The sequence below is a fragment of the Taudactylus pleione genome, unplaced genomic scaffold (genome assembly GCF_031769625.1).
Source record: "Taudactylus pleione unplaced genomic scaffold, aTauple2 ptg000847l, whole genome shotgun sequence".
NCBI classification, from domain to species: Eukaryota; Metazoa; Chordata; class Amphibia; order Anura; family Myobatrachidae; genus Taudactylus; species Taudactylus pleione.
In genome coordinates, this window is record NW_028285249.1 from 147450 (window position 1) to 435807 (window position 288358).

The 288358-nt window shown below is 49.2% G+C and overlaps 2 protein-coding genes and 1 long non-coding RNA gene across 5 annotated transcripts; 2 read left to right on the forward strand and 1 right to left on the reverse strand.

Moving 5' to 3' along the window:
• Positions 1–19118: 19118 nt before the first annotated feature.
• On the reverse strand, positions 19119–208883 carry EPHB4 (EPH receptor B4). Of its 3 annotated transcripts, XM_088458699.1 has the most exons (21): positions 208496–208883; positions 206975–208261; positions 206261–206368; positions 201266–201580; positions 200130–200324; positions 182865–183026; positions 62927–62997; positions 60574–61258; positions 55635–55790; positions 54959–55288; positions 54736–54872; positions 54475–54637; positions 54296–54398; positions 53804–53868; positions 52987–53100; positions 52599–52846; positions 50819–51034; positions 50378–50527; positions 50097–50290; positions 49648–49803; positions 19119–20048 (listed from the first exon to the last, which is right to left on the reverse strand). In XM_088458699.1, the coding sequence occupies exons 6-21, from the start codon at positions 183016–183018 to the stop codon at positions 19934–19936; spliced, it is 3057 nt and encodes a 1018-aa protein (XP_088314825.1). In that variant the 5' UTR covers positions 183019–183026; positions 200130–200324; positions 201266–201580; positions 206261–206368; positions 206975–208261; positions 208496–208883; the 3' UTR covers positions 19119–19933. The 3 variants fall into 3 exon arrangements, with proteins under 3 accessions (XP_088314825.1, XP_088314826.1, XP_088314827.1); XM_088458700.1 differs by lacking the exon at positions 206261–206368; XM_088458701.1 differs by lacking the exons at positions 182865–183026; positions 200130–200324; positions 201266–201580; ... (1 more) ...; positions 206975–208261; positions 208496–208883 and adding an exon at positions 87866–88178.
• Positions 208884–209574: 691 nt separating this feature from the next.
• PPP1R35 (protein phosphatase 1 regulatory subunit 35) lies at positions 209575–213976 on the forward strand. Its single transcript, XM_088458702.1, has 5 exons — positions 209575–209716; positions 212715–212895; positions 213098–213308; positions 213377–213489; positions 213706–213976. Exons 2-5 carry the CDS (start codon positions 212716–212718, stop codon positions 213877–213879), a joined length of 678 nt encoding a protein of 225 aa, XP_088314828.1. The 5' UTR covers positions 209575–209716; position 212715; the 3' UTR covers positions 213880–213976.
• Positions 213977–227012: 13036 nt separating this feature from the next.
• On the forward strand, positions 227013–236406 carry LOC148474387 (uncharacterized). The gene is made up of 3 exons (XR_015872891.1): positions 227013–227204; positions 236071–236163; positions 236285–236406. It is a non-coding gene; the product is annotated as an uncharacterized LOC148474387 (long non-coding RNA).
• Positions 236407–288358: the final 51952 nt, after the last annotated feature.

A 288358-nucleotide genomic window follows, 5' to 3' on the forward strand; every position in this document is an offset into this window, starting at 1 on the left:
CACCTGACATAGGTAATTGAAAAATTATCCCTGATTATTTAAAATGACCTTTCACCCCATTTACAAAAAAAAAATGGGAATTTTCGGGAAATATGCCTGGGACCCCCCCTAATGATGTCCAGACATGGAGGATCACTATGGGTACCCCCATTTTTGCCTGCAGAAGGAAGTCGGGGTTTGTAATAGCCGCACAAGGTGCAATTTTGGGGAAATGGTGAAGAAGTGGTAAAGAATAGCACTTAGATTATTTTTGGGGGGAAATAACTATTCCTATCAAATTTGGGGTACATGGGGGTAAGCATTTTTTAAGTCCCTAAAGTTATTTTTACAAATCTGCAAAATTGCACCTGCCGCTTGTCCCCGCAATGAAGAAATCACCTGCCGCATACATGGGGACTACACCTGAATTCATTTAGATAGTTTGGCACTTTCTTCCCCTATTTTTTTATTAACCCCAAAATGAAACAATTTTTTTGGGGTGTCCCGAATATTTTTCAACTTTTTTTGACACAGTTTACCTTTAGGGGACCGTCTTAAGGCTGCACGGGGGTCCCCGCAATGTTGTACTCCAAAACCGCAATTCTGCACTTTTTTCCGCCTGCTATTCATAGGGGGAACTTTTTCGCCTATTACATGGCATTGACTTTCCGCCTAGGCGAAAAAGTCTTCCAAATTGAATACGGTGGAAACTCAAAACAGGCGAAAATGACGTCATCGACGAAAAAGTATCACGGATCCGGACTTTTCGCCTCAAATTGAATACGGGCCTAAGGCGTAGTTAGAGCTGCACAGGATGTAATGTGATACTGACATATAGGAGATAATGAGGGATATATTACTCTATAATATTCAGGGGAAAGTCAACAGTTTGGTGACCAGGAAACAAGAACAAAACCTCAGGAGGACACAATGTGCGACCCAGCGCAGTAACAGCCAGAAGACCAAACCCTACTGATTGTGTCTGGTTATCACAAATACTGCTAGTAACACAACAATTACCCCCCTGATTACACTAGTACTGCTAGTAACACAACAATTACCCCCCTGATTACATGAATACTGCTAGTAACACAACAATTACCCCCTGATTACACTAGTACTGCTAGTAACACAACAATTACCCCCTGATTACACTAGTACTGCTAGTAACACAACAATTACCCCCCTGATTACACTAGTACTGCTAGTAACACAACAATTACCCCCCTGATTACACTAGTACTGCTAGTAACACAACAATTACCCCCCTGATTACACTAGTACTGCTAGTAACACAATTACCCCCCTGATTACAGGAATACTTCTAGTAACATAACAATTACCCCCTGATTACAAGAATACTGCTAGTAACACAACAATTACCCCCCTGATTACACTAGTACTGCTAGTAACACAATAATTACCCCCCTGATTACACGAATACTGCTAGTAACACAACAATTACCCCCTGATTACATGAATACTGCTAGTAACACAAAAATTACCCTCTGACTACACTAATACTGCTAGTAACACAACAATTACCCCCTGACAACACTAATACTGCTAGTAACACAACAATTACCCCACTGATTACACGAATACTGCTAATAACACAACAGTTACCCCCCTGATTACACTAGTACTGCTAGTAACACAACAATTACCCCCCTGATTACAGGAATACTGCTAGTAACATAACAATTACCCCCTGATTACATGAATACTGCTAGTAACACAACAATTACCCCCCTGATTACATGAATACTGCTAGTAACACAACAATTACCCCCTGACTACACTAATACTGCTAGTAACACAACAATTACCCCCTGATTACACGAATGCTGCTATTAACACATCAATTACCCCCCTGCTTACACTAGTACTGCTAGTAACAAAACAGTTACCCCCTTGATTACACTAGTACTGCTAGTAACACAATAATTACCCCCCTGCTTACACTAGTACTGCTAGTAATTGATGTGTTACTAGCAGCATTAGTGTAATCAGTGGGGTAATAATTGTGTTTCTAGCAGCATTAGTGTAATCAGTGGGGTAATAATTGTGTTACTAGCAGCATTAGTGTAATCAGTGGGGTAACTGTTGTGTTGCTAGCAGTACTAGTGTAAGCAGGGGGGTAATTGATGTGTTACTAGCAGTATTTGTGTAATCAGGGGGTAATTGTTGTGTTACTAGCAGTATTCGTGTAATCAGGGGGTAATTGATGTGTTACTAGCAGCATTAGTGTAATCAGTGGGGTAATAATTGTGTTACTAGCAGTACTAGTGTAAGCAGGGGGGTAATTATTGTGTTACTAGCAGTACTAGTGTAAGCAGGGGGGTAATTGATGTGTTACTAGCAGTACTAGTGTAAGCAGGGGGGTAATTGATGTGTTACTAGCAGTACTAGTGTAAGCAGGCGGGTAATTGTTGTGTTACTAGCAGCATTAGTGTAATCAGTGGGGGTGTTGGGTACGGGTTGCTGGTGCTCAGGATCCCGGCCTTCAAAATCTCGATACCGGAAACCCGACTAGGTAAGAATGCCGACACCTAGGGACATGATTCCTAAAGCTAACCTTAACCCCTAACAATTACTGTCGGGATGTGAGCGGTCGGGATGCTGGTGCCGGCAATGTAAGTGCCGGCATATCGACAACTGGGATACTAACTACATCCCATGACACTAATAGTGCTAGTAACACAACAATTACACCCCTGATTACACTAATGCTGCTAGTAACACAATTACCCCCTGATTACACTAATGCTGCTAGTAACACAATTACCCCGATAGCACTATTAGTGCTAGTAACACAACAACTACCCCACTGATTACACTAGTACTGCTAGTAACAAAACAGTTACCCCCTTGATTACACTAGTACTGCTAGTAACACAATAATTACCCCCCTGCTTACACTAGTACTGCTAGTAATTGATGTGTTACTAGCAGCATTAGTGTAATCAGTGGGGTAATAATTGTGTTTCTAGCAGCATTAGTGTAATCAGTGGGGTAATAATTGTGTTACTAGCAGCATTAGTGTAATCAGTGGGGTAACTGTTGTGTTGCTAGCAGTACTAGTGTAAGCAGGGGGGTAATTGATGTGTTACTAGCAGTATTTGTGTAATCAGGGGGTAATTGTTGTGTTACTAGCAGTATTCGTGTAATCAGGGGGTAATTGATGTGTTACTAGCAGCATTAGTGTAATCAGTGGGGTAATAATTGTGTTACTAGCAGTACTAGTGTAAGCAGGGGGGTAATTATTGTGTTACTAGCAGTACTAGTGTAAGCAGGGGGGTAATTGATGTGTTACTAGCAGTACTAGTGTAAGCAGGGGGGTAATTGATGTGTTACTAGCAGTACTAGTGTAAGCAGGGGGGTAATTGTTGTGTTACTAGCAGCATTAGTGTAATCAGTGGGGGTGTTGGGTACGGGTTGCTGGTGCTCAGGATCCCGGCCTTCAAAATCTCGATACCGGAAACCCGACTAGGTAAGAATGCCGACACCTAGGGACATGATTCCTAAAGCTAACCTTAACCCCTAACAATTACTGTCGGGATGTGAGCGGTCGGGATGCTGGTGCCGGCAATGTAAGTGCCGGCATATCGACAACTGGGATACTAACTACATCCCATGACACTAATAGTGCTAGTAACACAACAATTACCCCCCTGATTACACTAATGCTGCTAGTAACACAATTACCCCCTGATTACACTAATGCTGCTAGTAACACAATTACCCCGATTGCACTATTAGTGCTAGTAACACAACAACTACCCCACTGATTACACAAATACTGCTAGTAACACAAAAATTACCCCCCTGATTACACTAATGCCACTAGTAACACATCAATTACCCCACTGATTACACAAATACTGCTAGTAACACAATTACCCCACTGATTACACTAGTACTGCTAGTAACACAACTATTACCCCACTGATTACACTAATGCTGCTAGTAACACAACAATTACCCCCCTGATTACACTAGTACTGCTAGTAACACAATTACCCCACTGACTACACTAATGCTGCTAGTAACACAACACTTGCCCCACTGATTATATTTGTACTTATAGTAACACAACAATTACCCCACTGACTACACTTATACTGCTAGTAACACAACACTTGCCCCACTGATTACACTTGTACTGATAGCAACAGAACAATTACTCCACTGATTACGTTAGTACTACATGTATCAGAACAGTTACCCTATGGATTACACTAGTACTGCTAGTAATGCACAGTTCCCCTACAGATTACACTAGTACTGCTAGTAACAGAACAGTTCCCCCGTAAATTACATTAGTACTGCTAGTAACATAACAATTACCCTGTGAATTACATTAGTACTGCTAGTAACAGAACAGTTACCCCGTGAATTGCATTAGTACTGCTAGTAACATAACAGTTACCCCGTGAATTGCATTAGTACTGCTAGTAACAGAACAGTTACCCCGTGAATTGCATTAGTACTACTAGTAACAGAACAGTTACCCCGTGAATTGCATTAGTACTACTAGTAACAGAACAGTTACGCCGTGAATTGCATTAGTACTGCTAGTAACAGAACAGTTACGCCGTGAATTGCATTAGTACTGCTAGTAACAGAACAGTTACCCCGTGAATTGCATTAGTACTACTAGTAACATAACAGTTACCCCGTGAATTGCATTAGTACTGCTAGTAACAGAACAGTTACCCCGTGAATTGCATTAGTACTGCTAGTAACATAACAGTTACCCCGTGAATTGCATTAGTACTGCTAGTAACAGAACAGTTACCCCGTGAATTGCATTAGTACTGCTAGTAACATAACAGTTACCCCGTGAATTGCATTAGTACTGCTAGTAACACAACAGTTACCCCGTGAATTGCATTAGTACTGCTAGTAACAGAACAGTTCCCCCGTAAATTACATTAGTACTGCTTGTAACAGAACAGTTACTCCGTGAATTGCATTAGTACTGCTAGTAACAGAACAGTTACCCCGTGAATTGCATTAGTACTGCTAGTAACATAACAGTTACCCCGTGAATTGCATTAGTACTGCTAGTAACATAACAGTTCCCCCGTGAATTGCATTAGTACTGCTAGTAACATAACAGTTACCCCGTGAATTGCATTAGTACTACTAGTAACATAACAGTTACCCCGTGAATTGCATTAACACTGCTAGTAACAGAACAGTTACCCCGTGAATTGCATTAGTACTACTAGTAACATAACAGTTACCCCGTGAATTGCATTAGCACTGCTAGTAACATAACAGTTACCCCGTGAATTGCATTAGCACTGCTAGTAACATAACAGTTACCCCGTGAATTACATTAGTACTGCTAGTAACAGAACAGTTACCCCATGAATTGCATTAGTACTGCTAGTAACATAATAGTTACCCCGTGAATTACATACTGCTAGTAACACAACAGTTACCCCGTGAATTGCATTAGTACTGCTAGTAACATAACAGTTACCCCGTGAATTGCATTAGTACTGCTAGTAACAGAACAGTTACCCTGTGAATTGCATTAGTACTGCTAGTAACAGAACAGTTACCCCGTGAATTACATTAGTACTGCTAGTAACAGAACAGTTACCCCGTGAATTACATTAGTACTGCTAGTAACAGAACAGTTACCCCATGAATTGCATTAGTACTGCTAGTAACATAATAGTTACCCCGTGAATTGTATTAGTACTGCTAGTAGCAGAACAGTTACCCCATGAATTGCATTAGTACTGCTAGTAACAGAACAGTTACCCCGTGAATTACATTAGTACTGCTAGTAACAGAACAGTTACCCCGTGAATTGCATTAGTACTGCTAGTAACATAACAGTTACCCCGTGAATTACATTAGTACTGCTAGTAACATAACAGTTACCCCGTGAATTACATTAGTACTGCTAGTAACAGAACAGTTACCCTGTGAATTGCATTAGTACTACTAGTAACATAACAGTTACCTCGTGAATTGCATTAGTACTGCTAGTAACAGAACAGTTACCCCATGAATTGCATTAGTACTGCTAGTAACATAATAGTTACCCCGTGAATTGTATTAGTACTGCTAGTAACATAATAGTTACCCCGTGAATTGTATTAGTACTGCTAGTAGCAGAACAGTTACCCCATGAATTACATTAGTACTGCTAGTAACATAACAGTTACCCCGTGAATTGCATTAGTACTACTAGTAACATAACAGTTACCCCGTGAATTGCATTAGCACTGCTAGTAACAGAACAGTTACCCCGTGAATTGCATTAGTACTACTAGTAACATAATAGTTACCCCGTGAATTGTATTAGTACTGCTAGTAACAGAACAGTTACCCTGTGAATTACATTAGTACTGCTAGTAACAGAACAGTTACCCCGTGAATTGCATTAGTACTGCTAGTAACAGAACAGTTACCCCGTGAATTGCATTAGTACTGCTAGTAACATAACAGTTACCCCGTGAATTACATTAGTACTGCTAGTAACATAACAGTTACCCCGTGAATTACATTAGTACTGCTAGTAACATAACAGTTACCCCGTGAATTGCATTAGTACTGCTAGTAACATAACAGTTCCCCCGTGAATTGCATTAGTACTGCTAGTAACATAACAGTTACCCCGTGAATTGCATTAGTACTACTAGTAACATAACAGTTACCCCGTGAATTGCATTAACACTGCTAGTAACAGAACAGTTACCCCGTGAATTGCATTAGTACTACTAGTAACATAACAGTTACCCCGTGAATTGCATTAGCACTGCTAGTAACATAACAGTTACCCCGTGAATTGCATTAGCACTGCTAGTAACATAACAGTTACCCCGTGAATTACATTAGTACTGCTAGTAACAGAACAGTTACCCCATGAATTGCATTAGTACTGCTAGTAACATAATAGTTACCCCGTGAATTACATACTGCTAGTAACACAACAGTTACCCCGTGAATTGCATTAGTACTGCTAGTAACATAACAGTTACCCCGTGAATTGCATTAGTACTGCTAGTAACAGAACAGTTACCCTGTGAATTGCATTAGTACTGCTAGTAACAGAACAGTTACCCCGTGAATTACATTAGTACTGCTAGTAACAGAACAGTTACCCCGTGAATTACATTAGTACTGCTAGTAACAGAACAGTTACCCCATGAATTGCATTAGTACTGCTAGTAACATAATAGTTACCCCGTGAATTGTATTAGTACTGCTAGTAGCAGAACAGTTACCCCATGAATTGCATTAGTACTGCTAGTAACAGAACAGTTACCCCGTGAATTACATTAGTACTGCTAGTAACAGAACAGTTACCCCGTGAATTGCATTAGTACTGCTAGTAACATAACAGTTACCCCGTGAATTACATTAGTACTGCTAGTAACATAACAGTTACCCCGTGAATTACATTAGTACTGCTAGTAACAGAACAGTTACCCTGTGAATTGCATTAGTACTACTAGTAACATAACAGTTACCTCGTGAATTGCATTAGTACTGCTAGTAACAGAACAGTTACCCCATGAATTGCATTAGTACTGCTAGTAACATAATAGTTACCCCGTGAATTGTATTAGTACTGCTAGTAACATAATAGTTACCCCGTGAATTGTATTAGTACTGCTAGTAGCAGAACAGTTACCCCATGAATTACATTAGTACTGCTAGTAACATAACAGTTACCCCGTGAATTGCATTAGTACTACTAGTAACATAACAGTTACCCCGTGAATTGCATTAGCACTGCTAGTAACAGAACAGTTACCCCGTGAATTGCATTAGTACTACTAGTAACATAATAGTTACCCCGTGAATTGTATTAGTACTGCTAGTAACAGAACAGTTACCCTGTGAATTACATTAGTACTGCTAGTAACAGAACAGTTACCCCGTGAATTGCATTAGTACTGCTAGTAACAGAACAGTTACCCCGTGAATTGCATTAGTACTGCTAGTAACATAACAGTTACCCCGTGAATTACATTAGTACTGCTAGTAACATAACAGTTACCCCGTGAATTACATTAGTACTGCTAGTAACATAACAGTTACCCCGTGAATTGCATTAGTACTGCTAGTAACAGAACAGTTACCTCGTGAATTGCATTAGTACTGCTAGTAACAGAACAGTTACCCCGTGAATTGCATTAGTACTGCTAGTAACAGAACAGTTACCCTGTGAATTGCATTAGTACTACTAGTAACATAACAGTTACCCCGTGAATTGCATTAGTACTGCTAGTAACATAACAGTTACCCCGTGAATTGCATTAGCACTGCTAGTAACAGAACAGTTACCCCGTGAATTGCATTAGTACTGCTAGTAACAGAACAGTTCCCCCGTGAATTACATTAGTACTGCTAGTAACAGAACAGTTACCCTGTGAATTTCATTAGTACTACTAGTAACATAACAGTTACCCCGTGAATTGCATTAGCACTGCTAGTAACAGAACAGTTACCCCGTGAATTGCATTAGTACTACTAGTAACATAATAGTTACCCCGTGAATTGTATTAGTACTGCTAGTAGCAGAACAGTTACCCCATGAATTACATTAGTACTGCTTGATAAAATGTCTCCTCTCAGGGTTTATATGTTGTGTGGCAAAGTTCTCACAAGTGCCCCTTTTTATTTGGGTAAGTGGGCACATTTGTGGGCAGGGGGAGGAGATGGGCGCATTGGGACTTAATTTTGCAGGTGATATTTAAATCAGAGTAGAAAAGGCGCCTTTAGGGGGATAGGCAGCATTTAGCTATACAGATACCTAATTACCTATATTGTACAGGTACTCAGGCAGGTGCCAGCAATCACCCTAAACGTCCCTTATCACGACCTTGGCACGGTCTGGGGACACTGCTGATGCTCTATGTAGTTTATGGGAATAATCCTACCAATGCCTCATGTAATATCACAGATGTGACACACACAGGCCCTGAGGGGTGAAATAAAACCTAAACAAGGACTAGAAAACCAACTGCTCTTCTAATCCACGATGCTTCATATCCAATGATCCCCAATACAACGCGGGAGCTCAGGATTTATTTTACCATTGATCACTTGCAATCTGACCTCGAGCGTTGGAGCGGAAATCGCGGCACTAACTGCGGACACTAGAAATATGGTAACAGAGGAGGAAATTCCAGAACTTTTACTACTGAACTCTCAGCCAAAGCTGATAAATTGAGAAAGGATGTTCTACAAAGTCATGAAATCAACACAAATGAGAGACAGCTGGATAGGCAGCCAGATAAGTGTATACAGAGATAGAGAGAGAGAGAGAGCGAGAGAGAGAGAGCGCACCCTTATGTCCCCCTTTCCAAAAACTCACTGCATCGGGAACAGATCTAAAGCATTATACAGAGTCGGATGCCGGCGGCAAAGCTGTAACAGGTGAAGGACAAGGAGCTCGATCGCATAGGATTGTTTTTTGGCTACAGAGCCTCAAACCCCAGAATGCACAATAGCAAAAATCGTCCAGGACAGGAGAGGAGCACTGCGGTACCCATAGACCTAGATCATCAGGTCTACCTACCTTCAGTTGAGTACATATAATGTTCTTCACTCCAGAAGGCAATAATCTGGCTCTATTCCCACTTGTCACGGAGACCCAGATTTTCAAAATTCATCTATTTTATTCAACTTAAAATATTGCTTAGAAATCATGCGTCATGTACTAACGGCGATGGACATCTTATATATAATGTCTGTCTGGTTATGCGTTCGGAAACCCCTGCACCGGCTGGGATGAAACCAATACGAGGTGGTCCAAGTGGATCCTGGCCAGGTTTTAGGGAGGTTAGAGTCTCGGTCGGACCTCCCATTGGTGTACGCTGGGCACAACAGTGACCCGAGGAGCCAGATCTGGGCCTTCCACTGGATGGATTTGGACGACATCACGTTATAAAACTTAATAACTTGAAGATTTAAACCCGGGCAACGCCGGGTACATCAGCTAGTTTAAGATGAAATCAGAACGGAGCCCGGATATTGCTAACGATTCCTTGCAAGTGATTGAGAATTGTGACTCTTCGGGTGTTAAAGGAACAATGTCACCACTAAAGGCTGACGATATGGGCGCAAATATAATAGGCATGGATTCGCTGGTCCTGACGCGATTCCGACGAGATCGCCACTAGATTTAAAGCGGCAATTCGCGTTTAAGGCGAAAATAACCTGGTCTCCTGAAGCCCACGCTGCAGCCAAATCCGGGCGCACGTGGCGAAGCCTAAATGGACGTGTCCATGTCCTCCGTCAGCCTGACTTGAACAACTCCTCAATCACCTTTCTACCGTGTTCGTCGCGAATGCTTCAGTCTCATTCTACAACTCTCCTCAGCAGCTATAGACTAGAGCGCTCCAGCCACAACATAATCATCACCAACTATCCAACGCCCACTTCACACAGGCACAGTGCCCGTCAATCCACCTCTCTCTAATAGCACCCACCCTGTGCCCCTCACCTTCCACCTCAAAGCCTCCTTCCCAGAGCCCATCCACAGCCTCCCCTCTTACCCCTTTATAGCATTTAAACCACAGGGTTTGTCAATTTCATTCATGTTGAGGTTTAGAGACCAAACTGAGACAGAGACCCAGAGTATGTAACATTCTTCTGTATTCCAGTTTATTAGGGGTATTCAATATGGGAGCGATAACATCGTTTTTGCGTTAACATCGCACTTTTGACGTCATTATCGCAGGTTTGACTTTTACACCGTATTCAATTTCAAAGACTTTTCGCAGGTTCGAAAAGTCTTTGATAAAAAACGGGGATAACTTTTCACCATTGAATAGGTGTCGAAAAAAAGTGCAGAATTGGGGTTTAGGGGTGCAGACTTAAAAAAAATAGCCTGCACCCTTCAGAATGACCCCTTGAAACGATCTGTGTAAAAAAAAAAAAAAATAGCCTGCACCCCTGGGAATGACATTTAAAAAAGAACTGTCAAAAAAAGTTTAAAAAAAAAATAGAGACACCCCCAAAAATTTATTTAAATATTGGGGTGAAAAAAAAAAAATGGGAAAAAATTGTTTAACAATAGGGAAATAGGTTCAGGGCTATTCTGCAAGTATGCGGCAGGTGTATTCTAGAATAGATTATTAGCGGCAGGTGTATTATAGAATAGATTATTAGCGGCAGGTGTATTCTAGAATAGATTATTAGCGGCAGGTGTATTCTAGAATAGATTATTAGCGGCAGGTGTATTCTAGAATAGATTATTAGCGGCAGGTGTATTCTAGAATAGATTATTAGCGGCAGGTGTATTCTAGAATAGATTTATAGCGGCAGGTGTATTCTAGAATAGATTATTAGCGGCAGGTGTATTCTAGAATAGATTATTAGCGGCAGGTGTATTCTAGAATAGATTATTAGCGGCAGGTGTATTCTAGAATAGATTATTAGCGGCAGGTGTATTCTAGAATAGATTATTAGCGGCAGGTGTATTCTAGAATAGGTTATTAGCGGCAGGTGTATTCTAGAATAGGTTATTAGCGGCAGGTGTATTCTAGAATAGATTATTAGCGGCAGGTGTATTCTAGAATAGATTATTAGCGGCAGGTGTATTCTAGAATAGATTATTAGCGGCAGGTGTATTCTAGAATAGATTATTAGCGGCAGGTGTATTATAGAATAGATTATTAGCGGCAGGTGTATTCTAGAATAGATTATTAGCGGCAGGTGTATTCTAGAATAGATTATTAGCGGCAGGTGTATTCTAGAATAGATTATTAGCGGCAGGTGTATTCTAGAATAGATTATTAGCGGCAGGTGTATTCTAGAATAGATTTATAGCGGCAGGTGTATTCTAGAATAGATTATTAGCGGCAGGTGTATTCTAGAATAGATTATTAGCGGCAGGTGTATTCTAGAATAGATTATTAGCGGCAGGTGTATTCTAGAATAGATTATTAGCGGCAGGTGTATTCTAGAATAGATTATTAGCGGCAGGTGTATTCTAGAATAGGTTATTAGCGGCAGGTGTATTCTAGAATAGGTTATTAGCGGCAGGTGTATTCTAGAATAGGTTATTAGCGGCAGGTGTATTCTAGAATAGATTATTAGCGGCAGGTGTATTCTAGAATAGATTATTAGCGGCAGGTGTTTTCTAGAATAGATTATTAGCGGCAGGTGTATTCTAGAATAGATTATTAGCGGCAGGTGTATTCTAGAATAGATTATTAGCAGCAGGTATTTTCTAGAATAGATTATTAGCGGCAGGTATTTTCTAGAATAGATTATTAGCGGCAGGTGTATTCTAGAATAGATTATTAGCGGCAGGTGTATTCTAGAATAGATTATTAGCGGCAGGTGTTTTCTAGAATAGATTATTAGCGGCAGGTGTATTATAGAATAGATTATTAGCGGCAGGTGTATTCTAGAATAGATTATTAGCAGCAGGTATTTTCTAGAATAGATTATTAGCGGCAGGTATTTTCTAGAATAGATTATTAGCGGCAGGTGTATTCTAGAATAGATTATTAGCGGCAGGTGTATTCTAGAATAGATTATTAGCGGCAGGTGTATTCTAGAATAGATTATTAGCGGCAGGTGTATTCTAGAATAGATTATTAGCGGCAGGTGTATTCTAGAATAGATTATTAGCGGCAGGTGTATTCTAGAATAGGTTATTAGCGGCAGGTGTATTCTAGAATAGGCTATTAGCGGCAGGTGTATTCTAGAATAGGCTATTAGCGGCAGGTGTATTCTAGAATAGGCTATTAGCGGCAGGTGTATTCTAGAATAGGCTATTAGCGGCAGGTGTTTTCTAGAATAGATTAATAGCGACAGGTGTATTCTAGAATAGATTATTAGCGGCAGGTGTATTCTAGAATAGATTATTAGTGGCAGGTGTATTCTAGAATAGATTATTAGCGGCAGGTGTATTCTAGAATAGATTATTAGCGGCAGGTGTATTCTAGAATAGATTAATAGCGGCAGGTGTATTCTAGAATGGATTATTAGCGGCAGGTGTATTCTAGAATGGATTATTAGCGGCAGGTGTATTCTAGAATAGATTATTAGCGGCAGGTGTATTCTAGAATAGATTATTAGCGGCAGGTGTATTCTAGAATAGGCTATTAGCGGCAGGTGTATTCTAGAATAGGCTATTAGCGGCAGGTGTATTCTAGAATAGGTTATTAGCGGCAGGTGTATTCTAGAATAGGCTATTAGCGGCAGGTGTTTTCTAGAATAGATTAATAGCGACAGGTGTATTCTAGAATAGATTTATAGCGGCAGGTGTATTCTAGAATAGATTATTAGCGGCAGGTGTATTCTAGAATAGATTATTAGCGGCAGGTGTATTCTAGAATGGATTATTAGCGGCAGGTGTATTCTAGAATAGATTATTAGCGGCAGGTGTATTCTAGAATAGATTATTAGCGGCAGGTGTATTCTAGAATAGATTATTAGCGGCAGGTGTATTCTAGAATGGATTATTAGCGGCAGGTGTATTCTAGAATAGATTATTAGCGGCAGGTGTATTCTAGAATAGATTATTAGCGCCAGGTATATTCTAGAACAGATTATTAGTGGCAGGTGTATTCTAGAATAGGCTATTAGCGGCAGGTGTATTCTAGAATAGATTATTAGTGGCAGGTGTATTCTAGAATAGATTAATAGCGGCAGGTGTATTCTAGAATAGGCTATTAGTGGCAGGTGTATTCTAGAATAGATTATTAGCGGCAGGTGTTTTCTAGAATAGGCTATTAGCGGCAGGTGTATTCTAGAATAGATTATTAGCGGCAGGTGTATTCTAGAATAGATTAATAGCGACAGGTGTATTCTAGAATAGATTATTAGCGGCAGGTGTATTCTAGAATAGATTATTAGCGGCAGGTGTATTCTAGAATAGATTATTAGCGGCAGGTGTATTCTAGAATAGATTATTAGCGGCAGGTGTATTCTAGAATAGATTATTAGCGGCAGGTGTATTCTAGAATAGATTATTAGCGGCAGGTGTATTCTAGAATAGATTAATAGCGGCAGGTGTATTCTAGAATGGATTATTAGCGGCAGGTGTATTCTAGAATAGATTATTAGCGGCAGGTGTATTCTAGAATAGATTATTAGCGGCAGGTGTATTCTAGAATAGATTATTAGCGGCAGGTGTATTCTAGAATAGATTATTAGTGGCAGGTGTATTCTAGAATAGATTATTAGCGGCAGGTGTATTCTAGAATAGATTATTAGCGGCAGGTGTATTCTAGAATAGATTATTAGCGGCAGGTGTATTCTAGAATAGATTAATAGTGGCAGGTGTATTCTAGAATAGATTATTAGCGGCAGGTGCACAATTGCAGAATTTTTAAAAACTTACTTTAGGGACATAAAAATATGCTAGTACCCATTTTCATGTACCCCAAATTTGATGGGACTACTTAAAAAACGAAAAAAAAAAAACCTAAGTTCTCTTCTGCATCACTTCTTCAATGTCGGGAAAAAACACCTGCTGCGGCTATTTAAATCCCCGACTTTCATTTAAAGGCTAAAACGGGGGTACCCATAGTGATCCCCCATGTTTTTACAACTTTAGGGGGATCTTACAATTTTTTAAAGGAAAAATTCATAACTTTACGCAAATCCAACTTCGGAGGCACCCGTTTTCGTTAATTTTATATTGAATACGGGAATAAGCGGGTGCGCGCCCGATACTTTAACGCAGGTAAAAGCGCCGATATGAAACGTTAACTTCGACAGTGAAGTTAACGTTTCATATTGAATACCCCTCTAAGTCTCTAGTTTATGATGAACAGACCTCCATCCAGTGGGTACATAAGAATAGTCCAGAACGAAGGAGCAGTACAGACATTGGACCGCAGAGGAAACGCTGAATGAAAAAATCTTTAGACGTGGTCTAAAAAAGAAGGACAGTAATATAATGAATCAGAATATGCCACACAGGATGGACTTCTCTCCATGGGACTACTCATAATGCTTAGTCAGGCCATGGGGGGTATGCAATTTGTAGCGTAAAAAGTCTGTGCTGGACTTTTCGCTGCACATCGGAGGTTTGGCGGGGATAAAGTATCGGGCGCGTGCCCGCTTAATCCCCGTATTCAATTAGGAATCAGCGAAAACGGGAACCGGCGAAACCGTAAGTATCGCAAAAAAACGGGAATTTTCGGTATTGTTCCTGGGACCCCCCTAAAGATGTCTAGTAGTAGGGGATCACTATGTGTACCCCCGTTTTTCCCTGCTGAAGCTAATTAGGGGTTTTAAATAGCCGCGGCAGGTGCTTTTTTGCGCCTGTGATGAAGAATAGCACTTAGGTTTTTTTTTTAAATAACTATGGCCATCAAATTTGGGGTACATGAAAATGGGTGCAAGCATATTTTTAAGTCCCTAAAGAGCATCTTTAAAATTCTTCAAGAATGCACCTGCGCAACATAATGAGGAAAACACCGGCCGCATACTTGGGAAACCCTCTGGAATCTATTTCGGTACTTTAGGATTTTGTCCCCCATATTTTTTTTTTTTAACCCCAAAATTCAAGTACATTTTTTGGGGTGTCCCAATTTTTTTTTTTTTTTTTACTTTTTTGACACAGATCATTTTTAGGGGACACTCCCAGGGGTGCAGGCTATATTTTTTAAGCCTGCACCCCTAAACCCCAATTCTGCACTTTTTTTCGACATGTAAAACATGGTGAAAAGTTATCCCCGTTTTTAACAAAGACTTTTCGCACCGGCAAAAAGTCTTTGAAATTGAATACGGGGATAATGCAAACAGGCGAAAATGACGTCATCGGCGATAAATTATAACGAGTTTTCACTATAAATTGAATACTGACCCCATGTGTGTGTTCAACAAAAAATACATTTAACAAAATGACAACGGATTGGACAACAATCCACCTTATATTAGTACGCAACGTACACACTCTGCAGCTTGGCGCACCTCCTGGATTTGTGGTGACTTAATTAAAGGTGAGAGTTTCAGCTCTCCGTCTATAATCCTACATGGGCAAAACCTGGGTGTGTGAATACAAGACAGACATTGTTACCAGGGCCAGTTCTAGACATTGTGGAGCTCAGGGCGAAAGTTCCCAGTTGCAGGAAAAAAAAAAAAAAAGAAATAATTTTTTTTAGATAACATAACATTATACCACACGCAGTAATGCCCTTTATAACACATTATGCCACACGCAGTAATGCCCTTTATAACACATTATGCCACACGCAGTAATGCCCTTTATAACACATTATACCACACGCAGTAATGCCCTTTATAACACATTATGCCACACGCAGTAATGCCCTTTATAACACATTATGCCACACGCAGTAATGCCCTTTATAACACATTATGCTATATGCAGTAATAATCCGTATAATACATTGTGCCATACACAGTAATTACCTTTATAATACATTATCCCCAATTCAAATTACACCACACTGTAGTCCCTTATGTTATGACACAAAGTGGTGCCCCTTTTACATAATGCCAGTAGTAATGTCCCTTATTGTATTTCCCTCAGTAGTAATGCCCCCCATTAGTAATGCTCCCCAGTAGTACTGCCCCCATTAGTAATGCTCCCCAGTAGTACTGCCCCCATTAGTAATGCTCCCCAGTAGTACTGCCCCCATTAGTAATGCTCCCCAGTAGTACTGCCCCCATTAGTAATGCTCCTCAGTAGTAATGCCCCCATTAGTAATCCCCCCATTAGTAATGCTCCCCATTAGAAATGCTCCCCCCATAGTAATGCTCCCCAGTAGTACTGTCCCCATTAGTAATGCTCCCCAGTAGTACTGCCCCCATTAGTAATGCTCCCATTAGTAATGCTCCCCAGTAGTACTGCCCCCATTAGTAATGCTCCCCAGTAGTAATCCCCCCATTAGTAATGCTCCCCAGTAGTACTGCCCCCATTAGTAATGCCCCCATTAGTAATGCTCCCCAGTAGTAATGCCCCCAGTAGTAATCCCTCCAATAGTAATGCCCCCATTAGTAATGCTCCCCAGTAGTAATGCCCCCATTAGTAATCCCCCCATTAGTAATGCTCCCCAGTAGTACTGCCCCCATTAGTAATGCTCCCCCAGTAGTACTGCCCCCATTAGTAATGCTCCCCAGTAGTACTGCCTCCCATTAGTAATCCCTCCAGTAGTACTGCCCCCATTAGTAATGCTCCCCAGTAGTAATGCCCCCAGTAGTAATCCCTCCAGTAGTACTGCCCCCATTAGTAATGCTCCCCAGTAGTACTGCCCCCATTAGTAATCCCTCAAGTAGTACTGCCCCCATTAGTAATCCCTCCAGTAGTACTGCCCCCATTAGTAATGCTCCCCAGTAGTAATGCCTCCCATTAGTAATCCCGCCATTAGTAATGCTCCCCAGTAGTAATGCTCCCCATTAGTAATCCCCCCATTAGTAATCCCCCCATTAGTAATCCCCCCATTAGTAATGCTCCCCAGTAGTACTGCCCCCATTAGTAATGCTCCCTATAGAAGTGCCCACTGTAGTAACGTCCCCAGAAATAATGCCCCCTGTAGTTGTGCCCACTAGTAGTAATGCCCCCTATAGTCGTCCCCCAGTAGTAATGCCCCCCAGTGCTGGTGCTTCCGACTGTAAGAAAAACAAAAAAAACACAATATTTACCTTTAGCCGCGCTCCTGCTTCCGCAGCCTTCTGGTCCGACGGCGGCTCCTCGGATCTATGGGGAGACGTCATGACATCATGACGTCCCTTCCATAGTACTCTCTCTCTGCCGGAAACCGGATCTCAGGAGTGAGCTCAGGCTTTCGGCTGCCGCTGCAGGTAGGACTACAGAGTTAGGCTGCACATGGACTACGGAGATAGGACTACGGAGTTAGGCTGCACATGGACTACGGAGATAGGACTACGGAGTTAGGCTGCACATGGACTACGGAGATAGGACTACAGAGTTAGGCTGCACATGGACTACGGAGATAGGACTACAGAGTTAGGCTGCACATGGACTACGGAGATAGGACTACGGAGTTAGGCTGCACATGGACTACGGAGATAGGACTACGGAGTTAGGCTGCACATGGACTACGGAGATAGGACTACAGAGTTAGGCTGCACATGGACTACGGAGATAGGACTACGGAGTTAGGCTGCACATGGACTACGGAGATAGGACTACGGAGTTAGGCTGCACATGGACTACGGAGATAGGACTACGGAGTTAGGCTGCACATGGACTACGGAGATAGGACTACAGAGTTAGGCTGCACATGGACTACGGAGATAGGACTACAGAGTTAGGCTGCACATGGACTACGGAGATAGGACTACGGAGTTAGGCTGCACATGGACTACGGAGATAGGACTACGGAGTTAGGCTGCACATGGACTACGGAGATAGGACTACAGAGTTAGGCTGCACATGGACTACGGAGGTAGGACTATGGAGTTAGGCTGCACATGGACTACGGAGGTAGGACTATGGAGTTAGGCTGCACATGGACTACGGAGGTAGGCTGCAAATGGACTACGGAGATAGGACTACGGAGTTAGGCTGCACATGGACTACGGAGATAGGACTACAGAGTTAGGCTGCACATGGACTACGGAGGTAGGACTATGGAGTTAGGCTGCACATGGACTACGGAGGTAGGCTGCAAATGGACTACGGAGATAGGACTACGGAGTTAGGCTGCACATGGACTACGGAGATAGGACTACAGAGTTAGGCTGCACATGGACTACGGAGGTAGGACTATGGAGTTAGGCTGCACATGGACTACGGAGGTAGGCTGCAAATGGACTACGGAGATAGGACTACGGAGGTAGGCTACACATGGACTATGGAGATAGGACTATGGAAGTAAGCTGCCCATGGACTACAGAGATAGGACTATGGAAGTAAGCTGCACATGGACTACGGAGATAGGACTATGGAAGTAAGCTGCACATGGACTACGGAGATAGGACTATGGAAGTAAGCTGCACATGGACTACGGAGATAGGACTACGGAGGTAGGCTGCACATGGACTACGGAGATAGGCTATACATATATGAATCCGCTGGGTGGGCAAAAAGCTGCATTTGTGCACATATAAATACTCTCCTCACCTGTGCGTCTTGCACTTTCGTAAATGAACGCTAACACATTCCTGCGTTTTACACTTAGCCATTCACAAAACACATCTGCCTGTTATGCGTGAAATGCGTTGAGACAAACCAGTGAGTGAAACGTATAGCGGCAGCCGCACGCAATGCTTGTATCAGGCAGCCAATGAGCTCTCACTTTGCAGTTCTTTTAATATCAAATAATTTAATATAAAAATGGAAGAACAAAATTCATTTTTCACAATGTATATATATATATAAATATACACATTACATACAGTGCTATACAGAAATGTGCGCATATAACACACAAGGCAGGAGAGAAGGTTACGTCAGTCGGTGTATGTTACATACACATGTACTGTAAATCCAGACTCCCCTCTTACCGTATATATAAGTCTATATACTAAGTCTCTGCACTGTATACGGTATTAGTGACATCACATATGACATCACAGGCACTTGGGTCTCTGTTTAGCATAAGTCTCTCATAGTGGTGGACGGTGTCCAAAGACAACGGCGGAAGTGAAACGGTCATGGCTCGGGGCCAATGGTCATCTGTAGCCACATGGTTACAGTTTAATGGTCAGCTGCTGGTCAGTCCTAGGCAATGGGAATGCAGAAGGTTTTATAGATATAGGGTTGCAGGTTAATGGTCATCCGTAGACATGAGGTCGCGCTTTAATGGTCATCTGAAGCCTCACGCTCAGCTGCAGGGCTGTAACGATGTAGCCTTATGGGAATGCAGACTGTTTTGTAGATATAGGGTTGCAGGTTAGCGGACATTGGTAGACATGAGGTCGAGCTTTAATGGTCACCTGTAGAAGTTATAGATCAGCTGCAGGACCTCCTGTTGCAGTCTCATGGTCAGCGAGGTCCAATCCTAAGCTATAGTAAAAGTTAGTAGCATGGCGCAGAGCCTGCGGGGAACTTCTCAGGCGGAATAATCTGTTGTAGACTAGACAGGATCTTCTTCTGATGACCGGCCAGGGTGACCCCAATCCGCAGGAGGTCTCTAAGGTGAGAGAACAAGGGAAATGTAATCACACCACCCAAATATCTGTCCTTCTGTTCCAACTACACAACTCGCCCCCGTCTGTTCCCTGGTCAGGGGTCTCAGACTGACCTAACCCGCTCATCAGAATCCATCACTACTACAACTACACCCGAGTACTGGCCAACCCATGTACTCTCTCACTATACCACGTACCCCCAACATCCCCCTACTGCCCCTCACCCTTTATATGTATATCACACTATGTACCCCCAACATCCCCCTACTGCCCCTCACCCATTATATGTATGATACCACACTACATACCCCCAACTCCTCCCTACTACCCCTCACCTATAATATGTATGATACCACACTACATACCCCCAACTCCTCCCTACTGCCCCTCACCTATTATATGTATACCACACTACATACCTCCAACTCCTCCCTACTACCCCTCACCTATTATATGTATGATACCACACACTACATACCCCCAACTCCTCCCTACTACCCCTCACCTATTATATGTATGATACCACACTACATACCCCCAACTCATCCCTACTACCCCTCACCTATTATATGTATGATACCACACTACATACCCCCAACTCCTCCCTACTACCCCTCACCTATTATATGTATGATACCACACTACATACCCCCAACTCCTCCCTACTACCCCTCACCTATTATATGTATGATACCACACTACATACCTCCCAACTCCTCCCTACTGCCCCTCACCTATTATATGTATGATACCACACTACATACCCCCAACTCCTCCCTACTACCCCTCACCTATTTTATGTATGATACCACACTACATACCTCCAACTCCTCCCTACTGCCCATCACCTATTATATGTATGATACCACACTACATACCCACAACTCCTCCCTACTGCCCCTCACCTATTATATGTATATCACACTACATACCCCCAACTCCTCCCTACTGCCCCTCACCTATTATATGTATGATACCACACTACATACCTAACAACTCCTCCCTACTACCACTCACCTATTATATGTATGATACCACACTACATACCCCCAACTACTCCCTAATGCCCCTCACCTATTATATGTATGATACCACACTACATACCCCCAACTCCTCCCTACTACCCCTCACCTATTATATGTATACCACACTACATACCTCCAACTCCTCCCTACTACCCCTCACCTATTATATGTATGATACCACACTACATACCCCCAACTCCACCCAACTGCCCCTCACCTATTAGATGTATGATACCACACTACATACCCCCAACTCCTCCCTACTGCCCCTCACCTATTATATGTATGATACCACACTACATACCCCCAACTCCTCCCTACTGCCCCTCACCTATTATATGTATGCTACCACACTACATACCCCCAACTCCTCCCTACTGCCCCTCACCTATTATATGTATGATACCACACTACATACCCCCAACTCCTCCATACTACCCCTCACCTATTATATGTATGATACCACACTACATACCCCCAACTCCTCCCTACTGCCCCTCACCTATTATATGTATGCTACCACACTACATACCCCCAACTCCTCCCTACTGCCCCTCACCTATTATATGTATGATACCACACTACATACCCCCAACTCCTCCATACTACCCCTCACCTATTATATGTATGATACCACACACTACATACCCCCAACTCCTCCCTACTACCCCTCACCTATTATATGTATGATACCACACTACATACCCCCAACTCCTCCCTACTGCCCCTCACCTATTATATGTATGCTACCACACTACATACCCCCAACTCCTCCCTACTGCCCCTCACCTATTATATGTATGATACCACACACTACATACCCCCAACTCCTCCCTACTACCCCTCACCTATTATATGTATACCACACTACATACCCCCAACTCATCCCTACTACCCCTCACCTATTATATGTATGATACCACACTACATACCCCCAACTCCTCCCTACTGCCCCTCACCTATTATATGTATGATACCACACTACATACCCCCAACTCCTCCCTACTGCCCCTCACCTATTATATGTATGATACCACACTACATACCCCCAACTCCTCCCTACTGCCCCTCACCTATTATATGTATGATACCACACACTACATACCCCCAACTCCTCCCTACTACCCCTCACCTATTATATGTATGATACCACACTACATACCCCCAACTCATCCCTACTACCCCTCACCTATTATATGTATGATACCACACTACATACCCCCAACTCCTCCCTACTACCCCTCACCTATTATATGTATGATACCACACTACATACCCCCAACTCCTCCCTACTGCCCCTCACCTATTATATGTATGCTACCACACTACATACCCCCAACTCCTCCCTACTGCCCCTCACCTATTATATGTATGATACCACACTACATACCCCCAACTCCTCCATACTACCCCTCACCTATTATATGTATGATACCACACTACATACCCCCAACTCCTCCCTACTGCCCCTCACCTATTATATGTATGCTACCACACTACATACCCCCAACTCCTCCCTACTGCCCCTCACCTATTATATGTATGATACCACACTACATACCCCCAACTCCTCCATACTACCCCTCACCTATTATATGTATGATACCACACACTACATACCCCCAACTCCTCCCTACTACCCCTCACCTATTATATGTATGATACCACACACTACATACCCCCAACTCCTCCCTACTACCCCTCACCTATTATATGTATGATACCACACTACATACCCCCAACTCATCCCTACTACCCCTCACCTATTATATGTATGATACCACACTACATACCCCCAACTCCTCCCTACTACCCCTCACCTATTATATGTATGATACCACACTACATACCCCCAACTCCTCCCTACTGCCCCTCACCTATTATATGTATGCTACCACACTACATACCCCCAACTCCTCCCTACTGCCCCTCACCTATTATACCACACTACATACCCCCAACTCCTCCATACTGACCCCTCACCTATTATATGTATGATACCACACTACATACCTCCAACTCCTCCCTACTGCCCCTCACCTATTATATGTATGATACCACACACTACATACCCCCAACTCCTCCCTACTACCCCTCACCTATTATATGTATGATACCACACTACATACCCCCAACTCCTCCCTACTGCCCCACACCTATTATATGTATGATACCACACACTACATACCCCCAACTCCTCCCTACTGCCCCTCACCTATTATATGTATGATACCACACACTACATACCCCCAACTCCTCCCTACTACCCCTCACCTATTATATGTATGATACCACACACTACATACCTCCAACTCCTCCCTACTACCCCTCACCTATTATATGTATGATACCACACACTACATACCTCCAACTCCTCCCTACTACCCCTCACCTATTATATGTATGATACCACACTACATACCCCCACTCCTCCCTACTACCCCTCACCTATTATATGTATGATACCACACTACATACCCCCAACTCCTCCCTACTGCCCCTCACCTATTATATGTATGATACCACACTACATACCCCCAACTCCTCCCTACTGCCCCTCACGTATTATATGTATGATACCACACTACATACCCCCAACTCCTCCATACTGACCCCTCACCTATTATATGTATGATACCACACTACATACCTCCAACTCCTCCCTACTGCCCCTCACCTATTATATGTATGATACCACACACTACATACCCCCAACTCCTCCCTACTACCCCTCACCTATTATATGTATGATACCACACTACATACCCCCAACTCCTCCCTACTGCCCCTCACCTATTATATGTATGATACCACACTACATACCTCCAACTCCTCCCTACTACCCCTCACCTATTATATGTATGATACCACACTACATACCCCCAACTCCTCCCTACTACCCCTCACCTATTATATGTATGATACCACACTACATACCCCCAACTCCTCCCTACTACCCCTCACCTATTATATGTATGATACCACACTACATACCCCCAACTCCTCCCTACTGCCCCTCACATATTATATGTATGATACCACACTACATACCTCCAACTCCTCCCTACTGCCCCTTACCTATTATATGTATGATACCACACTACATACCCCCAACTCCTCCCTACTACCCCTCACCTATTATATGTATGATACCACACTACATACCTCCAACTCCTCCCTACTACCCCTCACCTATTATATGTATGATACCACACTACATACCCCCAACTCCTCCCTACTGCCCCTCACCTATTATATGTATGATACCACACTACATACCCCCAACTCCTCCCTACTACCCCTCACCTATTATATGTATGATACCACACACTACATACCCCCAACTCCTCCCTACTACCCCTCACCTATTATATGTATGATACCACACTACATACCTCCAACTCCTCCCTACTACCCCTCACCTATTATATGTATGATACCACACTACATACCCCCAACTCCTCCCTACTACCCCTCACCTATTATATGTATGATACCACACTACATACCCCCAACTCCTCCCTACTACCCCTCACCTATTATATGTATGATACCACACTACATACCCCCAACTCCTCCCTACTGCCCCTCACCTATTATATGTATGATACCACACTACATACCCCCAACTCCTCCCTACTGCCCCTCACATATTATATGTATGATACCACACTACATACCCCCAACTCCTCCCTACTACCCCTCACCTATTATATGTATATCACACTATGTACACCCATCTCCTCCCTACTACCCCTCACCTATATGTATGCTACCACACACTACATACCCCCAACTCCTCCCTACTACCCCTCACCTATTATATGTATGATACCACACACTACATACCTCCAACTCCTCCCTACTACCCCTCACCTATTATATGTATGATACCACACTACATACCCCCAACTCCTCCCTACTACCCCTCACCTATTATATGTATGATACCACACACTACATACCCCCAACTCCTCCCTACTACCCCTCACCTATTATATGTATGATACCACACTACATACCCCCAACTCCTCCATACTGCCCCTCACCTATTATATGTATGCTACCACACTACATACCCCCAACTCCTCCATACTACCCCTCACCTATTATATGTATGATACCACACTACATACCTCCAAGTCCTCCCTACTGCCCCTCACCTATTATATGTATGATACCACACTACATACCCCCAACTCGTCCCTACTGCCCCTCACCTATTATATGTATGATACCACACTACACACCCCCAACTCCTCCCTACTACCCCTCACCTATTATATGTATGATACCACACTACATACCCCCAACTCCTCCCTACTGCCCCTCACCTATATGTATGCTACCACACTACATACCCCCAACTCCTCCCTACTGCCCCTCACCTATTATATGTATGATACCACACTACATACCCCCAACTCCTCCATACTGACCCCTCACCTATTATATGTATGATACCACACTACATACCTCCAACTCCTCCCTACTGCCCCTCACCTATTATATGTATGATACCACACACTACATACCCCCAACTCCTCCCTACTACCCCTCACCTATTATATGTATGATACCACACTACATACCCCCAACTCCTCCCTACTGCCCCTCACCTATTATATGTATGATATCACACTACATACCTCCAACTCCTCCCTACTACCCCTCACCTATTATATGTATGATACCACACTACATACCCCCAACTCCTCCCTACTGCCCCTCACCTATTATATGTATGATACCACACTACATACCTCCAACTCCTCCCTACTACCCCTCACCTATTATATGTATGATACCACACTACATACCCCCAACTCCTCCCTACTACCCCTCACCTATTATATGTATGATACCACACTACATACCCCCAACTCCTCCCTACTACCCCTCACCTATTATATGTATGATACCACACTACATACCCCCAACTCCTCCCTACTGCCCCTCACCTATTATATGTATATCACACTATGTACACCCATCTCCTCCCTACTACCCCTCACCTATTATATGTATGATACCACACTACATACCCCCAACTCCTCCCTACTGCCCCTCACCTATTATATGTATGCTACCACACTACATACCCCCAACTCCTCCCTACTGCCCCTCACCTATTATATGTATGATACCACACTACATACCCCCAATTCCTCCCTACTGCCTCTCACCTATTATATGTATGATACCACACTACATACCCCCAACTCCTCCCTACTGCCCCTCACCTATTATATGTATGATACCACACTACATACCTCCTACTCCTCCCTACTACCCCTCACCTATTATATGTATGATACCACACTACATACCCCCAACTCCTCCCTACTGCCCCTCACCTATTATATGTATGATACCACACTACATACCTCCTACTCCTCCCTACTACCCCTCACCTATTATATGTATGATACCACACTACACACCCCCAACTCCTCCCTACTGCCCCTCACCTATTATATGTATGATACCACACTACATACCCCACAACTCCTCCCTACTGCCCCTCACCTATCATATGTATGATACCACACTACATACCCCCAACTACTCCCTACTGCCCCTCACCTATTATATGTATGCTACCACACTACATACCCCCAACTCCTCCCTACTGCCTCTCACCTATTATATGTATGCTACCACACTACATACCCCCAACTCCTCCCTACTGCCCCTCACCTATTATATGTATGATACCACACTACATACCCCCAACTCCTCCCTACTGCCCCTCACTTATTATATGTATGATACCACACTACATACCCCACAACTCCTCCCTACTGCCCCTCACCTATCATATGTATGATACCACACTACATACCCCCAACTACTCCCTACTGCCCCTCACCTATTATATGTATGATACCACACTACATACCCCCAACTCCTCCCTACTACCCCTTACCGATTATATGTATGATACCACACTACATACCCCCACTCCTCCCTACTACCCCTCACCTATTATATGTATGCTACCACACTACATACCCCCAACTCCTCCCTACTGCCCCTCACCTATTATATGTATGATACCACACTACATACCCCCAACTCCTCCCTACTACCCCTCACCTATTATATGTATGATACCACACTACATACCCACAACTCCTCCCTACTGCCCCTCACCTATTATATGTATATCACACTACATACCCCCAACTCCTCCCTACTGCCCCTCACCTATTATATGTATGATACCACACTACATACCCACAACTCCTCCCTACTGCCCCTCACCTATTATATGTATATCACACTACATACCCCCAACTCCTCCCTACTGCCCCTCACCTATTATATGTATGATACCACACTACATACCCACAACTCCTCCCTACTGCCCCTCACCTATTATATGTATATCACACTACATACCCCCAACTCCTCCCTACTGCCCCTCACCTATTATATGTATATCACACTACATACCCCCAACTCCTCCCTACTGCCCCTCACCTATTATATGTATGATACCACACTACATACCTCCTACTCCTCCCTACTACCCCTCACCTATATGTATGATACCACACTACATACCTCCAACTCCTCCCTACTACCCCTCACCTATTATATGTATGATACCACACTACATACCCCCAACTCCTCCCTACTGCCCCTCACCTATTATATGTATGATACCACACTACATACCCCCAACTCCTCCCTACTGCCCCTCACCTATTATATGTATGATACCACACTACATACCCCCAACTCCTCCCTACTGCCCCTCACCTATTATATGTATGCTACCACACTACATACCCCCAACTCCTCCCTACTGCCCCTCACCTATTATATGTATGCTACCACACTACATACCCCCAACTCCTCCCTACTGCCCCTCACCTATTATATGTATGATACCACACTACATACACCCAACTCCTCCCTACTACCCCTCACCTATTATATGTATGATACCACACACTACATACCTCCAACTCCTCCCTACTACCCCTCACCTATTATATGTATGATACCACACTACATACCCCCAACTCCTCCCTACTACCCCTCACCTATTATATGTATGATACCACACACTACATACCTCCAACTCCTCCCTACTGCCCCTCACCTATTATATGTATGATACCACAATACAAACCCCCAACTCCTCCCTACTGCCCCTCACCTATTATATGTATGATACCACACTACATACCCCCAACTCCTCCCTACTACCCCTCACCTATTATATGTATGATACCACAATACATACCCCCAACTCCTCCCTACTGCCCCTCACCTATTATATGTATGATACCACACTACATACCCCCAACTCCTCCCTACTACCCCTCACCTATTATATGTATGATACCACACTACATACCCCCAACTCCTCCCTACTGCCCATCACCTATTATATGTATGATACCACACTACATACCCCCAACTCCTCCCTACTGCCCCTCACCTATATGTATGATACCACACTACATACCCCCAACTCCTCCCTACTAACCCTCACCTATTATATGTATGATACCACACTACATACCCCCAACTCCTCCCTACTAACCCTCACCTATTATATGTATGATATCACACTACATACCTCCAACTCCTCCCTACTACCCCTCACCTATTATATGTATGATATCACACTACATACCTCCAACTCCTCCCTACTACCCCTCACCTATTATATGTATGATACCACACTACATACCCCCAACTCCTCCCTACTACCCCTCACCTATTATATGTATGATACCACACTACATACCCCCAACTCCTCCCTACTACCCCTCACCTATTATATGTATGATACCACACTACATACCCCCAACTCCTCCCTACTGCCCCTCACCTATTATATGTATGATACCACACACTACATACCCCCAACTCCTCCCTACTGCCCTTCACCTATTATATGTATGATACCACACTACATACCCCCAACTCCTCCCTACTACCCCATACCTATTATATTTATGATACCACACTACATACCTCGAACTCCTCCCTACTACCCCTCACCTATTATATTTATGATACCACACTACATACCTCGAACTCCTCCCTACTACCCCTCACCTATTATATTTATGATACCACACTACATACCCCCAACTCCTCCCTACTACCCCTCACCTATTATATGTATGATACCACACTACATACCTCCTACTCCGCCCTACTACCCCTCACCTATTATATGTATGATACCACACACTACATACCCCCAACTCCTCCCTACTACCCCTCACCTATTATATGTATGATACCACACTACATACCCCCAACTCCTCCCTACTACCCCTCACCTATATGTATGCTACCACACTACATACCCCCAACTTCTCCCTACTGCCCCTCACCTATTATATGTATGATACCACACTACATACCCCCAACTCCTCCATACTGCCCCTCACCTATTATATGTATGATACCACACACTACATACCCCCAACACATCCCTACTACCCCTCACCTATTATATGTATGATACCACACTACATACCCCCAACTCCTCCCTACTGCCCCTCACCTATTATATGTATGATACCACACTACATACCTCCAACTCCTCCCTACTACCCCTCACCTATTATATGTATGATACCACACACTACATACCCCCAACTCATCCCTACTACCCCTCAGCTATTATATGTATGATACCACACTACATACCCCCAACTCCTCCCTACTGCCCCTCACCTATTATATGTATGATACCACACTACATACCTCCAACTCCTCCCTACTACCCCTCACCTATTATATGTATGATACCACACTACATACCCCCAACTCCTCCCTACTACCCCTCACCTATTATATGTATGATACCACACTACATACCCCCAACTCCTCCCTACTGCCCCTCACCTATTATATGTATGATACCACACTACATACCCCCAACTCCTCCATACTGACCCCTCACCTATTATATGTATGATACCACACTACATACCCCCAACTCCTCCATACTGACCCCTCACCTATTATATGTATGATACCACACTACATACCCCCAACTCCTCCCTACTGCCCCTCACCTATTATATGTATGATACCACACTACATACCCCCAACTCCTCCCTACTGACCCCTCACCTATTATATGTATGATACCACACACTACATACCCCCAACTCCTCCCTACTGCCCCTCACCTATTATATGTATGATACCACACTACATACCCCCAACTCCTCCCTACTGCCCCTCACCTATTATATGTATGATACCACACTACATACCCCCAACTCCTCCATACTGCCCCTCACCTATTATATGTATGATACCACACTACATACCCCCAACTCCTCCATACTGCCCCTCACCTATTATATGTATGATACCACACTACATACCCCCAACTCCTCCCTACTGCCCCTCACCTATTATATGTATGATACCACACTACATACCCCCAACTCCTCCATACTGCCCCTCACCTATTATATGTATGATACCACACTACATACCCCCAACTCCTCCATACTGTCCCTCACCTATTATATGTATGATACCACACTACATACCCCCAACTCCTCCCTACTGCCCCTCACCTATTATATGTATGATACCACACTACATACCCCCAACTCCTCCCTACTGCCCCTCACCTATTATATGTATGATACCACACTACATACCCCCAACTCCTCCCTACTGCCCCTCACCTATTATGTATGCTACCACACTACATAACCCCAACTCCTCCCTACTACCCCTCACCTATTATATGTATGATACCACACTACATACCCCCAACTCCTCCATACTGCCCCTCACCTATTATATGTATGATACCACACTACATACCCCCAACTCCTCCCTACTGCCCCTCACCTATTATATGTATGCTACCACACTACATACCCCCAACTCCTCCCTACTACCCCTCACCTATTATATGTATGATACCACACTACATACCCCCAACTCCTCCCTACTGCCCCTCACCTATTATATGTATGATACCACACTACATACCTCCAACTCCTCCCTACTACCCCTCACCTATTATATGTATGATACCACACTACATACCCCCAACTCCTCCCTACTGCCCCTCACCTATTATATGTATGATACCACACTACATACCCCCAACTCCTTCCTACTGCCCCTCACCTATTATATGTATGATACCACACTACATACCCCCAACTCCTCCCTACTGCCCCTCACCTATTATATGTATGATACCACACTACATACCTCCAACTCCTCCCTACTGCCCCTCACCTATTATCTGTATGATACCACACTACATACCCCAACTCCTTCCTACTGCCCCTCACCTATTATATGTATGATACCACACTACATACCCCCAACTCCTCCTTACTACCCCTCACCTATTATATGTATGATACCACACTACATACCTCCAACTCCTCCCTACTGCCCCTCACCTATTATATGTATGATACCACACTACATACCCCCAACTCCTCCCTACTGCCCCTCACCTATTATATGTATGATACCACACTACATACCCCCAACTCCTCCCTACTACCCCTCACCTATTATATGTATGATACCAAACTACATACCCCCAACTCCTTCCTACTGCCCCTCACCTATTATATGTATGATACCACACTACATACCCCCAACTCCTCCCTACTACCCCTCACCTATTATATGTATGATACCACACTACATACCCCCAACTCCTCCCTACTACCCCTCACCTATTATATGTATGATACCACACACTACATACCCCCAACTCCTCCCTACTACCCCTCACCTATTATATGTATGATACCACACTACATACCTCCTACTCCTCCCTACTACCCCTCACCTATTATATGTATGCTACCACACTACATACCCCCAACTCCTCCCTACTACCCCTCACCTATTATATTTATGATACCACACTACATACCCCCAACTCCTCCCTACTACCCGTCACCTATTATATGTATGATACCACACTACATACCCCCAACTCCTCCCTACTGCCCCTCACCTATTATATTTATGATACCACACTACACACCCCCAACTCCTCCCTACTACCCCTCACCTATATGTATGATACCACACTACATACCCCCAACTCCTCCCTACTGCCCCTCACCTATTATATGTATGATACCACACTACATACCCCCAACTCCTCCCTACTGCCCCTCACCTATTATATGTATGATACCACACTACATACCCCCAACTCCTCCCTACTGCCCCTCACCTATTATATGTATGATACCACACTACATACCCCCAACTCCTCCCTACTGCCCCTCACCTATTATATGTATGATACCACACTACATACCCCCAACTCCTCCCTACTGCCCCTCACCTATTATATGTATGCTACCACACTACATACCCCCAACTCCTCCCTACTGCCCCTCACCTATTATATGTATGATACCACACTACATACCCACAACTCCTCCCTATTGCCCCTCACCTATTATATGTATGATACCACACTACATACCCCCAACTCCTCCCTACTGCCCCTCACCTATTATATGTATGCTACCACACTACATACACCCAACTCCTCCCTACTGCCCCTCACCTATTATATGTATGATACCACACTACATACCTCCTACTCCTCCCTACTGCCCCTCACCTATTATATGTATGATACCACACTACATACCTCCAACTCCTCCCTACTGCCCCTCACCTATTATATGTATGATACCACACTACATACCTCCAACTCCTCCCTACTGCCCCTCACCTATTATATGTATGATACCACACTACATACCCCCAACTCCTCCCTACTGCCCCTCACCTATTATATGTATGATACCACACTACATACCCCCAACTCCTCCCTACTACCCCTCACCTATTATATGTATGATACCACACTACATACCCACAACTCCTCCCTACTGCCCCTCACCTATTATATGTATATCACACTACATACCCCCAACTCCTCCCTACTGCCCCTCACCTATTATATGTATGATACCACACTACATACCCACAACTCCTCCCTACTGCCCCTCACCTATTATATGTATATCACACTACATACCCCCAACTCCTCCCTACTGCCCCTCACCTATTATATGTATATCACACTACATACCCCCAACTCCTCCCTACTGCCCCTCACCTATTATATGTATGATACCACACTACATACCTCCTACTCCTCCCTACTACCACTCACCTATTATATGTATGATACCACACTACATACCCCCAACTCCTCCCTAATGCCCCTCACCACACTACATACCCCCAACTCCTCCCTACTGCCCCTCACCTATTATATGTATGATACCACACTACATACCCCCAACTCCTCTCCTACTACCCCTCACCTATATGTATGATACCACACTACATACCTCCAACTCCTCCCTACTACCCCTTACCTATTATATGTATGATACCACACTACATACCCCCAACTCCTCCCTACTGCCCCTCACCTATTATATGTATGATACCACACTACATACCCCCAACTCCTCCTACTGCCCCTCACCTATTATATGTATGCTACCACACTACATACCCCCAACTCCTCCCTACTGCCCCTCACCTATTATATGTATGATACCACAACTACATACACCCAACTCCTCCCTACTACCCCTCACCTATTATATGTATGATACCACACTAAATACCCTCCAACTCCTCCCTACTACCCTCACCTATTATATGTATGATACCACACCTACATACCCCCAACTCCTCCCTACTACCCCTCACCTATTATATGTATCGATACCACCACACTACATACCTCCCAACTCCTCCCTACTGCCCCTCACCTATTATATGTATGATACCACAATACAAACCCCCAACTCCTCTCCTACTGCCCCCTCACCTATTATATGTATGATACCACACTACATACCCCCAACTCCTCCCTACTACCCCTCACCTATTATATGTATGATACCACAATACATACCCCCAACTCCTCCCTACTGCCCCTCACCTATTATATGTATGATACCACACTACATACCCCCAACTCCTCCCTACTACCCTCACCTATTATATGTATGATACCACACTACATACCCCCAACTCCTCCCTACTGCCCATCACCTATTATATGTATGATACCACACTACATACCCCCAACTCCTCCCTACTGCCCCTCACCTATATGTATGATACCACACTACATACCCCCAACTCCTCCCTACTAACCCTCACCTATTATGATGTATGATACCACACTACATACCCCCAACTCCTCCCTACTAACCCCTCACCTAATTATATGTATGATATCACACTACATACTCCCAACTCCTCCCTACTACCCCTCACCTATTATATGTATGATATCACACTACATACCTCCAACTCCTCCCTACTACCCTCACCTATTATATGTATGATACCACACTGACATACCCCCAACTCCTCCCTACTACCCCTCACCTATTATATGTATGATACCACACTACATACCCCCAACTCCTCCCTACTACCCCTCACCTATTATATGTATGATACCACACTACATACCCCCAACTCCTCCCTACTGCCCCTCACCTATTATATGTATGATACCACACACTACATACCCCCAACTCCTCCCTACTGCCCTTCACCTATTATATGTATGATACCACACTACATACCCCAACTCCTCCCTACTACCCATACCTATTATATTTATGATACCACACTACATACCTCGAACTCCTCCCTACTACCCCTCACCTATTATATTTATGATACCACACTACATACCTCGAACTCCTCCCTACTACCCCTCACCTATTATATTTATGATACCACACTACATACCCCCAACTCCTCCCCTACTACCCCTCACCTATTATATGTATGATACCACACTACATACCTCCTACTCCGCCCTACTACCCCTCACCTATTATATGTATGATACCACACACTACATACCCCCAACTCCTCCCTACTACCCCTCACCTATTATATGTATGATACCACACTACATACCCCCAACTCCTCCCTACTACCCCTCACCTATATGTATGCTACCACACTACATACCCCCAACTTCTCCCTACTGCCCCTCACCTATTATATGTATGATACCACACTACATACCCCCCAACTCCTCCATACTGCCCCTCACCTATTATATGTATGATACCAACACACTACATACCCCCAACACATCCCTACTACCCCCTCACCTATTATATGTATGATACCACACTACATACCCCCAACTCCTCCCTACTGCCCCTCACACCTATTAATATGTATGATACCACACTACATACCTCCAACTCCTCCCTACTACCCCTCACCTATTATATGTATGATACCACACACTACATACCCCCAACTCATCCCTACTACCCTCACCTATTATATGTATGATACCACACTACATACCCCCAACTCCTCCCTACTGCCCCTCACCTATTATATGTATGATACCACACTACATACCTCCAACTCCTCCCTACTACCCCTCACCTATTATATGTATGATACCACACTACATACCCCCAACTCCTCCCTACTACCCCTCACCTATTATATGTATGATACCACACTACATACCCCCAACTCCTCCCTACTACCCCCTCACCTATTATATGTATGATACCACACTACATACCCCCAACTCCTCCCTACTGCCCCTCACCTATTATATTTATGATACCACACTACACACCCCCAACTCCTCCCTACTACCCCTCACCTATTATATGTATGCTACCACACTACATACCCCCAACTCCTCCCTACTACCCCTCACCTATTATATTTATGATACCACACTACATACCCCCAACTCCTCCCTACTACCCGTCACCTATTATATGTATGATACCACACTACATACCCCCAACTCCTCCCTACTGCCCCCTCACCTATTATATTTATGATACCACACTACACACCCCCAACTCCTCCCTACTACCCCTCACCTATATGTATGATACCACACTACATACCCCCAACTCCTCCCTACTGCCCCTCACCTATTATATGTATGATACCACACTACATACCCCCAACTCCTCCCTACTGCCCCTCACCTATTATATGTATGATACCACACTACATACCCCAACTCCTCCCTACTGCCCCTCACCTATTATATGTATGATACCACACTACATACCCCCAACTCCTCCCTACTGCCCCTCACCTATTATATGTATGATACCACACTACATACCCCCAACTCCTCCCTACTGCCCCTCACCTATTATATGTATGCTACACCACACTACATACCCCCAACTCCTCCCTACTGCCCCTCACCTATTATATGTATGATACCACACTACATACCCACAACTCCTCCCTACTGCCCCTCACCTATTATATGTATGATACCACACTACATACCCCCAACTCCTCCCTACTGCCCCTCACCTATTATATGTATGCTACCACACTACATACACCCAACTCCTCCCTACTGCCCCTCAACCTATTATATGTATGATACTCACACTACATACCTCCTACTCCTCCCTACTGCCCCTCACCTATTATATGTATGATACCACACTACATACCTCCAACTCCTCCCTACTGCCCCTCACCTATTATATGTATGATACCACACTACATACCTCCAACTCCTCCCTACTGCCCCTCACCTATTATATGTATGATACCACACTACATACCCCCAACTCCTCCCTACTACCCCTCACCTATTATATGTATGATACCACACTACACACCCCCAACTCCTCCCTACTACCCCCTCACTATTATATGTATGATACCACACTACATACCCCCAACTCCTCCCTACTGCCCCTCACCTATTATATGTATGATACCACACTACATACCCCCAACTCCTCCCTAATGCCCCTCACCTATTATCATGTATGATACCACACTACATACCCCCAACTCCTCCCTACTGCCCCTCACCTATTATATGTATGATACCACACTACATACCCCCAACTCCTCCCTACTACCCCATACCTATTATATGTATGATACCACACACTACATACCCCCAACTCCTCCCTACTGCCCCCTCACCTATTATATGTATGATACCACACTACATACCCCCAACTCCTCCCTACTACCCCTCACCTATTATATGTATGATACCACACTACATACCCCCAACTCCTCCCTACTGCCCCTCACCTATTATATGTATGATACCACACTACATACCCCCCAACTCCTCCCTACTACCCCTCACCTATTATATGTATGATACCACACTACATACCCCCAACTCCTCCCTACTGCCCCTCACCTATTATATGTATGATACCACACTACATACCCCCAACTCCTCCCTACTGCCCCTCACCTATTATATGTATGATACCACACACTACATACCCCCAACTCCTCCCTACTGCCCCTCACCTATTATATGTATGATACCACACTACATACCCCCAACTCCTCCCTACTACCCCTCACCTATTATATGTATGATACCACACTACATACCCCCAACTCCTCCCTACTGCCCCTCACCTATTATATGTATGATACCACACTACATACCCCCAACTCCTCCCTACTGCCCCTCACCTATTATATGTATGATACCACACTACATACCCACAACTCCTCCCTACTACCCCTCACCTATTATATGTATGATACCACACTACATACCCCCAACTCCTCCCTACTGCCCCTCACCTATTATATGTATGATACCACACACTACATACCCCTAACTCCTCCCCACTACCCCTCACCTATTATATGTATGATACCACACTACATACCCCCAACTCCTCCCTACTGCCCCTCACCTATTATATGTATGATACCACACTACATACCCCCAACTCCTCCCTACTACCCCTCACCTATTATATGTATGATACCACACTACATACCTCCCAACTCCTCCCTACTGCCCCTCACCTATTATATGTATGATACCACACTACATACCCCCAACTCCTCCCTACTACCCCTCACCTATTATATGTATGATACCACACTACATACCCCCAACTCCTCCCTACTGCCCCTCACCTATTATATGTATGATACCACACTACATACCCCCAACTCCTCCCTACTGCCCCTCACCTATTATATGTATGATACCACACTACATACCCCCAACTCCTCCCTACTGCCCCTCACCTATTATATGTATGATACCACACTACATACCTCCTACTCCTCCCTACTACCCCTCACCTATTATATGTATGATACCACACTCTACATACCTCCAACTCCTCCATACTGCCCCTCACCTATTATATGTATGATACCACACTACATACCCCCAACTCCTCCCTACTGCCCCTCACCTATTATATGTATGATACCACACTACATACCCCCAACTCCTCCCCTACTGCCCCCTCACCTATTATATGTATGCTAACCACACTACATACCCCCAACTCCTCCCTACTACCCCTCACCTATTATATGTATGATACCACACACTACATACCTCCAACTCCTCCATACTGCCCCTCACCTATTATATGTATGATACCACACTACATACCCACCAACTCCTCCCTACTGCCCCTCACCTATTATATGTATGATACCACACTACATACCCCCAACTCCTCCCTACTGCCACTCAGCTATTATATGTATGCTACCACACTACATACCCCCAACTCCTCCCTACTACCCCTCACCTATTATATGTATGATATCACACTACATACCCCCAACTCCTCCCTACTACCCCTCACCTATTATATGTATGATACCACACTACATACCCCCAACTCCTCCCTACTAACCCTCACCTATTATATGTATGATATCACACTACATACCCCCAACTCCTCCCTACTACCCCTCACCTATTATATGTATGATACCACACTACATACCCCCAACTCCTCCCTACTAACCCTCACCTATTATATGTATGATATCACACTACATACCTCCAACTCCTCCCTACTACCCCTCACCTATTATATGTATGATATCACACTACATACCTCCAACTCCTCCCTACTACCCCTCACCTATTATATGTATGATACCACACTACATACCCCCAACTCCTCCCTACTACCCCTCACCTATTATATGTATGATACCACACTACATACCCCCAACTCCTCCCTACTGCCCCTCACCTATTATATGTATGATACCACACACTACATACCCCCAACTCCTCCCTACTGCCCTTCACCTATTATATGTATGATACCACACTACATACCCCCAACTCCTCCCTACTACCCCATACCTATTATATTTATGATACCACACTACATACCTCGAACTCCTCCCTACTACCCCTCACCTATTATATTTATGATACCACACTACATACCTCGAACTCCTCCCTACTACCCCTCACCTATTATATTTATGATACCACACTACATACCCCCAACTCCTCCCTACTACCCCTCACCTATTATATTTATGATACCACACTACATACCTCGAACTCCTCCCTACTACCCCTCACCTATTATATGTATGATACCACACTACATACCTCCTACTCCGCCCTACTACCCCATACCTATTATATGTATGATACCACACACTACATACCCCCAACTCCTCCCTACTACCCCTCACCTATTATATGTATGATACCACACTACATACCCCCAACTCCTCCCTACTACCCCTCACCTATATGTATGCTACCACACTACATACCCCCAACTTCTCCCTACTGCCCCTCACCTATTATATGTATGATACCACACTACATACCCCCAACTCCTCCATACTGCCCCTCACCTATTATATGTATGATACCACACACTACATACCCCCAACACATCCCTACTACCCCTCACCTATTATATGTATGATACCACACTACATACCCCCAACTCCTCCCTACTGCCCCTCACCTATTATATGTATGATACCACACTACATACCTCCAACTCCTCCCTACTACCCCTCACCTATTATATGTATGATACCACACACTACATACCCCCAACTCATCCCTACTACCCCTCACCTATTATATGTATGATACCACACTACATACCCCCAACTCCTCCCTACTGCCCCTCACCTATTATATGTATGATACCACACTACATACCTCCAACTCCTCCCTACTACCCCTCACCTATTATATGTATGATACCACACTACATACCCCCAACTCCTCCCTACTACCCCTCACCTATTATATGTATGATACCACACTACATACCCCCAACTCCTCCCTACTGCCCCTCACCTATTATATGTATGATACCACACTACATACCCCCAACTCCTCCATACTGACCCCTCACCTATTATATGTATGATACCACACTACATACCCCCAACTCCTCCCTACTGCCCCTCACCTATTATATGTATGATACCACACTACATACCCCCAACTCCTCCATACTGACCCCTCACCTATTATATGTATGATACCACACACTACATACCCCCAACTCCTCCCTACTGCCCCTCACCTATTATATGTATGATACCACACTACATACCCCCAACTCCTCCCTACTGCCCCTCACCTATTATATGTATGATACCACACTACATACCCCCAACTCCTCCCTACTGCCCCTCACCTATTATATGTATGATACCACACTACATACCCCCAACTCCTCCATACTGCCCCTCACCTATTATATGTATGATACCACACTACATACCCCCAACTCCTCCCTACTGCCCCTCACCTATTATATGTATGATACCACACTACATACCCCCAACTCCTCCCTACTACCCCTCACCTATTATATGTATGATACCACACTACATACCCCCAACTCCTCCCTACTGCCCCTCACCTATTATATGTATGATACCACACTACATACCCCCAACTCCTCCATACTGCCCCTCACCTATTATATGTATGATACCACACTACATACCCCCAACTCCTCCCTACTGCCCCTCACCTATTATATGTATGATACCACACTACATACCCCCAACTCCTCCCTACTGCCCCTCACCTATTATATGTATGCTACCACACTACATACACCCAACTCCTCCCTACTACCCCTCACCTATTATATGTATGATACCACACTACATACCTCCAACTCCTCCCTACTGCCCCTCACCTATTATATGTATGATACCACACTACATACCCCCAACTCCTCCCTACTACCCCTCACCTATTATATGTATGATACCACACTACACACCTCCAACTCCTCCCTACTGCCCCTCACCTATTATATGTATGATACCACACTACATACCCCCAACTCCTCCCTACTACCCCTCACCTATTATATGTATGATACCACACTACATACCTCCAACTCCTCCCTACTGCCCCATACCTATTATATGTATGATACCACACTACATACCTCCAACTCCTCCCTACTGCCCCTCACCTATTATATGTATGATACCACACTACATACCTCCAACTCCTCCCTACTGCCCCTCACCTATTATATGTATGATACCACACTATATACCTCCAACTCCTCCCTACTGCCCCTCACCTATTATATGTATGATACCACACTACATACCCCCAACTCCTCCCTACTGCCCCTCACCTATTATATGTATGATACCACACTACATACCCCCAACTCCTCCCTATTACCCCTCACCTATTATATGTATGATACCACACTACACACCCCCAACTCCTCCCTACTGCCCATCACCTATTATATGTATGATACCACACTACATACCCCCAACTCCTCCCTACTGCCCCTCACCTATTATATGTATGATACCACACTACATACCTCCTACTCCTCCCTACTACCCCTCACCTATTATATTTATGATACAACACTACATACCCCCAACTCCTCCCTACTACCCCTCACCTATATGTATGCTACCACACTACATACCCCCAACTCCTCCCTACTACCCCTCACCTATTATATGTATGATACCACACTACACACCTCCAACTCCTCCCTACTGCCCCTCACCTATTATATGTATGATACCACACTACATACCCCCAACTCCTCCCTACTACCCCTCACCTATTATATGTATGATACCACACTACATACCTCCAACTCCTCCCTACTGCCCCATACCTATTATATGTATGATACCACACTACATACCTCCAACTCCTCCCTACTGCCCCTCACCTATTATATGTATGATACCACACTACATACCTCCAACTCCTCCCTACTGCCCCTCACCTATTATATGTATGATACCACACTATATACCTCCAACTCCTCCCTACTGCCCCTCACCTATTATATGTATGATACCACACTACATACCCCCAACTCCTCCCTACTGCCCCTCACCTATTATATGTATGATACCACACTACATACCCCCAACTCCTCCCTATTACCCCTCACCTATTATATGTATGATACCACACTACACACCCCCAACTCCTCCCTACTGCCCATCACCTATTATATGTATGATACCACACTACATACCCCCAACTCCTCCCTACTGCCCCTCACCTATTATATGTATGATACCACACTACATACCTCCTACTCCTCCCTACTACCCCTCACCTATTATATTTATGATACCACACTACATACCCCAACTCCTCCCTACTACCCCTCACCTATATGTATGCTACCACACTACATACCCCCAACTCCTCCCTACTACCCCTCACCTATTATATGTATGATACCACACTACATACCCCCAACTCCTCCCTACTACCCCTCACCTATATGTATGCTACCACACTACATACCCCCAACTCCTCCCTACTGCCCCTCCCCTATTATATGTATGATACCACACTACATACCCCCAACTCCTCCATACTTACCCCTCACCTATTATATGTATGATACCAAACTACATACCCCCAACTCCTTCCTACTGCCCCTCACCTATTATATGTATGATACCACACTACATACCCCCAACTCCTCCCTACTGTCCCTCACCTATTATATGTATGATACCACACTACATACCCCCAACTCCTCCCTACTACCCCTCACCTATTATATGTATGATACCACACTACACACCCCCAACTCCTCCCTACTACCCCTCACCTATTATATGTATGATACCACACTACATACCCCCAACTCCTCCCTACTACCCCTCACCTATTATATGTATGATACCACACTACATACCTCCAACTCCTCCCTACTACCCCTCACCTATTATATGTATGATACCACACTACACACCCCCAACTCCTCCCTACTACCCCTCACCTATTACATGTATGATACCACACACTACATACCCCCAACTCCTCCCTACTACCCCTCACCTATTATATGTATGATACCACACTACACACACCCAACTCCTCCCTACTACCCCTCACCTATTATATGTATGATACCACACTACATACCCCCAACTCCTCCCTACTGCCCCTCACCTATTATATGTATGATACCACACTACATACCCCCAACTCCTCCCTAATGCCCCTCACCTATTATATGTATGATACCAAACTACATACCCCCAACTCCTCCCTACTGCCCCTCACCTATTATATGTATGATACCACACACTACATACCCCCAACTCCTCCCTACTGCCCCTCACCTATTATATGTATGATACCACACTACATACCCCCAACTCCTCCCTACTACCCCTCACCTATTATATGTATGATACCACACTACATACCCCCAACTCCTCCCTACTGCCCCTCACCTATTATATGTATGATACCACACTACATACCCCCAACTCCTCCCTACTGCCCCTCACCTATTATATGTATGATACCACACTACATACCCCCAACTCCTCCCTACTACCCCTCACCTATTATATGTATGATACCACACACTACATACCCCCAACTCCTCCCTACTGCCCCTCACCTATTATATGTATGATACCACAATACATACCCCCAACTCCTCCCTACTACCCCTCACCTATTATATGTATGATACCACACTACATACCCCCAACTCCTCCCTACTGCCCCTCACCTATTATATGTATGATACCACACTACATACCCCCAACTCCTCCCTACTACCCCTCACCTATTATATGTATGATACCACACTACATACCCCCAACTCCTCCCTACTGCCCCTCACCTATTATATGTATGATACCACACTACATACCCCCAACTCCTCCCTACTGCCCCTCACCTATTATATGTATGATACCACACACTACATACCCCCAACTCCTCCCTACTGCCCCTCACCTATTATATGTATGATACCACACTACATACCCCCAACTCCTCCCTACTACCCCTCACCTATTATATGTATGATACCACACTACATACCCCCAACTCCTCCCTACTGCCCCTCACCTATTATATGTATGATACCACACTACATACCCACAACTCCTCCCTACTGCCCCTCACCTATTATATGTATGATACCACACTACATACCCACAACTCCTCCCTACTACCCCTCACCTATTATATGTATGATACCACACTACATACCCCCAACTCCTCCCTACTGCCCCTCACCTATTATATGTATGATACCACACACTACATACCCCTAACTCCTCCCCACTACCCCTCACCTATTATATGTATGATACCACACTACATACCCCCAACTCCTCCCTACTGCCCCTCACCTATTATATGTATGATACCACACTACATACCCCCAACTCCTCCCTACTACCCCTCACCTATTATATGTATGATACCACACTACATACCTCCCAACTCCTCCCTACTGCCCCTCACCTATTATATGTATGATACCACACTACATACCCCCAACTCCTCCCTACTACCCCTCACCTATTATATGTATGATACCACACTACATACCCCCAACTCCTCCCTACTGCCCCTCACCTTTATGTATGATACCACACTACATACCCCCAACTCCTCCCTACTACCCCTCACCTATTATATGTATGATACCACACTACATACCCCCAACTCCTCCCTACTGCCCCATACCTATTATATGTATGATACCACACTACATACCCCCAACTCCTCCCTACTGCCCCTCACCTATTATATGTATGATACCACACTACATACCCCCAACTCCTCCCTACTACCCCTCACCTATTATATGTATGATACCACACTACATACACCCAACTCCTCCCTACTACCCCTCACCTATTATATGTATGCTACCACACTACATACCCCCAACTCCTCCCTACTACCCCTCACCTATTATATGTATGATACCACACTACATACCCCCAACTCCTCCCTACTGCCCCTCACCTATTATATGTATGATACCACACTACATACCCCCAACTCCTCCCTACTGCCCCTCACCTATTATATGTATGATACCACACTACATACCCCCAACTCCTCCCTACTACCCCTCACCTATTATATGTATGATACCACACTACATACCCCCAATTCCTCCCTACTGCCCCATACCTATTATATGTATGATACCACACACTACATACCCCCAACTCCTCCCTACTACCCCTCACCTATTATATGTATGATACCACACACTACATACCCCCAACTCCTCCCTACTACCCCTCACCTATTATATGTATGATACCACACTACACACCCCCAACTCCTCCCTACTACCCCTCACCTATTATATGTATGATACCACACTACATACCCCCAACTCCTCCCTACTACCCCTCACATATTATATGTATGATACCACACTACATACCCCCAACTCCTCCCTACTACCCCTCACCTATTATATGTATGATACCACACACTACATACCCCCAACTCCTCCCTACTGCCCCTCACCTATTATATGTATGATACCACACTACATACCCCCAACTCCTCCCTACTGCCCCTCACCTATTATATGTATGATACCACACTACATACCTCCTACTCCTCCCTACTACCCCTCACCTATTATATTTATGATACCACACTACATACCCCCAACTCCTCCCTACTACCCCTCACCTATATGTATGCTACCACACTACATACCCCCAACTCCTCCCTACTACCCCTCACCTATTATATGTATGATACCACACTACATACCCCCAACTCCTCCCTACTACCCCTCACCTATATGTATGCTACCACACTACATACCCCCAACTCCTCCCTACTGCCCCTCACCTATTATATGTATGATACCACACTACATACCCCCAACTCCTCCATACTTACCCCTCACCTATTATATGTATGATACCAAACTACATACCCCCAACTCCTTCCTACTGCCCCTCACCTATTATATGTATGATACCACACTACATACCCCCAACTCCTCCCTACTGTCCCTCACCTATTATATGTATGATACCACACTACATACCCCCAACTCCTCCCTACTACCCCTCACCTATTATATGTATGATACCACACTACACACCCCCAACTCCTCCCTACTACCCCTCACCTATTATATGTATGATACCACACTACATACCCCCAACTCCTCCCTACTACCCCTCACCTATTATATGTATGATACCACACACTACATACCCCCAACTCCTCCCTACTACCCCTCACCTATTATATGTATGATACCACACTACATACCTCCTACTCCTCCCTACTACCCCTCACCTATTATATGTATGCTACCACACTACATACCCCCAACTCCTCCCTACTACCCCTCACCTATTATATTTATGATACCACACTACATACCCCCAACTCCTCCCTACTACCCCTCACCTATTATATGTATGATACCACACTACATACCCCCAACTCCTCCCTACTGCCCCTCACCTATTATATTTATGATACCACACTACACACCCCCAACTCCTCCCTACTACCCCTCACCTATATGTATGATACCACACTACATACCCCCAACTCCTCCCTACTGCCCCTCACCTATTATATGTATGATACCACACTACATACCCCCAACTCCTCCCTACTGCCCCTCACCTATTATATGTATGATACCACACTACATACCCCCAACTCCTCCCTACTGCCCCTCACCTATTATATGTATGATACCACACTACATACCCCCAACTCCTCCCTACTGCCCCTCACCTATTATATGTATGATACCACACTACATACCCCCAACTCCTCCCTACTGCCCCTCACCTATTATATGTATGCTACCGCACTACATACCCCCAACTCCTCCCTACTGCCCCTCACCTATTATATGTATGATACCACACTACATACCCCCAACTCCTCCCTACTGCCCCTCACCTATTATATGTATGATACCACACTACATACCCCCAACTCCTCCCTACTGCCCCTCACCTATTATATGTATGCTACCACACTACATACACCCAACTCCTCCCTACTGCCCCTCACCTATTATATGTATGATACCACACTACATACCCCCAACTCCTCCCTACTGCCCCTCACCTATTATATGTATGATACCACACTACATACCTCCAACTCCTCCCTACTGCCCCTCACCTATTATATGTATGATACCACACTACATACCTCCAACTCCTCCCTACTGCCCCTCACCTATTATATGTATGATACCACACTACATACCCCCAACTCCTCCCTACTGCCCCTCACCTATTATATGTATGATACCACACTACATACCCCCAACTCCTCCCTACTACCCCTCACCTATTATATGTATGATACCACACTACACACCCCCAACTCCTCCCCACTACCCCTCACCTATTATATGTATGATACCACACTACATACCTCCAACTCCTCCCCACTGCCCCTCACCTATTATATGTATGATACCACACTACATACCTCCAACTCCTCCCTACTGCCCCTCACCTATTATATATATGATACCACACTACATACCCCCAACTCCTCCCTACTGCCCCTCACCTATTATATGTATGATACCACACTACATACCCCCAACTCCTCCCTACTGCCCCATACCTATTATATGTATGATACCACACTACATACCCCCAACTCCTCCCTACTGCCCCTCACCTATTATATGTATGATACCACACTACATACCCCCAACTCCTCCCTACTGCCCCTCACCTATTATATGTATGATACCACACTACATACCTCCAACTCCTCCCTACTACCCCTCACCTATTATATGTATGATACCACACTACATACCTCCTACTCCTCCCTACTGCCCCTCACCTATTATATGTATGATACCACACTACATACCTCCAACTCCTCCCTACTACCCCTCACCTATTATATGTATGATACCACACTACACACCCCCAACTCCTCCCTACTACCCCTCACCTATTACATGTATGATACCACACACTACATACCCCCAACTCCTCCCTACTACCCCTCACCTATTATATGTATGATACCACACTACACACCCCCAACTCCTCCCTACTACCCCTCACCTATTATATGTATGATACCACACTACGTACCCCCAACTCCTCCCTACTGCCCCTCACCTATTATATGTATGATACCACACTACATACCCCCAACTCCTCCCTAATGCCCCTCACCTATTATATGTATGATACCACACTACATACCCCCAACTCCTCCCTACTGCCCCTCACCTATTATATGTATGATACCACACTACATACCCCCAACTCCTCCCTACTACCCCTCACCTATTATATGTATGATACCACACACTACATACCCCCAACTCCTCCCTACTGCCCCTCACCTATTATATGTATGATACCACACTACATACCCCCAACTCTTCCCTACTACCCCTCACCAATTATATGTATGATACCACACTACATACCCCCAACTCCTCCCTACTGCCCCTCACCTATTATATGTATGATACCACACTACATACCCCCAACTCCTCCCTACTACCCCTCACCTATTATATGTATGATACCACACTACATACCCCCAACTCCTCCCTACTGCCCCTCACCTATTATATGTATGATACCACACTACATACCCCCAACTCCTCCCTACTGCCCCTCACCTATTATATGTATGATACCACACACTACATACCCCCAACTCCTCCCTACTGCCCCTCACCTATTATATGTATGATACCACACTACATACCCCCAACTCCTCCCTACTACCCCTCACCTATTATATGTATGATACCACACTACATACCCCCAACTCCTCCCTACTGCCCCTCACCTATTATATGTATGATACCACACTACATACCCACAACTCCTCCCTACTGCCCCTCACCTATTATATGTATGATACCACACTACATACCCACAACTCCTCCCTACTACCCCTCACCTATTATATGTATGATACCACACTACATACCCCCAACTCCTCCCTACTGCCCCTCACCTATTATATGTATGATACCACACACTACATACCCCCAACTCCTCCCTACTGCCCCTCACCTATTATATGTATGATACCACACTACATACCCCCAGATATCCGCTATATAATTAACCTGAGTCGATGCAGAAATTGAACGTATTTGGGTCATGAAACAATGGATGAAAGATGTGTTCACTACACGGCAGCTATAGAATAATCTATTCCCAGTAACACAAGCCCCAGGGTTACCCCAGGACTGACAATTTATTAAACCTTTGTAGTAATAGCGAAATACACACTCTATTATACAGGTGTTACTATACTATACACCTATAAAATACACTCTGCAATCAGCCAATCAGAAGTGGCTAGCTAGCGCCGTTGAACACCATAACCACGCCTCCATGTTGGCCTGCAGGTGCCGCCATTACTACAGTACGCAAACCATGGACCACGCCGTCCCCGTCTCCCATCACGTACTCTGTGTTCAGCTGTCGCACTCGGCTGAAGGTGGTGAATCCGCCATTCCTGAAGCCTTCCTCATATCTCCCCATTTTGATGGCATGCAGCCACTCGCCCACCGAGGAGAAGGAGGAATAGTGGGGGGTGCGCTGGTCGAGCAGAGGATGCGATGATCTGCGGGGAGAGAATAAGAGGGAGATTCGGGGAATATGGTAATTAGGAAGCTGTCTGTGTACATGATACAATGGGCCCATTATCTCGTTATCCTAAGCCCAGCCCTTAACTTGTAACTTCCTCTGCTGCAAGCTAACCTTGAACTGTGACCCAGTGAATGACCTGCAGAACATTCCTCCATTCTAGTCTCTGCAGACCAATAGCCGCTTCCTCTTTGCCACTTAACCCTTTCCCTGTCTCACCCCTGCAGCATTTCTGGCAATTAACCCCCTCGCCTCCATCCTCACTCGTACCCTGGCTGCTCCCGGGCGGTAATTTTCAGGCTGGCGGGGTTGCGGATAAGTTTGTCCAGGGCGCTGACGATTTCTGTGAAGCGCGGCCGGGACGCTCGGTCTCGCTGCCAGCAGTCCAGCATCAGTTGGTGTAGCGCCGAGGGACAGTCCGGCGGTGCCGGCAGACGGTAATCCTGCTCTATGGCGTTTATCACCTGAGTGGAGAGAGAGGGAATACCGGATTAGCGTTTCGGTCACCAGCGGACCGTCCAGGTAACAAGAGGGGCTGGAAGCGAACTCACGTCTTGATTGGACATGTCCCAGTATGGCCGTTCTCCGAAGGACATGACCTCCCACATGACGATGCCGTAGCCCCACACGTCGCTGGCTGAGGTAAACTTTCGGAAGGCGATGGCCTCGGGGGCTGTCCAGCGAATCGGGATTTTACCACCCTGAGGAGAAAAAAAAAATAGGGGATGAAGTGTGGCGTTTGTCAGGACATAGACACTGACCGTTCTCCTCAGCGAATGTCCTACTCGCTCCCCACATTTATTTTACTCTTCTCCTCAATCTCCATTTCTCACTTTCCGTCTCACTGACGTGACTACAACCCCAGGTGATTCCCCTCTGTCCTCACGCAGAGAGATCGTCTTCCAGCCCTGGGGCTAATGCTCAGTTTCCGTGTAATCCATCATCCTCTCATCCCCCCCCCCCTCCTCCCTCGTCCTCAGGCTTCTCCTCACCAAACAAGATGTGTACGTAGGGTCGGTGGAGCCCTCCTGCAGGAACCGCGACAGGCCGAAGTCGGACACTTTGCAGACCAGGTTACTGTTCACTAAAATGTTGCGCGCAGCCAGGTCCCGGTGAACGTAATTCATCTCCGCCAGGTAGCGCATCCCGGAAGCGATTCCTCGCAGCATGCCCACCAGCTGGATGGGTGTGAACTGCCCGTCGTTTTGCTGCCAGCACAAAGAAAAGCAGATTTACATTTATTGCAGGAAGCTATGGGCAGGAAGTGTGTTTGTGTATATGGGGACATATATACAGTCTGTACCATAATACTTACTGCCCCAGATACAGGGGGCATTTACTTCTGTATAGTACTGGTCCTGGGCTCAGGAACATCTATAATGTATATCACTGCTCTATGACTATAGACCTTTCCCTGCATCAGTACATTCCCCATCATACCCCGCATCACCCGCCCTCCTCATACACAACCTTCTTCCATCACAGCCTCTGTCACACCAATCCCGTGCCATCACAGCACCTTCTGTAGGACCCCATGCCCTCACAGTACCTCCATCATACCACCCTCCGTCATTCCCGCTTCCATCATACCACCCTCTGTCATACCCGCTTCCATCATACCACCCTCCCTCATACCCGCTTCCATCATACCACCCTCCCTCATACCCGCTCCCATCATGCCACCCTCCCTCATACCCGCTTCCATCATACCACCCTCCCTCATACCCGCTTCCATCATACCACCCTCCCTCATTCCCGCTTCCATCATACCACCCTCCGTCATACCCGCTTCCATCATACCACCCTCCCTCATACCCGCTTCCATCATACCACCCTCCCTCATACCCGCTTCCATCATGCCACCCTCCCTCATACCCGCTTCCATCATGCCACCCTCCCTCATACCCGCTTCCATCATGCCACCCTCCCTCATACCCGCTTCCATCATGCCACCCTCCCTCAGACCAGCTTCCATCATACCACCCTCCCTCATACCCGCTTCCATCATACCACCCTCCCTCAGACCCGCTTCCCTCATGCCACCCTCCCTCAGACACGCTTCCATCATGCCACCCTCCCTCATACCCGCTTCCATCATGCCACCCTCCCTCATACCCGCTTCCATCATGCCACCCTCCCTCATACCCGCTTCCATCATGCCACCCTCCCTCAGACCAGCTTCCATCATGCCACCCTCCCTCAGACCAGCTTCCATCATACCACCCTCCCTCATACCCGCTTCCATCATACCACCCTCCCTCATACCCGCTTCCATCATACCACCCTCCCTCAGACCCGCTTCCATCATAACACCCTCCCTCAGACCCGCTTCCCCTCATGCCACCCTCCCTCAGACACGCTTCCATCATGCCACCCTCCCTCATACCCGCTTCCATCATGCCACCCTCCCTCATACCCGCTTCCATCATACCCCCCTCCCTCAGACCCGCTTCCATCATGCCACCCTCCCCCAGACCCGCTTCCATCATACCACCCTCCCTCAGACCCGCTTCCATCATACCACCCTCCCTCAGACCCGCTTCCATCATGCCACCCTCCCTCAGACCCGCTTCCATCATGCCACCCTCCCTCAGACCCGCTTCCATCATGCCACCCTCCCTCAGACCCTTCTTTATCATACGCTCTGCACTGAACCATCCTCCAGTAATTTCATTATAAGTCACATTCCCCCCCCTGACATGTGGCAGCCAATCCGATGCTGCGTCTCCAGCTGAAGAGGAAGCGATGGCCGTAAGAACAAGAGAGACTCACTCTGAGGAAGGAATCCAGGGCCCCGTTCTCCATGTACTCGGTGATGATCATCACGGGGCAGTTGTTTGTAATGACTCCCTCCAGGTGGATGATGTTGGGATGCTGGAACTGCCCCATGATACTGGCCTCGCTCAGGAACTCCCTCCGCAGGCGCTCCGTGTAACCGCCCTTCAGAGTTTTGATGGCCACATAGTTTTCTTTCTTCCCTGGAACCTTCAGGCGCCCCCGACATACTTCCCCAAATTCACCTGCCGGGGAGATAGACCATTATGTATATAAAATCCCCCACCGCGGTGACGCATATTACCGGCCATGTGGTATGGTCAAATATCCCCCCTTCCCCTGTGGTCACTAGGTCTCCTCCACCTTCCCCACGTTTGGTCCTCACCAGCTCCTATGACCTCTTCAATTTTCACATAGGACACGTCTATCTCCTTGGCGAACTCTCTCACGGCCTCATTGGGGTCTTCGTAGGTAAACGGATCGATGTATAACTTGGTGTCTAGAACAGGACGACATAATGAATAGTCGCACAGCGGGACAACTGGCAAGAACTGTGCAGAAAACAGATGGATCGTTACTGCGCGGAAGCTCTTACCAGGACCCGTGACATTAATATCGGTCACTGTGTGTCGGAGCTGGCACATTCTGGAAAGTACAGACATCGTCGTATTGAACTGTGGCACGAGCGCCAAATTGTGTTAAAAAAAAAAACAAACCAAAAAACAGAATTGGGGGTTTCCGTCGGTGGTATTGGGGCTGCTCAAATTTATTATCTCAAGGAAAGGAAATAAATGACTCAAACCCAGCGCTATACATAAGGGTCCTGCATGGTTTATGTGATTATCACGTTACTTACCACCCCCCTACGTTGTCACATAGAAGACAGTGGGGCTCCTACTGTATATTATTACGATATTATACATTTGCAGGAACTTCAGCGACTACATAGAAGATATACAAGAGCATATGCACTAACCGAGGCGTAATACACAAACTAACATCATCAGTAAAAACATATTACAGGACAGCCCATAGATCGCAGGCTTCATCAAATACAACATGGGTGACTAATACACAAAACGTATCGTATTCCGTCTTATAGAGAATGACGCACAGGACACAGTTCCCAGCCCGATATAAAAGCACTGTATTATAGCGCTCTGGGGGCTGACAATATCCGTATATTGGGAATATACACTCACTGTGTCCGATGAGGTACTGCCCAGGTTTGTCGCAGTATTCCGGCTCCTTGTTACCCCCGTGCTTCCTGTAAGGACAGATAAACAGGGGTCTTAGAGAATGGGGGTCTGCAGAACGGTCACCACACAGATACTGGGGCACAATGGCGCCACAAGTCACAGACACAAACTAAGCGGGAAGTACCGTAAGGTGCAGGCTGGTTGGCGGCAGACACACGCCACATACAATCACATCCTATTCCTGCCCATGCTTGTAACCATTTACTTCATTTACAACATGCGCCTTTAGTATAAGGCATCAAGAAAGTACAAAGGAAGCAGCTCCCCATCTTGCAAAAACGAGTTCGTTCTCGCGGTCTCGGACACACAGCCTCTCAGGGGACGTGTACACCGAACTATGGCGGTGTGTGGGAGCTGGTGAACTCGGCTTTGAGCAGGAAGGGGAACTGGGTTTAGACCAAGGAGATCATCAAACTGGATGCAGAGCCGTCTCACCTAACGCAAACCACAGCGACGATGATAACTGCGAGCACCAGCACCGCGCCGACACCAGCCGTCCCAGCGATTAACTCCACCTGCGGCTGAGCCTTCTCTGGGTCTGGGACAAGAGATGCCGGTGTAAGTATACAGTAAGGATAGAAATATCAGATGTGCCCAGCTGACCCCTCACTTACCCACTGGTAGCGTCTGGAATAGGGTGTCACTGCTGAACGCCCCATATCCGGCCTCGGTCCTGGCTCGCACCTGAACCACATACACAACCCCAGCGCGGAGTTCCCTCAGCTCAGCCTGGCTGCCCGGGGTCTTCAGGAACATGATCAGGGGCTTTTCTTTATCCTGTTGAGAGTGAAGAATTAGTGATCCTCCATTTTGCCCCCTTGTACAAGGAGGAGGAGACCCCGCAAACACCACCCCCCGCTGACGTGACCTCTCACCTTCTCGTAGTATTTGACTTCATAATCCAGAATATTCCCCCTGTTTGGAGATCGCTGTGGGAGGGGCAGGTTCCATCGCAGAGATAAGGAGGACTCGGAGGCGGCAATCTGCTGGATACCGGTTACCGGGAGAGGTACTGCACAGGGGGAGGAAGAAACCATATTAATCTACTGGTTCCGTGAGGTGTCCAAATACCGTCAGGAGCGTCAGTGGCCGACTCACAGTCACGGTCGGTAGTAACGTTATACTCCTCGCCTGCTGCCGGTACACCGCTGAGCTCAGACACGCCATTTAGGGCCAGGACTCGAAAAGTGTAGGTAACACGGGGGCGGAGGCCCGACACCCGGATTTTGCTCTCCGTCAGCTTCTGAGGTCGGGGGAAGAAGGAGAGATGGGTACAGGGGATACAGCCCACACCCCCTGAGCACTCTGTACACTGCAACTCATAGAACAAGTCCTTCCGCCCGCCAGAGTCAAGGGGTTCGCTCCATTCCAGGTCCACGGTGGATCCGTTCACGTTGGCGACGATACTGCGGGGGGCAGACGGAATAGCTAGAGGACAGAAAGACGGTATTGAAAAAAAAAACAAACAAAAAAAAACTAATTTTACAAATATATACAGTGCCCCAACTCCACATGCATTAACACATTATCCTTTATATAAAGCAGATCGGTGTATTAATATGGCGCTAAAAAAGAAAGGTGCATTGTATAATCCCTATTCCCAGAGACGCCTGAACATTGTGTCACAGTAATACTGAGCGAGCATTGGGATGTTTGTCACTTAGCCACAGGGAGGCGCCGTTTCACTGTAGCAAGTAATCAACATGGCAGATCCCACCACTTACTAATCATTTTGTGTGCTGGTTTCTCTAAAGCAGTAACTCAGACGACTTACCTGCGCAGGGCTCAGTTACTGGGTCGCCAGGGGCCCTGTAAAATCCCAGTTTACAGGTGCACGCTGTGGTCCCACCGGTTCCAGACTGGCTGTTGTATGGGCAGAGTTGGCATGGCATCTCCCCAACGCCAGGCTTAAAATATCCTGGGAGGCAAGCTACGGAAACAAAAAGAAACGTATTAGAGTGTAAGCTCTGGGGGTAATTAAAAAAAAAAAAATCTTCTCTGTAATCACTCTGGCATCTGAGGGGTTAAATTAGTATTTCCTGGGTAAAGGCGGAAAATGAGCAGAAGTTTGAGGATAGAGGCAACTGAGGGGGTTATAGGGACCCTGGACGAAATGCAGGCAGGGGTATTGGTTCCCTGTCTGATGGTACAGTATGAGGGGGATAGATGAGCGATGGTCTGTCTGATGGTACAGTATGAGGGGGATAGATGAGCGATGGTCTGTATTATGGTACAGTATGAGGGGGATAGATGAGCGATGGTCGGTCTGATGGTACAGTATGAGGGGGATAGATGAGCGATGGTCTGTCTGATGGTACAGTATGAGGGGGATAGATGAGCAGTGGTCTGTCTGATGTACAGCATGAGGGGGATAGATGGGCGATGGTCTGTCTGATGGTACAGCATGAGGGGGATAGATGAGCAGTGGTCTGTCTGATGGTACAGCATGAGGGGGATAGATGGGCGATGGTCTGTCTGATGGTACAGTATGAGGGGGATAGATGGGCGATGGTCTGTCTGATGGTACAGTATGAGGGGGATAGATGAGCGATGGTCTGTCTGATGGTACAGCATGAGGGGGATAGATGAGCGATGGTCTGTCTGATGGTACAGTATGAGGGGGATAGATGAGCGATGGTCTGTCTGATGGTACAGCATGAGGGGGATAGATGAGTGATGGTCTGTCTGATGGTACAGTATGAGGGGGATAGATGGGCGATGGTCTGTCTGATACAGTATGAGGGGGATAGATGGGCGATGGTCTGTCTGATGGTACAGTATGAGGGGGATAGATGAGCAGTGGTCTGTCTGATGGTACAGCATGAGGAGGATAGATGAGCGATGGTCTGTCTGACGGTACAGTATGAGGGGGATAGATGAGCGATGGTCTGTCTGATGGTACAGTATGAGGGGGATAGATGAGCGATGGTCTGTCTGATGGTACAGTATGAGGGGGATAGATGAGCGATGGTCTGTCTGATGGTACAGTATGAGGGGGATAGATGAGCGATGGTCTGTCTGATGGTACAGTATGAGGGGGATAGATGAGCGATGGTCTGTCTGATGGTACAGTATGAGGATATATGAGCGATGGTCTGTCTGATGGTACAGTATGAGGGGGATAGATGGGCGATGGTCTGTCTGATGGTACAGTATGAGGGGGATAGATGAGCGATGGTCTGTCTGATGGTACAGTATGAGGGGGATAGATGAGCGATGGTCTGTCTGATGGTACAGTATGAGGGGGATAGATGAGCGATGGTCTGTCTGATGGTACAGTATGAGGATAGATGAGCGATGGTCTGTCTGATGGTACAGCATGAGGGGGATAGATGAGCGATGGTCTGTCTGATGGTACAGTATGAGGGGGATAGATGAGCGATGGTCTGTCTGATGGTACAGTATGAGGGGGATAGATGGGCGATGGTCTGTCTGATGGTAGAGTATGAGGGGGATAGATGAACGATGGTCTGTCTGATGGTACAGTATGAGGGGGATAGATGAGCGATGGTCTGTCTGATGGTACAGCATGAGGGGGATAGATGAGCGATGGTCTGTCTGATGGTACAGTATGAGGAGGATAGATGAGCGATGGTCTGTCTGATGGTACAGTATGAGGATATATGAGCGATGGTCTGTCTGATGGTAAAGCATGAGGGGGATAGATGGGCGATGGTCTGTCTGATGGTACAGCATGAGGGGGATAGATGAGCGATGGTCTGTCTAATGGTACAGCATGAGGGGGATAGATGAGCGATGGTCTGTCTGATGGTACAGTATGAGGGGGATAGATGAGCGATGGTCTGTCTGATTTGTGTCCCATTATAAAACTGCACATATAATTATATATACTATTTACAGGTTGAGTCTCCCATACCCAAAATGCTTGGGACCAGGGGTATTGTGGATATCGGAATATTCCAGATTGTGGACTAAGGAGCTCATTCAGACCCTCTCGCTAAGATGCATACTCTCGCTGCTGCCGATGTTATGCAATGTGCGCGTACCTTAGCGAAAGTTTACAAAGCGTTCGCTCGCTGCGCATAGACAGCCCAGCAGAGTGAGTGACAGGGGAAGCCGTCTGTAGGTGGTAACAGGGGCTGGCCATTGCAAACGGGGGAGTGAGGTGCAAACGCAGGCGTGCCTGAGCATCTCAGCGGCGTGTTAGAGGTGTGTATAATTATAGGACAGCGTCATAGTACACGTCACCGGGCTGGTTATTACACTTTAGTGCTCGCAGTGCTTACGGCAGGGTATGGTCAAGCTCAAGCGCTGCGATAGCATCCGATGTTACCCGATGTACCGATGGTTGCATACACTTTCTGGGCATGACGTGCACAAGTGGGCGTCTTAAGACAGGCTGGTGGGTGTCTGCCTACACTATATGATCGCTCTATAAGAAATACTGGGTGTGCTAATGCATTGCTGTGCGACAGCACTGCCTACGCAATTTACATACACATCGTGCGAGCGGCTCTGAATCAGGCCCTATGTGTGACACCATATGAGATATCTTGGGAATGGGACCCAGATCTAAACACAGAATGCATTTATGTGCTATAAACACCTTATACACACAGCCTGCAGGTCATTTTATACAATATTTGTAATAATTTTGTGCCTTAAACATAGTTTGTGTACATTGTACCATCAAAAAGCAAAAGGTGTCGCTATCTCAGTCATGCGAAGAAAAAAAAATCTGTATTTCGCAACATTTGGATATGGGAGACTCAACGTATGTATGTATGTATGTATATGCGCGTGTGTGCGTGCGTGTGTATATATATATACACGACGCTCATCTGCGATTGCCTGGCGGAGCGATGCCATCCTATCAAGCCCCATTTTTTATGCTCCTCTGCACCCGCTGCCTGGCACTGGATACTTTGCGGTGCGTCCTCCAGTATACCCAAGTCCTTCCCCGTCTCACCGCCCACACATTTGTAATCCAGGTCTGGTATAAGTAGAATAGTTACACAAATAATGACAGGAGCTGGAAGATGAAGGGTGAAGTGTGTGGTGGTCTCTGGTGGTAAAAGGATTCCTCCTGTATTGGCAGGAGAGGGGTTAATGAGCGGCAGACCTCTGGAGATAGTAGGAGAGGGGTTAATGAGCCGTAGTCTTTGGAAATGGCAGGAGAGGGGTTAATGGGTAGCGAGTGCTGGTAGGAGAGGGGTTATTGACTGGTGGTCTCTGGAGATGGCAGGAGAGGGGGTAATGACTGGTATCTAGAGATGGCAGGAGAGGGGTAATGAGTCTTTCTGTGATGGCAGGAGAGGGATTAATGAGTCTTCCTCTACTGGCAGGAGAGGGGTTAATGAGCGTCGGTCTCTGGGGATGATAGGAGAGGGGTTAATGAGCGTCGGTCTCTGGGGATGATAGGAGAGGGGTTAATGAGCGTCGGTCTCTGGGGATGATAGGAGAGGGGTTAATGAGCGTCGGTCTCTGGGGATGATAGGAGAGGGGTTAATGAGCGTCGGTCTCTGGGGATGATAGGAGAGGGGTTAATGAGCGTCGGTCTCTGGGGATGATAGGAGAGGGGTTAATGAGCGGCGGTCTCTGGGGATGATAGGAGAGGGGTTAATGAGCGGCGGTCTCTGGGGATGATAGGAGAGGGGTTAATGAGCGGCGGTCTCTGGGGATGATAGGAGAGGGGTTAATGAGCGGCGGTCTCTGGGGATGATAGGAGAGGGGTTAATGAGCGGCGGTCTCTGGGGATGATAGGAGAGGGGTTAATGAGCGTCGGTCTCTGGGGATGATAGGAGAGGGGTTAATGAGCGGCGGTCTCTGGGGATGATAGGAGAGGGGTTAATGAGCGGCGGTCTCTGGGGATGATAGGAGAGGGGTTAATGAGCGTCGGTCTTTGGGGATGATAGGAGAGGGGTTAATGAGCGGCGGTCTCTGGGGATGATAGGAGAGGGGTTAATGAGCGGCGGTCTCTGGGGATGATAGGAGAGGGGTTAATGAGCGTCGGTCTCTGGGGATGGCAGGAGAGGGGTTAATGAGCGTCGGTCTCTGGGGATGGCAGGAGAGGGGTTAATGAGCGTTGGTCTCTGGGGATGGCTGCTTTACAGTCCTGAGGGGTCATGAATTCAGATCCTGGCCAAAGCATTATCTGTGTGGAGTTTGTATTGTGAGGGTTTCTTTTCACACCGTAAAAGGTTAATTGGCTTCTGAGAAAAAAAAATAACAACCCTAGTGGAACGCCAGCTGTTGTGGGACTACACATGCCAGCATGCCTTGACAATAGTTTTGCTGTTAGGGCATGCTGGGATGTGTAGTTGTACAGGGAATATAGACTGTACTGGGGCAGGGACTGATGAGGGTCTCAGTACAGCGCGGTGGATACCTGAGCGTTATATATGTACCCCCCAGTAATAATGAGCAGTGGTCTCTCTAGTGCTGGCAGTTACACGAGTCTCATTCCCCCTCCTCATACTTCCTGCCCCCTCCTCACACATACCTGACATTCCTGTCTGTGACACCTCTGACAGGGGGCAGCTATACCCCTCCCCCACCACCTCCTTCCTCTCTCTGTGCTGTATGCGGAGCACAGGAGAGACCCTCATAAGGGAAAGGACTTTACCTCCTCACTCCCAACCCCCTATCCCTGCCCCTAAAGCCCACGCGTGCCGTGTGTACTGTACATGGGAGCAGCGTAACGTCAGCGGATCGTGGTACCATCTTCTGCCCTCATATCACCCGCCTCTCACCTGTGCACTTGGTGCGACCCTCCTTCTCCTCCCGTCCTGCTGCGCACACACACTCTCCGGCTGCCGGTTTGGCCCACTCCCCATCCTCCCGACAATACATGGTGGGACGTCTCCCAAGAGAGCCCTCAGCACCCTCCACACAGCTGCCCTCAGCCGACACCACGAGCCCTTCTGACACCGTCTCTGGGAATCTTGCCAGCGATGCCACAACAGCTGGGCATAACCGATAGAAGACACGGACAGCAAGCAGCGCCATGCAGGCCCCCTGATCTTGGAAGGCTAGGTAGAAACCAATGTCCTTCAAAGGACCCAAACGCAGAGTCTTGACGTTGGACCTCATTGAGCCTCCACTCCCACGTCCAGCTGCCCGTCCCAGAGTGTCGGCTGCCACCGTGTCCACCTTGATCCACGGGTTCTCCATCCAAGGGGGGAAGTGGTCGCTGGCCAAGTCGGAGTTGGTTTGGTATAAGTAAAGGTTGAAGGTCTCTTTGCACGAGCGACCAGCTCTGGTCATGGACGCACACTCTATCATGGTAAATGTAATCTCCACATAGGCGTGGCGGGCAGGACCCCGCCTGATGTAATTAGTCCGCAGCCAGTTGTTCTGACCCGACAGGTGAGCGTTGCAGATTTCATAGGTACGGACAGGTGTGTGCTCCTCATCCAGGCCAGAAGTTTCATCCCACTAGACGAAAGAGAGACAAAGTGAGTGCAAGCAGTTATAGCGGGGGAGGCACCATCAGGATCCCCTAAGTTATAGCGGGGGCACTGCCATCAGGATCTCCCAGTTATAGCGGGGGCATTGCCATCGGGATCTCCCAGTTATAGCGGGGGAGGCACCATCAGGATCCCCCAAGTTATAGCGGGGGCACTGCCATCGTGATCTCCCAGTTATAGAGGGAGTATTGCCATCAGGATCTCCCAGTTATAGCGGGGGCACCACCATCGGGATCTACCAGTTATAGCGGGGGCATTGCCATCGGGACCTCCCAGTTATAGCGGGGGAGGCACCATCAGGATCCCCCAAGTTATAGAGGGAGCATTGCCATCAGGATCTCCCAGTTATAGCGGGGGCACTGCCATCGGGATCTCCCAGTTATAGCGGGGGCACTGCCATCGGGATCTCCCAGTTATAGCGGGGGAGGCACCATCAGGATCCCCCAAGTTATAGCGGGGGCATTGCCATCAGGATCTCCTAGTGATAGCGGGGGCACCGCCATCGGGATCTCCCAGTGATAGCGGGGGCACCGCCATCGGGAGCTCCCAGTGATAGCGGGGGCACCGCCATCGGGAGCTCCCAGTGATAGCGGGGGCACCGCCATCGGGAGCTCCCAGTGATAGCGGGGGCACCGCCATCGGGAGCTCCCAGTGATAGCGGGGGCACCGCCATCGGGAGCTCCCAGTGATAGCGGGGGCACCGCCATCGGGAGCTCCCAGTGATAGCGGGGGCACCGCCATCGGGAGCTCCCAGTGATAGCGGGGGCACCGCCATCGGGAGCTCCCAGTGATAGCGGGGGCACCGCCATCGGGAGCTCCCAGTGATAGCGGGGGCACCGCCATCGGGAGCTCCCAGTGATAGCGGGGGCACCGCCATCGGGAGCTCCCAGTTATAGCGGGGGCACCGCCATCGGGACCTCCCAGTTATAGCGGGGGCACCGCCATCGGGACCTCCCAGTTATAGCGGGGGCACCGCCATCGGGACCTCCCAGTTATAGCGGGGGCACCGCCATCGGGACCTCCCAGTTATAGCGGGGGCACCGCCATCAGGATCTCCCAGTTATAGCGGGAGCACCGCCATCAGGATCCCCCAAGTTATAGCGGGGGCACCGCCATCGGGATCTCCCAGTTATAGCGGGGGCACCGCCATCGGGACCTCCCAGTTATAGCGGGGGTACTTTACTATTCCTGCCCTAGAGTTACCTAGAAATAAAAGGGTCAGGGGAGGGGGTGTATGTACATGCAAAAAAGCCAATAATCAGTGACCTCACAAGGGGCGTGCGGGCCGCACCCGGGTGTCTCTTGGTGAAGGGAGACACTAAAGTGCCGACTCCTCCACAGTGACAGGATCCGGGTGCGGCACTCTAGCATGACACGGGCAGCACTCTAAGCCTCGAAAAGTACCAACCACCCAGCTCCTCACTGTCATTTTTCAAACAGAGCTTGTGACATGGCAGTTAGGAGCTGAGTGGCTGGTACTTAATCTCCGTTCACTAGGACCTGACCAGAAAGGACGAGAGGACATAACTACAGAGAATTATCTAAATATGTAATATAATTACTGCTGCCATTAGGCGACATAAGAGTAATATAATTCCTACTGGTGTAATAAACAGAATGGGGAAACATTATATACCTGCCCGTCAACTTTGGGAAATGTCGTCCACCGAAGGTCTGAGGTTTCCAATTTCGTGTTCATAAGTGTAACTGCGGAAACAGAAGCCGGACATCAATGTACCAAGAAATATCCCGAACCATAAAGTACTGTCCATGTCCCATAACACAACATAGAGACGGTGACAGGACCCCGCTCACTACAGATTACACTGTATCACCATCATATACTGCAGCGCTGTACAATAAGGGGACATATAGATTATACCATGATAACAGTACAGGAACATACAGTGATACAGAAGGTGAGAGGTCACTACAGATTACACTATATCACCATCATATACTGCAGTGCTGTACAATAAGGGGACATATAGATTATACCATGATAACAGTACAGGAACATACAGTGATACAGAAGGTGAGAGGTCACTACAGATTACACTATATCACCATCATATACTGCAGCGCTGTACAATAAGGGGACATATAGATTATACCATGATAACAGTACAGGAACATACAGTGATACAGAAGGTGAGAGGTCACTACAGATTACACTATATCACCATCATATACTGCAGCGCTGTACAATAAGGGGACATATAGATTATACCATGATAACAGTACAGGAACATACAGTGATACAGAAGGTGAGAGGTCACTACAGATTACACTATATCACCATCATATACTGCAGTGCTGTACAATAAGGGGACATATAGATTATACCATGATAACAGTACAGGAACATACAGTGATACAGAAGGTGAGAGGTCACTACAGATTACACTATATCACCATCATATACTGCAGCGCTGTACAATAAGGGGACATATAGATTATACCATGATAACAGTACAGGAACATACAGTGATACAGAAGGTGAGAGGTCACTACAGATTACACTATATCACCATCATATACTGCAGCGCTGTACAATAAGGGGACATATAGATTATACCATGATAACAGTACAGGAACATACAGTGATACAGAAGGTGAGAGGTCACTACAGATTACACTATATCACCATCATATACTGCAGTGCTGTACAATAAGGGGACATATAGATTATACCATGATTACAGTACAGGAACATACAGTGATACAGAAGGTGAGATGTCACTACAGATTACACTATATCACCATCATATACTGCAGTGCTGTACAATAAGGGGACATATAGATTATACCATGATAACAGTACAGGAACATACAGTGATACAGAAGGTGAGATGTCACTACAGATTACACTATATCACCATCATATACTGCAGTGCTGTACAATAAGGGGACATATAGATTATACCATGATAACAGTACAGGAACATACAGTGATACAGAAGGTGAGAGGTCACTACAGATTACACTATATCACCATCATATACTGCAGCGCTGTACAATAAGGGGACATATAGATTATACCATGATAACAGTACAGGAACATACAGTGATACAGAAGGTGAGAGGTCACTACAGATTACACTATATCACCATCATATACTGCAGCGCTGTACAATAAGGGGACATATAGATTATACCATGATAACAGTACAGGAACATACAGTGATACAGAAGGTGAGAGGTCACTACAGATTACACTGTATCACCATCATATACTGCAGTGCTGTACAATAAGGGGACATATAGATTATACCATGATAACAGTACAGGAACATACAGTGATACAGAAGGTGAGAGGTCACTACAGATTACACTATATCACCATCATATACTGCAGTGCTGTACAATAAGGGGACACATAGATTATACCATGATAACAGTACAGGAACATACAGTGATACAGAAGGTGAGAGGTCACTACAGATTACACTATATCACCATCATATACTGCAGCGCTGTACAATAAGGGGACATATAGATTATACCATGATAACAGTACAGGAACATACAGTGATACAGAAGGTGAGAGGTCACTACAGATTACACTATATCACCATCATATACTGCAGCGCTGTACAATAAGGGGACATATAGATTATACCATGATAACAGTACAGGAACATACAGTGATACAGAAGGTGAGAGGTCACTACAGATTACACTATATCACCATCATATACTGCAGCGCTGTACAATAAGGGGACATATAGATTATACCATGATAACAGTACAGGAACATACAGTGATACAGAAGGTGAGAGGTCACTACAGATTACACTATATCACCATCATATACTGCAGTGCTGTACAATAAGGGGACACATAGATTATACCATGATTACAGTACAGGAACATACAGTGATACAGAAGGTGAGAGGTCACTACAGATTACACTATATCACCATCATATACTGCAGTGCTGTACAATAAGGGGACATATAGATTATACCATGATTACAGTACAGGAACATACAGTGATACAGAAGGTGAGAGGTCACTACAGATTACACTATATCACCATCACATACTGCAGCGCTGTACAATAAGGGGACATATAGATTATACCATGATAACAGTACAGGTACATACAGTGATACAGAAGGTGAGAGGTCACTACAGATTACACTATATCACCATCATATACTGCAGTGCTGTACAATAAGGGGACATATATATTATACCATGATAACAGTACAGGAACATACAGTGATACAGAAGGTGAGAGGTCACTACAGATTACACTATATCACCATCATATACTGCAGTGCTGTACAATAAGGGGACATATAGATTATACCATGATAACAGTACAGGAACATACAGTGATACAGAAGGTGAGAGGTCACTACAGATTACACTATATCACCATCATATACTGCAGTGCTGTACAATAAGAGGACATATAGATTATACCATGATAACAGTACAGGAACATACAGTGATACAGAAGGTGAGAGATCACTACAGATTACACTATATCACATCATATACTGCAGCGCTGTACAATAAGGGGACATATAGATTATACCATGATAACAGTACAGGAACATACAGTGATACAGAAGGTGAGAGGTCACTACAGATTACACTATATCACCATCATATACTGCAGTGCTGTACAATAAGGGGACATATAGATTATACCATGATAACAGTACAGGAACATACAGTGATACAGAAGGTGAGAGATCACTACAGATTACACTATATCACATCATATACTGCAGCGCTGTACAATAAGGGGACATATAGATTATACCATGATTACAGTACAGGAACATACAGTGATACAGAAGGTGAGAGGTCACTACAGATTACACTATATCACCATCATATACTGCAGTGCTGTACAATAAGGGGACATATATATTATACCATGATAACAGTACAGGAACATACAGTGATACAGAAGGTGAGAGGTCACTACAGATTACACTATATCACCATCATATACTGCAGCGCTGTACAATAAGGGGACATATATATTATACCATGATAACAGTACAGGAACATACAGTGATACAGAAGGTGAGAGGTCACTACAGATTACACTATATCACCATCATATACTGCAGCGCTGTACAATAAGGGGACATATAGATTATACCATGATAACAGTACAGGAACATACAGTGATACAGAAGGTGAGAGGTCACTACAGATTACACTATATCACCATCATACACTGCAGCGCTGTACAATAAGGGGACATATAGATTATACCATCATAACAGTACAGGAACATACAGTGATACAGAAGGTGAGAGGTCACTACAGATTACACTATATCACCATCATATACTGCAGCGCTGTACAATAAGGGGACATATAGATTATACCATGATAACAGTACAGGAACATACAGTGATACAGAAGGTGAGAGGTCACTACAGATTACACTATATCACCATCATATACTGCAGCGCTGTACAATAAGGGGACATATAGATTATACCATGATAACAGTACAGGAACATACAGTGATACAGAAGGTGAGAGGTCACTACAGATTACACTATATCACCATCATATACTGCAGCACTGTACAATAAGGGGACATATAGATTATACCATGATAACAGTACAGGAACATACAGTGATACAGAAGGTGAGAGGTCACTACAGATTACACTATATCACATCATATACTGCAGCGCTGTACAATAAGGGGACATATAGATTATACCATGATAACAGTACAGGAACATACAGTGATACAGAAGGTGAGAGGTCACTACAGATTACACTATATCACCATCATATACTGCAGCGCTGTACAATAAGAGGACACATAGATTATACCATGATAACAGTACAGGTACATACAGTGATACAGAAGGTGAGAGGTCACTACAGATTACACTATATCACCATCATATACTGCAGCGCTGTACAATAAGGGGACATATAGATTACACCATGATAACAGTACAGGAACATACAGTGATACAGAAGGTGAGAGGTCACTACAGATTACACTATATCACCATCATATACTGCAGTGCTGTACAATAAGGGGACATATAGATTATACCATCATAACAGTACAGGAACATACAGTGATACAGAAGGTGAGATGTCACTACAGATTACACTATATCACCATCATACACTGCAGCGCTGTACAATAAGGGGACATATAGATTATACCATGATAACAGTACAGGAACATACAGTGATACAGAAGGTGAGAGGTCACTACAGATTACACTGTATCACCATCATATACTGCAGTGCTGTACAATAAGGGGACATATAGATTATACCATGATAACAGTACAGGAACATACAGTGATACAGAAGGTGAGATGTCACTACAGATTACACTATATCACCATCATATACTGCAGTGCTGTACAATAAGGGGACATATAGATTATACCATGATAACAGTACAGGAACATACAGTGATACAGAAGGTGAGAGGTCACTACAGATTACACTATATCACCATCATATACTGCAGTGCTGTACAATAAGGGGACATATAGATTATACCATGATTACAGTACAGGAACATACAGTGATACAGAAGGTGAGAGGTCACTACAGATTACACTATATCACCATCATATACTGCAGCGCTGTACAATAAGGGGACATATAGATTATACCATGATAACAGTACAGGTACATACAGTGATACAGAAGGTGAGAGGTCACTACAGATTACACTGTATCACCATCATATACTGCAGTGCTGTACAATACGGGGACATATAGATTATACCATGATAACAGTACAGGTACATACAGTGATACAGAAGGTGAGAGGTCACTACAGATTACACTGTATCACCATCATATACTGCAGTGCTGTACAATAAGGGGACATATAGATTATACCATGATAACAGTACAGGAACATACAGTGATACAGAAGGTGAGAGGTCACTACAGATTACACTATATCACCATCATATACTGCAGCGCTGTACAATAAGGGGACATATAGATTATACCATGATAACAGTACAGGAACATACAGTGATACAGAAGGTGAGAGGTCACTACAGATTACACTATATCACCAAATTATACTGTGTGGTGCATTAGAATATTAGTCAGCAGATGGCATAGCGCGGTGTAGCGGTGTCAGTCAGCAGATGGCATAGCGCGGTGAAGCAGAGTGTCAGTCAGCAGATGCATAGCGCGGTGTAGCAGAGTATCAGTCAGCAGATGGCATAGCGCGGTGTAGCAGAGTATCAGTAAGCAGACGGCATAGCGCGGTGTAGCAGAGTATCAGTCAGCAGACGGCATAGCGCGGTGTAGCAGAGTATCAGTCAGCAGACGGCATAGCGCGGTGTAGCAGAGTATCAGTCAGCAGACGGCATAGCGCGGTGTAGCAGAGTATCAGTCAGCAGATGGCATAGCTCGGTGTAGCAGAGTGTCAGTAAGCAGACGGCATAGCGCGGTGTAGCAGAGTGTCAGTCAGCAGACGGCATAGCGCGGTGTAGTAGAGTGTCAGTCAGCAGACGGCATAGCGCGGTGTAGCAGAGTGTCAGTCAGCAGACGGCATAGCGTGGTGTAGTAGAGTATCAGTCAGCAGACGGCATAGTGCGGTGTAGCAGAGTGTCAGTGAGCAGATGGCATAACGCAGCATAGCGCGGTGTATTAGTGTTAGTCAGCAGATGGCATAGCGCGGTGTAGCAGAGTATCAGTCAGCAGATGGCATAGTGCGGTGTAGCAGAGTATCAGTCAGCAGATGGCACAGCATGGTGTAGCAGTGTTAGTCAGCAGATGGCATAGCACGGCATAGCGCGGTGTAGTAGTGTTAGTCAGCAGATGGCATAGCGCGGTGTAGCAGTATTAGTCAGCAGATGGCATAGCGCGGTGTAGCAGATGGCATAGCGCGGTGTAGCAGAGTACACGGTAGCTTTCTGTAGATTTAGTGATATGTAATGGAAAGCTGAGATTGTGGGGTGGGTAAATATTGACTGTGGAACGCAGTAGTGTCTGGCTGGGGCAGAGAGAGGGGCACAGGGGACGAGGGTGACATGGTGACGTAGTTGTGTTATCTGCCGGTATACAAACAGAGCAGGTGTGAGAGAGAAGTGATTGTCCCGTGTAATTGCTATCACACTGGATTGCGGCCAGGAGTGGCTGATACACAGGGACACCTGTAACACAGTCTGCTCCATCTGCATCTCCTCTGCAGAGCAATGCATTGTGGGAGATCAGTGAGCAGCTGGTACAGAGGGGCAATGTCGTCTGTATCTTTATTGGCCGATATGTGCGCTGCTGAGCACCGTGGCGAAATAACGGATTTATCCCCCTATGATGGAAAATGGGTTCCCTCCAATGTTGTGTCCTGGGACCCCTGCGCCTCTGCAGCCTCCAGGGGACCCCCGCGCCTCCGCAGCCTCCAGGGGACCCCCGCGCCTCCGCAGCCACCAGGGGACCCCCGCGCCTCCGCAGCCACCAGGGGACCCCCGCGCCTCCGCAGCCACCAGGGGACCCCCGCGCCTCCGCAGCCACCAGGGGACCCCCGCGCCTCCGCAGCCACCAGGGGACCCCCGCGCCTCCGCAGCCACCAGGGGACCCCCGCGCCTCCGCAGCCACCAGGGGACCCCCGCGCCTCCGCAGCCATTCTATGCAGCTCTCCCATAGGGAACACACTGTGGGACAATGGACCTTAAAATGAGTGAGCAGAGAGAGGACATGACGCAGTCTAGGTGTGTCTGTTCCCAGGTGCCCGGGGAATAGCGGGGGAGGAGAGAGGGTAATTACAGGCTTGGCAGACGGTGAGAGCGTTGCCCCCGGGGGTTGGATTGAATGACTGTGCCAGAGCAGACAGGTAACTTTCACTAATCCCAGGGCCGGCCTTCATATCACAGTCTCAGGTCTCTGCTCCATCCTTACCTGTCCGGGACCGCAGTTTCATTGCCCTGTTCCCTGAGAAATATATACATATACTACTCATCCTATCAGTCATATACACAGGAACAGCTCCCATAACTAGGGATACCTCCGCTTCACCCTTCCACACAATGTAATCGCGTGAGCAGCGTGTAACAAAGACGTGTCATTAGCAGGCGTGATTCATGCCACGGATCCCAGCCCCTGTAATTAGCAGCTCAGCTCTATCACAGCTGGCGAGGAGGGCAAGGGGTTTACAGTGCCCGCGCCATATATTAGAGACATTCCCGACACCCACCATGGGGGGGTATGCGGAGAACATACAGTACCCAAGCATCAGATGCTCCAACACAACCACACAGCCCACCCCTCATTTCCCCCATAGCCCGTCTGAGGGGAGCGGTAACTGCAGCTGGAAAATAAGTAGGAGAAGCAGAGGTGAGAGTGTGGGAAGCGGTCAAGCTGGCAGGTACCACTGCAGGCTACAGGGCCGGTTACCAGACATTCTCTCCCGGTTACATTCCTGTCTCCAGCTACTCTGATGTCAGCAGACAGCCCCAGGCCACAGACAGGTGATGGGAAGTCACAGGAATGCACCGGAGGGGGGCGCGGACAGACATGACAGGAGGGCAAACTCTGTCCACATAGCTCAGCCACTTCCCGGCTCAGGTTCTTGTCTCAGGGTTGTGCTGGAAGCCCCAGGGGGGGGGGGGGTACAGAGGGCCTGATGAAGCCCCTTCCCATACAACAAAGAAATAAGTCACCAGATCAGACATGTCAGTGACACGTGAATTACATCCCTGCGCCACCTCAAGCCGCCACAGTCGGGGGAGTCGCCACAAGGCGCCACAGTCGGGGGAGTCGCCACAAGGCGCCACAGTCGGGGGAGTCGCCACAAGGCGCCACAGTCGGGGGAGTCGCCACAGTCGGGGGAGTCGCCACAAGGCGCCACAGTCGGGGGGAGTCGCCACAAGGCGCCACAGTCGGGGGGAGTCGCCACAAGGCGCCACAGTCGGGGGGAGTCGCCACAGTCGGGGGGAGTCGCCACAAGGCGCCACAGTCGGGGGGAGTCGCCACAAGGCGCCACAGTCGGAGGGAGTCACCACAGTCGGGGGAGTCGCCACAAGGCGCCACAGTTGGGGGAGGCGCCACAAGGCGCCACAGCCAGGGGAGTCGCCGCAAGGCGCCACAGCCAGGGGAGTCGCCGCAAGGCGACTCCCCAAGCCGCCACAGTCGGGGGAGTCGCCACAAGGCGCCACAGTCGGGGGAGTCGCCACAAGGCGCCACAGTCGGGGGAGTCGCCACAAGGCGCCACAGTCGGGGGAGTCGCCACAAGGCGCCACAGCCAGGGGAGTCGCCACAAGCCGCCACAGCCAGGGGAGTCGCCACAAGCCGCCACAGCCAGGGGAGTCGCCACAAGTCGCCATAGTTATAGCCCCTAAGTAATGGGCGTCCGCAGAGCTATTCAATTGTTTTGCTGGCTTATCGAGCCCAAAGGTAGCAGCTTCAGATGCGTAAAGCTGTTAAACTCGTCTAAAGTCTTGGTTAGAGTGCCTAAACTGCCATTTGGGCACCCAAAAGACCGGCGTTTTTCGTGGATATCTGCTCGCCACCTCAGGAGGGTGAGCGCAGAAATCTGAGTTCCGGCGGCACCCGCGCACGATCGGAGCAACAATTCAATTTCCCCCAGGAGTCTGCTGAAGTTTCTTTCGCCCCAATATGAATATTGTTACTCAGTGTGAAGTAATTATTCCCTGTGACTCACGTAATACATGGGAATTACTATGCAATGCGTCCTGTCAGTACTAGTGCTCTCTGCTCCTTCCAAATCGCAGGCGTGTTTGGATTTACCTGGCTGATCCGATCACGCTACATACATGATAAGTACTGTGTGACACTCAGGGTCCAGTCATCCAGGTATATATGACTCCTTTCCTGTCTGTATTACACATCCTGTATAATGGTTATACAGCACCATACACTTACCTGGCTGTATAGTACAGTATGCTAGGTGTACATCACTATATACCGGGTGTACATCACTATATACCGGGTGTATGCGGCTGTAATCTGCATATAACTGTATACGGGTGTACATCGCTATATACGGGTATGCGGCTGTAATCTGTATATTACTGTAGCCAGGTGCACATCACTATATACCGCGTGTATGCGGCTGTAATCTGTATATAACTGTATACGGGTGTATATCACTATATATACGGGTATGCAGCTGTAATCTGTATATAACTGTATGCGGGTGTATATCACTATATATACGGGTATGCAGCTGTAATCTGTATATAACTGTATGCGGGTGTATATCACTACAGTAGGGCTGTATATAGCATGTATCTGTACACAGAAGTAGTCCGGGGATAGATGCCTAGTATCGTGTAGGACCCCTTCTAGCCCGGCAAAGCGCAGCAACTCGACGTGGCACTGATTCCACAAGTGGACGCGAGACCTCTGGGGAGATGGTGACCCATGCCGTCTGCTTCCCACCGCTCTCTGATATTTGTAGGTGCAGGACCCTGGGTGCGAATGTCCCTCTCCACCACGTCCCATAAATGCTCGATTGGGCTCATGCCAGGGAAACGTGGAGGCTGCACCATTTGTCGGAACCCTCCAGGCTGATCCTTCAACCAATTCTGGACAATTTGGGACCGATGGCACAGTACACTATCCTGCTGGAATATTCCATCGTTGTGGGGGTACATGAAGTCCATTAAGGCTGCAAATGTTCATTAAGCAATGCAACGTAGCGGTTACCGGACCCAGCCCATGAAACGTGAACACACCCCACACCTACCCTAGCATCAGCCCGAAACAACGGGAACCGTGACTCATCGGACCACGCCACATGTTGCCAGCCCAGGTGTGGCACTGTGTCTGGTGTCGTAGTGGTAACAGGGGCACTCTGGTGGGTCTTCTGCTCCCTTATCCCATGGAAGCTAAGGGGCGCTGCTCTGCCATGCTGGATAAGAGGCTGGTACCTCCTGCAGTGAATGTGATGCGAGCCAGTGTCGCTTGTGCTACCATGGACAATTCTGGCCAGACGCAGCTGGTCACAATCATTAAGCACTCGTGGTCGGCCACTGCGCTGTCCACGGTGGTTAGTAACGCCTTCCATGAGGTATTCCCGGTACACACGTGACACCGTAGATCCAGCATTGTTGAATGTCCTATCCGTCATGCACCCGCTATCACTCCCTGTTCCAACTCCGATAATTCCCGTCGCCTTGCCATAAGCAGCCTAGCCGGTGTTCACACTGACTCGCGATGTCAGCTTACAACTGATGTAGGACTGGGCATTTCCAAGATGTCACAGTATGGTGACGCCACCTACTATTACCCTTACATACTGCTATCCCATAACTTTTGGTGTATATTACAGTATTGCGGCACGGTGTAGACTACAGACAGGGGGGGGGGGGGCACTGCACGGCTCCTATGAGTCCCAGGTGTATACTCCTGTATCCCAGGCATATGACTGTATTGCGGCACGGTGGACCCCACAGACAGAGGAGGGGGGGGGGGGGGTGTCACTGCATGACCGCTGTGTGAATCCTGGGTAGCAGCCAGGAGATTATAACTTTGTTGGCACTGGAAGCGGCAGAGAAACGTAGGTGACCCCTCTGTGACAGACCCCTCCCCTATTGCACGGGCTCTGCTGGGGCCTCGCTCACAGTCTTGGGAACGTCAGAACAGGCAAAGGCGCAATATTCAACATAAACAGTGATAACGCTTCATATCGTATTCCAGAGCCGCGGTAATGAGTCACCACTGATAACAGAGTGTATTTATCACCTCGCCAGGCGTCCCATTACACGGCAGCGGCGACGTCACCTCCGTCTTCTACCTAAACTTTACACAGTGACCGAGAAACCTCCATCATACAATAATACTACAGTCTGACAGGAATAGTACAGAAAAAGTGCCCGATCGTCCCGCTGAGGGGTTATAATGGCATGTGCCACCTCCCAAGCCACCACGCCCTCATCTAACACTAGGCGTAGGCAACATGTGGCTAATAAACTGCTGTGGAACTACAAGTCCCAGTATGTAACATCTTAAAGAGACCGGCTGGGCGCAGGGACGCCACCTCCCGGCTGGGTGCAGGGACGCCACCTCCCGGCTGGGTGCAGGGACGCCACCTCCCGGCTGGGTGCAGGGACGCCACCTCCCGGCTGGGTGCAGGGACCCTGGACAGAATAACCAGCCTAGCTACAGGGCAAAGCACACAACAACACAAAGTACCAGTATCTCCCGGTGCCGCCAGCCATGTTTTGGGTCACAATTCAAAAGGATGCCTCCCGAGGCATGAGGTGTCCACGCCGCAAGTCCTTAGTGAATTGATTGGTGGTAAATGGCTGTAAGGGGATCTGTCCCATCAGCAAACAGCAGATAAGGAGGCTGTAATCTCCCTCATGTGAGTGATGTGATCAGTCCGCTAACAGCTCCCGTGGGGCACATGTATGGGACACGCAGGACAGGGCCGCGGAGAGCAGCAGTAGCCGAGTCTACGCCCTGGCACTGTACCTTTAATAAGAAGTACTGAATTGTTCTCAAAGCGTCTCAAGTGTCATTTTACAGGAGATTGTTCATACAGGCAATCCCAGGGGGTTGTGTTACCATCCAGCTCAGCTTTCAGGGGGTAACAATGCAACGCACACGCACTCTGCGGATGAGGTGCCAGGGTACAGCAGGGTGACACTACACACACTAAGGTAATAATACCTGCTACTACACCTGGCTGCATTGACTGTCTGATAAAGGTACTCCCATCAGGAGAAGTACCACTGTCTAATGAGAAGGGAGCTCTCTAATTGCATGTAAGAGAGAGAGAGAGAACACTCAGTGAGAGAGGGGAGCACCCTGCAGGTTAGGCTCCCATCGCAGTAGTCAGCAGCTGCATTCAGTGTGGGGTCTCCTGGGAGGGTCATTAGCCTAACGGCTGTAGCTGCAGACACCGGCCGGCCGCTGTATAGAGGGGGAGGCTGAGCCTTCTTCTGATCTCTTCTTAATCCCCTGTGAGAGGGGTGAGGGGGGCGTCACTGCACCCAGGGGGCAAATTGAGTGGGAGGAGAGGTACTCTAAGCAGCAATAAACTTCAGGTCATGTAACAGTGCCAACCCCCTACTCTAATTATACAGACCCTACTACACCGTGCCGTCTATTATACAGACCCTACTACACACCGCCTTCTATTATACAGACCCTACTACACCGTGCCGTCTATTATACAGACCCTACTACACCGTGCCTTCTATTATACAGACCCTACTACACCGTGCCGTCTATTATACAGACCCTACTACACCGTGCCGTCTATTATACAGACCCTACTACACAGAGCCTACTACACCGTGCCTTCTATTATACAGACCCTACTACACCGTGCCGTCTATTATACAGACCCTACTACTCCGTGCCGTCTATTATACAGAGGCCTACTACACCGTACCGTCTATTATACAGACCATACTACACCGTGCCGTCTATTATACAGACCCTACTACACCGTGCCGTCTATTATACAGACCCTACTACTCCGTGCCGTCTATTATACAGAGGCCTACTACACCGTACCGTCTATTATACAGACCATACTACACCGTGCCGTCTATTATACAGACCATACTACACCGCGCCGTCTATTATACAGACCCTACTACACCGCGCCGTCTATTATACAGACCCTACTACACCGCGCCGTCTACTATACAGACCCTACTACACACTGCCTTCTATTATACAGACCCTACTACACCGCGCCGTCTATTATACAGACCCTACTACACCGCGCCGTCTATTATACAGACCCTACTACACCGTGCCGTCTATTATACAGACCCTACTACACCGCGCCGTCTATTATACAGACCATACTACACCGCGCCGTCTATTATACAGACCATACTACACCGTGCTGTCTATTATACAGAGGCCTACTACACCGTGCCGTCTATTCACCAGACCCTACTACATCGTGCCGTCTATTATACAGACCATACTACACCATGCCGTCTATTATACAGACCCTACTACACCGCGCCGTCTATTATCCAGACCATACTACATCCGTGCCGTCTATTATACAGTACAGTAACAGAGATATATACACATAACACAAACCTACTGCAGGATACAGATATAGCACTACACCACCTGTAATTAAAACGAAAGACAAACTGACTGGGAACAGTGTGATGTTGTGTTTGCATCTATTTCTCCCGTTGTCCTAGTAATGCTAATAAAACGATTAGCTGTCTGGAAACGTACGAGATAAAAGTGCAGCACATGGCGCCCAGGTGGGATAATCGCAGTGCAGAACGACTAAATGTCGCCCACATAACTAGCAGGTACAAATGCATATAATCTGATTAGCTACCTGCTATAGGCGTGTAATCTGGGGGAATAACACGCGCTTAGGTACTGAATCCCACCCACAACCAAACTGGTACAGGGCCCACGTTTACTGTGGCGCAATGGGCGAGACCCCAGACTCTCTGATACTACATGTGGAGGCTGGAGGACAAGGCGGAAGGTCACAGCTTTATTCCTAGCCATACAGAATAATTTCAGCCCAAGTTTTTGAAAAATAAAAAGGAAGAGAAGAAGCTGGAACGGCAAGTTTCTGTGACCCAACATACAAGAGGGTATAACACGCAGAGGGAGCATGACAATGGGGTGACATACAGGGCATCCGGAAAGTATTCACAGCGCTTCACTTTTTCCACATTTTGTTATGTTACAGCCTTATTCCAAAATGGAATAAATTAATTTTTGTCCTCAAAATTCTACACACAATACCCCATAATGACAGCGTGTAAAAAGTGTTTTGGAGATTTTTGCAAATTTAATTAAAAAAACAACCACTTAAGGGGCATACACACACAACGTTTTTTTGAACAATTATCGATAACGATATCGTTTATCGTTCAAAAAAATCGTTCACTTTCTGAGTTAAAACAATGAACGATTATCGTTCATGCGCGTTCAAGTTTGTAGTTCAACCAGACTGACCAACTCAACGATTTTCAGTAAGTGAATATGCAAAAATTGTTTGTAGTTCAAAAAAATCGTTAATTACATTTAGTAAATGAACGATTTTAGTAAACGATTTTCGTTCATTTTTCACTTGAAAAAATGAACGAAAATCGTTTTCTAAAATCGTTCATTTACAAAATCGTGTGTGTATGCAGCTTTAGAAATCACACGTACATAAGTATTCACAGCCTTTGACATGAAGCACAAAATTTAGCTCAGGTGCATCCTGTTTCCACTGATCATCCTTGAGATGTTCCTACAGCTTAATTGGAGTGCACCTGTGGTAAATTCAGTTGTTTGGACATGATTTTGAAAGGCATACACCTGTCTATATAAGGTCCCACACGTCACAGTGCATGTTAGAGCACAAACCAAGCATGAAGTCCAAGGAATTGTCTGTAGGGAATCGGTATGAAATACCACCGGCCGCTTGGCAGGCGGTTCGATTCCTGGCAGGGCCTGGCCGACATCAGCAGAGTTCCCGGCAGCGGAAGCACGACAGCGCTGGAAATCCCGATCGTGGATAGGTAAGTATTCTCTAACCTAACCCCCTAACCCTCCTTATAGGTGTCTAACCCTAACCTCCCCCCCCCAAGTTCCTAACCCTAATCCCCCCCCCCCTTCCCCGCTGCCTAAGCCCGAGTCCCCCAGGGGGTTGCCTAACCATAAGTCCCCCCCGGGTGTGCCTAACCCTAACCCTCCCTCCCCCTAGCCTAACTCTAACCTCCCGGGGGGGTGCCTAACCCTAAGTCCCCCCCAGGTGCCCTAAACCTAACCCTTCCCCCCGTGGCTGTCCGCTTGCTGCGCCCGGCGTCAAGGAAATGCCTGGCGTCTACATCTAGACGCCCGGCATTTCATCCATCGCAAGGATATGACAGTCGGGAAGCCGGCATTAAGGCAGCCGGCTTCCCGATTGTATACCTTTTGTAGACCTCCGAGACAGGATTGTCTCGAGGCACAAATCTGGGGAAGGGTACAGAAAAATATCTGGTGCTTTGAAGTTCCCAATGAGCACAGTGGCCTCCATCATCCGTAAATGGAAGAAGTTTGGAACCACCAGGATTTTTCCTAGAGTTGGCCGGCCATTTAAACTGAGCGATCGGGGGAGAAGGGCCCTAGTCAGGGAGGTGACCAAGAACCCGATGGTCACTCTGTCAGAGCTACAGCATTCCTCTGTGGAGAGAGGAGAACCTTCCAGAAGGACAACCATCTCTGCAGCAATCCACCAATCAGTCCTGTATGGTAGAGTGGCCAGACGGAAGCCACTCCTTAGTAAAAAGCACATGGCAGCCAACCTGGAGTTTGCCAAAATGCACCTGAAGGACTCTCAGACCATGAGACACAAAGATTGAGTTCTTTGGTGTGAATGCCAGGCACTAAGTTTGGAGAAATCAGGCACCGCTCATCACCAGGCCAATACCATCCCTACAGTGAAGCGTGGTGGTGGCAGCATCATGATGTGGGGATGTTTTTCAGCAGCAGGAACTGGGAGACTAGTCAGGATAGAGGGAAAGATGAACGCAGCAATGTACAGAGATATCCTGGATCAAAACCTGCTCCAGAGCGCTCTTGTCCTCAGACTGAGGCGACGGTTCATCCAGTCGCCCCCGTGGCTTCAGGATAACTCTGTGAATGTCCTTGAGTGGCCCAGCCAGAGCCCAGACTTGAATCCAATTGAACATCTCTGGAGAGATCTGAAAATGGCTGTGCACCGACGCTTCCCATCCAACCTGATGGAGCCTGAGAGGTGCTGCAAAGAGGAATGGGCGAAACTGCCCAAAGATAGGTGTGCCAAGCTCGTGGCATCATATTCAAAAAGACTTGAGGCTGTAATTGCTGCCAAAGGTGCATCAACAAAGTATTGAGCAAAGGCAGTGATTACTTATATACATGTGATTTCTTATGTTTTTTTTGTTTTTTTAAATTTGCAAAAATCTCTACAAAAACTTTTTACACGTTGTCATTATGGGGTATTGTGTGTAGAATTTTGCGGACAAAAATGAATTTATTCCATTTTGGAATAAGGCTGTAACATAACAAAATGTGGAAAAGTGAAGCGTTGTGAAAACTTTCCGGATGCCCTGTACAGAGGGTATGACATACAGAGAAGGGGTGACATGAGGAGGGGGTGACATACAGAGAAGGGGACATGAGGAGGGGGTGACATACAGAGAAGGGGTGACATGAGGAGGGGGTGACATACAGAGAAGGGGTGACATGAGGAGGGGGTGACATACAAAGAAGGGGACATGAGGAGGGGGTGACATACAGAGAAGGGGTGACATGAGGAGGGGGTGACATACAGAGAAGGGGTGACATGAGGAGGGGGTGACATACAGAGAAGGGGTGACATGAGGAGGGGGTGACATACAGAGTAGGGGTGACATGAGGAGGGGGTGACCTACAGAGAAGGGGTGACATGAGGAGGGGGTGACCTACAGAGAAGGGGTGACATGAGGATGGGGTGACCTACAGAGAAGGGGACACGAGAAGGGGACATGAGGAGGGGGTGACACACAGAGAAGGGGACATGAGGAGGGGGTGACACACAGAGAAGGGGACATGAGGAGGGGGTGACACACAGAGAAGGGGACATGAGGAGGGGGTGACACACAGAGAAGGGGACATGAGGAGGGGGTGACACACAGAGAAGGGGACATGAGGAGGGGGTGACACACAGAGAAGGGGACATGAGGAGGGGGTGACACACAGAGAAGGGGACATGAGGAGGGGGTGACACACAGAGAAGGGGACATGAGGAGGGGGTGACACACAGAGAAGGGGACATGAGGAGGGGGTGACACACAGAGAAGGGGACATGAGGAGGGGGTGACACACAGAGAAGGGGACATGAGGAGGGGGTGACACACAGAGAAGGGGACATGAGGAGGGGGTGACACACAGAGAAGGGGACATGAGGAGGGGGTGACACACAGAGAAGGGGACATGAGGAGGGGGTGACACACAGAGAAGGGGACATGAGGAGGGGGTGACACACAGAGAAGGGGACATGAGGAGGGGGTGACACACAGAGAAGGGGACATGAGGAGGGGGTGACACACAGAGAAGGGGACATGAGGAGGGGGTGACACACAGAGAAGGGGACATGAGGAGGGGGTGACACACAGAGAAGGAAACATGAGGAGGGGGTGACACACAGAGAAGGGGACATGAGGAGGGGGTGACACACAGAGAAGGGGACATGAGGAGGGGGTGACACACAGAGAAGGGGACATGAGGAGGGGGTGACACACAGAGAAGGGGTGACATGAGGAGGGGGTGACACACAGAGAAGGGGTGACATGAGGAGGGGGTGACACACAGAGAAGGGGACATGAGGAGGGGGTGACACACAGAGAAGGGGACATGAGGAGGGGGTGACATACAGAGAAGGGGACATGAGGAGGGGGTGATACACAGAGATGGGGCGATATACAGGCAGTAACAGCCCCCCCCCCCCCCCCCGTATAATATGACACCGATCGCACTGTAATTAGCCACCTGGATACAGCTCTCTGGGATAACCCTCCGGCACACGGGGGGGGGGGGGGGGGGGGGCAGACATGGGGGGCTACATGTACTAAGTGGGGAGTGGGTGACCTGACAACTCAGCCAGAAGAGGAGAGGCAGGGGGGAAAATCTGGGAAAAGTTTGGAAAAGGGGGGAGGAGAAAGTGAAATGAGAGAGGAAGATGAAAGAGAGGGGGAGGGGGGGAGGATGGGAGGGGGAGGCAGGAAGGAGGAGAGAGGAGAGACTGCCATTGTTTCTAAACAATCCTGAGAGGCAGCGCTCTGCTATGTAAGATATTAATAGTCTGCACAAATGAGGGCTGGGCTGCAGAGCTTACACTCAACTGGAGCTGCAAGACAGGCTGGAGCTTTGTATAGTGGAACAAGTGGCAGAAATAAAGCTACCAGTGTAATAAGAAGGGAGGTAGTGCTATAGGGGGAGAGACGACCACAGGGCAAGGGTGAGGAAAGTGGGGTGAGGCACTCAGGACCTCGCTGAGCAGGGACAAAAAGTTGGGGTATAATGTGGACAAGGATTGGGGGGGGGTGATAGAATGGGGATCTGGAGACGATGGGACAGAGGGGGAGATGCAGCAAGCCTTGGAGAGAGATAAGGTACCAACCAATCAGCTCCTGTCATTTTTCAAACACAGCCTGTAAAGTGACAGTTAGGAGCTGTTTAGTTGGTACTTTATTTCCATCCACTTAATCTCTCTCCGAGGTTTGATACAATTCCCCCAGAGTGTGTATCCTGTAACAGCTTTCCTAGGAGACCCCCAGGGATGTGGGAGAGATGGGGGGCTCAGTATAGAGGAAACGGGTGGGTGGGGTCAGATATAGAGGAGTGAGGGGATCAGGGGGTCTCAGGCATAGGGGGGTGTGGGGGATCAGGGGGTCTCAGGCATAGGGGGTGTGGGGCTCAGGGGGTCTCAGGCATAGGGGGTGTGGGGATCAGGGGACCTCAGGCATAGGGGGGTGTGGGGATCAAGGGATCTCAGGCATAGGGGGGTGTGGGGATCAAGGGATCTCAGGCATAGGGGGGTGTGGGGATCAAGGGATCTCAGGCATAGGGGGGTGTGGGGATCAAGGGATCTCAGGCATAGGGGGGTGTGGTGATCAGGGGATCTCAGGCATAGGGGGGTGTGAGGATCAGGGGATCTCAGGCATAGGGGGTGTGAGGATCAGGGGGTTTCAGGCATAGGAGGGTGAGAGGATCAGGGGGTCTCAGGCATAGGGGGGTGTGAGGATCAGGGGTCTCAGGCATAGGGGGTGTGAGGATCAGGGGATTTCAGGCATAGGGGGGTGTGAGGATCAGGGGATTTCAGGCATAGGGGGGTGTGAGGATCAGGGGGTCTCAGGCATAGGGGGGTGTGAGGATCAGGGGGTCTCAGGCATAGGGGGGTGTGAGGATCAGGGGGTCTCAGGCATAGGGGGTGTGAGGATCAGGGGGTCTCAGGCATAGGGGGGTGTGAGGATCAGGGGGTCTCAGGCATAGGGGGGTGTAAGGATCAGGGGGTCTCAGGCATAGAGGGTGTGGCGATCAGGGGCTCTCAGGCATAGGGGGGTGTGAGGATCAGGGGCTCTCAGGCATAGGGGGTGTGGGGATCAGGGGCTCTCAGGCATAGGGGGGTGTGGGGATCAGGGGGTCTCAGGCATAGGGGGGTGTGGGGATCAGGGGCTCTCAGGCATAGGGCTTGTGGGGACCAGGGGCTCTCAGGCATTGGGGAGTGTGGGGTCAGGGGCTCTCAGGCATAGGGGGGTGTGGGGATCAGGGGCTCTCAGGCATAGGGGGGTGTGGGTATCAAGGGGTCTCTGGCATGGGGGGGTGTGGGGATCAGGGGCTCTCAGGCATAGGGGGGTGTGGGGATCAGGGGCTCTCAGGCTTAGGGGGGTGTGGGGATCAGGGGGTCTCATATGGGGAAGGGAGTAATTTGATCAGAAGTTCTCAGGTATAGAGGGGTGAAAGAATGGGGGTGTCAGGTATATACCGAAGTACCATGATACACACAGACACACACACACAGAAGTACCACGATATACACACTGAAGTACCACGATACACACACAGAAGTACCATGATATACACAGACACACACACACAGAAGTACCACGATACACACACACACAAGTACCACAATATACACACAGAAGTACCACAATATACACAGACACACAAGTACAACGATACACACACAGAAGTATATATACACACACACAGAAGTACAACGATACACACACAGAAGTATATATCTATATATATTATTTATATATATATATATATATATATATATACACACACACAGAAGTATATATACACACACACACACAGAAGTACAACGATACACACACAGAAGTATATATATATATATACATACATAGACACACACACACACAGAAGTATATATATACACACACACAGAGGTACAACGAGACACACACACACAGAAGTATAACGATACACACACACAGAAGTATATATACACACACAGAAGTATAACGATACACACACACACACATTAGTACAATGATACACAGTCATGCAGTATAGGGATCAGGAAGTCTCCCAGATTCTGGCTGTAGCTTCACAAAACTTATGTCTCCAACATGTGAACTATTCTGTCCATGTCCCAGCATCCAATCACCCCCAATACCTGTTCTGTGCCCCCATATTTATTTATTTATTAACAGTCTCTTATATAGCGCAGCATATTCCGTTGCGCTTTACAATTGTCAACATTGATAGAACAAAACTGGGTAATAACAGACAGATATATAGGTAGGAAGGCCCTGCTCGCAAGCTTACAATCTATAGATCACACCCATTACCGGTCCTGTACCCCATTACTACTCTATGCCCCCATATCAAACCCAATTACTACTCTGTGCCCCCAGATCACCCCCAATACCTATCCTGTGCCTCCAGATGACCCCCCTTATGACTGGTCAGTGCTTGCTGCAATAACCGTAGACATATGTATATTACACAGCATATTATATATACACATAACTGTGTGCACTGTATGTATAATATATACAATATACGGATAGAGTACAGCGTTACCTTCCAGGGACGGCATATATAGTGTGTAGTGATGGAGCCTGTGTACAGTATATATAGAGCTGAGAGCACAGTGTATAAAGGACAGAGTATGAGAGCAGAGCATTAACTACCAGGACAATATATATGGTATATAGGGCTGATAGCACAGTATACAGATATATAGGGCTGATAGCACAGTATACAGATATATAGGGCTGATAGCACAGTATACAGATATATAGGGCTGATAGCACAGTATACAGATATATAGGGCTGACAGCACAGTATACAGATATATAGGGCTGACAGCACAGTATACAGATATATAGGGCTGACAGCACAGTATACAGATATATAGGGCTGACAGCACAGTATACAGATATATAGGGCTGACAGCACAGTATACAGATATATAGGGCTGACAGCACAGTATACAGATATATAGGGCTGACAGCACAGTATACAGATATATAGGGCTGACAGCACAGTATACAGATATATAGGGCTGACAGCACAGTATACAGATATATAGGGCTGACAGCACAGTATACAGATATATAGGGCTGACAGCACAGTATACAGATATATAGGGCTGACAGCACAGTATACAGATATATAGGGCTGACAGCACAGTATACAGATATATAGGGCTGACAGCACAGTATACAGATATATAGGGCTGACAGCACAGTATACAGATATATAGGGCTGACAGCACAGTATACAGATATATAGGGCTGACAGCACAGTATACAGATATATAGGGCTGACAGCACAGTATACAGATATATAGGGCTGACAGCACAGTATACAGATATATAGGGCTGATAGCACAGTATACAGATATATAGGGCTGACAGCACAGTATACAGATATATAGGGCTGATAGCACAGTATACAGATATATAGGGCTGATAGCACAGTATACAGATATATAGGGCTGACAGCACAGTATACAGATATATAGGGCTGACAGCACAGTATACAGATATATAGGGCTGACAGCACAGTATACAGATATATAGGGCTGATAGCACAGTATACAGATATATATAGGACTGATAGCACAGTATACAGATATATATAGGGCTGACAGCACAGTATACAGATATATAGGGCTGATAGCACAGTATACAGATATATATAGGACTGATAGCACAGTATACATATATATATATATATATATATATATATATATATATATAGGGCTGATAGCACAGTATACAGATATATAGGGCTGACAGCACAGTATACAGATATATAGAGCTGATAGCACAGTATACAGATATATAGGGCTGATAGCACAGTATACAGATATATAGGGCTGATAGCACAGTATACAGATATATAGGGCTGATAGCACAGTATACAGATATATAGGGCTGATAGCACAGTATACAGATATATAGGGCTGATAGCACAGTATACAGATATATAGGGCTGGCAGCACAGTATACAGATATATATATATATAGGGCTGATAGCACAGTATACAGATATATAGGACTGATAGCACAGTATACAGATATATAGGGCTGACAGCACAGTATACAGATATATAGAGCTGATAGCACAGTATACAGATATATAGGACTGATAGCACAGTATACAGATATATAGGGCTGACAGCACAGTATACAGATATATAGAGCTGATAGCACAGTATACAGATATATAGGGCTGACAGCACAGTATACAGATATATAGGACTGATAGCACAGTATACAGATATATAGAGCTGATAGCACAGTATACAGATATATAGGGCTGATAGCACAGTATACAGATATATAGGGCTGATAGCACAGTATACAGATATATAGGGCTGATAGCACAGTATACAGATATATAGGGCTGATAGCACAGTATACATATATATAGGGCTGATAGCACAGTATACAGATATATAGGGCTGATAGCACAGTATACAGATATATAGGGCTGATAGCACAGTATACAGATATATAGGGCTGGCAGCACAGTATACAGATATATATATATAGGGCTGATAGCACAGTATACAGATATATAGGACTGATAGCACAGTATATAGATATATAGGGCTGATAGCACAGTATACAGATATATAGGGCTGATAGCACAGTATACAGATATATAGGGCTGACAGCACAGTATACAGATATATAGGGCTGATAGCACAGTATACAGATATATAGGGCTGATAGCACAGTATACAGATATATAGGGCTGGCAGCACAGTATACAGATATATATATATATAGGGCTGATAGCACAGTATACAGATATATAGGACTGATAGCACAGTATACAGATATATAGGGCTGACAGCACAGTATACAGATATATAGAGCTGATAGCACAGTATACAGATATATAGGACTGATAGCACAGTATACAGATATATAGGGCTGACAGCACAGTATACAGATATATAGAGCTGATAGCACAGTATACAGATATATAGGGCTGACAGCACAGTATACAGATATATAGGACTGATAGCACAGTATACAGATATATAGAGCTGATAGCACAGTATACAGATATATAGGGCTGATAGCACAGTATACAGATATATAGGGCTGATAGCACAGTATACAGATATATAGGGCTGATAGCACAGTATACAGATATATAGGGCTGATAGCACAGTATACAGATATATAGGGCTGATAGCACAGTATACAGATATATAGGGCTGATAGCACAGTATACAGATATATAGGGCTGATAGCACAGTATACAGATATATAGGGCTGGCAGCACAGTATACAGATATATAGGGCTGACAGCACAGTATACAGATATATAGGGCTGGCAGCACAGTATACAGATATATATATAGGGCTGATAGCACAGTATACAGATATATAGGACTGATAGCACAGTATATAGATATATAGGGCTGATAGCACAGTATACAGATATATAGGGCTGATAGCACAGTATACAGATATATAGGGCTGATAGCACAGTATACAGATATATAGGGCTGACAGCACAGTATACAGATATATAGGGCTGATAGCACAGTATACAGATATATAGGGCTGACAGCACAGTATACAGATATATAGGGCTGATAGCACAGTATACAGATATATAGGGCTGATAGCACAGTATACAGATATATAAGGCTGGCAGCACAGTATACAGATATATAAGGCTGGCAGCACAGTATACAGATATATAGGGCTGGCAGCACAGTATACAGAAATATAGGGCTGGCAGCACAGTATACAGATATATATATATATAGGGCTGATAGCACAGTATACAGATATATAGGGCTGATAGCACAGTATACAGATATATAGGGCTGACAGCACAGTATACAGATATATAGGGCTGATAGCACAGTATACAGATATATAGGGCTGATAGCACAGTATACAGATATATAAGGCTGGCAGCACAGTATACAGATATATAAGGCTGGCAGCACAGTATACAGATATATAGGGCTGGCAGCACAGTATACAGATATATAAGGCTGGCAGCACAGTATACAGATATATAGGGCTGACAGCACAGTATACAGATATATAGGGCTGGCAGCACAGTATACAGATATATAGGGCTGATAGCACAGTATACAGATATATAGGACTGATAGCACAGTATACATATATATAGGACTGATAGCACAGTATACAGATATATAGAGCTGATAGCACAGTATACAGATATATAGGGCTGATAGCACAGTATACAGATATATAGGGCTGATAGCACAGTATACAGATATATAGGGCTGATAGCACAGTATACAGATATATAGGGCTGATAGCACAGTATAGATATATAGGGCTGACAGCACAGTATACAGATATATAGGACTGACAGCACAGTATACAGATATATAGGACTGATAGCACAGTATACAGATATATAGGGCTGACAGCACAGTATACAGATATATAGGGCTGGCAGCACAGTATACAGATATATAGGGCTGGCAGCACAGTATACAGATATATAGGGCTGGCAGCACAGTATACAGATATATAGGACTGATAGCACAGTATACAGATATATAGGGCTGGCAGCACAGTATACAGATATATAGGACTGATAGCACAGTATACAGATATAAGTTGTAGATAGTTACCTTCCAGCGCTAGGGAGACCGGCAGCCACAGCACGAAGACCCGGGGATCCATAGAGCCCGGAGCCGCTCAGTCCCGGGGAGGGGCCCCTGACGTCCCGCAGATGAGGGGCCCCAGGAGTCCGGCACAGTAACTCCACAGCTGCAGACAAAGGGGAGACGTAGCCGGGGCGGCCGTGCGGGGACCTGGGGGGAAGGAGGGCAGGGGGCTGCGGTGCGGAGAGAGGGGGCAGCGGGGGGGCCCCGGGATTCCTGCAGGAAACTTTACGAGACGTGAGAACTCGCTGCACCCATCCAGCAGCAGCAGCAGCACTCTCAGTCCCCGCACCACAGGCCCCGCCCACCGGGCACAGGACACGCCCCCTCCCCGCACTGCACACTCCTACCAACTGTGCATGGTCCTGCTACTGACTCCAGCCGCTGAGGAACTACAGGTATCAGCGTGCCCCGTGCATGGTCCTGCTACTAACTCCAGCCGCTGGGGAACTACAGGTATCAGCGTGCCCCGTGCATGGTCCTGCTACTGACTGCAGCCGCTGGGGAACTACAGGTACCAGCGTGCCCCGTGCATGGTCCTGCTACTGACTGCAGCCGCTGGGGAACTACAGGTATCAGCGTGCCCCGTGCATGGTCCTGCTACTAACTCCAGCCGCTGGGGAACTACAGGTATCAGCGTGCCCCGTGCATGGTCCTGCTACTGACTGCAGCCGCTGGGGAACTACAGGTACCAGCGTGCCCCGTGCATGGTCCTGCTACTGACTGCAGCCGCTGGGGAACTACAGGTACCAGCGTGCCCCGTGCATGGTCCTGCTACTGACTGCAGCCGCTGGGGAACTACAGGTACCAGCGTGCCCCGTGCATGGTCCTGCTACTGACTGCAGCCGCTGGGGAACTACAGGTACCAGCGTGCCCCGTGCATGGTCCTGCTACTGACTGCAGCCGCTGGGGAACTACAGGTACCAGCGTGCCCCGTGCATGGTCCTGCTACTGACTGCAGCCGCTGGGGAACTACAGGTACCAGCACGCCCCGGGCATGGTCCTGCTACTGACTGCAGCCGCTGGGGAACTACAGGTACCAGCGTGCCCCGTGCATGGTCCTGCTACTGACTGCAGCCGCTGGGGAACTACAGGTACCAGCACGCCCCGGGCATGGTCCTGCTACTGACTGCAGCCGCTGGGGAACTACAGGTACCAGCACGCCCCGGGCATGGTCCTGCTACTGACTGCAGCCGCTGGGGAACTACAGGTACCAGCACGCCCCGGGCATGGTCCTGCTACTGACTGCAGCCGCTGGGGAACTACAGGTACCAGCACGCCCCGGGCATGGTCCTGCTACTGACTGCAGCCGCTGGGGAACTACAGGTACCAGCACGCCCCGGGCATGGTCCTGCTACTGACTGCAGCCGCTGGGGAACTACAGGTACCAGCACGCCCTGCGGCCCTGTGCATGGTCCCACTACTAACTCCAGCAGCCGGGGAACTACAGGTACCAGCATGCCCCTGTGCATGGTCCTGCAGAATCTGGGGAACTACAGGTACCAGCACGCTCTGTGCATGGTCCTGCTACTAACTGCAGCCGCTGGGGAACTACAGGTACCAGCACGCCCTGGGTATGGTCCTGCTACTGACTGCAGCCGCTGGGGAACTACAGGTACCAGCACGCCCCGGGCAAGGTCCTGCTACTGACTGCAGCCGCTGGGGAACTACAGGTACCAGCGTGCCCCGTGCATGGTCCTGCTACTGACTGCAGCCGCTGGGGAACTACAGGTACCAGCACGCCCCGGGCAAGGTCCTGCTACTGACTGCAGCCGCTGGGGAACTACAGGTACCAGCACGCCCCGTGCATGGTACTGCTACTGACTGCAGCCGCTGGGGAACTACAGGTACCAGCACGCCCCGTGCATGGTCCTGCTACTGACTGCAGCCGCTGGGGAACTACAGGTACCAGCACGCCCCGGGCAAGGTCCTGCTACTGACTGCAGCCGCTGGGGAACTACATGTACCAGCACGCCCCGTGCATGGTACTGCTACTGACTGCAGCCGCTGGGGAACTACAGGTACCAGCACGCCCTGTGCATGGTCCTGCTACTGACTGCAGCCGCTGGGGAACTACAGGTACCAGCACGCCCCGGGCATGGTCCTGCTACTGACTGCAGCCGCTGGGGAACTACAGGTACCAGCACGCCCTGAGCATGGTCCCGCTACTAACTCCAGCCGCTGGGGAACTACAGGTACCAGCACCCCCTGTGCATGGTCCTGCTACTGACTGCAGCCGCTGGGGAACTACAGGTACCAGCACGCCCTGGGCATGGTCCTGCTACTGACTGCAGCCGCTGGGGAACTACAGGTACCAGCACGCCCCGGGCAAGGTCCTGCTACTGACTGCAGCCGCTGGGGAACTACAGGTACCAGCGTGCCCCGTGCATGGTCCTGCTACTGACTGCAGCCGCTGGGGAACTACAGGTACCAGCACGCCCCGGGCAAGGTCCTGCTACTGACTGCAGCCGCTGGGGAACTACAGGTACCAGCACGCCCCGTGCATGGTACTGCTACTGACTGCAGCCGCTGGGGAACTACAGGTACCAGCACGCCCCGTGCATGGTCCTGCTACTGACTGCAGCCGCTGGGGAACTACAGGTACCAGCACGCCCCGGGCAAGGTCCTGCTACTGACTGCAGCCGCTGGGGAACTACATGTACCAGCACGCCCCGTGCATGGTACTGCTACTGACTGCAGCCGCTGGGGAACTACAGGTACCAGCACGCCCTGTGCATGGTCCTGCTACTGACTGCAGCCGCTGGGGAACTACAGGTACCAGCACGCCCCGGGCATGGTCCTGCTACTGACTGCAGCCGCTGGGGAACTACAGGTACCAGCACGCCCTGAGCATGGTCCCGCTACTAACTCCAGCCGCTGGGGAACTACAGGTACCAGCACCCCCTGTGCATGGTCCTGCTACTGACTGCAGCCGCTGGGGAACTACAGGTACCAGCACGCCCCGGCATGGTCCTGCTACTGACTGCAGCCGCTGGGGAACTACAGGTACCAGCACGCCCCGGGCATGGTCCTGCTACTGACTGCAGCCGCTGGGGAACTACAGGTACCAGCACGCCCTGAGCATGGTCCTGCTACTGACTGCAGCCGCTGGGGAACTACAGGTATCAGCACGCCCTGTACATGGTCCTGCTATTAACTGTAGCCGCTAGGGAACTACAGGTACCAGCATGCCCTGTGCATGGTCCTACTACTAACTTCAGCCTCTGGGGAACTACAGGTACCAGCATGCCCTGGGCATGGTCCTACTAACTGCAGACGCTGGGGGACCACAGGTACCAGCATGCCCTGTGCATGGTCCCACTACTACCTGCAGCCGCTGGGGAACTACAGGTACCAGCACGCCCTGCGGCCCTGTGCATGGTCCCACTACTAACTCCAGCAGCCGGGGAACTACAGGTACCAGCATGCCCCTGTGCATGGTCCTGCAGCATCTGGGGAACTACAGGTACCAGCACGCTCTGTGCATGGTCCTGCTACTAACTGCAGCCGCTGGGGAACTACAGGTACCAGCACGCCCTGAGCATGGTCCCGCTACTAACTCCAGCCGCTGGGGAACTACAGGTACCAGCATGCCCCTGTGCATGGTCCCGCTACTAACTCCAGCCACTGGGGAACTAGAGGTACCAGCATGCCCCTGTGCATGGTCTTGCTACTAACTGCCGCCGCTGGGGAACTACAGGTACCAGCACGCCCTGAGCATGGTCCTGCTACTAACTGCAGCCGCTGGGGAACTACAGGTACCAGCACGCCCTGAGCATGGTCCTGCTACTAACTCCAGCCGCTGGGGAACTACAGGTATCAGCGTGCCCCGTGCATGGTCCTGCTACTGACTGCAGCCGCTGGGGAACTACAGGTATCAGCGTGCCCCGTGCATGGTCCTGCTACTGACTGCAGCCGCTGGGGAACTACAGGTACCAGCGTGCCCCGTGCATGGTCCTGCTACTGACTGCAGCCGCTGGGGAACTACAGGTACCAGCGTGCCCCGTGCATGGTCCTGCTACTGACTGCAGCCGCTGGGGAACTACAGGTACCAGCGTGCCCCGTGCATGGTCCTGCTACTGACTGCAGCCGCTGGGGAACTACAGGTACCAGCGTGCCCCGTGCATGGTCCTGCTACTGACTGCAGCCGCTGGGGAACTACAGGTACCAGCACGCCCCGGGCATGGTCCTGCTACTGACTGCAGCCGCTGGGGAACTACAGGTACCAGCACGCCCCGGGCATGGTCCTGCTACTGACTGCAGCCGCTGGGGAACTACAGGTACCAGCACGCCCCGGGCATGGTCCTGCTACTGACTGCAGCCGCTGGGGAACTACAGGTACCAGCACGCCCCGGGCATGGTCCTGCTACTGACTGCAGCCGCTGGGGAACTACAGGTACCAGCACGCCCCGGGCATGGTCCTGCTACTGACTGCAGCCGCTGGGGAACTACAGGTACCAGCGTGCCCCGTGCATGGTCCTGCTACTGACTGCAGCCGCTGGGGAACTACAGGTACCAGCGTGCCCCGTGCATGGTCCTGCTACTGACTGCAGCCGCTGGGGAACTACAGGTACCAGCACGCCCCGGGCATGGTCCTGCTACTGACTGCAGCCGCTGGGGAACTACAGGTACCAGCACGCCCCGGGCATGGTCCTGCTACTGACTGCAGCCGCTGGGGAACTACAGGTACCAGCACGCCCCGGGCATGGTCCTGCTACTGACTGCAGCCGCTGGGGAACTACAGGTACCAGCACGCCCCGGGCATGGTCCTGCTACTGACTGCAGCCGCTGGGGAACTACAGGTACCAGCACGCCCTGCGGCCCTGTGCATGGTCCCACTACTAGCTCCAGCAGCCGGGGAACTACAGGTACCAGCATGCCCCTGTGCATGGTCCTGCAGCATCTGGGGAACTACAGGTACCAGCACGCTCTGTGCATGGTCCTGCTACTAACTGCAGCCGCTGGGGAACTACAGGTACCAGCACGCCCTGGGCATGGTCCTGCTACTGACTGCAGCCGCTGGGGAACTACAGGTACCAGCACGCCCCGGGCAAGGTCCTGCTACTGACTGCAGCCGCTGGGGAACTACAGGTACCAGCGTGCCCCGTGCATGGTCCTGCTACTGACTGCAGCCGCTGGGGAACTACAGGTACCAGCACGCCCCGGGCAAGGTCCTGCTACTGACTGCAGCCGCTGGGGAACTACAGGTACCAGCACGCCCTGTGCATGGTACTGCTACTGACTGCAGCCGCTGGGGAACTACAGGTACCAGCACGCCCCGTGCATGGTCCTGCTACTGACTGCAGCCGCTGGGGAACTACAGGTACCAGCACGCCCCGGGCAAGGTCCTGCTACTGACTGCAGCCGCTGGGGAACTACATGTACCAGCACGCCCCGTGCATGGTACTGCTACTGACTGCAGCCGCTGGGGAACTACAGGTACCAGCACGCCCCGTGCATGGTCCTGCTACTGACTGCAGCCGCTGGGGAACTACAGGTACCAGCGTGCCCCGGGCATGGTCCTGCTACTGACTGCAGCCGCTGGGGAACTACAGGTACCAGCACGCCCCGGGCATGGTCCTGCTACTGACTGCAGCCGCTGGGGAACTACAGGTACCAGCACGCCCCGGGCATGGTCCTGCTACTGACTGCAGCCGCTGGGGAACTACAGGTACCAGCACGCCCCGGGCATGGTCCTGCTACTGACTGCAGCCGCTGGGGAACTACAGGTACCAGCACGCCCCGGGCATGGTCCTGCTACTGACTGCAGCCGCTGGGGAACTACAGGTACCAGCACGCCCCGGGCATGGTCCTGCTACTGACTGCAGCCGCTGGGGAACTACAGGTACCAGCACGCCCTGCGGCCCTGTGCATGGTCCCACTACTAGCTCCAGCAGCCGGGGAACTACAGGTACCAGCATGCCCCTGTGCATGGTCCTGCAGCATCTGGGGAACTACAGGTACCAGCACGCTCTGTGCATGGTCCTGCTACTAACTGCAGCCGCTGGGGAACTACAGGTACCAGCACGCCCTGGGCATGGTCCTGCTACTGACTGCAGCCGCTGGGGAACTACAGGTACCAGCACGCCCCGGGCAAGGTCCTGCTACTGACTGCAGCCGCTGGGGAACTACAGGTACCAGCGTGCCCCGTGCATGGTCCTGCTACTGACTGCAGCCGCTGGGGAACTACAGGTACCAGCACGCCCCGGGCAAGGTCCTGCTACTGACTGCAGCCGCTGGGGAACTACAGGTACCAGCACGCCCCGTGCATGGTACTGCTACTGACTGCAGCCGCTGGGGAACTACAGGTACCAGCACGCCCCGTGCATGGTCCTGCTACTGACTGCAGCCGCTGGGGAACTACAGGTACCAGCACGCCCCGGGCAAGGTCCTGCTACTGACTGCAGCCGCTGGGGAACTACATGTACCAGCACGCCCCGTGCATGGTACTGCTACTGACTGCAGCCGCTGGGGAACTACAGGTACCAGCACGCCCCGTGCATGGTCCTGCTACTGACTGCAGCCGCTGGGGAACTACAGGTACCAGCACGCCCTGAGCATGGTCCCGCTACTAACTCCAGCCGCTGGGGAACTACAGGTACCAGCACCCCCTGTGCATGGTCCTGCTACTGACTGCAGCCGCTGGGGAACTACAGGTATCAGCGTGCCCCGTGCATGGTCCTGCTACTGACTGCAGCCGCTGGGGAACTACAGGTACCAGCGTGCCCCGTGCATGGTCCTGCTACTGACTGCAGCCGCTGGGGAACTACAGGTACCAGCGTGCCCCGTGCATGGTCCTGCTACTGACTGCAGCCGCTGGGGAACTACAGGTACCAGCGTGCCCCGTGCATGGTCCTGCTACTGACTGCAGCCGCTGGGGAACTACAGGTACCAGCGTGCCCCGTGCATGGTCCTGCTACTGACTGCAGCCGCTGGGGAACTACAGGTACCAGCGTGCCCCGTGCATGGTCCTGCTACTGACTGCAGCCGCTGGGGAACTACAGGTACCAGCACGCCCCGGGCATGGTCCTGCTACTACTGACTGCAGCCGCTGGGGAACTACAGGTACCAGCACGCCCCGGGCATGGTCCTGCTACTGACTGCAGCCACTGGGGAACTACAGGTACCAGCACGCCCCGGGCATGGTCCTGCTACTGACTGCAGCCGCTGGGGAACTACAGGTACCAGCACGCCCCGGGCATGGTCCTGCTACTGACTGCAGCCGCTGGGGAACTACAGGTACCAGCACGCCCTGCGGCCCTGTGCATGGTCCCACTACTAACTCCAGCAGCCGGGGAACTACAGGTACCAGCATGCCCCTGTGCATGGTCCTGCAGCATCTGGGGAACTACAGGTACCAGCACGCTCTGTGCATGGTCCTGCTACTAACTGCAGCCGCTGGGGAACTACAGGTACCAGCACGCCCTGGGCATGGTCCTGCTACTGACTGCAGCCGCTGGGGAACTACAGGTACCAGCACGCCCCGGGCAAGGTCCTGCTACTGACTGCAGCCGCTGGGGAACTACAGGTACCAGCGTGCCCCGTGCATGGTCCTGCTACTGACTGCAGCCGCTGGGGAACTACAGGTACCAGCACGCCCCGGGCAAGGTCCTGCTACTGACTGCAGCCGCTGGGGAACTACAGGTACCAGCACGCCCCGTGCATGGTACTGCTACTGACTGCAGCCGCTGGGGAACTACAGGTACCAGCACGCCCCGTGCATGGTCCTGCTACTGACTGCAGCCGCTGGGGAACTACAGGTACCAGCACGCCCCGGGCAAGGTCCTGCTACTGACTGCAGCCGCTGGGGAACTACATGTACCAGCACGCCCCGTGCATGGTACTGCTACTGACTGCAGCCGCTGGGGAACTACAGGTACCAGCACGCCCTGTGCATGGTCCTGCTACTGACTGCAGCCGCTGGGGAACTACAGGTACCAGCACGCCCTGAGCATGGTCCCGCTACTAACTCCAGCCGCTGGGGAACTACAGGTACCAGCACCCCCTGTGCATGGTCCTGCTACTGACTGCAGCCGCTGGGGAACTACAGGTACCAGCACGCCCCGGGCATGGTCCTGCTACTGACTGCAGCCGCTGGGGAACTACAGGTACCAGCACGCCCCGGGCATGGTCCTGCTACTGACTGCAGCCGCTGGGGAACTACAGGTACCAGCACGCCCTGAGCATGGTCCTGCTACTGACTGCAGCCGCTGGGGAACTACAGGTATCAGCACGCCCTGTACATGGTCCTGCTATTAACTGTAGCCGCTAGGGAACTACAGGTACCAGCATGCCCTGTGCATGGTCCTACTACTAACTTCAGCCTCTGGGGAACTACAGGTACCAGCATGCCCTGGGCATGGTCCTACTAACTGCAGCCGCTGGGGAACTACAGGTACCAGCACGCCCTGCGGCCCTGTGCATGGTCCCACTACTAACTCCAGCAGCCGGGGAACTACAGGTACCAGCATGCCCCTGTGCATGGTCCTGCAGCATCTGGGGAACTACAGGTACCAGCACGCTCTGTGCATGGTCCTGCTACTAACTGCAGCCGCTGGGGAACTACAGGTACCAGCACGCCCTGAGCATGGTCCCGCTACTAACTCCAGCCGCTGGGGAACTACAGGTACCAGCATGCCCCTGTGCATGGTCCCGCTACTAACTCCAGCCACTGGGGAACTAGAGGTACCAGCATGCCCCTGTGCATGGTCCTGCTACTAACTGCCGCCGCTGGGGAACTACAGGTACCAGCACGCCCTGAGCATGGTCCTGCTACTAACTGCAGCCGCTGGGGAACTACAGGTACCAGCATGCCCTGTGCATGGTCCTGCTACTAACTTCAGCCTCTGGGGAACTACAGGTACCAGCATGCCCTGGGCATGGTCCTACTAACTGCAGACGCTGGAGGACCACAGGTACCAGCATGCCCTGAGCATGGTCCTGCTACTAACTGCAGCCGCTGGGGAACTACAGGTACCAGCATGCCCTGTGCATGGTCCTACTACTAACTTCAGCCTCTGGGGAACTACAGGTACCAGCATGCCCTGGGCATGGTCCTACTAACTGCAGACGCTGGGGGACCACAGGTACCAGCATGCCCTGTGCATGGTCCCACTACTACCTGCAGCCTCTGGGGAACTACAGGTACCAGCACGCCCTGCGGCCCTGTGCATGGTCCCACTACTAACTCCAGCAGCTGGGGAACTACAGGTACCAGCATGCCCCTGTGCATGGTCCTGCAGCAGCTGGGGAACTACAGGTACCAGCACGCCCTGTGCATGGTCCTGCTACTAACTGCAGCCGCTGGGGAACTACAGGTACCAGCACGCCCTGAGCATGGTCCCGCTACTAACTCCAGCCGCTGGGGAACTACAGGTACCAGCATGCCCCTGTGCATGGTCCTGCTACTAACTGCAGCCTCTGGGGAACTACAGGTACCAGCACGCCCTGCGGCCCTGTGCATGGTCCCACTACTAACTCCAGCAGCTGGGGAACTACAGGTACCAGCACGCCCTGTGCATGGTCCTGCTACTAACTGCAGCAGCTGGGGAACTACAGGTACCAGCATGCCCTGTGCATGGTCCTACTACTAACTGCAGCCGCTGGGGAACTACAGGTACCAGCACGCCCTGTGCATGGTCCCGCTACTAACTGCAGCATCTGGGGAACTACAGGTACCAGCACGCCCTGCGGCCCTGTGCATGGTCCCGCTACTAACTCCAGCCGCTGGGGAACTACAGGTATCAGCACGCCCTGCGGCCCTGTGCATGGTCCCGCTACTAAGTCCAGCCGCTGGGGAACTACAGGTACCAGCATGCCCCTGTGCATGGTCCCACTACTACCTGCAGCCGCTGGGGAACTACAGGTACCAGCACGCCCTGTACTTGGTCCTGCTAATAACTGTAGCCGCTAGGGAACTACAGGTACCAGCATGCCCTGTGCATGGTCCTACTACTAACTTCAGCCTCTGGGGAACTACAGTTACCAGCATGCCCTGTGCATGGTCCTGCAGCAGCTGGGGAACTACAGGTACCAGCACGCCCTGTGCATGGTCCTGCTACTAACTGCAGCCGCTGGGGAACTACAGGTACCAGCACGCCCTGAGCATGGTCCCGCTACTAACTCCAGCCGCTGGGGAACTACAGGTACCAGCATGCCCCTGTGCATGGTCCTGCTACTAACTGCAGCCTCTGGGGAACTACAGGTACCAGCACGCCTTGCGGCCCTGTGCATGGTCCCACTACTAACTCCAGCAGCTGGGGAACTACAGGTACCAGCACGCCCTGTGCATGGTCCTGCTACTAACTGCAGCAGCTGGGGAACTACAGGTACCAGCACGCCCTGTGCATGGTCCCGCTACTAACTGCAGCCGCTGGGGAACTACAGGTACCAGCACGCCCCGTGCATGGTCCTGCTTCTAACTGCAGCCGCTGGGGAACTACAGGTACCAGCACGCCCTGTGCATGGTCCCGCTACTAACTGCAGCTTCTGGGGAACTACAGGTACCAGCACACCCTGCGGCCCTGTGCATGGTCCCGCTACTAACTCCAGCCGCTGGGGAACTACAGGTATCAGCACGCCCTGCGGCCCTGTGCATGGTCCCGCTACTAAGTCCAGCCGCTGGGGAACTACAGGTACCAGCATGCCCCTGTGCATGGTCCCACTACTACCTGCAGCCGCTGGGGAACTACAGGTACCAGCACGCCCTGTACATGGTCCTGCTATTAACTGTAGCCGCTAGGGAACTACAGGTACCAGCATGCCCTGTGCATGGTCCTACTACTAACTTCAGCCTCTGGGGAACTACAGGTACCAGCATGCCCTGGGCATGGTCCTACTAACTGCAGACGCTGGGGGACCACAGGTACCAGCATGCCCTGTGCATGGTCCTACTACTAACTGCAGCCGCTGGGGAACTACAGTTACCAGCACGCCCTGTGCATGGTCCCGCTACTAACTGCAGCCTCTGGGGAACTACAGGTACCAGCACGCCCTGCGGACCTGTGCATGGTCCCGCTACTAACTCCAGCCGCTGGGGAACTACAGGTATCAGCATGCCCTGCGGCCCTGTGCATGGTCCCGCTACTAAGTCCAGCCGCTGGGGAACTACAGGTACCAGCATGCCCCTGTGCATGGTCCCACTACTACCTGCAGCCGCTGGGGAACTACAGGTACCAGCACGCCCTGTACATGGTCCTGCTAATAACTGTAGCCGCTAGGGAACTACAGGTACCAGCATGCCCTGTGCATGGTCCTACTGCTAACTTCAGCCTCTGGGGAACTACAGGTACCAGCATGCCCTGTGCATTGTCCCACTACTACCCGCAGCCTCTGGGGAACTACAGGTACCAGCACGCCCTGGGCATGGTCCTGCTACTAACTCCAGCCTCTGGGGAACTACAGGTACCAGCATGCCCTAGGCATGGTCCTGCTACTAACTCCAGCCTCTGGGGAACTACAGGTACCAGCATGCCCTGGCCATGGTCCTGCTACTAACTCCAGCCTCTAGGGGACCACAGGTACCAGCACGCCCTGTGCATGGTCCTACTACTAACTTCAGCCTCTGGGGAACTACAGGTACCAGCATGCCCTGTGTATTGTCCCACTACTACCCGCAGCCTCTGGGGAACTACAGGTACCAGCACGCCCTGGGCATGGTCCTGCTACTAACTCCAGCCTCTGGGGAACTACAGGTACCAGCATGCCCTGGGCATGGTCCTGCTACTAACTCCAGCCTCTGGGGGACCACAGGTACCAGCACGCCCTGTGCATGGTCCTACTACTATCTGCAGCTGCTGGGGAACTACAGGTACCAGCACGCCCTGTGCATAACTCCTATTAACTGCAGCCGCTGGGGAACTACAGGTACCAGCATGCCCTTGCATGGTCCTACTAACTCCCGCCTCTGGGGAACTACAGGTACCAGCACTGAGGAGCAGGGCGGGCCCTGACACCCCAGAGGAGCAGGGCGGGCCCTGGCACCCCGGAGGAGCAGGGCGGTCCCTGGCACCACGGAGGAGCAGGGCGGTCCCTGGCACCACCGAGGAGCAGGGCGGTCCCTGGCACCACCGAGGAGCAGGGCGGTCCCTGGCACCACCGAGGAGCAGGGCGGGCCCGGACACCACTGAGGAGGAGACTATGAGAACAACAAACGTCTCAGCATGCCAGTTCTTCAGTATCTCCCATGTTTACTATGTGGCCGCGTATGTAATAATAACAGCGATAATACACTGAGTGTCTCCTGGTAACAGCAGCGGAAGCGGAGTTGCAGATGTGAATAAATGGAATTTGGTCTGTGTAGTACGATAGTTATTTGTGAATAAGACAGATTTATTATTTCAGTTGCTCACCCTCTTATTCCCATTCTTCCTCTCCATTATAGGCCTGTGCTAGTGACACAGAGGAGAGGAAGATCCAGCAGCCAAGGGCCGGTGTTACGTGTCCTGCGCCTCCCTGCAAACTATTGCCCCCTCCCCATTCTATAATAGGACAGCGCACCGCAAAAAAGGGGTGTGGTCTCACAAGAAAGGGGCGTGGCCACACAATACTACCCCCAATACAATCACGCTACACAGCAGTACAATCTTATTCACATTACACTGCACATAGTGACCGATTCACATGACACCACATAGTAATAGTGTCCCTTATTCATGTTACCACACACAGTAGTGCCCCTTATACACATAATGCCCACAGTGCTGCCCCTTATATCCATAATGCCACAGTACTGCCCCTTATACACATAATGCCCACAGTGCTGCCCCTTATGCCCACAGTACTGCCCCTTATACACATAATGCCCACAGTACTGCCCCTTATACACATAATGCCCACAGTGCTGCCCCTTATACCCATAATGCCCACAGTGCTGCCCCTTATACCCATAATGCCCACAGTACAGCCCATTATACACATAATGCCCACAGTACTGCTCCATATACACATAATGCCCACAGTACTGCCCCTTATACACATAATGCCCACAGTAGTGCCCCTTATACCCATAATGCCGACAGTGCTGCCCCTTATACCCATAATGCCCACAGTACTGCCCCTTATACACATAATGCCCACAGTACAGCCCCTTATACACATAATGCCCACAGTGCGGCCCCTTATAAACAATGCCCACAATACAGCCCCTTATACACAATTCCCATAATATTTCCCCTTCTACACATAATAATAGTAGTGCCTCCTATACACAATACCCGCAGTAGTAGTGCCCCTTATACACAATACCCATAGTAGTAGTGCCTTTTATACACAATATCCATAGTAGTAGTGCCCCTTATACACAATACCCATAGTAGTAGTGCCCCTTATACACAATAATAGTAGTAGTGCCCCTTATACACAATACCCATAGTAGTAGTGCACCTTATACACAATACTCATAGTAGTAGTGCTCCTTATACACACTATCCATAGTTGTAGTGCCCCTTACACACAATACCCATAGTAGTAGTGCCCCTTATACACAATAATAGTAGTAGTGCCCCTTATACACAATAATAGTAGTAGTGCCCCTTATACACAATAATAGTAGTAGTGCCCCTTATACACAATAATAGTAGTGCTCCTTATACACAATACTCATAGTAGTAGTGCCCCTTATACACAATACCCACAGTAGTAGTGCCCCTTATACACAATACCCACAGTAGTAGTGCCCCTTATACACAATACCCACAGCAGTAGTGCTCCTTATACACAATACCCACAGAAGTAGTGCCCCTTATACACAATACCCACATTAGTAGTGCCCCTTATACACAATACCCACAGTAGTAGTGCCCCTTATACACAATACCCATAGTAGTAGTGCCCCTTATACACAATACCCATAGTAGTAGTGCCCCTTATACACAATACCCGTAGTAGTAGTGCCCCTTATACACAATTTCCACAAAACCCATAGTAGTAGTGCCCCTTATACACAATACCCGTAGTAGTAGTGCCCCTTATACACAATATCCGTAATAGTAGTGCCCCTTATACTCAAAACCCATAGTAGTAGTGTCCCTTATACGCAATACCCATAGTAGTAGTGCCCCTAATACACAATAATAGTAGTAGTGCCCCTTATACACAATACCCATAGTAGTAGTGCCCCTTATACACAATACCCATAATAGTAGTACCCCTTATACACAATACTAGTAGTAGTGCCCCTTATACACAATACCCACAGTAGTAGTGCCCCTTACACACAATACCCATAGTAGTAATGCCCCTTACACACAATTCCCATAGTAGTAGTGCCTCTTACACACAATAATAGTAGTAATGCCCCTTATACACAATTCCCGTATTAGTAGTAGTGCCCCTTATACACAATACCCATAGTAGTAGTGCACCTTATACACAATACTCATAGTAGTAGTGCTCCTTATACACACTATCCATAGTTGTAGTGCCCCTTACACACAATACCCATAGTAGTAGTGCCCCTTATACACAGTAATAATAGTAGTGCCCCTTATACACAATAATAGTAGTAGTGCCCCTTATACACAATAATAGTAGTAGTGCTCCTTATACACAATAATAGTAGTGCTCCTTATACACAATACTCATAGTAGTAGTGCCCCTTATACACAATACCCACAGTAGTAGTGCCCCTTATACACAATACCCACAGTAGTAGTGCCCCTTATACACAATACCCACAGCAGTAGTGCTCCTTATACACAATACCCACAGAAGTAGTGCCCCTTATACACAATACCCACAGTAGTAGTGCCCCTTAATAGTAGTAGTGCCCCTTATACACAATACCCACAGTAGAAATGCCCCTTATGCAATGCCCACAGTAGTAGTGCTCCTTATACACAATACCCACAGTAGTAGTGCCCCTTATACACAATACCCACAGTAGTAGTGCCCCTTATACAAAATACCCACAGTAGTAGTGCCCCTTATACACAATTTCCGTAGTAGTAGTGCCCCTTATACACAATACCCGTAGTAGTACTGCCCCTTATACACAATAACCGTAGTAGTAGTGCCCCTTATGCACAATACCCGTAGTAGTAGTGCCCCTTATACACAATAATAGTAGTGCCCCTTATAGACAATACCCACAGTAGTAGTGCCTCTTATGCAATGCCCACAGTAGTAATGCCCCTTATACACAATACCCACAGCAGTAATGCTCCTTATACACAATACCCATAGTAGTAGTGCCTCATACACAATACCCACAGTAGTAGTGCCCCTTATACACAATACCCACAGTAGTAGTGCCCCTTATACTGAATATCAACAGTAGTAGTGCCCCTTAAACACAATACCCACTAATAGTAGTGCCCCTTATACACAATTTCCATAGTAGTAGTGCCCCTTATACACAATTTCCATAGTAGTAGTGCCCCTTATACACAATACCCATAGTAGTAGTGCGCCTTATACACAATATCCGTAATAGTTGTGCCACTTATACTCAATACCCTAGCAGTAATGCCCCTTATACACAATTCCCGTAGTAGTAGTGCCCCTTATGCAATATCCCGTAGTAGTAGTGCTCCTAATACACAATAATAGTAGTAGTGCCCCTTATACACAATAACCATAGTAGTAGTGCCCCTTAAACACAATACCCACAGTAGTAGTGCCCCTTATACACAATACCCATAGTAGTAGTGCCCCTTATACACAATACCCGTAATAGTAGTGCCCCATATACACAATACCCATAGTAGTAGTGCCCCTTATACACAATTCCCATAGTAGTGCCCCTTATACACAATACTCATAGTAGTAGTGCCCCTTATACACAATTCCCATAGTAGTAGTGCCCCTTATACACAATAGTAGTAGTGCCCCTTATACACAATACCCATAGTAGTAGTGCCCCTTAAACACAATATCCGTAATAGTAATGCCCCTTATACACAATACCTGTAGTAGTAATGCTCCTTATACACAATACCCACAGTAGTAGTGCCCCTTATACTCAATACCCGTAGTAGTAATGCCCCTTATACACAATACCCGTAGTAGTAGTGCCCCTTATACATAATTCCTATAGTAGTAGTGCCCCTTATACACAATAACCATAGTAGTAGTGCCCCTTATACACAATAATAGTAGTGCTCCTTATACACAATACCCATAGTAGTAGTGCCCCTTAAACACAATACCCATAGTAGTAGTGCCCCTTATACACAATACCCACAGTAGTAGTGCCCCTTATACACAATACCCGTAATAGTAGTGCCCCTTATACACAATACCCGTAGTAGTAGTGCCCCTTATACACATTTTCGTAGTAGTAGTAGTGCCCCTTACACACAATACCCACAGTAGTAGTGCCCCTTATACACAATACCCGTAATAGTAGTGCCCCTTATACACAATACCCGTAGTAGTAGTGCCCCTTATACACAATAACCGTAGTAGTAGTGCCCCTTATACCCAATAATAGTAGTAGTGCCCCTTATACACAATACCCACAGTAGTAATGCCTCTTATACACAATACCCGTAGTAGTAGTGCCCCTTATACACAATAATAGTAGTAGTGCCCCTTATACACAATACCCACAGTAGTAATGCCCTTATACACAATACCCACAGTAGTAGTGCCCCTTATACACAATAATAGTAGTGCTCCTTATACACAATACCCATAGTAGTAGTGCCCCTTAAACACAATACCCATAGTAGTAGTGCCCCTTATACACAGTAATAGTAGTAGTGCCCCTTATACACAATTTCCATAGTAGTAATGCCACTTATACACAATACCCACAGTAGTAGTGCCCCTTATACTCAATATCAACAGTAGTAGTGCCCCTTAAACAGAATACCCACTAATAGTAGAGCCCCTTATACACAATTTCCATAGTAGTAGTGCCCCTTATACACAATTTCCATAGTAGTAGTGCCCCTTATACACAATACCCGTAGTAGTAGTGCCCCTTATACACAATACCCATAATAGTAGTGCCCCTTATACACAATACCCATAGTAGTAGTGCCCCTTATACACAATTCCCATAGTAGTGCCCCTTATGCACAATAATAGTGGTAGTGCCCCTTATACACAATACTCATAGTAGTGCCCCTTATACACAATTCCCATAGTAGTAGTGCCCCTTATGCACAATAGTAGTAGTGCCCCCTATACACAATACCCATAGTAGTAGTGCCCCTTAAACACAATATCCGTAATAGTAGTGCCCCTTATACTCAATACCCGTAGTAGTAATGCCCCTTATACACAATACCTGTAGTAGTAGTGCCCCTTATACACAATACCCATAATAGTAGTGCCCCTTATACACAATACCCGTAGTAGTAGTGCCCCTTATACACAATAACCGTAGTAGTAGTGCCCCTTATACCCAATAATAGTAGTAGTGCCCCTTATACACAATACCCACAGTAGTAATGCCTCTTATACACAATACCCGTAGTAGTAGTGCCCCTTATACACAATAATAGTAGTAGTGCCCCTTATACACAATACCCACAGGAGTAATGCCCTTATACACAATACCCACAGTAGTAGTGCCCCTTATACACAATAATAGTAGTGCTCCTTATACACAATACCCATAGTAGTAGTGCCCCTTAAACACAATACCCATAGTAGTAGTGCCCCTTATACACAGTAATAGTAGTAGTGCCCCTTATACACAATTTCCATAGTAGTAATGCCACTTATACACAATACCCACAGTAGTAGTGCCCCTTATACTCAATATCAACAGTAGTAGTGCCCCTTAAACAGAATACCCACTAATAGTAGAGCCCCTTATACACAATTTCCATAGTAGTAGTGCCCCTTATACACAATTTCCATAGTAGTAGTGCCCCTTATACACAATACCCGTAGTAGTAGTGCCCCTTATACACAATACCCATAATAGTAGTGCCCCTTATACACAATACCCATAGTAGTAGTGCCCCTTATACACAATTCCCATAGTAGTGCCCCTTATGCACAATAATAGTGGTAGTGCCCCTTATACACAATACTCATAGTAGTAGTGCCCCTTATACACAATTCCCATAGTAGTAGTGCCCCTTATGCACAATAGTAGTAGTGCCCCCTATACACAATACCCATAGTAGTAGTGCCCCTTAAACACAATATCCGTAATAGTAGTGCCCCTTATACTCAATACCCGTAGTAGTAATGCCCCTTATACACAATACCTGTAGTAGTAGTGCCCCTTATACACAATACCCATAATAGTAGTGCCCCTTATACACAATACCCATAGTAGTAGTGCCCCTTATACACAATTCCTATAGTAGTAGTGCAACTTATACACAATACCCATAGTAGTAGTGCCCCTTATACACAATAATAGTAGTGCTCCTTATACACAATACCCATAGTAGTAGTGCCCCTTAAACACAATACCCATTGTAGTAGTGCCCCTTATACACAGTAATAGTAGTAGTGCCCCTTATACACAATACCCACAGTAGTAGTGCCCCTTATACACAATACCCATAATAGTAGTGCCCCTTATACACAATACCCATAGTAGTAGTGCCCCTTATACACATTTTCCGTAGTAGTAGTGTCCCTTATACACAATACCCGTAGTAGTAGTGCCCCTTATACACAATAATAGTAGTAGTGCCCCTTATACACAATACCCACAGTAGTAATGCCCTTATACACAATACCCGTAGTAGTAGCGCCCCTTATACACAATAATAGTAGTAGTGCCCCTTATACACAATACCCACAGTAGTAATGCCCCTTAGACACAATACCCACAGTAGTAGTGCCCCTTATACACATTTCCCACAGTAGTAGTGCCCCTTATACACAATTTCCGTAGTAGTAGTGCCCCTCATACACAATACCCGTAGTAGTAGTGCCCCTTATACACAATAATAGTAGTAGTGCCCCTTATACACAATACCCACAGTAGTAATGCCCCTTATACACAATACCCACAGTAGTAGTGCCCCTTATACACAATTCCCACAGTAGTAGTGCCCCTTATACACAATTTCCATAGTAGTACTGCCCCTTATACACAATTTCCATAGTAGTACTGCCCCTTATACACAATACCCATAGTAGTACTGCCCCTTATACACAATAACCGTAGTAGTAGTGCCCCTTATGCACAATACCCGTAGTAGTAGTAGTGCCCCTTATACACAATAATAGTAGTAGTGCCCCTTATACACAATACCCACAGTAGTAGTGCCCCTTATGCAATGCCCACAGTAGTAGTGCCCCTTATACACAATACCCACAGCAGTAGTGCTCCTTATACACAATACCCACAGTAGTAGTGCCCTTATACACAATACCCACAGTAGTAGTGCCCCTTATACACAATACCCACAGTAGTAGTGCCCCTTATACACAATATCAACAGTAGTAGTGCCCCTTAAACACAATACCCACTAATAGTAGTGCCCCTTATACACAATACCCATAGTAGTAGTGCCCCTTATACACAATACCCGTAGTAGTAATGCCCCTTATACACAATTCCCATAGTAGTAGTAGTGCCCCTTATGCAATATCCCATAGTAGTAGTGCTCCTAATACACAATAATAGTAGTAGTGCCCCTTATACACAATAACCATAGTAGTAGTGCCCCTTAAACACAATACCCAAGTAGTAGTGCCCCTTATACACAATACCCGTAGTAGTAGTGGCCCTTATACACAATACCCATAATAGTAGTGCCCCTTATACACACTACCCATAGTAGTAGTGCCCCTTATACACAATACCCATAGTAGTAATGCCCCTTATACACAATTCCCATAGTAGTGCCCCTTATGCACAATAATAGTGGTAGTGCCCCTTATACACAATACTCATAGTAGTAGTGCCCCTTATGCACAATAGTAGTAGTGCCCCCTATACACAATACCCATAGTAGTAGTGCCCCTTAAACACAATATCCGTAATAGTAGTGCCCCTTATACTCAATACCCATAGTAGTAGTGCCCCTTATACACAATACCCGTAGTAGTAGTGCCCCTTATACACAATACCCATAGTAGTAGTGTCCCTTATACACAATGCCCCTTATACACAATACCCGTAGTAGTAGTGCCCCTTATACACAATACCCATAGTAGTAATGCCCCTTATACACAATTCCCATAGTAGTAGTGCCCCTTACGCAATGCCCACAGAAGTGGGCATTGTGGGGTAGGTGGAGGTCAGGAGTAAACTCCGGTAGTAGGGAAGAAGCTGCCGGGCGCCCTCTGGTCACAATATCTCAGTGAGTGCCTGGCAAATATAGATGGCGGTGCTGCCTCTCCAACCCGGCGCCTCTCTACTGTACCGCGCTGGCTGACCGCATCGCCCCCGGGCCTGCTACAGGCGTTCTGGTGACTGAATAAGAAGAATGGATGGTGCGTTCCGATCATCGCCATGAAACTACAGGGACTGATAGAAAGTTGGTGAGAGAAGTTAGGGACGTTCCTGCTTGGTGAAAAATTGTCCGTCTAATGGGCGTAGCGTCTACAGTCACAGGCGCACATCCACAGTCGCAGAGGCCATGTTCTGATGGAAAGTGTGCCTTTCATAGGGCTGCGCACAATGGTGGCATGCCAAGAATCACCGGCGGAGTTACGGCTGGCACAGAAGCTGAAAGCCGGCGTCTCAGTCCTTGCACATATAGACGCAGGATACTGCACCAGGGGAGGGGCTGATACTAGGATTTGCATATTATCGCAGCTGCTACTCCGGCAACAGGCGCACTAGCGTATGCGGCTGTATCCACCTCTGAATAAGGACCTTAGTATCAATCATATAGGGCCTCATTCAGAGGTCCACGCCCCTGGATACCGATGTTTGCGCTGTTGGCCGATGTTTTTTGTACAGCACATGTGCCTGAGTCGCACAGCGATGGTTTACCGACGGCGGCCGTAGTGCGTATTTGGACGTATAGCGATTGATAGTCAGCATGCGTTTATGGGAAGTAACGGGGAATGAATGGCTAGTCAAACGCGGGGGCGTGTTGGAAGCATTTTGTGGGCGTGTCGCAGCGAGCGATTGCGTTCACTGACCCTGTCGTGCTCAGATGACCGAAGCTGCGACCGATGGCGCATCTATGTAGGCGATCGGCGGACTATAGACGCAGCCGGCAGGCGTCTCTGTGCAAATTACAGTGGCTGCGGTGAATACGGGATAACGCGCCGTCTGCTGTACATTACACAGATATTAGAAGTCACCCAGCCGTGTGTACAGGTGACAGGAATCCCTGGCTACTTACAGCATATATATATAATATATATAATGTACAGCAGAGGCCCCGTTATTCCTCCCTAATGAGCAGAGGGGCGAGAGGCAGCGAGGCCTGGCTGCGCCCGTGTTTATCAAGCTGTTGTGGCTGCAGATTTACGAGGTGACTGTGAGCTCAGCAGCTGCATACGGCCGTGTCACAAAATACAGATAATAACATAAATGTATCAGGTACATGATCCCCTATTCTGGCTGCGACAATGAGGGCACTCCCATCTCTGGGGGATGTCATGTCTGTAGGTTACCCCTTCACCTTGATCTACAAATGTGTGTATATATATATATATATATATATATATATACTGTCCGTTTCTGGGAGAGCATGCCGGGGTTGTCTGATAGCCTGGGAATGGCCCTTGGGGACATGTTATGGATTACACAGTTGTGTTGCATATGATCCTGTGGAATATTTGTGTAAGATCACTTTTCTGTGTGTGCTTGCGGGGGGGCTGGGGGACCCCCGTCGTTATGTACTTGTCACTTCTCATGTTGGGCCTGGTCTCACTGATGTAGAAGGTTTTGTTTTACAGTTTGGCCCATCGGGGGAGCGGGTGAGAGTGGCGGCTGACAGACAGCGTATCCCACCCGGCCAGGCCGGACCAGGTGTACAATGGGGTGTCGGGGTCATTTACATTTCACACCGTGACATTGGCCTCTCCAGGATTCTTTTACACTAATTGATTTTAAACTGTGTCTGATGTGTAGTCATGTTACAGCACCATCATTACATGCTGTACAGCCGTCCACACAGGCTTCTAAGTAGCCGTAAGATAAATCTGGGGCTCCCCACTGCGCCCCCCAGCTATGTTATATCGCTAATCAGTCACCCCACATGGCCAATGTCTATCCTACATTATACTACTTATTACATGAGGGAGAGCAGATTCATTCTGATTCTGGGGTACAGGAGAAGGAGGGGTGTTACTGATGATAGAGGTGTAGGGTGGGTGCAGGGGGTACAGGAGAAGGAGGGTGCAGGGAATGTTAGGGTGTTACTGATGAGATAGATGCAGGGGGTACAGGAGAAGGAGGGGTGTTACTGATGAGAGAGGTGCAGGGGGTACAGGAGGAGGGTGCAGGGAATGTTGGGGTGTTACTGATGAGAGATGTGCAGGGGGTACAGGAGAAGGAGGGTGCAGGGAATGTCGGGGTGTTACTGATGAGAGAGGTGTAGGGTGGGTGCAGGGGGTACAGGAGAAGGAGGGGTGCAGGGAATGTTGGGGTGTTACTGATGAGAGAGGTGTAGGGTGGGTGCAGGGGGTACAGGAGAAGGAGGGGTGCAGGGAATGTTGGGGTGTCACTGATGAGAGAGGTGTAGGGGGGTGCAGGGGTACAGGAGAAGGAGGATGCAGGGAATGTTGGGCTGTTACTGATGAGAGAGGTGCAGGGGGTACAGGAGGAGGGTGCAGGGAATGTTGGGGTGTTACTGATGAGAGAGGTGCAGGGGGTACAGGAGAAGGAGGGTGCAGGGAATGTCGGGGTGTTACTGATGAGAGAGGTGTAGGGTGGGTGCAGGGGGTACAGGAGAAGGAGGGGTGCAGGGAATGTCGGGGTGTTACTGATGAGAGAGGTGTAGGGTGGGTGCAGGGGGTACAGGAGAAGGAGGGGTGCAGGGAATGTTGGGGTGTCACTGATGAGAGAGGTGTAGGGGGGTGCAGGGGTACAGGAGAAGGAGGATGCAGGGAATGTTGGGCTGTTACTGATGAGAGAGGTGTAAGGTGGGTGCAGGGGGTACAGGAGAAGGAGGGTGCAGGGAATGTTGGGGTGTTACTGATGAGAGGTGTAGGGTGGGTGCAGGGGGTACAGGAGAAGGAGGGTGCAGGGAATGTTGGGGTGTTACTGATGAGAGAGGTGTAGGGTGGGTGCAGGGGGTACAGGAGAAGGAGGGTGCAGGGAATGTTGGGGTGTTACTGATGAGAGATGTATAGGGTGGGTGCAGGGGGTACAGGAGAAGGAGGGTGCAGGGAATGTTGGGGTGTTACTGATGAGAGAGGTGTAGGGTGGGTGCAGGGGGTACAGGAGAAGGAGGGTGCAGGGAATGTTGGGGTGTTACTGATGAGAGAGGTGTAGGGTGGGTGCAGGGGGTACAGGAGAAGGAGGGTGCAGGGAATGTTGGGGTGTTACTGATGAGAGAGGTATAGGGTGGGTGCAGGGGGTACAGGAGAAGGAGGGTGCAGGGAATGTTGGGGTGTTACTGATGAGAGAGGTGTAGGGTGGGTGCAGGGGGTACAGGAGAAGGAGGGTGCAGGGAATGTCGGGGTGTTACTGATGAGAGAGGTGCAGGGGGTACAGGAGAAGGAGGGTGCAGGGAATGTTGGGGTGTTACTGATGAGAGAGGTGCAGGGGGTACAGGAGAAGGAGGGTGCAGGGAATGTTGGGGTGTTACTGATGAGAGAGGTGTAGGGTGGGTGCAGGGGGTATAGGAGAAGGAGGGTGCAGGGAATGTCGGGGTGTTACTGATGAGAGAGGTGCAGGGGGTACAGGAGAAGGAGGGTGCAGGGAATGTTGGGGTGTTACTGATGAGAGAGGTGTAGGGTCGCTGCAGGGGGTACAGGAGAAGGAGGGTGCAGGGAATGTTGGGGTGTTACTGATGATAGAGGTGTAGGGTGAGTGCAGGGGGTACAGGAGAAGGAGGGTGCAGGGAATGTTGGGGTGTTACTGATGATAGAGGTGTAGGGTGAGTGCAGGGGGTACAGGAGAAGGAGGGTGTAGGGAATGTTGGGGTGACACAGAAGAGAGGTGTAGGGTGGGTGCAGGGGGTACAGGAGAAGGAGGGTGCAGGGAATGTTGGGGTGTTACTGATGAGAGAGGTGTAGGGGGTGCAGGGGTACAGGATAAGGAGGGTGCAGGGAATGTTGGGGTGTTACTGATGAGAGAGGTGCAGGGGGTACAGGAGAAGGAGGGGTGCAGGGAATGTCGGGGTGTTACTGATGAGAGAGGTGCAGGGGGTACAGGAGAAGGAGGGTGCAGGGAATGTTGGGGTGTTACTGATGAGAGAGGTGCAGGGGGTACAGGAGAAGGAGGGTGCAGGGAATGTTGGGGTGTTACTGATGAGAGAGGTGTAGGGTGGGTGCAGGGGGTACAGGAGAAGGAGGGTGCAGGGAATGTTGGGGTGTTACTGATGAGAGAGGTGTAAGGTGGGTGCAGGGGGTACAGGAGAAGGAGGGTGCAGGGAATGTTGGGGTGTTACTGATGAGAGAGGTGTAGGGTGGGTGCAGGGGGTACAGGAGAAGGAGGGTGCAGGGAATGTTGGGGTGTTACTGATGAGAGAGGTGTAGGGTGGGTGCAGGGGGTACAGGAGAAGGAGGGTGCAGGGAATGTTGGGGTGTTACTGATGAGAGAGGTGTAGGGTGGGTGCAGGGGGTACAGGAGAAGGAGGGTGCAGGGAATGTTGGGGTGTTACTGATGAGAGAGGTGTAGGGTGGGTGCAGGGGGTACAGGAGAAGGAGGGTGCAGGGAATGTCGGGGTGTTACTGATGAGAGAGGTGCAGGGGGTACAGGAGAAGGAGGGTGCAGGGAATGTTGGGGTGTTACTGATGAGAGAGGTGCAGGGGGTACAGGAGAAGGAGGGTGCAGGGAATGTTGGGGTGTTACTGATGAGAGAGGTGTAGGGTCGCTGCAGGCGGTACAGGAGAAGGAGGGTGCAGGGAATGTTGGGGTGTTACTGATGAATAAGGTGTAGGGTGAGTGCAGGGGGTACAGGAGAAGGAGGGTGCAGGGAATGTTGGGGTGCTACTGATGATAGAGGTGTAGGGTGAGTGCAGGGGGTACAGGAGAAGGAGGGTGTAGGGAATGTTGGGGTGACACAGAAGAGAGGTGTAGGGTGGGTGCAGGGGGTACAGGAGAAGGAGGGTGTAGGGAATGTTGGGGTGTTAATTATGAGAGAGGTGTAGGGGGTGCAGGGGTACAGGATAAGGACGGTGCAGGGAATGTTGGGGTGTTACTGATGAGAGAGGTGTAAGGTGGGTGTAGGGGGTACAGGAGAAGGAGGGTGCAGGGAATGTTGGGGTGTTACTGATGAGAGAGGTGTAGGGGGTACAGGAGAAGGAGGGTGCAGGGAATGTTGGGGTGTCACTGATGAGAGAGGTGTAGGGTGGGTGCAGGGGGTACAGGAGAAGGAGGGTGCAGGGAATGTTGGGGTGTTACTGATGAGAGAGGTGTAGGGTGGTGCAGGGGGTACAGGAGAAGGAGGGGTGCAGGGAATGTTGGGGTGTCACTGATGAGAGAGGTGTAGGGTGGGTGCATGAGGTACAGGAGAAGGAGGAGTGCAGGGAATGTTGGGGTGTTACTGATGAGAGAGGTGCAGGGGGTACAGGAGAAGGAGGTTGAAGGGAATGTTGGGGTGTTACTGATGAGAGAGGTGTAGGGGATACAGGAGAAGGAGGGGGCAGGGAATGTTGGGGTGTTACTGATGAGAGACGAGTAGAGGAGGTGCCAGGAGAAGGAGGGTAGGGTGTATGGGAGAAGGGTGTGTACGGCATATTGAGGGATGGGCGAAATGGAAAAGGAGGGAAGGGGGTTTGGCAACAGTAGGGAAGGGGGTACAGGAGAGGGAGGGAATGGGGTTACAGGAGCAGGGATGGGGTACAGGAGAAGGAGGGAATGGGGTTATAGGAGCAGGTATGGGGTACAGGAGGAGGGAATGGGGTTATAGGAGCAGGTATGGGGTACAGGAGAAGGAGGGAATGGGGTTACAGGAGCAGGGATTGGGTACAGGAGAAGGAGGGAATGGGGTTCCAGGAGCAGGGATTGGGTACAGGAGAAGGAGGGAATGGGGTTCCAGGAGCAGGGATTGGGTACAGGAGAAAGAGGGAATGGGGGTATAGGAGAAGGAGGGATGGAGTTATGAGAGTAGTAGGGATGGGGTACAGGAGATGAATGGATGGGGGTATGGAAGAAGGAGGGATGGAGTTATGAGTAGTTGGGATGGAGGTATAGAAGGAGGGATGGAGTTTTGAGTAGTAGGGATGGATGTATAAGAGAAGGAGGGATGGAGTTTTGAGTAGTAGGGATGGAGGTATTGGAGGAGGGATGGAGTTATTAGAGTAGTAGGGATGAGGTACCGGAGATGAATGGATGGAGGTATAGGAGAAGGAGGGATGGAGTTATGAGAATAGTAGGGATGGAGGTATAGAAGGAGGGATGGAGTTATTAGAGTAGTAGGGATGAGGTACCGGAGATGAATGGATGGAGATATAGGAGAAGGAGGGATGGAGTTATGAATAGTAGGGATGGAGGTATAGGAGAAGGGGGGCTGGAGTTATGAGTAGTAGGGATGGAGGTATAGGAGAAGGAGGGATGGAGTTATGAGAGTAGTAGGGATGGGCTACAGGAGATGAATGGATGGGAGATGGGAGAAAGAGGGATGGAGTTGTGAGTAGTAGGGATGGAGGTATAGGAGTAGTAGGGATGGAGGTATATGAGTAGTAGGGATGGAGGTATAGGAGAAGGAGGGATGTAGTTATGGGTAGTAGGGATGGAGGTATAGGAGTAGTAGGGATGGAGGTATATGACTAGTAGGGATGGAGGTATAGGAGAATGAGGGATGGAGTTATTAGCGTAGTAGGGATGAGGTACCGGAGATGAATGGATGGAGATATAGGAGAAGGAGGGATGGAGTTATGAATAGTAGGGATGGAGGTATAGGAGAAGGAGGGCTGGAGTTATGAGTAGTAGGGATGGAGGTATAGGAGAAGGAGGGCTGGAGTTATGAGTAGTAGGGATGGAGGTATAGGAGAAGGAGGGATGGAGTTATTAGCGTAGTAGGGATGAGGTACCGGAGATGAATGGATGGAGATATAGGAGAAGGAGGGATGGAGTTATGAATAGTAGGGATGGAGGTATAGGAGAAGGAGGGCTGGAGTTATGAGTAGTAGGGATGGAGGTATAGGAGAAGGAGGGATGGAGTTATGAGAGTAGTAGGGATGGGCTACAGGAGATGAATGGATGGGAGATGGGAGAAGGAGGGATGGAGTTGTGAGTAGTTGGGATGGAGGTATAGGAGTAGTAGGGATGGAGGTATAGGAGAAGGAGGGATGGAGTTATGAATAGTAGGGATGGAGGTATAGGAGAAGGAGGGATGGAGTTGTGAGTAGTTGGGATGGAGGTATAGGAGAAGGAGGGATGGAGTTATGAGAGTAGTAGGGATGGGCTACAGGAGATGAATGGATGGGAGAAGGAGGGATGGAGTTGTGAGTAGTTGGGATGGAGGTATAGGAGTAGTAGGGATGGAGGTATATGAGTAGTAGGGATGGAGGTATATGAGAAGGAGGGATGGAGTTATGAATAGTAGGGATGGAGGTATAGGAGAAGGAGGGATGGAGTTGTGAGTAGTAGGGATGGAGGTATATGAGTAGTAGGGATGGAGGTATAGGAGAAGGAGGGATGGAGTTATGAATAGTAGGGATGGAGGTATAGGAGAAGGAGGGATGGAGTTATGAGTAGTAGGGATGGAGGTATAGGAGAAGGAGGGATGGAGTTATGAGTAGTAGGGATGGAGGTATAGGAGAAGGAGGGATGGAGTTATGAGTAGTAGGGATGGAGGTATAGGAGAAGGAGGGATGGAGTTATGAGAGTAGTAGGGATGGGCTACAGGAGATGAATGGATGGAAGAAGGAGGGATGGAGTTGTGAGTAGTTGGGATGGAGGTATAGGAGTAGTAGGGATGGAGGTATAGGAGTAGTAGGGATGGAGGTATAGGAGAAGGAGGGATGTGTTAGTGCTGGGATATACAGTATATATATCAAATTGCGCCGATTACGCGATTCGAGTTGAATTGTGGCCACGTGGCCCTGCTGCAGGCAATCTCGCCATTATATAGCAGCTACGGGGCCACGATGATGCTATTGCATCATAACACCCCCTTTGACGCCCACTTCAAGGGTTGTCGAGAGCTCAAAAACTTTTGCAGGGCGGCTCCAGTGTGATCGTCCCCACTTGTAACCTGCTCACTACCGCTGTATAGCAGCGCAGCTGCACATCGGGCAGTGCGCACAGCGCCAGCCTCCTCAATGCCCAATGTTGGTCCAGGAAGTCTGCTGCCGATGAGCAGCTGCAGTCTCACCTCTGCCAATGTGCCGCTGTGCTGCTATACAGTCACCAGTGCCAGCAGCCGACCTGGGCCCCCGCTGCGTCCCTCCAACCAGTCCCGGCCCGGGTAAGTAGTACCCCCCTACCTGCCTCGGCACTCCCGCCTATTTCTGCCGCACCAGGCCTCCTACAGAGCCTTCCTGGCTGCCCCAGAGGGAGCAGCTCAAAGGTCCGCAAGTATGAGAGGGGCTGATTCTGTGATGGGAGCAAAGCAAAAAGGGGCAGTAGCTGTGCCCCTGGGTAACACCATGCTGCACTGCAGGGGGCAGATGTACAATTGGCATAGAGTAAAGGTGCCCATCCAATAGCCGACCTCAAAACGACTGCAGAATTATGACATTGTAATCGTGCCGTCGTTTGTCAGTCTGTGATGTGACGAGCAGTCGCTCAGTGCAGGCTCATCACTCATCTGCAAACACGCTGAACCTGATGTTATCGTCGGGTTGACCAGCATGTTTGCACGATTATAGATGTCTAAATGACCAGTGGGCATCGCTGGTCTTTTTAGACATTTTTGCAAACGATTGTTTGCAGTCGCTCAACTTAATCATCTAGTGGATGGGCACCTTTAGATAAAGCTGCCCAGCATTTGTGGTCTACATGCAGAAGTAGCCAGTAATACTACTTACCCTACATGCAACTTTACATGTGTTCCTCCTCCTCCCCCTGGTTTGTCCAGATACAAAATATTAGCCTATTTTTTTTTTTGCTTTCGTCCCATCTCAGAATGAGCCTCAGACTGACGTCTGTACACAGCACCCCCTGCTGGCCATCTAACACACAGCAGGTGTGCGTTCCTGAGCTTGGCATGTCCGTCAACAGCAGTCTCACCTCTGCCTTTGTGTAAACCATAGATCTCTGCTGTGGTTCGTCCATAATACATCTGGGGAATACTAAATATTTGCGGTTATTCCCCCGGAAACGGGTGTTTGCAGGGAAAATGCCACAAATGTGTCATGATAAATGGGCGCCCTTGTGTTTCCTGTCTCTTTCTCATTGTCCCTCTGTCAGTGTCGATGTTGGACACAATGGAGCAATTTATTTTAGTGCGCCAAAGCCGCACTATGCACGCGCAGCGATTGGTTAGCGATGGCTGTCGCAGAGGGGATTTATTTGCAAAGTGAGTGATAGGGAGTCAGCGTTTGGGGGAGGTAATGGGGGGCTGGTGTGTCGGGACCGATTTCTGGGTGTGCCCCGGGCAGCATCTGCGAATCCGTACGCGGCTGGAGAGGCCCTTGCGTCTTAGGTGAGCCGGTCATTGTGAGACAGCTTAGGCTTGCTCAGAGGTTCACTATGTGACGCTTTTGTACATAAGTAGCGGATGTTAGACACCGGCAGTGGGCAGCTCTGCACAAGATGTCGGCTAGGTCATTAGCAGGTTTTCCAAAGTCCATTGCGTATGGGATCCCTGAGTTAGGCCCTCTCTCTCGTCCCTCGCCCTCTCTCCCTCTCTGAGGGGCCTATTCATCAAAACTAAAATGGCCCGTTACTCATGTCGAAACGCTAGTTTCCACATATTTTTTAAGGTAACGGACCATTCATCATCAGGGGTCTTATAGGACCACCCGATATTCAGCAAACTCCGAAAACTTTACGTTTTTGGAGTTTGCCTGCGAGAATAAATGTCATCTTTATCTCTCCTGTGCCTCTCTCAGCTCCTCTGTCCTCCTACCTCTCTCTTTATCGCTCTTGTCCCTCTGTCCTCCCTCTCTCTATATCGCTCTTGTCTCTCTGTCCACCCCTCTCTCTCTCTCCTGTCCCACTCACTCAGTCCCTCTGTCCTCCCCTCTCTCTCCTGTCCTCTCACTCGGTCCCTCTGTCCTCCCCTCTCTCTCTTCTGTCCCACTCGCTCTTTCAGAGCGCTCGCTCTGAATCAGTGCCCGCCTATAGTATTTTTAGAGCGGCCTCCTGGCCGCTCGCATAGCTGTGGGTGACCACCCACAGCTAGTGCGAGCGGCCAGGATGATGGTCACGATGGTCAAGACCATCGTGACCATCGGGCTTGCGACGAGACCATTCTGGTAGGGTCTCGTTGCCGCAAGCCCTGGAGTGATTTTGGCTCTCACAGAGCCGAAATCTCTCCCACTGACATCACTAGTGATGTCAGTGGGGCCGGCCCCAGATGGTAGGCGTTCCCCTAGGAACGCCTCCGTCTGGGCAGCCACGCCCCCTGCACACCCACCAAAGGGGGCGTGCTGTCAATCACCATCGACAGCACGCCCCCTTTGGTGCGAGATCCGGAGTGACGGTTTGCCCATCGCTATCCGGGTCTCGCGCATGCGCACGACGGAGCCGGTTCCGTCGTGTGCATGCGCACTGGGCCAACATCGACCCGCTTGCGAGCGCACAGCGCTTGCGACCGGGTCAGAATCAGGCCCTCAGTCCCTCTGTCCTCCCCTCTCTCTTCTGTCCCTCTCACTCAGGACCTCATTCAGAGGCGGTCGTTAGTTGCAAGCAGTCGCACTGAATCAGGGCGGCCGCTTGCATCCTGAACGGCCGCCTCCTTGTCGATCGTTAAGCTGTGGGTTACCACCCACAGCTTAGCGACCGACCAGGTTGATGGTCGCGATGGTCAAGACCTTCGCAACCATCGGGGCTTGCGACGAGACCCTAAGGGTCTAAGGTCTGATCGAGCAGGAAGCTCCCCACTGACATCACTGATGATGTCAGTGCGGCCGCCCACAAAACGGCAGAGCTCTGTTTGTGAAACTACCCCCCGCCATGCCTACAGAACGGGGCGAGCTGTCGATCAACATTTGACAGCCGTCCCTTTTGTAGTGAGATCCGGAGCGAGAGAATTTCTCTCTCGATCCGGGGCTTGTGCACGCGCAGTGCGGCCATTGCGCGTGCGCAGGGCCTAAACATCGACCCGGTTGCGAGAGCTCAGCGCTTGTGACCGGGTCTGAATGAGGGCCTCAGTCCCTCTGTCCTCCCTCTCTCTCCTGTCCTCTCACTCAGTCTCTCAGTCCCTCTCCGGCTGTCTGTGTGGAGGAAGTCACAGGGTGGTGTGATAGGAAATCCCGGGACTGGGAATGTCATAGTCCGGACACTGGGAGGGAAGGGGCACCGTGCAGGCTTCCTGGGGTCACACAGTGTCAGTGACACTTATTCAGATATTAAGTTTTCACATATTACAATCCAGAACTATTATGTCAGGCTATATCTAATGTACTTGTCCTAGACGTTTTATCTCATGTATCAGTCCTAGAGGTTGTGCGTCATGTACTAGTCCTAGAGGTGTCAGGCTGTATCCCTGCACCAGTCCTAGAGGTGTCAGGCTGTATCTCTGTACCAGTCCTAGAGTTGTCAAACTGTATCTCTGTGCCAGTCCTAGAAGTGTCAGGCTGTATCTCTGCACCAGTCCTAGAGGTGTCAGGCTGTATCTCTGCACCAGTCCTAGAGGTGTCAGACTGTATCTCTGTGCCAGTCCTAGAGGTGTCAGGCTGTATCTCTACACCAGTCCTAGAGGTGTCAGGCAGTACCAGTCCTAGAGGTGTCAGACTGTATCTCTGCACCAGTCCTAGAGGTGTCAGGCTGTATCTCTGCACCAGTCCTAGAGGTGTCAGGCTGTATCTCTGCACCAGTCCTAGAGGTGTCAGGCTGTATCTCTGCACCAGTCCTAGAGGTGTCAGGCTGTATCTCTGCACCAGTCCTAGAGGTGTCAGGCTGTATCTCTGCACCAGTCCTAGAGGTGTCAGACTGTATCTCTGTGCCAGTCCTAGAGGTGTCAGGCTGTATCTCTACACCAGTCCTAGAGGTGTCAGGCTGTATCTCTGCACCAGTCCTAGAGGTGTCAGACTGTATCTCTGTGCCAGTCCTAGAGGTGTCAGGCTGTATCTCTACACCAGTCCTAGAGGTGTCAGGCAGTACCAGTCCTAGAGGTGTCAGACTGTATCTCTGCACCAGTCCTAGAGGTGTCAGGCTGTATCTCTGCACCAGTCCTAGAGGTGTCAGGCTGTATCTCTGCACCAGTCCTAGAGGTGTCAGGCTGTATCTCTGCACCAGTCCTAGAGGTGTCAGGCTGTATCTCTGCACCAGTCCTAGAGGTGTCAGACTGTATCTCTGTGCCAGTCCTAGAGGTGTCAGGCTGTATCTCTACACCAGTCCTAGAGGTGTCAGGCAGTACCAGTCCTAGAGGTGTCAGACTGTATCTCTGTGCCAGTCCTAGAGGTGTCAGGCTGTATCCCTGCCCCAGTCCTAGAGGTGTCAGGCTGTATCCCAGCACCAGTCCTAGAGGTGTCAGACTGTATCTCTGTGCCAGTCCTAGAGGTGTCAGGCTGTATCTCTGCACCAGTCCTAGAGGTGTGAGGCTGTTCCAGTCCTAGAGGTGTCAGGCGGTACCAGTCCTAGAGGTGTCAGGCGGTACCACTCCTAGAGGTGTCAGGCTGTATCTAAGTGCCAGTCCTAGAGGTTTCAGGCTGTATCACTGCGCCAGTCCTAGAGGTGTCAGGCTGTATCTCTGCGCCAGTCCTAGAGGTGTCAGGCTGTATCTCTGTGCCAGTCCTAGAGGTGTCAGGCTGTATCTCTGCATCAGTCCTAGAGGTGTCAGGCTGTATCTCTGCACCAGTCCTAGAGGTGTCAGGCTGTATCTCTGCCCCAGTCCTAGAGGTGTCAGGCTGTATCTCTGCACCAGTCCTAGAGGTCTCAGGCTGTATCTCTTCACCAGTCCTAGAGGTGTCAGGCTGTATCTCTGCACCAGTCCTAGAGGTTTCAGGCTGTATCTCTGCACCAGTCCTAGAGGTGTCAGGCTGTATCTCTGCACCAGTCCTAGAGGTGTCAGGCTGTATCTCTGCACCAGTCCTAGAGGTGTCAGGCTGTATCTCTGCACCAGTCCTAGAGGTGTCAGGCTGTATCTCTGCACCAGTCTTAGAGGTGTCAGGCTGTATCTCTGCACCAGTCCTAGAGGTGTCAGGCTGTATCTCTGCACCAGTCCTAGAGGAGAGGGAGCAGGATAAGGACACACTGTGGGATGTGAGGGGTCATCCATGGAATCTGGGGGTTAAATGAGCTAATAAGACAGGAACTGTGGGGGGGGGGGGGGTGAAGAGGAAAGAAATAATGACATAATCTGACCTCTTACATATTCTCTACAAGTACAGTATACTCTGCTATTCCTGTATCACTACATCTCTGTGCTGCTGTACAGTATACTCTGCTATTCCTGTATCACTACATCTCTGTCCTGCTGTACAGTATACTCTGTTATTCCTCTATCACTACATCCCTGTCCTGCTGTACAGTATACTCTGCTATTCCTCCATCACTACATCTCTGTCCTGCTGTACAGTATACTCTGCTATTCCTCCATCACTACATCTCTGTCCTGCTGTACAGTATACTCTTCTATTCCTGTATTACTACATCTCTGTCCTGCAGTACAGTATACTCTGCTATTCCTGTCTCAGTACATCTGTCCTGTAGTACAGTATACTCTGCTATTCCTGTATCACTACAACTCTGTCCTGCAGTACAGTATACTCTGCTATTCCTGTATCACTACATCTCTGTCCTGCAGTACAGTATACTCAGCTATTCCTGTATCACTACATCTCTGTCCTGCAGTACAGTATACTCAGCTATTCCTGTATCACTACATCTCTGTCCTGCAGTACAGTATACTCTGCTATTCCTGTCTCACTACATCTCTGTCCAGCAGTACAGTATACTCTGCTATTCCTTTATCACTACATCTCTGTCCTCCAGTACAGTATACGCTGCTATTCCTGTCTCACTACATCTCTGTCCTGCAGTACTGTATATGCTGCTATTCCTCTATCACTACATCTCTGTCCTCCAGTACAGTATACGCTGCTATTCCTGTATCACTACATCTCTGTCCAGCAGTACAGTATACTCTGCTATTCCTGTCTTGCTACATCTCTGTCCTGCAGTATAGTTTACACTGTATTCCTCCATCGCTACATCTCTGTACTGCATTACAGTATAGGCTGCTATTCCTGTCTCACTACATCTCTGTCCTGCAGTACAGTATACTCAGCTATTCCTGTATCACTACATCTCTGTCCTGCAGTACAGTATACTTTGCTATTCCTGTCTCACTACATCTCTGTCCAGCAGTACAGTATACTCTGCTATTCCTCTATCACTACATCTCTGTCCTCCAGTACAGTATACGCTGCTATTCCTGTCTCACTACATCTCTGTCCTAAAGTACTGTATATGCTGCTATTTCTCTATCACTACATCTCTATCCTCCAGTACAGTATACACTGCTATTCCTGTATCACTACATCTCTGTCCAGCAGTACAGTATACTCTGCTATTCCTGTCTTGCTGCATCTCTGTCCTGCAGTATAGTTTACACTGTATTCCTCCATCGCTACATCTCTGTACTGCAGTACAGTATAGGCTGCTATTCCTGTCTCACTACATCTCTGTACTGCAGTACAGTATACGCTGCTATTCCTGTATCACTACATCTCTGTCCTGCAGTACAGTATACTCTGATATTCCTGTCTTGCTACATCTCTGTCCTGCAGTACAGTTTACACTCCTATTCCTCTATCACTACATCTCTGTACTGCAGTACAGTCTACTCTGTAATTCCTATCTCACTGCATCTCTGTCCTGCAGTACAGTATACGCTGCTATTCCTCTATCACTAAATCTCTGTCCTGCAGTACAGCATACTCTACTCTTCCTGTATCACTACATCTCTGTACTGCAGTACAGTATACTTTGCTATTCCTGTATCGCTACATCTATGTCCTGCAGTACAGTCTACTCTGCTAATCCTCTATCACTACATCTCTATCCTGCAGTACAGTTTACTAGGCGATTCTTGTCTCGCTACATCTCTGTCCTTCAGTACAATCTACTCTGCTATTCCTGTATCACTACATCTCTGTCCTGCAGTTCAGTATACTCTCTGTAATTCCTGTATCACTACGTCACTGTCCTGCAGTACAGCCTACTCTGCTATTCCTGTGTAACTACATTTCTCTCCTGCAGTACAGCATACTCTGCTCTTTCTGTATCACTACATACTCTCCTGCAGTACAGTATACTCTGCTATTCCGGTCTCAGTACATCTCTGTCCTGCAGTACTGTATATGCTGCTATTCCTATATCACTACATCTCTGTCCTACAGTACAGTATAAACTGCTATTCCTGTATCACTACATCTCTGTCCTGCAGTACTGTATATGCTGCTATTCCTATATCACTACATCTCTGTCCTGCAGTACAGTATACACTACTATTCCTGTCTCACTACATCTCTGTCCTGCAGTACAGTATACACAGCTATTCCTGTATCACTACATCTCTGTCCTGCAGTACAGTTCACTCTGCTATTCCTGTATCACTACATCTCTGTCCTGCAGTACAGTATACTCTGCTATTCCTGTCTCAGTACATCTCTGTCCTGCAGTACTGTATATGCTGCTATTCCTGTATCACTAAATCTCTGTCCCGCAGTACAGTATACGCTGCTATTCCTGTATCACTACATCTCTGTCCAGCAGTACAGTATACTCTGCTATTCCAAACTTGCTACATCTCTGTCCTGCAGTACAGTTTACACTGTATTCCTCCATCACTACATCTCTGTACTGCAGTACAGTATAGGCTGCTATTCCTCTCACTACATCTCTGTACTGCAGTACAGTATACGCTGCTATTCCTGTATCACTACATCTCTGTCCTGCAGTACAGTTTACACTATTATTCCTCTATCACTACATCTCTGTACTGCAGTACTGTATATGCTCTATTCCTGTATCACTACATCTCTGTCCTGCAGTACAGTTTACTCTGCTATTCCTGTCTCGCTACATCTCTGTCCTGCAGTACAGTATACTAGGGATTCTTGTCTCACTACATCTCTGTCCTGCAATACAGTGTACTCTGCTATTCCTCTATCACTACATCTCTATCCTTCAGTACAGCCTACTCTGCTATACCTGTATCACTACATCTCTTTCCTGCAGTACAGCCTACTCTGTTTTTCCTGTATCACTACATCTCTGTCCTGCAGTACAGTATACGCTTCTATTCCTGTATCACTACATCTCTGTCCTGCAGTACTGTATATGCTGCTATTCCTGTATCACTACATCTCTGTCCTGCATTACAGTATACGCTGCTATTCCTCTATCGCTACATCTCTGTCCTGCAGTACAGCATACTCTGCTCTTCCTGTATCACTACATCTCTGTCCTGCAGTACAGTATACGCTTCTATTCCTGTATCACTACATCTCTGTCCTGCAGTACTGTTTATGCTGCTATTTCTGTCTCAGTACATCTGTCCTCCAGTACCGTATATGCTGCTATTCCTGTATCAATACATCTCTGTCCTGCAGTACAACATACTCTGCTCTTCCTGTATCACTACATCTCTGTCCTGCAGTACAGTATACTTTGCTATTCCGGTATCGCTACATCTCTGTCCTGCAGTACAGTTTACTCTGTTAATCCTCTATCACTACATCTCTGTCCTGCAGTACAGTATACTCAGCTATTCCTGTATCACTACATCTCTGTCCTGCAGTTCAGTAAACTCTCTGCTATTCCTGTATCAGTACATCTCTGGCCTGCAGTACAGCCCAATCTACTATCCCTGTATCACTACATCTCTGTCCTGCAGTACAGCCTACTCTACTATTCCTGTGTAACTAAATTTCTGTCCTGCAGTACAGCATACTCTGCTCTTTCTGTATCACTACATACTGTCCTGCAGTACAGTATACTCTGCTATTCCTGTCTCAGTACATCTCTGTCCTGCAGTACTGTATATGCTGCTATTCCTATATCACTACATCCCTGTCCTGCAGTACAGTATACGCTGCTATTCCTGTATCACTACATCCCTGTCCTTATGTACAGCCAAATCTACTATTCCTGTATCACTACATCTCTTTCCTGCAGTACAGTATAAGCTGCTATTACTGTATCACTACATCTCTGTCCTGCAGTACAGGCTACTCTGCTCTTCCTGTATCATTACATCGGTGTCCTGCAGTACAGTATACTCTGCTATTCCTGTCTCAGTACATCTCTGTCCTGCAGTACAGTATACTAGGCGATTCCTGTCTCACTACATCTCTGCCCTTCAGTACAGCCTACTCTGCTATTCCTGTATCACTACATCTCTGTCCTGCAGTTCAGTATACTCACTCCTATTCCTGTATCACTACATCTCTGTCCTACAGTACAGTATACTCTGCTATTCCTCTATCACTACATCTCTGTCCTGCAGTACTGTATATGCTGCTATTCCTGTATCACTACATCTCTGTCCTGCAGTACAGTATACTCTGCTATTCCTGTCTCACTACATCTCTGTCCTGCAGTACTGTATATGATGCCATTCCTGTTTCACTACATCTTTGTCCTGCAGTACAGTATACTCTGCTATTCCTGTCTCGCTACATCTTTGTCCTGCAGTTCAGTATACTAGGAGATTCTTGTCTCACTACATCTCTGTCCTTCAGTATAGTGTACTATGCTATTCCTATATCACTACATCTCTGTCCTGCAGTACAGTATACGCTGCTATTCCTGTATGACTACATCTCTGTCCTGCAGTACAGCCTAGTCTGCTATTCCTGTATCACTACATCTCTGTCTTGCAATACAGCCTACTCTACTATTCCTGTGTAACTGCATTTCTGTCCTGCAGTACTGTATATACTGCTATTCCTGTATCACTACATCTCTGTCCTGCAGTACAGCATACTCTGCTCTTCCTGTATCACTACATACTGTCCTGCAGTACAGTTTACTCTGCTATTCCTGTCTCACTACAACAGCATATACAGTACTGTATATGCTGCTATTCCTGTTTCACTACATCTCTGTCCTGCAGTACAGTATACACTCCTTTTCCTGTATCACTACATCTCTGTCCTGCAGTACAGTATACTCTGCTATTCCTGCTATTCCTCCATCACTACATCTCTATACTGCAGTACAGTATACTAGCCGATTCTTGTCTCACTACATCTCTGTCCTGTAGCACAGTGTACGCTGCTATTTCTGTATCACTACATCTCTGTCCTGCAGTACAGCATACTCTGCTCTTCCTGTATCTCTACATCTCTGTCCTGCAGTACAGTATATTCTGCTATTCCTGTATCACTACATCTATGTCCTGCAGTACAGTGTATGCTGCTATTCCTGTATCACTACATCTCTGTCCTGCAGTAGAGTGTACTCTGATATTCTTGTATCACGACATCTCTGTCCTTCAGTACAGCCTACTCTCCTATTCCTGTATCACTACATCTCTGTCCTGCAGTACAGTATATTCTGCTATTCCTGTATCACTAAATCTCTGTCCTGCAGTACAGTATTCTGTTATTCCTGTATCACTACATCTCTGTCCTGCAGTACAGTATACTCTGCGATTCCTGTCTCACTACATCTCTGTCCTGCAGTACAGCTTTCTTTGCTATTCCTGTATTACTACATCTCTGTCCTTCAGTACAGCCTACTCTACTATTCCTTTATCACTACATCTCTGTGCTGCATTCAGTATATTCCGCTATTCCTGTCTCACTACATCTCTGTCCTGCAGTTCAGTATTCTCTCTGCTATTCCTGTATCGCTACATCTCTGTACTGCAGTACAGTATACTCTGCTATTCCTGTCTCACTACATCTCTGTCCTGCAGTACAGTATACTAGGCGATTTCTGTGTCACTATATCTCTGTCCTGCAGTACAGTTTACACCGCTATTCCTGTATCACTACCTATCTGTCCTTCAGTACAGTCTACTCTGCTATTCCTGTATCACTACATCTCTGTCCTGCAGTACAGTATACGCTGCTATTCCTGTCTCACTACATCTCTGTCCTGCAGTACAGCCTTCTTTGCTATTCCTGTATCTCTACATCTCTGTCCTGCTGTACAGTATATGCTGCTATTCCTGTATCACTACATCTCTGACCTGCAGTACAGTATACGCTGCTATTCCTGTATCACTACATCTCTGTCCTTCAGTACAGCCTACTCTACTATTCCTTTATCACTACATCTCTGTGCTGCATTCAGAATATTCCGCTATTCCTGTCTCACTACATCTCTGTCCTGCAGTTCAGTATTCTCTCTGCTATTCCTGTATCGCTACATCTCTGTACTGCAGTACAGTATACTCTGCTATTCCTGTCTCACTACATCTCTGTCCTGCAGTACAGTATACTAGGCGATTTCTGTGTCACTACATCTCTGTCCTGCTGTACAGTATATGCTGCTAATCTTGTGTCATTACATATCTGTCCTGCAGTACAGTATACACTACTATTCCTGTATCACTACATCTCTGACCTGCAGTACAGTATACGCTGCTATTCCTGTCTCGCTACATCTCTGTCCTGCTGTACAGTATACTAGGCGATTCCTGTGTCACTATATCTCTGTCCTGCAGTACAGTGTACTCTGCTATTCCTGTATCACTATCTATCTGTCCTTCAGTACAGTCTACTCTGCTATTCCTGTATCACTACATCTCTGTCCTGCAGTACAGCCTACTTTGCTATTCCGGTATCACTACATCTCTGTCCTGCTGTACAGTATATGCTGCTATTCCTGTATCACTACATCGCTGACCTGCAGTACAGTATACGCTGCTATTCCTGTCTCACTACATCTCTGTCCTGCAGTTCAGTATACTCTCTGCTATTCCTGTATCACTACATCTCTGTCCTGCTGTACAGTATATGCTGCTATTCTTGTATCATTACATCTGTGTCCTACAGTACAGTATACGCTGCTATTCCTGTATCACTACATCTCTGTCCTGCTGTACAGTATATGCTGCTATTCCTGTATCACTACATCTCTGACCTGCAGTACAGTATACGCTGCTATTCCTGTCTCACTACATCTCTGTCCTGCAGTTCAGTATACTCTCTGCTATTCCTGTATCACTACATCTCTGACCTGCAGTACAGTATACGCTGCTATTCCTCTCTCACTACATCTCTGTCCTGCAGTAGAGTGTACTCTGCTATTCTTGTATCACGACATCTCTGTCCTTCAGTACAGCCTACTCTCCTATTCCTGTATCACTACATCTCTGTCCTGCAGTACAGTATATTCTGCTATTCCTGTATCACTAAATCTCTGTCCTGCAGTACAGTATTCTCTGTTATTCCTGTATCACTACATCTCTGTCCTGCAGTACAGTATACTCTGCGATTCCTGTCTCACTACATCTCTGTCCTGCAGTACAGCTTTCTTTGCTATTCCTGTATCACTACATCTCTGTCCTTCAGTACAGCCTACTCTACTATTCCTTTATCACTACATCTCTGTGCTGCATTCAGTATATTCCGCTATTCCTGTCTCACTACATCTCTGTCCTGCAGTTCAGTATTCTCTCTGCTATTCCTGTATCGCTACATCTCTGTACTGCAGTACAGTATACTCTGCTATTCCTGTCTCACTACATCTCTGTCCTGCAGTACAGTATACTAGGCGATTTCTGTGTCACTATATCTCTGTCCTGCAGTACAGTTTACACCGCTATTCCTGTATCACTACCTATCTGTCCTTCAGTACAGTCTACTCTGCTATTCCTGTATCACTACATCTCTGTCCTGCAGTACAGTATACGCTGCTATTCCTGTCTCACTACATCTCTGTCCTGCAGTACAGCCTTCTTTGCTATTCCTGTATCTCTACATCTCTGTCCTGCAGTACAGTGTACTCTGCTATTCCTGTATCACTATCTATCTGTCCTTCAGTACAGTCTACTCTGCTATTCCTGTATCACTACATCTCTGTCCTGCAGTACAGCCTACTTTGCTATTCCGGTATCACTACATCTCTGTCCTGCTGTACAGTATATGCTGCTATTCCTGTATCACTACATCGCTGACCTGCAGTACAGTATACGCTGCTATTCCTGTCTCACTACATCTCTGTCCTGCAGTTCAGTATACTCTCTGCTATTCCTGTATCACTACATCTCTGTCCTGCTGTACAGTATATGCTGCTATTCTTGTATCATTACATCTGTGTCCTACAGTACAGTATACGCTGCTATTCCTGTATCACTACATCTCTGTCCTGCTGTACAGTATATGCTGCTATTCCTGTATCACTACATCTCTGACCTGCAGTACAGTATACGCTGCTATTCCTGTCTCACTACATCTCTGTCCTGCAGTTCAGTATACTCTCTGCTATTCCTGTATCACTACATCTCTGACCTGCAGTACAGTATACGCTGCTATTCCTGTCTCACTACATCTCTGTCCTGCAGTAGAGTGTACTCTGCTATTCTTGTATCACGACATCTCTGTCCTTCAGTACAGCCTACTCTCCTATTCCTGTATCACTACATCTCTGTCCTGCAGTACAGTATATTCTGCTATTCCTGTATCACTAAATCTCTGTCCTGCAGTACAGTATTCTCTGTTATTCCTGTATCACTACATCTCTGTCCTGCAGTACAGTATACTCTGCGATTCCTGTCTCACTACATCTCTGTCCTGCAGTACAGCTTTCTTTGCTATTCCTGTATCACTACATCTCTGTCCTTCAGTACAGCCTACTCTACTATTCCTTTATCACTACATCTCTGTGCTGCATTCAGTATATTCCGCTATTCCTGTCTCACTACATCTCTGTCCTGCAGTTCAGTATTCTCTCTGCTATTCCTGTATCGCTACATCTCTGTACTGCAGTACAGTATACTCTGCTATTCCTGTCTCACTACATCTCTGTCCTGCAGTACAGTATACTAGGCGATTTCTGTGTCACTATATCTCTGTCCTGCAGTACAGTTTACACTGCTATTCCTGTATCACTACCTATCTGTCCTTCAGTACAGTCTACTCTGCTATTCCTGTATCACTACATCTCTGTCCTGCAGTACAGTATACGCTGCTATTCCTGTCTCACTACATCTCTGTCCTGCAGTACAGCCTTCTTTGCTATTCCTGTATCTCTACATCTCTGTCCTGCTGTACAGTATATGCTGCTATTCCTGTATCACTACATCTCTGACCTGCAGTACAGTATACGCTGCTATTCCTGTATCACTACATCTCTGTCCTGCAGTTCAGTATACTCTCTGCTATTCCTGTATCACTACATCTCTGTCCTGCTGTACAGTATATGCTGCTATTCTTGTGTCATTACATATCTGTCCTGCAGTACAGTATACACTGCTATTCCTGTATCACTACATCTCTGACCTGCAGTACAGTATACGCTGCTATTCCTGTCTCGCTACATCTCTGTCCTGCTGTACAGTATATGCTGCTATTCCTGTATCACTACATCTCTAACCTGCAGTACAGTATACGCTGCAATTCCTGTCTCACTACATCTCTGTCCTGCAGTACAGTATACTCTGCTGTTCCTGCTATTCCTCCATCACTACATCTCTATACTGCAGTACAGTATGCTAGCCGATTCTTGTATCACTACATCTCTGTCCTGCAGTACAGTGTACTTTGCTATTCCTGTATCACTACATCGCTATCCTTCAGTATAGCCAACTCTACTATTCCTGTATCACTACATCTCTTTCCTGCAGTACAGTATACTCAGCTATTCCTGTATCACTACATCTCTGTCCTGCAGTACAGTATATGCTGCTATTCCTGTATTACTACATCTCTGTCCTGCAGTACAGTATATGCTGCTATTCATGTATCACTACATCTCTGTTCTGCAGTAGAGTGTACTTTGCTATTCTTGTATCACGACATCTCTGTCCTTCAGTACAGCCTACTCTCCTATACCTGTATCACTACATCTCTGTACTGCAGTACAGTATTCTCTGTTATTCCTGTATCACTCCATCTCTGTCCTGCAGTACAGCTTTCTTTGCTATTCCTGTATCACTACATCTCTGTCCTTCAGTACAGCCTACTCTACTATTCCTTTATCACTACATCTCTGTCCTGCATTCAGTATATTCCGCTATTCCTGTCTCACTACATCTCTGTCCTGCAGTTCAGTATTCTCTCTGCTATTCCTGTATCGCTACATCTCTGTCCTGCAGTACAGTATACTAGGCGATTCCTGTGTCACTATATCTCTGTCCTGCAGTACAGTGTACTCTGCTATTCCTGTATCACTACCTATCTGTCCTTCAGTACAGTCTACTCTGCTATTCCTGTATCACTACATCTCTGTCCTGCAGTACAGCCTACTTTGCTATTCCTGTATCACTACCTATCTGTCCTTCAGTACAGTCTACTCTGCTATTCCTGTATCACTACATCTCTGTCCTGCAGTACAGCCTACTTTGCTATTCCGGTATCACTACATCTCTGTCCTGCTGTACAGTATATGCTGCTATTCCTGTATCACTACATCGCTGACCTGCAGTACAGTATACGCTGCTATTCCTGTCTCACTACATCTCTGTCCTGCAGTTCAGTATACTCTCTGCTATTCCTGTATCACTACATCTCTGTTCTGCTGTACAGTATATGCTGCTATTCTTGTATCATTACATCTGTGTCCTACAGTACAGTATACGCTGCTATTCCTGTATCACTACATCTCTGTCCTGCTGTACAGTATATGCTGCTATTCCTGTATCACTACATCTCTGACCTGCAGTACAGTATACGCTGCTATTCCTGTCTCACTACATCTCTGTCCTGCAGTTCAGTATACTCTCTGCTATTCCTGTATCACTACATCTCTGACCTGCAGTACAGTATACGCTGCTATTCCTGTCTCACTACATCTCTGTCCTGCAGTTCAGTATACTCTCTGCTATTCTTGTATCACTACATCTCTGTCCTGTAGTACAGTATACTCTGCAATTCCTGTCTCACTACATTTCTGTCCTGCAGTACAGCCTACTTTGCTATTCCTGTATCACTACATCTCTGTCCTGCTGTACAGTATATGCTGCTATTCCTGTATCACTACATCTCTGACCTGCAGCACAGTATACTCTGCTATTCCTGTATCACTACATCTCAGTCCTGCTATACAGTATATGCTGCTATTCCTGTATCACTACATCTCTGACCTGCAGTACAGTATATGCTGCTATTCCTGTATCACTATATCTCTGTCCTGCAGTGCAGTATACTTTGCTATTCCTCTATCACTACATCTCGGCCCTGCAGTACAGTATACTCTACTACTCCTGTATCACGGCACCACGGGGGGGGGGGGGGGGGGGACTTAGAGTTAGGCACTCCCAAGGTTAAAGTTACTTACAAGCCTGTTTCAGGATTTTGATCTGTCGGGCTTCTCTCGTCGGGATTTGAACCGGCAGTGTGTAAGCCGTCTGTATTTCATACCCAAACCCGTCTCACAATTACTACACAAATGCTGCCATTTTACATCGCAAACCAATGCGCTTTGGTAGAAGTTTAGCGACACCTGCGCAGATAGAGCACACTGCGTCACCAAGAGGGATTGTGTGCTGCGTCCTGACTGTTTTACGCTTAATAAATAAGGCCTAGTATCTGATGTGGATTATATACATATAGGTGAAGGGAAAAGCCAGCAGCATTACTCAGCGTTACTAATATTTATATTACTAGAAAATCCAGATAAGAGCTGTCCTTTGCGATAGAGGGTCTAAAGATGGCGTTACCCACCGGGACAATGCATTCCGGTGCTTTGTACATTGGAGAAATGCGGATAAACCCCCTGAAACCTGCATTTCAGGGTTTTTTTACAGCAGTTCTGCTCTTAGTACATCCCGCCCCTGTGACATGCTCATACCCAGCATCTCTGTTCATCCTGGCTGCAATGGGCCCCAATGAGGTGTTTCTACATCCCTGAACTATAGCTTCCTCATGTAGACATTTCCCTACATGCATTTGTAAGGCAAGTGCTAGCTCATCAGCCAACACTACAGACCAGAGGTTCCCAAAGTCCACCATTACAGTCCATGTTTTAAGGCTATCCGTCCTTCAGCACAGATGACTTAATTAGTACCTCAGTCAATTTGATTTAACCATATGGACTCAAGCATGGATATCCTTAAAACCTGGACTGTAATGAGGGAGTTCAGGAACCTCTGTTATAGAGCCAGCCTGCTGCTGGGAAGTGTGAGCGCATGTGAGGGGTGTAAACAGCGGTATTTCGGGAGCAGCGACACTTTCCTTGGGCTGATGAGGAAGGAGGGCCTTCCTGTCCTGCTGCCGCCCTTTGATACGACGCCCTCGGCTGGTGCAGACGCTCTGATTACTGCCTTCCTGCCGGCTTTGTCTGATGGTTTGTTTGGCTGTCAGGAGGCTCATTCACGGGGTGAAACATTCCGTCCTTTTATCCTGTGTCCACAGTAAGTTGGATTCAGCTCGGCCGTCGCAGTCTGGGAAATGTGCGCTGCCGACATTCGATGCTTCCACATCTACTCGTAGCGTGTGATACTCTCCCGGGATGGCCCCATAATCCGGTATCCGAGTCTCGTAGTCCTAGTACAGAGCAGAGCTCCGCTGTGCTGACAGTCCTTGCAGACTATTCTTCCCGACCTGATGCTTGTGGTTAGAAATGAGCGGTTCGGACTCTGTGGAATCCGAACCGCTCCAAACATCGGGGATCCGAGTCCACCTGAACGCTGTTCGGGTGTTCCCCGCCTGACTCGGATCCCCCTTCAAGGCCGAACGGCGGCCTCCTGATATCGGATTCTCGCGAAGGAATGCGACATCAGGGCCCCACTAGTGTAGGGCAGAACGCTGCGATAGCGGTCTGCCCGACGCAGAAACAATCACACAGCCGCCAGCGTCAGGCAGACTCTCATTGGCTGCTGCGTCCCCGGAGGGAGCAGGATGGAGCTCACTCATGAGCTCCGCCTTCCGGCTCCCCCCGCAGCGTGTGATCGGAGAGATGGACGCAGTCACAGCAGGAGCGGGGATTCCGTTTTTTGGGTTTTTTTTTCCTATGTAAGGCGGCGCTACTGGGGGCAAAACTACTGGGGGCACTTCTAATGGGGCATACTACAAGGGGCATAACTAATGGGGGCACTTGTAATGGGGGCATACTACAAGGGGCACAACTACTGGGGGCACTTCTAATGGGGGTATACTACTAGGGGCACTTGTAATGGGGGCATACTAATAGGGGCACAACTACTGGGGGCATACTACTGGGGACACTACTAGTGGAGGCATACTACAAGGGGCACAACTACTGGGGGCACTTCTAATGGGGGCATACTACTAGGGGCACTTGTAATGGGGGCATACTACTGGGGGCATACAACTAGGGGCACTACTAATGGGGGCATACTACTGAGGGCACTGCATAGAGGGCACTACCACTGAGGGCATTGTGTAAATGACACCACTGCTGGGGACATTGTGTAAGGGACACTATTGCTGTGGGCATTGTATAAGGGGCACTACTACTGTGAGCATTGTGTAAAAGGGGCACTACTGTGAGCATTGTGTAAAAGGGGCACTACTGTGTGTCGTAACATAAATAAGAGACTACTTTATGGTGTAATGTAAATCAGGGGCACTATGGGCCTGATTCAGAGGCGCTCGCAAAAACCGAGCGCTCGCTCTGAATCAGGGCGGACGCTTTTTTTTTTACCCGGTCTCCTGGCCGCTCGCTAAGCTGTGGGTGACCACCCACAGCTTTTGCGAGTGGCCAGGTGATGGTCGCGATCATCCGGCTTGCGACGAGACCCTTGTGGTAGGGTCTCGTCTGCCGCAAGCCCCAGTGAGCTTCCTGCTCAAATAGAGCAGGAAGCTCAACTACTGACATCACTGGTGATGTCAGTAGGGCCGCCATAAACGGCAGGCGTTCCTTCGGGAACGCCTCCGTTTCTCCAGCCTCCCCCCCCTTCCCTCCTACAAAACGGGGCGAGCTGTCGATCAACATCGACAGTCGCCCCGTTTGTAGCGAGCCCCGGAGCGAGTGAATTGCGCAGTGCCCCACCATCGACCCACTTGCGAGCGGGTATGAATGAGGCCCTATGTGCGGTGTAATGTGAATTAGATTGTGCACTGTGACTCCTTGGGCCGTAGCCCACTGTGTAAACAAGTACTGTGACTCTGCTGGCCGTACCCCACTGGGTGGGTGAGAGAGCCCAAGGACAATTCCATCTTGCACTACCTCTCATTTCTGCCACTGCTGTGTGGCAATGTGTCATAGATGTGCTTTATACTGCGGTGTCTGTGCCGCTGCTCTGTCGCTTAGTAACCAGTCAGCTCACTGCAGCCTTTGGCCAGGGCCGAAACTAGGATATCTGTCACCCGGTGCAAGGCAGCAATTTTGCGCCCCCCTCCCTTCCCGTACCTGGATTTTGTCCTTGCTCCTCCATAAGGCAGTGCATTACTCAGACGTCCCTGGTATAGTGACTTACATTATTCCATACACCATAATGCCCATTACACATTATGCCACTGTAATGCCTATTACCAAAGTGCCACTTACATATTTGCCCGACACCATTTTATGCCCCACAGTAATGCTTCTAATTACTTTCAAATTACCTGCTCGTTGCCATGGGGTTTCATGCTCGTTGCCAGGGGTTACATGCTCATTGCCAGGGGGTTTCATGCTTGTTGTCAGGGGTTCCATAATCGTTGCCATGGGGGTTTATGCTCGTTGCCAGGGGGGTTTGAAGGGAGAAGATGCAGCTCTCAGCATCCTCTCCCTGCAGTGCCAGCGTTCCCGGCACTTCCGGGAACACTGTGTGCATTGCGCCCTGCTAACAGACACTAGAGGTCCAGTAGGACCTCTAGCATCTGTCTCTTCCTTGGCGGCGGCCATTTTTTTATGGCCGTTTTCAGCAGAGTCCATGCGGACGGCTAGTCCGCATGGAATCTGCTGAAAACGGCCATCCAAAAATGGCTGTCGCCAAGAAAGAGACAGACACTAGAGGTCCAGTAAGGACCTCTAGCATTAGTCTCCTCTTCGGCGGCGGCCATTTTCAGATGGCAGAGTCTGCTTTTTCACCCCCCCGCAATCCCCTCCCGGTGCACGTGCACCTCTAGCCCCCCCCTAGTTGCGGCCCTGCTTTGGTCAATAATGGTGAAAACAATATTATAAGCTGTGAGGTGGTCTAAAGTGACTGTAAATGACTGTAAATTAATGTTATTGAGGTTAATAATACTCTAGGAAGAAAAAAAAGTCCAATTTATGGGATTTTAGCTTTTTTTTGTCAATTTTTGTAAAAAAATCCAAATCAAAATCTGGACGACGAATTAGAACCAAATCCAACTCCGGCAAAAATGGTCCGGCGCACATCCCTACTTACGGTAAAACCTTCTATCCGCAGGGGTAGTGTCCTCTGAATGGCCTCAGACATACAGCGCATTGGCCTGCTCCATCACAGAATAGGCACATGCATGACACATGGGTCTCAGACATACATGACCGTTTATATTGTCCTAATGGTGAGACCTCTGCTTGTGAGTATGTCTGGTCCGGTCTGGGTCTCGCTGTCAGGATCATGACACCATAACATTACACTATCGGAGGATGACCCCCGCTGGCCTTTATGTCCGACATCTTCTGATCCGCCTGACGGGCTGCTATGAAGCCGTAATCTGACCCCCCTGACTGACCTATGAATGGCTGGATAATCGTGCGTGCCCTAACTGACCGATGATCATGTCATCTGACCCACGGGCGTTAGTGGCCACCTCAAGAAAATAAGTCACTGAATTGCTGCTGATTCCGTTGCCATGGGTTACTGCAAGTCACTGATTCGCTGATGATTCCGTTGCCGTGGGTTACTGCAAGTCACCGATTCACTGCTGATTCTGTTGCCGTGGGTTACTGCAAGTCACTGATTCGCTGCTGATTCTGTTGCTGTGGGTTACTGCAAGTCACTGATTCGCTGATGATTCAGTTGCCGTGGGTTACTGCAAGTCACTGATTCGCTGCTGATTCCGTTGCCGTGGGTTACTGCAAGTCACCGATTCACTGCTGATTCCGTTGCCATGGGTTACTACAAGTCACTGATTCACTGCTGATTCTGTTGCTGTGGGTTACTGCAAATCACTGATTCGCTGATGATTCCGTTGCCGTGGGTTACTGCAAGTCACTGATTCGCTGCTGATTCTGTTGCTGTGGGTTACTTCAAATCACTGATTCGCTGATGATTCCGTTGCCGTGGGTTACTGCAAGTCACTGATTCGCTGCTGATTCCGTTGCCGTGGGTTACTGCAAGTCACTGATTCGCTGCTGATTCTGTTGCCATGGGTTACTGTACATTCACAAATAATCTTTTGCTATGGGTCTATCTGTCCGATACGTGAAGGAGATTGGGTGGAGTTGTCCGAGATGCCACTTAGGAGGCCATTTATGAAGCTTTAGGCCAACCACGCACACTAGTCTGTAAATTACTACAACTCCCTCTCTATAAAGCCGGGATCATACTTAGCAGGTCGCCCAATCATAACCGGTGACACGGGACATGCCCAGAGTTCAGCATGTGACAGATACACACATGACAGGGACGCCTCACTGTCTTCTCACCGCCCCTGACTTGCACAGTGACGGCCGAGTTGTTTTTCCAGCCTGTGGGGAGGTCATATCCTGAGGAGAAGGCCGGGAGGCACAGACAATGGCTGCCAGTGAGTCATTTATTTCTGCGCATGTCTGTCTATGTGTACAGGACACACAGACGATAAGACGTGCCACAGCAGGGACGATGTATGAGGTGGGGGTACCAGTGTGCCTCACCCCCTACCCCTTATACCTGTTGCCGGCAGCGTCATGTTTCCTGTGATGGCTTTAGAAGGATGGTGCACGCGCAGAAGTGAGTAGAGACTCTGCTGTTTCCTGTGTCGCTGCCATCTTTTTGAAGTCATTCCCGGTGAGATGTGTCGCTGGCCGAGGGACCGAGGCACAGTGGCGAATCTGTCCTGGGTTTAGGTTATGTGGTGCCCATGGGTCCCTGAGCACTGCACATCCTGCACCCAATTTATATACACACCTTGTCATACGGTGCCTTGGTAACGTGTCACAATAAACCACGTAGTGCCGCACCCTGTATGGGCGGTTCGCCAAATAAACAAGAGTTAGGCTTTGGAGTAGACATACACTCTGGCCTCAGCTCCATATGGTCGTGGCTTGGAAGGTGACTACTACTCCCCTGCGGTACTACTACTGCTCTCCACAGATCACAAGAACTCACAATCACGCCGCCATCTCTCTCTTGTATTGGGTTTACTCCGCCACGGCCCATGGAATGGAGGGTAAGGTGACCACCTCTGCCACTTTCATGCAGCAGGAATATCTCTGCGGTAGAGACATCTCCACACTTCTCCAGCTATGTCTCACAGGGTATGAGGATAATGGGCCTTTCTGCCCCTCTGCGGCCTGACACTGGCTCCTCCAACACCAAACACACACACACCTCAGCACCAGCGCCTCACACCACACTGCTGCCTCTCTCTCCTAGACTCCTCCTTTTCTCCTCCGCAGCCACCTGACGTCTCCTCACCCCCAGCGCCCCCTCTGTGCATGCGTCTGTCCTTTTCCTGCTCCCAGAGCATGCTGGGAAATGTAGTCCCAAGTATCGCTGTAATACTCTGTGGCTCCACCAGTCACTAGGGACGTCAGCAGAAGTGATACCCTTGCATTTGCGGGGTATCACCCATTTATTCTGCACACCAAATCTATCCAGTGAAGGTAGATTATTCTGTTCTAACTATTCAATACTAAGGCCCTCATTCAGAGTCGATCGCAAGTCAATTGTTTTGAAGTGCTGCCTCCAGGTCACAAGCTAAGCTGTGGGCTGCGATCAGGCTGATGACCATCGCGACCATCGGGGCTTACGACCAGACCCTAAGGTTGGGTCTGGGCACTCGTAAGCCCCAGGGAACTTCCTGCTCTGTTTGAGCAGGAAGTTCCCCACTGACATCATCAATGATGTCAGTGTTGCCGCTCCCAAACGGCAAGCGTTTCGACTGGAACGCCTCCGTTTGGCCGGGCACGCCCCCGGGACGCCCAGCGAACTGGGCGAGCTGTCACTCAACATCGACAGCTCGCCCTGTCTGCTACGAGACCCCTAGCGATGGAGTGCCTGTCGCTAGCCGGGTCTCGCGCATGCGCACAGCGGAGCCGGCTCCGTCGTGCGCATGCTCTGTGGGGACCATCGCCCCAGTTGCGAGCGCATCGGCGCTTGCGACCGGGTCTGAATGAGACCCTAAATGCTTCCATGTTACTTCCAGCATAGAGCAAGAGAGTAGGGGTATATGACACAGAGATATCTCAGTGTTTCATTATCCAGTCCTTCAGGAGGTATACTCAATGCTAAATTACCTGGTTACACAGAAAACTATACACCTGAGGCGTAGTTCCCTGTAGAGTCTCACCTGAGGAGTCACCCCCTATAGAGCCTCACCTGAGCAACTCACCCGATAGAGCCTCACCTGAGGAGTCACCCCCTACAGAGCCTCACATATAGAGCTTTACCTGAGGGACTCTCCCGATGGAGCTTCACCTGAGGGACTCTCCCGATAAAGCCTCACCTGAGGGACTCTCCCGATAAATCCTCTCCTGAGGGACTCTACCGATAGAGCCTCACCTGAGGGACTCTCCCGATAGAGCCTCACCTGAGGGACTCTCCCGATAGAGCCTCACCTGAGGAACTCACCCGATAGAGCCTCACCTGAGGGATTCACCCGATAGAGCCTGACCTGAGGGACTCTCCCAACAGAGCCCGACCTAAGGGAATCTACCAATAGAGCCTGAACTAAGGGACTCTGCCGATAGAGCCTCACCTGAGGGACTCTATCTATACAACCTCACCTAAGGAACTTTCCCAATAAAACCTCACTTGATGAGTCACTCCAGAAACCTCCCTGGCATAATCCTGCAGATGAGAATGTGAAATGAAGAGTGAAGATGCACCACAAAACACCGACAGGCTCCACTGCCCCTCCATAGGCTGGTCAACACACATTCAGAGGCACACACTCTCGGGATCGGTATAAAATATGTCCGGCGGTTCAAATCCCCGACGTCGGAAGACTGGCAGTGAAGATCCCGATAGGTAAGTATTTAAACTATTACTAACCTATCCCCCCACAGTGACCACGGAGGTGTTACACCAGCCCCAAAACCTCAATCTGTTCCACTACTGGACACCCTGGTCTAAAATCCACTACAGCAAGGAGACCACCAGATTGGTGCCCTCAGTAAAAGCCAGATCCAGACTGATTAGTACAGGGATGATGCTTCTGCAGGGGGGTAGGGGTTTCACAAAAACAGCATACGCTCTCTCCAAACAGCAACCTCCCCTGCACTTGAACACCACTGGGCCCTTCCCAACCTTCCTGGGCCGAGGCATTCGGTAACCAGAATGAGATCCTTGGAGTGGAAACTTTCCCTTCCCACCAGTAATTTAACAACGGACAGAGGTTCCCAAGACCCCTGACAGATATTCCAAAAGACACAATAAAACACAACATGCATTTAAAATAAGAGTTTACTGTGAATCAATAGAGGAGGAAGCATCTAACAGATGACACCGCTCAGCTGTGCCTCATCCGCACAATGGATTCCATTCCCAAATTCCCAATGCCAATACAAAACGCTGGGGGGTTGAAATGTGTGTGGGGCCACAAGAACATGTAACATTTTTATGACTGCAATAGAGAAGTCATAGAACCCTACACTGTCACCTACAGAGCAGCACCCATGTCCCTGTATGAGGGTTTCTGTACAACCCCTGGTCACATACACAGACCACTGGCCAGTCCTGAGGATCTGACCTGCAGTAAATCCGAGGTGCTGATCCCACCCTGGGGCCGGGGAGAGATTGCAGTCATTACCCTGGATTTCAGCAGATAATCTCCCTGTGCATACGGCTAACCTAAATCCCCAGTCTCTGCCTGGACCTGCAGAGCCTGCAAAACTGGTTTTGGGAGATTTAATAAAGTCCAGGGTCATCTATCTGACTGTGGGGCGACTTCATGTCCAGTAATGCCTGGCGGTCTCTGCGTCCCAGCACCATAACCTGCAATGCCCATGAGAATTAGCGCTATGAACTCGCTGTAAATCAGTCCAGGTCGGTGCGTGGGGTCGGGGGATCCAGGTGGTCATAGCAGAACCTTATCTATTCCACATTCCCACTCGCAGTGCACAGAGGTGTCATAAGCTGCGTAATTCACAGTAATATATAATCATTTCCAACACTGGAACCATTTAACAAAAAATTATTAAATAAACAGCAAGTGCGCGAATGCGTGTCCAGGTGACATTTCATATTTTCTACAATTATAGAACGCAAACAGCGAACTTCAAAATATGTAGGGTTCTCGGTTTTTATTCATTAAAAACGTTATTCAAAAAGTGTTTAAAAAAAATAAAATATTAACATCTTGTACGAAACTTACCGCATCTGTAGGCTGTACTGCGCATGCGCTGGTTTTACAGATGTAACAGCGCATGCGCAGCACTGTTTCCAGACGCGATACGGTAGTGTAGGCAGGAAAAGTATCTATTTCCCGAAAAGCTGTCATCGCAAAAATGACAGCTTTTCGGAATAGATACTTATGGAGAGGTGGAATGATGAATTCCACCTATAATTAGCTAGAACTCCATGAGAGATCTAAACCTAATTATCTCTATTGAATTTTTACGTTTAATGAATAGGCCCCTATGTCTGTAAACAGTGTAATAGATGTGTATTATGATCATGTACAGCGGTCAGGACATGTTGGGGGTGTAGAGTCCTATGTCTGTATACAGTGTAATAGATGTATTATGATCATGTACAGCGGTCAGGACATGTTGGGGGTGTAGTGTCCTATGTCTGTATACAGTGTAATAGATGTATTATGATCATGTACAGCGGTCAGGACATGTTGGGGTGTAGTGTCCTGTGTCTGCATACAGTGTAATAGATGTGTATTATGGTCATGTACAGCGGTCAGGACATGTTGGGGTGTAGTGTCCTATGTCTGTATACAGTGTAATAGATGTGTATTATGGTCATGTACAGCGGTCAGGACATGTTGGGGGTGTAGTGTCCTATGTCTGTATACAGTGTAATAGATGTGTGTTATGATCATGTACAGCGGTCAGGACATGTTGGGGGTGTAGTGTCCTATGTCTGTATAGAGTGTAATAGATGTGTATTATGATCATGTACAGCGGTCAGGACATGTTGGGGGTGTAGTGTCCTATGTCTGTATACAGTGTAATAGATGTGTATTATGATCATGTACAGCGGTCAGGACATGTTGGGGGTGTAGTGTCCTATGTCTGTATACGGTGTAATAGATGTGTATTATGATCATGTACAGCGGTCAGGACATGTTGGGGGTGTAGTGTCCTATGTCTGTATACGGTGTAATAGATGTGTATTATGGTCATGTACAGGGGTCAGAACATGTTGGGGGTGTAGTGTCCTATGTCTGTATACAGTGTAATAGATGTGTATTATGGTCATGTACAGCGGTCAGGACATGTTGGGGGTGTAGTGTCCTATGTCTGTATACAGTGTAATAGATGTGTATTATGATCATGTACAGCGGTCAGGACATGTTGGGGGTGTAGTGTCCTATGTCTGTATACAGTGTAATAGATGTGTATTATGATCATGTACAGCGGTCAGGACATGTTGGGGGTGTAGTGTCCTATGTCTGTATACAGTGTAATAGATGTGTATTATGATCATGTACAGCGGTCAGGACATGTTGGGGGTGTAGTGTCCTATGTCTGTATACAGTGTAATAGATGTGTATTATGGTCATGTACAGCGGCCAGGACATGTTGGAGGTGTAGTGTCCTATGTCTGTATACGGTGTAATAGATGTGTATTATGATCATGTACAGTGGTCAGGTCATGTTGGAGGTGTAGTGTCCTATGTCTGTATACTGTGTAATAGATGTGTATTATGATCATGTACAGTGGTCAGGACATGTTGGGGTGTAGTGTCCTATGTCTGTATACAGTGTAATAGATGTGTATTATGGTCATGTACAGCGGTCAGGACATGTTGGGGGTGTAGTGTCCTATGTCTGTATACAGTGTAATAGATGTGTATTATGATCATGTACAGCGGTCAGGACATGTTGGGGGTGTAGTGTCCTATGTCTGTATACAGTGTAATAGATGTGTATTATGGTCATGTACAGCGGTCAGGACATGTTGGGGGTGTAGTGTCCTATGTCTGTATACAGTGTAATAGATGTGTATTATGGTCATGTACAGCGGTCAGGACATGTTGGGGGTGTAGTGTCCTATGTCTGTATACAGTGTAATAGATGTGTATTATGATCATGTACAGCGGTCAGGACATGTTGGGGGTGTAGTGTCCTATGTCTGTATACAGTGTAATAGATGTGTATTATGGTCATGTACAGCGGTCAGGACATGTTGGGGGTGTAGTGTCCTATGTCTGTATACAGTGTAATAGATGTGTATTATGGTCATGTACAGCAGTCAGGACATGTTGGGGGTGTAGTGTCCTATGTCTGTATACGGTGTAATAGATGTGTATTATGGTCATGTACAGCGGTCAGGACATGTTGGGGGTGTAGTGTCCTATGTCTGTATACAGTGTAATAGATGTGTGTTATGATCATGTACAGCGGTCAGGACATGTTGGGGGTGTAGTGTCCTATGTCTCTATACAGTGTAATAGATGTGTATTATGATCATGTACAGCGGTCAGGACATGTTGGGGGTGTAGTGTCCTATGTCTGTATACAGTGTAATAGATGTGTATTATGATCATGTACAGCGGTCAGGATATGTTGGGGGTGTAGTGTCCTATGTCTGTATACGGTGTAATAGATGTGTATTATGGTCATGTACAGCGGTCAGGACATGTTGGGGGTGTAGTGTCCTATGTCTGTATACAGTGTAATAGATGTGTATTATGGTCATGTACAGCGGTCAGGACATGTTGGGGGTGTAGTGTCCTATGTCTGCATACAGTGTAATAGATGTGTATTATGGTCATGTACAGCGGTCAGGTCATGTTGGGGGTGTAGTGTCCTATGTCTGTATACAGTGTAATAGATGTATATTATGATCATGTACAGCGGTCAGGACATGTTGGGGGTGTAGAGTCCTATGTCTGTATACAGTGTAATAGATGTATTATGATCATGTACAGCGGTCAGGACATGTTGGGGTGTAGTGTCCTGTGTCTGCATACAGTGTAATAGATGTGTATTATGGTCATGTACAGCGGTCAGGACATGTTGGGGTGTAGTGTCCTATGTCTGTATACAGTGTAATAGATGTGTGTTATGATCATGTACAGCGGTCAGGACATGTTGGGGGTGTAGTGTCCTATGTCTGTATAGAGTGTAATAGATGTGTATTATGATCATGTACAGCGGTCAGGACATGTTGGGGGTGTAGTGTCCTATGTCTGTATAGGGTGTAATAGATGTGCATTATGGTCATGTACAGCGGTCAGGACATGTTGGGGTGTAGTGTCCTATGTCTGTATACAGTGTAATAGATGTGTATTATGGTCATGTACAGCGGTCAGGACATGTTGTGGGTGTAGTGTCCTATGTCTCTATACAGTGTAATAATATGAGATATGGTAAGAACTTACCCTTGTTATCTCTATTTCTACGAAGTCCATAGGGTTCCACAGGATACCTTGGGGTATAGGTGTGACGTCAGTCGCAGGGCACCAAAGAGTTAAGCTTTCAGCCTCCCAGGATGCACTAGGTCCCCCTCCTATACCCCGCCCCCGGGCCAAGGCACCTCAGTTAGTTACCAAGCCATAGGCCGGAGGAGGAGAAGGAAGAGCGAGAACAAAGATCTGGACACATACAAGAATCACATTCTCACCAGAGGGAGACGGAAAACCGGTGACCAGAGCAAAGCCCATCTGCAGCACAGGTGCGACAGGGCGGGAGTCCTGTGGAACCCTATGGACTTTGTAGAAATAGAGATAACAAGGGTAAGTTCTTACCATATCTCATATTTTCTACTTCAGGGTCCATAGGGTATCCACAGGATACCTTGGGGATGTCCCAAAGCAGTATCCATTAAGGGTGGGGACGCTCCTGTGCAGAAAGGAGAATCCGCCGCCCGAAGGAAGCATCCTGAGAGGCGAAGGTGTCAAACCTGTAATACCTCACGAAGGTATGGACAGAAGACCACGTAGCAGCCTTGCAGATCTGAACTGCCGAGGCACCACGTCGAGCTGCCCACGAAGGACCCACAGACCTAGTGGAATGAGCCTTCAGAGAAGGAGGGACCGGTAGGCCTTCATGAAGATAAGCTTCAGAAATAGCCATACGGATCCAGGCTGCCAAAGTTTGCTTTGAAGCAGGCCAACCCTTTTTACGGAAGCCAAAGAGGACAAACAAAGCGTCCGACTTCCTAAACGAAGAAGTGCGGTCAACATAAGTCCTTAAGGCCCGCACAACATCCAAAGAGGCCTCACCCACGGAAAGACCCGGTGAGTTAAAGGCCGGAACAACTATTTCCTCGTTAATATGAAACTGGGAAACAACTTTGGGAAGAAACTCGGGCCGAGTGCGGAGCACTGCCCTGTTCCCATAAAAAACCAAGAAAGGGGGTCTACAAGAAAGAGCCCCTAACTCAGAAACACGTCTGGCCGAAGCAATGGCCAGAAGGAAAACAGTCTTAGCTGTTAGCCATTTAAGATCCACTGAGCCCAGTGGTTCAAACGGCGGTCCTTGGAGAGCCCTCAGGACCACAGCCAAATCCCAATGCGCCACAGGTGGAACAAAGGGCGGCTGAATGCGGAGAACACCCTGCATAAAGGTGCGCACATCCGGGATTGTAGCAATCCTACGGTGAAACCAGACAGATAGGGCCGAAACCTGTACCTTCAAAGAAGCAAGGCGAAGCCCATGATCTAGTCCCGCTTGCAGGAAGGCGAGAATCCGAGACAGACGAAACTCCCGCGGTGCATAACCTCTCGGTCGACACCACTGGAAGAACGTATGCCACACGCGATGGTATATCCTCGCGGAAGACGGTTTCCGAGCTCGCAACATGGTACGCACCACAGAGCTGGAAAACCCCCGGGACCTCAGCATGGCCGTCTCAACAGCCACGCCGTCAAAGACAGCTGAGTCAGGTCCGGGTGAAGGCAAGGACCCTGAGACAGAAGGTCCGGTCGTAGCGGCAACCGCAGAGGAATGTCCACGGACAGACCCTGAAGGTCTGAGAACCAGTGCCGTCTGGGCCACGCGGGAGCTATCAACAGGAGCGTCCCTCCTTCCTGTTTGAATTTCCGGATTACCCGTGGAAGAAGGGAGACCGGAGGGAACAGGTATGCGAACCGGAACGTCCACCGGACGGACAGAGCATCCACCAGAGACGCCCCTTCGTCTCTTGTGCGAGACCCGTACACCGGCAACTTGTTGTTGTGCCGGGACGCCATGAGGTCGATTTCTGGAAGACCCCACCTGTCCACCAGTAGTTGAAAAACGTCCGGGTGCAGGGACCATTCCCCCGGATGAACGTCCTGGCGACTTAGAAAGTCCGCCTCCCAATTGAGCACTCCCGGGATGAAGACCGCTGATATGGCCGGAAGATTGCGCTCCGCCCAAACCAGGATCCGAGAGACCTCTACGAGAGCCGCCCGACTGCGAGTTCCTCCTTGCCTGTTTATGTAGGCCACGGTGGTAGCGTTGTCCGACTGGACCTGCACCGGGCGACCCTGGAGAAACCGCTGTGCCTGCTGGAGAGCATTGAAGACCGCACGGAGTTCCAAGATATTTATTGGAAGCTCCGCTTCTGTCGGCGTCCACCTGCCCTGGAACAAGTGTGGACCCGAAACTGCTCCCCAGCCCCGAAGACTGGCGTCCGTTGTCAACAGGACCCAATTTGGAACCCAGAACGGAAGTCCCTTGTTGAGGTGGGTCGTCTGTAACCACCACGTAAGGGACAGGCGAACCTCCTGGGTGAGCACAATCGTCTGGGACTTCAGAGACTGAGTCAGCCCGTTCCACTTGGACAGGATCAGGTGCTGCAGAGGTCTGGAGTGAAACTGGGCGTATTCCACCATGTCGAACACCGACACCATGGAGCCCAGTAACCTCATCGCCGAGTGTAAGGACACCCGGCGGCTGTGCAGACAACTGCGCACCCTTGACTGTAAAGCAGAGATCTTGTCCTCCGTCACGAAGATCCTTTGCTGTCCCGAGTCCAATAAGGCTCCAAGATGCAGAATCCTCCGAGACGGGATTAGAGTGGACTTCTGCCAGTTGATTAGCCAGCCGTGCCGTTGCAGCAGTGCAATGGTCAGGTCCAAGTGGCGTAACAGGAGCTCTGGAGATCCTGCCACCAATAACAGGTCGTCCAAATACGGCAACATGCGGACTCCCTGCAGCCGCAGAGAAGCCGCCATGACCGCCATCACCTTGGTGAAAACACGTGGTGCTGTTGCCAGGCCAAAAGGTAACGCCCGAAACTGGAAGTGGTCGCTGCTGATTGCGAACCTGAGGAACTGTTGATGGCGCCAAAGAATAGGGACATGCAGGTAAGCGTCCTGTATGTCCAATGACACCAAGTAGTCCCCAGGTTCCAGCGCCAGAATGATGGACCGTAGGGTCTCCATCCGAAACTTCGGGACCCGCAAAGACTTGTTGAGTGCTTTGAGGTTGAGAATCGGACGATATGACCCATTGGGTTTCTGTACCAAAAATAGATTTGAATAGAAACCCTGGCCCCTCTGGGAGAATGGAACCGCCACTATAACTCCAGCCTGGAGCATAGTGTGCAATACCTTCCGCAGCTCCGTAGCCTTGTTCCGGTCTGATGGGAGACCCGTGGTGAAGAAGCGAGCCGGGGGTCTGTGCCGGAAGGAGAGGGCGTATCCGTGAGAGACCACCTCCAGAACCCAAGTGTCTGTCGTAGTGGTCGACCAACACTGGGCGAACTGTAGCAGGCGGCCTCCCACCCTGGGATCCCCCAAAGGGAGGCCCGGACCGTCAGGCCGCAGGCTTGTCATCTGGCTTGGGGGCCGGACGTCTGGTACTCCATGCCTGCTTCCGGGGCTTGACCGATTTCTTAGGGCCAGCCTGTCGAGGAAACGACTGTGGTTTGGGCCTGCCCTGGGCCCTAGATGACCGAAAGGACGATGGTCCCGAACCAGAAGGAGCAGCGGCCGACGGGAGACAGGCAGATTTGGCTGCCGCCAGCGTGGCCACAATCTTATCCAGATCCGGACCGAAGAGAACTTCTCCGGTAAACGGCAACGCTTCCAGACCTTTCTTGGAATCTGCGTCCGCCTTCCAGGATCGCAGCCACAAGGTGCGACGAGCAGCTACCGCTGCTGAAGAAATTCTAGACACCAGAGTACTAATGTCTAGAGCCGCCTCGTTGATGTAGGTGGCCGAATCACGGAGATTGCCCAATCAACTCCGCCTGATCGGCCGGACAGTCGGATTCAAAAGAAGCCTCTAATGAATCCGCCCAGCGCTCCATCGCTCTGGCAACCCAGCAAATGGCCATAGCCGGCCGTGCTGCCCCCCCCCGCAAGGGAATAAGCGGACTTCAGGCAGATTTCTACCTTGCGGTCCGTAGCATCCTTAAGGGAGGACATGGATGGCATCGGCAATGTGGCACTACGGACAAGACGGGTCACGTGAGAATCCACCTGTGGAGGGGATTCCCACTTCGCAAAATAATTATCCGCGAACGGATAAGCCACCGCCAGGCGTCTCTGCGGCTGGTATCTTTTGCCAGGTTGTTTCCACGCCTCCTCTAAATGGTCCACCAACTGACCCGAAAGAGGAAAGACTGTGGCATCGCCCTTCACATCTTTGAAAAAGGCATACTTAGATTTAGCCGCTGGGGGAACTTCGTCCTCAATCACCAAGGCTGTGCGGACCGCCCGAATAAGTCCAGGAATATATACTTTGGACTTAGCATCAGCGTCCTTAGTATGGAGAGGTTCCTGATCGTAAGGATCTAGAATCTCCCCATCATCAGACGTCCCTTCGTCATCCTCATAAGGAGCGGACAGAGACGCCACCGGCCTTTTATGAGACCGCATCACAGACTCCCCTTGCAACACATCCGACAAGTGCTGTACAGAACTCGTCAGGGAGTTAACCCACGCTGGCTCCTGAGAACCCGGGAGCTGGGAAATAGGGAGACTGTGGGGTACCACCAATTGTCGTGGGAACCCCTGCATGGGTGACGACACCACAGACTGCTGGGACAAACCCATCGGAGTAAACGCGGGCTGCGGAGCTAACTGGCCCACTAAAGCTGTTAACGCCTGAGCGAAACAAGCCCAGGGCGGCTCCTGTACCGGTGCTGTAACCGTAATAGGCCGCGCCATGGACAAACACTGCCGGCAAAGGCCCTCCGCGCTACCCTCCCCCTCCGCTAACGGTACTTTGCACGTGGTACACTGTAGCCGGAGGGGAAAATCACTTTCAGACATGATGGCACCACGTATGTGACCTCTCTCACCAATTAAGTATTAAATAGGCGAGAGACCACCCTGCAGCACCGCACCGCAAGGGCTTTAGCAGAAAGAACAGGGACAGTAATAAAGCTGACAGTTTAGATGAAGAAAAGATTACAGGCAGCAGCGCTAGCACAGTCACATACAATGCAGAGAAATAACAATTCCTGCACTAACAGCGCTGATCACTCAACTACACAGACACAGGGCCTGGTAGGACACAGCGCTGCATACACAGACCTGACCACAGCGGAGGAGAGGTATGCGGGGGGACCCAGACCACGATGCTTCCGTCCAGCGCTTCCAGCAGCGTTCACCATGCGTTCTGGAGAAGATGGCCGCCGAGGAGCAGAGAGGAGGCTGGCCTGGGGGAGGAGCGCTGCCACAGGACCAGTCGGCAGCATGCAGAGAGGGCTGTGTGCAGCGGGGGAGGCGCCGGCTGTGAGACAGGGAAGGCGCGCTCCCCTGGCATGCATTTAACCCCTGGGACGCCGCAGCGCTACCGCTCTGCTGCGGTCCGCTGTCCCAGGGGGTAGTGGAAGCGCAGGTTGGTCGCCTGGCTCCACGCTGCAGCCAGTCCCCAGGGAGCCCCCTGCCTGGGGACTTAGGACCATGTGATCAGCGGGGACCCACCGCGGGACCCCGCTGCTTACCTCTGTCCCCCTTGAATCCGGCCATGGTCCGGAGCATCTGGGGTCACCGCTAGCTGTGACCCCAGACGCCCACCAGCATCCCCGGATCAGTACCGGCGTTCTGGTACCGGCGGGGTGTAGGGAAGACAGCATGGACGTCAGGACTGACTGTCCATGCTGTACATCCAGTTGTGCAGCCACAGCTGCATGAAGAATAAGCTTCAGGGGCTCTTCTAGCCCCCACTCCAACAGGTGCACCCGACTCCGGCCGGGCACCAAACTAAACTGAGGTGCCTTGGCCCGGGGGCGGGGTATAGGAGGGGGACCTAGTGCATCCTGGGAGGCTGAAAGCTTAACTCTTTGGTGCCCTGCGACTGACGTCACACCTATACCCCAAGGTATCCTGTGGATACCCTATGGACCCTGAAGTAGAAAGATGTGTATTATGATCATGTACAGCGGTCAGGACATGTTGGGGGTGTAGTGTCCTATGTCTGTATACGGTGTAATAGATGTGTATTATGATCATGTACAGCGGTCAGGATATGTTGGGGGTGTAGTGTCCTATGTCTGTATACGGTGTAATAGATGTGTATTATGGTCATGTACAGCGGTCAGGACATGTTGGGGGTGTAGTGTCCTATGTCTGTATACAGTGTAATAGATGTGTATTATGGTCATGTACAGCGGTCAGGACATGTTGGGGGTGTAGTGTCCTATGTCTGTATACAGTGTAATAGATGTATATTATGATCATGTACAGCGGTCAGGACATGTTGGGGGTGTAGAGTCCTATGTCTGTATACAGTGTAATAGATGTATTATGATCATGTACAGCGGTCAGGACATGTTGGGGGTGTAGTGTCCTGTGTCTGCATACAGTGTAATAGATGTGTATTATGGTCATGTACAGCGGTCAGGACATGTTGGGGTGTAGTGTCCTATGTCTGTATACAGTGTAATAGATGTGTGTTATGATCATGTACAGCGGTCAGGACATGTTGGGGGTGTAGTGTCCTATGTCTGTATACAGTGTAATAGATGTGTATTATGGTCATGTACAGCGGTCAGGACATGTTGGGGGTGTAGTGTCCTATGTCTGTATACAGTGTAATAGATGTGTGTTATGATCATGTACAGCGGTCAGGACATGTTGGGGGTGTAGTGTCCTATGTCTGTATAGAGTGTAATAGATGTGTATTATGATCATGTACAGCGGTCAGGACATGTTGGGGGTGTAGTGTCCTATGTCTGTATACAGTGTAATAGATGTGTATTATGGTCATGTACAGCGGTCAGGACATGTTGGGGGTGTAGTGTCCTATGTCTGTATACAGTGTAATAGATGTGTATTATGATCATGTACAGCGGTCAGGACATGTTGGGGGTGTAGTGTCCTATGTCTGTATACAGTGTAATAGATGTGTATTATGGTCATGTACAGCGGTCAGGACATGTTGGGGGTGTAGTGTCCTATGTCTGTATACAGTGTAATAGATGTGTATTATGATCATGTACAGCGGTCAGGACATGTTGGGGGTGTAGTGTCCTATGTCTGTATACAGTGTAATAGATGTGTATTATGATCATGTACAGCGGTCAGGACATGTTGGGGATGTAGTGTCCTATGTCTGTATACAGTGTAATAGATGTGTATTATGATCATGTACAGCGGTCAGGACATGTTGGGGATGTAGTGTCCTATGTCTGTATACAGTGTAATAGATGTAGATTATGGTCATGTACAGTGGTCAGGTCATGTTGGGGGTGTAGTGTCCTATGTCTGTATACAGTGTAATAGATGTGTATTATGGTCATGTACAGTGGTCAGGTCATGTTGGGGGTGTAGTGTCCTATGTCTGTATACAGTGTAATAGATGTGTATTATGATCATGTACAGCGGTCAGGACATGTTGGGGGTGTAGTGTCCTATGTCTGTATACAGTGTAATAGATGTGTATTATGATCATGTACAGCGGTCAGGATATGTTGGGGGTGTAGTGTCCTATGTCTGTATACGGTGTAATAGATGTGTATTATGGTCATGTACAGCGGTCAGGACATGTTGGGGGTGTAGTGTCCTATGTCTGCCCACAGTGTAATAGATGTATATTATGATCATGTACAGCGGTCAGGACATGTTGGGGGTGTAGAGTCCTATGTCTGTATACAGTGTAATAGATGTATTATGATCATGTACAGCGGTCAGGATATGTTGGGGGTGTAGTGTCCTATGTCTGTATACAGTGTAATAGATGTGTATTATGGTCATGTACAGCGGTCAGGACATGTTGGGGGTGTAGTGTCCTATGTCTGTATACAGTGTAATAGATGTATATTATGATCATGTACAGCGGTCAGGACATGTTGGGGGTGTAGAGTCCTATGTCTGTATACAGTGTAATAGATGTATTATGATCATGTACAGCGGTCAGGACATGTTGGGGTGTAGTGTCCTGTGTCTGCATACAGTGTAATAGATGTGTATTATGGTCATGTACAGCGGTCAGGACATGTTGGGGGTGTAGTGTCCTATGTCTGTATACAGTGTAATAGATGTGTGTTATGATCATGTACAGCGGTCAGGACATGTTGGGGGTGTAGTGTCCTATGTCTGTATACAGTGTAATAGATGTAGATTATGGTCATGTACAGTGGTCAGGTCATGTTGGGGGTGTAGTGTCCTATGTCTGTATACAGTGTAATAGATGTGTATTATGATCATGTACAGCGGTCAGGACATGTTGGGGGTGTAGTGTCCTATGTCTGTATAGGGTGTAATAGATGTGTATTATGGTCATGTACAGCGGTCAGGACATGTTGGGGTGTAGTGTCCTATGTCTGTATACAGTGTAATAGATGTGTATTATGATCATGTACAGCGGTCAGGATATGTTGGGGGTGTAGTGTCCTATATCTGTATACGGTGTAATAGATGTGTATTATGGTCATGTACAGCGGTCAGGACATGTTGGGGGTGTAGTGTCCTATGTCTGCATACAGTGTAATAGATGTGTATTATGGTCATGTACAGCGGTCAGGACATGTTGGGGGTGTAGTATCCTATGTCTGTATACAGTGTAATAGATGTATTATGATCATGTACAGTGGTCAGGACATGTTGGGGGTGTAGAGTCCTATGTCTGTATACAGTGTAATAGATGTATATTATGATCATGTACAGCGGTCAGGACATGTTGGGGGTGTAGAGTCCTATGTCTGTATACAGTGTAATAGATGTATTATGATCATGTACAGTGGTCAGGACATGTTGGGGGTGTAGTGTCCTGTGTCTGCATACAGTGTAATAGATGTGTATTATGGTCATGTACAGCGGTCAGGACATGTTGGGGTGTAGTGTCCTATGTCTGTATACAGTGTAATAGATGTGTGTTATGATCATGTACAGCGGTCAGGACATGTTGGGGGTGTAGTGTCCTATGTCTGTATACAGTGTAATAGATGTGTATTATGATCATGTACAGCGGTCAGGACATGTTGGGGGTGTAGTGTCCTATGTCTGTATACAGTGTAATAGATGTGTATTATGGTCATGTACAGGGGTCAGAACATGTTGGGGGTGTAGTGTCCTATGTCTCTGTATAGAGTGTAATAGATGTGTATTATGATCATGTACAGCGGTCAGGACATGTTGGGGGTGTAGTGTCCTATGTCTGTATACAGTGTAATAGATGTGTATTATGGTCATGTACAGCGGTCAGGACATGTTGGGGGTGTAGTGTCCTATGTCTGTATACAGTGTAATAGATGTGTGTTATGATCATGTACAGCGGTCAGGACATGTTGGGGGTGTAGTGTCCTATGTCTGTATAGAGTGTAATAGATGTGTATTATGATCATGTACAGCGGTCAGGACATGTTGGGGGTGTAGTGTCCTATGTCTGTATACAGTGTAATAGATGTGTATTATGGTCATGTACAGCGGTCAGGACATGTTGGGGGTGTAGTGTCCTATGTCCGTATACAGTGTAATAGATGTGTATTATGGTCATGTACAGGTCATGTTCGGGGTGTAGTGTCCTATGTCTGTATACAGTGTAATAGATGTGTATTATGGTCATGTACAGTGGTCAGGTCATGTTGGGGGTGTAGTGTCCTATGTCTGTATACAGTGTAATAGATGTGTATTATGATCATGTACAGCGGTCAGGACATGTTGGGGGTGTAGTGTCCTATGTCTGTATACAGTGTAATAGATGTGTATTATGATCATGTACAGCGGTCAGGATATGTTGGGGGTGTAGTGTCCTATGTCTGTATACGGTGTAATAGATGTGTATTATGGTCATGTACAGCGGTCAGGACATGTTGGGGGTGTAGTGTCCTATGTCTGCATACAGTGTAATAGATGTGTATTATGGTCATGTACAGCGGTCAGGACATGTTGGGGGTGTAGTGTCCTATGTCTGTATACAGTGTAATAGATGTGTATTATGGTCATGTACAGCGGTCAGGACATGTTGGGGGTGTAGTGTCCTATGTCTGTATACAGTGTAATAGATGTGTACTATGATCATGTACAGCGGTCAGGACATGTTGGGGGTGTAGTGTCCTATGTCTGTATACAGTGTAATAGATGTGTATTATGGTCATGTACAGTGGTCAGGTCATGTTGGGGGTGTAGTGTCCTATGTCTGTATACAGTGTAATAGATGTATATTATGATCATGTACAGCGGTCAGGACATGTTGGGGGTGTAGAGTCCTATGTCTGTATACAGTGTAATAGATGTATTATGATCATGTACAGCGGTCAGGACATGTTGGGGGTGTAGTGTCCTATGTCTGTATACAGTGTAATAGATGTGTATTATGGTCATGTACAGCGGTCAGGACATGTTGGGGGTGTAGTGTCCTGTGTCTGCATACAGTGTAATAGATGTGTATTATGGTCATGTACAGCGGTCAGGACATGTTGGGGTGTAGTGTCCTATGTCTGTATACAGTGTAATAGATGTGTATTATGATCATGTACAGCGGTCAGGACATGTTGGGGGTGTAGTGTCCTATGTCTGTATACAGTGTAATAGATGTGTGTTATGATCATGTACAGCGGTCAGGACATGTTGGGGGTGTAGTGTCCTATGTCTGTATAGAGTGTAATAGATGTGTATTATGATCATGTACAGCGGTCAGGACATGTTGGGGGTGTAGTGTCCTATGTCTGTATAGGGTGTAATAGATGTGTATTATGGTCATGTACAGCGGTCAGGACATGTTGGGGTGTAGTGTCCTATGTCTGTATACAGTGTAATAGATGTGTATTATGATCATGTACAGCGGTCAGGATATGTTGGGGGTGTAGTGTCCTATGTCTGTATACGGTGTAATAGATGTGTATTATGGTCATGTACAGCGGTCAGGACATGTTGGGGGTGTAGTGTCCTATGTCTGCATACAGTGTAATAGATGTGTATTATAGTCATGTACAGCGGTCAGGACATGTTGGGGGTGTAGTGTCCTATGTCTGTATACAGTGTAATAGATGTGTATTATGGTCATGTACAGTGGTCAGGTCATGTTGGGGGTGTAGTGTCCTATGTCTGTATACAGTGTAATAGATGTATATTATGATCATGTACAGCGGTCAGGACATGTTGGGGGTGTAGAGTCCTATGTCTGTATACAGTGTAATAGATGTATTATGATCATGTACAGCGGTCAGGACATGTTGGGGTGTAGTGTCCTGTGTCTGCATACAGTGTAATAGATGTGTATTATGGTCATGTACAGCGGTCAGGACATGTTGGGGGTGTAGTGTCCTATGTCTCTGTATAGAGTGTAATAGATGTGTATTATGGTCATGTACAGCGGTCAGGACATGTTGGGGTGTAGTGTCCTATGTCTGTATACAGTGTAATAGATGTGTGTTATGATCATGTACAGCGGTCAGGACATGTTGGGGGTGTAGTGTCCTATGTCTGTATAGAGTGTAATAGATGTGTATTATGATCATGTACAGCGGTCAGGACATGTTGGGGGTGTAGTGTCCTATGTCTGTATAGGGTGTAATAGATGTGTATTATGGTCATGTACAGCGGTCAGGACATGTTGGGGTGTAGTGTCCTATGTCTGTATACAGTGTAATAGATGTGTATTATGGTCATGTACAGCGGTCAGGACATGTTGGGGGTGTAGTGTCTTATGTCTCTATACAGTGTAATAGATGTGTATTATGATCATGTACAGCGGTCAGGACATGTTGGGGGTGTAGTGTCCTATGTCTGTATACAGTGTAATAGATGTGTATTATGATCATGTACAGCGGTCAGGATATGTTGGGGGTGTAGTGTCCTATGTCTGTATACGGTGTAATAGATGTGTATTATGGTCATGTACAGCGGTCAGGACATGTTGGGGGTGTAGTGTCCTATGTCTGCATACAGTGTAATAGATGTGTATTATGGTCATGTACAGCGGTCAGGACATGTTGGGGGTGTAGTGTCCTATGTCTGTATACAGTGTAATAGATGTATATTATGATCATGTACAGCGGTCAGGACATGTTGGGGGTGTAGAGTCCTATGTCTGTATACAGTGTAATAGATGTGTATTATGGTCATGTACAGCGGTCAGGACATGTTGGGGGTGTAGTGTCCTATGTCTTTATACAGTGTAATAGATGTGTATTATGGTCATGTACAGCGGTCAGGACATGTTGGGGTGTAGTGTCCTATGTCTGTATACAGTGTAATAGATGTGTATTATGATCATGTACAGCGGTCAGGACATGTTGGGGTGTAGTGTCCTATGTCTGTATACAGTGTAATAGATGTGTACTATGATCATGTACAGCGGTCAGGACATGTTGGGGGTGTAGTGTCCTATGTCTGTATAGAGTGTAATAGATGTGTATTATGATCATGTACAGCGGTCAGGACATGTTGGGGGTGTAGTGTCCTATGTCTGTATACAGTGTAATAGATGTGTGTTATGATCATGTACAGCGGTCAGGACATGTTGGGGGTGTAGTGTCCTATGTCTGTATAGAGTGTAATAGATGTGTATTATGATCATGTACAGCGGTCAGGACATGTTGGGGGTGTAGTGTCCTATGTCTGTATAGGGTGTAATAGATGTGTATTATGGTCATGTACAGCGGTCAGGACATGTTGGGGTGTAGTGTCCTATGTCTGTATACAGTGTAATAGATGTGTATTATGGTCATGTACAGGGGTCAGAACATGTTGGGGGTGTAGTGTCCTATGTCTGTATACAGTGTAATAGATGTGTATTATGGTCATGTACAGCGGTCAGGACATGTTGGGGATGTAGTGTCCTATGTCTGTATACAGTGTAATAGATGTGTATTATGGTCATGTACAGCGGTCAGGACATGTTGGGGGTGTAGTGTCCTATGTCTGTATACAGTGTAATAGATGTGTATTATGGTCATGTACAGGTCATGTTCGGGGTGTAGTGTCCTATGTCTGTATACAGTGTAATAGATGTGTATTATGGTCATGTACAGTGGTCAGGTCATGTTGGGGGTGTAGTGTCCTATGTCTGTATACAGTGTAATAGATGTGTATTATGGTCATGTACAGCGGTCAGGACATGTTGGGGGTGTAGTGTCCTATGTCTGTATACAGTGTAATAGATGTGTATTATGGTCATGTACAGTGGTGAGGACATGTTGGGGGTGTAGTGTCCTATGTCTGTATACGGTGTAATAGATGTGTATTATGATCATGTACAGCGGTCAGGACATGTTGGGGGCATACTTGCCGACATTCAGCTCCCTCCTTCCGGGAGGGGGCTGAATGTCAGCTTAAAGCGGGAGGCGTGGCCGCACGTTAATGTTGTTGCGGAGGCGTGGCCAGTGCAAGCCGGGGGCGTGTCCGCGAGATTGCGTCATCGCGGCTCCGCCCCTTCTTCACAATGCCGGAGTCAACGGCATTGTAAAGCGGGGGGCGGGGCTACGATGACGCGATTCAGCGCGAATCGCGTCACCAGGCCCCCCGCTGTGGGGGTTGTGCTAGTAACTCTGCGGGGGGGTAGGGAGGGATGGCGGCTTGCGGGAAGCTTGCCTGCCTTCCCGGGGGGCCGGGAGCGGCACCCGATAATTGGGAGGCTCCCGGACAAATCGGGAGGGTAGGCAAGCCTGGTTGGGGGTGTAGTATCCTATGTCTGTATACGGTGTAATAGATGTGTAATATTATCATGTACAGTGGTCAGGACATGGTATGGGTGTAGTGTCCTATGTCTGTATATGGTGTAATAGATGTGTATTATGGTCATGTACAGGGGTCAGGACATGTTGGGGGTGTAGTGTCCTATGTCTGTATATGGTGTAATAGATGTGTATTATGGTCATGTACAGGGGTCAGGACATGTTGGGGGTGTAGTGTCCTATGTCTGTATACAGTGTAATAGATGTGTATTATGGTCATGTACAGCGGTCAGGACATGTTGGGGGTGTAGTGTCCTATGTCTGTATACAGTGTAATAGATGTGTATTATGGTCATGTACAGCGGTCAGGACATGTTGGGGGTGTAGTGTCCTATGTCTGTATACAGTGTAATAGATGTGTATTATGGTCATGTACAGCGGTCAGGACATGTTGGGGGTGTAGTGTCCTATGTCTGTATACAGTGTGTAATAGATGTATTATGGTCATGTACAGTGGTCAGGACATGGTATGGGTGTAGTGTCCTATGTCTGTATATGGTGTAATAGATGTGTATTATGGTCATGTACAGGGGTCAGGACATGTTGGGGGTGTAGTGTCCTATGTCTGTATACAGTGTAATAGATGTGTATTATGGTCATGTACAGTGGTCAGGACATGTTGGGGGTGTAGTGTCCTATGTCTGTATACAGTGTAATAGATGTGTATTATGGTCATGTACAGCGGTCAGGACATGTTGGGGGTGTAGTGTCCTATGTCTGTATACAGTGTGTAATAGATGTATTATGGTCATGTACAGTGGTCAGGACATGGTATGGGTGTAGTGTCCTATGTCTGTATACGGTGTAATAGATGTGTATTATGGTCATGTACAGTGGTCAGGTCATGTTGGGGGTGTAGTGTCCTATGTCTGTATACGGTGTAATAGATGTGTATTATGGTCATGTACAGCGGTCAGGTCATGTTGGGGGTGTAGTGTCCTATGTCTGTATACGGTGTAATAGATGTGTATTATGATCATGTACAGCGGTCAGGTCATGTTGGGGGTGTAGTGTCCTATGTCTGTATACAGTGTAATAGATGTGTATTATGATCATGTACAGCGGTCAGGACATGTTGGGGTGTAGTGTCCTATGTCTGTAGAGAGTGTAATAGATGTGTATTATGATCATGTACAGCGGTCAGGACATGTTGGGGGTGTAGTGTCCTATGTCTGTATACAGTGTAATAGATGTGTATTATGGTCATGTACAGCGGTCAGGACATGTTGGGGGTGTAGTGTCCTATGTCTGTATACAGTGTAATAGATGTGTATTATGATCATGTACAGCGGTCAGGACATGTTGGGGGTGTAGTGTCCTATGTCTGTATACAGTGTAATAGATGTGTATTATGGTCATGTACAGTGGTCAGGACATGGTGGGGGTGTAGTATCCTATGTCTGCCCACAGTGTAATAGATGTGTATTATGATCATGTACAGTGGTCAGGACATGTTGGGGGTGTAGTGTCCTATGTCTGTATACGGTGTAATAGATGTGTATTATGGTCATGTACAGAGGTCAGGACATGTTGGGGGTGTAGTGTCCTATGTCTGTATACGGTGTAATAGATGTGTATTATGGTCATGTACAGCGGTCAGGACATGTTGGGGGTGTAGTGTCCTATGTCTGTATACGGTGTAATAGATGTGTATTATGATCATGTACAGCGGTCAGGACATGTTGGGGGTGTAGTGTCCTATGTCTGTATACAGTGTAATAGATGTGTATTATGGTCATGTACAGCGGTCAGGACATGGTGGGGGTGTAGTGTCCTATGTCTGTATACAGTGTAATAGATGTGTATTATGGTCATGTACAGCGGTCAGGACATGTTGGGGGTGTAGTGTCCTATGTCTGTATACAGTGTAATAGATGTGTATTATGATCATGTACAGTGGTCAGGTCATGTTGGGGGTGTAGTGTCCTATGTCTGTATACAGTGTAATAGATGTGTATTATGGTCATGTACAGCGGTCAGGACATGTTGGGGGTGTAGTGTCCTATGTCTGTATACAGTGTAATAGATGTGTATTATGATCATGTACAGCGGTCAGGACATGTTGGGGGTGTAGTGTCCTATGTCTGCCCACAGTGTAATAGATGTGTATTATGATCATGTACAGTGGTCAGGACATGTTGGGGGTGTAGTGTCCTATGTCTGTATACAGTGTAATAGATGTGTACTATGATCATGTACAGCGGTCAGGACATGTTGGGGGTGTAGTGTCCTATGTCTGTATACAGTGTAATAGATGTGTATTATGATCATGTACAGCGGTCAGGACATGTTGGGGGTGTAGTGTCCTATGTCTGTATACAGTGTAATAGATGTGTATTATGATCATGTACAGCGGTCAGGACATGTTGGGGGTGTAGTGTCCTATGTCTGTATACAGTGTAATAGATGTGTATTATGGTCATGTACAGCGGTCAGGACATGTTGGGGGTGTAGTGTCCTATGTCTGTATACGGTGTAATAGATGTGTATTATGATCATGTACAGCGGTCAGGACATGTTGGGGGTGTAGTGTCCTATGTCTGTATACAGTGTAATAGATGTGTATTATTGTCATGTACAGTGGTCAGGACATGTTGGGGGTGTAGTGTCCTATGTCTGCCTCACAGTGTAATAGATGTGTATTATGATCATGTACAGTGGTCAGGACATGTTGGGGGTGTAGTGTCCTATGTCTGTATAGAGTGTAATAGATGTGTATTATGGTCATGTACAGTGGTCAGGACATGTTGGGGGTGTAGTGTCCTATGTCTGTATAGAGTGTAATAGATGTGTATTATGGTCATGTACAGCGGTCAGGACATGTTGGGGGTGTAGTGTCCTATGTCTGTATACGGTGTAATAGATGTGTATTATGGTCATGTACAGCGGTCAGGACATGTTGGGGTGTAGTGTCCTATGTCTGTATACAGTGTAATAGATGTGTATTATGGTCATGTACAGCGGTCAGGACATGTTGGGGGTGTAGTGTCCTATGTCTGTATACGGTGTAATAGATGTGTATTATGATCATGTACAGAGGTCAGGTCATGTTGGGGGTGTAGTGTCCTATGTCTGTATACAGTGTAATAGATGTGTATTATGATCATGTACAGTGGTCAGGACATGTTGGGGGTGTAGTGTCCTATGTCTGTATACTGTGTAATAGATGTGTATTATGATCATGTACAGCGGTCAGGACATGTTGGGGATGTAGTGTCCTATGTCTGCCCACAGTGTAATAGATGTGTATTATGATTCATGTACAGTGGTCAGGACATGTTGGTGGTGTAGTGTCCTATGTCTGTATACAGTGTAATAGATGTGTACTATGATCATGTACAGCGGTCAGGACATGTTGGGGGTGTAGTGTCCTATGTCTGTATACAGTGTAATAGATGTGTATTATGATCATGTACAGCGGTCAGGACATGTTGGGGGTGTAGTGTCCTATGTCTGTATACAGTGTAATAGATGTGTATTATGATCATGTACAGTGGTCAGGACATGTTGGGGGTGTAGTGTCCTATGTCTGTATACAGTGTAATAGATGTGTATTATGGTCATGTACAGCGGTCAGGACATGTTGGGGGTGTAGTGTCCTATGTCTGTATACGGTGTAATAGATGTGTATTATGATCATGTACAGCGGTCAGGACATGTTGGGGGTGTAGTGTCCTATGTCTCTATACAGTGTAATAGATGTGTATTATTGTCATGTACAGTGGTCAGGACATGTTGGGGGTGTAGTGTCCTATGTCTGCCCACAGTGTAATAGATGTGTATTATGATCATGTACAGTGGTCAGGACATGTTGGGGGTGTAGTGTCCTATGTCTGTATAGAGTGTAATAGATGTGTATTATGATCATGTACAGCGGTCAGGACATGTTGGGGGTGTAGTGTCCTATGTCTGTATAGAGTGTAATAGATGTGTATTATGATCATGTACAGCGGTCAGGACATGTTGGGGGTGTAGTGTCCTATGTCTGTATAGAGTGTAATAGATGTGTATTATGGTCATGTACAGTGGTCAGGACATGTTGGGGGTGTAGTGTCCTATGTCTGTATAGCGTGTAATAGATGTGTATTATGGTCATGTACAGCGGTCAGGACATGTTGGGGGTGTAGTGTCCTATGTCTGTATAGCGTGTAATAGATGTGTATTATGGTCATGTACAGCGGTCAGGACATGTTGGGGGTGTAGTGTCCTATGTCTGTATACGGTGTAATAGATGTGTATTATGGTCATGTACAGCGGTCAGGACATGTTGGGGTGTAGTGTCCTATGTCTGTATACAGTGTAATAGATGTGTATTATGATCATGTACAGTGGTCAGGACATGTTGGGGGTGTAGTGTCCTATGTCTGTATACAGTGTAATAGATGTGTATTATGATCATGTACAGTGGTCAGGACATGTTGGCGGTGTAGTGTCCTATGTCTGTATACAGTGTAATAGATGTGTATTATGATCATGTACAGCGGTCAGGACATGTTGGGGGTGTAGTGTCCTATGTCTGCCCACAGTGTAATAGATGTGTATTATGATCATGTACAGTGGTCAGGACATGTTGGGGGTGTAGTGTCCTATGTCTGTATAGAGTGTAATAGATGTGTATTATGATCATGTACAGCGGTCAGGACATGTTGGGGGTGTAGTGTCCTATGTCTGTATAGAGTGTAATAGATGTGTATTATGGTCATGTACAGTGGTCAGGACATGTTGGGGGTGTAGTGTCCTATGTCTGTATAGAGTGTAATAGATGTGTATTATGGTCATGTACAGCGGTCAGGACATGTTGGGGGTGTAGTGTCCTATGTCTGTATACGGTGTAATAGATGTGTATTATGGTCATGTACAGCGGTCAGGACATGTTGGGGTGTAGTGTCCTATGTCTGTATACAGTGTAATAGATGTGTATTATGATCATGTACAGTGGTCAGGACATGTTGGGGGTGTAGTGTCCTATGTCTGTATACTGTGTAATAGATGTGTATTATGATCATGTACAGCGGTCAGGACATGTTGGGGGTGTAGTGTCCTATGTCTGCCCACAGTGTAATAGATGTGTATTATGATCATGTACAGTGGTCAGGACATGTTGGGGGTGTAGTGTCCTATGTCTGTATAGAGTGTAATAGATGTGTATTATGATCATGTACAGCGGTCAGGACATGTTGGGGGTGTAGTGTCCTATGTCTGTATAGAGTGTAATAGATGTGTATTATGGTCATGTACAGTGGTCAGGACATGTTGGGGGTGTAGTGTCCTATGTCTGTATAGAGTGTAATAGATGTGTATTATGGTCATGTACAGCGGTCAGGACATGTTGGGGGTGTAGTGTCCTATGTCTGTATACGGTGTAATAGATGTGTATTATGGTCATGTACAGCGGTCAGGACATGTTGGGGTGTAGTGTCCTATGTCTGTATACAGTGTAATAGATGTGTATTATGATCATGTACAGTGGTCAGGACATGTTGGGGGTGTAGTGTCCTATGTCTGTATACTGTGTAATAGATGTGTATTATGATCATGTACAGCGGTCAGGACATGTTGGGGGTGTAGTGTCCTATGTCTGTATGTGATGGTAATACAATGACCCCGGGCAGTGTTAGGAGTATGGGCCAGCACTGAGGAGGGGTATGCAGGTGAGGTGTGCCCGGCAGACCTTGGTGTGGGATCACTGCAGGTGTAATCAGGGTGAGGAAATGTTTGATGTCTCCCAGCAGGGACAATAAGACAGGTTTTATGGTCGCTGGGGATTGTCTGACAGGATATAGGCTGGGAAAGGAGGGTTTATGATGGAGCTGCTCAGCATTGTCCCTGCAGTAATCACAGACTCTTCCCAGCTCTGCGGGTTAATAACAGCAATTAGCAACTTATCACAGTTAGTTACTAAGACAAACACTGTGTGTGTGTGGAGGATGAGGCCTGGCTCTATGAAAGGACATGGATGGGCTACGTCTCCTATCCAGGCCTGGCATTCTATTCCTCAGTATACCTCCCCACCGCTGGGCTCACTATACTAATTAGCGTTCCAATCTGTAGCAGGGTCACAGTACTTGGCGCACTGCGGAGAATACTCATGGAGACTTTGGGGCCCAGTTATTAATGATCGCATTTGCCATGTGATCTGGGCGTGATATTAGCGCCCATGACCGCATTGCAGGAGGCGATCATACCTCGCGGATTTAACGAAAAGCACCCGCAGGGACAGGTGCACTGAGAGGGCCCTGGTCAGAATCCAACCCATGGCCTCAGTACTGGCCGCAATAATAACAACCACTGTGCTACCCTGTATACGGTGTAATAGATGTGTATTATGAGTAATCTTAGTAAAGGTGAATATATATATAAAGTATCCTGATATTGTATTCTACCCCTCAGATAAGGGCGGGGAAAATTGTTATTCAAGATTTGCAAACGTATAAAAATGAGATTTAGGTCTTCTGATCAACTGCACGATCCATGCTCAGACCTTTACGTTTGTTAACATTTATGCCCCAAACCTACACCAACCTACCTTTTTAGACCGACTATTAGACCAGGTTCACACTCTTAAAACAGGGTTCTTAATGGTGGGGGGAGATCTAAATTGGACGCTTCATCCCTTATTAGACTCGTCCTCCAAGTCTTCCACTCGACCTGACTCACAGCACCGTAGAGTGAGACGTCTACTCCACGAACACCAACTAGTGGATGTTTGGAGGCTGCGTCACCCCTCAGAACGTGACTACACCTTTTACTCGCACCCACATACTTTATACACCCGAATAGACTATCTTTTTTTAGAACACCAACACTTGCATACGATCAATGATGCGAAGATCGTCTCTATAACTTGGTCTGACCATGCACCTGTTTCCCTTAAAGTATCAATTTGCCGTTCACCTCCCTCTGTTCGTTCTTGGAGACTCAATGATCTTCTTCTACAAGACTCCTATTGTAGGAGCCAGCTGAAGCAATGCATTGACGACTATATCTCTTTCAATGACACTCCCGATATATCCAAAATTTCCCTTTGGGAAGCGCATAAATGCGTAACCAGAGGTAAGCTGATTCAGCTAGGCTCCTACATGAAAAAGCAGAGGGAGGCTCAAAAGGTGAATTTACTGAAACAGATTCAGGAGCTGGAGACGGTTCATAAATCTTCCCAATCGGGTGATGTTCTGGCAAAACTTACAGATGCTAGGCGGTCCCTGAACAAGCTCATGGCGGATAAGATTAAATTGGATTATCGTAAATGTAGAAGTCGCTTTTTTCAATGGGGAAATAAACCTGGCAGGATGTAGGCCAGAGCTTTGCGAGCGCAGAAGGCCTCCATGCATATCCAGTCGATAGTAGACGAATCGGGTCGGGATTGTCGGTTGACATCGGAGATTGCTGCAGCGTTCCACTCATTATTCTGAACTTTACAATCTGTCTAAAAGTCCCACTCAGACTATAGGCGAAGTTGGGATTGAAGAGATACGGGCCTATCTCTTAAACATTAATTTCCCCACATTGTCAGCAGATGACGCTCTTGCTTTGGATAGGCCTTTTTCAATAGAGGAATTGGGAGAAGCGATTAAAACGACTCCATCGGGGAAAAGTCCGGGTCCAGATGGTCTCTCCCGATTTCATATTATAAAGCTTTCCAAGATATCTTATCACCTATTGGAGGCCCATATTACCATTATCCCTAAGGAGAGGAAGGACCCCTCACGCTGCCCTAGTTATAGACCCATATCCCTCTTAAATGTGGATATAAAACTTTATGCAAAATTAATCACAAATAGGATAAAATTACTCTTGCCTTCAGTAATTCATTCAGATCAGGTGGGTTTTGTTCTGGGTCGTGAGGCCCGGGACAACACAACCAAAATGCTTAGCTTGATTCACCTGGCATCCCGGTCTCCGGAGGCTTCAATGCTTCTATCCACTGATGCGGAGAAAGCGTTCGATCGCATTGGTTGGACGTTTATGCAGGGTTTGCTGGAACATATGGGATTTCGTCCGATGTCCTTACATAGAATTTTAGCACTTTACAGGGGACCTACTGCTAGAATAAAAATTAATGTGGATTTTTCCGACCCGGTTCAAATATCTAACGGGACGAGGCAGGGGTGCCCGCTGTCTCCGTTGATATTCGTGCTATGCATGGAGGCCCTTGTGCGAGCCATAAGAGCCAATCCAAATATTTCACGTCTGAGGGTGGGTGGATCAGAATATAAGCTAGCCCTCTTTGCTGACGACCTGTTGGCGACTATTTCAAACCCCATGATCTCCCTCCCTAACTTGATGAAAGAATTCAAAACATTTAGCGATCTTTCCTTTTTTAAAATTAACTATTCCAAATCGATTGCAATGAATCTTACGATTAGTGCATCGGCGCTTGCGGGTTTACAACAGGCCTTTCCCTTTCAATGGCATCCTTCCCATTTAAAATACTTGGGAGTTCTTCTCCCCAGGGATCTCTCTAAGATTCATTCACTAAATTATGTCCCACTACTTGCAAAGATCCGACATGAGCTTACTACTTGGACATGTAAAGGCATCTCATGGATTGGGAGGATAAATGTAATAAAGATGAACATCTTACCTCGAGTGCTCTATATCCTGCAAACTTTGCCAGTACTGATCCCTCACGGTTGGTTTACGGATCTCTATCGGGTGATTAAAAACTTTGTATGGGGGCGGGAGCACTCCCAGGTTCAAACATAATATTCTATTTAGTCGGCGAAATGTGAGTGGTCTCCAGCTCCCGCATTTCAATTCCTACTATGACGCGGTCATACTCAGTTGAATACTGGAATGGTCCAAGGTTGACTCGTCCAAGCAGTGGGTAACTATCGAGGGCTCCTTTATGCAGATACCCCTAAAGGTAGTACCTTGGATGTTGCGATTACCTAATATTTCTCATCCAACAATTGAACCTACATTAAGAATTTGGAAAAGACTTAGGGGCTTAGATTGTATTTCCACTGTCCCCTCTCCTCTAGTCCCTCTGTTAGAAAATCCTTCTTTCCCTCCTGGGATGTCGATCCAGACTTTTCGAGGCTGGTTGGGTGCAGGGATATCCAGGATAGGTCAATTATTTGATACTTCTGGAATTAAGTCTTTTCAGGATGTTCAAAATCAGTGGCATTTATCAAATAACGAGATTTGGAGATATCTCCAGATTAAACATTTCATTCAAACACAGAATCCTTATTCTTCAGGATTCCGTAGGTCCCTCCCTTTTGAACAAATGGTATTGTCACCAACTCTCCCTTCCCATGTGGTGTCCACCTTATACACAATGCTGATTGAATATCGCTTTTCCTCATTGCCTAACTTTACTAAAAAGTGGGAAAAGGATCTTGGCATGGATATTAGTAATATTCAATGGACTTCCATTTTTGAGAAATCCTGGAGTAGTTCTACCAACATACTAACTATTGAGACTCATTTTAAGGTGCTTTCTCGGTGGTATCGTTGTCCATCAGTATTATCTAAAATGTATCAGGGTGTGTCGGCCTATTGTTGGAGATGTAGTAGGGAATATGGTAATCCTCTTCATATTTGGTGGTTGTGTCAGGATCTTAGACCTTTTTGGGATGAGGTGACTTCGGTTAGCAGGGAGATTATGTGCCAGGAGGTACCGGTTGAGCCTGAATTTTGTCTCCTGAACTTGATTTCCATGCCTCTACCGGTCTATAAAAAATCCCTTCTTAAGTACCTCAATAGTGCTGCTAAGGCGGTCATCCCTGTGAGATGGAGAACTAACTCCCCCCCGACCCTAATAGATTGGTTCAAAAGAATTGAACTATATCACACAATGGATGATATTATATTGTCCTCAACTGACCATTCCAAAAACTACTCGAAAATTTGGTCTCCCTGGATAGTTTTTTGTGAGTCGACCCATTATAAATCCCTTATGGGACTATTATAAGTAAATAAAATATATCCCACGCACTCTAGATTACTGGATTTTAGATTCTCAGTCAGGTTCTCAGGTTCCCGGTGGTAACACCTCCCCCCCCCCTTCCCTCTCGTTTACTTTGTTATTATTATTTTTTATTTTTTATAATTTTAATTTAATTTATTTTATTTTTATTATTTTTATCATTTATCTTTATTTTCACTATCTTTATTATTATTATTATTATTATTATTATTTTTTATTTGTGTTTTTGCATTTGTTTTGATATGTTATACTACTAGACTAACTAAATTTGACAATTTTTATGTGATGGTTTACTAAATGGCCATACTATTTGACTATAGACGTTGAGTCTGTATGATTCTTACTCTGCAATATTTGGGCTATTTTATTTCGAACAAAGTTATGTACTATGTACCTTTTCACATGTTATTATGCTTATGTAACTGTTATGTGAAAATTCTTTAATAAAAACTACTTGCAGAAAAAAAAAAATGAGATTGAAAGGCAATTGTCTGATTACATTGTATATCGTTTATTGCCAAATGAACCGACATCTGTGTTTGATAAATAATTAGCCAGTAGGATGGAACGGGCAGTAACAGAAGGGATTATCACTCAAACATTATATAGTGCTTTATTACCTATTCAGCCTTTGGTTCCTTTACTGTGTATACACTACCCAAGATCCACAAATCTTTAGAGTCCCTATAATTGCGGCACGAGGGTCCCTATTTCTGCCCACATCTACATACAGTATCTTGATGCATTATTACAATCATGTATTTTGGGGCACCCAAATTATTTACTAGATACTACATCATTGGGGGATATACCACCTGAGAGTTTTCTTTGTAGCATTGATATTACAAGTCTTTATATGGTGATACCCAATTCTCAAGGTGTGACAGTTGTACATGAATTGATTGAAGGTAATCCATTGTATTCTGGGCCGGACACTACACTGGTTATTGGTCTATTAGATTTTTGACACATAACAATTTTTTCTATGATGGGAAGTTTTTTGCAACTAGCAGGGTGTGCAATGGGGTCCAACGTGGCCCCATGGCACACGAATGCATACATGGTTTTGGGATGTAGTCAGCATCCTGGCATGCGGAATGACAACAGGCGGAATACCGGCGCTGAAACCCCGACAGTGTCAGGATCACGGCACCAGAATCCCGACCGCTGGCATCCCAAAGGTAAATATCAGGTGTTAGGGGGAGGGCTAGGTTACGGTTAGGCATTAGGGGGAGGGTTAGGCACTAGGGGGAGGTTAGGTTTAGGGTGCGGGGAAGGGGTGGTTAGGTTTAGGGAGCGGGGAGGGGGGTGGTTAGTTTTAGGCACTAGGCGGGGGCTAGATTTAGGCATTGGGGAGGAAGTGTTAGGTTTAGGGTGCGGGGAGGGAGAGGTTACAGTTAGGCATTAGAGAGAGAGTCAGGCTAGATTTAGGCATTGGGGAGGGAGTGTTACGTTTAAGGTGTGGGGAGGGGGAGGTAAGGTTTAGGGTGCGGGGAGGGCGAGGTTACAGTTAGGCATTAGAGGGAGAGTCAGGCACTAGGGGGGAGGTTAGGTTTAGGGTGCGGGGAGGGCGAGGTTACAGTTAGGCATAAGGGGGAGGGTTAGGCACTAGGGGGGAGGTTAAGTTTAGGGTGCGGGGAGGGGTGGTTAGGCTTAGGCACTAGTGGGAAGGCTAGATTTATGCATCAGGGAGGGAGTGTTACGTTTAAGGTGTGGGGAGGGGGTGGTTAGGTTTAGGCACTAGGGGGAGGCTAGATTTAGGCATTGGGGAGGGAGTGTTACGTTTAAGGTGTGGGGAGGGGGTGGTTAGGTTTAGGCACTAGGGGGAGGCTAGATTTAGGCATTGGGGAGGGAGTGTTACGTTTAAGGTGCAGGGAGGGGGAGGTTAGATTTAGGCATTGGGGAGGGAGTGTTACGTTTAAGGTGCGGGGAGGGGGAGGTAAGACTTAGGGTGCGGGGAGGGCGAGGTTACGGTTAGGCATTAGAAGGAGAGTCAGGTACTAGGGGGGAGGTTAGGTTTAGGGTGTGGGAAGGGGGAGGTAAGGTTTAGGCACTAGGGGGGGAGGCTAGGTTTAGGCATCGGGGAGGGTGTTAGGTTTAAGGTGCAGAGAGGGGGAGGTTAGATTTAGGCATCGGGAAGTAAGTGTTAGGTTTAGGGTGTGAGGAGGGGGTGGTAAGGTTTATGGTGTGAGGGGAGGGCGAGGTTATGGTTAGGCATTAGAGGGAGGGCCAGGCACTAGGGGGGAAGTTAGGTTTAGGGTGTGGGGAGGGGGTGGTAAGGTTTAGGGTGCGGGGAGGGTGAGGTTATGGTTAGGCATTAGAGGGAGGGCCAGGCACTAGGGGGGAAGTTAGGTTTAGGGTGTGAGGAGGGGGTGGTAAGGTTTAGGGTGCGGGGAGGGCGAGGTTATGGTTAGTCATTAGAGGGAGGGCCAGGCACTAGGGGGGGAAGTTAGGTTTAGGGTGTGGGGAGGGGGTGGTAAGGTTTAGGGTGCGGGGAGGGTGAGGTTATGGTTAGGCATTAGAGGGAGGGCCAGGCACTAGGGGGGAAGTTAGGTTTAGGGTGTGAGGAGGGGGTGGTAAGGTTTAGGGTGCGGGGAGGGTGAGGTTATGGTTAGGCATTAGAGGGAGGGCCAGGCACTAGGGGGGAAGTTAGGTTTAGGCATTAGAAGGGGAGGTTAGGGTTAGGCACCGGGGAGGGAGGGTTAGGGGTAAGGGTTAGTCTTACAATCCTGACACCCATAAGGAAATAAGGTGACTGTCAGGATGCTGCTATCGGTATTCTGACCAGCGACATCCCGACCGCCTGGATCTCATACCCAACCCCATGTTTTTAGCTGGATGTGAATTCTTTTTTTGGAGAATAGGGAGATGTCTGATCACATTTTGTTTTATGTGAGATATATTGACGACCTGTTTGTAGTTTGTCCCGGTACAGAAAATCAGCGTAGATCATTTATTGATGGGCATAATAAATCTAGCAGCCCGATTAAGTTTACATATATGATTAATCCTAAGGGGGTAAATTTACTAAAGTGAGAGTTTTTAGAAGTGAGTTTTAGAAGAGATGTTGCCCATAGCAACCAATCAGATTCTACTTAACATTTTTACTAGCACCTTCTAGAAGATAATAGATAGAATCTGATCGGTTGCTATGGGCAACATCTCTTGTAAAACTCACTTCTAAAAACTCTCACTTTAGTAAATTGACCCCTAAATCTGTTGATTTTTTAGATGTACAGGTAACATTGGAGAGTGGTAGACTGAATACATATTTGTTTAATAAACCGACCGATCGCTATACATCGTTGCATGCAAAAAGTTTCCATCCTAAAGCTATGAAATATGTGCTCCCCTATTCCCAATTTATTCAGGGCGAGGAGGATCTGTAAGGATCCGTTTGTGCCGGAAAAGCACATTGATGGTATAATTAAAACAATTTTGGATAGGGGTTATGAGCTGTCATGAGCGTGCCATGATTATACCTAGGGGAGGGCAATAAGAGGCTGAAGGTATCTAAGCGGTTCCCATGGGTTAATCATTAGAATTTCTGTGAGTGGGGAAACGAGTCACGTTGCCAAACATTTGTGGCCGATCGTACGATCGGATGGGGACCTTCATTTGAGTGACACTAACCTCATGCCCTGTTATTCCCGTGGTAGGCATATACGGGATTAGGTAGCTAATACCGATGGAACAGGCCTGCATCTGACACATGGCGAACAGGACTCTTTCCTAAAATTGAAGAAGGTAACTTGTAGGTACCCGTCTGTCGGCAACAGCTTTTGTCATCAGAGATTTTTTTTATTAAACACAGATTGACCTGCACCACTAAATGAATGATATATCTGATGACGTGCCCGTGTGGGCTTAGTTATGTGGGTAAGACGGACATGACCCTTAGGGATCGTATGGCATTACACCGCTCTGTCATTAAGGCAGCGACTGAGAGCGGACAGGGTGACCAGCCTGGGGGACGTCACTTCGCACAGACATGTCACAATATGTCAGCATTACGTTATGCGATTATCAACCATGGACCCCTGTTACGCTGGGAGGCGGGTTTTTGTAAGCCAAGGCCTGAGGCTGTGGGAAGAAACGAAGGCGAGGGGCCTGGATGTATGATCTCTGCATCCACGGGTCTTGGTCGGTGGCTAGACCTAGTCAATGGTGCGGAGTCTAACTCACAAGGAGGTATCGCCAGTGACCCCTAAAAGCGGGATATGGGCTTGAGCTGCACCCTGTAAGCAGGTCGCGGTCCTTTGACTAGGTGACCAAGCCCCGCAGGGAGAAAGAGAATCAAACACCCGTGGCCCGAGGGAGAAATGCCTGAGCGAGGCACGTGGAGAACTGGGTAGAACCCCTGGCTTGGGATTCAGCACTTGAGGTGCTAGGAGAGCGAGCACTTGGATACACTGGAAGACTGGTGGTTGTAGCAGGACACACCGCAGGATATGACTGCACGTACACCTTACTGGGTTGCCGGTAGGAGAGGATGCACTACGGTGCAATATGATGTGAAACAGGCAAAGACAGAGAGATCCTGTCACGAGGTGGGAAGAGGTACTGCGCACAGGCTGGGATGGTAAAGCACTGCTGTGAGATGGATGGTATAACTGCACACAGGCTGAGATGGTAAAGCACTGCGGTGAGATGGATGGTATAACTGCACACAGGCTGGGATGGTAAAGCCATGGATGGTATAACTGCACACAGGCTGCGATGGTAAAGCACTGCGGTGAGATGGATGGTATAGCTGCACACAGGCTGGGATCGTAAAGCACTGTGGTGAGATGGATGGTATAACTGCACACAGGCTGCGATGGTAAAGCACTGTGGTGAGATGGATGGTATAACTGCACACAGGCTGGGATGGTAAAGCACTGCGGTGAGATGGAAGGTATAACTGCACACAGGGTGGGATGGTAAAGCACTGTGGTGAGATGGATGGTATAACTGCACACAGGCTGGGATGGTAAAGCACTGCGGTGAGATGGATGGTATAACTGCACACAGGCTGGGATCGTAAAGCACTGTGGTGAGATGGATGGTATAACTGCACACAGGCTGCGATGGTAAAGCACTGTGGTGAGATGGATGGTATAACTGCACACAGGCTGGGATGGTAAAGCACTGCGGTGAGATGGATGGTATAACTGCACACAGGGTGGGATGGTAAAGCACTGCGGTGAGATGGATGGTATAGCTGCACACAGGCTGCGATGGTAAAGCACTACGGTGAGATGGGTGGTATAACTGCACACAGGCTGAGATGGTAAAGCACTGCGGTGAGATGGATGGTATAACTGCACACAGGCTGGGATGGTAAAGCCATGGATGGTATAACTGCACACAGGCTGCGATGGTAAAGCACTGCGGTGAGATGGATGGTATAGCTGCACACAGGCTGGGATCGTAAAGCACTGTGGTGAGATGGATGGTATAACTGCACACAGGCTGCGATGGTAAAGCACTGTGGTGAGATGGATGGTATAACTGCACACAGGCTGGGATGGTAAAGCACTGCGGTGAGATGGATGGTATAACTGCACACAGGGTGGGATGGTAAAGCACTGCGGTGAGATGGAAGGTATAACTGCACACAGGCTGGAATGGTAAAGCCATGGATGGTATAACTGCACACAGGCTGCGATGGTAAAGCACTGCGGTGAGATGGATGGTATAGCTGCACACAGGCTGGGATCGTAAAGCACTGTGGTGAGATGGATGGTATAACTGCACACAGGCTGCGATGGTAAAGCACTGTGGTGAGATGGATGGTATAACTGCACACAGGCTGGGATGGTAAAGCACTGCGGTGAGATGGATGGTATAACTGCACACAGGGTGGGATGGTAAAGCACTGCGGTGAGATGGAAGGTATAACTGCACACAGGCTGGAATGGTAAAGCCATGGATGGTATAACTGCACACAGGCTGGAATGGTAAAGCCATGGATGGTATAACTGCACACAGGCTGGGATGGTAAAGCACTGCAGTGAGATGGATGGTATAGCTGCACACAGGCTGTGATGGTAAAGATATGTGGTGAGATGGATGGTATAGCTGCACACAGGCTGGGATGGTAAAGATATGTGGTGAGATGGATGGTATAACTGCACACAGGCTGCGATGGTAAAGCACTGTGGTGAGATGGATGGTATAACTGCACACAGGCTGGGATGGTAAAGCACTGCGGTGAGATGGATGGTATAACTGCACACAGGCTGGGATGGTAAAGCACTGCGGTGAGATGGATGGTATAGCTGCACACAGGCTGCGATGGTAAAGCACTGCGGTGAGATGGATGGTATAACTGCACACAGGCTGGGATGGTAAAGCACTGCGGTGAGATGGATGGTATAACTGCACACAGGCTGGGATGGTAAAGCACTGCGGTGAGATGGATGGTATAGCTGCACACAGGCTGCGATGGTAAAGCACTGCGGTGAGATGGATGGTATAGCTGCACACAGGCTGGGATGGTAAAGCACTGCGGTGAGATGGATGGTGTAACTGCATACAGGCTGTGATGGTAAAGCACTGCGGTGAGATGGATGGTATAGCTGCACACATGCTGGGATGGTAAAGCACTGCGGTGAGATGGATGGTATAACTGCACACAGGCTGGGGTGGTAAAGCACTGCGGTGAGATGGATGGTATAACTGCACACAGGGTGGGATGGTAAAGCACTGCAATGAGATGGATGGTATAACTGCACACATGCTGGGATGGTAAAGCACTGCGGTGAGATGGATGGTATAGCTGCACACAGGCTGGGATGGTAAAGCACTGCAATGAGATGGATGGTATAACTGCACACATGCTGGGATGGTAAAGCACTGCGGTGAGATGGATGGTATAGCTGCACACAGGGTGGGATGGTAAAGCACTGCGGTGAGATGGATGGTATAGCTGCACACAGGGTGGGATGGTAAAGCACTGCGGTGAGATGGATGGTATAACTGCACACAGGCTGCGATGGTAAAGCACTGCGATGAGATGGATGGTATAACTGCACACAGGCTGGGATGGTAAAGCACTGTGGTGAGATGGATGGTATAACTGCACACACGCTGGGGTGGTAAAGCACTGCAGTGAGATGGATGGTATAACTGCACACAGGCTGCGATGGTAAAGCACTGTGGTGAGATGGATGGTATAACTGCACACAGGCTGCGATGGTAAAGCACTGCGGTGAGATGGATGGTATAACTGCACACAGGCTGCGATGGTAAAGCACTGCGGTGAGATGGATGGTATAACTGCACACAGGCTGCGATGGTAAAGATATGTGGTGAGATGGATGGTATAGCTGCACACAGGCTGGGATGGTAAAGCACTGAGGTGAGATGGATGGTATAACTGCACACAGGCTGGGATGGTAAAGCACTGCGGCGAGATGGATGGTATAACTGCACACAGGGTGGGATGGTAAAGCACTGCGGTGAGATGGAAGGTATAACTGCACACAGGCTGTGATGGTAAAGCACTGCGGTGAGATGGATGGTATAACTGCACACAGGCTGGGATGGTAAAGCACTGCAATGAGATGGATGGTATAACTGCACACATGCTGGGATGGTAAAGCACTGCGGTGAGATGGATGGTATAGCTGCACACAGGGTGGGATGGTAAAGCACTGCGGTGAGATGGATGGTATAACTGCACACAGGCTGCAATGGTAAAGCACTGCGGTGAGATTGATGGTATAACTGCACACAGGCTGCGATGGTAAAGCACTGCGATGAGATGGATGGTATAACTGCACACAGGCTGGGATGGTAAAGCACTGTGGTGAGATGGATGGTATAACTGCACACACGCTGGGGTGGTAAAGCACTGCGGTGAGATGGATGGTATAACTGCACACAGGCTGCGATGGTAAAGCACTGTGGTGAGATGGATGGTATAACTGCACACAGGCTGCGATGGTAAAGATATGTGGTGAGATGGATGGTATAGCTGCACACAGGCTGGGATGGTAAAGCACTGCGGTGAGATGGATGGTATAACTGCACACAGGCTGCAATGGTAAAGCACTGCGGTGAGATTGATGGTATAACTGCACACAGGCTGCGATGGTAAAGCACTGCGATGAGATGGATGGTATAACTGCACACAGGCTGGGATGGTAAAGCACTGTGGTGAGATGGATGGTATAACTGCACACACGCTGGGGTGGTAAAGCACTGCGGTGAGATGGATGGTATAACTGCACACAGGCTGCGATGGTAAAGCACTGTGGTGAGATGGATGGTATAACTGCACACAGGCTGCGATGGTAAAGCACTGCGGTGAGATGGATGGTATAACTGCACACAGGCTGCGATGGTAAAGCACTGCGGTGAGATGGATGGTATAACTGCACACAGGCTGCGATGGTAAAGATATGTGGTGAGATGGATGGTATAGCTGCACACAGGCTGGGATGGTAAAGCACTGCGGCGAGATGGATGGTATAACTGCACACAGGCTGGGGTGGTAAAGCACTGCGGTGAGATGGATGGTATAACTGCACACAGGGTGGGATGGTAAAGCACTGCGGTGAGATGGAAGGTATAACTGCACACAGGCTGGGATGGTAAAGCACTGCGGGGAGGACGCTCTGTTGCTCAGAAGAATACTCTGGAGGAAACACACTGGAACCACGAGAACCTGGAACGAGACTACACTAGTTACACTAGCAGCGACAATGGTTGTTCAGGCAACTACCTGGAACACAGGAGCCGGATATATACCCCTGGAAGCCTGCTGATAGGTCCACAGCATTACCTGACCAGCCAGACTACACAGGAGTGGAAGTACTGTCATAGGGAAAGTGTCATGGCGGCGCCCATGACGGAAACTGTGATCCCCGCTCACCGGACTGCCCGACACAGCAGCAACAGGGTGAATGCTCAGCTCCTCCCACGTCGCCGCACCAGCCGCCCGAGTGCCCGGGAAGTCAGAGGAAGCCGGCGGGACGGTAAGGGACGGCCGATACCCGGCTGGACTCTGACAGTACCCCCCCCTTTCAGGGTGGACACCGGGCACCCACCAGGCTTACCAGGGAATTTAATATGGAAGGCTCAAACTAATTGAGGTGCATGAACATCTGTGGCTCCGATCCATGCCCTTTCCTCAGGGCCATGACCCTTCCAATCAATGAGATATTGAAGGTTGTTGAATCTGAACCGAGAATCCAGGATCTTCCCTACTTCGAACTCTGGACCTTGTGAAGTTCGTACTTGAGGTAACTTGGGAGAGGAGGTTTGAAAACAATTTAACACCAGAGGTCGCAACAGAGAAATATGGAAGGTATCCTTAACTGAGGGGGAAGTTCCAATTTATATGCAACTGGGTTGATTACTTTGTGGATACGGTAAGGACCAATGAAGCGTGGGGCTAACTTCATACTGGGTACTTTCAGTCCTGGTAGATACCCCGACTTTATCTCCAACTCTCAGCAGTGGAACAGCGACGCATCGTCTGTCAGTGAATTTCTTATAGTTCCTAGATGATTGTCTCAGAGAAGAATGGATCCTCTTCCAAATGGTTGAAAAAGATTCTACCAACTTAATAACTGCAGGAACCTCCACTGAGGGTAAGTTTTGGAAGTCTGGGACCCGGGAGTGTCTACCAAAAACAGTAAAAAAAGGAGTGGACTTGGAGGAAGTATGGTACTTGAAATTATGCGAAAACTCGGCCCAAGGTAGTAAATCCACCCAGTCATCTTGAGAAGAAGACACAAAGAGTCTTATAAAGGTCTCCAGCTCCTGATTAACTCTTTCAGTTTGCCCGTTAGTTTGTGGGTGGTAGGCTGAGGAAAATTTTAGTTTGGTTCCACAAGCGCTGCATAGGGCTCTCCAAAATTTGGCTACAAATTGGACTCCGCGGTCAGAAATGATTTCTCTTGGAAGACCATGTAACCTGAAAATCCTTTTAACAAAAAGTTTTGCCAACTCTGGAGCAGATGGAAGACCTACTAATGGTATAAAGTGCGCCATTTTTGAAAAGCGATCTACCACTACCCATATGGTGTTGTATCCTTTGGAGTGCGGGAGTTCAGAGATAAAATCCATAGATATATGGGTCCACGGAGCAGCTGGGATGGACAATGGGCGTAAGAGACCTGCTACCTTTTTACGAGGAACTTTATGCTGAGAGCATTTCACACAAGACAATATAAATTCTCGAACATCCCCTCTCATCGAGGGCCACCAATAAGAACGCTGAAGAAATTTGTACATTTTGAAAATACCTGAATGGCCGGCAAACAGAGAGCTATGAGCCCAAGTTAACAACTTCTTTCATAATTCAGGAGTCACAAAAATGTTTCCTGGAGGAGGAGTCCATACTTGAGTGGAGGCGAAGTCCATAGGATCCAGGATTGGACGAGACCGCAGATGATCCTGATCTCGAGAGTCGAATAGAAAAGACCGGGAGAGTGCATATGCCTTTTTGTTTAAATTGCCTGGGCGAAACTGAAGCTTAATGTTGAATCTTGAGAAAAACAGGGACCAGCGGGCCTGTCTGGCATTTAAGCGGTGAGCCGTCTGAAGATAGATTAAGTTCTTCTGGTCAGTAATAATGGTAACTGGAAACTTGGCCCCCCTCCAATAGATGACGCCATTCCATTAAAGCCAGTCACATCGCTAGGAGATCCTGATCTCCAATTGCATAGTTTTTCTCTGCTGAGGAGAATTTACGAGAAAAATACCCGCAGGGATGGTTCTTTCCGTCACTTGATATTTGAGACAATACTGCCCCCACCCCCACTGAGGAGGCATCAACCTCCACAGAAATCGGTTTATCCTAATTGGGGTTGGCAAAGGATGGGAGCAGTAGAAATTGTCCGGCCAATGGGCAGGGTTGATACCCTTTCGTGTGAGACCAGTAATGGGGGACACCAGCGTGGAAAAATTTGGTATGAACCGCCTATAGTAGTTTGAGAATCCTAAGAAGCGTTAAGTAGCTTTCAAAGATTTTGGTAATGGCCAGTCTGAAATGGCTTTCAGTTTTTCTGGATCCATCCGAATGGTTTTCCCAGAAATTATATGTCCACTGAAAGGAACTGAGGTTTGTTCGTAGAGGCACTTAGATAATTTTCCGTAGAGATGGTTTTAACGAAGGCGAGATAAAACTTCTCGGACGCGTTGACGATGGGTTTGAAGATCCTTAGAAAAGATTAGAATGTCATCTAAGTAGACGATGACAAAACTGTAGAGAATGTCCAAAAGGAATTACCAGTTACTCGAAGTGGCCATCCCTAGTATTAAAAGCGGACTTCCACTCGTCCCCAGCTTTAATACGTATCAGGTTATATGCCCCACGAAGATCTAGTTTAGAGAAAAAATGTGCCCCGTGAACCTTATCAAAGAGCTCTGGAATCAAAGGCAGGGGGTACCGATTTTTTACAGTAATTTGGTTGAGACCACGGTAATCAATAAAGGGCCAGAACCCTCCATTCTTCTTACTTACAAAAAAGAACCCTGCCCCTGCAGGGGTAGTGGAAGGCCGTATAAATCCCTTGGCTAGGTTTTCTTTTATGTATGTCGCCATGGCGGCTGTCTCTGGAACTGACAACGGATAGGTTGGACCCCGAGGAGGAATCTTTCCCGGAAGAAGTTCTATTCCACAGTCCCAGGATCGATGAGGAGGAAGTTGGTCTGCTGCCTGCTCACAAAATACATCGGCAAAATCTTGATAAACCACCGGCAGACTAGAGACAGAAGGATCTTTTCATTTGCCAACCGAGGAGGAATTTGCATTTATACTGGGACTTACAAAGTGAGTACGTACAGGAAGTATTTGGTTAAGCATCGGTGAAAGCAGCTTGGCCCCCACGACAAAATTTGCATATTGGACCAATCGAAAGTAGGACATAAGCTGAATTAGGGAGTACAACAAATTCAATGGCTTCTTGGTACAGACAACCAACCCTGAGAGACACGGACTGAGATTTTAAGGAAATGGATTCACGTAGCACGGTTTTGCCATCTACACCGGAGAGCAGCAATTTATTGGCCCCTGGAGACTGTGCGCCCCCCTCTGAGACCTGCTGACCGTGTAGGGCCCCCGCCGCCTCTGCTATGCGGGGGACCTACTCGACTAAGCTGCTGCTGCAGGAGACTTGGCCCGCCTTCCCGCCCGTCATACCAGTTGTCCGCTGCAGGACCCCCGCCGCTGCTGACCCCGCTGCCTGCTGCTGCTGTGCCCTCTCCTGGCCCTGGCTCACAGAAGGACTGCTCTGGGAGCCGGGAGGGAGGGTAAAGATGGTAAGTGTACACAGCAGGGAGGGATCTTTTCAGATCCCTCTGCAGTATCGGATGCTGAACTTTACCTCAGAGTAACGTTCAGCATCAATGTCAAGTTCCGAAAAAAAAATGCTTTTTCGTAACTTGATGAATTTCATAATTTCTACATCCCCATACAATAATATGGGGACTGTATAGTACTATAGTATGGGGACTGTATAGTACTATAGTATGAGGACTGTATAGTACTATAGCATGGGGACCGTATAGTACTATAGTATGGGGACCGTATAGTACTATAGTATGGGGACTGTATAGTACTATAGCATGGGGACCGTATAGTACTATAGCATGGGGACTGTATAGTACTATAGCATGGGGACTGTATGTTACTATAGTATAGTACTATAGCATGGGGACCGTATAGTACTATAGCATGGGGACTGTATAGTACTATAGCATGGGGACCGTATGTTACTATAGTATGGGGACCGTATACTACTATAGTATGGGGACCGTATAGTACTATAGTATGGGGAACGTATAGTACTATAGCATGGGGACCGTATAGTACTATAGTATGGGGACCGTATAGTGCTATAGCATGGGGATATATAGTACTATAGCATGGGGACTGTATAGTACTATAGCATGGGGACTGTATAGTACTTTAGCATGGGAACTGTATAGTACTATAGTATGGGGACTGTATAGTACTATAGCATGGGGACCGTATAGTACTATAGCATGGGGACCGTATAGTACTATAGCATGGGGACTGTATAGTACTATAGCATGTGGACTGTATGTTACTATAGTATGGGGACCATATACTACTATAGTATGGGGACCGTATAGTACTATAGCATGGGGACTGTATAGTACTATAGCATGGGGACTGTATAGTACTTTAGCATGGGGACTGTATAGTACTATAGCATGGGGACTTTATAGTACTATAGGATGGGGACTGTATAGTACTATAGGATGGGGACTGTATAGTACTATAGTATGGGGACTGTATAGTACTATAGCATGGGGACTATATAGTACTATAGCATGGGGACTGTATAGTACTATAGCATGGGGACTATATAGTACTATAGCATGGGGACTGTATAGTACTATAGGATGGGGACTGTATAGTACTATAGGATGGGGACTGTATAGTACTATAGCATGGGGACTGTATAGTACTATAGCATGGGGACTGTATAGTACTATAGCATGGGGACTGTATAGTACTATAGCATGGGGACTGTATAGTGCTTTAGCATGGGGACTGTATAGTACTATAGCATGGGGACTGTATAGTACTATAGGATGGGGACTGTATAGTACTATAGGATGGGGACTGTATAGTACTATAGCATGGGGACTGTATAGTACTATAGCATGGGGACTGTATAGTACTATAGCATGGGGACTGTATAGTACTTTAGCATGGGAACTGTATAGTACTATAGCATGGGAACTGTATAGTACTATAGTATGGGGACTGTATAGTACTATAGCATGGGGACTGTATAGTACTATAGCATGGGGACTGTATAGTACTATAGCATGGGGACTGTATAGTACTATAGCATGGGGACTGTATAGTAGTATAGCATGGGGACTGTATAGTAGTATGGTATGGGGACTATATAGTAGTATACTATGGGGACTGTGGAAATTATCGATGCACAATTGTAACCAGGAGATATCTGTGATATCTCCTGTGTTACATGAATGATGAATAGCCCTAACACTTAATTTATACAAAATTAGGTGAAAATTTAATTTTTGACCTGCTTTTGTATAAATTAAGTGATGATGAATAGGCCCTGAATGAGATGTGTGTGCCACATAACTGCTCAGACCTCAGTTGCATAGACTGCATGTGTGTATTCCAATGAGCACACAATTCTGTGAATTAGCAGCTCCACCATTTTGTGAGTGACAGCAATCTCACTCTGTGAGAGTGCTGAATCTGCGGTTAACCACAGGGTATGATGGCACACCATATCTGTATTATGCAAGGAACACGTCCATTAAGGATTTTTGAAGTTTCAGTGTCAAAAATTCAATAGGTTTTGTGAAATTTCAGATCTTGTCTAAGAAGCCTTAACGGGACATGTGAAACTGTAAGGTATTTTGTATATGGAATATATACAGTATATATATATATAGAACACAGAGGCGACACTCAGAAGACTTCCAATTAAAGTAGAAAAGTAGCAAACATTTATTGCACGATCACCAACGTTTCGGGGCTACATGCCCCTTCTTCAGGATGCAAAACCAGATAAGAAGTGTATATAACAAACAACGTGTTTAAACAGCTCACCTGGCAGAATGCGTGCCACTCCTCTCAACCGATGCGCCGGGAATGGACCCGGAGCCAGGGCATAAGTGCGCGCCGGAAACACAATGCGCGTCACGTCTGACCATGTGGCCGTCACCAGCGCTCCGGATGACGGACACAGCCCGACAGTTGCCATAGCAACACCTATGGTAAACAACAAAGGAATAAACAAGTGTAGTCAGTGTGTAATGAAAAAGACGCTATTAGTGAATGAAAGTGTTAAGCATAAAATACATGAAATGATATAGGCGTAATCCCTAAATACTGATATGCCACAACTGCGTTGCTAGGTTGCGGGAATGTGTTAAACAAAAAGAACTTTGAGGAAATAAAATAAATCAATATGTGACGTGTGGATGTGAAAAACAAAAAGGATGAAACAATTATAAATATACAAACATTGTTTATCTCAAAACAATGAGTCAATAGTAGCAAAAACAATATGTGCTATAGAAGTGCGCCAGCATAATGCACTGCACCGGTGACATAAATAATACAGATAATATACATTAAATCAAACAATGTCCCACTGAAAATAACACCATGCTACTGATATATCAAATGGAGCCACTACACAACAATGGAAAAAAATAACAAGGAACCAAAAAGTAGGTAAGGAAGACGCTTCAATAAGAACTGCCTATTCCAATAATAAATGGAAATGATCAACCGAAATACAATAAAGATAAAGGCTGACAACCTGAGAATGGGGGTACAGCCCGAGACCATGATAAAAAAGGATACAAACATAAACTAACTAGCAGACACTGACTGGCGGATAAATGACCTAGAACAGGAAATAGACATAAACAATAAAAGGAAAAATAATGAATAATTAATGCGTAATAAATCATAATCATCTAATCAAAAGAATGTAGCACGAATGCAACATACAAAAATGCAACAAGCTTAGAGAGATGCGCTTGTTGCATTTTTGTATTTTTCATTCACGCTACATTCATGTCTTATATATGAAAAGCAGGTGCCCTGGCAAGTGTGACCACACAATGTAACTAAATGACGGACTCGACCATTTGGGGTGACCTTGGTAAGTGACCACACCATCTACATAACAAATATCATACAAACTGTATATAAAATGTGTGTGTATATATATATATATTTATTATTATTATTATCATCATTTATTTATATGGCGCCACAAGTGTTCCGCAGCGCCTTACAAAATATATAAATAAAGACTTGAGGGGCGCACACACGTAACGATTCGTGTAGTTAACGATTTCCCTTCAGATTTTCCCTTGAGAAATAGAATGAATTCATGTAATGGAAATTAACGATTTTCACAACGATGTCATCATCGCGCTTAGCTGAAATCGTCACGTAGGACAGAACGGGCGATGAACAATAACTACCAACTACAAACAGGAGCGCGCATTGGTCGTTATCGATCATCGTTTTGCCCCTGAAACTGGACAATTTTTTGAACGACTTAACGATAATGATGTCGTTAACGACAAATCGTCCAAAACAACCGTTACGTGTGTACGCACCTTTACAGCACAATAGAATGCAGGACATGGATAATATACATTGCTACACTAGCGACCAGAACACCCACATAAGCAGCAGAGCGTAAGCCGCCAAGTGTTAGGTGCCCTGGTGGGGGGTAAGAAGTAGATGAAAGTAAAGTCAGGAGAAGCACAAGAGGGGAGAGTGTAGAGATATATATGCCCCCCTGGACTGCCAAAGTCCCAGTAGACGTAAACAAACGCGGTGACTTTACCAACGTCTCAATGCCCTCAGCATCTTCGTCAGGGTCAGTGCTAAGGGCATGGAAACGTTGGTAAAGGTCTTTGCCTTCAGTTGAATTCTTTATGCACCGAGTGCCGCTGTTATCTAGTTTGTATAATTATTATATATATATATACAGAGAGAGAGAGAGAGTTTTATTATCTTAATACATAATGAAAATTCCCCCTAAAGGAAAGAGACCCTTCCGTCATCTCGCCCTGTGAGCTCTCAGCCAGCAGTGTCATGTGTCCCCTGTCTGTAAGTAATGGGCTCTGCTGCCACCCGGTGGCTAACACATGGAACGCACATTTTCTTTCTCGATTCACCATCTATAGGTTCTCATGGGGAAGTGTGAAACTATTTATTTATTTTTACATTTCTTTACTGTAATTTATTAAGCGAAAATAATGTAACAGAGGCGCGGACGGCAAATAAACTGAACTGGAGGCTGGTTTGTCTGTCTCGGAGCGTGTTTGCGTCATCGCTGTCCCGCCCCCTCTTCACAATGCCGAAGTAAACGGCGTTGTGAAGCGGGGCCACGATGACGCGATTCAGTGCGAGTCGCGGGGGCTTTGACATTAACTCTGCGGGGGGGGGGGGGGTAGGGAGGGGAGGCGACCGCCGGGAGGCTTGCCTGTCTTACCGGGGGGGGGGGCCGAGAGCAGCTCCCGATATTCGGAAGGCTCCCAGCCAAATCGGGAGGGTGGGCAAGCCTGCATCACTTCTTATTTGTATGACTTCATGACGTAAACTTTGCATGCAATCCATTTGTATCCTCCTCCCCCCACATCGTGTGCGATTTCCCCTGAACTCTCCCCGGCAGTCGTGGGCACGATTAGGTAAAAAAAAGCTGCCAATTTGAATCACAATTTTACGATCTATCGGATCATACGCATCATGAGATCGTGCACGATAAATCGTGAGTTTCCCAAAACAACACAAGAGGCTCTTCACGATTGGTGGGAAATTTAAATAAAAATAACAATGGGAGGGGCTAGCCAGGGGGTATAAAAAGCAGGCACCATTTTAACCCTGTGCACCTGCTGTAACCTGTACATTGTACTGTGCTCTGCTACTAGTGAGGCTAGGTGTATACCTGCTGACCCCTGTACATTGTACTGTGCTCTGCTACTAGTGAGGCTAGGTGTATACCTGCTGACCCCTGTACATTGTACTGTGCTCTGCTACTAGTGAGGCTAGGTGTATACCTGCTGTAACCTGTACATTGTACTGTGCTCTGCTACTAGTGAGGCTAGGTGTATACCTGCTGTAACCTGTACATTGTTACTGTGCTCTGCTACTAGTGAGGCTAGGTGTATACCTGCTGTAACCTGTACATTGTACTGTGCTCTGCTACTAGTGGGGCTAGGTGTATACCTGCTGACCCCTGTACATTGTACTGTGCTCTACTACTAGTGAGGCTAGGTGTATACCTGCTGACCCCTGTACATTGTACTGTGCTCTACTACTAGTGAGGCTAGGTGTATACCTGCTGACCCCTGTATATTGTACTGTGCTCTGCTACTAGTGAGGCTAGGTGTATACCTGCTGACCCCTGTACATTGTTACTGTGCTCTGCTACTAGTGAGGCTATGTGTATACCTGCTGACCCCTGTACATTGTACTGTGCTCTGCTACTAGTATGGCTAGGTGTATACCTGCTGTACCCCTGTACATTGTACTGTGCTCTGCTACTAGTGAGGCTAGATGTATTCCTGCTGATCCCTGTACATTGTACTGTGCTCTGCTACTAGTGGGGCTAGGTGTATACCTGCTGACCCCTGTACATTGTTACTGTGCTCTGCTACTAGTGAGGCTAGGTGTATACCTGCTGACCCCTGTACATTGTACTGTGCTCTGCTACTAGTGAGGCTAGGTGTATACCTGCTGACCCCTGTACATTGTTACTGTGCTCTGCTACTAGTGAGGCTAGGTGTATACCTGCTGTAACCTGTACATTGTACTGTGCTCTGCTACTAGTGAGGCTAGGTGTATACCTGCTGACCCCTGTACATTGTACTGTGCTCTGCTACTAGTGAGGCTAGGTGTATACCTGCTGACCCCTGTACATTGTACTGTGCTCTGCTACTAGTGAGGCTAGGTGTATACCTGCTGTAACCTGTACATTGTACTGTGCTCTGCTACTAGTGAGGCTAGGTGTATACCTGCTGACCCCTGTACATTGTACTGTGCTCTGCTACTAGTGAGGCTAGGTGTATACCTGCAGACCTCTGTACATTGTACTGTGCTCTGCTACTAGTGAGGCTAGGTGTATACCTGCTGACCCCTGTACATTGTTACTGTGCTCTGCTACAAGTGAGGCTAGGTGTATACCTGCTGTAACCTGTACATTGTTACTGTGCTCTGCTACTAGTGAGGCTAGGTGTATACCTGCTGTAACCTGTACATTGTACTGTGCTCTGCTACTAGTGGAGCTAGGTGTATACCTGCTGACCCCTGTACATTGTACTGTGCTCTGCTACTAGTGAGGCTAGATGTATACCTGCTGACCCCTGTACATTGTACTGTGCTCTGCTACTAGTGGAGCTAGGTGTATACCTGCTGACCCCTGTACATTGTACTGTGCTCTGCTACTAGTGAGGCTAGGTGTATACCTGCTGTAACCTGTACATTGTACTGTGCTCTGCTACTAGTGAGGCTAGGTGTATACCTGCTGTAACCTGTACATTGTTACTGTGCTCTGCTACTAGTGAGGCTATGTGTATACCTGCTGACCCCTGTACATTGTACTGTGCTCTGCTACTAGTGAGGCTAGATGTATTCCTGCTTATCCCTGTACATTGTACTGTGCTCTGCTACTAGTGGGGCTAGGTGTATACCTGCTGACCCCTGTACATTGTTACTGTGCTCTGCTACTAGTGAGTCTAGGTGTATACCTGCTGACCCCTGTACATTGTACTGTGCTCTGCTACTAGTGAGGCTAGGTGTATACCTGCTGTAACCTGTACATTGTACTGTGCTCTGCTACTAGTGAGGCTAGGTGTATACCTGCTGACCCCTGTACATTGTACTGTGCTCTGCTACTAGTGAGGCTAGGTGTATACCTGCTGACCCCTGTACATTAGTACTGTGCTCTGCTACTAGTGAGGCTAGGTGTATACCTGCTGACCCCTGTACATTAGTACTGTGCTCTGCTACTAGTGAGGCTAGGTGTATACCTGCTGTAACCTGTACATTGTTACTGTGCTCTGCTACTAGTGAGGCTATGTGTATACCTGCTGACCCCTGTACATTGTACTGTGCTCTGCTACTAGTGAGGCTAGATGTATTCCTGCTTATCCCTGTACATTGTACTGTGCTCTGCTACTAGTGGGGCTAGGTGTATACCTGCTGACCCCTGTACATTGTTACTGTGCTCTGCTACTAGTGAGTCTAGGTGTATACCTGCTGACCCCTGTACATTTGTACTGTGCTCTGCTACTAGTGAGGCTAGGTGTATACCTGCTGACCCCTGTACATTGTACTGTGCTCTGCTACTAGTGAGGCTAGGTGTATACCTGCTGTAACCTGTACATTGTACTGTGCTCTGCTACTAGTGAGGCTAGGTGTATACCTGCTGACCCCTGTACATTGTACTGTGCTCTGCTACTAGTGAGGCTAGGTGTATACCTGCTGACCCCTGTACATTGTACTGTGCTCTGCTACTAGTGAGGCTAGGTGTATACCTGCTGTAACCTGTACATTGTACTGTGCTCTGCTACTAGTGAGGCTAGGTGTATACCCGCTGACCCCTGTACATTGTACTGTGCTCTGCTACTAGTGAGGCTAGGTGTATACCTGCAGACCTCTGTACATTGTACTGTGCTCTGCTACTAGTGAGGCTAGGTGTATACCTGCTGACCCCTGTACATTGTTACTGTGCTCTGCTACAAGTGAGGCTAGGTGTATACCTGCTGTAACCTGTACATTGTTACTGTGCTCTGCTACTAGTGAGGCTAGGTGTATACCTGCTGTACCCTGTACATTGTTACTGTGCTCTGCTACTAGTGAGGCTAGGTGTATACCTGCTGTAACCTGTACATTGTACTGTGCTCTGCTACTAGTGAGGCTAGGTGTATACCTGCTGTAACCTGTACATTGTACTGTGCTCTGCTACTAGTGGAGCTAGTTGTATACCTGCTGACCCCTGTACATTGTACTGTGCTCTGCTACTAGTGAGGCTAGGTGTATACCTGCTGACCCCTGTACATTGTACTGTGCTCTGCTACTAGTGAGGCTAGGTGTATACCTGCTGACCCCTGTACATTGTTACTGTGCTCTGCTACTAGTGAGGCTAGGTGTATACCTGCTGACCCCTGTACATTGTACTGTGGTCTGCTACTAGTGAGGCTAGGTGTATACCTGCTGTAACCTGTACATTGTACTGTGCTCTGCTACTAGTGAGGCTAGGTGTATACCTGCTGACCCCTGTACATTGTACTGTGCTCTGCTACTAGTGAGGCTAGGTGTATACCTGCTGACCCCTGTACATTGTTACTGTGCTCTGCTACTAGTGAGGCTAGGTGTATACCTGCTGTAACCTGTACATTGTACTGTGCTCTGCTACTAGTGAGGCTAGGTGTATACCTGCTGACCCCTGTACATTGTACTGTGCTCTGCTACTAGTGAGGCTAGGTGTATACCTGCTGTAACCTGTACATTGTTACTGTGCTCTGCTACTAGTGAGGCTAGGTGTATACCTGCTGTAACCTGTACATTGTACTGTGCTCTGCTACTAGTGAGGCTAGGTGTATACCTGCTGACCCCTGTACATTGTACTGTGCTCTGCTACTAGTGAGGCTAGGTGTATACCTGCTGACCCCTGTACATTGTTACTGTGCTCTGCTACTAGTGAGGCTAGGTGTATACCTGCTGTAACCTGTACATTGTACTATGCTCTGCTACTAGTGAGGCTAGGTGTATACCTGCTGTAACCTGTACATTGTACTGTGCTCTGTTACTAGTGAGGCTAGGTGTATACCTGCTGACCCCTGTACATTGTACTGTGCTCTGCTACTAGTGAGGCTAGGCGTATACATGCTGACCCCTGTACATTGTACTGTGCTCTGCTACTAGTGAGGCTAGGTGTATACCTGCTGACCCCTGTACATTGTACTGTGCTCTGCTACTAGTGAGGCTAGGTGTATACCTGCTGTACCCCTGTACATTGTACTATGCTCTGCTACTAGTGAGGCTAGGTGTATACCTGCTGACCCCTGTACATTGTTACTGTGCTCTGCTACTAGTGAGGCTAGGTGTATACCTGCTGTAACCTGTACATTGTACTATGCTCTGCTACTAGTGAGGCTAGGTGTATACCTGCTGTACCCCTGTACATTGTACTGTGCTCTGCTACTAGTGAGGCTAGGTGTGTACCTGCTGTACCCTGTACATTGTACTGTGCTCTGCTACTAGTGAGGCTAGGTGTATACCTGCTGTAACCTGTACATTGTACTGTGCTCTGCTACTAGTGAGGCTAGGTGTATACCCGCTGTACCCTGTACATTAATACTGTGCTCTGCTACTAGTGAGGCTAGGTGTATACCTGCTGTAACCTGTACATTGTACTGTGCTCTGCTACTAGTGAGGCTAGGTGTATACCTGCTGACCCCTGTACATTGTTACTGTGCTCTGCTACTAGTGAGGCTAGGTGTATACCTGCTGTAACCTGTACATTGTACTGTGCTCTGTTACTAGTGAGGCTAGGAGTATACCTGCTGACCCCTGTACATTGTACTGTGCTCTGCTACTAATGAGGCTAGGCGTATACCTGCTGACCCCTGTACATTGTACTGTGCTCTGCTACTAGTGAGGCTAGGTGTATACCTGCTGTACCCCTGTACATTGTACTGTGCTCTGCTACTAGTGAGGCTAGGTGTGTACCTGCTGTACCCTGTACATTGTACTGTGCTCTGCTACTAGTGAGGCTAGGTGTATACCTGCTGTAACCTGTACATTGTACTGTGCTCTGCTACTAGTGAGGCTAGGTGTATACCCGCTGTACCCTGTACATTAATACTGTGCTCTGCTACTAGTGAGGCTAGGTGTATACCTGCTGTAACCTGTACATTGTACTGTGCTCTGCTACTAGTGAGGCTAGGTGTATACCTGCTGACCCCTGTACATTGTACTGTGCTCTGCTACTAGTGAGGCTAGGTGTATACCTGCTGTACCCTGTACATTGTACTGTGCTCTGCTACTAGTGAGGCTAGGTGTATACCTGCTGTACCCCTGTACATTATTACTGTGCTCTGCTACTAGTGAGGCTAGGTGTATACCTGCTGTCCCCTGTACATTGTTACTGTGCTCTGCTACTAGTGAGGCTAGGTGTATACCTGCTGTAACCTGTACATTAGTACTGTGCTCTGCTACTAGTGAGGCTAGGTGTATACCTGCTGACCCCTGTACATTGTTACTGTGCTCTGCTACTAGTGAGGCTAGGTGTATACCTGCTGTAACCTGTACATTGTACTGTGCTCTGCTACTAGTGAGGCTAGGTGTATACCTGCTGACCCCTGTACATTGTACTGTGCTCTGCTACTAGTGAGGCTAGGTGTATACCTGCTGTACCCTGTACATTGTACTGTGCTCTGCTACTAGTGAGGCTAGGTGTATACCTGCTGTACCCCTGTACATTATTACTGTGCTCTGCTACTAGTGAGGCTAGGTGTATACCTGCTGTCCCCTGTACATTGTTACTGTGCTCTGCTACTAGTGAGGCTAGGTGTATACCTGCTGTAACCTGTACATTAGTACTGTGCTCTGCTACTAGTGAGGCTAGGTGTATACCTGCTGACCCCTGTACATTGTTACTGTGCTCTGCTACTAGTGAGGCTAGGTGTATACCTGCTGTAACCTGTACATTGTACTGTGCTCTGCTACTAGTGAGGCTAGGTGTATACCTGCTGACCCCTGTACATTGTACTGTGCTCTGCTACTAGTGAGGCTAGGTGTATACCTGCTGTAATCTGTACATTGTACTGTGCTCTGCTACTAGTGAGGCTAGGTGTATACCTGCTGTAACTTGTACATTGTACTGTGCTCTGCTACTAGTGAGGCTAGGTGTATACCTGCTGACCCCTGTACATTAGTACTGTGCTCTGCTACTAGTGAGGCTAGGTGTATACCTGCTGACCCCTGTACATTGTTACTGTGCTCTGCTACTAGTGAGGCTAGGTGGATACCTGCTGACCCCTGTACATTAGTACTGTGCTCTACTACTAGTGAGGCTAGGTGTATACCTGCTGTACCCTGTACATTGTTACTGTGCTCTGCTACTAGTGAGGCTAGGTGTATACCTGCTGACCCCTGTTCATTGTACTGTGCTCTGTTACTAGTGAGGCTAGGTGTATACCTGCTGTAACCTGTACATTGTTACTGTGCTCTGCTACTAGTGAGGCTAGGTGTATACCTGCTGTACCCTGTACATTGTACTGTGCTCTGCTACTAGTGAGGCTAGGTGTATACCTGCTGTAACCTGTACATTGTACTGTGCTCTGTTACTAGTGAGGCTAGGTGTATACCTGCTGTAACCTGTACATTGTACTGTGCTCTGCTACTAGTGAGGCTAGGTGTATACCTGCTGACCCCTGTACATTGTACTGTGCTCTGCTACTAGTATGGCTAGGTGTATACCTGCTGACCCCTGTACATTGTACTGTGCTCTGCTACTAGTGAGGCTAGGTGTATACCTGCTGTAACCTGTACATTGTACTGTGCTCTGCTACTAGTGAGGCTAGGTGTATACCTGCTGACCCCTGTACATTGTTACTGTGCTCTGCAACTAGTGAGGCTAGGTGTATACCTGCTGTAACCTGTACATTAGTACTGTGCTCTGCTACTAGTGAGGCTAGGTGTATACCTGCTGACCCCTGTACATTGTTACTGTGCTCTGCTACTAGTGAGGCTAGGTGTATACCTGCTGTAACCTGTACATTGTACTGTGCTCTGCTACTAGTGAGGCTAGGTGTATACCTGCTGACCCCTGTACATTGTACTGTGCTCTGCTACTAGTGAGGCTAGGTGTATACCTGCTGACCCCTGTACATTGTACTGTGCTCTGCTACTAGTGAGGCTAGGTGTATACCTGCTGTAATCTGTACATTGTACTGTGCTCTGCTACTAGTGAGGCTAGGTGTATACCTGCTGACCCCTGTACATTGTACTGTGCTCTGCTACTAGTGAGGCTAGGTGTATACCTGCTGACCCCTGTACATTGTTACTGTGCTCTGCTACTAGTGAGGCTAGGTGTATACCTGCTGACCCCTGTACATTGTTACTGTGCTCTACTACTAGTGAGGCTAGGTGTATACCTGCTGTAACCTGTACATTGTACTGTGCTCTGCTACTAGTGAGGCTAGGTGTATACCTGCTGACCCCTGTACATTGTACTGTGCTCTGCTACTAGTGAGGCTAGGTGTATACCTGCTGACCCCTGTACATTGTACTGTGCTCTGCTACTAGTGAGGCTAGGTGTATACCTGCTGACCCCTGTACATTGTTACTGTGCTCTGCTACTAGTGAGGCTAGGTGTATACCTGCTGACCCCTGTACATTGTTACTGTGCTCTACTACTAGTGAGGCTAGGTGTATACCTGCTGTAACCTGTACATTGCTACTGTGCTCTGCTACTAGTGAGGCTAGGTGTATACCTGCTGACCCCTGTACATTTGTACTGTGCTCTGCTACTAGTGAGGCTAGGTGTATACCTGCTGACCCCTGTACATTTGTACTGTGCTCTGCTACTAGTGAGGCTAGGTGTATACCTGCTGACCCCTGTACATTGTACTGTGCTCTGCTACAAGTGAGGCTAGGTGTATACCTGCTGACCCCTGTACATTGTACTGTGCTCTGCTACTAGTATGGCTAGGTGTATACCTGCTGACCCCTGTACATTGTACTGTGCTCTGCTACTAGTATGGCTAGGTGTATACCTGCTGACCCCTGTACATTGTACTGTGCTCTGCTACTAGTGAGGCTAGGTGTATACCTGCTGTAACCTGTACATTGTACTGTGCTCTGCTACTAGTGAGGCTAGGTGTATACCTGCTGACCCCTGTACATTGTTACTGTGCTCTGCAACTAGTGAGGCTAGGTGTATACCTGCTGTACCCTGTACATTCTACTGTGCTCTGCTACTAGTGAGGCTAGGTGTATACCTGCTGTAACCTGTACATTAGTACTGTGCTCTGCTACTAGTGAGGCTAGGTGTATACCTGCTGACCCCTGTACATTGTTACTGTGCTCTGCTACTAGTGAGGCTAGGTGTATACCTGCTGTAACCTGTACATTGTACTGTGCTCTGCTACTAGTGAGGCTAGGTGTATACCTGCTGACCCCTGTACATTGTACTTTGCTCTGCTACTAGTGAGGCTAGGTGTATACCTGCTGTAATCTGTACATTGTACTGTGCTCTGCTACTAGTGAGGCTAGGTGTATACCTGCTGACCCCTGTACATTGTACTGTGCTCTGCTACTAGTGAGGCTAGGTGTATACCTGCTGACCCCTGTACATTGTTACTGTGCTCTGCTACTAGTGAGGCTAGGTGTATACCTGCTGACCCCTGTACATTGTTACTGTGCTCTACTACTAGTGAGGCTAGGTGTATACCTGCTGTAACCTGTACATTGTACTATGCTCTGCTACTAGTGAGGCTAGGTGTATACCTGCTGTAACCTGTACATTGTACTGTGCTCTGCTACTAGTGAGGCTAGGTGTATACCTGCTGTAACCTGTACATTGCTACTGTGGTCTGCTACTAGTGAGGCTAGGTGTATACCTGCTGACCCCTGTACATTTGTACTGTGCTCTGCTACTAGTGAGGCTAGGTGTATACCTGCTGACCCCTGTACATTGTACTGTGCTCTGCTACTAGTGAGGCTAGGTGTATACCTGCTGTAACCTGTATATTGTACTGTGCTCTGCTACTAGTGAGGCTAGGTGTATACCTGCTGTAACCTGTACATTGCTACTGTGCTCTGCTACTAGTGAGGCTAGGTGTATACCTGCTGTACCCTGTACATTGTACTGTGCTCTGCTACTAGTGAGGCTAGGTGTATACCTGCTGACCCCTGTACATTGTACTGTGCTCTGCTACTAGTGAGGCTAGGTGTGTACCTGCTGACCCCTGTACATTATTACTGTGCTCTGCTACTAGTGAGGCTAGGTGTATACCTGCTGACCCCTGTACATTAGTACTGTGCTCTGCTACTAGTGAGGCTAGGTGTATACCTGCTGACCCCTGTACATTGTACTGTGCTCTGCTACTAGTGAGGCTAGGTGTATACCTGCTGTACCCCTGTACATTGTACTATGCTCTGCTACTAGTGAGGCTAGGTGTATACCTGCTGACCCCTGTACATTGTTACTGTGCTCTGCTACTAGTGAGGCTAGGTGTATACCTGCTGACCCCTGTACATTGTTACTGTGCTCTGCTACTAGTGAGGCTAGGTGTATACCTGCTGTAACCTGTACATTGTACTATGCTCTGCTACTAGTGAGGCTAGGTGTATACCTGCTGTAACCTGTACATTGTACTGTGCTCTGTTACTAGTGAGGCTAGGAGTATACCTGCTGACCCCTGTACATTGTACTGTGCTCTGCTACTAGTGAGGCTAGGCGTATACCTGCTGACCCCTGTACATTGTACTGTGCTCTGCTACTAGTGAGGCTAGGTGTATACCTGCTGTACCCCTGTACATTGTACTGTGCGCTGCTACTAGTGAGGCTAGGTGTGTACCTGCTGTACCCTGTACATTGTACTGTGCTCTGCTACTAGTGAGGCTAGGTGTATACAATTGTAACCTGTACATTGTACTGTGCTCTGCTACTAGTGAGGCTAGGTGTATACCCGCTGTACCCTGTACATTAATACTGTGCTCTGCTACTAGTGAGGCTAGGTGTATACCTGCTGTAACCTGTACATTGTACTGTGCTCTGCTACTAGTGAGGCTAGGTGTATACCTGCTGACCCCTGTACATTGTACTGTGCTCTGCTACTAGTGAGGCTAGGTGTATACCTGCTGTACCCTGTACATTGTACTGTGCTCTGCTACTAGTGAGGCTAGGTGTATACCTGCTGTACCCCTGTACATTATTACTGTGCTCTGCTACTAGTGAGGCTAGGTGTATACCTGCTGTCCCCTGTACATTGTTACTGTGCTCTGCTACTAGTGAGGCTAGGTGTATACCTGCTGTAACCTGTACATTGTACTGTGCTCTGCTACTAGTGAGGCTAGGTGTATACCTGCTGACCCCTGTACATTGTTACTGTGCTCTGCTACTAGTGAGGCTAGGTGTATACCTGCTGTACCCTGTACATTGTTACTGTGCTCTGCTACTAGTGAGGCTAGGTGTATACCTGCTGTAACCTGTACATTGTTACTGTGCTCTGCTACTAGTGAGGCTAGGTGTATACCTGCTGTACGCTGTACATTGTACTGTGCTCTGCTACTAGTGAGGCTAGGTGTATACCTGCTGTAACCTGTACATTGTACTGTGCTCTGTTACTAGTGAGGCTAGGTGTATACCTGCTGTAACCTGTACATTGTACTGTGCTCTGCTACTAGTGAGGCTAGGTGTATACCTGCTGACCCCTGTACATTGTACTGTGCTCTGCTACAAGTGAGGCTAGGTGTATACCTGCTGACCCCTGTACATTGTACTGTGCTCTGCTACTAGTATGGCTAGGTGTATACCTGCTGACCCCTGTACATTGTACTGTGCTCTGCTACTAGTATGGCTAGGTGTATACCTGCTGACCCCTGTACATTGTACTGTGCTCTGCTACTAGTGAGGCTAGGTGTATACCTGCTGTAACCTGTACATTGTACTGTGCTCTGCTACTAGTGAGGCTAGGTGTATACCTGCTGACCCCTGTACATTGTTACTGTGCTCTGCAACTAGTGAGGCTAGGTGTATACCTGCTGTAACCTGTACATTAGTACTGTGCTCTGCTACTAGTGAGGCTAGGTGTATACCTGCTGACCCCTGTACATTGTTACTGTGCTCTGCTACTAGTGAGGCTAGGTGTATACCTGCTGTAACCTGTACATTGTACTGTGCTCTGCTACTAGTGAGGCTAGGTGTATACCTGCTGACCCCTGTACATTGTACTGTGCTCTGCTACTAGTGAGGCTAGGTGTATACCTGCTGAACCCTGTACATTGTACTGTGCTCTGCTACTAGTGAGGCTAGGTGTATACCTGCTGTAATCTGTAGATTGTACTGTGCTCTGCTACTAGTGAGGCTAGGTGTATACCTGCTGACCCCTGTACATTGTACTGTGCTCTGCTACTAGTGAGGCTAGGTGTATACCTGCTGACCCCTGTACATTGTACTGTGCTCTGCTACTAGTGAGGCTAGGTGTATACCTGCTGACCCCTGTACATTGTTACTGTGCTCTGCTACTAGTGAGGCTAGGTGTATACCTGCTGACCCCTGTACATTGTTACTGTGCTCTACTACTAGTGAGGCTAGGTGTATACCTGCTGTAACCTGTACATTGTACTGTGCTCTGCTACTAGTGAGGCTAGGTGTATACCTGCTGACCCCTGTACATTGTACTGTGCTCTGCTACTAGTGAGGCTAGGTGTATACCTGCTGTAATCTGTACATTGTACTGTGCTCTGCTACTAGTGAGGCTAGGTGTATACCTGCTGACCCCTGTACATTGTACTGTGCTCTGCTACTAGTGAGGCTAGGTGTATACCTGCTGACCCCTGTACATTGTTACTGTGCTCTGCTACTAGTGAGGCTAGGTGTATACCTGCTGTAACCTGTACATTGTACTGTGCTCTGCTACTAGTGAGGCTAGGTGTATACCTGCTGTAACCTGTACATTGCTACTGTGGTCTGCTACTAGTGAGGCTAGGTGTATACCTGCTGACCCCTGTACATTTGTACTGTGCTCTGCTACTAGTGAGGCTAGGTGTATACCTGCTGACCCCTGTACATTTGTACTGTGCTCTGCTACTAGTGAGGCTAGGTGTATACCTGCTGACCCCTGTACATTGTACTGTGCTCTGCTACAAGTGAGGCTAGGTGTATACCTGCTGACCCCTGTACATTGTTACTGTGCTCTACTACTAGTGAGGCTAGGTGTATACCTGCTGTAACCTGTACATTGTACTGTGCTCTGCTACTAGTGAGGCTAGGTGTATACCTGCTGACCCCTGTACATTGTACTGTGCTCTGCTACTAGTGAGGCTAGGTGTATACCTGCTGTAATCTGTACATTGTACTGTGCTCTGCTACTAGTGAGGCTAGGTGTATACCTGCTGACCCCTGTACATTGTACTGTGCTCTGCTACTAGTGAGGCTAGGTGTATACCTGCTGACCCCTGTACATTGTTACTGTGCTCTGCTACTAGTGAGGCTAGGTGTATACCTGCTGTAACCTGTACATTGTACTGTGCTCTGCTACTAGTGAGGCTAGGTGTATACCTGCTGACCCCTGTACATTGTTACTGTGCTCTACTACTAGTGAGGCTAGGTGTATACCTGCTGTAACCTGTACATTGTACTGTGCTCTGCTACTAGTGAGGCTAGGTGTATACCTGCTGTAACCTGTACATTGCTACTGTGGTCTGCTACTAGTGAGGCTAGGTGTATACCTGCTGACCCCTGTACATTTGTACTGTGCTCTGCTACTAGTGAGGCTAGGTGTATACCTGCTGACCCCTGTACATTTGTACTGTGCTCTGCTACTAGTGAGGCTAGGTGTATACCTGCTGACCCCTGTACATTGTACTGTGCTCTGCTACAAGTGAGGCTAGGTGTATACCTGCTGACCCCTGTACATTGTTACTGTGCTCTACTACTAGTGAGGCTAGGTGTATACCTGCTGTAACCTGTACATTGTACTGTGCTCTGTTACTAGTGAGGCTAGGTGTATACCTGCTGACCCCTGTACATTGTTACTGTGCTCTACTACTAGTGAGGCTAGGTGTATACCTGCTGTAACCTGTACATTGTACTGTGCTCTGCTACTAGTGAGGCTAGGTGTATACCTGCTGACCCCTGTACATTGTACTGTGCTCTGCTACTAGTGAGGCTAGGTGTATACCTGCTGTAATCTGTACATTGTACTGTGCTCTGCTACTAGTGAGGCTAGGCGTATACCTGCTGACCCCTGTACATTGTACTGTGCTCTGCTACTAGTGAGGCTAGGTGTATACCTGCTGACCCCTGTACATTGTACTGTGCTCTGCTACTAGTGAGGCTAGGTGTATACCTGCTGACCCCTGTACATTGTTACTGTGCTCTGCTACTAGTGAGGCTAGGTGTATACCTGCTGACCCCTGTACATTTGTACTGTGCTCTGCTACTAGTGAGGCTAGGTGTATACCTGCTGACCCCTGTACATTGTTACTGTGCTCTACTACTAGTGAGGCTAGGTGTATACCTGCTGTAACCTGTACATTGTACTGTGCTCTGCTACTAGTGAGGCTAGGTGTATACCTGCTGTAACCTGTACATTGCTACTGTGGTCTGCTACTAGTGAGGCTAGGTGTATACCTGCTGACCCCTGTACATTTGTACTGTGCTCTGCTACTAGTGAGGCTAGGTGTATACCTGCTGACCCCTGTACATTTGTACTGTGCTCTGCTACTAGTGAGGCTAGGTGTATACCTGCTGACCCCTGTACATTGTACTGTGCTCTGCTACTAGTGAGGCTAGGTGTATACCTGCTGTAACCTGTATATTGTACTGTGCTCTGCTACTAGTGAGGCTAGGTGTATACCTGCTGTAACCTGTACATTGCTACTGTGCTCTGCTACTAGTGAGGCTAGGTGTATACCTGCTGTACCCTGTACATTGTACTGTGCTCTGCTACTAGTGAGGCTAGGTGTATACCTGCTGACCCCTGTACATTGTACTGTGCTCTGCTACTAGTGAGGCTAGGTGTGTACCTGCTGACCCCTGTACATTATTACTGTGCTCTGCTACTAGTGAGGCTAGGTGTATACCTGCTGACCCCTGTACATTAGTACTGTGCTCTGCTACTAGTGAGGCTAGGTGTATACCTACTGACCCCTGTACATTAGTACTGTGCTCTGCTACTAGTGAGGCTAGGTGTATACCTGCTGACCCCTGTACATTAGTACTGTGCTCTGCTACTAGTGAGGCTAGGTGTATACCTGCTGACCCCTGTACATTGTTACTGTGCTCTGCTACTAGTGAGGCTAGGTGTATACCTGCTGTACCCTGTACATTGTTACTGTGCTCTGCTACTAGTGAGGCTAGGTGTATACCTGCTGACCCCTGTACATTGTACTGTGCTCTGCTACTAGTGAGGCTAGGTGTATACCTGCTGACCCCTGTACATTGTACTGTGCTCTGCTATTAGTGAGGCTAGGTGTATACCTGCTGACCCCTGTACATTGTACTGTGCTCTGCTACTAGTGAGGCTAGGTGTATACCTGCTGACCCCTGTACATTGTACTGTGCACTGCTGGTATTTGGCTTGCCTTTTACAAAGTGTGTGCTACCTGCATTCTATCCTGCTCCTGTTCTGTGTGCTGCTGCTTTCTTCCCTGTTTTTTTTTTTTTTTTTGGGGTGGTGCCGAAGAAGATGATGGTCCTGGCAGAATGGGTATTGGCACTGGGGTCACATTATCCACCTCGCTGTCCCCGAGCAAACTTAGGTCTGGCGTGGAGGACAGATCAGGCTCTTGGGTGGGAGTCTATATAGAAAGAAAAAAGAAAAACAATATTATGTCATGTTTTAACCCATTTTTTTACTATTTTTTCAGTTTCCTAACACCGTGGATGAGTGGAAGAGCATCGCAAAAGAGTTTGAACAACGTTGGAATTTCCCTAACTGCGGAGGAGCCATCGATGGAAAACACATCCGCACCAACCCACCTGCCAACACCGGATCATATTACTACAACTACAAAGGCTTCTTCAGCATCGTTCTCATGGCAGTGGTGAATGCCAACTACGAATTTCTGTTTGTGGATGTCGGCAAGAATGGCCGTGCTTCAGATGGTGGGTCCTTCATATAGACGGCTTTCTACCAGAGACTCCCCAACAAAACCCTCAACTTGCCGTCACTGGACGAGACAAAGCACGGCCTAATACACTTTTTCGTCGCAGACGAGGCTTTTGGATTACATGAACATGTGATGAAGCCATTTGCACAGAGGGGCCTGATCAGAGAGAAGAGGATCTACAACTATCGTCTATCCCGGGCACGGCGCATTTCAGAAAATGCGTTTGGAATACTCAGCAACCGGTTCTGCATTTTCCACACCACCACAAACCTAGATGTGGAGAAGATAGACTGGCTCGTGATGGCGTACTGTGTGCTGCACAACTTTCTGCAAAGGAAAACTACACAACGAGGACCAGTCCCAGCTAGACCAGAAGATGTAGGAGATTTCCCAGTTTACATCAGTGTCTGCACCACCAATTCCTACAACATCGACAGCACGTGCCAAAGAAGTGAGGGAGAAGTATATGGCCTATTTCAACGGACCAGGTGCGGTGCCATGGCAGGAGGTCTGTCTGTGAGATAAATGACTATAGTGGACAATTGGGATAGAGCTACGAAAACAATACAAGGATTTGGTTTATGAACGGTGTCTCTACTTAACAAAATTTCCTCAGACTGTCCACTCACTTCTGGCACTTCTTCTCCCTCTCGCTCGGCCATCAGGACTACAGACTGGCATTGTGGCTCCTGTCGCTGATGAATTGTCCACTTTTTTCTTTTCCTTTTATGTAGACGGTACGCAGGTTCTGGAGTTTATGGCGGACTGTTTTAAGGTCAGCATCTGCAATGAACTTTTTCATGTAGTCCAACAACACCCCCAAAGCTGCCAATTTCTGAGACTTGTTGTGGTATTGTCTACTGGATATCTGCCATAGACATTCCTTTGACTGTAGTATCTCGAGGAACCAGTCACAAACTCGCGTTCAGTATCCATAGACATTGCTATGAAGAAAAAATAATAAGGACATTTTATTAAGCTATAATTGTAAATTGTTTTTACATTTTTAATGTTTATTTCTACAGTTTTCAAGATTTTTTAAAATGTTTGTTTTTTTTGTTGTTTTTTTTCTTCCAAGTTTTTTAATATGTTTTTATTTGTATTTTTAATTTTGTGGGTTTTTTTACAGGAATGTAATGTACTTTTAATAGTATTGTAATAAATTTTTTTTTGAGGATTTTTTTTCTTATAAATTCTCTATTTTCAGAAAAAAAAATTTTGTTATATCAAATAACAGTGGTACATAATCTATATATTTTTCTTTTTTCCAACATTAGTGCATATAAACCTTGCAGATGGAAATCAGGAACAACAAAACATACATTGAATATCAGCAAGGAAAAAAATTGATATCCAGATAATTAAATCTTCTGCAAATAATTGTATAAACAAAAATCCCACAATTTGTCAATTAAAACAAAAATACAACAAATTACACCAGAAAAATATAAAGAGAGAAGAGAGAAAGAGAGAGAAAAAAATAAAATAAAAAATAACAATAATAATAATTTGAGGAAAGAGGGGGGGGGAGAAGGAGAGGCAGACAACCAACACTGAGCATACACCTTCAGGGACCTAGCATCAGTAACATCAATAGATAAACTAGGGTCGTGGAATGAGGGCTGTGTAAGAAGCAGAGGATTTGACTTCAATCCAATTAAACCACAGAGTCGTAAACTCCGAATATTTTTCAGGGGAAAGAGAGAGAAAAAAAAATAAAATAAAAAATAACAATAATAATAATTTGAGGAAAGAGGGGGTGGGAGAAGGAGAGGCAGACAACCAACACTGAGCATACACCTTCAGGGACCTAGCATCAGTAACATCAATAGATAAGCTAGGGTCGTGGAATGAGGGCTGTGTAAGAAGCAGATTTGACTTCAATCCAATTAAACCACAGAGTCGTAAACTCTGAATGTTTTTCAGGGGCTGAGTAAAGAATATCATCCATGGTCATGTAGAAATCAAGACGTTGACACCATTCCCACAGTGAGGGGGGAACCTGAGAGTGCCAGCGGACTGGGAGCATTGCCCTTGCAGCGTTGTTGATGTCTAAGAAGTGATTTTTTTTATATGTAGAAACAGAGATAGACGTATGAGATAGCAACCAGAAATCCGGTCCAGCTGGTACAGTAAAGCCTAATATCTCAGAAGCCAAGGCTATTATCTTACACCAAAAGGTAGAAATGAATGTACAATCCCACCAAATATGTATCATTGTACCTATTTCCTGAAGACATCTCCAGCAGAGAGGGGACACCGAGGGGAAGCATCTATGTAGGATGACAGGACAGCGATACCATCTTGTCAACACTTTGTATTGTGTTTCCTGAACCTCCAGACTATCTGAGCACACTTTGGAGATTTGGAAAAACTTTATCCCAATTAATTTGAATACCCTTATATGTAAAATCCCTGTTCCAGGCCTCAACAAAAAGAGGGTCAGATGTAAACATGTCGTGTAGCAAGCTCTTATAAATACCTGAGATAATGTGTGGGAGGAACACGATGGGAACACATAGATTCAAAGGGCGTCATATCTCTGACAAATACTGAAGGGCCACCAAGAGATGAAGCAAAATATCGTACCTGAATGTAGGCCCAAGAACAGTCCTCTGTAAGAGAGGTATTAGCACATAGATTTGGAAATGACAAAAATCGACCATCAGCCAGCAAGTGACAATCCCAGACCCCGACCATTTAGAGATAAAAGGTCCTGAAGTCCCAGTGGGGAAAAGGGGATTGTGGAGGATAGGGGTAAGGGGAGATATCACAGAAGATATCCCAGGTTTAGTACGCATTCGTTTCCATGTTTCCAAAGTAGGGCCTACTGTTGGGTGTGAAGAGCGGGCAATTTTAGAACACCACGGAAGTGTGCTCAAATGGAGTTTGGGTGATTCCGCCTCTAAATCAACCCACTGCTTACCCAAAGTACCTCAGGTCCAATCCAGAACTCTACTAAGCACCATGGCCTGATAATAAGTGGATATCATGGGCAATTGCTGCCCCCCCGGCATCTCTGTCTAAATAACACCTCATGCTTGAATCTAGGCTTTCTGCCCCCCCCAAATGAAGTTTTGTATAGGAGTATGTGTTTCGGACAAAAAGCCTGGAGGGAGACCTATTGGAGTTGTCTGTAATAGATACAAAAGACGCGGGAGGTTATTCATCTTCTTTTTGAGGATTTTAATGTTTTTTTTTTGTATTGCACTATAATACAATAAAAATACATTAAAATCCTGAAAAAAAACATATTACAATACAATAAAAATATAGTCAGGTGCATAAATATTGGGACATTGACAAAATTTTCATATTTTAGCCTCTATTCACCACCACAATGGCTTTGAAATGAAACAAACAAGATGTGCTTTAACTGCAGACTTTCAGATTTAATTTGTGGGTAATTACATCCAAATCAGGTGAACGGTGTAGGAACTACAACGGTTTCTATATGTGCCTCCCACTTTTTAAGGGGCCAAAAGTAATGGGACTATCATCTCAAAAGCTATTTCATGGACAGGTGTGGGCTATTCCCTCGTTATTTCATTATCAATTAAGCAGGTAAAAGGTCTGGAGTTGATTCTAGGTGTGACATTTGCATTTGGAATCAGTTGCTGTCGACTCTCAATATGAGATCCAAAGAGCTGTCACTATCAGTGAAGCAAGCCATCATTAGGCTGAAAAATCAAAACAAACCCATCAAAGAGATAGCAAAAACGTTAGGTGTGGCCAAATCAACTGGAACATTCTTAAAAAGAAAGAATGCACCGGAGAGCTCAGCAACACCAAAAGACCCAGAAGACCACGGAAAACAACTGTGGTGGATGACAGAAGAATTATTTTCCTGGTGAAGAAAAACCCCTTCACAACAGTTGGCCAAATCAAGAACACTCTCCAGGAGGTAGGTGTATATGCGTCAAAGTCAACAATCAAGAGAAGACTTCACAAGAGTGAATATAGAGTTTGCCAAACAACATCTAAAAAAGCCATTACAGTTCTGGAACAACATCCTATGGACAGATGAGACAAAGATCAACTTGTACCAGAGTGATGGGAAGAGAAGAGTATGGAGAAGGAAAGGAACTGCTCATGATCCAAAACATACCACCTCATCAGTGAAGCATGGTGGTGGTAGTGTCATGGCGTGGGCATGTATGGCTGCCAATGGAACTGGTTCCCTTGTATTTATTGATGATATTACTGCTGACAAAAGCAGCAGATTGAATTCTGAAGTGTTTTGGGCAATATTATATGCTCATATTCAGCCAAATGCTTCAGAACTCATTGGGCGGCGCTTCACAGTGCAGATGGACAATGACCCGAAGCATACTGCAAGAGCTACCAAAGAGTTTTTTAAGGCTAATAAGTGGAATGTTATGCAATGGCCAAGTCAATCCCCTGACCTGAATCCGATTGAGCATGCATTTCACTTGATGAAGACAAAACTGAAGAGAAAATGTCCCAAGAACAAGCAGGAACTGAAGACATTTGCAGTAGAGGCCTGGCAGAGCATCACCAGGGATGAAACCCAGCGTCTGGTGATGTCTATGCGTTCCAGACTTCAGGCTGTAATTGCCTGCAAAGGATTTGCAACAAAGTATTAAAAAGTGAAAGTTAGATTTAGGATTGTTTAATTTGTCCCATTACTTTTGGCCCCTTAAAAAGTGGGAGGCACATATAGAAACCGTTGTAATTCCTACACCTTTCACCTGATTTGGATGTAATTACCCTCAAATTAAATCTGAAAGTCTGCAGTTAAAGCACATCTTGTTTGTTTCACTTCAAAGCCATTGTGGTGGTGAATAGAGGCCAAAATATGAAAATTCTGTTAATGTCCCAATATTTATGCACCTGACTGTACATTAAAATCCTGAAAAAAAACATATTACAATACTATTAAAAACACATTACATTCCTGTAAAAAAAACATATAATACAATAAAAAAAAAAATCCTGAAAACATGTTATTTTACAGAAATGTAATGTGTTTTTAATAGTATTGTAATATATTTTTGTTGTTGCAATGTATTTGTTTATGTTGTTGACATACATTTGTTTATGGTGGTATATTCAAACATCATAAATGTATCACAAGAACAAAAACAAATGTAATATATGTATTGATGTTGTTGTAATGTTTTATTTTTTGTTGTTGAACTAAATTTGTTTATGGCATTTTAATATATTTTGAGTGTTTTATGATTTTGAAGGTATTTATTAGGTGGCCCGTGACATTGGTGGCCAATGAGTGGCTAGGTGGGTGGCACACATTGGTGGGCAGTGGGAGGTTAATGCATGACCCAGCCACCAGCCGCATCATTCCGGCGGGCGGTGGCTGGGTCATGCATTTATAAGTGGGTGGCACACATTGGTGGGCAGTGGGAGGCATGATCCAGCCACCGCCTGCCTCATTCCGGTTGGCGGTGGCTGGGTCATGCATTTATAAGTGGGTGGCACACATTGGTGGGCAGTGGGAGGCATGACTCAGCCACCGCCCGCCTCATTCCAGTGGGCGGTGGCTGGGTCATGCATTTATAAGTGGGTGGCACACATTGGTGGGCAGGTGGGTGGCACACATTGGTGGGCAGTGGGGTTGCACCAAATACAGTACCAATACTCACCAAAGTGCTGAAATTCAGACTTCAGTGTGCAGGCTCCCAATCGTGCTTCCTTCTCCTTCTATCCACGATGCTGCGCAAGATGGCGGATGGGCGTGTACAGGGTCCTGTCTGTCAAATTCCACAACGTACAATGAATCGTAAGAACCATTGTGCGTAAAAACACTACTCATGATAGGCACCTAATCGTTTCCCAGATTGGCAAATCTGCCCTACAGCACGGTACATTTGAAGATGCGATGTACGACAAGCGGGGACGCGCATCGTGATCGTGAGTGGACACTCACGATTTGTCAAAATCGGCCAAATCAGGTAAAATATTGCTATGTGTGTGGGCAGTTTTAGTGTGTGTCCAGTCTCCAGAGGGGGTGTGTGTGGCCAGTCTCCAGAGGGGGGGTGTGTGTGGCCAGTCTCCAGTGAGGGTGTGGCCAGGTTAAGTAGGACCCGGAAGTGTGCAGGGGGGCAGCACTTACTGCACGTTCTGGCCTTCACCAACCAGGAACTGGCTATCACACTTTTTGTCCCAGGAGGTGAACACTCAGCACATACTGCAATGTCACCTAACAATGCCGCTGCCATAGCCAGCTATGCTGGGTAAGTACTATGGGCACTTACTCTTACTGCTGAGATAAGGGACACGGTAATACACAAACCCCATAGTCCCACTTCAGCTACATATATGTGCCGTCATACAGTACATAAATGATGCAATATTACCTTGATTTCGTCTGGGAGGGCTTCCCCACTTATGATAAATGAATGGCGGCGGCTCCATGCCCACATTGTGCCAGCACGCAGGGCTCCTGGTTATTCTGTGCATTAGCCGGTGTAATATTGTCTCCTGTGGCTTCATGACGTGATCTGGGGGACTTGAAAAAAGATTCAGCTTCCTCTCTAGACCCACTGACCTGTCTCCCAGTCTGTGCATAGCGCCCCCATTATCTATGTGTATTTCAGCCAGGGGCCAGTGACAGTGAAGGGGCCCAGATTCCTATTTAAAACATTAAAGACAAGAAAAAAAGTGGGTGATTTATGCCGCAGTTGAAGCAAACAGTCCCCCTTCCTCCCGGCCCCCAGTTGGGACTGGTGTACAAAGTGCACGCTCCACCTGCCCCGCCCCTGCTGGGCACACTGGATAGACTTTTTGTTCTATCTTGGATATGACTTATTAATTACGGAGGATCTCTATGAGATTAGGAGCAGGGGTGGGTTTACGCCAATTTCCGACAAATCGGGAATCTGCATTTTATCTTGTATATTGTACGCATCCTGTGTATAGCTCTGTAATATAACGATCTGCACTATGAGGATGCTGTATCCCCTCTAGGAGTACAGATTTAGATGATCCCTGTATCAGTCACATGAGAATCTGAACTAAACTCACATAATATATTTACTTTATATATTCTGGTACACAGCTTGGCACCTAGTATCATGAAAAGACATAAAGGTTACAGTACAGCACCATTCTGCATCTTCTATTGGATATCAGTATTGGAAACCCCTAGGAGAAAGGTAATTTTCCTGAATTAAAATACTAAACTCACTGAAGGCGGTATGTACATCACCCAGACCACTAGAAGCTTTACACACAGTGAAGCACCAATATTTATAGAAGTTTGGTACGCACATCTATTGACATTGGCGCTGCCAGTCACACACCACACAGGGGGAAAAGGCTCAGGCCGCACGGTGACCGGAACTGCCAGTCACACACCACACGGGGGGAGAAGCATGTAGCCTACAAATGCTGGACAGCTTTATTTTTAAACTGGAATTTAGATCTCAGATTGGACTCATCCCTCCCAAATCTAAATCTCTCTGCACATGTTACATCTGTCCCCCCGGCAGTGCAGCATGGTGTTACTGTAAGAGGGTGCAGTGCGGTGCCTGCTGCCGTGCAGGTGTACTTTTGTAGCTTACCTTCCATTGCACCCTCTCACCTTCATGCCATATGATGAACAGATGGTCCTGGTTTACCAGACTGGACTCAAACACGGTTACCTAGGAGGAAGGAGATGTTGTGAGAACCGTCCTCCCTCAATGCCGACAGAAATGCCCTACTGGACTGAGGACCACTACAAAGGGATTTGGGTTTTAAGTGAAGATCGTCACTGGTATTGGCACGGGACTACTGCCCGCCTAATGATGGCACAGGCCTAAGGCCTGACTCAACCCCACGGGCCTTGTGCCCAACAGTCCTAGGGAAAATTAGAAATATACGGTAAGGCCGCCTACCGTTATCATTGGAAGACGCTGCACTTTTGCAGCCCACCACTGCAGTCCTCTCCGGTCCTCAGCCGAAGCTCCGCCTCTCGCCGTCTTCCTGTCTTCAAAGGCTGCACCCACCGTCTTCTGGCCTATTCCGCAGCTGCTGAAGCTCTTCTAGGGAGGTCCGCCCTCTTCACTCGCCGCTGACGGAGTGAGCTCTACCGCCCGGCAGCATCTAATATGAGACGCTGCCGGTGGGCGGAGCTATGTCGCAGCGAGTCCAGATTGGCTTGACGCACCCGATTCCTTTTGGCTGCCAGTCCGCGAGCCGCGATTGGTTCACGGCTGGAGCCAAGTCAGCGCAAACACCGGACCGGCACTGGGAACCAACAAGCGGTCCCGGCGCCGGACTACCACCGCATCCGCGCCTTCGCCAGGAGGTCCCTTCATCAGTTACCCGCTGCTCCTGCACCCGATCCCAGCGCTGTCCCCCACAGTGAGGGTAACAGGGCGGTCTCCCACATTACCAAGATGCTCAGTTACTGGCTCCAGTCCCTGACTCCCTCCAAGTCGGCACTGCAGGGGGGTCGGGGCTCGGCGGCAATGCCGAGAATACTGGAACTGAGGAGCTGGGGGGCCGAGCCACAATGACACAATTCAACACAAATTGCGCCATTGGCTGTCTGTGTATCCCACTTTACTGGAGGAGTGGGCTGCAACGGGAGGTGACCCCAGGAGACTTGTCGGGCCATTCTGGGAGGGTAGGCAAGTATGCATATAATAAATAAATAAACCAATTAAAAAAAAAAAAATATATATATATATATATATATATATACTCACTCTACTCCCAGCACCAGGCCTGGTGTGAGAGCAGGAGGATGGTGGAAGGATCCCACTCCCCATCATGCCCCCCAGCACCAGACTCCTAGTTATAGGGGCTGGGAAACTCACTGAGCAGACAGCCATTTTCCCGGAGACCAGTACACCAACGTCAGCTACAGGGAAATGGCCGCCGTGCTGGAGAGGCAACGTGCGGCCTCAGGTGATTGGTCAGTGGATCTCCACGTGGCCTCGGATGCGCTGCACGTTACGCCATGACGCAGGGTGTACAATTATGGTGACGGTAGTGGTAGGGTAGAGACTGTTGAAGTACAAAGATGGCGGCGTGCCGTTACCATGGAGCCGTCCGCTGAGTGATCCCAGCGCTGTAACAGCAACGGCCCCGGGGAGCCAGGAGGACGACGGGTGAGAGCGGTGACCCGCCCCAATATGTGATATATGTGATTTCCTCCTGCCACTGGGTACTCATCTGCCCTCACCCCTCCCTGCCCCTGGGTGCTCACCTGCTTCCACCATCCTGCCCCTGGGTGCTCACCTGCCCCCACCCCTCCTGCCCCTGGGTGCTCACCTGCCCCCACCCCTCCTGCCCCTGGGTGCTCACCTGCCACCACCCCTCCTGCCCCTGGGTGCTCACCTGCCCCCACCCTCCCTGTCTGCCCCTGGGTGCTCACCTGCCCCCACCCTCCCTGCCTGCCACTGGGGGCTCACCTGCCCCCACCCTCCCTGCCTGCCACTGGGGGCTCACCTGCCCCCACCCTCCCTGCCTGCCACTGGGGGCTCACCTGCCCCCACCCTCCCTGCCTGCCACTGGGGGCTCACCTGCCCCCACCCCTCCTGCCACTGGGGGCTCACCTGCCCCCACCCCTCCTGCCACTGGGGGCTCACCTGCCCCCACCCCTCCTGCCCCTGGGTGCTCACCTGCTCCCACCATCCTGCCCCTGGGTGCTCACTTGCCCCCACCCTCCCTGCCTGCCACTGGGGGCTCACCCACTTCTTACATCTGCCATTTACAACCATAAGTCGTTGCTCAACTTTCCTCTATCCAACCTCGTGTCCATCCTCTCTCCTCCCTACACCTCCAACCTCGTGTCTATCCTCTCTCCTCCCTACACCTCCAACCTCGTGTCCATCCTCTCTCCTCCCTACACCTCCATCCTCGTGTCCATCCTCTCTCCTCCCTACACCTCCAACCTCGTGTCTATCCTCTCTCCTCCCTACACCTCCAACCTCGTGTCCATCCTCTCTCCTCCCTACACCTCCATCCTCGTGTCCATCCTCTCTCCTCCCTACACCTCCAACCTCGTGTCTATCCTCTCTCCTCCCTACACCTCCAACCTCGTGTCTATCCTCTCTCCTCCCTACACCTCCAACCTCGTGTCTATCCTCTCTCCTCCCTACACCTCCAACCTCGTGTCTATCCTCTCTCCTCCCTACACCTCCAACCTCGTGTCTATCCTCTCTCCTCCCTACACCTCCAACCTCGTGTCTATCCTCTCTCCTCCCTACACCTCCAACCTCGTGTCTATCCTCTCTCCTCCCTACACCTCCAACCTCGTGTCCATCCTCTCTCCTCCCTACACCTCCATCCTCGTGTCCATCCTCTCTCCTCCCTACACCTCCAACCTCGTGTCTATCCTCTCTCCTCCCTACACCTCCAACCTCGTGTCTATCCTCTCTCCTCCCTACACCTCCATCCTCGTGTCCATCCTCTCTCCTCCCTACACCTCCAACCTCGTGTCTATCCTCTCTCCTCCCTACACCTCCAACCTCGTGTCTATCCTCTCTCCTCCCTACACCTCCAACCTCGTGTCTATCCTCTCTCCTCCCTACACCTCCAACCTCGTGTCTATCCTCTCTCCTCCCTACACCTCCAACCTCGTGTCTATCCTCTCTCCTCCCTACACCTCCAACCTCGTGTCTATCCTCTCTCCTCCCTACACCTCCAACCTCGTGTCTATCCTCTCTCCTCCCTACACCTCCAACCTCGTGTCTATCCTCTCTCCTCCCTACACCTCCAACCTCGTGTCTATCCTCTCTCCTCCCTACACCTCCAACCTCGTGTCTATCCTCTCTCCTCCCTACACCTCCAACCTCGTGTCTATCCTCTCTCCTCCCTACACCTCCAACCTCGTGTCTATCCTCTCTCCTCCCTACACCTCCATCCTCTCTCCTCCCTACACCTCCAACCTCGTGTCTATCCTCTCTCCTCCCTACACCTCCAACCTCGTGTCCATCCTCTCTCCTCCCTACACCTCCATCCTCGTGTCCATCCTCTCTCCTCCCTACACCTCCAACCTCGTGTCTATCCTCTCTCCTCCCTACACCTCCAACCTCGTGTCTATCCTCTCTCCTCCCTACACCTCCATCCTCGTGTCCATCCTCTCCCCTCCCTACACCTCCATCCTCGTGTCCAGCCTCTCTCCTCCCTACACCTCCATCCTCGTGTCCAGCCTCTCTCCTCCCTACACCTCCATCCTCGTGTCCAGCCTCTCCCCTCCCTACACCTCCATCCTCGTGTCCAGCCTCTCTCCTCCCTACACCTCCATCCTCGTGTCCAGCCTCTAACCTCCATCCTCTTATTCCTCCAGCCCTCCCTTGTCTTCCATCCCCACCAGCATCTCCCATCCTATATGTCCGCCCACTTACTGGTACAGGAGCAGTGATTTCTAATAGGGGTGTGGGCAGGCTGTAGGGTGAGATGAGTGTGTATATAGCAGGATAGGAATGTATGAGGTGGGTATACAGGGGGGCAGAGGGGGCAGGCTGTAGGGTGAGATGAGTGTATATATACAGCAGGATAGGAATGTATGAGGTGGGCAGAGGGGGCAGGCTGTAGGGTGAGATGAGTGTGTATATAGCAGGATAGGAATGTATGAGGTGGGTATACAGGGGGGCAGAGGGGGCAGGCTGTAGGGTGAGATGAGTGTATATATACAGCAGGATAGGAATGTATGAGGTGGGTATACAGGGGGGTAGAGGGGGCAGGCTGTAGGGTGGGTATTAGAGGTAGGAGGCAGCATAGTGAGATATGGAAGGAGACATTTATAGTGCAGGACGTTGGAGTGAGATTTCATCCCCTTATAATAATCTGAGTTTTGTTATAATTATGCTGCTTCTCCCTATGTCTCTGGCGCCTGTAAGTCCTGTGACTAATGGAGCCGCCCGTGTCCGTTATGTACGTTCTCTTCCGTCATGTCTGCAGCTGAGTCATCGCTTATCCCGTAAGTGACCGTACAGAATGGGCCCGGCCCGGCCCCTGGATGGTTATAGGCACCGAGGTCCCTGTGCCCGCGTATAACATTATACGTAATATACAGCCGTGTGTGCGATTGGGGTTTATTGTCCTAGAGGCTGTCTATAGGAGACATCATTATTCATGCTGCTGTCTCTTTGCCTATTCCAGGATGTCTCAGGGCTGTGAGGAGGAGAGCGCTCTCCCAGCTGACTCCGCCCCCCACCCGTCCACCGCGTCTCCTGACCTGGCAGAGGCTCATCCGCTATTGGACATCTCCCTGACACCTGACAAGGGTGGGGGCATTCTCCGCAGGCATTCGTCAGAACGCAGCAGGAGGAGGCAGAGACAGGTGAGAGCGTCGGTGTATTACACGGGATTGGCTGGGCTGTCTGTCAGTCACGTCTGCTCCGCCCCCAGGTCCTCTATCGTCCCTCTTTGTCAGTATCGGAATGCACGTTACCCCCCTGTAACGTGCTGGAGACCTGTGCCGACTGCCCCCACAATACTCATTTATACTCCTGCATATATGAAAGTGTGGCGTCTACCCTCAGGTGCGTTTTGATGTGGACGATAAGGCTCCGGGCCGACCGGAGGCGGCGCATCTTGGGGTACTCGCAGTACCCAGAATGCACAGCAGCGCGGAGCTGAGATACATGGTGCAGAGAGAGGCTCGCCAGGAGTTCGATGCCGGGAGCGCAGTGCAGAGCGCACTGGGCCGATCATTCGCAGCCAGACGCAGTGTGGAGAGCGAGGCGGCCAGAGGTAAGGAGACCACGCGCTGGGGCGGACGGGAGGAAGCGTCGTCTCTCTAACACAACTCTGTCCCGCAGCGCTGAACGTATCCAGGGTGCAGAGCCTGTATCAGGGCCTGGTCAGCGTGGAGCCGCCAGCACAACATCTCCACAGACTGACGGCGCCACACCGGAGAGCAGAGCATCAGGAGGTGAGGTCACTAAGACGCCATGTTCCTCCGCTACTGCTGCCCAAGCCCCAAGTTACCCCCCCCCCCCCCCCGGCATCTGTCACCTGAGCGGTCACTGCATAAATGTGAGGCCATAGGGGAGCCGTAGGCGCTCAGTCGCTCCCCGTATAGTGCATTTGGGCGTCTCCGGAGGTATAAGTCACCTGATCCTCATGTTCTCCTCCTTTCCCTCCGCAGGTGCCTCAGATAGAGGGTCCCGACCTCTTCGCCTTCTCAGACCCCTGCGAAAGGTTTACAGAGACCCCGTACCTTGGCGTAGACGGACTGCCAGCATTAACCCTCCAGCCACGGACACGGCCCCCACATTCAGTGTTTGACATGTTCCACAAGCTGGGGGAGTGGGCATCGTAGCGGGCGGTGCCGGTATACACGCCTGTGGAACGCTGCCCGTATTCTCTACAGTTCCCTCAGAACTTTTTATTTATACAATAAATGTCCCATTTTCAGACTTGCCGTGTCACACGTGTCCTAGGAGGAGTATCGCAGCAGCATGCAATTTATCACAGTACTTGTTGTGTGTATCACGTGGGGCTGTCATAGGGCTGCGTGTACTGGGGTCCGCACAATGTGCCACTGCGAGCAGCTGCTCCTTACTCCCCCTGACCAGTATGGAGAGATCGCAGCCACAACCAGGGGAACCGGTGTCACGTGTCCTCTAACTCCTCCCACATCCCCCTCTACCGTGTATTTATAACTTCAGCCGCTTCGTATCTATAGCGCTATAATAACGTGACCTCATCTCATTGGTGCACGCATTTACACCTCAGATCTAACGTGTGCGGCGCACGCCGGCTGCAAAGCCGGAAGATGTGGCGAGAGGGAGGGATCCTGGATGCCGCCGGTGTCAGTGACTGCTACAACAGCTGGTACCGCAAGGGGGACAGACATGTACGGGAAGCGCTGTATATGACCTGAGCGGTGCTCCTTACCCCCTCCCCTCCACAGGCTACAGTGCACAGAGGTACAGCAGGCACCATCCGTAGCACAGAGCACAGGTACAGCAGGCAGGCACCATCCATAGCATAGAGCACAGAGGTACAGCAGGCAGGCGCCATCCATAGCATAGAGCACAGAGGTACAGCAGGCAGGCACCATCCATAGCATAGAGCACGGGTACAGCAGGCACCATCCATAGCATAGAGCACGGGTACAGCAGGCAGGCACCATCCATAGCATAGAGCACAGGTACAGCAGGCAGGCACCATCCATAGCATAGAGCACAGGTACAGCAGGCAGGCACCATCCATAGCATAGAGCACAGAGGTACAGCAGGCAGGCACCATCCATAGCATGGAGCACAGGTACAGCAGGCAGGCACCATCCATAGCATAGAGCACAGGTACAGCAGGCAGGCACCATCCATAGCATAGAGCACAGGTACAGCAGGCGGGCGCCATCCATAGCATAGAGCACAGGTACAGCAGGCGGGCGCCATCCATAGCATAGAGCACAGAGGTACAGCAGGCGGGCGCCATCCATAGCATAGAGCACAGGTACAGCAGGCGGGCGCCATCCATAGCATAGAGCACAGGTACAGCAGGCGGGCGCCATCCATAGCATAGAGCACAGGTACAGCAGGCAAGCACCATCCATAGCATAGAGCACAGAGGTACAGCAGGCAGGCACCATCCATAGCATAGAGCACAGGTACAGCAGGCGGGCACCATCCATAGCATAGAGCACAGAGGTACAGCAGGCAGGCACCATACATAGCATAGAGCACAGGTACAGCAGGCAGGAACCATCCATAGCATAGAGCACAGGTACAGCAGGCAGGCACCATCCATAGCATAGAGCACAGGTCCAGCAGGCGGGCGCCATCCATAGCATAGAGCACAGGTACAGCAGGCGGGCGCCATCCATAGCATAGAGCACAGAGGTACAGCAGGCGGGCGCCATCCATAGCATAGAGCACAGGTACAGCAGGCGGGCGCCATCCATAGCATAGAGCACAGGTACAGCAGGCGGGCGCCATCCATAGCATAGAGCACAGGTACAGCAGGCGGGCGCCATCCATAGCATAGAGCACAGGTACAGCAGGCAAGCACCATCCATAGCATAGAGCACAGAGGTACAGCAGGCAGGCACCATCCATAGCATAGAGCACAGAGGTACAGCAGGCAGGCACCATCCATAGCATAGAGCACAGGTACAGCAGGCGGGCACCATCCATAGCATAGAGCACAGGTACAGCAGGCGGGCACCATCCATAGCATAGAGCACAGAGGTACAGCAGGTAGGCACCATCCATAACATAGAGCACAGGTACAGCAGGCAGGCACCATCCATAGCATAGAGCACAGGTACAGCAGGCAGGCACCATCCATAGCATAGAGCACAGGTACAGCAGGCGGGCACCATCCATAGCATAGAGCACAGAGGTACAGCAGGTAGGCACCATCCATAACATAGAGCACAGGTACAGCAGGCAGGCACCATCCATAGCATAGAGCACAGGTACAGCAGGCAGGCACCATCCATAGCATAGAGCACAGGTACAGCAGGCAGGCACCATCCATAGCATAGTGCACAGGTAATGCACCAGGGTCTCTTTAGGTAGCTCCACAGGTACTTATATAGGCGGCAGAGGTGCATATAACTGCATGTGGTGAATGTCAGTGTCCTCAGCGCTGTACAGGGATTAGACAACACAATTATACATCAATACATGATTGGGAACACAGGATAACAGCATAACGATATATAGCCAAAGGCAGGGGGCAGTGAGGCGGAATAACGTGACGGGTGAGTCGCTGTACTTAGCCATAGCAAGTAATGATCAGCGCTGGGAGGTCAGTCTGTTCCTGTATCCGGCAGGATCAGAGTTTATGGTGGGATATAGGAAGGGGGTGACTATGAGTATTAATGGTTTGTGGGGATGCTGGCAGAGAGTCTGATAGGGACGAGGGAGCGAGTATCAGAGCATGGGGGCAGCACGGGAGGAATCCTGGGTGTGGCTGATGAGGGGAGAATATTAGGACGACGGCCAGCGGGTGGGTGCAGGAGAGAGTGAGGGCTTGTGTGTGGGTGTGTCCGTGTCCGCATTGGGACAGGTAAATGAGATTGGCGCCTGCATTAAGCATAGACTGAAGTGAGAGGAAGGCCAGGGCCGGATAGGTTACAGTAGTCCAGGTGGGAAGTGACAAGTGCACGAATGAGAGTTTTGTGGGCCTCATTGTGTGGAAGTGCCTGATTCCGGGGATAATGCGCAGGGATAGAACGACGCTTGTATTTCTCTGCATATAATGTGGGAGCATCTAAGGCCGACTCTACATCAGGCTCTTCTGGGCTACATGCTGGTGACCTTGTTCCATTGCCCAGCTCAGTCCTTTTGCATAAGATTCAAGTGATGAGGTTTCTCTATAGCAGTGATTGCCAACCTCTGTCCTCAGGGCACACTAATGGGGGGTATCCACTTAGCGATATACAAACGAGAGCATGATTGTGACATTGCAATCGTGCTGTCGTTTGTATAGCTAGTGATGTGCTAGGACTGAACGTTCACTCGTTCAGTCCCGGCACATCCCTCATCCCCGCACATGCTGAACCTGACCTGCATGTACGGGCGATGTCGGAAGCGATCCGCAGGCACGCGCATCACGGGTCGCTTCCGTCCAAAACATGCACAATGCATGCGCAATATGCAAGCGTTTGCACGATAACGACATCGTTATCGTGCAATCGCTTGTTTAAATCGCTTAGTGGATACCCCCCCCATTACAGTCCTAGTTTAGTGATATCCATGCTAGTGCACAGATGGTTAAATCAAAATAACTGAGGTACTAATTAAGTCACCTGTGCTCTAGTATGGCTATCCCTAAAACCTGGACTGTTAGTGTGCCTTGAGGACTGTGGTTGGGAACCCCTGCTATAGAGCTTAGTGTGCTGGTATGGGTCAGGCTGTGACCGGATGGCTTCGCTTCGCCAGGTAATCGCAGATATTTCTGACACTGATAGAGTAGAGAGTGGTTACTCGTCCCTGAGTGACCGTATTCCATCACTCCACATGATTAAATCTCACAATCATTTACCGCCTGTTATTCCTGCGCAGTGGGCGGGTACTTCGCTGCCACCACCAGGATCCTACACCGGCAATTGGAACCTCCTACTCCTGGGTATGTGTGTGGAAACAATGCTGCGACACTTCCTGGGTAGTGTTGGCTAATAACCACTGGTCCCGTACGCTAGACCAGTTCAGCAGGGCAGCTGGCAGAGGGCTTCAGCTTGGAGACACTGTGCTCAATCCGGTACAGCCGGAGACGGGAGAGCCCTTTGCACTATTCTAGTGGTCACAGGACACAAGCAGATGCAGTGTCTGAAGGCAAAATGTTTATTGCTGAAATGTCTTTTAATGTAAATTACTCCCCAGCACACATGTATTCTACAGCCGTACAGCCCTCTCTGAGAGGCAGAGGGTACATACTCTGCCCTTTATATAATCAGAGGACACGGGGCCTGATTCAGCACAGATCGCAACTGTGATTACGTACCCAATCGGCCGATTATTGTGTATTCAGTGCGCGAAGACTCCACAGCGACGGGGACTGTGATCGCAGTGGCTAGGCAGACCCATCGCAGAGTGATTGACAGAAAGTACCGTTTGGGGGGTGGTGAAGGGGCGTGCATAAATTATTCACTGTGATGCCATACGCAGCTTGTGTACTCACTGCGTACCGAAAGGTTATCAGTTTCTGAGTAAGGTCAGAGCTTGTGCAAGTGTGCGTGAGGTTGCGATGGTACCGATGTTACTGATGATGTGTAAGGTAAGGTGGACGTCCTTGTGTTGTGCTGAGACGACATAGCGATCACAGAGGACTAGGGGCTGAGAGACACATGGGCTGGGGAAGGTGATGAGGGGCTGAGGACGGTGGTGAGTGCCTGGGGGGGAATCAATGTTTGTGGTGTTTATTTTTTTCCTTATGAGGGTAATCATGGAATCTAAGTTTCTACTTCAGGGTCCATAGGGTATCCACAGGATACCTTGGGTATAGGTGTGACGTCAGTCGCTGGGCACCATAGAGTTAAGCTTTTCAGCCTCCCAGGATGCACTAGGGTCCCCCTCCTATACCCCGCCCCCGAGCCAAGGCACCTCAGTTTAGTTTGGTGCCCGGCCGGCGTCGGGTGCACCTGTCGGAGTGGGGGCTAGAAGAGCTCCTGAAGCTTTCTTCAGTGCAGCTGTGGCTGCACATCTGGATGTACAGCATGGACAGTCAGTCCTGACGTCCATGCTGTCTTCCCTACACCCCCGCCGGTACCAGAACGCCGGTACTGATCCGGGGATGCTGGTGAGCATCTGGGGTCACAGCTAGCGGTGACCCCAGATGTTCCGGACCATGGCCGGATCCAAGGGGGACAAAGGTAAGCAGCGGGGTCCCGCGGTGGGTCCCCGCTGGTCACATGGTCCTAAGTCCCCAGGCAGGGGGCTCCCTGGGGACTGGCTGCAGCGTGGAGCCAGGCGACCAACCTGCGCTTTCCACTACCCCCTGGGACAGCGGACCGCAGCAGAGCGGTAGCGCTGCGGCGTCCCAGGGGTTAAATGCATGCCAGGGGAGCGCGCCTTCCCTGTCTCACAGCCGGCGCCTCCCCCGCTGCACACAGCCCTCTCTGCATGCTGCCGACTGGTCCTGTGGCAGCGCTCCTCCCCCAGGCCAGCCTCCTCTCTGCTCCTCGGCGGCCATCTTCTCCAGAACGCATGGTGAACGCTGCTGGAAGCGCTGGACGGAAGCATCGTGGTCTGGGTCCCCCCGCATACCTCTCCTCCGCTGTGGTCAGGTCTGTGTATGCAGCGCTGTGTCCTACCAGGCCCTGTGTCTGTGTAGTTGAGTGATCAGCGCTGTTAGTGCAGGAATTGATATTCTTTGCATTGTATGTGACTGTGCTAGCGCTGCTGCCTGTATCTTCTATTCTGACTGTCAGCTTTATTACTGTCCCTGTTCTTTCTGCTAAGCCCTTGCGGTGCGGTGCTGCAGGGTGGTCTTTCACCTCTTTAAAATACAATTGGTGAGAGGGGTCACATACTTAGTACCATCATGTCCGAAAGTGATTTTCCCCTCCGGCTACAGTGTACTACGTGTAAAGTACCTTTAGCTGAGGGGGAGGGTAACGCGGAGGGCCTTTGCCGGCAGTGTTTGTCCATGGCGCGGCCTCTTACGGTTACAGCACCGGTACAGGAGCCGCCCTGGGCTTGTTTCGCTCAGGCGCTTACAGCCTTAGTGGGCCAGTTAGCTCCGCAGCCCGCGTTTACACCGATGGGTTTATCCCAGCAGTCAGTGGTGTCGTCACCCATGCAGGGTTTCCCACGACAATTGGTGGTGCCCCACAGTCTCCCTATTTCCCCGCTCCCGGTTTCTCAGGAGCCAGCGTGGATTAACTCCCTGACGAGTTCTGTACAGCACTTGTCGGATGTGTTGCAAGGGGAGTCTGTGATGCGGCCGCATAAACGGCCGGTGGCGTCTCTGTCGGCTCCTTATGAGGATGACGAGGGGACGTCTGATGATGGGGAGATTCTGGATCCTTACGATCAGGAACCTCTCCATACTAAGGACGCTGATGCTAAGTCCAAAGTATATATTCCTGGACTTATTCGGGCGGTCCGCACAGCCTTGGTGATTGAGGACGAAGTTCCCCCAGCGGCTAAATCTAAGTATGCCTTTTTTAAGGATGTGAAGGGCGATGCCACAGTCTTTCCTCTTTTGGGTCAGTTGGTGGACCATTTAGAGGAGGCGTGGAAACAGCCTGGCAAAAGATACCAGCCGCAGAGACGGCTGGCGGTGGCTTATCCTTTCGCGGATAATTATTTTGCAAAGTGGGAATCCCCTCCACAGGTGGATTCTCACGTGACCCGTCTTGTCCGTAGTGTCACATTGCCGATGCCATCCATGTCCTCCCTTAAGGATGCTACGGACCGCAAGGTGGAAATCTGCCTGAAGTCCGCTTATTCCCTTGCGGGGGGGGGCAGCACGGCCGGCTATGGCCATTTGCTGGGTTGCCAGAGCGATGGAGCGCTGGGCGGATTCATTAGAGGCTTCTTTTGATTCCGACTGTCCGGCCGAACAGGCGGAGTTGATTGGCAATCTCCGTGATTCGGCCACCTACATCAACGAGGCAGCCCTAGACATTAGTACTCTGGTGTCTAGGATTTCTTCAGCAGCGGTAGCTGCTCGTCGCACCTTGTGGCTGCGATCCTGGAAGGCGGACGCAGATTCCAAAAAGGGTCTGGAGGCGTTGCCGTTTACCGGAGAAGTTCTCTTCGGTCCGGATCTGGATAAGATTGTGGCCACGCTGGCGGCAGCCAAATCGGCTTGTCTCCCGTCGGCCGCTGCTCCTTCTGGTTCTGGACCATCGTCCTTTCGGTCATCTAGGGCCCAGGGCAGGCCCAAACTACAGTCGTTTCCTCGACAGGCTGGTCCTAAGAAATCGGCCAAGCCCCGGAAGCAGGCATGGAGTACCAGACGTCCGGCCCCCAAGCCAGATGACAAGCCTGCGGCCTGACGGTCCGGGCCTCCCTTTGGGGGATCCCAGGGTGGGAGGCCGCCTGCTACAGTTCGCCCAGTGTTGGTCGACCACTACGACAGACACTTGGGTTCTGGAGGTGGTTTCCCACGGATACGCCCTCTCCTTCCGGCACAGACCCCCGGCTCGATTCTTCACCACGGGTCTACCATCAGACCGGAACAAGGCTACGGAGCTGCGGAAGGTATTGCACACTATGCTCCAGGCTGGAGTTATAGTGCCTGTTCCATTCTCCCAGAGGGGCCAAGGTTTCTATTCAAATCTATTTTTGGTACAGAAACCCAATGGGTCATATCGTCCGATTCTCAACCTCAAAGCACTCAACAAGTCTTTGCGGGTCCCGAAGTTTCGGATGGAGACCCTACGGTCCATCATTCTGGCGCTGGAACCTGGGGACTACATGGTGTCATTGGACATACAGGACGCTTACCTGCATGTCCCTATTCTTTTGCGCCATCAACAGTTCCTCAGGTTTGCAATCCGCAGCGACCACTTCCAGTTTCGGGCGTTACCTTTTGGCCTGGCGACAGCACCACGTGTTTTCACCAAGGTGTTGGCGGTCATGGCGGCTTCTCTGCGGCTGCAGGGAGTCCGCATGTTGCCGTACTTGGACGACCTGTTATTGGTGGCAGGATCTCCAGAGCTCCTGTTACGCCACTTGGACCTGACCATTGCACTGCTGCAACGGCACGGCTGGCTAATCAACTGGCAGAAGTCCACTCTAATCCCGTCTCGGAGGATTCTGCATCTTGGAGCCTTATTGGACTCGGGACAGCAAAGGATCTTCGTGACGGAGGACAAGATCTCTGCTTTACAGTCAAGGGTGCGCAGTTGTCTGCACAGCCGCCGGGTGTCCTTACACTCGGCGATGAGGTTACTGGGCTCCATGGTGTCGGTGTTCGACATGGTGGAATACGCCCAGTTTCACTCCAGACCTCTGCAGTACCTGATCCTGTCCAAGTGGAACGGGCTGCCTCAGTCTCTGAAGTCCCAGACGATTGTGCTCACCCCGGAGGTTCGCCTGTCCCTTGCGTGGTGGTTACAGACGACCCACCTCAACAAGGGACGTCCGTTCTGGGTTCCAAATTGGGTCCTGTTGACAATGGACGCCAGTCTTCGGGGCTGGGGAGCAGTTTCGGGTCCACACTTGTTCCAGGGCAGGTGGACGCCGACAGAAGCGGAGCTTCCAATAAATATCTTGGAACTCCGTGCAGTCTTCAATGCTCTCCAGCAGGTACAGCGGTTTCTCCAGGGTCACCCGGTGCAGGTCCAGTCGGACAACGCTACCACCGTGGCCTACATAAACAGGCAAGGAGGAACTCGCAGTCGGGCGGCTCTCGTAGAGGTCTCTCGGATCCTGGTTTGGGCGGAGCGCAATCTTCCGGCCATATCAGCGGTCTTCATCCCGGGAGTGCTAAATTGGGAGGCGGACTTTCTAAGTCGCCAGGACGTTCATCCGGGGGAATGGTCCCTGCACCCGGACGTTTTTCAACTACTGGTGGACAGGTGGGGTCTTCCAGAAATCGACCTCATGGCGTCCCGGCACAACAACAAGTTGCCGGTGTACGGGTCTCGCACAAGAGACGAAGGGGCGTCTCTGGTGGATGCTCTGTCCGTCCGGTGGACGTTCCGTTTCGCATACCTGTTCCCTCCGGTCTCCCTTCTTCCACGGGTAATCCGGAAATTCAAACAGGAAGGAGGGACACTCCTGTTGATAGCTCCCGCGTGGCCCAGACGGCACTGGTTCTCAGACCTTCAGGGTCTGTCCGTGGACAGTCCTCTGCAGTTGCCGCTACGACCGGACCTTCTGTCTCAGGGTCCTTGCCTTCACCCGGACCTGACTCGGCTGTCTTTGACGGCGTGGCTGTTGAGACGGCCATGCTGAGGTCCCGGGGGTTTTCCAGCTCTGTGGTGCGTACCATGTTACGAGCTCGGAAACCGTCTTCCGCGAGGATATACCATCGCGTGTGGCATACGTTCTTCCAGTGGTGTCGACCAAGAGGTTATGCACCGCGGGAGTTTCGTCTGTCTCGGATTCTCGCCTTCCTGCAAGCGGGACTAGATCATGGGCTTCGCCTTGCTTCTTTGAAGGTACAGGTTTCGGCCCTATCTGTCTGGTTTCACCGTAGGATTGCTACAATCCCGGATGTGCGCACCTTTATGCAAGGTGTTCTCCGCATTCAGCCGCCCTTTGTTCCACCTGTGGCGCCTTGGGATTTGGCTGTGGTCCTGAGGGCTCTCCAAGGACCGCCGTTTGAACCACTGGGCTCAGTGGATCTTAAATGGCTAACAGCTAAGACTGTTTTCCTTCTGGCCATTGCTTCGGCCAGACGTGTTTCTGAGTTAGGGGCTCTTACTTGTAGACCCCCTTTCTTGGTTTTTCATGGGAACAGGGCAGTGCTCCGCACTCGGCCCGAGTTTCTTCCCAAAGTTGTTTCCCAGTTTCATGTTAACGAGGAAATAGTTGTTCCGGCCTTTAACTCACCGGGTCTTTCCGTGGGTGAGGCCTCTTTGGATGTTGTGCGGGCCTTAAGGACTTATGTTGACCGCACTTCTTCGTTTAGGAAGTCGGACGCTTTGTTTGTCCTCTATGGCTTCCGTAAAAAGGGTTGGCCTGCTTCAAAGCAAACTTTGGCAGCCTGGATTCGTATGGCTATTTCTGAAGCTTATCTTCATGAAGGCCTACCGGTCCCTCCTTCTCTGAAGGCTCATTCCACTAGGTCTGTGGGTCCTTCGTGGGCAGCTCGACGTGGTGCCTCGGCAGTTCAGATCTGCAAGGCTGCTACGTGGTCCTCTGTCCATACCTTCGTGAGGTATTACAGGTTTGACACCTTCGCCTCTCAGGATGCTTCCTTCGGGCGGCAGGTTCTTCTTTCTGCACAGGAGCGTCCCCACCCTTAAAGGATACTGCTTTGGGACATCCCCAAGGTATCCTGTGGATACCCTATGGACCCTGAAGTAGAAAATATGAGATATGGTAAGAACTTACCCTTGTTATCTCTATTTCTACGAAGTCCATAGGGTTCCACAGGACTCCCGCCCTGTCGCACCTGTGCTGCAGATGGGCTTTGCTCTGGTCACCGGTTTTCCGTCTCCCTCTGGTGAGAATGTGATTCTTGTATGTGTCCAGATCTTTTTTTCTCTCTCTTCCTTCTCCTCCTCCGGCCTATGGCTTGATAACTAACTGAGGTGCCTTGGCTCGGGGGCGGGGTATAGGAGGGGGACCCTAGTGCATCCTGGGAGGCTGAAAAGCTTAACTCTATGGTGCCCAGCGACTGACGTCACACCTATACCCAAGGTATCCTGTGGAACCCTATGGACTTCGTAGAAATAGAGATAACAAGGGTAAGTTCTTACCATATCTCATATTATTTTATTTTTTCCTGTGTAGGCCAATGTGTGTGCTTTGGGGGCTGCTGTATGTGTTTTTTTTTCCCCATGGGGGCCAATCTTTTTTTCTTGTCGAGGGCCAATGTGTTTTCTTTTTTCCTAAGGGGCCATTGTGTTTGTTTTCCTGTAGGGGCCAATGGGCTCGATTCAATTCAGTGCGATGCTGAATACCCCTGGGAGGGAGCTTTTGGAGCTATTCAAATCAGTTCGCTGTTTGGTCCAACAGTTGCCAGTTAAGTCGGAGAATGCCGGTTCTTGCTACTTAACCTGGATATTTAGTTGTGAGAACCAGCAATCTCCGACTAAAGTGCCGGCTTCGAAGCTGCTAGCACCACGCTAAGCCGGAAAACAGCCTGGCGACTGGCACTTTTGTTGGATTTCTTCTTGCACCCTCATGAGGCTGCGAGAAGAAATCCTTTAGTCGGACCAAACAGCGCGCTGAATTGAATTCGCTTCGGGGAGCTCCATCCTGGGGCTATTCAGCATCGCACTGAATTTAATCGAGCCCAATGTATTTGTTTTCTTCTGTGGGGGCCGAAGGTTTTTTTCTCTTGTGCAATGTTTTTCATCTGCGCATGTGACTAAGTAGCGCCATTCATGCGTCTCGATGGCGTTTGTACAGAGTTGCAGTACTGATACAGATGCTCGCACCAAGTAGTGTAGTGTATTAGAAATATGTTGAGCGTTCATAGGAAGTTGGCTAATTAGACACAGATGTAACTAGGTATGGGCGTGTTATTGGGGTGACACGGGCGTGTTATTGGGGTGACACGGGCGCGATACTGAAAGTGGATGTGTACAGAGACGCTGAATTTCTCACATTGGAGGCCATACTCAGATGGATGATCTGCACCTAGCATAGGGCTGGGTAACGTTTCTATGGTGCGATGCACAAAGCAGGATTAGTAGTAGTAGTTACTGACCGTGACCATCTCTGTCCTTACACATTCTGGCACAGGCTGTACACCAGGGAGGGCACCGAAGCTGCATTAGCATAAAGTCGCAGGCACACCTGCATCAACAGCAGCAAGGAAGGCTGCAACTGCCTCCGACTCAGAATAAGGCCCTATGAGGAGGGGGTATCCTGCCCCTTTTGCACAGACTCCACCCCCATTAGGGCTGCTTCCATAAACTTTCCAGGCTGGTTTTCCATCCCAATCCGTCCCTGACTGTGGGAGGATTTCCTCTGTGCATGTCATTGTCACTCCAAATCTACAACATCACCCCATAGTACCTGCAGCCAGTCAGTTGTGCCCTGTGCAGTACACGCTCCCGGGCAGTAGGTGGCGCTGGTCTCCATGCCTGTGATGTACAGAATGCAGTACACGCTCCCGGGCAGTAGGTGGCGCAGGTCTCCTGGCCTGTGATGTACAGGATGCAGTACACGCTCCTGGGCAGTAGGTGGCGCAGGTCTCCCGGCCTGTGATGTGCAGGGTGTAGTACATGCTCCCGGGCAGTAGGTGGCGCAGGTCTCCTGGCCTGTGATGTACAGGGTGTAGTACACGCTCCCGGACAGTAGGTGGCGCAGGTCTCCTGGCCTGTGATGTACAGGGTGTAGTACACGCTCCCGGACAGTAGGTGGCGCAGGTCTCCTGGCCTGTGATGTACAGGGTGCAGTACACGCTCCCGGGCAGTAGGTGGCGCAGGTCTCCTGGCCTGTGATGTACAGGTTGCAGTACACGCTCCCGGCCAGTAGGTGGCGCAGGTGTCCCGGCCTGTGATGCACAGGGTGCAGTAAACGCTCCCGGGCAGTAGGTGGCGCAGGTCTCTAGGCCTGTGATGTACAGGGTGCAGTACATGCTCCCGGGCAGTAGGTGGCGCACTGTGATGTACAGGGTGCAGTATACGCACCCGGGCAGTAGGTGTCGCACTGTGATGTACAGGGTGCAGTACACGATCCCGGGCAGTAGGTAGCGCAGGTGTCCAGGCCTGTGATGTACAGGGTGAAGTACACGCTCCCGGGCAGTAGATGGCGCAGTACACGATCCCGGGCAGTAGAAGGCGCAGGTGTCCCGGCCTGTGATGCACAGGGTGCAGTAAACGCTCCCGGGCAGTAGGTGGCGCAGGTCTCTAGGCCTGTGATGTACAGGGTGCAGTACATGCTCCCGGGCAGTAGGTGGCGCACTGTGATGTACAGGGTGCAGTATACGCACCCGGGCAGTAGGTGTCGCACTGTGATGTACAGGGTGCAGTACACGATCCCGGGCAGTAGGTAGCGCAGGTGTCCAGGCCTGTGATGTACAGGGTGAAGTACACGCTCCCGGGCAGTAGATGGCGCAGTACACGATCCGGGCAGTAGAAGGCGCAGGTGTCCAGGCCTGTGATGTACAGGGTGCAGTACACGCTCCCGGGCAGTAGATGGCGCAGGTGTTCCGGTCTGTGATGTACAGGGTGCAGTACACGCTCCCGGGCAGTAGATGGCGCAGTACACGCTCCCGGGCAGTAGATGGCGCAGTACACGCTCCCGGGCGGTAGATGGCGCAGTACACGCTCCCGGGCGGTAGATGGCGCAGTACACGCTCCCGGGCGGTAGATGGCGCAGTACACGCTCCCGGCGGTAGATGGCGCAGTACACGCTCCCGGGCGGTAGATGGCGCAGTACACGCTCCCGGGCGGTAGATGGCGCAGTACACGCTCCCGGGCGGTAGATGGCGCAGTACACGCTCCCGGCGGTAGATGGCGCAGTACACGTTATGGCGGGAAGGATGGATGATGGAGGAGACAGATTAGAGTATCAGAGACTCCGGGACGGTTTCCTGGACAAAATCCGGGAGGTGAGTCACGTGACCCAGTGTGACAGCGCGAGGGGGATCCCCGGGCACCTCACACCTCCTATACATACCTCCCAACATGACCCATTCCAGGAGGGACACCATGAACCCCCTTTATTTCTACACAGGTGACTGCGATCATATATTAGGTGGGAAATCCGGGAACAGCATTTTGTCCCTCCTGGAATGGGTCATGTTGGGAGGTATATCTATATACAGCGTCATGGGATGGGATTGTAAAGCCTGTTTAGCCGCCCGTGCAAATCCCTAATCCTCCCCCCCCTCCCCCCCAGTGCCTAAATCTCCCCCCTAGTGCCTAACCCTAACCTCCCCCCCCTAGTGCCTAACCTCCCCCCCCCAAAAGCCTAACCCTCCCCCCTAGTGCCTAAACCTCCCCCCCCCAAAAGCCTAACCCTCCCCCCTAGTGCCTAAACCTCCCCCCTAGTGCCTAAACCTCCCCCCCCTAGTGCCTAACCTCCCCCCCCCCCCAAAAGCCTAACCCTCCCCCCTAGTGCCTAACCCTCCCCCCTAGTGCCTAAACCTCCCCCCTAGTGCCTAAACCTCCCCCCCCAGTGCCTAAACCTCCCCCCCCTAGTGCCTAACCCTAACCTCCCCCCCCTAGTGCCTAACCCTAACCTCCCCCCCTAGTGCCTAACCCTCCCCCCTAGTGCCTAACCCTCCCCCCTAGTGCCTAACCCCCCCCCAGTGCCTAACCCTAACCTCCCCCCCCCCTAGTGCCTAACCTCCCCCCCCCCCCCCAAAAGCCTAACCCTCCCCCCTAGTGCCTAACCCTAACCTCCCCCCATGGGTACCTAAACCTAACCCGCTCCGTAAACCTAACCTCTCCCCCCTCCTCCTCCGTAAACCACACCTCCTACACTCCCTTTACCCCTATATACTGTGTATACAGTGTCATATATAATATACAGTGTGTGATATATAGTGCTAGGGGGAGCCTCGGGTACCTCACACCTACACCCCCTTTTACCCCTATATACTGTGTATACAGTGTCATATATAATATACAGTGTGTAATGTATGATATATAGCGCTAGGGAGAGCCCCGGGCACCTCACACCTCCTACACCCCCCATATAATGTGTATACAGTGTCATATATAATATACAGTGTGTAATGTGTGATATATAGCGCTAGGGGGATCCCCGGGCACCTCACACCTCCTACACCCCCTATTTCTACTTCAGGGTCTATAGGGGGTCCACAGGGTTGACCTTGGGGTATAGGTTGGGAGCCAAATCCGGGCACCACGCAGTTAAAGCTTTTAGCTCCCAGGATGCACTTGGGTCCACTCTCCCTATAACCCCACCCCCAGCCAGAGGCACCTCAGTTTAAGTTGGTGCCCGGCCGGAGTCGGGTCACCGTTTAGTGCAGTGGGGAGCTGATTAGCAGCCCCTAAGCTATATATTTTTTTCTAAGTACAGAGTTTTTTATTTTTACTTTGGACTTTCAGAGCGGCAGCGTCGGAACTGTCCATAGGACGTCTAAGCTGCCGCTCCGTCACCCCGCCGGCGCTGAGACGCCAGTACAGATCTGGGGATCTCAGCGGGACCCCAGAGTCTGTACTAGCCGGACTCTGCGGGCGCCCAGGACTGCTGCCGGATCTACGGGGAGCAGGTAAGGTCGCGGATCACCGCTTGCGGTGATCCGCGCATTTAATATGCAGTCCTGTGCCTCCGGTCTCCGGGGACAGACCGGAGGCGCCGGCAGTGGCAGCGGGCCCCCCATACCCCGTGTGTCCACTAGACCACCAGGGACTTACTGATCGGCGCTGGGAGCCGGCGTCCCGGGGGTTAATAGCCGGCCAGGGGAGGCAGCCTTCCCTGTTACAGCGGCTCCTTCCCTCAGCTCAGCGCGCCTTTCAGTATCTATAGTCTGGCGTCGCTGAGCTGCTTCCTCCGCGGGCCACGCTGCTTCTGAGGTCTCCAGCGGCCATTTTCTTGTGGTGCTGCAGAAATCTCCGGAGATGGCAGTGAGTCCAGTCCCCCTGCGTACCTCACCATCAGGTCAGTGTACACAGCGCTGTAGCCTTCCCAGACACTGAATCTGGGCAGTTGAATGCAGTGTAATAGTGCAGTATATTATATGACGTTTATGTATATATGTATATATCTGCATTGTATGTGACTTATGCTAGTGCTGACTGTCTGTACTTTATTCTCTCACCTGTCAGTGTATATCTATCCCTTTCCTTATCTGCCCTAATACAGCTGTACTTAGGGTGATTCTGAGACCTCACATATATATACTCGTTCTTTGCTCAGGTGGCCTATTTCCATGTGATGGTACGCAGGCCCTTATTCGGACCCGAACAGGGCCTTACGAATCCAGAAAGTTATACAGTTGTTGGGGTAAGCTAACAACTTACCCCACTTTCTCAGCGAGGGACTGGTTGTTCTGTTTTCTTTCTGGTGCGGTGGCTGAATGGTCCTCTTTGGCCTATTCTCTGTCTCAATTCCCTGAACCAGTTCCTAAAGCTACCTGGGCTCAGGAGGCAATCCCTATGCTCCATCATACTATGTTTGGAACCTGGGGACTTTATGGTATCACTGGATATACAGGACGCGTGCCTACGGGTACTTACAGAGACCTTGCCTCAGCATGGACTGAGGTTTGCTGTATAACAGCACTTACGGTTTTTCGGGCTCTGCCTGTTTGGGCTGTTCACAGCCCCACGGGGGTTTACCAGCGTTTTGGATTTTCTGACAGTTCTTCTGTTCAGTATATCCCAATGCTCCTGTACCTGGATGGCCTCCTGCTCTTAGCAGGATCACCGGGGTACTTTACATCCAGGTCAGGTTGACTGTGGCTTCTTCAGGGTGCAGACGTTTAATCAATGGGGAAAAAGTCCTCCCTGCATCCCTTTCTGGGTATTCTTCACCTAGGAGCCCTGCTGGATTCTCAGAATCTGAGAATTCTTCTGGCGTAAGACGGCATCTTCCATTAGGGGTACATGGATGTCTGTGCAGTCGACATATGTCTTTGCACTCTGGGATGCATGGTCCACTATTCAGTGTCTGCCTTTGGAAGGGTGGAATGGGCTTAGTTCCATTCCAGGCTTATCTCCAGATGGAACAAGTTTTTTCTGTCTGATCACTGTTCAAACGATGCTGCTCTCCCCGGAGGCAAGTCGGTCCCTTTTCGGGTGACTATGACCATCTCGTCCAGGGTATTCTTTTGCTAAGGACAGTGTCTGGTTCGCATCCATTTCAGTGCAATTGGATGTCTGTCGATTCCACCCTGTCAATTAACTTGTTGGAACTTTAGCCTGTCTTGGGCCTTCACTCTGGCATAGCCCTTGTTTCCCGGTGAACCTGAAAAAGTTCAGTCCGACAGGGTCAGAACAGTGGCTTCCTTTTTAGCAATACTGTTCGTTGGGTGGCAATGTCAGGTATGTCATACATTCGGACATTGTCTGAGGGTCTCCTCCCAACCATCTCGACAGTGTTCATTTCAGGTGCTCTCCATTGGGAAGCGGGAGTCCTCAGCCGTCACGACGTGCATCCCGGGGACTAGTCTCTTCCCCAAGAGAGGTTTCATCTCCTGGTGAGCAGGGGGGGGGCCCTCCTGAGGTGACACTCATGGCCTTCTGACTCTATCACACTATGGTGTTACAGTCCAACTCTGGGGATTCTGAAGCAACCTTCAGTGACTCTTTGTCGGTGAAGTGGTTCTTCCAATTTGCGTACCTTAGTTCTCCAGTCTCCATTCTTCCTCGAGGGAAGTGTTTCAATCGAGACAGAGATGCTTTCCTGCTGGTGGCTCCTGATTGCCCCAGATGTCAGGGGTACTTGGTTTTTCGGAGTCTCTCCATCGATACTCCATTCCTGATGCTTCACTGCCCGGACCTGTTGTCTCAGGGTCCTGGGGTTTGCCTTGGACCTGGGTCGTTTGTCTTTGACTACGTCCCTACAGTGGTCTTACGGCTTCCCTGGCTTTGTCATCGTTGGAATAATTAGAGCACATGGATCAGCTTTTGCTGGGACCTACCACAAACTGTGGCAGCCATTATTCTTATGGTATTATACCTATTGATACGATCCTCTGGTGTCCAGGATTTCCAGATATTCTGGCATTCCTTCCGGCTGGCTTGGGTTTCACCCTCGGCCTGGCCTTCCTGACAGTGCAGATCTCTACACTGTCAGTATGATTAGGATATGGAATTGCTCCGCTCTGATATCCAGTTCATCCTTTGGAGTGTTTTCTGGATTATGCCTCCATTTGTCCTCCCTAGGGACTCCTTGGGAGTTAGTAGTGGTTCTTCGTTAACTCCGGGGAAAGTTAATGGAACCGCTGGTTGTGATAGCCATTACATGGTCTATTGCTTTGGCTTTCTCTCTTTCTATCAGGGAGTTTATATCAACCAGATGAGTGTCGGAATTGGGAGCGTTCTCATGTGGCTCCCTCTTCTGGAGGGCATCTTGTCAGGGTGTGAGTTGCTCTCACCCTGTGTTTCTTCTTAGTGATTTTCAGGTTCCATATTATTCTGGAACTTATGGTGCGGCCATTCAGTCCCCAGTCCTCTCGGCTGGTGTGGCCTCATTGACTGTGGTCCGGCCTCTGTGGAATTTTGTGATCCATTCAAGTTCCTGACGGAAATCGGACTCCTTATTGGTGGTCTGAGATTTCTGGTTTTAACAGGAAAGGATGGCCGGCCTATGGCCATATGTTGGCTGGACGGCCTCGTATGTCTTTTTCAGGGGCCTACCCATGGGTAGGCCTTTCTGTTGTCGCTGCTTGTTTTTTCTCGGGCCATGTAACCCTCGTGGGTGGCTCGCTGTGGCGCCTTGGCTGTTTTGCCTTGCTAGGTGGCCACGTGGTCTTCTGTCCACACCTTTTTAAGGTTCTAGGCATTGTTTTCCTTTGCCTCTCAGGATGCTTCCTTTTTGGCGGCGGATTCTCCTCTCAGCACAGGAGCGTCCCCTCCCTTGGTTGAACTGCTTTGGGACATCCCCAAGGTCAACCCTGTGGACCCCCTATGGACCCTGAAGTAAAAAACAAGAGATATGGTAAGAACTTACCTTTGTTATCTCTGTTTCTACGAAGTCCATAGGGTCCACAGGGCGCCCGCCCTGACGCACCTGGCTTTATATGGGCTGTGTGGCTGGTCACCGGTTTTCTGTCTCCCATTTCTGTGAGTATGGTTATCGTGTGTTCCAGTTTTCTCTCTTTTTCTCTCCTCCTCCGGCCTTTGGCTACTTACAAACTGAGGTGCCTCTGGCTGGGGGTGGGGTTATAGGGAGAGTGGACCCAAGTGCATCCTGGGAGCTAAAAGCTTTAACTGCGTGGTGCCCGGATTTGGTTCCCAACCTATACCCCAAGGTCAACCCTATGGACTTCGTAGAAACAGAGATAACAAAGGTAAGTTCTTACCATATCTCTTGTTATACTGTGTATACAATGTCATATATAATATACAGTGTGTGATATATAGCGCTAGGGGGAGCCCCGGGCACCTCACACCTCCTACACCCCCTATATACTGTGTATACAGTGTCATATATAATATACAGTGTGTGATACATAGCGCTAGGGGGAGCCCCAGGCACCTCACACCTCCTACACCCCCTATATACTGTGTATACAGTGTCATATATAATATACAGGGAGGCAATGCTCAGACACCCTGTAAATACTGTGTGATATTTGGGGGTATAAATACTAATGTTCCCGCCAGGCTGTATTAGCGGGGCACCGTACCTGATTTAAAAATGCTAATATGCGCCTTGCCCTTATGGCGTCGTCCCGCTGTATCAGCCAACCGGCTGCCATCCCCACCCGCGGGCCAAGTTGCTGTGAAACAATCACCGGTAGGTTAATTGATCGTCTATTCACACCGCAGGGAGAGCGTGAAGGCTGGCCACGCCCCCACAGTGACGTGTATGGAGCACCTCTCAAGGACACCCCCACCTTTTTGTGTGACCACGCCCCTTTTTCGGGCTTGCATCTTAGCTGAGTGTGACAGCGCCCTTTTCACGGGCCGGCCCCCTCCCCCCGGGCCCAGCACTATATTTACTGCAAACGACCAAAACCGCGAATTTACTAAAGTCAAACCCGACGGGATTCTAAATCACTTTAGAACATTGGGCGCCGCATCGATAGCTTTATATACACGGCTATAGAAGCACCCAGATTTACTAACGGTCGGTTTGTACAATGACCGAAAACCGTCCGACGAACCCTCCCAAACGTTAGACCTATCTGTCGCAGGCGAGTTTGGGAGAAGCACTGCGCGGATCACTGTCATCTATGCTGGCTTCTTAGGGTTACAAATAAAGAAGAGTTTAAAAAAAAATGTGCAGGGTCCCCCCCTAAAACCCTAATTATCCCTGGACCTTTTATCCTGGTCTGGTGCAGGAAACTCGGTGCTGCTCCCCCTATTTTCCAGCAACCAGCACTAGGCTGAACCAGACGGAGGGGGGGGGGGGCTTACACACAGCGTGGGGTCCCTCCACCATAATGTCAGCCCAGGGCTGGTATTCCTCGGAATGTGGGGACCTCTCCTGGGGAAGTAGCAGCGCTGGTCTGAACGCCCGGGGTTATTCCCTGCACCCACAGAGGCACTGGACGTGGGGCTAATGTCGTGGAAAATATAGAAATTATTGTTCTTTATAGTGGGACTACAGATCAGCAAGCCTGCCCTGGCATATAAGCACTTGTGGAACAACAAGTGCCAGCATGCCTGGACATTAAGTGCCCGCTGGCACCTATAGTCCCACTGTAAAGAAAATAATGACGGGACGCGCACATTGAATGTGTTACCCCCACATCCGCCGCCTCCGTGGGTGCAGGGATTTATCCCACGGCTGCTGGTTCCACGGGAGGGGGAACCCCATTTTATTTTCAGGATCCTTACTGGTTTGAGGATTTCCAGCACTGGGCTGAGCAGTTTGGGTCTGGTTTATATAATGGCAGGGGGACCCCGCGTGCCGTCTATCTCCCTGTATAGTGTTAGTTCCCCGGCTGGCTCAGCCTGGTGCTGGTTATAGGAAATTAGGGGGAACCCTATGCCGGATCTTCTTGTACCATAGCAGGCTGAGAGGACCAGGGCTGGTTATGGATTTGGGGGGGGCAGTAAAGAAGCCTGCACAGATGCTGCTGATCCGTGCAGTACTTCTGTTTGTACGGGTTTGCCGTCATGTTATAACTCCCTATATATTGTAGGTTCGGAATTGAAAGATCAAAACCGACGGCATTTAGAGCGGCAGAATTCGCCTGACGTCGCCGTCCGGTAGTAATTCAAGATAAAACCCGACGGATGGTAAATGTGTGGTGATATTAGGCTGCAATGCGCCGATGTTAGCAGTTATATAGTGTAACGGGGTGAGGGCGGCGATGCCCGGACACTAGGGGGAGCCCTGGAGCAAGTCATCCTGCTACTCCCCGTATATACTGTGTCATATATAATGTATGGTGTGGGGTGTAGTTATATATAAAGTATGTAGCACACACTGACACTGCACATTATAACACCAATATTATACAGTCTACAGATTACATAGACACACAACACACTCTAACTGCGCAGTATACAATACAATGCAACATACTGACAGGTGCACCGCACAATATAACAGAACAATACTATATATGTACACACTAGCCCTTCACAACATACACACTGACACAATACACAACGGCCAATATATATAGTACCCACATTAACAGACAATATAACACAAGTGACAGACGCACACACAGCACTACACAATGTATAACACAAGTGACAGACGCACACACAGCACTACACAATGTATAACACAAGTGACAGACGCACACACAGCACTGCACAATGTATAACACAAGTGACAGACGCACACACGGCACTGCACAATGTATAACACAAGTGACAGACGCACACACGGCACTGCACAATGTATAACACAAGTGACAGACGCACACACGGCACTGCACAATGTATAACACAAGTGACAGACGCACACACGGCACTGCACAATGTATAACACAAGTGACAGACGCACACACGGCACTGCACAATGTATAACACAAGTGACAGACGCACACACGGCACTGCACAATGTATAACACAAGTGACAGACGCACACACGGCACTGCACAATGTATAACACAAGTGACAGACGCACACACGGCACTGCACAATGTATAACACAAGTGACTGACGCACACACGGCACTGCACAATGTATAACACAAGTGACTGACGCACACACGGCACTGCACAATGTATAACACAAGTGACTGACGCACACACGGCACTGCACAATGTATAACACAAGTGACAGACGCACACACGGCACTGCACAATGTATAACACAAGTGACAGACGCACACACGGCACTGCACAATGTATAACACAAGTGACAGACGCACACACGGCACTGCACAATGTATAACACAAGTGACAGACGCACACACGGCACTGCACAATGTATAACACAAGTGACACACGCATTGCACAATGCCCTATAACACAAGTGACAGACCTATCTGTAGTCACAGAGCCGCCATCCTGCATTCCTCTGCCAGCAGGGTCGGGATTCAGTCCAGCTTCTGGCTGATTTGGCCAGGCCCTGCCCAGTTCTCCGGTGACCGCCCCGGGCAGGAAGATGGGCCGTCTCACACTTATTATATTACTCATTGATGGACGTCACTCACTGCACACTTAGTATTGGGGCGGCACCCTGCTCTCGCCACGCCTGTGCTTGGAGGCAGGATAATTCAGGACTGTGCGTATAGTGATGCAGCTACACCATGTGACCTGTTATAGTCTCTCCCGCATGCATTGTGTAACGTGCGGTCCTGTCGCAGCCTGTGTTTCTGTGCGCCTTGTTCCCGTAATGACCCTGCTATGTGCATTTGTGTTCCTTCAGGATATACAGGAGACCACACAACTTGTCTGCCTTCTAAACCAGAACCTGGCAATGAGGGGCGCGGGAGCTGGAGACATTGAGTGCGTGGCACAGGTAGGTCTGCAGGAAGCTGTGACCCTGCCCCTCCCCCTGCGAGGTGACACAATCAGAGGGGCACTGTGTGTGTGTTATAGCTCTGAGCCGGGTAACCTTATATTGTTCTCTCTCTCTCTAGGGGTGGACACAGATCCAGCAGACTTTGGTTGGTGTATCTGAGCTTTGGAAGACCCTGCCGAGTGACGCTCGTGGCTCCTGACCCCATCCTGACAATAAATGGCGATTACTATTTATCCAAAATCTTGCTGCACACGTCTATACCTGTGTCTCGCTGGGGGGAATCCAATTGCGAGGGGGGCGGGGAATTAAAAAAAAATCCTGTGGCCGCGGGGTTCTGCTGTTCAGGGGACCGAAAATGCGAAAAATCACATTATTTCTACTTCAGGGTCCATAGGGTATCCACAGGATACCTTGGGGTATAGGTGTGACGTCAGTCGCTGGGCACCATAGAGTTAAGCTTTTCAACCTCCCAGGATGCACTAGGGTCCCCCTCCTATACCCCGCCCCCGAGCCAAGGCACCTCAGTTTAGTTTGGTGCCCGGCCGGCGTCGGGTGCACCTGTCGGAGTGGGGGCTAGAAGAGCCCCTGAAGCTTTCTTCAGTGCAGCTGTGGCTGCACATCTGGATGTACAGCATGGACAGTCAGTCCTGACGTCCATGCTGTCTTCCCTACACCCCCGCCGGTACCAGAACGCCGGTACCGATCCGGTGATGCTGGTGAGCATCTGGGGTCACAGCTAGCGGTGACCCCAGATGTTCCGGACCATGGCCGGATCCAAGGGGGACAAAGGTAAGCAGCGGGGTACCGCGGTGGGTCCCCGCTGGTCACATGGTCCTAAGTCCCCAGGCAGGGGGCTCCCTGGGGACTGGCTGCAGCGTGGAGCCAGGCGACCAACCTGCGCTTTCCACTACCCCCTGGGACAGCGGACCGCAGCAGAGCGGTAGCGCTGCGGCGTACCAGGGGTTAAATGCATGCCAGGGGAGCGCGCCTTCCCTGTCTCACAGCCGGCGCCTCCCCCGCTGCACACAGCCCTCTCTGCACTGTGCCGACTGGTCCTGTGGCAGCGCTCCTCCCCCAGGCCAGCCTCCTCTCTGCTCCTCGGCGGCCATCTTCTCCAGAACGCATGGTGAACGCTGCTGGAAGCGCTGGACGGAAGCATCATGGTCTGGGTCCCCCCGCATACCTCTCCTCCGTTGTGGCTCAGGTCTGTGTATGCAGCGCTGTGTCCTACCAGGCCCTGTGTCTGTGTAGTTGATTGATCAGCGCTGTTAGTGCAGGAAATGTTATTTCTCTGCATTGTATGTGACTGTGCTAGCGCTGCCTGTAACTTTTCTTCTCTAAACTGTCAGCTTTATTACTGTCCCTGTTCTTTCTGCTAAAGCCCTTGCGGTGCGGTGCTGCAGGGTGGTCTCTCGCCTATTTAATACTTAATTGGTGAGAGAGGTCACATACGTGGTGCCATCATGTCTGAAAGTGATTTTCCCCTCCGGTTACAGTGTACCACGTGCAAAGTACCGTTAGCGGAGGGGGAGGGTAGCGCGGAGGGCCTTTGCCGGCAGTGTTTGTCCATGGCGCGGCCTATTACGGTTACAGCACCGGTACAGGAGCCGCCCTGGGCTTGTTTCGCTCAGGCGCTTACAGCCTTAGTGGGCCAGTTAGCTCCGCAGCCCGCGTTTACTCCGATGGGTTTGTCCCAGCAGTCTGTGGTGTCGTCACCCATGCAGGGGTTCCCACGACAATTGGTGGTACCCCACAGTCTCCCTATTTCCCCGCTCCCGGGTTCTCAGGAGCCAGCGTGGGTTAACTCCCTGACGAGTTCTGTACAGCACTTGTCGGATGTGTTGCAAGGGGAGTCTGTGATGCGGCCTCATAAAAGGCCGGTGGCGTCTCTGTCCGCTCCTTATGAGGATGACGAAGGGACGTCTGATGATGGGTAGATTCTGGATCCTTACGATCAGGAACCTCTCCATACTAAGGACGCTGATGCTAAGTCCAAAGTATATATTCCTGGACTTATTCGGGCGGTCCGCACAGCCTTGGTGATTGAGGACGAAGTTCCCCCAGCGGCTAAATCTAAGTATGCCTTTTTCAAAGATGTGCAGGGCGATGCCACAGTCTTTCCTCTTTCGGGTCAGTTGGTGGACCATTTAGAGGAGGCGTGGAAACAGCCTGGCAAGCGATACCAGCCGCAGAGACGCCTGGCGGTGGCTTATCCGTTCGCGGATAATTATTTTGCTAAGTGGAAATCCCCTCCACAGGTGGATTCTCACGTGACCCGTCTTGTCCGTAGTGCCACATTGCCGATGCCATCCATGTCCTCCCTTAAGGATGCTACGGACCGCAAGGTAGAAATCTGCCTGAAGTCCGCTTATTCCCTTGCAGGGGGGGCAGCACGGCCGGCTATGGCCATTTGCTGGGTTGCCAGAGCGATGGAGCGCTGGGCGGATTCATTAGAGGCTTCTTTTGAATCCGACTGTCCGGCCGAACAGGCGGAGTTGCTTGGCAATCTCCGTGATTCGGCCACCTACATCAACGAGGCGGCTCTAGACATTAGTACTCTGGTGTCTAGAATTTCTTCAGCAGCGGTAGCTGCTCGTCGCACCTTGTGGCTGCGATCCTGGAAGGCGGACGCAGATTCCAAGAAAGGTCTGGAAGCGTTGCCGTTTACCGGAGAAGTTCTCTTCGGTCCGGATCTGGATAAGATTGTGGCCACGCTGGCGGCAGCCAAATCGGCTTGTCTCCCGTCGGCCGCTGCTCCTTCTGGTTCTGGACCATCGTCCTTTCGGTCATCTAGGGCCCAGGGCAGGCCCAAACCACAGTCGTTTCCTCGACAGGCTGGCCCTAAGAAATCGGTCAAGCCCCGGAAGCAGGCATGGAGTACCAGACATCCGGCCCCCAAGCCAGATGACAAGCCTGCGGCCTGACGGTCCGGGCCTCCCTTTGGGGGATCCCAGGGTGGGAGGCCGCCTGCTACAGTTCGCCCAGTGTTGGTCGACCACTACGACAGACACTTGGGTTCTGGAGGTGGTTTCCCACGGATACGCCCTCTCCTTCCGGCACAGATCCCCGGCTCGCTTCTTCACCACGGGTCTACCATCAGACCAGAACAAGGCTACGGAGCTGCGGAAGGTATTGCACACTATGCTCCAGGCTGGAGTTATAGTGCCTGTTCCATTCTCCCAGAGGGGCCAGGGTTTCTATTCAAATCTATTTTTGGTACAGAAACCCAATGGGTCATATCGTCCGATTCTCAACCTCAAAGCACTCAACAAGTCTTTGCGGGTCCCGAAGTTTCGGATGGAGACCCTACGGTCCATCATTCTGGCGCTGGAACCTGGGGACTACATGGTGTCATTGGACATACAGGACGCTTACCTGCATGTCCCTATTCTTTTGCGCCATCAACAGTTCCTCAGGTTTGCAATCCGCAGCGACCACTTCCAGTTTCGGGCGTTACCTTTTGGCCTGGCAACAGCACCACGTGTTTTCACCAAGGTGATGGCGGTCATGGCGGCTTCTCTGCGGCTGCAGGGAGTCCGCATGTTGCCGTATTTGGACGACCTGTTATTGGTGGCAGGATCTCCAGAGCTCCTGTTACGCCACTTGGACCTGACCATTGCACTGCTGCAACGGCACGGCTGGCTAATCAACTGGCAGAAGTCCACTCTAATCCCGTCTCGGAGGATTCTGCATCTTGGAGCCTTATTGGACTCGGGACAGCAAAGGATCTTCGTGACGGAGGACAAGATCTCTGCTTTACAGTCAAGGGTGCGCAGTTGCCTGCACAGCCGCCGGGTGTCCTTACACTCGGCGATGAGGTTACTGGGCTCCATGGTGTCGGTGTTCGACATGGTGGAATACGCCCAGTTTCACTCCAGACCTCTGCTGCACCTGATCCTGTCCAAGTGGAACGGGCTGCCTCAGTCTCTGAAGTCCCAGACGATTGTGCTCACCCCGGAGGTTCGCCTGTCCCTTGCGTGGTGGTTACAGACGATCCACCTCAACAAGGGACGTCCGTTCTGGGTTCCAAATTGGGTCCTGTTGACAACGGACGCCAGTCTTCGGGGCTGGGGAGCAGTTTCGGGTCCACACTTGTTCCAGGGCAGGTGGACGCCGACAGAAGCGGAGCTTCCAATAAATATCTTGGAACTCCGTGCGGTCTTCAATGCTCTCCAGCAGGCACAGCGGTTTCTCCAGGGTCGCCCGGTGCAGGTCCAGTCGGACAACGCTACCACCGTGGCCTACATAAACAGGCAAGGAGGAACTCGCAGTCGGGCGGCTCTCGTAGAGGTCTCTCGGATCCTGGTTTGGGCGGAGCGCAATCTTCCGGCCATATCAGCGGTCTTCATCCCGGGAGTGCTCAATTGGGAGGCGGACTTTCTAAGTCGCCAAGACGTTCATCCGGGGGAATGGTCCCTGCACCCAGACGTTTTTCAACTACTGGTGGACAGGTGGGGTCTTCCAGAAATCGACCTCATGGCGTCCCGGCACAACAACAAGTTGCCGGTGTACGGGTCTCGCACAAGAGACGAAGGGGCGTCTCTGGTGGATGCTCTGTCCGTCCGGTGGACGTTCCGGTTCGCATACCTGTTCCCTCCGGTCTCCCTTCTTCCACGGGTAATCCGGAAATTCAAACAGGAAGGAGGGACGCTCCTGTTGATAGCTCCCGCGTGGCCCAGACGGCACTGGTTCTCAGACCTTCAGGGTCTGTCCGTGGACAGTCCTCTGCGGTTGCCGCTACGACCGGACCTTCTGTCTCAGGGTCCTTGCCTTCACCCGGACCTGACTCGGCTGTCTTTGATGGCGTGGCTGTTGAGACGGCCATGCTGAGGTCCCGGGGGTTTTCCAGCTCTGTGGTGCGTACCATGTTACGAGCTCGGAAACCGTCTTCCGCGAGGATATACCATCGCGTGTGGCATACGTTCTTCCAGTGGTGTCGACCGAGAGGTTATGCACCGCGGGAGTTTCGTCTGTCTCGGATTCTCGCCTTCCTGCAAGCGGGACTAGATCATGGGCTTCGCCTTGCTTCTTTGAAGGTACAGGTTTCGGCCCTATCTGTCTGGTTTCACCGTAGGATTGCTACAATCCCGGATGTGCGCACCTTTATGCAGGGTGTTCTCCGCATTCAGCCGCCCTTTGTTCCACCTGTGGTGCCTTGGGATTTGGCTGTGGTCCTGAGGGCTCTCCAAGGACCGCCGTTTGAACCACTGGGCTCAGTGGATCTTAAATGGCTAACAGCTAAGACTGTTTTCCTTCTGGCCATTGCTTCGGCCAGACGTGTTTCTAAGTTAGGGGCTCTTACTTGTAGACCCCCTTTCTTGGTTTTTCATGGGAACAGGGCAGTGCTCCGCACTCGGCCCGAGTTTCTTCCCAAAATTGTTTCCCAGTTTCATGTTAACGAGGAAATAGTTGTTCCGGCCTTTAACTCACCGGGTCTTTCCGTGGGTGAGGCCTCTTTGGATGTTGTGCGGGCCTTAAGGACTTATGTTGACCGCACTTCTTCGTTTAGGAAGTCGGACGCTTTGTTTGTCCTCTATGGCTTCCGTAAAAAGGGTTGGCCTGCTTCAAAGCAAACTTTGGCAGCCTGGATCCGTTATTTCTGAAGCTTATCTTCATGAAGGCCTTCCGGTCCCACCTTCTCTGAAGGCTCATTCCACTAGGTCTGTGGGTCCTTCGTGGGCAGCTCGACGTGGTGCCTCGGCAGTTCAGATCTGCAAGGCTGCTACGTGGTCCTCTGTCCATACCTTCGTGAGGTATTACAGGTTTGACACCTTCGCCTCTCAGGATGCTTCCTTCGGGCGGCGGATTCTCCTTTCTGCACAGGAGCGTCCCCACCCTTAAAGGATACTGCTTTGGGACATACCCAAGGTATCCTGTGGATACCCTATGGACCCTGAAGTAGAAAATATGAGATATGGTAAGAACTTACCCTTGTTATCTCTATTTCTACGAAGTCCATAGGGTTCCACAGGACTCCCGCCCTGTCGCACCTGTGCTGCAGATGGGCTTTGCTCTGGTCACCGGTTTTCCGTCTCCCTCTGGTGAGAATGTGATTCTTGTATGTGTCCAGATCTTTTTTCTCTCTTCCTTCTCCTCCTCTGGCCTATGGCTTGATAACTAACTGAGGTGCCTTGGCTCGGGGGCGGGGTATAGGAGGGGGACCCTAGTGCATCCTGGGAGGCTGAAAAGCTTAACTCTATGGTGCCCAGCGACTGACGTCACACCTATACCCCAAGGTATCCTGTGGAACCCTATGGACTTCATAGAAATAGAGATAACAAGGGTAAGTTCTTACCATATCTCATATTTTTTCTTGATCAAGTCGTTAATTTTAGGAAGAATCACTGGGACTTGCTCTGGGACCCCTGCAGCACCCCCCCCACCCCCCCACACCACCCCTATGAGGACTATATAAGCAAATGGAAGTCCTTAATTACTCACCTTCCGTAGCGTGGTCTTTAGCAGCAGGGTGAGTGTGTGTTTGTAAGTGTGCATGAGTGAGTGTGACCCCCCCCACCGATGTAAGTGTGTATGAGTGAGAGTGTTCCCCGACCACACCCTAACCCCCCCCCCCTGTGTAAGTGTGCATGAGTGAGTGCGACCCCTCCCCCCCACCGTGTGAGTGTAAATCACCCCTGTAGCCGGCACTGGGAGAACTACACCTCCCAGCAGCCCCTGTACCTCCCAGCACCCCACTCAGTGACAAGATGGATGGGGGGCGCGAAGACCACCTGGGACCCCCAGACAGGTGAATAGAATTCTTATTACGCGCTGCAGGATTATCCGCTCTGACATCCCCGCCACCCTTTTTTTTTGTGTTGTTGGATACCACGGATATCGGAAGCGCGCATACCCCCGGTAATCCAAAATTAGGCGCAAGGGATTTTTACCTCGCTCCCAATTTCATCACCCCCTATGTGTGACCCCACTACTACTACGCCATCATCATCATCATCACAGCCTCCCAGCTCCCACCCTAACCCGCTGCTCACTGTCTCTCTCCTGTGTGTTACCCATGTCTACCTGCCCCCTCCCCGTAACCCCTCATGAGCAGGACCCTCTTCTCTCATGTGCTTGGCAGTCCCTCACTTATTCTATCATCTCCTCCCCCATGCCTATAACGGCACCTTTCCCCTGGGTGTTATTGCTGCTGATCTTGCAATGTACATACATCGTGTCCTGCACTGTAAGTGACTGTGTCTTGTTCATACTGTTCCTGTCTATGTACCTTGTAAGGCTCTGCGGACGCCTTGTGGCACCATATACATAAAGGAGGATAATAATAAATACTGATGTAATCTGAGCGGGCGCCCTGATCTGTGTGAGCCCCCAAGCAGGGTCCTGTGCGATGTGATTGGCGCCTCTGTCACATCCGCCTCTCCCGCCATGTCGTGTATTCTGACCTAAAGGCCCCCATACATCAGCAATTTGCAATCGATAGTGTATAAATATCTTTCCCTTTTTCAATCGATTGGGGGAAATCTGCAATCAGTTGCTGATGTATGGGGGCCTTTAGTTAGTACGGAGTCCCCTGTAACGGAATTGGTATGAAATTCCGTCAGCCGCATGGCCGGCGGTTCGATTCCCGTCAGTGGCAGCCCGACAGAAGCAGAGTGCGACGCAGCGGAAGCCCGACAGCGCTGGAAATCCCGATCGTGGATAGTTAAGTATCCACTAACCTAACCCCCCTAACCCTCCTTAGGGGTGCCTAACCCTAATCCCCCCTCTAAGTGCCTAACCACCCCCTTCCCCGCTGCCTAAACCTAATTCCCCCCCGGGGGGGTGCCTAACCCTAATTCCCCCCCGGGGGGGTGCCTAACCCTAATTCCCCCCCGGGGGGGTGCCTAACCCTAATTCCCCCCCGGGGGGGTGCCTAACCCTAATTCCCCCCCGGGGGGGTGCCTAACCCTAATTCCCCCCCGGGGGGGTGCCTAACCCTAATTCCCCCCCGGGGGGGTGCCTAACCCTAATTCCCCCCCGGGGGGGTGCCTAACCCTAAGTCCCCCCCGGGGGTGCCTAACCCTCCCTCCCCCTAGCCTAACCCTCCCGGGGGGGTGCCTAACCCTAAGTCCCCACCGCGGCGCCCGGCATCAGTACGATTGTGATGCCGGGCGCCGGTCTCCCAGCGTCGGGGAAATGCGGGCATCTATATCTAGACGCCCGGCATTTCACCCATGCCGGGATAAGACAGTCGGGAAGCCGGCTGCCGGTATTTAGGCAGTCGGCTTCCCAATTGCCTCCCCCTGTAACAGCCACGTCTGCTTGGAGCATTTCATTCGTGGTAGTGGCTGTGTTTAGCTCCCAGCACATTGTGTCATGGTAAACCGACAACTTCCTCAGATATGACTGAGACCTTCTATTCTGAGTTCATTAAATGCCCTTTACCATTAGGAGTCGCACGTCCACGCCTAGCCATCCGAATGACAGCAATGCATATATGTAGGTATCGTACTACCTGCCGGAGGCAGCCTTTCTGTCTTGTATCATCCAATAATTCCCATTTGTATTCTCATATCTCATACGGCAATAACAACGTGCGTGTAGTTACCTTTACAACATTGTGTACCCGTGATATGCTGGTGAACTTATTGCATTGGCTGCGCTGCACAGCTATATCTGTCCATCGGCAAGTGCGTACGGTCGGTCTGTACACACACAGCGGCAGCTGCAGGGAGGGGGACGGGACACGCTGCCGGGAGCCGCGGGCAGACACATGATGGCCGTTCAGTGTGTATAAACGACCACCATCTGCAGATATATCACTATAACGTTTACCCACCATAAGATATAAACCGGCCTGAATAATATAGTTTTGCTAATGATTCCCTTATCATGGGCCCACGTGGTACAAAGGTTGTTGGTTTATGGCAGCGGCCATGTTGGTACCAGTTATTCCTCAGATTTGTACAGATTTTATACTGGTCTGAGAATATTCTGTTAGTAGTTTTCGTTTCCCCTCCTTTTTTTTTTATTGTGTTTTGAATTATTAGGCACTACGAGGGTTCTGCAGCGCCTTCCATGGTACATAAGCGCACAAGCACAGTTATTAGCAGTACCAAGCAATGCAGGACAAGGGCATGGTGTATACACATTGCTGCATTACTGATCGTAATACTTAAATAATCAGCAGGACGTCAGCAACCAAGTGCTCCGTCCTGTTGTGGGGAGTTAGGGGTAAGTGAGGGAAGGGGGTGTTCTAAAGATGAGGGGCAGACAGACGGGGGTGACACAGATGGGGTAGTCAGTGACGTGCGATCACAGGGCAGTGGGTTAGGATTAGAGATGGGACGGCTTTGATGACGACGTACGTATTTAGAGCCTGTCTGAAGATTAGTAAAGGGGTGGAGAGAGTTCCATAGGTAGGGGAGCAACAATGGGCAAAGTCTTGGAGACTGGAGGTTACAGTAGTCCAATCTGGAGATGAGCAGTGAGTGGATGAGGGTCTTAGTAGCATCCTGGGTGAGAGAGGGTCTGAGCCTTGAGATATTTCTGAGATGGAAACGTCAGAACTGTGAGAGGTGCTGAATGTGTGGTGTGAAGGAGAGGGAGGAATCCAGGATATATCCAAGGCAAGAGGTGGTTGTGCCGAAAATAGAGAATGAAATTGTGGTAGGTGAGGTTTATGCGGGAGGGTGGGAAGACGATCAGCTCAGTCTTAGACATCTTAAGTGTACGAAAATGCAGAGATACGAGTGAGGAGAGAGATGGGGAGAGGTAGATCTGAGTATCATCAGCAGAGAGAGGATAATGGAGGCCAAAAGAGCTGATAAGGTCCCCTAGAGAGGACGTATAGAGGGAGAATAGCAGGGGTCCCAGAACAGAACTTTGGGGAACACTTACCGGTAGTGGAAGTGGCAGGGAAGAGGAGACAAGGACGGATCAGTCAGAGGTGGGAGGACAGCCAGGAGAGGGCAGTGTCACGTAGACCAAGGGAGTGAAGGATCTGCAGGAGGAGAGGGTGGTCCACAGTGTGAAAAGCAGCAGAGAGGAGTGGCCCTTGGATTTTTGCAGCAAGGAGGTCATTGGTGATGGATGGGGAGGGGTTCTCCAGGAAGGGATGGGGTTGCTGAGGGTCTAGTGTGATGCGGTGTCCTGACGTATGGAGTAAATTTTAGATGGAAAGCAGGTGGTAAGTCCAGGGCAGAGTGTGAGAAGGGGGTGGGCAGAGGAGGGTGTTGAAAGATGCCGGGGGGTTTGAGAACCGGGAGGAAATGAGGTTCTTGAAATACGACTGAGACTGTGTAGAGAGGAAAATGGCAGCATTGTAAATATGAAATGGAGAAAGTCTGCCTTAGAGCGCTATGGACTGTTCGCTCCCAAATTGCATATGGCCCATAGTCTTCTCTTACACTGAGGAGGTGGGAATCGCTGTGTAGGGATTTCTGTTGTAAGTTCCCGTGACGTTTCATGGACCTGCCCTTTGTACCAGGCTCACCACCTCTGGCCGCGCACATTCCACATCGCACTGCTCGTACTGTAAAGAACCATTTCATGTGTTGCTGATGGCACCTTCTCTCCTAGAACCGCACAACGCTCTCACGTGGCCCGAAGCCCGGCCAGTCTCCTCATCCTTCTATGCACTGTTTATCTGTGTGGAGTAATTCAATTGTATTTACACATCTGTTACCTAGTGGAAGCATCTATATAATATATATAATAATCTGGTGAGCTCTTAGCCGTATGTGAGAGCCGGGGTGCCGTGCCAACCGCAACTACTGGTGGCAACCAACAAATAGACCATGTAATAGATGACTTTTGCCCTGGTAATAGCGAAGGGTCCCTGCTGCTGTATCACTCATGCAGGATACTGAGAGTAATTACAGATATGTAATATAACCTATAGGGAAGAAACCAGGGACAGAGAGAGAGCGCCAAACTGGCCGCCAGCACCAAACCCTCTACAGGATACACTAAAGGCTGCCGCGCTTTAGGGAGGACAGTTGAAGCTACTTGTAAGCATTATGGGGCTGTCTACTGTAGTACACGTGATTCTCCTACACCGTATTACAGACTCCGTACACGTGTTCTAGGTGCTCGGTAATGATGGGACTGTAGGACGCAATACGCCTGGTTCCTTCCCGGTGTGATAGGGACCCTACTAAAGGCCAATGACTGCACATGCAGCGTCCTGCTGGTAGAGTGCAACTGTGTGCAGCCCTGCTGAAGGTTTGCCGTGTTCCCGCTGGTTGTAGTAGTGCTGCTCAGGTGTCAGAGCAATGAGATTCGGCCGTGTGCAGGAGTCCCGGAGGTAGTTATGGGGGTTAAGTGTTCTGCCCAGAAATTCTTTCCAGCCGGGTGGCATCAAAAAGTAGCCGGGTGCGGGCCTTCGCAATTATGTGCCCCTTATGCAGCGCCCCCGTGCTTAGTGCCCACTTATGCAGCGCCCCTGGGCTTAGTGCCCCTTATGCGGCGCCCCCGGGCTTAGTGCCCCTTATGCAGCGCCCCCAGGCTTAGTGCCCCTTATGCAGCGCCCCCAGGCTTAGTTCCCCTTATGCAGCGCCCCCTTTACTTGAACGCCGCTCGCGCTCCCACTCTTGTATGCTCACTCTGACTGGATCTAACTAGATCCAGCAGGGCGGGCTCCTCCACGTTGCGTGTGACATCACCTGCGCAGTGCATCACTGGGAACCCTTGCCTCTGAAGCGATGGGAGGCTTTAGCCTTCGGGCACTTCAGAGGCCAGTGTTCCACAGCGGGGGTCGGTGGGGGAAAGTGCCAGGCGGTAGGCTGTTTCGGCCGGGCGATGTTCCTGCAGGAAACAGCCTGGGGAGAACACTGGGGTTTATGGTGTCCCTATGGGGAATGCAGCGCTTTGCAGGGTGCTGCTGGAATTCCGGCATCCGCAGGCTACATGGAACATGTATGTGGGTGATTTATTGCAGTGCTCATACATTGTGTGGGGAAAGTGTACCTAGTACTGATCTCTCTTATCTGCTGTTTGTCTATCAAGTGGCTCCCTCTAGTGGTCCATGTACATTATTTCATCCCTAACCATTAGCTGTCTCTTCCTTGACTTTAAATCCCTGTTGTTTGCATTCAGCAAAGTATGTGCACGCGGCACTTCTCATCTAGCACAACTGTAATAAAAGTATATTTAATAGGTATTTAAAATCCTAATCCTATAAATACACTCTGACATTAGGCCGTGCCGCCTGGGGAAAGCCCTCAGGACCCAGATGGCGTTCTGTAGTGTATCTGCTCCAGACCTGTCACCTCCATAGAATATGTCATAGGTCTATGTATCTACATTGTGCTGTGATTGTCCGTGTATCACAATCTATCGCACATTACAGTCCGCTCATTTGCTGCGTTGTGTTATTTGTGCCCCCACACCGGAGGTCTACAACCGCTGTTGAGATAGAATAAGAATATATGTTACAGAACATACTATTGGCTGTCACAGAATTAACCGTCTGGCTTTCAGTGATCATTGATGATTTTGGTGAAACACACCCAACATCAGTCGTGTAACTAGGGTATTTGGAGCCCGGGGCAGGTTTAAAAATGGATCCCCACCTCCCCCTCAAGTAGGTGCTGAAAAAGTGGGACTGTTGACATGCCACAAGGGACGTGGCCACTGTAAAATGAGGGCATGGTAACATGACACACCACCGTTTCTTGTCACTCTGGGAACCATCCATATGCACCTTAATGCCCCCAGTAGTAGTGCTCCTCTTGCAATGCCCACTGTAGTTGTGCCCCTTATGCAATGTCCCCAGTAGTGCACCCTTATACAGTGCCCCCAGTAATGCACCTTATACAGCGCTCCCAGTAATGCACCCTCATACAGCGCCCCCAGTAATGCACCCTCATACAGCGCCCCCAGTAATGCCCCCTTATACAGCGCCCCCAGTAATGCCCCCTTATACAGCGCCACCAGTAATGCCCCCTTATACAGCGCCCCCAGTAGTGCCCCCTTATACAGCGCCCCCAGTAGTGCACCCTTACACAGCGCCCCCAGTAGTGCACCCTTACACAGCGCCCCCAGTAGTGCACCCTTACACAGCGCCCCCAGTAGTGCACCCTTACACAGCGCCCCCAGTAGTGCACCCTTACACAGCGCCCCCAGTAGTGCACCCTTACACAGCGCCCCCAGTAGTGCACCCTTACACAGCGCCGCCAGTAGTGCACCCTTACACAGCGCCCCCAGTAGTGCCCAGTGGTGCACCCTTCTACAGCGCCCCCAGTAGTGCACCCTTCTACAGCGCCCCCAGTGGTGCCCCTTCTACAGCGCCCCCAGTAGTGCCCCTTCTACAGCGCCCCCAGTAGTGCCCCCTTCTACAGCGCCCCCAGTAGTGCCCCCTTCTACAGCGCCCCCAGTAGTGCCCCCTTCTACAGCGCCCCCAGTAGTGCCCCCTTCTATAGCGCCCCCAGTAGTGCCCCCTTCTACAGCGCCCCCACACAGCGCCCCCAGTAGTGCGCCCTTACACAGCGCCCCCAGTAGTGCGCCCTTACACAGCGCCCCCAGTAGTGCGCCCTTACACAGCGCCCCCAGTAGTGCGCCCTTACACAGCGCCCCCAGTAGTGCGCCCTTACACAGCGCCCCCAGTAGTGCGCCCTTACACAGCGCCCCCAGTAGTGCGCCCTTACACAGCGCCCCCAGTAGTGCGCCCTTACACAGCGCCCCCAGTAGTGCGCCCTTACACAGCGCCCCCAGTAGTGCGCCCTTACACAGCGCCCCCAGTAGTGCGCCCTTTCACAGCGCTCCCAGGACTGCGCCCTTCTACAGCGCTCCCAGGACTGCGCCCTACAGCGCTCCCAGGACTGCGCCCTTCTACAGCGCTCCCAGGACTGCGCCCTTCTACAGCGCTCCCAGGACTGCGCCCTTCTACAGCGCTCCCAGGACTGCGCCCTTCTACAGCGCTCCCAGGACTGCGCCCTTCTACAGCGCTCCCAGGACTGCGCCCTTCTACAGCGCTCCCAGGACTGCGCCCTTCTACAGCGCTCCCAGGACTGCGCCCTTCTACAGCGCTCCCAGGACTGCGCCCTTCTACAGCGCTCCCAGGACTGCGCCCTTCTACAGCGCTCCCAGGACTGCGCCCTCACACAGCGCCCCCACGAGTGCGCCCTCACACAGCGCCCCCACGAGTGCGCCCTCACACAGCGCCCCCACGAGTGCGCCCTCACACAGCGCCCCCACGAGTGCACCCTCACACAGCGCCCCCACGAGTGCACCCTCACACAGCGCCCCCACGAGTGCACCCTCACACAGCGCCCCCAGTAGTGCCCCCTCACACAGCGCCCCCAGTAGTGCCCCCTCACAGCGCCCCCAGTAGTGCCCCCTTCTACAGCGGCCCCAGTAGTGCCCCCTTCTACAGCGGCCCCAGTAGTGCCCCCTTCTACAGCGGCCCCAGGAGTGCCCCCTTCTACAGCGGCCCCAGGAGTGCCCCCTTCTACAGCGGCCCCAGGAGTGCCCCCTTCTACAGCGGCCCCAGGAGTGCCCCCTTCTACAGCGGCCCCAGGAGTGCCCCCTTCTACAGCGGCCCCAGGAGTGCACCCTTCTACAGCGCCCCCACGAGTGCACCCTTCTACAGCGCCCCCACGAGTGCACCCTTCTACAGCGCCCCCACGAGTGCACCCTTCTACAGCGCCCCCACGAGTGCACCCTTCTACAGCGCCCCCACGAGTGCACCCTTCTACAGCGCCCCCACGAGTGCACCCTTCTACAGCGCCCCCACGAGTGCACCCTTCTACAGCGCCCCCACGAGTGCACCCTCACACAGCGCCCCCACGAGTGCACCCTCACACAGCGCCCCCAGTAGTGCCCCCTCACACAGCGCTCCCAGTAGTGCCCCCTCACACAGCGCTCCCAGTAGTGCCCCCTCACACAGCGCCCCCTGTAGTGCCCCCTCACACAGCGCCCCCAGTAGTGCGCCCTCACACAGCACCCCCCAGTAGTGCCCCCTTCTACAGCGTCCCCAGTAGTGCCCCCTTCTACAGCGCCCCCAGTAGTGCCCCCTTCTACAGCGCCCCCAGTAGTGCCCCCTCATATTTAGGAATATGGTCACTGCCCTACCGTTGTGTGTAATATCATTAGCACCCATGAATTAAAGGACATCGAGTCAGTCAGAGGATATGCTGGTGAAATTTACACACACGGATCTGTATGTTAAGAGCGCTTTTAATATAATCAATTAAAATCAATAAATGATCTATCTACTCACTAACAACTGCTTAGTCTCACCTATACCTACAGTGTTATCTCATATACTACACATGGGAGTCATAGTGATTCCTAAAAAGGATAATAAACCTCACTGAATAAATAAATTATTGATGATAATGTACATGCGGGATATTAGCTCCTGATATTACATAGACAATTTGGGTTCAATGTAACATATCACATATGGGATCTGCCGTGATTCCTAATAAGTAATTCATCAGATATTGTGCATACAGGTTTCACCCTATGTACTATGTATGGGATTCGCAGTAATTCCTAAAGGGATGATATAATATACCTGACTGTCAATTTATTAATGAGGATATGTATGTGAGACTTAACTCATGATAATTTGGGCTCTATCTAAAACATTATTTATGGGATCTATCGTGATTTCTAATGAGTGAACCCGATGGCACTTTATATGTGGGTTATTAACCACAGATTATTAGAATCGTGTACATTATGATCTATGGCAATCGGAGATATAGGAAAAATATGGGATAAATTTAATCCCCAAGTGCTCCTGACATTTATGTAATTATGTTCATTAAGGGAAATTATTGAGTAACTCAAGATATTGAGAGTGAGTGAATGACGCTCTAAAATTGTGAGTTCCAGTTACCAGGGCCGTGACATTTATACCTGGTAGCGTAACATCAGATCCTGAAATTTAGGATATATATTCACTTTTAATAAATATGTACTGGTTGTCCTTGTTCTGCAGACACCTACCGGTTTCGTATATATAGAATATACAATGTTATGAGATAACTATTTCATTGATATAACCGGACATTATATTAATAGTAACACAAGAATTTTTTTAATTGAAATAAAAACATACAAAAAGAACATAAAAAATATTTTGCTGTAAAAAAAATTTTTTTTTATGTTTAGAGGAGACATTAAAAGCTATATTTTAATTTACATTTATTGTGAATAAAGGGACATTATTAAATAATACATTTTTGGACATTTAGTGAGTTAATCTGAGTCTGCCCCAATACAGGAATACTTTGTCTTTCTTTTTTCCATATGTTATAATTATTCCTGGGTGCACCTCCCTACTGGTATTGGAGTGATATTCCATATTGAATTTGATAGGGAAGGGACGATATACCAATTACTAATTTTTGATCTGTGCGGATTGTTTCTTCTATATTATACTATATATTCAGAGATATGATCAGATATTTATAGAATATTAAAGGCCCCGTCTGCAATGCCAGAGCTCCACATACAGCAGGACAGAATACCCAATGATGTATAGTTACAGCACTATAGTCATAAATCAGGTATGGTCAGGGCAGGCGGGTAACGCCAAGGTGAGACAGGCAAATGGTCAGGGCAGGTGGGTAACATGAAGGTGAGAGGCAAATGGTCAGCATGTGGGTAACGCCAAGGTGAGACAGGCAAATGGTCAGGGCAGGCGGGTAACACCAAGGTGAGACAGGTAAATGGTCAGGGCAGGTGGGTAACATGAAGGTGAGACCGGTAAATGGTCAGGGCAGGCGGGTAACACCAAGGTGAGACAGGTAAATGGTCAGCATGTGGGTAACACCAAGGTGAGACAGGTAATTGGTCAGGGCATGTGGGTAACACCAAGGTGAGACAGGCAAATGGTCAGGGCAGGCGGGTAACGCCAAGGTGAGACAGGCAAATGGTCAGGGCATGTGGGTAACACCAAGGTGAGACAGGTAAATGGTCAGCATGTGGGTAACGCCAAGGTGAGAGGCAAATGGTCCGGGCATGTGGGTAACGCCAAGGTGAGACAGGTAAATGGTCAGGGCATGTGGGTAGCGCCAAGGTGAGAGGCAAATGGTCAGGGCAGGCGGGTAACACCAAGGTGAGACAGGTAATTGGTCAGGGCATGTGGGTAACACCAAGGTGAGACAGGCAAATGGTCAGGGCATGTGGGTAACACCAAGGAGAGACAGGTTAATGGTCGGCATGTGGGTAACGCCAAGGTGAGAGGCAAATGGTCAGGGCATGTGGGTAGCACCAAGGCGAGACAGGTAATTGTTCAGGGCATGTGGGTAACACCAAGGTGAGACAGGCAAATGGTCAGGTCATGTGGGTAGCACCAAGGTGAGAGGCAAATGGTCCGGGCATGTGGGTAACGCCAAGGTGAGACAGGCAAATGGTCAGGGCATGTGGGTAACACCAAGGTGAGACAGACAAATGGTCAGGGCATGTGGATAACGCCAAGGTGGGACAGGCAAATGGTCCGGGCATGTGGGTAACGCCAAGGTGAGACAGGCAAATGGTCCGGGCATGTGGGTAACGCCAAGGTGAGACAGGTAAATGGTCAGGGCATGTGGGTAGCGCCAAGGTGAGACAGGCAAATGGTCAGGGCAGGTGGATAACGCCAAGGTGAGACAGGTAAATGGTCAGGGCAGGTGGGTAACACCAAGGTGAGTCAGGTAAATGGTCAGGGCATGTGGGTAACACCAAGGTGAGTCAGGCAAATGGTCAGGGCATGTGGGTAACGCCAAGTTGAGACAGGCAAATGGTCCGGGCATGTGGGTAACGCCAAGTTGAGACAGGCAAATGGTCCGGGCATGTGGGTAACGCCAAGGTGAGACAGGCAAATGGTCAGGGCAGGTGGGTAACGCCAAGGTGCGACAGGCAAATGGTCAGGGCAGGCGGGTAACGCCAAGGTGAGATAGGTAAATTGTCAGGGCAGGCGGGTAACGCCAAGGTGAGACAGGTAAATGGTCAGGGCAGGCGGGTAACGCCAAGGTGAGACAGGCAAATGGTCAGGGCAGGCGGGTAACGCCAAGGTGAGACAGGCAAATGGTCAGGGCAGGCGGGTAACGCCAAGGTGAGAGGCAAATGGTCAGGGCAGGCGGGTAACGCCAAGGTGAGACAGGCAAATGGTCAGGGCAGGCGGGTAATGCCAAGGTGAGACATGTAAATGGGCATGGCAGGCGTGTAACACCAATGTGAGACAGGCAAATGGTCAGGGCATGTGGGTAACACCAAGGTGAGAGGCAAATGGTCAGGGCATGTGGGTAACACCAAGGTGAGACAGGTAAATGGTCAGGGCATGTGGGTAATGTCAAGGTGAGACAGGCAAATGGTCAGGGCATGTGGGTAACGCTAAGGTGAGACAGGTAAATGGCCAGGGATTGTGGCTAACACCAAGGTGATACAGGCAAATCGTCCGGGCATGTGGGTAACGCCAAGGTGATACAAGCGAATGGTCACGGCAGGTGGGTAACACGAAGGTGAGACAGACAAATGGTCAGGGCAGGTGGGTAACGCCAAGGTGAGACAGGGAAATGGTCAGGGCAGGCGGGTAACGCCAAGGTGAGACCGGCAAATGGTCAGGGCAGGCGGGTAACGCCAAGGTGAGACAGGCAAATGGCCAGGGCAGGCGGGTAACACCAAGGTGAGACAGGCAAATGGTCAGGGCAGGCGGGTAACACCAAGGTGAGACAGGCAAATGGTCAGGGCATGTGAGTAACGCCAAGTTGAGACAGGCAAATGGTCCGGGCATGTGGGTAACGCCAAGGTGAGACAGATAAATGGTCAGGGCATGTGGGTAACACCAAGGTGAGAGATAAATGGTCAGGGCAGGCGGGTAACACCAAGGTGAGACAGGCAAATGGTCTGGGCATGTGGGTAACGCCAAGTTGAGACAGGCAAATGGTCCGGGCATGTGGGTAACACCAAGGTGAGACAGATAAATGGTCAGGGCATGTGGGTAACACCAAGGTGAGACAGGTAAATAGTCAGGGCATGTGGGTAACATGAAGGTGAGACAAGCTGGAACTTGTAGTTTCACAACAGCTGGAGAGCCACAGGTTGGCCAGGCCTTTCAGCAGGAAGATTTTCTGGAAAGAGATGACTTTTCTCACTAACATCACAGGGAGGATGAATAATCCTTTAGGTGCCTACACACTAGGCGATATTTTACATGATTTGCCAGATTCTGATGCATCGCGATGACAAATCATTTAAAATATGCCCAAATCGTGAGTGTCCACTCACAATGCCGATGCCCGCCCCCGCAGGTCTTACATCGCATCTTCAGATCTGCTAATATGGGAGATGATGCACTGGAAAAAATGAAGGATGCACGATAGATTGTTTGTCACATTAGACACTTTTTACACCAAATCATGTGCAGGACTGCCGGGGGAGCGTTAACGGGAAATCGTGCACGATGTCGGATCGTGAGCACATCATCAAGTGCGTAGGCACCTTGAGAACGGATGACCCAATATGGCTGCCTCACCTCTATTATATTCATGGTTTCTGTATGTTATGCAAATCTAAACCTCTGTGTCACGTTCATTTAATCTGTAAAGCGCCTCAAGTTGTATTGGAGAAAAGTGCTATATAAACAAATGTATCATTAATATGACTCTCTCCTCTCAGTATAAGTCTCCTTGGCCTGAGAGTCTGGCTTAGAGAATACAAATACTTTGCTCTCAGGGAGTACAGCTGCTGGCATAGTCTCCATGGAGCAATGTACATGGGAATGATCAGCACACTGTACAGGCGTATCCTGCAAGTGGTAGCAAGCCTCCTGCTCTGTGCCAGACATGCCGCACATCACTCCTAGGATTGTGAGCATTCAGCCAGGGAAACCTGGAACCAGTGGAAAGGACGGGGTATTTATAGGAAATAATCCGATATGTAGACTGGCAGAAAGGGTATAGCCATTCCTTTGTCTCTGCTGGTAAGCAACATTACTCAGTAGTGTGTATGCCACATCTGGCACTTGTTCCAGGAGTTCAGATGGGCTCTCAATACCCTATTTATCATTATTATCGTTTATATGGAGCCACAAGTGTTCCGCAGCGCCTTACAAAGTACATAACCAAAAAAGTGACTTACAGTACAGTACAATGCATAAACTCATTAATGTGTATTATCGTGTTACCATATAACAACCTTCTTAAATACAATGTAACTTATTTTTGACAAGTCATTATACTTTAGACTATAAGTTAATACTAATAATGGTGATGGCACAAAGAGAACGCACAGGACAATAACAACCAAACAGCTCAAACAAAGACACACCCCCCAGCCAAGCATTGGTGATCAACTCTCCTTTACCTTCAACCACCCGTCCAGGTGGTATAGCCATTTCCCGTACAGGACAATTCGCTGTCAATTTACTCCACTTTAATGAGAGCACACCCAATAAGCCTAACTATTAACATAAAGTAATTCCAAGTGTCGTTCTTTTCCGCTAAGTGAGGCCTAAACCGATGCTCCACTACACCACCAACATTCTCCACTATACCAACACCATTCTCCACTATACCACCACCATTCTCCACTACACCACCACCATTCTCCACTATACCTCCACCATTCTCCACTATACCAACACCATTCTCCACTATACCACCCCCATTCTCCACTATACCACCCCCATTCTCCACTACACCACCACCATTCTCCACTACACCAACACCATTCTCCACTACACCACCATTCTCCACTACACCACCACCATTCTCCACTATACCACCACCATTCTCCACTATACCAACACCATTCTCCACTACACCACCACCATTCTCCACTACACCACCAACGTTCTCCACTACACCACCACCATTCTCCGCTACACCACCACCATTCTCCGCTACACCACCACCATTCTCCGCTATACCACCCCCATTCTCCACTACACCACTCCCATTCTCCACTACACCACCACCATTCTCCACTACAGTAACACCATTCTCCACTATACCATCCCCAATCTCCACTATACCACCCCCATTCTCCACTACATCACCACCATCATTCTCCACTACATCACCACCATCGTTCTCCACTACACCACCCCCATTCTCCACTATACCTCCACAATTCTCCACTATACCACCTCCATTCTCCACAATACCACCCCCATTCTCCACTACACCACCCCCATTCTCCACTACACCACCCCCATTCTCCACTATACCACCCCCAATCTCCACTATACCACCCCCATTCTCCACTATACCTCCACCATTCTCCACTACACCACCCCCATTCTCCACTACACCACCACCATTCTCCACTATACCACCCCCATTCTCCACTACACCACCCCCATTCTCCACTATACCTCCACCAATCTCCACTATACCACCCCCATTCTCCACTATACCTCCACCATTCTCCACTATACCTCCACCATTCTTCACTATACCACCCCCATTCTCCACTACACCACCCCCATTCTCCACTACACCTCCACCAATCTCCACTACACCTCCACCATTCTCCACTACACCACCCCCATTCTCCACTACACCACCACCATTCTCCACTACACCAACACCATTCTCCACTATACCATCCCCAATCTCCACTATACCACCATCATTCTCCACTACATCACCACCATCATTCTCCACTATACCTCCACAATTCTCCACTATACCACCCCCATTCTCCACTATACCTCCACCATTCTCCACTATACCACCACCATTCTCCACTATACCTCCCCCATTCTCCACTACACCACCCCCATTCTCCACTACACCACCCCCATTCTCCACTACACCACCACCATTCTCCACTACACCACCCCCATTCTCCACTATACCACCCCCAATCTCCACTATACCACCCCCATTCTCCACTATACCTCCACCATTCTCCACTATACCACCACCATTCTCCACTATACCTCCACCAATCTCCACTATACCTCCACCATTCTCCACTATACCACCCCCATTCTCGACTACACCACCACCATTCTCCACTATACCACCCCCAGTCTCCACTATACCACCCCCATTCTCCACTACATCACCACCATCATTCTCCACTGCATCACCACCATCATTCTCCACTGCATCACCACCATCATTCTCCACTACACCACCCCCATTCTCCACTATACCTCCACCAATCTCCACTATACCACCCCCATTCTCCACTATACCACCCCCATTCTCCACTATACCTCCACCATTCTCCACTACACCACCACCATTCTTCACTACACCACCACCATTCTCCACTACACCACCACCATTCTCCACTATACCACCTCCATTCTCCACTATACCACCCCCATTCTCCACTATACCACCATTCTCTGCTACACCACCACCATTCTCCGCTACACCACCCCCATTCTCCGCTACACCACCCCCATTCTCCGCTACACCACCCCCATTCTCCGCTACACCACCACCATTCTCCACTATACCATTCCCATTCTCCACTATACCATTCCCAATCTCCACTATACCACCCCCATTCTCCACTACATCACCACCATCATTCTCCACTACATCACCACCATCATTCTCCACTACACCACCCCCATTCTCCACTATACCACCCCCATTCTCCACTATACCACCCCCATACTCCACTATACCTCCACCATTCTCCACTATACCACCACCATTCTCCACTACACCACCCCCATTCTCCACTATACCACCACCATTCTCCACTATACCACCCCCATTGTCCACTATACCACCACCATCATTCTCCACTACACCACCCCCATTCTCCACTACACCACCCCCATTCTCCACTACACCACCACCATTCTCCACTACACCACCAACATTCTCCACTACACCACCACCATCATTCTCCACTACACCACCACCATTCTCCACTACACCACCAACATTCTCCACTACACCACCACCATCATTCTCCACTACACCACCACCATTCTCCACTACACCACCACCATTCTCTACTACACCACCACCATTCTCTACTACACCACCACCATTCTCCACTATACCACCCCCATTCTCCACTATACCACCATTCTCCACTATACCACCCCCATTCTCCACTATACCACCATTCTCCACTACACCACCACCATTCTCCACTATACCACCCCTATTCTCCACTATACCACCCCCATTCTCCACTACATCACCACCATCATTCTCCACTATACCACCCCCATTCTCCACTATACCTCCACCAATCTCCACTATACCACCCCCATTCTCCACTATACCTCCACCATTCTCCACTACACCACCCCCATTCTCCACTATACCACCCCCATTCTCCACTATACCACCACCACCACCATTCTCCACTACACCACCCCATTCTCCACTATACCTCCACATTTCTCCACTATACCACCCCCATTCTCCACTATACCACCACCATTCTCCACTACACCACCACCATTCTCCACTATACCACCCCCATTCTCCACTACACCACCACCATCATTCTCCACTACATCACCACCATTCTCCACTACACCACCATTCTCCACTATACCACCACCATTCTCCACTACACCACCCCCATTCTCCACTATACCACCCCCATTCTCCACTATACCACCCCCATTCTCCACTATACCACCACCACCATTCTCCACTATACCACCCCCTTTCTCCACTACAACACCCCCATTCTCCACTACACCACCCCCATTCTCCACTACACCACCCCCATTCTCCACTATACCACCAACATTCTCCACTACACCACCCCCATTCTCCACTATACCACCCCCATTCTCACTACACCACCACCATCATTCTCCACTATACCACCCCCATTCTCCACTACACCACCACCATTCTCCACTACACCACCAACATTATCCACTACACCACCACCATCATTCTCCACTACACCACCACCATTCTCCACTACACCACCACCATTCTCCACTACACCACCACCATCATTCTCCACTACACCACCACCATTCTCCACTACACCACCACCATTCTCCACTATACCACCACCATTCTCCACTACACCACCACCATTCTCCACTACACCACCACCATTCTCCAGTATACCACCACCATTCTCCACTATACCACCATTCTCCACTACACCACCACCATTCTCCACTATACCACCCCCATTCTCCACTATACCACCCCCATTCTCCACTATACCACCCCCATTCTCCACTATACCTCCACATTTCTCCACTATACCACCCCCATTCTCCACTATACCACCCCCATTCTCCACTACACCACCACCATCATTCTCCACTACACCACCATTCTCCACTACAACCACCCCCATTCTCCACTACACCACCAACATTCTCCACTACACCACCACCATTCTCCACTACACCACCACCATCAATCTCCACTACACCACCACCATTCTCCACTACACCACCCCCATTCTCCACTATACTACCCCCATTCTCCACTACACCACCACCATTCTCTACTACACCACCACCATTCTCCACTACACCACCACCATTCTCCAAATGGTATCTCACCACAGCAGTATATACCTTCCTCCTAGCAACATCCAACCACGCACCAGAACCACCAAACACTCCTGTGGACAATGAAAGACCACAACACTGGCAGGAAGGCAGAGCTTCTGCTAACAAATGGATCTAATGTCAATAGAGCACCAATCCAATGTAGTTCGCTAACCTAAATCATTCCCAATATGGGCGTAGAGGGAAAGAGTTGTCTGCAATGGATGCACAGAATTAAAATATAACTGTTATTATTCTTTAAAATATGTATATCACGATATAGTCCATGAAATATTAAAATAATTAAATTAAAGTGCTATATAGGTGAGGAAAAAGTGCAATTAAAATAGATTCTCGCTACCAATACAGGTGTGTTTTTAATATTTTCTGACATATTGTAGTATCCTAGATATCTATATATTATTTAACCTATTGCAATAAAAATTATGTAAACCAAATGCCACTCTGTCAGTATTATTTCAAACATTAATTATAGCACTGCGTTGAATGTCGTACATATATGTCCACCTATCACCACATAAGTAGATCTGCTCATTCACACACAGATGCAGAACATTATAATACGGAAAGAAAAAACACAAACCAAGCAGTCGAACCACAGACACACCATACCGACAAGGCATGGAAACGTAACAAAGAAGGCGAGGGGAACAACGTAGCTAACCAGACTTGGGGCAAAAAACCCCCGGAGTAAACTAACCATCGCGCCATATCATATAATTCAGAAGCCAATTGGTCCCCCGGGGGAAAATAAAAATTTCCTCATAGACTCCCGCAGTAGGTCGGCGAGTGGTTAGGCCTCCGGTGAGCTACGTTGGAGCAAAATAGCTAAACCCGGATGAATATAACGACGGAACGCAGCAGAACGCCACCGACCAAGGTATTGGATATCCCCGTCGGATAAGCCAGCAGAAGCCGCAGATGAAGCAGCTCCTATTCTAATGAGTGAGCACCGAACTTGCCCGGCTCGACCTCTGAAAAAGTCAAACAACGCTGCAAAAACATGACAAAACCGGTATTTCGTAATCAGGGAAATCCTCGTGCATCAACCAAGCCCCATTCCACCAGCCTGGTCTGCACTGGAGCGCTGTATAAGGCTTAGCATTACCTCCAATAGTGAGTGATGGGTCCCCAATAGTGAGTGGTGGGTCAGCCCTTTTAAAGGTGGGGCAACTAGTGTGCAGACCCAAAAATACGCCATATGAAGCGTCATGGCAAACCTAATTGAAACAGCAAGCATTCAAAGCTGAAAATAAAATCAAACTGAAGGGACCGCAGCCAGCAAGTAAAGCAACATGGACATATCAATTATCAAACCTGCAGTTATTTGCTTTAGGGGTTGACCTGGACCAATCCCCGCATTCCCTCGAAATTATTAAGGACCTGCAGGGCCGGGGCCGTCATACAACGTAAAGAAAAATAGACACGACTGCTAAAATATGCTGTAACACAGCGAGTGAGCGCCCTGGCGAATACAGATCCCAAATAAATGTCAGCTTGACTCTGTGCAAGCTCTTAAAGTGCCTGAGCCACCGAAACCAGATATAACGCTCCCATCCAGCCAACCCACCTGCTAACAGCACAGAGTCTTGGGGACAGTGCATCCGCAATCCCGATCTGTGTACCAGGCACATGCCTGGATATTAAGCAGCAGGCAACACAGAACCATTCATCCTAGCAAACGAACAACCGGAACAGAGGACGAACTCTGAGGTCAAGCGCATGCAACGTGCACAGTGTGCCGCAACAAAATCATACGTTACCCAAGCGGTCCCCCAAGAGTTCTAGACAACCACAATGGGGAACAGCTCAAGCAACAGCATGTTCTCAGTGAACCCCTACGCAACCCACGTCAGCAGCCAAAGTAAAGCGCACCACGAACCGTTCAGGTATGTTAAAAAATACAGTCAGGACAGTAGCCGCGTCAGTAAAATTGGAGCCGAGTGTTACTGTAGGAGTACTCATCCACCTCCCTATGGGGAAATAGCTGTAGCCAGTGCCACATATGACCAAGGTGTATTGGGGATGCCGTCTTAAGGAGATCCGTCGTCGACAGCTGGGGACGGTACCAGGTTCGGCGCGGAAGCAAGCCTTTTCAGGGTGACTCCCCAAAGTTCCTGAGGGCGGGTTTCAGGATAGCACGCTTCTAATATATTGAAAAACCTGCCTGCCAATTAAGGTAGGAGCAATAGGCCTCCTCACCCGTAGCCCCCAGCGCAGCAAGCGCTGGCCAGCCTGACTGATCCATTGATGGCCCAGGCGTGGAAGACTGGGATGCTAGCAAAGGGGTCAAAAACGCTGGCCCGAGATGATCGCGTATGGAGTGAGGCAATAGCAGCTGGGTAAGAGGGGGGGTGGGGCCCACAGCCACGGGAGACAGTGTAACAAAACCAGGGGAGTAGCGAGGGTGGTTCCAGTGGAGAATGAAATGAACAGAGGGCGCCATACAAAGTTCCGGAATTCATGGGGCGCTACGTAGTATAACGGGCGCCTGTTATTTATTTTTATTTTATTTTTTGGTTAGTTTGCACTATAACCTGAGGAAGTTACGGATATTTATTTATTATTAGGAGACCTGGATTAATAATAATAATGGTGGTAGACAGAACATGGTTAGTAATACTCACATTAATATAGGTGCAGTGTATATTTGTGCATCAGGAGCATAGCTGAGACTGGAGCTTCCCATAGGTGTTCCCATCCAGTGACAGCTGCTCGGGGCAGTGATTGCAGTAATAAGCTGGGCACCCTGTGTAATCTCACTCTAGCACATGTATTCTGCCAATGTAAATGAAATGCCCACAATAAATAATACAATCTCCTCTATCAACTGATATCAATGATTCAAAGGGGATCACAGTTAGATCCTAGGTGCTATACATAAATAAGGCAGCGTCAAAGCAGCAGAATGGGTATGAAATACTGCCGGCCGCATGGCCGGCGGTTCGATTCCCGTCAGCAGCAGCCTGACAGGAGCAGTGTGCGACGCAGCGGAAGCCCGACAGCGCTGGAAATCCCGATCGTGGATAGGTAAGTATCCACTAACCTAACCCCCCTAACCCTAACCCTCCTTAGGGGTGCCTAACCCTAATCCCCCCTCTAAGTGCCTAACCCTAACTTCCCCCTTCCCCGCTGCCTAAACCTAAGTCCCCCGGGGGGGTGCCTAACCCTAAGTCCCCCCCGGGGGAGCCTAACCCTAACCCTCCCTACCCCTAGCCTAACCCTCCCGGGGGGGTGCCTAACCCTAAGTCCCCCCGGGAGCCCTAAACCTAACTCCCCCCCCCCGTGGCTGTCCGCTCGCGGCGCCCGGCATCCCTACGATCGGGATGCCGGGCGCCGGTCTCCCGGCGTCGGGGAAATGCGGGCGTCTACATCTAGATGCCCGGCATTTCACCCTTGCCGGGATAAGACAGCCGGGAAGCCGGCTGCCGGTATATAGGCAGTCGGCTTCCCGATTGCTTCCCAAAGCAGCTACCCCTTACTGTCAGATATTGCATCACTAAAGCGTCCAATTCCCCCAATAGGACCTCAATGCCCAGCGTGATACTGACACTATCTGCTGCTCTACTCCTCACTCCAGTATTCCCCCGCAGGCTGGCCATACCCCACTAGCTCAGTTCAGTACAGGGGGTGTGTGTGTGGGGGGGGGGGCTGCGCTATGACATACACTTTTCCCGGGCACCATGGTCCCACCTCTGATAATAACTGACGCAGTGTTGGGCAGCCGACCAGGCAGCACCCTGGATTGGCGGAGCCAGCACTGCCCAGCTCTATGCATGGGAGGCTAAATAACTGCTGGCGTAACTGCGTACTGTGGTAGTGGAGAGCCCATCGCCCGTCACACACGCGACCTCTGCGGTATATATAGGAGGGGCTGCCTGTGCCTCCCGCTTGGGCAATCCTAACAGCCCTCGTCTGTAAAGGGGACAGGGCTCAGTGGCAAATGCAGAATTTGTACAGAGGGGTTTCCAAATGCTTGAATTCAACATTTACAACCATGAAGAGGTCATAGCAAGCGCTCAAACCAGCTATAATATACATCATAATAATATACATGATACGAATGTACTGAATGAAATAATTCTGGCATATACAGGACCAGCAGACACAGTTAGCTAATAAATGCAGACGTAGAGCCATCCTGTCTGAGCTGAATCTTTTTATTTCACAAGTGGGCTCCATTACAGATCATTTCGGGAGAATGGGGTCTGTATAGCTAGTGCAGCGATGAGCCCAGCTGCGCTGTAACCTGAGAGGGCAGCGAGGACAACGACTGCAGTGTAGGCATACTAGGAACGGGGAACTTGCTGGCTATGCGGGAGCGAACAGTATTGACGCAGGCGGAACGACGGTGGAAGTAGACTGCCGCTGAGGTAGCAAACGAGACTGCTGCAAACATGACCACGAGTCCTAAGCAGGGGGAAAGGCCAACTGCTAACATAGATGCAGCTGGACCAACCCCCGATCAGGCGCCAATGCTGCAAACTGCCTGGGGAGAGGGGTCCTAAGACTGCTACCCATCCGCCCAACTCCACCAGATCCAGCCAGCACAATGGGATCATCTACCTTAGCAGGGAGTACCTAGCGCAACAGGCACTATGAACAGAATGGAGTGTGCCACAGGCCTATGAGGAGAAACCCCCCTCCTGACCCCTAATACAGATGGGGCACTATGGACTTGACCGTGACTTGCGGCAAAGCCACGCCCCCCCGCGGACCTCAGTTGCGGCGCGTGACGGGACCTCACAATAAAGTGAGCAGCAGCGGCAGCTGCCGCCGATTCCAAATCTACAGGCGGAGTCAGCGACAACAGGTTCAGCCACGACTCCGCCTGACTGAACTGCACTGGATGCAGCCCCAGCGTATTAACGGCCGGGCGCGCTGGGCACTAGATAGGTGGAGAACACCGCCCGTCCCCCAGTAGCTGGGGCAAGAGCAGGGCAGACGGCCGCGGCCGCCACTCCCAGACACAGCAGGCGCTGAGACACGGCTGTCATGTATGGGAGCAACATGAGAGCCTGCAGCTGCAGGGGGACCTGACGAGCGGCAGAGGGTGACACATGGCCAATGCAAGAGGTGATACAAAAAGAGAGCAGGGCAGAATGGGAAATAGGAGCGTTATGAGGAGAGTGTGAAAAGCAATGACAGTAAGTGCAATGGAGGAGAAGATAAACAAGAAGGAACAGGAGAAAGAAAAGGAGAGTTAAAGCATTCGGAGAGGTTTATTGAGAGATTTACAACTGGCAAAGTGCACTTCTCTGTCCTGGAGCAAAGAGGCAGATTTCCATACATCACTCCATTATATACTCTTAGACCACTCCCCATGAAACATTCATTGGCTGCATAAGACCGGCTAAACTTAAAGGGGCAATAGCCAACACGTTATTAAACTGGCAACACTCAAAACACTTGTGGTTTAATGTCCCTCATGTTTACCTGTCATCCTTCGGGCTTACGGACAAGGACACGGATAATATACATAGGTGGCCGTAACACAACAAATAAGCAACAGAGCATAAGCACCAGGGGCCAAATGTAATAGGGTGAGAGTTTAGAAAAGTGAGAGTTTCTGACACTTTTTAAACTTTGGCAATGTAATAGAGTCCAAAAACAAAGTAACAGAGCGAACTTGCATGTTTTTTCAGACTTAAAAAACTCTCACGATTTTAAATCTCATTCAGATGTTTTCCCATTTTGAAGATAAAACTCAACCAATGTGAGAGTTTACTGCTAAACTCTCACATTTTCTAAACTCTCACCCTATTACATTTGGCCCCAAGTGTTAGGTGTCCTAGTAGGGAGTAAGAAGTAGATGAAAATAAAGTAAGGAGAAGCACAAGTCTTGGAGGCGGGAGTAGGAGGAAGTAATCAGTTCTTTATCAATGCCTTCCAGCTATCACCCTAACCCTAACGCTCTCTATATCTGCCCTATAGTGTGTAAGCTCTCACCCTAACCCACCACTCTATGCTCCTCACTCACTGTCTCTCCCCTCTGTGTCACTCCTGTCTGTCTGCCCCTCCCCTATAGAGTGTAAGCTCTAATTCTAACCCACTGCTCTATGCTCCTCACTCACTGTCTCTCCCCTCTGTGTCACCCTTGTCTGTCTGCCCCTCCCCTATAAAGTAAGCTCTCATCCTAACCCACCACTCTATGCTCCTTACTCACTGTCTCTCCCCTCTGTCACCCAACTGTCTCCCCCTCCCCTATAGAGTGTAAGCTAGGGGACAGGTGGGCAGCTAGTGATATGGTATAATCCCCATTCCATCTCTCCGGCTGTCATGGTGGTGAGGGGACAGGTGGGCAGCTAGTGATACGGTATATTCCCCATTCCATCTCTCAGGCTGTCATGGTGGTGAGGGGACAGGTGGGCAGCTAGTTGTACAGTATATTCCCCATTCCATCTCTCCTGCTGTTATGGTGGTGAGGGTACAGGTGGGCAGCTAGTGGTACGGTATATTCCCCATTCCATCTCTCAGGCTGTCATGGTGGTGAGAGGACAGGTGGGCAGCTAGTGGAACAGTATATTCCCAATTCCATCTCTGGATGTCATGGTGGTGAGGAGACAGGTGGGCAGCTAGTGGTACAGTATATTCCCCATTCCACTTCTCCGGCTGTCATGGTGGTGAGGGGACAGGTGGGCAGCTAGTGGTACAGTATATTCCCCATTCCATCTCTCCTGCTGTTATGGTGGTGAGGGAACAGGTGGGCAGCTAGTGGTACAGTATATTCCCCATTCCATCTCTCCGGCTGTCATGGTGGTGAGGGTACAGGCGGGCAGCTAGTGGTACGGTATATTCCCAATTCCATCTCTCAGGCTGTCATGGTGGTGAGGGGACAGACTGGTAGCTAGTGGTACAGTATAGTCCCCATTCCATCTCTCCTGCCGTCATGGTGGTGAGGGGACAGACTGGCAGCTAGTGGTATGGTATATTCCCCATTCCATCTCTCCGGCCGTCATGGTGGTGAGGGGACAGGTGGGCAGCTAGTGGTACGGTAAATTCCCCATTCCATCTCTCAGGCTGTCATGGTGGTGAGGGGCAGGTGGGCAGCTAGTGGTACGGTATATCCCCCATTCCATCTCTCAGGCCGTCATGGTGGTGAGGGGACAGGTGGGCAGCTAGTGGTACGGTATATTCCCCATTCCATCTCTCCGGCTGTCATGGTGGTGAGGGGACAGGTGGGCAGCTAGTGATACGGTATATTCCCCATTCTATCTCCTGCCGTCATGGTGGTGAGGGGACAGGTGGGCAGCTAGTGATACGGTATATTCCCCATTCCATTTCTCCGGCTGTCATGGTGGTGAGGGGACAGGTGGGCAGCTAGTGATACGGTATATTCCCCATTCCATCTCTCAGGCTGTCATGGTGGTGAGGGGACAGGTGGGCAGCTAGTTGTACAGTATATTCCCCATTCCATCTCTCCTGCTGTTATGGTGGTGAGGGTACAGGTGGGCAGCTAGTGGTACGGTATATTCCCCATTCCATCTCTCAGGCTGTCATGGTGGTGAGAGGACAGGTGGGCAGCTAGTGGTACAGTATATTCCCCATTCCATCTCTGGATGTCATGGTGGTGAGGGGACAGGTGGGCAGCAAGTGGTACAGTATATTCCCCATTCCACTTCTCCGGCTGTCATGGTGGTGAGGGGACAGGTGAGCAGCTAGTGGTACGGTATATTCCCCATTCCATCTCTCCGTCTGTCATGGCGGTGAGGGGACAGGAGGGCAGCTAGTGGTATGGTATATTCCCCATTCCATCTCTCTGGCTGTCATGGTGGTGAGGGGACAGGTGGGCAGCTAGTGGTACGGTATATTCCCCATTCCATCTCTCAGGCTGTCATGGTGGTGAGGGGACAGGTGGGCAGCTAGTGGTACGGTATATTCCCCATTCCATCTCTCAGGCTGTCATGGTGGTGAGGGGACAGGTGGGCAGCTAGTGGTACAGTATATTCCCCATTCCATCTGTCAGGCTGTCATGGTGGTGAGGGGACAGGTGGGCAGCTAGTGGTATGGTATATTCCCCATTCCATCTCTCCGGCTGTCATGGTGGTGAGGGGACAGGTGGGCAGCTAGTGGTACGGTATATTCCCCATTCCATCTCTCTGGCTGTAATGGTGGTGAAAGGGCAGGTGGGCAGCTAGTGGTACAGTATATTCCCCATTCCATCTCTCCGGCTGTCATGGTGGTGAAGGTACAGACCGGCAGCTGGTGGTACAGTTTATTCCCCATTCCATCTCTCCGGATGTCATGGTGGTGAGGGGACAGGTGGGCAGCTAGTGGTACGGTATATTCCCCATTCCATCTCTCCGGCTGTCATGGTGGTGAAAGGGCAGGTGGGCAGCTAGTGGTACAGTATATTCCCCATTCCATCTCTCCGGCTGTCATGGTGGTGAAGGTACAGACCGGCAGCTAGTGGTACAGTATATTCCCCATTCCATCTCTCCGGATGTCATGGTGGTGAGGGGACAGGTGGGCAGCTAGTGGTACAGTATATTCCCCATTACATCTCTCTGGCTGTCATGGTGGTGAGGGGACAGGTGGGCAGCTAGTGGTATGGTATATTCCCCATTCCATCTCTCTGGCTGTCATGGTGGTGAGGGTACAGGCGGGCAGCTAGTGATACGGTATATTCCCCATTCCATCTCTCCGGCTGTCATGGTGGTGAGGGTACAGGCGGGCAGCTAGTGATACGGTATATTCCCCATTCCATCTCTCCGGCTGTCATGGTGGTGAGGGGACAGGTGGGCAGCTAGTGCTACGGTATATTCCCCATTCCATCTCTCCGGCTGTCATGGTGGTGAGGGGACAGGTGGGCAGCTAGTGGTACAGTATATCCCCCATTCCATCTCTCCGGCTGTCATGGTGGTGAGGGGACAGGTGGGCAGCTAGTGCTACAGTATATTCCCCATTCCATCTCTCCGGCTGTCATGGTGGTGAAAGGGCAGGTGGGCAGCTAGTGGTACAGTATATTCTCCATTCCATCTCTCCGGCTGTCATGGTGGTGAAGGTACAGACCGGCAGCTAGTGGTACAGTATATTCCCATTCCATCTCTCCGGATGTCATGGTGGTGAGGGGACAGGTGGGCAGCTAGTGATACGGTATATTCCCCATTCCTTCTCTCCGGCTGTCATGGTGGTGAGGGTACAGGTGGGCAGCTAGTGATACGGTATATTCCCCATTCCATCTCTCCGGCTGTCATGGTGGTGAGGGTACATGCGGGCAGCTAGTGATACGGTATATTCCCCATTCCATCTCTCCGGCTGTCATGGTGGTGAGGGGACAGGTGGGCAGCTAGTGGTACGGTATATTCCCCATTCCATCTCTCCGGCTGTCATGGTGGTGAGGGGACAGGTGGGCAGCTAGTGGTACAATATATTCCCCATTCCATCTCTCTCCGGCTGTCATGGTGGTGAGAGGACAGGTGGGAAGCTAGTGGTACGGTATATTCACCATTCCATCTCTCCGGCTGTCATGGTGGTGACGGGACAGGTGGGAAGCCAGTGGTATGGTATATTCCCCATTCCATCTCTCCTGCTGTCATGGTGGTGAGGGGACAGGTGGGCAGCTAGTGATATGGTATATTCCCCATTCCATCTCTCCGGCTGTCATGGTGGTGAGGGGACAGGTGGGCAGCTAGTGCTACAGTATATTCCCCATTCCATCTCTCCGGCTGTCATGGTGGTGAAAGGGCAGGTGTGCAGCTAGTGGTACAGTATATTCCCCATTCCATCTCTCCTGCTGTCATGGTGGTGAGGGGACAGGTGGGCAGCTAGTGATACGGTATATTCCCCTTTCCATCTCTCCGGCTGTCATGGTGGTGAGGGGACAGGTGGGCAGCTAGTAGTACAGTATATTCCCCATTCCATCTCTCCGGCTGTCATGGTGGTGAGGGGACAGGTGGGCAGCTAGTGCTACAGTATATTCCCCATTCCATCTCTCCGGCTGTCATGGTGGTGAAAGGGCTGGTGGGCAGCTAGTGGTACAGTATATTCCCCATTCCATCTCTCCGGCTGTCATGGTGGTGAAGGTACAGACCGGCAGCTAGTGGTACAGTATATTCCCCATTCCATCTCTCCGGATGTCATGGTGATGAGGGGACAGGTGGGCAGCTAGTGATACGGTATATTCCCCATTCCATCTCTCCGGCTGTCATGGTGGTGAGGGTACAGGCGGGCAGCTAGTGATACGGTATATTCCCCATTCCATCTCTCCGGCTGTCATGGTGGTGAGGGTACAGGCGGGCAGCTAGTGATACGGTATATTCCCCATTCCATCTCTCCGGCTGTCATGGTGGGGAGGGGACAGGTGGGCAGCTAGTGGTACGGTATATTCCCCATTCCATCTCTCCGGCTGTCATGGTGGTGAGGGGACAGGTGGGCAGCTAGTGGTACAATATATTCCCCATTCCATCTCTCTCCGGCTGTCATGGTGGTGAGAGGACAGGTGGGAAGCTAGTGGTACGGTATATTCACCATTCCATCTCTCAGGCTGTCATGGTGGTGAGGGGACAGGTGGGAAGCTAGTGGTACGGTATATTCCCCATTCCATCTCTCCGGCTGTCATGGCGGTGAGGGGACAGGTGGGCAGCTAGTGATACGGTATATTCCCCATTCCATCTCTCCGACTGTCATGGTGGTGAGGGGACAGGTGGGCAGCTAGTGGTTCAGTATATTCCCCATTCCATCTCTCCGGCTGTCATGGTGGTGAGGGGACAGGTGGGCAGCTAGTGCTACAGTATATTCCCCATTCCATCTCTCCGGCTGTCATGGTGGTGAGGGGACAGGTGGGCAGCTAGTGGTACAGTATATTCCACATTCCATCTCTCAGGCTGTCATGGTGGTGAGGGGACAGGTGGGCAGCTAGTGCTACAGTATATTCCCCATTCCATCTCTCCAGCTGTCATGGTGGTGAGGGGACTGGTGAGCAGCTAGTGCTACAGTATATTCCCCATTCCATCTCTCCGGCTGTCATGGTGGTGAAAGGGCAGGTGGGCAGCTAGTGGTACAGTATATTCCCCATTCCATCTCTCCGGCTGTCATGGTGGTGAAGGTACAGACCGGCAGCTAGTGGTACAGTATATTCCCCATTCCATCTCTCCGGATGTCATGGTGGTGAGGGGACAGGTGGGCAGCTAGTGATACGGTATATTCCCCATTCCATCTCTCCGGCTGTCATAGTGGTGAGGGTACAGGCGGGCAGCTAGTGATACGATATATTCCCCATTCCATCTCTCCGGCTGTCATGGTGGTGAGGGTACAGGCGGGCAGCTAGTGATACGGTATATTCCCCATTCCATCTCTCCGGCTGTCATGGTGGTGAGGGGACAGGTGGGCAGCTAGTGCTACAGTATATTCCCCATTCCATCTCTCCGGCTGTCATGGTGGTGAAAGGGCAGGTGTGCAGCTAGTGGTACAGTATATTCCCCATTCCATCTCTCCTGCTGTCATGGTGGTGAGGGGACAGGTGGGCAGCTAGTGATATGGTATATTCCCCATTCCATCTCTCCGGCTGTCATGGTGGTGAGGGGACAGGTGGGCAGCTAGTGCTACAGTATATTCCCCATTCCATCTCTCCGGCTGTCATGGTGGTGAAAGGGCAGGTGTGCAGCTAGTGGTACAGTATATTCCCCATTCCATCTCTCCTGCTGTCATGGTGGTGAGGGGACAGGTGGGCAGCTAGTGATACGGTATATTCCCCTTTCCATCTCTCCGGCTGTCATGGTGGTGAGGGGACAGGTGGGCAGCTAGTAGTACAGTATATTCCCCATTCCATCTCTCCGGCTGTCATGGTGGTGAGGGGACAGGTGGGCAGCTAGTGCTACAGTATATTCCCCATTCCATCTCTCCGGCTGTCATGGTGGTGAAAGGGCTGGTGGGCAGCTAGTGGTACAGTATATTCCCCATTCCATCTCTCCGGCTGTCATGGTGGTGAAGGTACAGACCGGCAGCTAGTGGTACAGTATATTCCCCATTCCATCTCTCCGGATGTCATGGTGATGAGGGGACAGGTGGGCAGCTAGTGATACGGTATATTCCCCATTCCATCTCTCCGGCTGTCATGGTGGTGAGGGTACAGGCGGGCAGCTAGTGATACGGTATATTCCCCATTCCATCTCTCCGGCTGTCATGGTGGTGAGGGTACAGGCGGGCAGCTAGTGATACGGTATATTCCCCATTCCATCTCTCCGGCTGTCATGGTGGGGAGGGGACAGGTGGGCAGCTAGTGGTACGGTATATTCCCCATTCCATCTCTCCGGCTGTCATGGTGGTGAGGGGACAGGTGGGCAGCTAGTGGTACAATATATTCCCCATTCCATCTCTCTCCGGCTGTCATGGTGGTGAGAGGACAGGTGGGAAGCTAGTGGTACGGTATATTCACCATTCCATCTCTCAGGCTGTCATGGTGGTGAGGGGACAGGTGGGAAGCTAGTGGTACGGTATATTCCCCATTCCATCTCTCCGGCTGTCATGGCGGTGAGGGGACAGGTGGGCAGCTAGTGATACGGTATATTCCCCATTCCATCTCTCCGACTGTCATGGTGGTGAGGGGACAGGTGGGCAGCTAGTGGTACAGTATATTCCCCATTCCATCTCTCCGGCTGTCATGGTGGTGAGGGGACAGGTGGGCAGCTAGTGCTACAGTATATTCCCCATTCCATCTCTCCGGCTGTCATGGTGGTGAGGGGACAGGTGGGCAGCTAGTGGTACAGTATATTCCACATTCCATCTCTCAGGCTGTCATGGTGGTGAGGGGACAGGTGGGCAGCTAGTGCTACAGTATATTCCCCATTCCATCTCTCCAGCTGTCATGGTGGTGAGGGGACTGGTGAGCAGCTGGTGCTACAGTATATTCCCCATTCCATCTCTCCGGCTGTCATGGTGGTGAAAGGGCAGGTGGGCAGCTAGTGGTACAGTATATTCCCCATTCCATCTCTCCGGCTGTCATGGTGGTGAAGGTACAGACCGGCAGCTAGTGGTACAGTATATTCCCCATTCCATCTCTCCGGATGTCATGGTGGTGAGGGGACAGGTGGGCAGCTAGTGATACGGTATATTCCCCATTCCATCTCTCCGGCTGTCATGGTGGTGAGGGTACAGGTGGGCAGCTAGTGATACGATATATTCCCCATTCCATCTCTCCGGCTGTCATGGTGGTGAGGGTACAGGCGGGCAGCTAGTGATACGGTATATTCCCCATTCCATCTCTCCGGCTGTCATGGTGGTGAGGGGACAGGTGGGCAGCTAGTGCTACAGTATATTCCCCATTCCATCTCTCCGGCTGTCATGGTGGTGAAAGGGCAGGTGTGCAGCTAGTGGTACAGTATATTCCCCATTCCATCTCTCCTGCTGTCATGGTGGTGAGGGGACAGGTGGGCAGCTAGTGATACGGTATATTCCCCTTTCCATCTCTCCGGCTGTCATGGTGGTGAGGGGACAGGTGGGCAGCTAGTAGTACAGTATATTCCCCATTCCATCTCTCCGGCTGTCATGGTGGTGAGGGGACAGGTGGGCAGCTAGTGCTACAGTATATTCCCCATTCCATCTCTCCGGCTGTCATGGTGGTGAAAGGGCTGGTGGGCAGCTAGTGGTACAGTATATTCCCCATTCCATCTCTCCGGCTGTCATGGTGGTGAAGGTACAGACCGGCAGCTAGTGGTACAGTATATTCCCCATTCCATCTCTCCGGATGTCATGGTGATGAGGGGACAGGTGGGCAGCTAGTGATACGGTATATTCCCCATTCCATCTCTCCGGCTGTCATGGTGGTGAGGGTACAGGCGGGCAGCTAGTGATACGGTATATTCCCCATTCCATCTCTCCGGCTGTCATGGTGGTGAGGGTACAGGCGGGCAGCTAGTGATACGGTATATTCCCCATTCCATCTCTCCGGCTGTCATGGTGGGGAGGGGACAGGTGGGCAGCTAGTGGTACGGTATATTCCCCATTCCATCTCTCCGGCTGTCATGGTGGTGAGGGGACAGGTGGGCAGCTAGTGGTACAATATATTCCCCATTCCATCTCTCTCCGGCTGTCATGGTGGTGAGAGGACAGGTGGGAAGCTAGTGGTACGGTATATTCACCATTCCATCTCTCAGGCTGTCATGGTGGTGAGGGGACAGGTGGGAAGCTAGTGGTACGGTATATTCCCCATTCCATCTCTCCGGCTGTCATGGTGGTGAGGGGACAGGTGGGCAGCTAGTGATACGGTATATTCCCCATTCCATCTCTCCGACTGTCATGGTGGTGAGGGGACAGGTGGGCAGCTAGTGGTACAGTATATTCTCCATTCCATCTCTCCGGCTGTCATGGTGGTGAGGGGACAGGTGGGCAGCTAGTGCTACAGTATATTCCCCATTCCATCTCTCCGGCTGTCATGGTGGTGAGGGGACAGGTGGGCAGCTAGTGGTACAGTATATTCCACATTCCATCTCTCAGGCTGTCATGGTGGTGAGGGGACAGGTGGGCAGCTAGTGCTACAGTATATTCCCCATTCCATCTCTCCAGCTGTCATGGTGGTGAGGGGACTGGTGAGCAGCTAGTGCTACAGTATATTCCCCATTCCATCTCTCCGGCTGTCATGGTGGTGAAAGGGCAGGTGGGCAGCTAGTGGTACAGTATATTCCCCATTCCATCTCTCCGGCTGTCATGGTGGTGAAGGTACAGACCGGCAGCTAGTGGTACAGTATATTCCCCATTCCATCTCTCCGGATGTCATGGTGGTGAGGGGACAGGTGGGCAGCTAGTGATACGGTATATTCCCCATTCCATCTCTCCGGCTGTCATGGTGGTGAGGGTACAGGCGGGCAGCTAGTGATACGATATATTCCCCATTCCATCTCTCCGGCTGTCATGGTGGTGAGGGTACAGGCGGGCAGCTAGTGATACGGTATATTCCCCATTCCATCTCTCCGGCTGTCATGGTGGTGAGGGGACAGGTGGGCAGCTAGTGGTACGGTATATTCCCCATTCCATCTCTCCGGCTGTCATGGTGGTGAGGGGACAGGTGGGCAGCTAGTGGTACGGTATATTCCCCATTCCATCTCTCCGGTTGTCATGGTGGTGAGGGGACAGGTGGGCAGCTAGTGGTACAATATATTCCCCATTCCATCTCTCTCCGGCTGTCATGGTGGTGAGAGGACAGGTGGGAAGCTAGTGGTACGGTATATTCACCATTCCATCTCTCCGGCTGTCATGGTGGTGAGGGGACAGGTGGGAAGCTAGTGGTACGGTATATTCCCCATTCCATCTCTCCGGCTGTCATGGTGGTGTGGGGACAGGTGGGCAGCTAGTGATACGGTATATTCCCCATTCCATCTCTCCGACTGTCATGGTGGTGAGGGGACAGGTGGGCAGCTAGTGGTACAGTATATTCCCCATTCCATCTCTCCGGCTGTCATGGTGGTGAGGGGATAGGTGGGCAGCTAGTGGTACGGTATATTCCCCATTCCATCTCTCCGGTTGTCATGGTGGTGAGGGGACAGGTGGGCAGCTAGTGGTACAATATATTCCCCATTCCATCTCTCTCCGGCTGTCATGGTGGTGAGGGGACAGGTGGGCAGCTAGTGGTACGGTATATTCCCCATTCCATCTCTCCGGTTGTCATGGTGGTGAGGGGGCAGGTGGGCAGCTAGTGGTACAATATATTCCCCATTCCATCTCTCTCCGGCTGTCATGGTGGTGAGAGGAAAGGTGGGAAGCTAGTGGTACGGTATATTCACCATTCCATCTCTCCGGCTGTCATGGTGGTGAGGGGACAGGTGGGAAGCTAGTGGTACGGTATATTCCCCATTCCATCTCTCCGGCTGTCATGGTGGTGAGGGGACAGGTGGGCAGCTAGTGATACGGTATATTCCCCATTCCATCTCTCCGACTGTCATGGTGGTGAGGGGACAAATGGGCAGCTAGTGGTACAGTATATTCCCCATTCCATCTCTCCGGCTGTCATGGTGGTGAGGGGACAGGTGGGCAGCTAGTGCTACAGTATATTCCCCATTCCATCTCTCCTGCTGTCATGGTGGTGAGGGGACAGGTGGGCAGCTAGTGCTACAGTATATTCCCCATTCCATCTCTCCGGCTGTCATGGTGGTGAGGGGACTGGTGAGCAGCTAGTGAAGCTGCTGAGTCATTTCAGGTAGGGAAACGCGTTAAGGCTGTTTGAACCGATACACCAGCTGGTATCTCTATCTTTCCCAGGGCGGTGTCTATAGGATCTTTACATGAACAATGTAGAAAAGGCTGCACCATAGGACTGTACCAGTAGTGGCATAAACTGTCATCTCATCATCTGCCTGTAAACTCTATTGGGACAGATAAGCACTATGAAGCCTTTTTACAGACATACAGGTATAAAGATGCATGACCTGGCCAGCAATGGCAACAAAAGGAGGCAAATATACAATAACTGACTGTCTTTAATAATAAGTCTGGTCTCATACTATTAATCCCAGGACTGATTCACTAACCTCTGCATGTGCCTGACAGGAGATTACTGCAAATACAGTGCATCAGGAAAGTATTCACAACGCTTCACTTTTTCCACATTTTGTTATGTTACAGCCTTATTACAAAATGGAATAAATTCATTTTTGTTCTCAAAATTTGACACACAATACCCCATAATGACAACGTGTAAAAAGTTTTTTTGAGATCTTTGCAAATTTAATAAGAAAAAAAAAAACACTAAAGAAGCATACACACGCAACGATTTTTTGAGCGATTTAACTATAACGACGTCGTTATCGTTCAAAAAATCATTCAGTGTAAAACGATAAATGATCGATTATTGTTCATGCGCGTTCACGTTTGTCGATTGTAGTTTGTAGTTCAGTCAGACTGGCTAACTGAACGATTTTCAATAGAAGTTGCAACATTTTTCCGTCAACACACAGAAAATCGTTTATTATGTAAAGTAAAACCAACTACTTTTTAAAACGATTTTCGTTCACTTTTTCAAGGGAAAAACTGAACGAAGATCGTTCAACAAAAATCATTAATTACTTACATCGTTGTGTGTGTAGGCACCTTAAGAAATCACATGTACATAAGTATTCACAGCCTTTGCCATGAAGCACAAAATTGAGCTCAGGTGCATCCTGTTTCCACTGATCATCCTTGAGATGTTCCTACAGCTTAATTGGAGTCTACTTGTGGTAAATGCAGTTGATTGGACATGATTTTGAAAGGCATACACCTGTCTATATAAGGTCCCACACTTGACAGTGCATGTCAGAGCACAAACCAAGCATGAAGTCCAAGGAATTGTCTCGAAGCACAAATCCACCAATCAGGCCTGTATGGTAGAGTGGCCAGACGGAAGCCACTCCTTAGTAAAAAGCACATGGCAGCCCGCCTGGAGTTTGCCAAAATGCACCTGAAGGACTCTCTGGTCTGATGAGACAAAGATTGAACTCTTTGGCGTGAATGCCAGGCGTTATGTTTGGAGGTAACAAGGCACCGCTCACACCAGGCCAATACCATCCCTACAGTGAAGCATGGTGGTGGCAGCATCATGCTGTGGGGATGTTTTCCAGCGACAGGAACTGGGAGACTAGATAGAGGGAAAGATGAATGCAGCAATGTACAGAGACATCCTGGATGAAAACCAGCTCCAGAGCGCTCTTGACCTCAGACTGGGGCGACGGTTCATCTTTTAGTAGGACAACGACCCTAAGCACACAGCCAAGATATCACAGGAGTGGCTTCAGGACAACTCTGTGGCTGTCCTTGAGTGGCCCAGCCAGAGCCCAAACTTGAATCCGATTGAACATCTCTGGAGAGATCTGAAAATGGCTGTGCACCGACGCTTCCCATCCAACCTGAGGGAGCTTGAGAGGTGATGCAAATAGGAATGGGCGAAACTGCCCAAAGATAGGTGTGCGAAGCTTGTGGCATCATATTCAAAAAGACTTGAGGCTGTAATTGCTGCCAAAGGTGCAACAACAAAGTATTGAGCAAAGGCAGTGATTACTTATATACATGTGATTTCTTAGTTTTTTAAAATTAAATTTGCAAAAATCTAAAAAAAACGTTTAACACTCTGTCATTATGGGTTATTGTGTGTTTAGAATTTTGAGGACAAAAATAAATTTATTCCATTTTGGAATAAGGCTGTAACATAACAAAATGTGGAAAAAGTGAAGCGCTGTGAATAATTTCCGGATGTACTGTACCTACAATTTGCAATAGACCACAATTAATATAGTGACTGCCATACTAGATTTTATGTGCTCGGCCGATTGGTAGTCAAAGAGGCATTAATATTGTTTTATTGCATGTTTTGTCGTTGTTTTATATGTAGCAGCCAGTGTGATTGTAATTGTGGATAATCATATTAAAAAAACCTGGTTTCCATGCACTTCGTTTTCTCTTGGTAATTGATACGGTGTATTCCCCATTCCATCTCAACAGCCGTCAAGGTGGTGAGGGGACAGGTGGGCAGCTAGTGGTACAGTATATTCCCCATTCCATCTCTCCGGCTGTCATGGTGGTGAGGGCAGACTGGCAGCTAGTGGTACTGTATATTCCCCATTCTATCTCTCCGACTGTCATGGTGGTGAGGGGACAGGTGGGCAGCTAGTGGTACAGTATATTCCCCATTCCATCTCTCAGGCTGTCATGGTGGTGAGGGGACAGGTGGGCAGCTAGTGGTACGGTATATTCCCCATTCCATCTCTCCGGCTGTCATGGTGGTAAAGGTACAGACCGGCAGCTAGTGGTACAATATATTCCCCATTCCATCTCTCAGGCTGTCATGGTGGTGAGGGGACAGGTGGGCAGCTAGTGGTACAGTATATTCCCCATTCCATCTCTCCGGCTGACATGGTGGTGAGAGGACAGGTGGGCAGCTAGTGGTACAGTATATTCCCCATTCCATCTCTCCGGCCATCATGGTGGTGAAGGGACAGGTGGGCAGCTAGTGGTACAGTATATTGCCCATTCCATCTCTCCGGCTGACATGGTGGTGAGAGGACAGGTGGGCAGCTAGTGGTACAGTATATTCCCCATTCCATCTCTCCGGCTGTCATGGTGGTGAGGGGACAGGTGGGCAGCTAGTGGTACGGTATATTCCCCATTCCATCTCTCCGGCCGTCATGGTGGTGAGAGGACAGGTGGGCAGCTAGTGGTACGGTATATTCCCCATTCCATCTTTCCGGCTGTCATGGTGGTGAGGGGACAGGTGGGTAGCTACTGGTATAGTATATTCCCCATTCCATCTCTCTGGCCGTCATGGTGGTGAGGGGACAGGTGGGCAGCTAGTGAAATGGTAATATTCCCCATTCCATCTCTCCAGCTGTGATGGTGGTGAGGGGACAGGTGGGCAGCTAGTGATACGGTATATTCCCCATTTCATCTCTCCGGCCGTCATGGTGGTGAGGGGACAGACTGGCAGCTAGAGGTACAGTATATTCCCCATTCCATCTCTAAGGCTGTCATGGTGGTGAGGGGACAGGTGGGCAGCTAGTGGTACAGTATATTCCCCATTCCATCTATCCGGCTGTCATGGTGGTGAGAGGACAGGTGGGCAGAGAGTGGTACAGTATAGTCCCGATTCCATCTCTCCGACTGTCATGGTGGTGAGGGGACAGGTGGGCAGCTAGTGGTACGGTATATTCCCCATTCCATCTCTCCGGCTGTCATGGTGGTGAGAGGACAAGTGAGCAGCTAGTGGTACGGTATATTCCCCATTCCATCTCTCCGGCCGTCATGGTGGTGAGAGGACAGGTGGGCAGCTAGTGGTACGGTATATTCCCCATTCCATCTTTCCGGCTGTCATGGTGGTGAGGGGACAGGTGGGTAGCTACTGGTATAGTATATTCCCCATTCCATCTCTCTGGCCGTCATGGTGGTGAAGGGACAGGTGGGCAGCTAGTGAAATGGTATATTCCCCATTCCATCTCTCCGGCTGTCATGGTGGTGAGGGGACAGGTGGGCAGCTAGTGATACGGTATATTCCCCATTTCATCTCTCCGGCCGTCATGGTGGTGAGGGGACAGACTGGCAGCTAGAGGTACAGTATATTCCCCATTCCATCTCTCCGGCTGTCATGGTGGTGAGGGGACAGGTGGGCAGCTAGTGGTACAGTATATTCCCCATTCTATCTCTCCGGCTGTCATGGTGGTGAGGGGACAGACTGGCAGCTAGTGGGACGGTATATTCACCATTCCATCTCTCCGGCTGTCATGGTGGTGAGGGGACAGGTGGGCAGCTAGTGGTACGGTATATATTCCCCATTCCATCTCTCCGAATGTCATAGTGGTGAAGGGACAGGTGGGCAGCTATTGGTACGGTATATTCCCCATTCCATCTCTCCGGCTGTCATGGTGGTGAGGGCAGACTGGCAGCTAGTGGTACAGTATATTCCCCATTCCATCTATCTGGATGTCATGGTGGTGAGGGGACAGGTGGGCAGCTAGTGGTACAGTATATTCCCCATTCCATCTCTCCGGCTGTCATGGTGGTGAGGGGACAGGTGGGCAGCTAGTGGTACAGTATATTCCCCATTCCATCTCTCCGGCTGACATGGTGGTGAGAGGACAGGTGGGCAGCTAGTGGTACAGTATATTCCCCATTCCATCTCTCCGGCCATCATGGTGGTGAAGGGACAGGTGGGCAGCTAGTGGTACAGTATATTCCCCATTCCATCTCTCCGTCTGTCATGGTGGTGAGGGGACAGGTGGGCAGCTAGTGGTACGGTATATTCCCCATTCCATCTCTCCGGCCGTCATGGTGGTGAGGGGACAGGTGGAAGCTAGTGCTACAGTATATTCCCCATTCCATCTCTCCGGCTGTCATGGTGGTGAGAGGACAGGTGGGCAGCTAGTGGTACAGTATATTCCCCATTCCCTCTCTCCGGCTGTCATGGTGGTGAGGGGACAGGTGGGCAGCTAGTGATATGGTATATCCCCCATTCCATCTCTCCGGCTGTCATGGTGGTGAGAGGACAGGTGGGCAGCTAGTGATATGGTATATCCCCCATTCCATCTCTCCGGCTGTCATGGTGGTGAGGGGACAGGTGGGCAGCTAGTGATATGGTATATATTCCCCATTCCATCTCTCCAGCCGTCATGGTGGTGAGGGGACAGGTGGGCAGCTACTGGTACAGTATATTCCCCATTCCATCTTTCCGGCTGTGATGGTGGTGAGGGGACAGGTGGGCAGCTACTTGTACAGTATATTCCCCATTCCATCTCTCCGGATGTCATGGGGGTGAGGGAACAGACGGGCAGCTAGTGGTACGGTATATTCCCCATTCCATCTCTCTGGCCGTAATGGTGGTGAGGGGACAGGTGGGCAGCTAGTGAAACGGTATATTCCCCATTCCATCTCTCCGGCTGTCATGGTGGTGAGGGGACAGGTGGGCAGCTAGTGATACGGTATATTCCCCATTCCATCTCTCCGGCCATCATGGTGGTGAGGGGACAGACTGGCAGCTAGTGGTACAGTATAGTCCCCATTCCATCTCTCCGGCTGTCATGGTGGTGAGGGGACAGGTGGGCAGCTAGTGGTACAGTATATTCCCCATTCCAACTCTCCGGCTGTCATGGTGGTGAGAGGACAGGTGGGCAGCTAGTGGTACGGTATATTCCCCATTCCATTTCTCCGGCCGTCATGGTGGTGAGAGGACAGGTGGGCAGCTAGTGGTACGGTATATTCCCCATTCCATCTCTCCGGCCGTCATGGTGGTGAGGGGACAGGTGGGCAGCTAGTGGTACGGTATATCCCCCATTCCATGTCTCCGGCCGTCATGGTGGTGAGGGGACAGGTGGGCAGCTAGTGGTACGGTATATTCCCCTTTCCATCTCTCCGGCCGTTATGGTGGTGAGGGGACAGAGTGGCAGCTAGTGGGACGGTATATTCACCATTCCATCTCTCCGGCTCTCATGGTGGTGAGGGGACAGGTGGGCAGCTAGTAATACGGTATATTCCCCATTCCATCTCTCCGGCCGTCATGGTGGTGAGGGGACAGGTGGAAGCTAGTGGTACAGTATATTCCCCATTCCATCTCTCCGGCTGTCATGCTGGTGAGGGGACAGGTGGGCAGCTAGTGGTACAGTATATTCCCCATTCCATCTCTCCGGCTGTCATGGTGGTGAGGGGACAGGTGGGCAGCTAGTGATATGGTATATCCCCCATTCCATCTTTCCGGCTGTCATGGTGGTGAGGGGACAGGTGGGTAGCTACTGGTACAGTATATTACCCATTCCATCTCTCCGGATGTCATGAGGGTGAGGGGACAGACGGGCAGCTAGTGGTATGGTTTATTCCCCATTCCATCTCTCTGGCCGTCATGGTGGTGAGGGGACAGGTGGGCAGCTAGTGAAATGGTATATTCCCCATTCCATCTCTCCGGCTGTCATGGTGGTGAGGGGACAGGTGGGCAGCTAGTGATACGGTATATTCCCCATTTCATCTCTCCGGCCGTCCTGGTGGTGAGGGGACAGACTGGCAGCTAGAGGTACAGTATATTCCCCATTCCATCTCTCCGGTTGTCATGGTGGTGAGGGGACAGGTGGGCAGCTAGTGGTACAGTATATTCCCCATTCAATCTCTCCGGCTGTCATGGTGGTGAGAGGACAGGTGGGCAGCTAGTGGTACAGTATAGTCCCCATTCCATCTCTCCGACTGTCATGGTGGTGAGGGGACAGGTGGGCAGCTAGTGGTACGGTATATTCCCCATTCCATCTCTCCGGCTGTCATGGTGGTGAAAGGACAACTGGGCAGCTAGTGGTACGGTATATTCCCCATTCCATCTCTCCGGCTATCATGGTGGTGAGGGGACAGGTGGGCAGCTAGTGGTACGGTATATCCCCCATTCCATCTCTCCGGCCGTCATGGTGGTGAGAGGACAGGTGGGCAGCTAGTGGTACAGTATACTCCCCATTCCATCTATCCGGCTGTCATGGTGGTGAGGTTACAGACGGGCAGCTAGTGGTACAGTATAGTCCCCATTCCATCTCTCCAGCCGTCATGGTGGTGAGGGGACAGGTGGGCAGCTAGTGGTACGGTATATCCCCCATTCCATCTCTCCGGCCGTCATGGTGGAGAGGGGACAGGTGGGCAGCTAGTGGTATGGTATATTCCCCATTCCATCTCTCCGGCCGTCATGGTGGTGAGAGGACACGTGGGCAGCTAGTGGTATGGTATATATTCCCCATTCCATCTCTCCGACTGTCATGGTGGTGAGGGGACAGTTGGGCAGCTAGTGGTACAGTATATTCAACATTCCATCTCTCCGGCTGTCATGGTGGTGAGGGGACAGACTGGCAGCTAGTGGGACGGTATATTCACCATTCCATCTCTCCGGCTGTCATGGTGGTGAGGGGACAGGTGGGCAGCTAGTGGTACGGTATATATTCCCCATTCCATCTCTCCGACTGTCATGGTGGTGAGGGGACAGGTGGGCAGCTATTGGTACGGTATATTCCCCATTCCATCTCTCCGGCTGTCATGGTGGTGAGGGCAGACTGGCAGATAGTGGTACAGTATATTCCCCATTCCATCTATCCGGATGTCATGGTGGTGAGGGGACAGGTGGGCAGCTAGTGGTACAGTATATTCCCCATTCCATCTCTCCGGCTGTCATGGTGGTGAGGGGACAGGTGGGCAGTTAGTGGTACAGTATATTCCCCATTCCATCTCTCCAGCTGTCATGGTGGTGAGAGGACAGGTGGGCAGCTAGTGGTACGGTATATTCCCCATTCCATCTCTCCGGCTATCATGGTGGTGAGGGGACAGGTGGGCAGCTAGTGGTACGGTATATCCCCCATTCCAACTCTCCGGCCGTCATGGTGGTGAGAGGACAGGTGGGAAGCTAGTGGTACAGTATACTCCCCATTCCATCTATCCGGCTGTCATGGTGGTGAGGTTACAGACGGGCAGCTAGTGGTACAGTATAGTCCCCATTCCATCTCTCCAGCCGTCATGGTGGTGAGGGGACAGGTGGGCAGCTAGTGGTACGGTATATCCCCCATTCCATCTCTCCGGCCGTCATGGTGGAGAGGGGACAGGTGGGCAGCTAGTGGTATGGTATATTCCCCATTCCATCTCTCCGGCCGTCATGGTGGTGAGAGGACACGTGGGCAGCTAGTGGTATGGTATATATTCCCCATTCCATCTCTCCGACTGTCATGGTGGTGAGGGGACAGTTGGGCAGCTAGTGGTACAGTATATTCAACATTCCATCTCTCCGGCTGTCATGGTGGTGAGGGGACAGACTGGCAGCTAGTGGGACGGTATATTCACCATTCCATCTCTCCGGCTGTCATGGTGGTGAGGGGACAGGTGGGCAGCTAGTGGTACGGTATATATTCCCCATTCCATCTCTCCGACTGTCATGGTGGTGAGGGGACAGGTGGGCAGCTATTGGTACGGTATATTCCCCATTCCATCTCTCCGGCTGTCATGGTGGTGAGGGCAGACTGGCAGATAGTGGTACAGTATATTCCCCATTCCATCTATCCGGATGTCATGGTGGTGAGGGGACAGGTGGGCAGCTAGTGGTACAGTATATTCCCCATTCCATCTCTCCGGCTGTCATGGTGGTGAGGGGACAGGTGGGCAGTTAGTGGTACAGTATATTCCCCATTCCATCTCTCCAGCTGTCATGGTGGTGAGAGGACAGGTGGGCAGCTAGTGATACGGTATATTCCTCATTCCATCTCTCCGGCTGTCATGGTGGTGATGGGACAGTTGGGCAGCTAGTGGTACAGTATATTCACCATTCCATCTTTCCGGCCGTTATAGTGGTGAGTGGACAGGTGGGCAGCTAGTGGGTCGGTATATTCCCCATTCCATCCGTCATGGTGGTGAGGGGACAGGTGGGCAGCTAGTGGTATGGTATATATTCCCCATTCCATCTCTCCGGCTGTCATGGTGGTGAGGGGACAGACTGGCAGCTAGTGGGACGATATATTCACCATTCAATCTCTCCAGCCGTCATGGTGGAGAGGGGATAGGTGGGAAGCTAGTGGTACGGTATATATTCCCCATTCCATCTCTCCGACTGTCATGGTGGTGAGGGGACAGGTGGGCAGGTAGTGGTACAGTATATTCCCCATTCCATCTCTCCAGCTGTCATGGTGATGAGGGGACAGGTGGGCAGCTAGTGGTACGGTATATATCCCCCATTCCATCTCTCCGACTGTCATGGTGGTGAGGGGACAGGTGGGCAGCTAGTGGTACGGTATATTCCCCATTCCATCTCTCTGGCTGTCATGGTGGTGAGAGGACAGGTGGGCAGCTAGTGGTACGGTATATTCCCCATTCCATCTCTCAGGCTGTCATGGTGGTGAGGGGACAAGTGTGCAGATAGTGGTACTGTATATTCCCCATGCCATCTCTCTGGCTGTCATGGTGGTGAGGGGACAGGTGGGCAGCTAGTGGTACAGTATGTTCCCCATTCCATCTCTCTGGCTGTCATGGTGGTGAGGGGACAGGTGGGCAGCTAGTGGTACGGTATATATTCCCCATTCCATCTCTCCAGCCGTCATGTTGGTGAGGGGACAGTTGGGCAGCTAGTGGTACAGTATATTCACCATTCCATCTCTCCGGCTGTCATGGTGGTGAGGGGACAGACTGGCAGCTAGTGGGACGATATATTCACCATTCAATCTCTCCAGCCGTCATGGTGGTGAGGGGACAGGTGGGCAGTTAGTGGTACAGTATATTCCCCATTCCATCTCTCCGACTGTCATGGTGGTGAGGGGACAGGTGGGCAGCTAGTGGTACAGTATATTCCCCATTCCATCTCTCCAGCTGTCATGGTGGTGAGAGGACAGTTGGGCAGCTAGTGGTATGGTATATTCCCCATTCCATCTCTCCAGCTGTCATGGTGGTGAGGGGACAGGTGGGCAGCTAGTGGTACGGTATATATCCCCCATTCCATCTCTCCGACTGTCATGGTGGTGAGGGGACAGGTGGGCAGCTAGTGGTACGGTATATTCCCCATTCCATCTCTCCGGCTGTCATGGTGGTGAGGGGACAGGTGGGCAGCTAGTGGTATGGTATATTCCCCATTCCATCTCTCTGACTGTCATGGTGGTGAGGGGACAGGTGGGCAGCTAGTGGTACGGTATATTCCCCATTCCATCTCTCAGGCTGTCATGGTGGTGAGGGGACAGGTGTGCAGATAGTGGTACTGTATATTCCCCATTCCATCTCTCAGGCTGTCATGGTGGTGAGGGGACAGGTGTGCAGATAGTGTTACTGTATATTCCCCATTCCATCTCTCCGGCTGTCATGGTGGTGAGGGGACAGGTGGGCAGCTAGTGGTACAGTATATTCCCCATTCCATCTCTCGGGCTGTCATGGTGGTGAGGGGACAGACTGGCAGCTAGTGGTACGGTATATTCCCCATTCCATCTCTCTAGCTGTCATGGTGGTGAGGGGACAGGTGGGCAGCTAGTGGTACAGTATATTCCCCATTCCATTTCTCCGGCTGTCATGGTGGTGAGGGGACAGGTGGGCAGCTAGTGGTACAGTATATTCCCCATTCCATCTCTCCGGCTGTCATGGTGGTGAGGGGACAGGTGGGCAGCTAGTGGTATGGTATATTACCCATTCCATCTCTCCAATCGTTATGGTGGTGAGGGGACAGACGGAATGGGGGATATACTGGACCACTAGCTGCCATCATGGTGGTGAGGGGACAGACCACAAGCCGTTGTCTAAATGGACTCCAGTGACAATTAACTAAAACAATGGTTTCAACTCCAATTCTCAAGCAACAGGCCAAGTTTTCAGTATTTCTGAATGTGGAAACAGGTGGGATTGTTACTGAGCAGACAAAATAAATTAACTCACTTGTGTTTGATTAAAGAAGTCCTGAAAACATGACCTGCTGGGATACTTGAGGACTGGTGTTGAAAAGCCCTGGAGAAAGATAAACCTAAGCAAAGCTCGCCATCGGACACCAGAGAGCCATTTATCCATTGCAGGACATACATCCCACATGAACAGACAATCAGTGTTAGAATCGGGCATGAAATATCTCCTTGGTGCTGCAGGGTGATACCGTCTTCCCCCGTCATACACCACCCCCCCCCCCCCCACCTGGAGGACAGACCCATGTTTAGTCCTCACTTACACTCTATTGAATGGTGATGAAGAGCAGGATTGTAACCCCATGAGAGCATCAGTCTCCCGATATTACATCATATGACTAAAGGTTCCCAAACACGGGCCTCAAGACTCCCCAACAGTTCTGGTTTTAGAGATATCCATGCTTGACCACAGGTGGCTTAATTAGTACCTCAATCAGTTAATTTGATTTTACCACCTGTGCTCAACCATGAAATCTCTAAAAGGTGCGATACGCTACACGAGAGTGGCATGACTGTACGATAATTGTATTTGTGCAATCGTTCATCCTGTGCAGTGGATAATGGGGGTCATTCAGACCAACTCGCGAGCCACAGGACGCTCGCAAACAGGTCGATGTTCCCCACTGCGCATGACGGAGGGAGCTCTGACGTGCGCATGCGCGAGACCCGGCGAGCGACGGGCTTGCCATCGCTCCGGGTCTCGCACCAAAGGGGGCGTGCTGTCGATTTTGATTGACAGCACACCCCCTTTGGTGGGCATGCCGGGGGCGTGCCTGCCAGACGGAGGCGTTCCTATGGGAACACTTACCGTCTGAAGCCGGCCCCACTGACATCACTCTGTCAGCGGGAGTGATTTTGGCTCTGATAGAGCCAAAATCACTCCAGGGCTTGTGGCAGGGAGACCCTACCGCAGGGTCTCCGTCGCAAGTCCGATGGTCAAGACCATCGCGACCATCTT

What these genes read in the sequence shown, in the direction of transcription:
- EPHB4 (XM_088458700.1), bottom strand. Translation starts at nt 183,018, where the DNA reads ATGGCAACTGTCGGGCTGTGTCCGTCATCCGGAGCGCTGGTGACGGCC. An exon ending in AGTGGCACGCATTCTGCCAG is followed by an intron (nt 62,998 to 182,864) that starts GTGAGCTGTTTA and finishes CTGTTTCCGCAG; the next exon opens with TTACACTTATGAACACGAAA. An exon ending in GTCGCTGTGGTTTGCGTTAG is followed by an intron (nt 53,869 to 54,295) that starts GTGAGACGGCTC and finishes CTGTCCTTACAG; the next exon opens with GAAGCACGGGGGTAACAAGG.
- PPP1R35 (XM_088458702.1), top strand. Translation starts at nt 212,716, where the DNA reads ATGTCTCAGGGCTGTGAGGAGGAGAGCGCTCTCCCAGCTGACTCCGCC. An exon ending in GCAGGAGGAGGCAGAGACAG is followed by an intron (nt 212,896 to 213,097) that starts GTGAGAGCGTCG and finishes GTCTACCCTCAG; the next exon opens with GTGCGTTTTGATGTGGACGA. An exon ending in GGAGAGCAGAGCATCAGGAG is followed by an intron (nt 213,490 to 213,705) that starts GTGAGGTCACTA and finishes TTCCCTCCGCAG; the next exon opens with GTGCCTCAGATAGAGGGTCC.